Raw genomic sequence first — 262,084 nt, forward strand, 5'->3', positions numbered from 1 at the left:
GACCTGTATTTTAAGCTTCATAGATTGGAGATTTTCTAATAATTATGGATTCTTTTATGGTATCGGGGTTACCATAGACCACATACAGAAAATAAGTGCCATCTTTATGAAGAGAGATAGAGGATTTAAAATCATTGAACTGAGTAAATCAACTTATCTGTTCATTTTTATTTGTATCCTTTTCACAAAGGATATCTTGTCCAAGTTATTTTCATTCAAGAGATAGTGCTCAAAGTATGAGATCCACTTTATGGCAGAAACTACTTGAATAAATACATTTGCAAGTGCTATAAACCTAGCACAGAAGCATGTCCTCTTCACCCAAAGTGTCTGTGAACTGAGTGGCAGGGTGGGAGAAATTAGGGAACCCAATCTTCCCGTGTCCTCCTCTCAGACTCAGTAGCCAAGGTTGTTAGCTGTCACGTAAATATTGCACCCAAGGTTACTTTGTTTGTTTTTTAAATGAAAACTCATGCTGACTTCCCAAGACCCAATAGGGTTTACCTTGAAATGAAACATGGCATAATGAAGATGGTGGCAGGTACTAAGAGTGCGGAGTAAATGTTAAATCCGTAAATGCACAAGTGGATTATGTAGTTCTGAAAGGGATGGTACAGAAGAAAATCAGATCAATTCTATGTAAGGCTAGTGAGATCCGAGTGAGGTAATGTAAACCCATGGCAAACAGGTAAGGCGCTGGTAGATAGAACCTTAGTTGTACTGCGTTAAAGTACAGGAGGTACTGGAGTCTCTGTGTGTGTCTGGAAGTATTTTAGAACTAGACTCAGTGAGCCAAAAAGGGGCTGTCTAAGTTCCAACAGGGAAGGCCTTGTTCCTTTGGATGGAGGCCAAGTGGGAGCCAAAGGAAATAGCTTATCATGATCCAGATGGCCCAAATAATGTGGACCAGCCAGAAAGTCAGGATGGCAAGGGGCAGGCTCAGGAAAGGGACTGGAGATACAAGTTATGCCAAGAAGTATCTAGGAGGAAGATGCTCACTCTTCCTGCATTTCTTCATTTAACAAATATTTATCAACATGTACTGTGTAGCAGGCACTGCTGTAGACACTGGGAATAAAGTAGCCAACAAAACAGATGAAAATCCCTGTCTTTGTGAAACTTACATTCCATCAAGTGAAGTAGACAATAACCAAATAAATAAGTAAATTGTATGGTACATTAGATCACAAAACTTGCTATAGAGAAAAATAAAGCAAGAAAAGAGGGATGGGAAATGCTGGGGTGCTGCGGTTTTAAATGCAATGACCACTATATTTAAGGGAAGAGGTGACATTTGAGCAAGCTCCTGAAAAGATTTCAGTGAGTTACATTCTTATGCTAAGGAAACTGAGCAAGTGAACTTGTACTCAGTGGTATACTTCAACTGTGTTTAGCATGTGTCTTGCTGTTTTAAAATTTCATTGCAGCAGCAAATAAATATGTGTGTGGAATGGAAAAGGAGAAGAGGGTGCCATGTTTGAACATGGGGTGTTTGGGAAAGGATAGACCTAAAAGGGATGGCGGGGAGATTCTCTCCTCCTTGATTGCTAGGAGAAAGCTATGCCAAGTGAAATCGAGGGTCACAGGCATGTGACAGCCTTTGCCATCATGTGACTTGACTCTATAGAAGCTGCTTTTGACATCATCAGTTGACAGTAGAATAATAGGTTTTATTTTGACAGCAGAAGATTACATAGTCAGGCTTTAATAAACACTCTTTAAGGCTTTATGTCTGGAAAGCTTAAATCTAATTCTTTGTGTCGTAGCACTAATGTTTTATGTTTATCTGTCTCCTGCAGCTTTGTAGGCAGCCAATCCCAGAGAGGCAGACAGGATGGCTAGTTCAGCCCGGGAGCACCTACTTTTCGTGCGGCGTCGAAATCCCCAGATGCGGTACACGCTGAGCCCAGAGAACCTCCAGAGCCTCGCCGCCCAGAGCTCCATGCCAGAGAACATGACCCTGCAGCGGGCCAACAGCGACACTGACCTGGTGACTTCTGAGAGCCGCTCCAGCTTAACTGCCAGCATGTACGAGTACACGCTGGGGCAAGCCCAGAATCTCATTATCTTCTGGGACATTAAAGAGGAGGTGGACCCCAGTGATTGGATTGGACTTTATCATATAGGTGAGTCAAATGGAATGGACTTGCATGTGACTCAGAGCATACAAGTTTCTAGTCTGACATTTTTACCATTCTATATTTTCTCCTGGAAAAAATTCAGACGCATATATACACACAGCAGATTCTGGGAATTTTTTTTCTTCTTTGGGAGGAGGGGATTCAACAGTACCTTTGCTTATATTATGAAGTTTGTGGTTACGTCTCTACCTAATTAAATGTCAGAACCTTCAGAACCTGTAGGTGTTACAGTATTTTCTATTAGGTCGATGCAGAAGTAATTGTACCAACAAAACTTCACATTTCTCTTGGTCAGCAGTCCCATTTTAGAAAGAGATATCTATTAACATTTACTAACATTTTTAAACTGATGAAAGAGACGTCTAGATTTAGATGACATATTTTAAAAGCTCTGTATTTTCTAAAATTTGAGTTTTGTTAAGAACTACTTGTAGCCTAAGATGTCTTTTTATTTTTAAATTTCATGACTCTGTCCTAGATCAGTTAGGGGAAGGAAGTGTCATGTTTTCCTGACAAATGACTTATAAATAATTGCTATTTGTTTTAGTAAAAGCAGTCCAGCTCTGTTTAGCTAATTTACGCTTATTGTTCTTAGTGAACTTATATTTGCAGAGTGAGCGATGAATGAGACATCCAAAAAGTACAAAGTCTGCCACATTGGAAAGCAAAAATCTAACCTACCAACTAAACAGAAAGAAAATTGAAATCCAACCCAATAATAAAATCTAACATTCTCCAAAGTTGGAGAACTTTTTCCTTGAATGAAGAAAATTGTCTCCAAAATTTAGCATCAGATATTAGGAAGCCATTGTTGCTTTCAATGTAAGTTGTAAGCCAAGCATCCCCCACCACCCTGCTGCCCCCCCCTTTTTTTTTTTTAAATGGATAAATCAGAGGAAAAAGAAGACCCATCTGTTTATGGCAGTGCTTCTTAGCCAGGGAAGATTTTGCCCCCTAGAGGACATTCGGCAAGATTTGGAGACATTTTTGGTTGTCACAAGTGGGTAGGGGGATATGAGGCCAGGATGCTGTGAAACATCCAGCAAGGTACAGGACAGCCTCCTCCACAAAGAGTGATGTAGCCCCAGATGCCAATAGTACCACTGTTGAGAGGCCTTGTTTGAGGCAAAACAACACTCTTGCTGAAATTTTGTTAGAATGTTAAACCCACTGAAATTTATTTTTCTGTGGGATAAAGAATTTTATATTGACTGAAATAAAAACATTTGGTTTGTATTCACTTATATAACTCTTAATGGTTAATCATGCTGGAAAACAAAAAATCCAAAATGTGCAAAACTTTAATGAATTATTATCTCTCTTTTTTTTTTTCTTATGGTAACCAAAAAAGGGGAAAAGTCTGCACAGCATTTTCCCTAAGTGTGTTGAGGAAGATATACAATTTAAAAATTACATTTGTATTATTATGTTCACAAAAAATCTTACAGTTTTGATGGGACTTTAGAAGTAACCCTTTTGATTTGAATGTAATTTTACTCTTGCACTTCATATAACTTCTCTTTAGACTTTCTCATTTTTTCCCATTTTAGATTTTATTTTGTAATCTTAATAGAAGACTTAATATAAGACTACAAATACGAATACCAAAATGTGTTTTTAAAAATCCTTTTATAATATTTATTTGGGAAATAATCAATTTTACTTTCTCATATAAGGTGATTTATTTTGTGTATGAATAACTTAATCTTTAAAATGCTAGAATCACTTAAAAAATTGATTCCCATACATACACTTGCTATATTTCCCTGTTTAAATGTAATCAGGAAGGAACTAAGGAATTCCATCCACAGTGAATCTTATCTCCAAGTGACCAAAACCACAACATCTTGATGTTGTTATATTTTACTTTCTAGAGGAAAAAGTATAGGTCAGAGTCCTAAGTCTGGAATTAATCCAAGACTATCGCTAGGAAAGCAGAATTAGGAAATAAATCCCTTTGGAAAAGTGGTAACTCTTTATCAGCTTATTTCAAGAAGCTTCTGTGTCTTTCTCATGTAAGTTATCATTGTGTCTTTGTTCCCCTGTATGTTACATGTCTTTTTTCCCCTCCTTTGGCTGCTTTCAAGATTTTTCTCTTTATCTTGGTTTCCAGCAGTTTGTCTATGCTATACCTAGATGTGATTTTCTTTTTATTTATTTCAGTTGATATTCTCTGAGCTTCTTAAGTTAATGTTTTTGATGAAATTTGGACAAATGTTGGCCATTATTTCTTCAAATTTTTTTTCTATTTTTATTTTTTTCTTCTTTTTCTGAGATGCCAGTTATGCATATGTTAAAATCATTTCATGTTGTTTTGCAAGGCCCCGAGGCGCTGGTTCATTTTCCTTCGACATCTTTTCTCTTTGATATTCAAATTTGATAATTTCTATTTCTCTATCTTCGAGTTCACCAACTTTGCCCTTTTTTTGTCTTCATTCTGTTGTCAATCCCACCCAATGGATTTTTAAACTTTGAGTTATTTGACTTTTCATTTCTAGAATATGCATTTCTCTTTTTCTACTTTCCATTTCTTATATGAGATTTCTTGTGTGTTAACTCATTCAGATCATATTTTTGTTCAGTTCTTCAAACTGAATTGAATATGGCTACTTTAAAGTTTCTGTCTTCTAATTTCAACATCTAGGCCATCTCAGGATGAGTTCCTATTGACTAGTTTTTTTCATTGACCATGGTTCTTATGTTTTGGTTTCTTTGCATAGCTAGTACTTTTTGATTTTACACTGGATATTGAGAATTCTATGTGGTAGAAATTCTGAGTTCTGTGGAATACCTGTTTTTTTTTTTTTTTTTTCTAATAGGCAGATTTATTTCTTTGAACTTGTGTAGGTTTGATTTTTTACACTTTGTTAGACTGGATCTGCGGAAAGGCCGGTGTATTTTTCTACTATTTCTAACTTGGTGGAATTCATCCTCGGAGTTTGGTCTCCCCTATGGATTTTGTTAGGTCTTGCTTTTGGGCTGTGGTGAAATAAGTGTATGGTAGGTCTTATTCTAGTACACTGTGCTTATTCCTAAGCAGCAGCATTTCTGATGTCTTAGCTGGATGCCTGAAGTGCTAGCCAGGTCTTTCACTCTGGCTGAGCTGTAGCTCCAATGTTCACCAGCACTGCTTAACCTCTGGTCACTCTGTTGTCCTCTCAGCCCTGTAAGCTGCTCTCTATAAAGCCTTGGTCTTTTTTTTTCTGAGTATGTGCAGCCCAGACCTTGGCCAAAGATTTGTAGGGGATCCCCTTTGTGGACTTGTGGACTTCTGGCCCTCATCCTTCTAGAGCTCTTTTGTTTCCAGGACCCTGGCCTGGAGATTCTAGTACTGCAGTTGACCCAGACTCTGATCTCTGTATCCAAGCTCAGCAGAACTACTATGGACTCTAGCTTCTTACTATGGACTCTACACTCAGGAAATTGTCCACCATCTGAGATCTGGGTGATCATAGTGTCACCTTGTAAGTTTCTCTTTTCTCTGAGATTATAGTCTAATACCATCTGTTTTCCAATGTCTGAAAACCACTTCTACTTCTAATTTTATAGTTACGTACATTGGGAAGGCTAGTCTGGTGCTAATTACTTCATTCAGGTCTGAAGCTGAAGTTCCTGTATAATTTGATTTAGGATGGGAGATAAGAGGTCTCAGTTTTCCCCTCTAGCCTTTTCCAAAGAATGATGAATAAAATTGATTGCTTACATCTATGTTGTCACTTCTTACTGTATTTTCTAATAGATTTCTATCCCAGCAGGAAAGAGGGGTGAGGACCTGGCATCCCAGACCCCACAAGGGTCCATTTTCTGCCCCCTTCTCTCTGTAATCAGAACCCTGATTGGGTCAGTGGGGTGAGCACTAAGTCCTTAATCTCAGGGTAGGTAGGCCCTCCCCAGGCTCAGGAAAGGTCTAAACTTGTATGCTAATCCAACCATTGAGTAGTCTAGAAGTAGACATGTAACTCGGTTCTTGCCCATGAGATCTAATGGGAAAACTTTGGGGGAACTTTGCTTTCCAGTGAAAAACGAGAGTTTCATGAAGAGTCTTTTAAACTTCCTCTTCTATTGTCCTTGGAACTCTGGTGAAAAGATACGATGTCTTGAGCTGTTGCATCCATGTAGCAATCATGAGGCATCAATCAAGAGAATAAAAAGCTATGGATGGCAGAGCAGAAAATAGATCTTGGACTGGCACTCTGAAGTTCATGTTATATGTGGAAAAAAAATGTTCTTCTCTTTATTTAAGTCAGCAGCAGGCTTTCTTGTATCTGCAGTTGTTGCTAATAGAGCCACTGACACAGCTAGAAATATAAGAAAGGGAAAAGGGTAACAACTGCTTTTAAAGGCAAGATAAAGAGTGAGTGGGCTGCTTTGGTAGTTACTACTTCGTGGAGAGTGTTAAGGACTATTTTAATATCTGTGAAAGCCACCAGGTTGTTTTTAAAAGAAGTAACAAAAATTTTGATATAAAAATTCTGAACACAGTAATTCCAAGCCATGTGGAAATTTTCAGTGCTTTAATAGGACCAATAATGTGATGGGAATAATCTTTCAAATGAGTACTTAGTAACATGAAAATGTGCAAAACAATTTTTTGGATGCTATTAAATGAAAGTAGGTAAAATGAAACATTTGGAGAGGAAGTGAAAGAAAAGAGGCAACACCATGCTAAATGGGAAAAGATTTTTGAGGTTCAGGTTAAGTCATAAATTTAATACTGTGTGGATACACAAGAATATGCATAGTAAATTCTCTCCTGGGCTCTGTGAAATAGATGTACTGAGAATCCAGATTTCATAACAATAGCATATATGTCAGATAGCTTAAGATTTCTATACCTTTTGGTAGGAAGCAGCCTCTCCCCTTCAGTTGTGTCCTGAGAAGCTTGACTGTTTCCTAGCAACTTCTAGTTTTAGTTATGGAACAGAGAGATGGTCTCTATAGAAATAAGTCCCAAAGGAGAAGGAATTTAGTGGAACATCAAGCTGATGAGGTGTGGTTTGTTGGCACACTCTGCATTTTGATTGTGTTTCTCTTGGCTTACATTTTCTTCCCCTCTAGAAGTGTGAGTTTTGTTTTTGTTTGGCTCATTGTGCAGAATGTTTTGAACTGTACAGTGCACTCCAGATGACTTGTAGCACTTCTTATCTGGAGGGAAAAACATATGCATGTGAATCAGAAAAATAAATCTTTCTTTAGGCATTTTTAGGCAGTAAATAGGCCCTATTGGAAATACAAAGAAAAAAGTTGAAAATATCGAAGCATTATTTGAGGAGCCTTTGGTGTGAACACAGTTCTCAAAACATATGCTAATTATATTTCCTCCTTCCAGAAAGCCTCATATACATCCTGAGATTTCTAGAGATGATTTCAATGGAGCTATAGCCCCAAACCTCCAAATTACAACAATTCCTGCCTTGCAGATGGTTGCGGAAATCACTAGGCTTATAATTTATTGTTGGTCTCCAAAATTAGAATTGATTCCTTACAAATTTAACAGCGCTCCTTATTGCCTCCTCCTAAGTGCACCAAATAAAAAGAACCAAATGCTTGTCTTATACAAAGACACTTAGGTCATGCAACACAAACAGCTTTCCATGAAGAATCAAATGGAAACAGTTTAAAGAGGACGTAGATCATAGTAAATTTGTTTCAGGCTCACTGTCTAATTCCCCTTCACCTTTGGACCTATGCTTATTTTTTTGGCTGTTCAAAAGAAAAGCAAATACTCCAAAAGGCTTCGTTTGCCATTTCTCATTTGTAGGCAATTTCAGGTACTTAACAGAACTAGGAAAGTGCACATTAAGACAATTATTTATTTATTTATTTTGCATAATGAAAATATAAAAGTGTATACTATGCTATATACCAGTAGTTATTCTAAGTACTGGTCTGCAAACTGTTACTGATCTATGAACAGATAAGATGCTCCTTTCTAGAATGTAAATCAATATCTGATTCCTTCAATGAGAAAATGTTGCTATGAAAAAAAAAATAATCTAAACTAAAGTTTCTTAATGTAAGCATTTCAGATTCTGGCTCAAGCTTCTTATATTGTCATGGACCGGTAACAAATAATTTACCAGCATTTCTTTGGACCACAATTTAACTAGACCTCTCAGTGTCTATGGATTGATTATGTCTTCAAAAATGAATGGCAGAACAACTGTATTTTGACTGTCAGTCTTAAAAAAGTATCCTGGTAATATATTTTGACATTTTTCATATTTCTTCACATTTGGAGAATAAAATAAAGTAAGATTGCAATAGTGAACCAAGGCATTATGATCATGTATCTTAGAGCTTTAAGATCCCAAAGTTTAAGCTTATGTTTTGTAAATAAATAACTAAGGTCTAGAATGGTGATACCCTGCAACTTGGGGGAAGAATCAAAGCTGGAACTTCAGTGTCCTATGTCTCAAGTCTTCATTTTTCTTTCCTGTGTTTAGAGTTGTAGTCTGGTATTTCCCAGTTGTTAATTACTTGCTCACCACCTTCTTGATTTTTTGGCAGTTTTAGATGATTGGCTACAGTGTTAATATTTTTCTTAAAACCTTCTAATTGACAAAGGACCAGAATAGACACTTCTCAAAAGAAGACAAGCAAATGAACGACAGGTATATGAAAAAAAAATCAACTTCACTAATCACCATTGAAATGCAAGTCAAAACCACAATGAGATGTCACCCCACACCTATTAGAATGGCTGTTACCAAAAAGACAAAAGATAACAAGTGTTGATGACATTTGGAGAGAAGGGAACCCTTACACACTGTTGGTGGGAATGTAAATTAGTACGGCCATTATGGAAAACAGTACAGGAATAACTCAGAGATAGTGTGGTTTTGGTTCCAGATTCCTATAATAAAGTTAATAGCAAATTAAAGCAAGTCACCCAAAGTTTTTTGGTTTCTCAGTACATGTAAAGGTTGTGTGTACACTATACTGTAATCTAAATATTAAGTGTACAATAGCACTAGGTCTTAAAAAAAACTGATGTATATTGCTTAATTTAAAAGTACTTTATCATTAAAAAATGCTAGTGATCATCTGAGCTTCAGTAAATTGTCATGTTTTTGCTGGTGCAGGGTCTTGCCTTCATGTTGATGGCTGCTGACTGATCAGGGTGGTGGTTGCTGAAGGTTGGGATAACTGCACAATGTCTTTAAATAAGACAGAGATGAAGTTTGCTACATTGACAGACTCTTCCTTTCACAAAAGATTTCTCTGTAGCATGAATGCTATTTGATAGCATTTTACCCACGGTAGAACTTTTTTTCAAAATTGTAATCAAACTTTTCAAACCCTGGTGCTACTTTCTCAACTCAGTTTATGGAATATTCTAATTTTTGTTGTTGTTGTCATTTCAACAGTGTTCACAGCTTCTATATCAGGAGTAGATTTTATCTCAGGTAACCACTTTCTTTACTCACCCATAAGAAGGAACTCCTTGTCTATTCAAGTTTTATCATAAGATTGGAGCAACTCAGTTACATCTTCAGGCACCACTTCTAATTCTAATTCTCTTGCTATTTCTACCACATTTACAGTGACTTCCGTCACTGAAGTCTTGAACCCTTCAAAGTCATCCATGAGGGTTGGAATCAACTTCTTCCAGACTCCTGTTAATGGTGATGTTTTAGTCTACCCCATGAATTGTGAATGGCTTCTAGAATGGTGAATCCCTTCCAGAAGGCTTTTAATTTACTTTGTCCAGATTCATCAGAGAAATTACTATCTATGGCAGCTATAGCCTTAAGAAATGTATTGCTTAAATCATAAGACTTGAAATTCAAAATTACTCCTTGGCCCATGGGCTACAGAAAGAGTGTTGTGTTAGCAGGCATGAAAAAAAAATTAATTTCCTTGTAAATCTTTATCAGACCTCTTAGGTGACTGTTTTTTTTTCCCCCCCCAAGCAGTAGGTCTCAATAGTGGCCGTAAAATATTCAGTAAAATATTCAGTAAAAATATTCAGTAAATCTAAATGACAGAAGTGCTGTCATTTAGGCTTTGTTGTTCCATTTCTAGAGTGCCAACAGAGTGGATTCAGTATAATTTTTAAGGGCTCTAGGATTTCTGGAATGGTAAATGAGCATTGGCTTCAACTTAAAGTCACCAACTGTATGAGCCCCTAACAAGAGAGTCAGTCTGTTCTTTAAGCTTTACAGCCAGACATTGACATCTCCTCTAGCTATGAAAGTCCTAGATGGCACCTTCTTCCAATAGAAGGCTGTTTTGCCCACATTGAAAATCTGTTGTTTAGTGTAGCCACCTTAATCAATTATCTTATCTAGATCTTCTGGATAACTTACTGCAACTTCTACATCAACACTTACTGTTTTACTTTGTACTTTTATGCTATAGAGATGGCTTATTTCCTTAAACCTTACGAATCAACCTTTCCTAGCTTCCAACTTTTCTTCTGCAGCTTCCTTACCTCTCTCAGCCTTCACAGAATTGAATAGGGTTAGGGTCTTGCTCTGGATTAGGCTTGGTTTAAGGGAATATTTTGACTACTTTGATCTTCTCTCCAGACCCCTATAATTTTCTCCATATCAATAATAAGGCTATTTCACTTTCTTATCATTCGTATGCACTCTGGAATAGCACTTTAAATGTCCTTCAAGAACATTTCCTTTGCTTTTACAACTTGGCTAACTGTTTGAAGCAAGAGGCCTAGCTTTTGGCCTGACTCAACTTTTGAGATACCTTCCTCACTGAGTTTAATCACTTTTAACTTTTGATTTAAAGTGAGAGATGTGTGACTCTTCCTTTCATTTAAACACTTAGAGGCCATTGTAGGGTTATTAATTGGCCTAATTTCAATATTGTTGTGTCTCAGGAGATAGGACGGCTGAAGAGAGGGAGAAAGAGGATTGCTGGGTCAGTGGAACAGTCAGAACGTACACAATATTCATTTTGATTAAGTTTACAGTCTTACATGGGCGCAGTTCATGGTGCCTCAGAACAATTACAATATTATCATCAAAGATCACTGATCAGTGATCATCACAACAGGCATAATAATAATGAAAAAGCTTGAAATATTGCAAGAAATACCAAAATGTGACACAGAGATGTGAAGTGAGCATATGCTGTTGGAAAAAAAATGGCACCAACTTGCTCAGTGTGGGGTTGCCACACACTTTCTATTTGTAACAAAAACACATTGTGAAGTGCAATAAAGCAAAGCATCATAAAAAGAGTTTTCTATGTAGGCTCCTCAAAAAATTAAAAATATAAATACTATATGACCCAGCAATCCCACTTATGGGTATACATATCCAAAGGAAATGAAATCAGCATACAGAAGAGATATCTGGATTCCCATGTTTATTGCAGCAGTATTTACAATAGCCAAGATATGCCGTCAACCTAAGTGTCCATCAGTGGATGAATGGATAAGAAAAATGTGAGATACACGCACACGCGCGCGCACACACACACACACACACACACAATGGAATACTATGCATTCATTAAAAAAGAAGGAAGCCCTTTCATTTGTGACAACATAGATGAACCTAGAGGTATTCTGTGAAGTGAAGTAACTCGTTTGATTAAAACAAAACAAACTGTCTACCCTGACAATGTTCTAAGCAATAGTGTTAGAGAAGGTTTGCATTGTTAGGTATATTTCTTTCTGACATGCATTAACTGTTAAGGAATAACTTTTGCCAATGAACTACCCAGGACCGTCACAGCAGCACACTTTGAGAAGCTCTGACGTTATCAGTTGTTGAGATCTCAGGTGCTACAGTTAGACACATTAGTAAATTCAATGAATGACTAGCTGAATGACCATGGGCAGATTATTTAACTTTTTAAACCTCAATTTCTCCATCTTTAAAAAAATGACTTAAGAAACCACCGACATGAGAATTAAGTGAGGTATTGCATATAAAATGCTCGGCAAGGTGCTTGGGCAGATTGTAAGGTTATGATTATTATAAACTATCATTAATATTTTGGTAATTATTAATAATAATAAAATCATTTTACTGGTAGCCTGAAGCTACAGCACAAACTTAACCACTGAATGAATTCCCAAGAAGGGATTTCCAGTTTAAAGTGACACAATGGGCCACTTCTACTTAAGGAAAACAAAATTCATTTATTTGAAGCAGAGCTCTAGAAATTATGTAAGCACTTAAAATGTGAATGCTAAATAATACAGTATTTTAATTTGAGTATTATGTAGGTTCCAAATCAACAAGCTTTACAAGGCGATGGGAAATCTGCAATTTAATTTGAAATTCAATCAAATGGAACAAAGAATTAATGTATTAGGTATTTCATCTTCAGAATAGCTATCAGATACAGTTAAGAGTGGCTGATCCTAAGTTCTTTTGATTTTTTATCATGATTTCTGCCAAAGAAAAGTTGTTTTAGGTCATATCTTTAAAATGTTTAAATGCTCTTAGAAAATAAGAGATTTGAACATGAAATTGTATTTTTTGGAAGAACTTAACTCTAAATTCTTGTCACCTAGTCAGATTATGCTGCAATAATTTACTAACCCTGCATCTTCAGGCCTTAACAGAACAAAGGATTATTTATTGCTAATGCTGCATGTCTAGTGTGGGTTGGCAAGGGGCTTGATTCATATTGTCACGTAGGGACTCAGGCTCATCACCTTCTTTATTTTTTCGTTTTTGGATTATTAAAGGCTCAACCATTTTATCATTATGCCATCTGGACACATGACCGCTTTGGGCAAGTGTCAGGGGAAGAGAGCGCTGGAAACTCTTACGCCAGCTCTTAAATGCGTAGGCACCAAAACCACACATACCACTTCAGCTCACAGCTCATTGTTCAGCATTTTTAGCAAAATTCTGCCTAACTGCAAGGGGAGTGGGAAATGCATAGAAGTCTGGCTGTTCAGTGAGCAATCAGTGTCTCTGCCATAGTAGAATGTCTTGCTAACAGTGTATCTAGTCTTCTTGCATGGTCACTGCAAGAATAGATATTAGGGGTTAGAAAGTATCATACTTTGGAATACACTTTGCAAGGTGTTCAAATACTGAATGAGCAGGCATACCCAGGGCCGTACCAAGGACAATGCATGACCATTGTGGATGAAAAATAGCTTAGTGGAATCTTAATTCATAGGATCACCTTGGTATCTCAGACTATCACGGATCTTCCTTTTAAAATGCGTGTGGAAGTTTTGCTCCACAGAGGAGTCCACATGTTCAAAATGGTTATGAAAGACTCCCCTGGATATTTGGTAGGTTTTCAAAAATTGCGTAGGTTGGTGTAACCAAAGAAGCTTTAGTGTATTTTATGCCTTAACATATTGATTGCAAGCAATACTTGATACAGGCATTCTTCTCTCCATAGATTGAGATGATTCTAGAAACATTACCTTTGTTGTATTTTTATTGCCCCCCATGCTTATTTGTGTCACTTTTCATTAAAGGAGACTCATATAGCCGAATTCAGTAAATGTTAAATAATTGTAAATATTTTGTGGTTGAGTTAAGATAGCTTTTGCATGAGGTTTAGAAATTCTTTGTTCTGGTTGCAACTGTTACTAACTCACGAAATAATTGCTTACTACACATACTAATTTTATCGTGTTTGTTATAATTAGCTTTTTATACTTTCTTAAGGACTAAATAGTGGGCACACCTATAAAGTTACTTATAATGCCATTATTGTATCTTGCTGTATTTCTTAAAGTCTATTTTGTCTGTTATCAGTTGTTATATCAACTTCCTTTTGGTTGGTTTTTGCTTAGTGTATCTTTTCCCATCAATTTACTTTCAGCCATTCTTTGGTGTGCTCTAGATTTAACTGCTGTAAATCATGTAAAGCTTTATGATTTTTGATCTAATCTAAGTGAGCATCTTTTAAAATTGGTACATGTAGAGTTTTTTACAACTGCTTTTACTTTTGATATGTTTGGACTTATTTCAACATCTTATTTATTTTCTGTATATCATGCTTTTTCTTAGTTCCCCCCCCCCCCCATTTTTATGCCCTCAATGGAAATGATGAGTTGTCTTTACTCCCACATCTCACGTTCTTCTTGAGCGTATTTGTTGGAATTTAAACATTCTAGTCTATTCTCTTAAAGGTGTATCCTTTCAATTTTTGACATGTGTAATTGAGTTAGCATATAATTAATCGGGATCTTTAAGTGCCTCAAACTGTACAAGAATTTTAGGATCTTTTCATCCCAATCACTTTCTTTCCCATCTTTTCTTTTATTGTTGACAACATTTAATTCCATCCTATTTTAAACCCCTTCTTCCACATTAGTCATTACTATTATTGTGTTTTTTTCATAGACACTTTCTATGTAACAAACCTCCATAACATAATGGCTGAAAACAGTAATCATTTGGATAAATAAACAATTTGAAGATGAAAAAAAAACCTGACTTATCTGAATCAGCAGCACCGGAGTCCACTGGGCTTCACTTTCTTATGGAACACAGACACATACAAAAAAAAGTTGCATTATAAAATAAATGGAAGCACATAGGTGAAGTTTACAATTTAACTTCAAATCCTTGTTGGTTTACCAAACCAAAGAATATCTTTTTTTTTTTCTTGATTAATGTAGGTTATGAGGAAAGATGTCAGATATATTCAAAATCTTCTCTTCATTTTCTCCAGTGGGTCTTCCCCTTAACAGGCTCTCATGTGTTCTCTATTTCATTTTGCACCAGCTATTTTTATCATTATTTGTAAAGTCAAGGCCTTAAACCAACCTTATGCTTGCAATCTTTGAGTTACAGTGGAGCTGTGATAACTATCAAAGTCATTATAATATTTCCGTCAATTGTTTCCCGCAATCTGGCTGACATTATTGTTGAATTGTTGAATAAATACAGACCTGCTTCACAATAGTGTGCAGTTCATACGGACTTCAGAGAAACTGCATTGAGCGACTCAGATTTTCAACCTGTTTTAAGTTTTAAAAACCAGAGTAACTCAGATTTAGTGGTGATGTTAAGGGATTTTTCCACATTTTCATAGTTTGAGTTTTTGTCCTTATTTTATTTCAATTACGAATTGCAAAACTCCAAATGTATGTTTATTGAGAAAGCATGATATTTCTCTTCCTTCATCAAAATGTGTAAAACAACAGTCAAATAGCATAAATGATCACATTTTCTCAGCTACTGTAATTCATAAAATCATTATGAGAACCACGATAATGCCTTATCTACGAACAAGCTGGAACTGGATAGAGTCTCCATTAACCTCAACATTGGGTAATAATACAGTGGCCCCGAGGATGGTTTTGGAGTGGGGGCACGGGACAGTAGTATTTGGCACTTGGAAGAGTTGCTGAACCATTCTGAGCCTCAGTTTCTTAATGTGCCAACCTCATAAGATTGCACCAAAGGTGAAACAAGATAACATTTATAATTGTGATACGTGAGTAGCCAGGTAGCCACCCCACTACCCACATCCCCAGCAAACATTTGTTGAGAACCTACTGTGTGGCTGCCACTAGGCATTAGGATAAAACATGAATCAGCTCACACTAGGGTGAGATATAAGTAGGAAGGAAATAATTGTAATGTACTATGTTTAGAACAATATTACAAAGACCACAAGAGCACAGAGAAGGGGCAGTTTAATGCCTCAGATGGATTCAGAGATGGGAAGGGTATAGAAAGGGCTTTACCAAGAAGATGATATTTGGACTTAGTATGAAATTGAGATGTTTTTTGGTGTTCACACACAAGAAAGGTCATTCCAGGAGGTGGAAATTGTATGTGCATATGCCAGTCTTTTGTCCTGAAGGGCTTGCAGGTGTACTTGAAGAGAACACCTCCTGTTCCCTTCCCTTTTTCTGTCTAAATTCTGTGTATCTTTTAAGCGAGGAATCAGAAAATTCTGTCACCCACTCTGTGGGTAATCTACCTAACTATTCTGGGTAATCAGTCTGTTTTCCTACTCCCTTAGGTATTTTATAATATCACTGTCTCAGTGGTGATTACACTGTGTTATTTATAATTTGTCTTTCTCCATGCTTCTTCCTTCCATTGCACTCTTATAAGACTCCTTAACTGCATCTTGTTCATGTTGTAGGCTGAGCACCTTACCCAGCTCTCTGTGCTGCATCATCTGTGCAGATTCATTAATTCGTTCGAGAGTCAAATTATGGTATGAGTAAATACTTTTTTACTGAGGATGATTCCATATTATGTAGATTTCAACTAATGATTTTATTGAACAGAATATTTTTGGTATTCATTCATCCATTTGTTTAACAATGTTAGAACTTTACTATGTACCAGGCTTCTGAAAGAAAAATTTAAATATCCTCTATATCCAGGATCACAGTTAATGAGTCATCGTTGCAGGTTTTTCCTAATTTTTTACAGTGTACCAGCCTTTTGTTTCCCATTTCCTTACCTATAGGATCTATCTTCAATATTGAAAGCATTTTATGTTTAAATAGAAATAACTTTTTCCTGAATTCAGTGTGTCTACTGCTTTGTACTCTCATTTTTTGGTCCTTTCTTATTCTCTTGTTTCTGAAAAATGTGCATCTGCTGCTCTAAGCAGTCATAGATGTTTTCCTGAAAGTTATAACTTCTTTGGCATGAAGAATATCTATTATATTTTTGACACTCTGAAATATGTACCAGTATATATGTGATATAGTTATTATACCTCTAGTACAAGCAAGTGCTGTTTTGAGATTATTGATGGATCAAGAAGTGATTATCCGGCTGGGCGCGGTGGTTCACACGTGTAATCCCAGCACTTTGGGAGGCCGAGGCGGACGGATCACGAGGTCAGGAGATCGAGACCATCCTGGCTAACATGGTGAAACCCCATCTCTACTAAAAATACAAAAAATTAGCCAGGTGTGGTGGCAGACGCCTGTAGTTCCAGCTACTCAGGAGGCTGAGGCAGGAGAATGGTGTGAACCCAGGAGGCGGAGCTTGCAGTGAGCCGAGACTGCGCCATTGCCCTCCAACCTGGGGGACAGAGTGAGACTCTGATTCAAAAAAAAAAAAAAAAGAAGTGATCATCCTTTCCCTCTACGAAATTAAGTACTGCTTTTTTGGGGACTATATTTATAGCACTAAGCTATACTATTAGACTCAAATATGTTAATGAATGACTAACCTAAAAAATGTGAAATTTCCAACTGGGAATTTACATTAAATTAACTAACAGGATTCTAAATATTTAGTATGTATCTTTTTAAGGCATCCAAATAAATGGTAGGTTTTTTTTTTTTTTTTAAGTGTAAGTCTGTGGCATATTTTTGACATTGTAAAGCATTCACCATGAAAAGGAAAGCTTTAAGAATTCAGCGAACATCTAGAGGTTAAATTCTTGGTTTTGGGCCCCGTGACAGCCACTTTTTCTCTTTTCACTTTAACTGCCAAAAATCTGTCATTTCTGAGACATTTCAAGGAGATAAACAAGGAGAACTATGCTATGCACATGACCTGATGTAACTGCTGATTTGAGCAAGGTTACTGGTCAGCATACGTAAGGTAACTTGGAGTTTTCTGGTCCATCATGTGATTCATTTGCCTGAATGGAGTGCTATGAAACTAATAAAATTCTTGAGCCCAGAAGTTTGAGTCCAGCTTGGACAGCATAGCAAGAGCCTGTCTCTAAAAATTTTTTTTTACTTAAAAATAATTAGGATTATTACTTGTAAAATTCTTTCTAACTGCACCAACACTGCTAGGACAAGCAGCAACGTTGTCATCTTAGTGACATTATGTGAAGCTGTCTTTGGAACCTCCCGAATTCTACATTTTAAATAAGTTTCACTCAAATGTAAGGAAACAGTATTACTTATTTAAGGAAATTGAATGCTGGCAGTGAAGTATGATATTTTTCGTCATTTGGAATCATTAAAATATTACTTATCTGTTGAAGTGTATTTTAAAATGTAGAGCCATAAAGGTTTTTAATTTAGAAAGAAAATTCATGATCATTTACTCTACTGGTCTCGTTTTACAAATTAGAAGCTGAAGGCTTAGATGGATTAAGTAATGTGTACGTGGTTGTTCAGTAAAACAGCAGGGAAAAATACAGTGCTTACTAGGAATTTCCTTCATCGTGGAGGAGCTTCTTAAAAAGGAATTAGGTGCTAAAGCCACTTCCTGAAGGTGATTTTTTAGTAGAGCCAAAATTACCCATGAAAACTCCTTAGGAAAGCAATATGACTTAACACCAAATTCAATGGCAGATTTTTCTTCCCATTTTAGAACAGACTGCTGTCTCAGACTGAGTGCCAGAGAAGAAGTTAGCTTGTGTTTACGGGCTATTTTTATAAGAAAACAAACAAACAAATAATAACAACAAAGCCCTTGTCATCAAAAACTAAAATTCTCTGCAGCCTGGCGGGATACTTGGAAGAACTGCATATTTCACATTCCCTCTTGGGTCACGTGCAGGATTTGGAATTGTTCTCATGCTGCTTCAATTGTCCCCTTTGTCAGTCTCCCCTCTTGCACCCAGCAGGCTTGTGTGGTTACACTGAAATATGTTAAATGGGCATTTACTGGGCCTCCCACTGAACATGAATCTGATCCTCCAAGATTCAGTAGAATGTGATGATTCAGTTTCTTAGACGGAGGCTCATAAAGGTTTAATTTATAATTTTTTGCTAGTTTTTAATAGCACCATTTAAAATATCTCACCAATACTGTTTTTGTAAAGCTGCCACAGTTTTTCGGGTGACCTTTATGATCAACTACATAGAAATACTTTTTCTTCTGTTATCTCTTATGTTTCCTTTTTAGTGCAGCACACCTTCCTTGGGATTTTAAATCCACAGGACTGAGTGCTTGCTTATATAAGCCGTAGGCATAGGACAGAGTGAGATGATCTAACATGATTGCATATAGTACAAACATTTCTTTGCCTTAAAATTTAAAACTTACTCATCTTTCTCTAAACTGTAACTGAGGTAATTTATTGTTTTCTAAAGGTCAATGTGACCAATGCAAGTATCTATAAGCTAAAATATTTCAACATAATTTCTTTAATATCTCTATTAAGAAAAGCTATCTCTATTAAGAAAAAGATATGAGGAAATAAAATTCAAATAGAAAATTCTTATTTTTATGAGAAATTACAACTAGAACCCCTTTATCCATACTATGTACTAAAACCATGCACTTGGAAATCAACAGTAACTCTTAAAAGTTAGATTACTAGACCTTTTGTTATTCTTCAGCCCCCAACACCCTTTGATACTGTTTTTTTGCCTCTTCTTTTCGAGACTTTTTTCTTCATTGGCTGTGACACTGTCCTGGATCTCCCAGTTTTCTGACCAATCCTTTCATTTTTACAGAAACTTGTTTCTTTCCTTACTCTCTAAATATTCTTCAGACTTTATTGTGGATTTCCTTCTTTTTAAGAGGCCAGTTTAAGCAGAAAGCTTCATCTCCAACCAAAGGTGCCTGGAGCTGTCTCTTATTGGCCCCCGAGAGCCCATTCTGCACGTCGTGCCCCGAAAGCACAGCTCTGCATTCAGTGCGTGCACGTTGGTAGCAGAAAGTCAGCTGTGATGACAGCATTTACACCACAGGAAGCAGCAAACACTACACATCAGGTCTTTCCCTCCCTCAGAGAGCCAGTGTCCCGGCATACCCCTGTTGAATCCCACCTCTTGTCTAAAGCTCCCAGGATCATTTCTCTCCGAATATGCTACTCACTTCTCAAATTCAGTTTGTTCAAAACGAACAGACTGACAAGTGAAACCAGTTCTTGATTTCCCTGTTTTTGTTGGTAGAAATGCCATTTTTTTCAGTCTCACAGGCTTGGAAACCTTGTACAAGATTTTGACTCCCTACTGCACTTTTAACATGCACATCCAGTCTCCTATCGAGGAATTTAAGTACCCCTGCTTCCCTTCAGTGTATGTGTATGTTTTTGACAAATGTAACAGGTTCCCCAGAACATAGACAATGGCCCCAGAGAAATCCCCTATGAAATCAACAACTCCTGTCTCACCTGGCAACCGGGTAAGGGTCATGAGAATGACTCTGGACCACCTCCTTCCCATGTTCTGCTTGGACAGTCAAGCATCTCACTTTGGATTTTGGGTGTAGTTGTCACCTTTCGCTTCAGGGCCTCAGCAGGGGTACTTCCTTCTACCTCAGGTCAAATAAATGATTGAGGCATGAAGGGAACTGCTCTAAGAGCTTCATGAGTGCTGTCCGTAGTGGACTGGTGTCCAACCCACACCTGATGACTCTCAAGGTGAGAGGCTGTAGCTGGAACTCAGAGTGCGAGGGGCTGTGTTGACCATAACCTGTACTGTTTGAGTTGTTGGGGCGAGAACACATGATTCTTGTGGACCAGATGTGGGGTATGTGCCCACAACAGAGCTGATGTTGGGGCATTGTTACTCCTGCTGGAAAGGAGTCCCCAGGGGCTGATGTTACCCAGGGGCCACAGAGACCAGATGGAAGACCCTGGCAGAAAGAGGCAGTGTGTGCTCCTGAAGCCCAGTGTCTAGGGCTAGTGACCACCTCAGGGGAATTTGCAAGTGCGAGTCTCCAGAAGTGGGGCCTCTCTCTAGGACTCAGGAACGCCCCTTTGAGAGAAAGAGAAACACTCCACACTCACAGAATGTTGGCACCAGATCATGGCGATACCAGCTCAATCAGCCCTTCCCTGCCTCCTAAGCACAATTTAGTGCTTTGAAGTTAGAAGGGGAGAAGGTCCTAACATACTGAGATTTGTTTGGCTTGATTTTTCAAGTTGGAAATGGAGATGTTACAGGAATGGAGGACAGGTAGGGTTTCAGTCTCAGATTCAAAGGTGAAATTGAGCTGACTCTGGCTGAGTAAAGTGGGATACAAAACAGTGCTGTTGGGGGAAATGTTGCCTTTCTCTGGTCTGTTGCTTCTAAGTCAAGCTAACTGACAGCTGTGCTCAAGTCCCCTGGAGAGAACCACTTTTGAAGAAGTATTCATGTGGTGTGAGGCTCTGAACTATTTATGGAAAAGCAAAGCATTTCACTCAAAAGCAGCGAAGAAGAGAAAATCAGGGGACTGTCTTCTCAGTGCTTTTTGATGACTGTGTTGGTGGGGTGCAGCTGAGTGCACAGGTGAGCTGCAGAGTAGTGATCACCAGTAACACACAACGAAGGCAGAACCTGCCTCAGTCCTTGAGGCTTGAAGCACGGGGTGAGGGAAATGAGGTCATCTGTCACTAAGAACAGCTTCCGCGTTCCTATAGAGACCAGCACCAGCCAACAGGCTAAGACAAGTGCGGGCTGTGTGGGCGAGCAGTGTAACTGTAGGAAACCTCAGAGAATACAGGGAGAGCTCCAAATTAGAGAGTGGAAAAGAGAGCAGAAAGAAGGGTTCAAGTTTTTCATCTGCTATCCATTTTATCCATGATAATATTTTATAGTACTTTTATATTGAGAGAACTCTTCTAATAACATTATCTCATAATTTTTTTTGAGACAGAGTCTGCTGGGCATGGTGGCTTACACCTGTAATCCCAGTACCTTGGGAGGCCAAGGCGGGTGGATCAGCTGAGGTCAGGAGTTTGAGACCAGCCTGGACAACATGTTGAAACCCTGTCTGTACTAGAAATACAAAAATTAGCCAGGCATGGTGGCGCGTGCCTGAGATCCCAGCTACTTGGGAGGCTGAGGCAGGAGAATTGCTTGAACCTGGGAGGCAGAGGTTGCAGTGAACCAAGATTGCACCACTGCACTCCAGCCTGAGCAATGGAGACTCCATCTCAACAAAAAAACAACAACAACAAAAAACAAAGACAGGGTCTTCCTCTGTCACCCAGGCTGGAGTGCAGTGGCACAATCATAGCTTACTGTTACCTCGTACTCCTGTGCTCAAGCGATCCTCCCACCCCAGCTTCCTGAGTGGCTGGGACTGCAGGCAGTGCACCACCATACCTGGCTAACTTTTTAATGTTTTTGTAGAGACAGGGTCTCTCTATGTTGCCCAGGCTAGTCTTGGACTCCTGGCCTCAAGTGATCCTCCAGGCTGGGCCTCCCAAAGTGCTTGGAGTACAGGAGTGAGCTATTATGCCCAGCTCTATTTCATATTATTTCGTATTTCATATAATTATTAGGGCAGCTCTCCACCTGATTAACTGTGCCACCTGATGGTGGGAACCAGAGGAGGAAGTTAATAGGTTAAGTTGCTTACCCATGACAGATGATGGTGACAGAATTTGGACCAAAGTTGTCTAATAATTTCCTAATTGGGAGGGCTCCTTCCAGCCTTTAGGGCTATGTTGAACTGGGGCAAAAGGATTTCAGATGATTCATGGGCAGTATTTTAAAATTTAATCGTAATGTATTTAGTTTTAAATTTGCCTTCTGTTTTGGCAGAGATACTGGTTTTCCATTAATGGTCTGAGGTAAACTCACATAAAAACAGCAAAGATGAAAAAGCATCAAGTAAATAGTAGCATCGAGATGTGGCAGTCATTGTAAAGGGGACCGTGAACATGAAATTTCGAAACCACTGCTCTAAAGGTTTCCTGGCCAAAACAAAGAGCTTATCATTTGATTACATTTCCTAAAGGGTGTTCTGAATGTGTCCTGTGACTAAGTCCTGATCTCAAAATGCGATGATAAACTTTTTGTGAATAAGGACTGTGCCTTCTGTAATCCAGGTGCTGTGTCCTGGCACCCCCCAAATTCGTATGTTGAAGCCCTAACCCCAGTACCTCAGAATGTGGTGTTATTTGGAGACAGCATCTTTACAGAAGTAAGCAAGTTAAATGATGTCATTAGGGTGGGCCTTAATTCAGTATGATGGTGGCCCTATGGAAAGGGGAAGCAGCATGTGACATGAAGACAGTCACCTGCACGCCAAGGAAAGAGGCTTCGAACAGATTTTCCCACACTGCTGGCAAAAGAAAACAACCCAGTCAATACCTTGATTTTGGACTTCTAGCCTCCAGAACTTTAAGACAATAACTTTCTGTTGTTAAAGCTACCCAGTTTGTGGTACTTTATCATGGCAGCCCTAGCACACTAATACAATAGGTTTGTGCATAAATTCTGGGGACATAAATAATGAACCTTAAACTGAATAGCAGGATCTTCCCATGTAATTTTTTTTTTTTTTTAAGACAGAGTCTTGCTCTGTCACCCAGGCTGCAGTGCACTGGTGCAATTTCGGCTCAAGTAGCTGGGACTACAGGCGTGTGCCACTACACCAGCTAGTTTTTGTAGAGATGGGGTTTCACCATGTTGACCAGGCTGGTCTGAAACTCTTGACCTCAAGTGATCTGCCCCCCTCGGCCTCCCAAAGTGCTAGGATCACAGGCGTGAGCCACCGCATCCAGGCTTCCCATGTAATTTTGATCCAAGTCACTCCAAGTTTTTAATTAAAAATGCCTCCTCTTAAGCTTTAAGGCCTTGTTGGCCAGCTTTTTCTCTCTTTGCATTTCCACAATGCTTCCCACTGCCCCAGTACTGCTATCTCCTAAGCTTGGGCACTTCCTAATGTGTCTTCTTTTACAAAATTACAGTGCCCTAGATGTCTGGACTTTGCCACTTGATTCATGTGGAAAGCCATCCTCCTTTGCACAAAGGCCTTTGTATTGAAACAGGATTGCTTTTTTAAACCTTAAATGCTTTGTGAGTTTTTTGTTTGTTTGTTCATTTAACTTCTGTGACCAGAAAATAATTGTTACCTTTAGAAGTGATAGCACCCACTGAAAAGGAAGAGCACTGCACCCTGGAACCTGGCCTTTAATTAAAAGATGCTGCTAGGCCAGGCATGGTGGCTCATGCCTATAATCCCAACACTTTGAGAAATGGAGGTGAGAGGATTGCTTTAGGCCAGGAGTTCAAAACCAGCCTGTATATCATAGGGAGACCTTGTCTGTACAAAACTAAAAATAAAAAAAAATTAGCCATATGTGGTAGTGTGTACCTGTAGTCCCAGCTGCTCAGGAGACTGAGGCAGGAGGATCACTTAAGCCTGAGAGGTCAAGGCTGTAATGAGCTGTGGTCACACCACTGCACTCCAGCCTCAGCAACAGAGTGAGACCGCACCTCAAAAAAAAAAAAAAAGCTCCTGTCTCTAGCTGAGCCACTGCCTGGAATGGCATTATGATCTCAGAATCTGCATGTATCTTGGCGTGGGCTGTTGTTATCACTGCTGTCCTTACACTATGTTGTTACATTTGTGAGTGTGCTGGCCTTCTACTGTGCCCTGTGGACTTCTTGACTTTACAGACTGGCCATGTTTGAATCATATTTGTATCAAGTTCAATACAAGTCCAATGAAAATGTGTTGAATAATGAACATTTTAGAAGGAGAACTGAAGTTCAGTGTCCTGTTGGCTATATTTCTGTTTGACGTACAATTGAATTTTGTGACATGGTTCACTGGAAATATTCCTTTATTTTTTAGATTTAAATCTTGTTGGTTTGGGAAAAGCTATTAGTCCTGGACTGAATTTCCAAGACTTCGTGGATCCTATATTCCTAGGGAGCTTTAAGAATTGTTTTCGGTGGTTTAAGTACTGATCTGATCGGACATAACAGACTGACCTAAAAAACTCCCCGCTTTTTGTTTTAGTTTCTTAAAGATTTATTTTTATGAATTAGATACATATGATCATTTTCTAGAATTCATTCTAAGTTTAAACTGCTTTTTCTGTTTTTAAGTTCAGCTCCCTGACTGAATTTTTAGAAATCTGGCTCCAACACACTTACAAATAGATCCTGCTAGATATTGTTCTTGTCATCACTTTTAGGATTATGTCAAAATGTACGATTGCTATTTACTTGATCCGAAAATATGTTACATGCATTTTTCTTTCGAAGCGCATGACCATGGAACAATGATCATATTTACAAATCTTTGCATCCCTAAGTGAGAATGCTTGGCAGAGCAGAAGCAACGTTTCCATTTTTTTCGTGATCAAACCTTGCACAATAACACTGCTGTCCTACATGATAGGATAAATCTGTGCTGGCTTGTCATGAGCACTTATTTTGAGGCGTCCTCTGTTGCTCTGGGAGAAACATTTAACTAAATGTTATTATACCAATCTCAGGTCAGTGAACCCCAAACTCTACCAGACTAGGGAATTGACTTTAGCAAATCTTTTTTATGATTCTTGTGCCAGGTTTTGTAGGTAATACACAGTCTCTCCCTTCAAGGGACTTACTGTGTAAGGGATTCAGGATGGGGGCTCAGGATCAAGACTGGAACTTTGGTGTTAGGATAATGTGCTTTTTAAAAATCTTCTGGTAGCATGGCACTTTTCATTTCTGCCCTCATACCTAGAGGGCTTCTTATGGAACCTCACAACTGCAACAGGATAGAAGTAGCAAGCACTTAACACATATGGCCAGAAATGCTCGGAGAACCTCTAGCCTAAGTCTAAGTGTAACCCTTGAGTCAGCTGGAGGCTTTCTGAAACTTCTTTTCATGCAACTCAAATATTAAGAATCCTGGGAACTTTAGAACTACGACCAAGTTTGAGTGTGGTGCGTTGGCCAAATGCATCAGACTGAAACAGCACTAAACTGTGGTCTAGCAGAAGATGGGAAGATTGATACACGTCTTGGTGCTGCCCAGTTTTTGTTTCCTGGAGCATTTCCTGTAAGATCTCGGGAGTCAGGGTAGGTATGACCCAGACAGAGAATCATAAAATCCCAAGTTTTAGATCCTAAAGAGATATTTGAGTTCATTTGTTTAACTTCTCTTAACATTTTAGTCAGCAACACAGAGATTTAGAAACTTGCTCCAGTTTTCATGGTCAGTTAATGGGAATATTAGAGCTAGAACCCAGGTTTCTTAATTTATGAATCTTCTCTTTGTTCTCTGTTGGTTTTGCATTATCTGTTTTTCCCAGAGCCTTTCTAGCCAAGTGCCATGGTCAGTAGTGTGTTGACAAACTGGACTTCTCTTTCAAACAAAAACAAAAAACCCTGGTTTGTAGTGTTTGTAGATTTCCACGGTATAAATAATTCCACCGTGGCTAATTTCAGGCTACCAACATCTAACAACCAGCTTGCAAGTTTCTTGAAAAAGTTCGCAATAGACTCCAGCCCACCATTGATTGTATTCTCCTGTATGCTTGTTCTTTTTGGCATTGTTGATAGCATATCAGTGACCAACCTTTTGTGAGATAGGTGGGCTCCTTATAGCGATGGGAGATAAAATAATGGAATTAAGAGAAGGACTTGTTTCATTGATTAGCTTACTTCAAACGAGTCCAGCATTCCCCAGATCCTAATCTCTCCATAAGACTCAGTAGTCTTCTTGACTTAACATGTGATAAAAAATACTGGAAGCCAAAGGGAGATGTTTCCTTTGGTTCTAAAGCATTTTGAAACTGTTGTGTTGTGGGACTTAGGGTTTGCTGTTCATAAAGATTCTGCTTCTACTTTGTATCTTGAAAGAAAGTTCAGTGGAGGGGTGTAGAATTTCCCATTTATCTAGTCCTTTGTTCAGTCAATTAATTATGTTTGACTATTACCACTGTACCCTAAGCTAATTATGGCAATCCTCTAGCTATTTGGAGTTCAGAGACTGAGGGGGATAAGATACTGGATACAGTGTCATAAAAATCATGACTACTTAGAAAATAACAGATTTTAGAGCTGGGAACGACCCTACAGATGATCATCACCCCTATGCTCTAGATAAGGAAGCTGAGAGACTGACAGAAATCTGCATAGAATCACGCAGTAGTTTGGAGTCTTCACTGGGTTCATAATTTGTGATTCTTGATACCTCATTCAGTGTTTTTCCATTATACCATTATAACTCACTTTTCTCCCACATTCAGAGCATGAAAAAAATATATGGCATATGTCTCTAGTCTGTGACTTCAGATTGAATAAACCTTAAATCTTCAACACAGCCTTTTGATCATATCAGGAAGGGGGAAGTGAATTGGAGTACTGATTTAGAGGACTGCCTACTGCTCTTCTAACCTCCTGCATCTTGTGGCACATACGTTGTCAGTGAAAGACTCAGAAGGTGCTGGATGGTGTGAAACTTAGGGCTTTTCAGAAGAATCATTAAGGGTTTTATATATTCAGAGTAAAGTCTTTAGTATTGAGATGGAATAACCAATCTGTTTTGCATGGAGAGGAAGACTTGACTCTGATATGAGTATTCAGTTAAATTCAACAAGCATTTTAACACCTACAAGGTACCACGCAGTGTGCAAAGCACTAGGAATACACAGATGAATAAAATATCAACTTTGTTTTATAGGAACATATAGCCTGTGGGAAAAGAGACATATGAACAAATAACTTCAGTATAGTCTTCTAAGTGCAGCACACACACAGTTCACTACATTGTTTTCATTTGTTAATTTAGGCTTAGTGGGAGGAGCACTGAGCAAGGAGCCATTTAGGTTTTAGTCCCAGCACTGCCACTGCCTGACGGTGTGACCTGGTGTAGATCATTTAGCACATTCCTCTCTCTGTTGGGGAAAGGAATGATCCTGAAGACCTTCTAAAAGGTAATCTGGAAAATTTACAAATATCTGTGAAAGTGTTTTGAGCCAGGCGTGCTGGCTCGTGCCTGTAATCCCAGCACTTTAGGAGGCTGAGGCGGACAGATCATGTAAGTCCAGGAGTTTGAGACCAGCCTAGGCAACATGGCGAAACCCTGTCTTTCACCCTTCCATGGTGGAAGTATTTATACCATGGAATAAAGAAAATTAGCTGAATGTAGTGACATGCACTTCTGGTCCCAGCTACTTGGGAGGCTGAGGTGGGAGGACTACCTGAGTCCAGGAGATGGAGGTTGCAGTGAGCCAGGATCGCACCACTGCACTCCAGCCTGGGTGACAGAGTGAGACCCTGTCTTAAAAAAAAAAAAAAAAAAAAAAAAGAGAAAGTAAGTTTTGAAAGTATTATCTGCCACATAAACCTAAGTATATTATTTTTATTTTGCAAATAGGTAACTTTTTTATACCAGAAAGCTCATATTCTTTGACTAAGCTCTACTTAGAAAGCACTTATTATCAAATATTTATTGAGCATCCACTTGGCTCTAGACATACTTCTAGATCCCGGGATATGGCAGTAAATACAACAGAGCATCTCCCTACTTGTGGAGCTTACATTCCAAAGGGAAAAGATGGAATACAAATACACAAGAAAAATATCAGATAGTATTTCAAGTAAGTACAATGCAGATAATAAAACAGGGTAATGCAACAGGAATGATTGGACAGACTTTAGATTAGGGGTCAGGAAAGACCTTTCTGCAAGGTGATGTTTAGGCCGAGTGACTAGAAGAAACAAGCATTGCCAACATCAGAGATAGGAGCATTCTAGGCAGAGAGAATGGTTCCTAAGGCCCTAAGCAGGAACAAGTTTGGCAGGTGTCAGGAACAGAGAGAGGGCCAGGGTGACTAGAGCACGGTGGGGCAGGTAGAAATAGGACACAGTGGGTTCAGAGAAGAAGGTTGGGGTCAGATCACAGATAACTTTGTCAACCAGCATAAGGTGTTTGGTTTTTATTCCAAGTGCAGTGGAGACCAGGATTTTAAGCAAAAGATTAATAAGGTTTGACTTTTAGAAGATGACTCTGGCTTTTGGGGGAGAATGGATTATAGGTCAGTCTTGCAGCAGTGCAGATGAGAGGGAATATGGGTTTATACTGGGCTAATAACAGAAAAATTGATAGAAGTAGAATATGTGTAGGGTATCACTGAAGATGATATAAAGAGAAACTCCTCATGGCTTAGAGTGGTGTGGGAAACAGAAGTGTCAGGTGTGGTTCCTTGATTATTGGCCAGAGTAGGACAGTTTACTGAAGGAAAAGTAATTGCAGGGAATGAGGAGGAAAAGGAGAGTCAGGAATTGTTTTGACCCTGGGAAATTTGACATTCCTATCAGTCATCTGGTGAATATGTCAAGAAGGAAGAAGCTGGGTCTGCAAATCTCTAGCGTGGGAATAATTGGTACATGGAGCTGGAGGAGGTTACCCTGAAGGATAGTGTACACAGAGAAAGGAAGGGGTTCTAGCATGGAGACTGAGCCCAGAGAGAGGCACAGAAGGTTGAAAAAGAATAGTCAGTGAGGAAAACTACAAGAATGAGGTGTCCTGGAAGCTACTAGAAGAAAGTAGGGGATAATAAAGTAGGAGAAAGGTCAAGCAATGTAAGAACAGAGAAGTGACCACTGGGCTTGGCAATGTGTCAAGGGAAGCTGTGGACTGGTGTCTTGACAGGATTGGTGGGGGCAGAAGTTGAAATGAAATGGGTTGAGAAAAAGATGTGAGGTGAGGAAGTGGGTATTGCAGCTGTAGAGAATTTCTTTAAGAAGTTTGCTGTGAAGGGGGAACAAAGCAATGGGGAATGCCTCCTGGAGAGTTCAGAATAAAGTAAAGATATCTGGTATGTTTGCACATTAATGGATATGATCTAGTAGACATGGTCCAGATGACGTTGATGATTCGCGGGGGGATAATTGTTGGAGATAAATCCTTGGGAAGGTGTGAGCAGATGGGATTTAGAGCATAAGATGGGGGCTTGGACTTCAACAGGAGCAGAGACACTTCATCCAAAAGAGCAAAAGGGAACATAGAGAAGAAGTATGGCAGATGAGTGGTAGATCTGGCATTGAAAAGGCGAATCTGTTTGCTTCTGTTCTTTATGCATTTGAAAGTGGTGGGGAGCTAGAGGAGAGAGGTAGACATGTGATATCATCACCTGGAGAAGTGAGGAAACATGTATGTAGAGCAGCGTGGCAAAGTTGCCTGGCAGTATTGAGTCCCCTGCCAGATTTGTGGTCCTCAGTCTAAAGTAAGACTCATGAGCATGCTTGTGTTTGGTTTTGTTTTATTCTTCTACTAGCTGGACTGCAGGTATGGTTTAAGTAGTGGCTAGTTTAATCACTGTTGGGCTTTGCCAGGGAAGTACAGTGGAAGGGGAGATAGAAGATGGAGTTAGAAATATTATCAACAGGATGATTATAAGAATAGATCAGGGAATCTGGCAGAATAAGGAGGAAATTGATAACTGGGGTAATTAATGGAGAAAAAGTGGATTGGAGAGCTTGAGATAGAAGGGTTTCTGTAGTGGGAGCACTGGAACTGGTGACCTGGAAGATCTGGAAATGTTTGAATGAAAAAATGTACCAAAAGACAGGAAACAATTTCCAAGATGATAAAATAAAAATTTCAGGAGTGAAAATCTCTTTGGGGTTAATGTGAGTATTTTGAGGTTTTCACTGCAATTAAAAAGTGACACTAATTCTGAAGTTATAGATCTTTGACTAGGGGAGGCAGTAGAAGACCCTCTGAACCTTCCTGGCTGGTCAGGACAAGCTTACTGGGTTTTGGGAAATGAGAAATTCATTTTCTTCTCCTAGAAGGTCTAGGAAGAGACTTTGAAGAATCTCTTTAGTACATAATCCTAGCAGACATGACAGAGAGAAGCATGACTAATGCTTAGGCAAGTAAGTAAATATTCATGGGGCAAATCATAGGGAGAATTATGCTTTTAAACTATTAAAGTTCACATAATGGGACTTACACCCAGTCTCCAACTCCAGTGCCATGTTTCTCCTCAATGATTACAAAAATCAAGAGTATCCTATGTGGATACTACAAGTTGCTAAGCTCTTTATTGTATGGACTCAAACAAAAGACTTTTTTCTGGCACTCAATTGCATTTAGTAAAAATCCAGTATAACATGGTTAGCCAACCATAGCCATTGCATGGTTCCGTTGTATACTACTAGAGTGTTTTTCTCAGGTGAATGTGAGGCCTAAAACACTCAAAGTGACATAATTTCACAAGAAAGTCTGGGTTCTATAGAGAAGGTTGGCAGTGTGATGCTGAAATAGGATAACATGCCTGATATACAACCTGAAGGAATACTTGAAGAAGTGTCTGGCTTTCTGCTACATATCTTAAGCAGGAAGACAGGCATGTTCTTTCTTGTTATTCTTATTTCCTTCAAAAGATCTAAGGACCTGTTACATATGGTCATTCTTCTTCGCTGTGTACTTCCTTAGGCTGACCAGTCTTATAGCCATGGTTATCTTCCCTGCAGAGAATGAATATTCCAGAATGTTTGGTTCATTTCCTTGAGAGCTTTTAGGCTTTAGAATTTTTTCACAGACTAGAGATAGCTGTAAAACTTTAGAAAAGTGACTCAGTCTTCTAAAATAAATAATTTAAGCCACTGAGGACTTTGTAATCAAGTCACATTTTGCATAAATGAGCTGCATAGTATAAATGTCTTTTTAAAAGGACCTTAAAAATTATGGGCATCTTGAAGATCTGGAGGTTTGTGTTTATTGTATCTCTCATATGAGGATATGCATTTTTAATGACAGATTCTACCTTTCCCTGGAAGTCTTTTTAATAGTCTCTGTGGATACCCTATGTGGAAAGCAGAAACACTTAAGCATCTGTTGCTTTATTACTGTGATCATGTTCCTGAACATGTATCTGTTAAATACTGTCTTGCACATTACATCAGCTGTCAAATGCAGTATCAAAATGCAGCATTTAGTTGAGTGACATTTTAGTAGCCTGTGGCTATTTAGTACTTATTTGCTCTTTCTATGCCTATGTGTCTGTCCTACCCAGCACAGTTAAAATTGGTCATCAGTGGAAAGAATGACAGAAGAATAAGAATCCCAAGGTGGACGGGTGTGGTGGCTCATGCCTATAATCCCAGCACTTGGGAGGCCAAGGCAGACAGATCACCTGAGTTCAGGAGTTCCATACCAGCCTGGCCAACATGGTAAAACTCCATCTCTACTAAAAATAGAAAAATTAGCCAAGCATAGTGGTGCGCACCTGTCATCCCAGCTACTTGGGAGGCTGAGGCACAAGAATCACTTGAGCCCAGGAGGCAGAGGTTGCAGTGAGCTGAGATTGTGCCACTGCACTCCAGCCTGGTGACACAGTGAGACTGTCTCAAAAAAAAAAAAAAAAAATCCTAAGGCAAGGAATCTGTTTGTTAATATATTATTATTGATTATTATTACTTTATTTGATTTACAATATTTACATTTCCAAGTATGTATTTGGCCTCCCAAATTAAATTTTTAGCTATAGAAATTTTGTTTGTTCTTTTACAGTTTGTTTTTTGAGTTTCAGGAATATTGTCAAAGGTATACCATGACAATGTGTATTCGATACCATGAAAAATATATCATTGAATATGCTGTATCACTCACACTGACAAAAAGCTGTTAAATGAATGACAGAGAAACATTATAGAACATAGTATCTGTCAGGGGGACTGAATCAGTGAAGGAAAAGTAGCCAAAGTAACCCATGGTGTGGAGGTGCACCATGCGCAATATTGATGACTCAGAGTCTCTCACTCGTATCCCCATGTTAGACAACAATTTCAAAGTTTCTTTGACTAAGAATAAAAAGTAAATCTCTTGCAAGCCATCCCCTCAAAAATGAAACTCAAGGTCTGTTAAAGGGCCTGGAACTATATAGTTGCACAATTATCGAATTTCTGAGCTACAGCTTGTCATTTCTTTTTTCCTTTAGTAACTTATTATGGCAAATTTCTCTTCTTATGATGCCTAGTTACTGCTGGTACCCTCTTCATTTGAGAACATAGTAGGTCCTTGATTCAATGTCTTAACTTATCTGAGGGATTTTGTTTTCCATTGGAAATCATATTGATGAAGAAAATATTCCCGTTAGTAAAAAACTTTTACTAAAAAACTTTTCTCTAAGATTACAAATGAAAGCTCTTTAAATGTTCATTTTAAAACATCCTGAGTATTCACATCTGTGTGATATACATGATAAATATATACCCTGACTGTGTATTCACACCTGTGAATATAAAACATCTGTGAAAGGTATATGTCACCTGAACCTAATATTTTGAAAATTTGATAAGAGGAACAACTGATCCATATTTTTCGATGGAATTTTTAAAGAAAAATTCTATTTAAAAATTGCACAAGAGTATTGTATTTTTTGTAAAATTTCAAATAATACTAATTGTTTCCCTTTCTTCACCAAAGGCAAGAAGTGTTAATGATGGATTATATATAATACACACAGACATATATGCACAAGTGTACTTTTAAACAAAAGTGTATTATGTTATATGCATTCTTCTGTAAATAGTTGCTGCTACTTTGCAATATGCCTTAGACATCAATCCATCTCAATATTCATTGCTTATAACTTCTTGATAGTACTCCTTAATATGCTTGTACTATAATTTATTTAACCATTACCCTATTAATGGTCCTTTGGGTTGGTCTTAATATTTGATATTACAAATAGTGCTACAGTAAACATTCTTACAATGACATTTTTGAGCATTTGTGTCAGTATTTCAAAAATTAATTTCTAGGCATGAAACTGCTGAGGCAAAGAATGTGCACATTTAATCTGAGACACACTGATAAATATCCCTACAGAAATGTGGTTTCAGTTTCTGAAAGTCTGTTATTAATCATGAAACGAAATAAATTAGAAGTTTCTTAAATGATAGGAATTACAAGTCTGCTGAATGATTAGGGCATATATCACAGATGAAGTTTTATAACTCTTTGGTTTTGTATAAATTTAAATTTTATATTTTAAGTAGATACAAGTTGAATACAAGACATGGAAATTATTTTAACTCTTTTTTTTCTTTGCATTTTGTGGGAATGGAGGTTAGTGGCTCAGAGAGAGGAGAGGGCAAAAGAGTCACTATTTGGTCTTGGAAATGGAGAAATGTGGGTGAGTGAAAGCATCTTTGTAAGAATATGCTGTCTGGAACGAGATGGTATTTAGTAAGGTTTTCATGATTTTTAAGTAAACCAGCTGTGACTGGGATTCAGTCCAAGAAGGTCTTTGTGCTGGGACAATACAGATCTTTAGGCTGTGGAATAGGAGTAGAACAACAAAATTTCCTGTGCATATTTGGTTTATAAAAATAACCTCTTTGAAAGCACATTTTAAGTTTCAAGTATCCCGTACTTCTGAACTATTTCTAGGCTATCCTGTTTCAGTCAAAGGGCTTGATTTTAATACAATACCTAAGCTTATCTTTTCACTCAAGAGCAAAAATTCTATATCTTTTCCAGAGTTATGCAGGCATTAGTCATATACTCTACTCTCCTTCCCCCCAAGACGAAAATCCTTCCTCTGTCTGTCCCATTTCCTCACTGATGTATGTAACAGGAGTGATGCAATTTCTCTGCAATGTTTGCAGTTATAATTAGGCTATCTCTTTTGGAAAGGCCTCAAGAATCCCACAGTGAAGGCTGCAAAGGCACCACATTCTTTTTTATTCACTGTGTGATTAGAAAAATTATTGAAAATTTGAGATTTGATTCTTAGATCTATGAAGAAGCTCCTGTGAAACTGGCCTGAGAAAGGGAGCCAGTTAATTTCTTATAAGACAAATTCTCCATGCTTTCAGATTCTAGCATATTTTATTATTTTAGCAGGCACCCAGTTATTAATTACTGTAGTAATTCAATTAAATCTGATCAGATTGTTGAGTGCTCCTTAGGACCTTCTCCAGGAGTCTACTTAACTCCTTGAGGACCCTTTCTCATGCTAATACTGGGCTTGGCCATAGCTGGTGCACTATTCTCTCACCTAGGAAATGTCAGTAGACACAGCAGTGAAAGGCTGTTGGACTGTTTGTTCAAAGATATGTTAATACTTGCTTAAAATTTGAAGTATTATCTTGAAAACTAGTTAGACCTGCAGGTCCTATCTGTCAGTCCTTCTTAGGAAACTGTGTGGTTAGAAAGAACAATAGCATTGTTGTTCAAATAGGCTTGCGTTCGAATCCCACTTTTGTTTTTGTTACTTACCACAGTGGCTTCAACTTGGGCAGGTTATGTCAGATGGGCATCGTAACTCCTGTGGGACTAGAGAAAGAAGTGAGCAAATGTTTGTAACATGCGTAACACCATACTTAACTTGGAGGAAGAGCTGGATCAACAATCGTCGTTCTCGTCATTAGCACTTCCTTCTCAGTTTTGGGGAATCCTTAAAATAGTGCTTCCCAGAGTGTTCCACAAAGGTATTCCTGCTGCAGAACATCCTAAGGTCTCTGGTCACTGGAAGTTTAGCCGAATAGTCTGCTGCCAGGGCGAAATGACTTGAAGTCTTGTTTTACTTTAAACTCTTTGCAATATACACATGTTTTCATGCAGAAATGATATTAAAATTACCAATTAAATTACTTAATGTAACTTGATGCTTCCCCTTCTTCAAATTGTTGGGAAAAAATTAGCCTCCAAAAATATGCTCCACATTTCTAATGGGGCTGAGTCTGGGGCAGCACGCTAGTTGTGTTTTCAGAGTGTACGTGCTCGACCTGAGAACCATACCCAAGAGAAACTCTGGAACTATTGGAACTTGTATGCAGTTGGCCTTTTGAGATTAAGAATAGATTTTGGGGGCCAATATGTCATCACGAATTGAAATAAGATCATATAATAACATTGGATTGTAAATATATGTTGTTTTAGAAGCCATACTTCCATCTCTATTTTTTTTTCTTTTTAAAGATACAGGGTCTCCCTCTCTGGCCTAGGCTGGAGCTCAGTGGTGAAATCACAGCTCACTGCAGCCTCTAACTCCTGGGCTGAAGCCGTCCTCCCACGTCACCCTTCCAGATGCAAGTAGCTGGGACCACAGGCATGTACCACCATGCTTGGTTCAGTATTTTTAAAAATTTTATTTCTCCTCAGTTATTGAGCTTCTGTATCTGCAGAATAACCTGAGTCTTTTGCTCTCACTAGGGGAACCAGATAGGGGAATACAAGGTATCAGAAGATTCATAGCTATATGCGGTGGCATATGATTAGGTGAGAAATGGGGATGTGGATCATAAATAACATGTTTAATAGAGAAAGATGCCACCTTGGACTGAAAGCCAGAGGTGGTTTCTTCAAGGTGCATAGAGAACTTGATGAGTTTCAAGAATGGGTGGGATTTGATTGGTTAGAAAACAAGGCATCTTGGGATATTTCTTCTTTTCCATCCTCATAGCTATTACTAAATCTTACTGCTCATGTTTTCTACCAGCTCCTGAAACACTAATTTATTTGAACCTATGGCAATATCTCTTGTTTTTGAAAAGACCTGTAGTAACAGTATAACATTTGTGTTAAATGTGTTTATTTAAAACTGTCACATTTTACTATATGTCTGTGTTTCTCTGCATGCATAATCAAAACATTATTTTTTCCCACTGACTTGGCCATATTGTTTTGTCTTCAAAACTCTTAACCATTAACCTTTCTCATCAAATTATGAGTCTTTCCCATTTGGCTAAGATTATTTCCAGGCCAACGTATCCTCCCTACTCACATGGATGCATTTTGACTTCCCAGGCCATTTCCTCTAACTCCCCCACCCACCTACACACCCATCCAGCCACCTTTCCCCCACGCTCACTTTTTTTTTCCCGTCTGTTGTGTCCTTCCTTCCCCTTTGCTTGTCTGAAACCACCTACCTCTTCTTATAAAAGACTCCACTTCCCGGTGAGGTATCTCAGAAGGGCATGCTTTCTGCAGGGCTGTTAGGACTTTGTGGAAATATCTTGGCTCAATGTGGCTTTATTGAGCCCTTCCATGACCATCTTTGGGAGCAGGTAAGGAGGATGGGGTATACGAAGCAATGGTATTGGGACTGCTGTTGAGTCCATGAACATCTTTGGGAGCAGGTGAGGAGGTTGGGGTATATGAAGCAATGGTATTGGGACTGCTGTTGAGTCCATGAACATCTTTGGGAGCAGATGAGGAGGATGGGGTATACAAAGCAATGGTATTGGGACTGCTGTTGAGTTTTAAAAGACTACATTGGAAGCATTTGGAAAACAATGTCTTGGCATGTGTGGAAGGAAATGATATCTAAACAGTTGGTGGCAATCCCAACCTAAAGAATTTAACATCTTCCAGGGAAAACAGATTGCTGCAATTTACTTTCTTAATTTAAGTGGGAAAACATGCCTTGGCCATTTTGAACTAATGATGCTGTCTGGTATTTGGTGGGGGATTAAAGGGGGCTCTGTCACTATTATCTGGAGGTTGTATAGAGAGCCAGCACAGCTGTTAAGCATAAAGATAACACATTTTTAAAAAATAATAAAAAGAAAAAACAGAAACCAAACTCACTTTTATCCTTGCCCTCTACTGCCTTCACCCCAAAAAGAATTTAAGATTTGACAAAGCCAGATCCCTAGAGGATGGCCAGAAGAGGTTTGTATAAGTAGATGTAGATCATTGAGATGATATAAAATGGGGTAGGTTCACACTGGCCCTAGGAAGTGAATGTCAGTAAGCCCTTTCAGATGTGAATGTAAAGCTTTTCAGAAGAAGATACATTTCTTTCATACCTGCATCATATTAGGTGCTACCTTATGTTACCTTAGTTGGGACACCAAGCACGGACACAGAGCAGTGTCTTTCCTCTGTCACACCAATCTGTCTAAACGGCTCTGATTCTTCCATATGTAGAAGAATTCCCAAAGACAGTTTTTTATTTTTGTTTTGTTTTGTTTTGTTTTGTTTTGTTTTGTTGAGACAGAGTCTCGCTCTGTCCCCCAGGCTGGAGTGCAGTGGCACGATCTCAGCTCACTGCAAGCTCTGCCTCCCAGGTTCATGCCATTCTCCTGCCTCAGCCTCCCGAGTAGCTGGGACTACAGGTGCCCGCCACCACGCCTGGCTATTTTTTTTTTTTTGTATTTTTAGTATAGATGGGGTTTCACCATGTTAGCCAGGATGGTCTCGATCTCCTGACCTCATGATCTGTCCGCCTCAGCCTCCCAAAGTGCTGGGATTACAGGCGTGAGCCACTGCGCCCAGCCAGTGTTTTTTTTTTTTTTTTTTTTTTTTTTAAGTTGGAATATATGCAAACCTAAGTCTGTAACATTTTTACAAGAAAACAGTTTGCTGGAACTGGAGGGAGACATTGCCACATCCCATCCAGGCCGCTTTACTAATTTTTGTTTCCTTCTTGATCTCTGTAAACATTTCAGAACCTCTAAGGAAGTGCTTCTAGGCAAGGCTGTAGGTTAGTTTGGGGCATATTTCTCCAAAAGGGGAAACAATAGAGATATATTTATAGCTTGTGTTGAACATTTATACATTATTCTTTAGAAGATCGAAATGGTCTTACATGTTGCAACCAGAAATGTGTAATAATACCTGTTTTTATCTGTTTATTTTTCTTTCCTTTACCAGGTGTTCAGGGAATCTGTAAAAATGGCACTTGTGGACTTTTCTCTATGTGATGATTTACTGTCTTTTTGGTTCTGCATATATTTGCATTCATCATTTTGTAAAGAGAGTCTGGGAATTGACTATATGTGTTCATCTAAAAACTATTTCTAGAGCTTGAATAGTAAAGTTCTCAGTTACTTTTGTGGTGTTGCTTGTTTGTATACTTTTTATTGCATTTAGACAGGCAAACTTATTCTCATTCATTCTCTCGTCTCCCCAGCCCCTGGCAACCATCATTCCACTTTCTGTCTCTATGAATTTCATTACTCTAGGTCCCTCATATATGTGGAATCATACAATATTTGTCCTTCGTGACTGGCTTTTATCACTTAGCGTAATATCTTCAGAGTTCATCCATGTTGTAGTACGTGTCAGAATTTCCGTCGTTTTTAAGGTTAGACCATGTTCCATTGTGTGTATATATTACATGTTGTTTATTCAATGGACACTCAGTTTGCTTCTACCCTTTGGCTATTGTGAGTAGTGCTCCTATGAACATGGGCATACAGATACCTGTTTGAGTCCCTTTTTAATCCCTTTAGGTGTATACCCAGATGTAGAATTGCTGGATCATATGGTAATTCTATGTTTTATTATTTGAAGAATTACCATACAATTTTCCATAGCAGCCGCACCATTTCACATTTCTACCAGCAATGCACAAGGATTCCAGTTTCTCCATGTCCTCACTAACATTTATGATTTTCTTTAAAAAAAAAAAAAAAAAAATAGTCATCCTAATGGGTGCACAGTAGTGTCATTGTGATTTTGACTTGCATTTTCCTAATGATGATGTGCATCATTAGTGATTTTGAGCGTCTTTTTAATGTGCTTAGTGGTCATTTGTATGTCTTCTTTGGAGAAATGTCTGTTAAGTTCTTTGCCCATTTCTAAACCAAGTCGTTGGTTTTTTGTTGTCGTTGTTGAGTTGTAGGAGTTATTTGTTTATTCTGGATATCAATCTCTTATCACATACATGATTTGAAAATATTTTCTCCTGTTCTGTATATTGTTTTTCCATTCTGTTGATGGTGTTTTTTGATGTGCAAAAGTTTTAAATTTTGATGAAGTCCAATTTATCTATTTTTTTCTCTTGTTAACTGTGTTTTTGGTGTCATATCCAAGAAATCATTGCCAAATCCAATGTCATAAAGCTTTTGCCCTATGTTTTCCTCTAAGAGTTTTAAGTTTTAGCTCTATGTTTAAGTCCTTGACCCATTTTTGAATTAATTTTTGTGTACTGTATAATGTAGAAGTCTGCTATGGTCTGAATGTTTGTTTCTTCCCAAAATTTGTGTATTTATATCCCCAAGGTGATGAGAGTAGGAGTTGGGGCCTTTGAGAGGTCATGAGGTCACGAGGGCAGACCTCTCATGAATGGGATTAGTGCTCTTATGAAAAAGACCTCAAAGAACTATCTGGCCCCTTCTATCAAGTGGGCACACATAAAAGGCACTATTTGTGAGGAAGCAGGCCCTCACCAGACACTGAATCTGTTGGTGTCTTGATCTTACACTTCCCAGCCTTCAGAGGGAAATGAGAAATAAAGGTTTATTGTTTATAAGCGACCCAGTTTATGATATTTTGTGATAGCAACACAAAGGGACTAAGACATGGTCCAACTTCATTCTTTCACATCTGGATAATGAGTTTTCCCAGCACTATTTGTTCAAAAGATTGTCCTTTTCCCATTGAATGGCAGACATTTGTAGAAGTAATATTTTCAAAGCCATTTTTCTCTCTCAGAGAGGTATTGTGATATATTGAACTTTAGAATCATACAAATCTTACTTCACTACTAATTAACTGATCTGGGATACATTAATTGACCTTTCTGAGATAGGATGTTGGATGGATCATTCATCTTTCTGGCTCTCGTGTCTGCCTTTAGGTGGTCTGAACTCTGTAAAGGGGGTGATGTTTATTGACTCGCTAAAATTACACCAGCTCCAATTTCAGGCAAAAAGATGGAAGGAATATTTTATTCTAAAACATGAGATTTTTAGTTTCTCGTTATCTAATTGATCTATCTTATACCTTAGGTTATAAGAAAAATAGAATATAAATTCTGGCCTATCTTTACATTTACCATCTGTACTCTTATTCAGGGATCATTTTCTTTCTCTTTTTTTTTTTTAAATTATACTTTAAGTTCTAGGGTACATGTGCACAACGTACAGGTTTGTTACATATGTATACATGTGCCATGTTAGTGTGCTGCACCCATTAACTCGTCATTTACGTTAGGTATATCTCCTAATGCTATCCCTCCCCCTCCTCCCACTCCCCGACAGGCCCTGGTGTGTGATGTTCCCCATCCTGTTTCCAAGTGTTCTCATTGCTCAGTTCCCACCTATGAATGAGAACATGTGGTGTTTGGTTTTCTGTCCTTGCGACAGTTTGCTCAGAATGATGGTTTCTAGCTTCATCCATGTCCCTACAAAGGACACGAACTCATCCTTTTTTATGACTGCATAGTATAGTATTCCATGGTGTGTATGTGCCACATTTTCTTAATCCAGTCTATCATCGATGAACATTTGGGTTGGTTCCAAGTCTTTGCTCTTGTGAATAGTGCTGCAATAAATATACGTGTGCATGTGTCTTTATAGCAGCATGATTTATAATCCTTTGGGTATATACCCAGTAATGGGATTACTGAGTCAAATGGTATTTCTAGATCCTTGAGGAATCACCACACTGTCATCCACAATGGTTGAAGTAGTTTACAGTTCTATCGACAGTGTAAAAGTGTTCCTATTTCTCCACATCCTCTCCAGCACCTGCTGTTTCCAGACTTTTTAATTATCACCATTCTAACTGGTGTGAGATGGTATCTCATTGTGGTTTTGATTTGCATTTCTCTGATGGCCAGTGATGATGAGCATTTTTTCATGTGTCTGTTGGCTGCACATATATCTTTTTTTGAGAAGTGTCTGTTCATATCCTTTGCCCACTTTTTGATGGGGTTGTTTGATTTTTTCTTGTAAATTTGTTTAAGTTCTTTGTAGATTCTGGATATTAGCCCTTTGTCAGATGGGTAGATTGTAAAAATTTTCTCCCATTCTGTAGGTTGCCTGTTCACTCTGATGGTAATTTCTTTTGCTGTGCAGAAGCTCTTTAGTTTAATTAGATCCCATTGGTCAATTTTGGCTTTTGTTGCCATTGCTTTTGGTGTTTTAGTCATGAGTTCCTTGCCTATGCCTATGTCCTGAATGGTTTTGTCTAGATTTTCTTCTAGGGTTTTTATGGCTTTAGGTCTAACATTTAAGTCTTTAATCCATCTTAAATTAATTTTTGTATAAGGCGTAAGGAAGGGATCCAGTTTCAGCTTTCTACATATGGCTAGCCAGTTTTCCCAGCACCATTTATTAAATAGGAAATCCTTTCCCCATTTCTTGTTTTTGTCAGGTTTGTAAAAAATCAGATAGTTGTAATGTGTGGTATTATTTCTGAGGTCTCTGTTCTGTTCCATTGGTCTGTATCTCTGTTTTGGTACCAGTACCATGCTGTTTTGGTTAATGTAGCCTTGTAGTATAGTTTGAAGTCAGGTAGTGTGATGCCTCCAGCTTTGTTCTTTTGGCTTAGGATTGTCTTGGCCATGTGGGCTCTTTTTTGGTTCCATATGAACTTTAAAGTAGTTTTTTCCAATACGAAAACGTTTTGTATGTAAATAGTGGTGTTTTCACATCTCCCTTTTCTCCATTTATTACTAACTGTTGTTTCCGTGTTGATTTGTATTGCTTTTGCATTTCTTTAATGTTTTCCAGAAATATTTCTGAAACATGGTGGCATCTGGCATTTTTGTATTTTATATTTTGTTAAGAGGAATGATTCATGCTTTTCTGTTACCTACTCCTACTTATAAGATTTATAATTATTTTGATGTTAGAAGATGGAACGCCTTGTGTTGCATTGCTGACAAAACAAACAAATCTTTAAATTAATTTAAAAAAAATTTTTAAATATACCACACTTCCTTACACTTCTCTATGTAGCATTTTAATTAAGGAACATAAAGCTTAAAAGCAAAGAACTAGAAGGAGCCTTATAGGTTACACAGCCCTGGCACTGAAGGTAGGTTTTATCTTACATTCGTATCCAAGTTGTATAGTGGAAGCTGCATAGAGTGCTATGTTAGGAAGACTGAGGCTTCATTCTGGAAAGAGTTGTATAATCAATTAGCAATGTTTGGCATGGGCAAGAGATGAAGCAAAATATTACTCAATTTTTTTTCTATTCATTACCAATCTTAATGTAATTTGTTTTACAGATAAAGAGATGGAATCTAAAAAGGAAAAAAGTTTGCATAGATTTACATAGCATATGTGTAGTGCTTTGAATAATCTCCCCATAAGTCATGTCTACCTGAACCTCCGAATATGACCTTGCTTGGAAGTAGGGTCTTTGTAGATATAATTAGTGAAGATAAGGTCATACTGGATGACAGTGGGTCAATGAATCCAATGAATGTTGTCCTTAAAGAAGAGGACAGGATAAGAGAAAGACACAGAGAAGACCATGTGAAGACAGAGGCAGTGACTGGAGCCATTCAGCTACAGACCAAGGAGTATGAAAGATTGCCAACAACCATCAGAAGTCAGGAAAGGGCAAGACAGGATTCTTCCCTAGAGCCTTTGGAGGGAGGATGGCTTGCTAATGCCTTGATTTTAGACTTCTAGATTCTAGAAGTATGAGAGAGTAACTTTCTGTTGTTTTAAGTCACTCAGTTTGTGGTACTTTGTCATAGAAGCCCTAAGAAACTAATACAATATCTGGGACTAAAACCCATACCTCCTTAAGCTAATTCCAAAGAGTTAAGCACAGCATGAGAGAAAAAAATATAGAACTAAACTTTGAAAAGTAGAAAAACTATGGGGTTACATGTGATAAGCTTTTGGGTTCCAAATGTAAGATCCTGTCATCTAAAACATACATTCATGAGAGTTAAACAGTATAATGACAGCAATATCAATTCAGTACAAAAAACAGTGCAAGGAAGTTCTTGGTTGATTGCTATGTCAGTCAGGATCCCTGCCAGATACAGATGGCCATCTCAACTTAGATCATTTGTGTGACCTTTAATACAGGGGCTGTTTATAAAAGCATAGAGATCGTAGGGGTGATACATTACAACCCGGCCAGTAACAATGGGGCAGGGTACTGTTACTACTCTTAGGCCTGAAGATGTAAGAAGAGGAAACAGTTATTAGAACCTGGGTTACAGAGACAGCTGGGTGGAGGGGTCACCTGGAGGAGATACATAACCTGCAGAGAGACTATATATTTAGGACTAGGAGTTTAAATATTCCAGTCTTACTCTTCTCCTTTCCTCCTATCTCTTGCTGGTGCTCCTTGTTGACTAAACCCACTTGCAAATTTGAGGTCAGTGGAGCTCAGTGATTCAGTGCCTGTGGGTCAGTTTCCCAGGGCAGAGAGCAGAGTGTATGGGGAAGAGGGTGAGGCACATGGAAGATAACCAGCCAATGCCAATGAGTATAAGACAGCAGATTACTAAAGAAATCGAGCTATCGCAATGTAGAATTTCCTAGACAATATGCAAAGTTCAAAGCGGAAAGTCCTCTTGTAGTCTAAGTACTTAGCCCATTCACATAAAAACAACGTTCCTGCCTGTTGTGAAGTCTTAATCTACTTATCTCCAAGCATCTTATTGCTTATGGTGACAGGTTTTGCACAGAATGTATTTGTGTCTAGATCCATGAATGCCTTGGCCTCAAAAGGCATCAAATATGAAACTGCTGTGTTAATAAAAAACAATAAGGTTATAGATGGCACTTTTTCCCCTACGAGGCTAAACGTACAGTCACAGTACTTTCTCTATCACATTTATGAATTAGTGCAAGTGTGATTTGTGTTTTACAGGTGAGCAAAGACAGGCACAGAGAAGGCTAGTAAGCTACCTAGGGTCACCTAGTGTGTTTAGTTTTCCATGCAGCGACTTTTGCTGCTCAGTTTCAGAGGTGACCAAGTGTCTGCTGCAAAGTCATGATAAGTGATCATTTGGGGGAGTACAAGGAGTGCTGGCAAGAACGTAAAACCAGTTCCTTCTGATAATTAAACTATCAGATTGACATATTGATCATTCCAACAACTTGAAAGGTTCTCCGATCTTTAAACCAGTAAAGCAGCTGGTGGAGAATGTGGATTCCAAAGACCTGTGGCCTGGATGCAAATTTTAAATTGGCCTTTCTTTTTCTGTAGTTTTGGGCAAGCTACATAACTTGTTTGAGCCTCAGGTAGTCATGAATAAAATGGGTATCATAATAGGGTCCACCTCATGGAGTTGTTGGGAAAACTATGAGATAATAAATATAATATAGTATCTGAACATAATATCAGTATTTCATGCCATATCTAACATTGAGAAAGTACTAAATAAATGTTAACTATTATTATTTCAAGCCTAAGCTTTCAAAATATCTGAAGAGGTCCTGAACCATCAGAAGAGGCTTTGGCTGGTTGTGGAAGCTTAGCACGAGCAGTAGTGTCCATCCTGTGACTGTTTAGGGAGAGGATACACTCATCCAAGGATGAGGTCTGTGGTCCCCAAGGCCAGACCTGCACGAATCAGACTCTGTTAGCTAGAAACTTTTAAACATCTGAATTTACTCCCCCTCTTCTGATTTCTTACTACCAAGAAAACTTGTGATGATAAATTGGCTTTCTCTATAGTTTTCCTGGAAAGCCAGAAGATGCCAAGAATAAGACCCCTTTCAAAGTTACCTTTCTTAGTCAACTTAGTCTGCCTTTCTGGTACTGACCAACTCTGAGACCCTGACAAGGTCAAGCCTGTTGCAGAGGCCGGAGACAGATCCAGAATAGTGGGGGACTCATCAAGTCACAGCGTCTCTGGTTACACTCCCCAGGCTGTTTGTAGGTGTACTGTTATAAAGAGTTCCTGGGTCAAATCAGTTTAGGATGCCATAGAAGCCAGAGGGCTTCCAGAGCTTTCATATTTGCTAATGCATGTTGTGAACTGTTAAAAGGGGAGTATGGTATCCACCACATCCTAGTCTTATTTGACCAGGAGCACCTTTTTCCTAGTAACTCTTCAAAACACGAGGGTTTCTCAAAATGCACTTTAGAAAATGCTGCACTAAGGAAATAACTCTCTGTAGGTCTTCTTGGTAACACATCCATTTGCCCATTTGCTTGTCACAGACAGTTTTGCAATATGACAGTTAATTTTATGTGCTAAATATTCTTTAATTAATGGTGTGAAGTGGCTGTGATGTATGAAGAGAGGAACTAGATATGGGTGAAAAATTTGTCCTGAATGGTCCGTAAAGTGACTCCACAACAGATCGCACTTCAGTCACAATTTATGGTTTACCAATATATTTATGCTTCACATTCTGGGAACAATATGACTTTTCTGTTGCCTATAAAGGCTATCCTGTAGAGACTTATATTTCTGTTCAGTTTTTCACTCGAGTGCCCCTCATAGTGGCAGTAACCATGATTCCAAATGCTAGTCTTCCCTGTCAGCAAAAGTTAACTTATTTAACAACAAAGCAACTTTGTGGACCGGTGACTCTGGTGTCTGAGAAGTATATACATCTAATAATCCTAACATTTTCACTTTTGAAAACGATGATGATATTTTGCTTTTGATATCTAGACAAATTTGCCCCGTGTTTTTCTAGGTTTCCATTCTTAGAGATTGAAAATTATACATATGACTAGATGCTATCCATACAGTACGGAAAAAGAAAAAAGATATATGTTGAAGTCCCATAAGTAAATATAGAGTAGCATAGCATAGCAGTTACATACATATACTCTGAAATCAGATATTTGGACTGAATTCTGGCCCTACTACTGACTAGTTGTGTCCCCATGGGTATATTACATAACTTCTGTGTTTCAGTTTTAGCCACAGGTAACGTGGGAATGATAATAGCATCTCACTTATAAGGTTATTGTTAGGATTAAATAAATTTACATTTGTAAAGCACTATAAACCATGTGTGACAGTTAGTAAGGACTATATAAGTATTACATTGATATACCTAAAGAGAGCCATGACAAAACAAAAATCTCTAGAAATGACGTTTTGTGCAATTATAATAACAAAATTGTATTTTTTTTTTGAGACAGGGTCTCACTGTATCATCCATATTGGAGTGCAGTAGTCCAATCATAGCTCACTGCAACCTCGACCTCCTAGGCTTACATGATCCTCTTGCCTCAGCCTCCCAGGCAGCTAAGACTACAGGTGCATGCCACCACTCCTGGATAATTAAAAAAATTTTTTTCTTTAGTAGAGATGATGTCTTATTATGTGGCCCAGTCTGGTCTTGAACTCCTGGGCTCAAGCAATCCTCCCACGTTGGTCTCCCAAAGTGCTGGGATTATAGGTGTGAGACAGTTTCTGGCCACAAAATTGTATTTTAAGGAGTGTTTACTAATAACTCAGTGCTTGTAAGCCTTATTTAATTTAGTTGAGGTGAATTAGGGCCTTTGAATTTGATAAAACTTATTTACTGCTGTTACTCTTCAGTGAAATACGGAGGTTGCTAAATGATATTCCCAAAGTCACAGCACGGAAGACAAATGCTCTAATTTGGCATGTAATTTTCTTACCTGTATCACTCACCACATAGACCCCAGTGGTCTCTTTTCTTTTTTTTTTTCTTTTTTTTTTTTTTGAGGCGGAGTCTCGCTCTGTCGCCCGGACTGGAGTGCAGTGGCCAGATCTCAGCTTACTGCAAGCTCCGCCTCCCGGGTTTACGCCATTCACCTGCCTCAGCCTCCCGAGTAGCTGGGACTACAGGCGCCCGCCACCTCGCCCAGCTAGTTTTTGTATTTTTAGTAGAGACGGGGTTTCACTGTGTTAGCCAGGATGGTCTCGATCTCCTGACCTCGTGATTCGCCCGTCTCGGCCTCCCAAAGTGCTGGGATTACAGGCTTGAGCCACCGCGCCCGGCCCAGTGGTCTCTTTTCTACAACTGACTTCATGTTGAAATAGAGCCACAAGATTCTGATCCCTGGAGATATATATGTATATGCATATTTTCAGGATTATGTTTTTTATAAGACGTTTTAAGTTTTGTGTTTTTGCTTAAAATAATCCACCTGTCTTAGTCCATTCAGGCTCCCATAACAGAAGATCTTAGACTAGGTAATTTATAAGCAACAGAAATTTGCTTCTCAGTTCTGGAGGCTGGGAAGTGCAAGATCAAGGTGCCAGCAGATTCACTATCCAGTGAGGGCCTATTCCTCTTAGATGGTGCCACCTTTGTGTCCTTATACGGTGGAAGAGCAGAAAGGCAAAATGGAATGAACAAGCTCCCTCTTTTTTAAGGACGCTAATCACATTCGTGAGGGCTTATCCTCATGACCTAATCACTGCTTAAAGGCCCTCCTCTTAATAATATTGCATTGGGGATTTGAAGTCAACATACGGATTTTGGGGGAGACACATCCAGACCATAGCACCCCAAAGTATTTAAGCATATTCTAATTAATAGAGATCATCAGTTTATAGCCTTTGTGCTTATAATATTGCTGTCATCAAGTAATACTGCTTTAACTGTCTGAGTTTATGAGAGAAGAGGTAAGTTTAATAAGTAAATTATGTGTTTGTGCCAACAAAGGGCCAAAACAAAATATTTTTCTAATAGAGAAAAATGAGAAAAATTGAGTCATCACCTAGCACCATGCATTATTCTCATGATAGACTCAAAACAATCTTTGCTATTAGGAGTTAGTATTATAGCCTTGTTATAAGCATAGTGATTTAGTTCTAGCAAACTGATATCATCATTCACAGTGAGCGAGTGTTGTTAATCAGAACTTGATTTTTTTCATATTTAATGCATAATTTTTTGTTTTATGAATTTGTTTAGCACTACTGGCAGTTAACTGTATTTTTTTTGTACATTTAATGATACTGCGATAACAGTATCTACACTAGGGATTGTGCCAGAAATTTTTTCCCCTTCATATAAGAAATCCATTCATTAGTCACATTGAAAAATCATTGCCTAGGAAGGAGAGACAGTCTTGTCCCTGAGGCCTTCATTTTGCTTAAAAAGAGACCCAGAGCAAAGAAGACTGAGGAGACTTTTCTCACCTTTGCCTAATTTGCAGTGCTGGGATGCCCAGCTTGTCAACAGAGACAAGTCAAAACTGTGCATAGTGGCTGCAGTGAAAAGCTAATTCAAACAGGTGGTCTGCTTCTTTGCATTGCTGTTAATGTCTGCATTCCTTTTATCTCCCTGCTGCTTCTCAAGCATGTTAGCAAGCTCCCTCACTGGGGCCTTTGCACTGATTGTTCTTTATGCCTGGAACGTAAGGCCAAATCCAAGACCTCCCTTAATTCTTTGCTCAAACGTCCTCTTCTGAATGAGGCCTACTGTGCTTCCCTACTCTCGAGTCACTTCTTTCCCTCTCTGCTCTCTTTCTTTCCCCCAACACTTATTACCATCCTATACACTATAGAATTTACCTAAATATGTTCCCTGTTTACTGTCCATCTCCCCTTTCCATCTCCTGCTAGAATGTAAGCTCCATGAGGGCAGGTGGTTTTTTTCTTTGTTGAATTAACTCGTGTATCCTAAGGTCCTGGCACAAAGTAGGCACTCAGTAAATAGTTATTGAATAAATTAGTCTTTCTACCATCTCATTAGTCCGATTATTCATGAAGTTATAGCCTAAGTTTCTCCTTTCTAAACAGTTTCAGGGTTGAGTGTAGTGGTGGCACATTTATGTATATTAATAGGAAGAAGTTCTAGATACACAACTCTACACTGTTGTGACATTTTTGACATTAAATGAGGCATTTTACATTCAATGAAACATACCTAATAGGTTTTGATAAATAGGCTTCCAATCAAGTTAGTTTCATTTGGACCAATTTGATCTAAGTAATTAGGAAAAAAAAATAAAACCCATGTACTACAGTAGTTATTTTAATCTAGACAAGTTATATTTGCATTTATATTGCACTTGACAGTTTGAAGAGCAGCTTATATAAAAATATCCTTGGATTTTCTTTTCAACCACCATGACTGGTCTGAATAAGTATTTTCAGTCCCCATGCACTCCATTTCCAGAGAAGTTAAAGGACTAGCTTCAGATCACAAAAGTGGTTCTCTGAGACCTGCCACCCAGGTCTTTTAGCGTCCTACTTAGGTGAGTAGAGTGCTCTTTTTAATAAGAGGCTTTGGTATCAGGGTATAAGACTGTTAATTGAGAGGGATGGCCAATGATACATGATTTTAGGAAGAAGTTCTGCAAGATGGAAAATTACTTTCTAATGAGATCATATTTAAAAAAATTGCTTTAATATCTCCATGTTCAGGAGTTTATTGAATACTTTTCATTAAGTAACTAGAGCTTTTATATTCTGATTAAGTAAATGAGCTGGTGTTTGTAAGATGGGGAAGGCTTTTACTGTCTTAATCAAATGAGATTATGATTAATTGCATATGAGATACAGAAAAGAAACCATCAGATCAGGCACAGTGGCTCATGCTTGTAATCCCAGCACTTTGGGAAGCTAGGGTGGGAGGATTGCTTGAGCCCAGGAGTTCAAGACCAACCTGGGCAACATAACAAGGCGCTGTCTCTACAAATAAAAAGTAGCTGGACATGGTAACTGGTGCCTACCGTCTCAGATATTTGCAAAGCTGAGGCAGGAGAATGGCTTGAGCCCAGGAGTTGGAGTCTGCACTGAGCTGTGATTGTGCCACTGCACTCCAGCCTGGTGAAAGAACAAGACCCTGACTAAAAACAAAATGAAAGAAAGAGAAGAAAGAAAATAAAAAACATCTAACAGGTGGCTCAGGAGATTTATTGTTAGTTTCATGAAGTTACTGAGAATTGCACAGAAGAATAGATTAAATAAAAGTATTTAGGAGAATTGATTAACATTTTATAAAGCATGTAAAAGAAGTTAATCAATTGTCAGCCTAGTGTTTCTGTTTTTTGTAACCTTATTTCAGGATGTCATAATGAAGGAATGTAAAAAATACTAGGGAGGGGCATTATAAGTGTTTTCATCATTTCATTGTGTAAAGACGTATGAATAACTCTTCAGACTTCTGTTGTTTTATTTGCCACCTTATGATTAAAACATTTTTTTTTTTTTTGGAGACAGGGTCTTTCTCTGTTGCCCAGGCTGGAGTATAGTAGTGCTGTCTCGGCTCACTGCAACCTCTGCCTCCTGGGCTCAAGTGATCCTCCCACTTCAGCCTCATGAGTAGCTAGGACTACTCATGATGCCACCATGCTTGGCTAATTTTAAAACTTTTTGTAGAAATGAGGTCTTTCTATATTACTCAGGCTGGTCTCAAACTCCTGGGCTCAAGTGATCCTCTGGGCTCAAGTGATCCTCCTGCCTCAGCCTCCCAAAGTGTTGGAATTACAGGTATCAGCCACCATGCTCAGCCTAAAAGAATTTTTTTATATAGCCTGTGAGAGCTAGGATCAAGCCTTAATCATTTTGTTTTTTTTGTCCCCGGGTTCCAGTAAATTAAAGCCCACGGAAAGGGCTTAATAAATGTTTATTGCCAAGTGAATGAGTCAGGTTAATGAACAGTGCCGAATGAGATTGTTAAACAATCCGACCTTCAATTAGGAAGGTCAAGATTTAGTTTCTTTTTGGTTTTACACAGATGGAAGAGTTAAGAAATACAATAGCATCTGAATGAGTGAGCAGGCACTAAGCTAGCTGCTCAGCTCATCTAACCCTTAGTAACCTGTTGAGGTTGTACAATTCCCATTGCCATTTTACAGATGAGTAATATGGGACACAGAGGTGTTAAATTATTTGCCTAAAGTCACACAAGTGATAGAAACAGGATTTTAACTCAGGGAATATATTTAACCACTATACTAAACTGTTTAACCCTTTGCCATGAAATAAATGAGAATACGATTTCCATGTTCACGTCTTAGGGATTTGAAATGAATGATGTGTGAAGGGCCACTATTGAATGATTTAGTTTTCTTAGTTGAAATGTTCACCTTCCATTTTATTCCTCAGCCCACCTCAGCCTAGCTTTCAACTCCAACCTTTGACTGTCACTGCCCCACTGAAGCCATTGGATACCTTGTCATTGCCAGCTGGGTGAAGTGGGGGCTTTATCCTCTTAAATCTTGGCAGTATTTGATGCTGTTGATATCACTGCTCCCTTCTTAGAAAGGTCTATTCTTTAGTCTTTCCTAAGACCCTTCTTTTCTAGTTACCTGCCTGAAGTTATTTCTGCTTTGTCCTTTGCTATCTCTTCTTCCACCTAAGTTGGTATTCCACAGACTTTTCTCCTAGGCTCTTTTCTTCTAATTTTGCTCTTGGCATCCTACAATCTCATCTATTTCCATGGATTCAGTCAATACCTATACACTTCCGTCTCTAATCTTCATTCTTTTTCTGAGTGCCATTATTGTATTTCTAGCTGTTGACTTGGCATCTCCACCTGGATGGGCCTCAGACTCCTCAAATTCATTGTAGCCCCAACAGAACTTGACCACATCCTTCATCCCCCTTCATATGCCTCTTTAATGGTGCTGGCAGCAGTTATGCAAATCAGACATTTAAGACTGTTCTTGCATTTTTCTTCGTAACTTCCATCCAGGTGTCCTGGCTGACCTCTTTAGCTTGTCTATATGTAGCTCCACTGCTTCAACTTTTATTCCTGTCTTTGTTATCTTTCTCCTACCTTCAACCATTCTTCTGACTGGTGTTTCTGCCACCAATTTCCTCTTGCTGCAATTCATCCCCCATACTGCCACCAGAGCCACCTGTCTTATGAGAAATACAGTTTTATCCCTGATCATGAAAGTCAAGCTTAGTGAAAAACATGTAAAATACAGAAAATAGAATGAATAAAATGAAAGCTACTTGTGGTCCTGCTACCATTTGTAATATCATTTTTACTAATACTGAAGCTGGTTACATTTCTAAAGATCAGGGTTATCATGCCAGCTACCCTGGTTTAGAACATTCATGTAAAGCAAGTGCCATTTCCATTGGAGTCAGTTGCTGTAGATGCTTTTTAAAGCCAGGATATTTATAAATAATGAAGACAAAATAGGGCACGTGTTGCTACAAGACAGAGAATACAATCCACTGTCATATTGTACAAACTCTCATTCTATCCTTTTTCATGTTTTATACCTATTCAGAAATTCTTTCCAGGGTTTACTTAGGACTTCATTAACTAGGGATTTGCAAAATTTGAATACATCTCTAGTTTCTAATTTTTTAAAAAACTGTAAGATATTTTTATTACATTTTTTTTTTTTTTTGCCCTATGTGAATAACCAGAGGCCTTTTTTGGATTAAGTAATGTAGTCATTTGGCTCAAAAAACTTTTTAAATGCAAAAAAGTAGTTTGAGAAGTTTCCTTTCAACCTCTCATGCATTTGCAAATTTTTCCCTTTTTTTTCCTCACAGGTAACAATGCTCATTATTTTCAGGTTTGTTCTTTCAAAGTTTTTATACATATATGGATAGAGATATATTCCACACATGTATATATATACACACACACATACTATGTATATATACACATATATACATGTATATCAATAAGCAAATACAACTATAGAAATTTTCACCTCTTCTAGTATAAAAAATAGCAAAATATTTGCACTATTCTACACTTTGACTCTTTCACTTATATATTGTTCAGATTTTTCCAGGTCAGAACATAGAAAGAGTCCCATTCTTATTTATGTGCACACTTTTATTGTTAAGATGTAACATAGTTTATTAACTGGTATACTTGATGGGTTAAGTAGTAGACATTTAAATTGTCTCCAGTTTTCACTATTACAAACAAATAGTGTTGTAATGAATAATCATACATACATGTATATATTTAAATCACATCAGTGTCTTGTCTTGTTTAATATTATGTTTAATTTTATTTCAGTTTAAACTAGTTAAAGACTATGTCAGCTGTGTCCTGCAGTAGACAGTACACCTCTGGCAGTTTAGGAAAGCTGTCTTCTTTATATCACACTAAACTTCCAGTCATGGTCCACAGAGAACCTTATCACGGGGATGTTGCCTTACCAATGACCCTTATAACCTCAGCTGGGTCTGATTTCTGGGAAACTCTTGCCCTCCTGGTAGGAGGCAAATGTCTGCTTCCTGACTTCCCAGAACTTTTCCTCTACTTTTATTTATTATGATATAAGGAACATTTTCTGGCTATTAATAGACTGTAACCTGCTTCTTTATAATCCTGACGCTATGAGAAACTAGTGACCTGCTTGAAAATTTCACTGTTAGTTGATTTTTGGTAGAATTTTATATAGACATTGATTTTACTTTATTTTTCTATACTGATTTACAACTTATTAACAGCTAAGGCACCAAAGCATTATGAAATGAAGATAAAACCTTCATAGAAGCTGCTGTCATAGTCCACATGGTTATTAGGACATGCTGATTTTAATACTTTTTCTAGTAGGAGGGATGACTTTGTGCTGAACTGATCCTTAGACTCAGTGACGTGATAATCATGTGGGGTGATCAGTGAGATTCATGGTCACAGAACAGCGTCTTAAGGGACTTTTGACTTTCTAAAGAGCATCATGCTTTAAGCAACTGTGCTTATTGTAAATGGCAGCTGAGAAGCCCAGTAGGGTTTTCCTACAGGGCTTAGGTCAGGGGTTTTCTTACCCCGATCTAATCTTCAAGGGATGATTGTGAGGAGAGGCACTATGGGAATGGTAGAGTAAGAACCCCCCTACCACCACATGCTGCTCCCCCAAAAAGCAATGAAAATGCTGGAGAAAATTGCAAAAGTCAACTTTTTTCGAACTCTGGAAATCAGCCAAAAGCTTTCAAGTACATGAGGAGCATTTATTCAAGAAACAGGTTGAACTCAGCATAGTAGGCTTTGGCTGTGTAACATTTTATTACAACTTGCCTTTTATCATTCCTGTCTCCCCAACTCTGCAATAACTGAAAGCCACAAGCTCTGCAACCATGGTAGTCATGAAAACAAACACACCGTACAAACCACTAATGGCAGCAAAATGGGTTTGGAGCTTCCCCAACAACCTCATCCCTATTAGAGAATTGTCACTAGCTGACGTGTCTGGCAGCTCTCTGGAAAAGCCCCATTTGCAAGACTTTCGTTAACCTGGCTCATAGCTTCCTTAATGCAAACAGCCCTATCACCAGAACACTTTTCAAAAACAACCGATGGCAGTTGTTTAACACTGCACTTACCTGAGGTGGCGATACCACTTGGGACACATAGGGGACTAAGAGAAAAAAAAACAAAAACAAAAACAAAAAACAGAAAAGGACAATATAGAGAAAGAGATGTGCATAGGAGGCTTTGAAAAGCTCAAATATATTCCTGGGAATTGGGAAAGCCAGATGCATACAAAGGGCTGTGTGCATACCCAGGAGAGACCTTATTTTCTTCTGTGCCTGACCTTCAGGCTCTGTGCAAGCAGGAAGTAAAAGCTAAGGCAGAGCTATAAACTGCTAGAGTACTGAAGGAGTGATCCATCAGACACACACAGTCCATCATCAAAGGCTGGGAGACTTACTGATTGAGTGCATTTAAGCAAATCTTTGTGCATTTGTTATCCAACCACTGACTGAACTGAGCAGGGACTTAAATAGCCACACAGGACAGCTGCTTCACCCCTATGAACTTCTTAAATAAGCAAAATGTCATTATTATATTTACTATTACACGCAGTAATTAATATTAAAATTTCACTTTCTCAAAAATCAATTGATTTAAGCAAAATCCGGTTAACAATTTATTTATTATGTCACCTTTAATATAGAGCAGTACCTCCTCCCTTCATCCTTTTTTTGCTGGAGAATAGCATACATGCAGAGAAGTAAAATCTTCGTACATTTATGGCTCTTGCATCTTCTGAGTAACACTCTTTCTTAAAGGTAAACATCGTCCTGACTTCAAACACCATAGGTTAATTATGCCTCTTTTATTGTTTTTATCGAGGAATTGCACATATTTAGGAAAGTCCTTAAGATGCCATAATCTTAAGTGTACTGTGTGATGAATGTATAGACCCGTATAACTGCCACCCAGATGAGGATATAGAGTATTCTTAGCACCTCAAAAGTCCTCCTCATACTCTGTTCCAATCACAGCCTCCCTAAGGCTTGACTTCTAAAACTGTAGGTTAGTTTTGCCTATTTTTGAACTATAAATAAAGAAGATAATTATTTAGAGCACATTAGTTTTATCTGACTCTTTTCACTATCATTTTTTCCTTTCATTTTTCACAGTGCCAGTGACAACTGTTTCTGTTGTCCTTGAGAATGTCCCACATTCTGAATTTGTTTTTTTGCTCACTGATAGTGTCTTTTAACTTGTTCCACTGACTCCCTTATTTCTTATAAATTGAAGTTTAACCAAAAGGGTCTTGAATATCATCAAGTTCATGTTTTTCCCCAAGGATGCTTCTTTGGTGGTGCTGTGTACTTCATGTTGCATTCCATCAAAAGTTATACAAGACTTTGGCTGCCCCATTCTTCGTGATGCTAAGATTGATTAATGGGTTCAAGTTGTGGCAGCATGATCTCTTCATTAGGATGTTTTTCATTGATTTTTTTTGTCTAATGTTTTCAAATATGTTATTTTCTTATGCATTGAAAAATTATGAATTTTGTAGTTCTCTTATTCCTTCTGTACTTATTTCCTGGAATTCTTACATAAAAAGTACTTCTCCTCATTAGCTATGGCCCTTTAGTACCTTTGAAAAACTATTCATTCTAGAAAAGCAAAATGAGGCTTAATTCTTTAATTTTCATTGACAGTTTTCAGAATATGTGGGCATTGGTGCCCTAGTTGTCAATTGTGACTAATGAGGTTTACTTTTAGTTAGGGGCTACATATATTTTACTATTTTTTAAACTCATGTTTAAACATTTTTTTCATGTGTTCTAATGAATTGTTGGGTTTTGAAAATATTCTATTTGGGCCAATGAGGAAATCTACAGAAGAGAGTGTTTTCAGAGTAGTTTTATATTTTATCCCTGGTATCTCCACTCTGAACACTTATTCTCTGTGTAGGTAACCATTTGTGGTGGCTTCTTCTTTATCATTTCCATGTTTCTTTTCATGAATAAAAGCACATTGTATGAAATTGTGTGTCTGTATGGGAGTGGTGGTGCAGTATGTATGCTATTTCAGCCCTAGGCAATGGGAGTTAAAGTGACGTAGCCAAGATGACAAAAAGATGACATGGTAGGGCCTGGATTTAAACTTAGGAATCTCACTTTTGAGCTTGGGTTTTTAACTACTCTGCTCTACTTATGGCAGTCCCATTGATTCACAACCCAAGGAAAGGCCAAAGAGAAGACAGTTGTGATTTTGCTACTCTTAGAGTAATATGTGCAAAACTAATCTGAACACAGATTTAACAGTGGAACTTGGTTTTAAAATAATTGCAGAAATGCTTTGTGAGACTGCATCTGAGTAAACTTGTGCCAAGAAAATATATACTTGTTGATTTTCTTTTCTTTTTTCTCTTTTGTATTTTGCTTGTTTGTTTGTTTCACATTTTCTAATTTGGCTTAGCAGTATTGACTTAATCTGCTGGTAAGAAACAGTGAGAAAAACTTATTTTAAGCACTTTCAGATGTTGCAATTGTTATTGCGTGAGGAATTTGTAAAATGGAAACTTTGCTTCATTCATGCGTTAATTATGCTGAGGATATTTCAGGAAAATCTGCATGATATGGTTTGGCTATGTTCCCACCCAAATTTCATCTTGAATTGTAGCTCCCACAGTTCCCACGTATCATGGGAGGGACCCAGTGGGAGGTAATTGAATCATGGAGGTGGGTCTTTCCCATGCTGTTCTCATGATAGTGAATAAGTCTCATGAGATCTGATGGTTTTATAAAGGGGAGTTCCCCTGCACAAGCCCTCTGTTGCCTGCCACCATGCAAGATGTCCCTTGCTCTTCCACCATGATTGTGAGGCCTCCCTAGCCATGTGGAACTGTGAGTCAGTTAAATCTCTTTCCTTTACTAATTACCCAGTCTCCGGTATGTCTTTATGAGCAGCATGAGAACAGATTAATGCACTGCATCAGGACACTTTTTAGTACCTTATATCAAGAATACAATTATTGCAAATAGATAACTTTAAAACTGACAAAAAAATTAAAATGACCATAATATAATTTGCCTCTTAGATTGTGTTTGAGACTCTCTGTTCGAGATTCTCAGAATTTACTCCTTGTTTTAACACTGAAAGTTTAAGCTACTTTTCCCTGGCACTAGCTAGTGGATAGCTTTGGCCAACCTGGTTTCCCTTTGATTTAGGAATTAATGTTATTAAAACTCCCCTGGCATGTTTATGAAATTTGAGTATGATCAAACAGTAATTTTTATAGAGTTTGTAACTCTATATTTTTAACCCAAGGAATGAAAAACCATTTTAATTAATTCATTCATTTACTTTTATGTATTAATTTTTTTTTTTTTTGAGATGGAGTTTTGCTGTTGTTGCCTAGGCTGGAGTGCAATGGCATGATCTTGGCTCACTGCAACCTCCGCCTCCCGGGTTTGAGAGATTCTCCTGTCTCAGCCTCTTGAGTAGCTAGGATTACAGGTGCATGCCACCACATCTGGCTAGTTTTTGTATTTTTAGTAGAGATGGGGTTTCATATTGGTCAGGCTGGTCTCGAACTCCTAACCTCAGGTTGATCCTCCTGCCTCAGCCTCTCAAAGTGCTGGGATCACAGGCATGAGCCACTGCGCCTGGCCTTTTTTTTGTTTTGTTTTATTTGGTTTGTTTTGTTTTTTTAATGACAGAGTCTTGCTCTGTTGCCCAGGCTGGAGTGTGGTGGTGTGACGTGATGCTGGCTCACTGCAGTGGCTGCCTCCCAGGTTTAAGCAATTGATACCTGCCTCAGCCTCCTGAGTAGCTGGGATTACAGGTACACACCACTGCACCCAGCTAATTTTTGTATTTTTAGTAGAGATGGGATTTCATCATGTTGGCCAGGCTGGTCTCAAACTCCTGACCTTGTGATTCATCCGCCTCGGCCTCCCAAAGTGCTGGGATTACAGGCGTGAGCCAGTGTGCCCATCTGAAAATCTATTTTAATTTATGTTTTGTTGTTGGATTCTTGTTTTTTACTTCTCAGTATGAGATTATTTTTGATGTGGCTTTTTGTCTGTTACATTCTTAGTATCTCTTCAATTGTTGTTTAAATAGTTGCTCTTAAATACACAAATTTGGAGGCCAATAAGTTATGAAGTACGTCACCCTTCTGGTGTTTGGGGCAAAGTTTGAAGGAAATAAAAGCTAAGATTCAGAATGTGTTATTCTTTTAATCAAAAACACGTATTGTGCCCTTCCCACCATTAGGTACTTGTTAGGAATGTGGAGATTAATGAAATATGATTCTGATCCTGAAGGAACTTAGACTAATAGAGGGAATTGCACCTGACAGTGTATCCAAATGGACCAGATTTTCCTAACTGGCATGAGAAGGCACAAGTGAAAGTACTTTGAATAGTAGACATATAAGCTTTAAGAACATGTTCATCAGCCTTGGAAAAATGTGTGGCATTGGTGACATAGAACAAGTGTCATTTATAATATCTGCATAACTGTAATAAAGTAATAAGTAGAGGCTAGTTCACTTTATTCTGGACAATCTCCATTAGAAGAATTGAAATAGATGATGTTTCTCTGTAGACATTTTCCCGCCTCTCATGTTTGATTCATTTTTCCTAGCCATTGCATGACACCAGTATCCACATCTTTTTCCACTGTTGTGTTCCCACTAATAATCAATTTTGATTCTCAAGTATACCCTGTGCCAGTCTTTTACCCGTCCTGATGTTTTGAGAAAGGTTACCACTTCCTTTTCTTTCAAAACCTGTTGGTAACAAGCTGTGAAATTTAAAAAATACTTCACAAACTGGCAAAAACTATTATATCAATGAAAAAGTAAAAGTAGAATCTATTAAAGTTTATAGAGAAACTGGAAATATCTGTGATCATGACTGCTCCCAATGATTGATTGCAGTGTGATTTCTGTGTGTGTCTGTCTGTGTGTCTGTGTCTGTTTCCAGTCAGAGTTAGAGAGGCCCTAAGATAGACTGGGACTCTGAATTCTTTTAATATTTGTGTTTGATTTAAATTGATGTCATAGTTCCATTTGGGACAGTTCTCTTTAAGTTGGTAACTGCTAAATACTTTAAGTTTAGAATACAACAGCTCAACAGATTGAAACTCGTTTTCTTTTTCTTTTCTTTTCTTTTCTTTTTTTTTTTTTTGAGGCTGAGTCTTACTCTGTTGCACAGGCTAGAGTACAAGGGCACGATCTTAGCTCACTGCAACCTCTGCCTCCCGGGTTCCAGCAATTCTGCCTCAGCCTCCCGAGTAGCTGGGATTACAGGCGCCCACCACCACGACTGGCTAATTTTTGTATTTTTTAGTAGAGACGGAGTTTCACCATGTTGGCCAAGCTGGTCTCGAACTCTTGACCTCGTGATCTGCCCACCTCGACCTCCCAAAGTGCTGGCATTACAGGTGTGAGCCACCACGCCCAGCCAAAACTAGTTTTCATGTGCCGTATTTGCTTCTTTTTTCTTTTTTCTTTTTCTTTTTTTCACTCTTCCCTTACTGAATGTATCCCACATCTATGCTTTATCCCCTAGAGGTGACCTCATGGTGGATGATACTTGTATTTTTTAGAATCTTTAGACATGAGTTGTTGATAATACTTTGTGGATAGCTACAAGGTCAGTTTTTGGGGAAACTGCTTGGTAAATGAAAACTTCTTTTTGAATGAGTATTTCATAAATCCACAGTACAAATAAGTTTTTCAAATGTCAAAATAGTTGATAATTAAAGATAGATTTGCAAGGGTAATGCAAAGGATGTAGAAAGATAGGAGAGAGATGCCAACCTTCATTTTTTTCCTGTATTACTGTTTCTGTATTTGTCTGTGACACTAAGCCACATTGAAACCTTTCTTTTCTGATTAGTAAAGTAATGCAAGTTCATTGTAGGCCACTTGGAAATTATGGACGAGCTTAAAGAACTTAGGTTTTCCTGCCAAGCTATAACTACTATGAACATTTTGGCATATTTCTTTTACAACTTTAAATATAGATTGTATATATATTTATTTTATAATCCAGTTAAATTCATATTGAACATATAATTTTGCAGTATGTTTTTCCACTTATTATCTCATGAATGTTTTCCATGTTATTAAAAATTATTTGAGAATGTCATGGGATGGCTACATAATACCCTATAATATGACTGTACCATAATTTACCTTTTCATTAATTTCTGGACAGTTATTTAGCTTCTGATTATTATGAATCATGACATATTATTCACCATTGAATTTACATAATCTTTGGTGGCACATATTTCTTGGGCATGCACCTTTTTTGCTTATCAAGCCATGGCAGATAATTTTTTTTCACGTATAATCATTACTTTTTTGTTTGTTTCCCCTTGTACACTTATCCTTTACTGAAGGAAGTTGTTAAATTTTAAAAACAATAGCTTTTTTTAAGTTTGAGATGTTTATATATAAACTCTGAAATAGGTTAGAAGGTAAAATTACAAATCCTGATGACAGCAGTTTATGATGGAAATGCTTACGGGCCTTTAAATATAGCTTGGTAGGGAAGGGCGGGAGTGAATCAAGTTGTTACAGTTTGTTCCAGGAAGGGCATTTTGGATGAACGCCATCTACTTTTACAAAGATGTCCTGTGATTTTAGTTATATTTGCTCCACTTAACCTTTCCCAAAGTGATTGCTGAAACAAATGTATGTAGTACACTAAAAGAAATTAACATAATTATAATTCCTTTGGTTAATTGAAAACAGGCGATTCTTTTTCTCCAAAGATGTTGCTTGAATTACAATCAAAGTACTGAATTTGAGCATGGTTTGGGCATGTCAGATAACCTAGATCAAGGAGACACCAGAGGTCAGTTCATCTAGCCAGATGCCTTCCTGGTGGACTATCCTTTATCTATTTAGTGTACTTGTCAGAGTGAGAAAATTCCAAGAACTTCGCTAGATTTTATTTCAGTGATTTAGAGTCTTCCTTGTTAAAAATAACAACACTCATATCTGAGCTTTTACTGCAGCAAGCATGGACTCTGCACTAGGCCCTATGCTGCTGACTTTATGTAGTTTCACAATCCTCTCAAAATTGTACTGGCTGTGCCTCGTTATCCCAATTGTACAGATGTGAAAACTAAAGTTTAGGAAGTTAAATCACTTGGCCAACCTCACACAACTAAAAAGGTGTCCATTTTTGGCCACAGAACCAAAGCTGTCCTGGACAGCCTACAAGCTGTCAGAGAGTTCTTAGCCATATAGTTAACTGATTACATGAGAAAATAGCTTAAATTGGGTTTCTAAAAAAATGTTAAGCAAATATAATGAACAAATTTAGTGTGCATCAGAAATTTAGTAAGCATCAGAAAGCAAATTTGGACACTTAATGGTTGACTTCCTAACTCTTCTAAAAGGGGGACACAATTATGTAGGGAGGAAAAAATCCTCGTTTTTATTCTTCCTGGCTAGAGATCTTGGCAGCTGGGAAAGTGGTTGCTATTATTGTGACTTTACCCATTGTATGCACAGATTCATACTTCCAGGTTCTCCATCCTACACCTTTTATAAACACCATGTTTAACTTGGAAAGGGAAAATGTTATTCTTGGCAACACTTGTATACCAAAAGTAGAAACTGTAGGGGACCACCAAAGGATATATCAACCAGGAAGCAGAAACCGTAAAGAATATATCTAACATTTAACTTTAATACTGTTTACAATGCAGGTCTTCAACAACGGAGAAAATTAGGATTCAAAGTTTACTAGGAGGCAGGGAAACCACAAAATGAGATCCATGTCCCATGTATTTATGACTAGAATAATTTACTGATACTTTGTGCTTCTTATTACTGTTATCATTGCCACATATCAAGAAAATCATTAGATAGTTGATAGAGAGCTGGCATTAAGATGAGCAAAGCAGTTAAAAGGACCTGCTTTTTGAGAATAGCCTGAGACCATAGTTTCATGTTAGCAAAAATACATAGATAGGGTACAGATATTAATACAATCATAGCATTCGTCACTGAATCCTCAAATGTTAAGACTCGAGGGTCTCTTTGAAAATTAAAAGAAAAATAAAAGTGAAAAAGTACTGCTTTACACTGTTGAAAGTAAACTTTTAAGAAATGTTACTAAAATGTTATTCTAAAAGGGGATACAAGCTAAAAAGAGGTTGGTAGATTCACAGAAAACAGAGATCATTCATTGCTGACAGATTCACAGTAAGTAATTATGAGAAACTGAGGATATTCACTTTTGTGTTAAAATCCTGGGTTAGGAGAGGCTCATTGGACTAACCAAGAAGGCCAGTTATTCTCTGTAGAGTTCACCAGTGCTTCACTGACTACCTGTGGACCCATCATAGACATTGATCTTTTAGGTAAAATAGAGTAAAAATAAGCTAGTAGAAAAAGAAATGGAATAAAATATACGATCTACAAAATATGAGCCCCAAGTTTTATCATTAGATTGAATAGACATAAAATTACTCTGACAAATTTCTGTAAAAGTTTCTAAGAGCTTCCAGTCAGTTTCTAGACCTATCTCAGATTATTAACAACCAATTCGTAGACCAGCACTTGCCTGTGGTCCATATTTTGTGGAGCACTGTTCTTAGCTTAAATAGAACCTAAAACTTTGTTCCCATGTTAGTGCCCCTTTCTGTCTTCATTATTCCTGTCCTTGCTTGTCCTTTTACTATGGTCTTTTATTCTTTATTTAAAAGTAGATTGAACATAATAATTGTGAGCTGTTAAGGTAAGAGACACAGTACAGGTACAGATGTATGTCTGTTTTTGAGTTTAATAAAATGAATATGCAAAATCAAAAATGACATGTACCTATATGTGTACATTAATACATGGTCTATTGGATTTTAAGACTCTACACCATTGTTTCTTGGAAATGTGATTCAAAGAGTACTTGTGTCAGAATTAGCTGAGGTAACTGTTTAAAAATGCAGACTTTAGGGGGCAGAGCAAGATGGTGGAATAGAAGCCTCCACTGATTGTCCTCACCACAGTAACACCAAATTGGATGACTCTCCACACACGAAAAAACACCTTCATAAGAAGCAAAAATTGGGTGAGCAATCACAGTATCTGGTTTTAATTTCATATCACTGAAAGAGGCACTGAAGAGGGTAGGAGAGAGAGTTTTTCATTGCCGACACCACATCCTCCCATCCTCTAGCAGCAGCGAGTGGCACAGAGAGAGAATCTATGTGCTTGGCGGGGGGAGAATGCAGCATTGTGGGACTTTGCATTGAAATGCAGTGCTGCATTGTCACAGCAGAAAGCAGCACTAGGCAGAACCTAGCTGGCACCCACAGAGGGAGCATTTAGACCAGCCCTAGCCAGAGGGGAATCACTCATTCTAGCAGTCAGAACCTGAATCCCAGCAAGTCTCACCACCATGGGTTAAATCGCTCTGGGGTCATAAATAAACATTAAAGGCAGTCTAGGCCACAAGGACTGCAGTTACTGGGCAAGTCCTGGTGCTGTGCTGGGCGTGGAGCCAGTAGACTTTGGGGGCATGTGACCTAGTGAGATACCAGCTGGGGTAGCCAGGGGAGTGCTTGTGCCATCCCTCTCCCACCCCCAGGAAGCACAGCTCATGGTTCCAAAAGAGACCCCTGCATTCCACTTGAGGAGAAGAGAGGAAAGAAGAAAGAGGACTTTGTCTTGCAAGTTGGATACCAGCTCAGCCATAGTAGGATAGAACACCAGACAGAGTCTTGAGGCCTCCCTTCCAGGCCCTAGCTCCTGGATGACATTTTAGACACACCCTGGGCCAGAAAGGAACTCACTTCCTTGAAGGGAAGGACTCAGACCTGTCAGGATTCATCACCTGCTGACTAAAGAGCCCTTGGGCCCTAAATAATCAGCAGCAGTACCCAGGTAGTACTCACCATGGGCCTTGGTGAGACTCAAAGTCATGCTGGCTTCAGGTATGACCCAGCAGATTCCCAGCTGTGGCAGCTAAGAGGAGGGACTCCTTCTGCTTGAGAAAAGGAGAGGGAAGAGTAAGGGGACTTTGTCTTACTGCTTAGGTACAAGCTTGACCACAATGGGTGAGGACAGTACTCACTGGTGTCCTCAGTTCTAGGTCTTGGCTTTTAGATGGCATTTCTGGACCTACCCTGGGCTAGAGGGGAGCCCACTGCTCTAAAGGAAGAGTTCCAGGCCTGGCATCATTCACTGCAAGCTGACTGAAGAGCTTTGTAAGCCTTGACTGAATATCAGCAGTAGCCAGGCAGTGCTTACCATGGACCTAGGGCAGTAGTGGCCATAGGGAGAAATGCCTCTGTTTGTGGAAAGATGAGGGCAGAGTGAAAGGACTTTGTCTTGTGGCTTGGGTGCCAGCTCAGCTGCAGTGGAATGGAACATCAAGTAGATTCCTAAGGTTTCCTACTCTAGGCCCTGGTTTCTAGATGGCATCTTTAGGCCTGCCCAGGACTGGGGGGATTTTGCCACCCTGAAGGAAAATACACAAGCTTGGCTGGCTTTGTTTTGTGCTTATTGTAGAGCCCTAGGCCCTTGAGTGAACAGAGGTGGTAGCCAGGCAGTGGTTAACATGTGCCTTGGATGAGACCCAGTGCTGTGCTGGCTTCAGGTCTGACCCAGTGCAGTCCCAGTGGTAGTGATAACAGGAGTCTGTGTGTCATTCCTCTCTTAAGTTCAGAGAGCTCATCAGAGACACACACACACACACAGAGAGAGAGAGAGAGAGGGAGAGAGAGAGAGAGAGAGAGAGACTCCATTTGTTTAGGAGGAGTAAGGGAAGAGAACAAGAGTTTCTACCAGGTAATCCACGGAATTCTTCTAGATCTTATCCAAGACTACCAAGGTGGTACCTATAGGAGTCTGCAAGAGTCACACTGTTACTAGGCTTGGTATGCCCTGTAATGAAGATGTGGCTGCAGTGACCAAAAACTTAAGATCACAACACCCAAGTCACTTAAATATCTGGAATACCTTCAAAGAAAGACAGGTACAAACAAGCCCAGACTCAAAGACTACAATAAATACCTAACTCTTCAATGCCCAGACCCTGAAGAACATTCACAAGCATCAAGACCACCCAGGAAAATATGACCTCACAAAAAGAACTAAATAAGACACCAGTGACCAATCCTGGAGAGGCAGAGATTTGTGATCAGTCAGACAGAGAATTCAAAGTGACTGTTTTGAGGAAACTAAAAGAAATTCAAGTAAACAAAGAGAAGGAATTTTGAATCCTATCAGGTAAGTTAAACAAAGAGCTTGAAATAACTAAAAAGAGTCAAGCAGAAACTCTGGAGTTGGAAATGCAACTGACATACTGAAGAATGCCTCGGAAACTCTTAGCAGCAGAATTGATCAAGCAGAAGAAAGAATTAGCTTGAAGACAGGCTATTTGAAAATACACAGTCAGAGGAGACAAAAAAGAGTAAAAAAGAATGAAGCAGGCCTACAAGATCTAGAAAACAGCCTCAAAAGGGCAAATCTAAGTTACTGGCCTTATTCAGGAGGTAGAGAGAGATAGTGGTAGAAAGTTTATTCAAAAGGATAATAACAGAAAACCTCCCAAAACTAGAGAAAGATATCAGTATTCAAATACAAGAAGGTTATAGAACACCAAGTAGATTTAACTAAAACAAGACTACCTCAAGACATTTAATAGTGGAACTTTCAAAGGTCAAGGATAAAGAAAGGATGCTAAAAGCAGCAGGAGAAAAGAACATACAATGAACTTCCAATATATCTAGCAGCAGAGAAATACACATCAAAACTACAATGAGATATCGTCTCACCCCAGTTAAAATGGCTTTTAAAATGCTGGCGAAGATATGAAGAAATGGGAACCCTTGTACACCTTGGCAGGAATGTACACTAGTGCAACCACCATGGAAAACAGTTTGGAGGTTCCTAAAAAGTGAACATTGAACTAACATATGATCCAGCAATTACACTGCTAGGTATATATGCAAAAAAAAGGAAATAAGTATGTCAAAGAGATATCTGCACTGTTTGCTGCAGCACTGTTTACAATAGCCAAGATTTGGAAGCAACCTATGTTTATATCAACAGATGAATGGAAAAAGAAAATGTGATGTATATATATATGTATCATGTACACACACACATATATTCACACACACACACACACACACACACACACAATGGAGTACTATTCGGCCATGAAAAAGAATGAGATCCTGTCATTTGTGACAACATGGATGAAACTGGAGGTCATTATGTTAACTGAAATAAACCAGAGGCAGAAAGACACACTTCACATGTTGTCACTTATTTGCGGGAGCTAAAAATGAAAACAATTGAACTCATGAAGACAGAGAATAGAATGACGGTTCCCAGAGGCTGGGAAGGGTAGTGGGTTGCGGGGGAAGTGCAGATAGTTTATGTGTACAAAAATATGGTTAGATAGAATGAATAAGATCTAGCATTTGATAGCACAGCAGGGTGACAACAGTCAACAATAATTTATTGTACATTTAAAAGTAACTAAGAGTATAACTGAATTATTTTTAACACAAAGAAAGGATAAATGCTTGAGGTGATGAATACCCCATTTACCCTGATGTGATTATTATGCATTGTATGCATGTATCAAAATATCTCATGTACCATGTAAATATATGCACCTACCATGTACCCACAAAAATTAAAAATTAAAAAATGCAGACTCCTAAGACCCATCCTATACCTACTGAATCACAATTTCTGTGGTTTGCTCTATGGAGTCTGAATTTTAAACATGAGTCCCAGATGATTCTAAGACACAGTAAAATTTAAGAACTCTTTCAGCATGTGGGAATCTGTGTGATATGTTTAATTCTGAATCATACACTATGATGGTAAAGTATAAATGCCAATTTTGTTCACTAATGTGAATCTGTTAGAGTCTCTGAATGTGTTATTTCAGGAGAGCATCTCCAGGGTATATTATTGTGTTCACTGCTATATGCAAAGCATTATTGGAAAAGGGTAATGTTCCCATTTTACAGACAGAAACAACATAAATATACAGGTAAAGTAATTTTACATCCTTCTCTACTAAGTAGTTTCATCTTAATTGAAGATTTTTGCATGCTTAAAACTTATTCTTAAATTCTCCCTGGTTTATAATAATATAATTTAATTTGGAATGAAAAATAACATAGCTGAAGAACCCATTAACTGTGCATTTAAAGAGTTATAAATTGAATTAGAGAAGAGGGGTTGCATTTAAACCCCTTAATATTTCACTTGGAAACATACGTGTTTCCATTAATATGGAGTTAATGCAATGTTAACACGAAGTTCACCATTAAGGAAAAATATGATACTCATAGATATTAATATGAAATTCTCCCATGAGGAAAAATATTACATCCTAAGAGCTTCAAGACATATGCCAGTCAAATAAAGCAGATACTACTATAGCTGGGTCTTTAATTCTGTGGTAGAAGTAGGTGAAGGGAAAAGAACTACATTTATTCTAATTGGTGTATAGCTTTCAGAGTTTTTGGCACATTACATCTGCTTGTGGGTATTGATCTGTTAAACATAGATAACTGAGGGTCATTTATTTTTGTGTATGGAAGTAATGGATCACAATGCTGATATTTTGGCTTAAATGAACATTCCTAGAGGGATTTCCTTGTCCGCCTAAGATGAGGAAATCAGTCCTTTGGGTATTTTCTTCTCTTCCAAAACATATTGATAATTTGCCAGATAAAACTGAACAACCCTGAGAAAACAAGTCCTTAATTACTTTTACTAAACTCATCGTACCACATAGATTTCTCCTGAAATTGTGCAGGGTTCTGGGAAATCTCCCTCTGCACCTTTCAGCCTTGCTGTGGTGTTCTTTTGGTCAAGTTATTGGAATTCTCTGAGCTCCGTTTCCTCATCTAGGGGCTGAGGACACTTCTCAGAATTACTGTGAGAATTCTTTCAGTGGATGATTCTTAATTACTGAGCGTAATTCTTGACATTCAGTGAATGGTAGGTAGTTATTGTTGGGGGGAAGCTGTAGAAGAGTGGCAAAAGTATGGGTAAGCTTTGATGTCATACAGACCCAAGATTTGAAATCCAGCTAGTTTCTAGCTATGTGATCTTCTGTGAACAAGTCATTCAGTCTATCCCCTAGTTTTCTTAATTTATGACATAGGGATTGTTACTCTGGTTACTCTGAGGATTAAGTGAGTGTGTGTACACATTTATAGGGCCTAGCATGTATTCAGTTATTATAACATAACAAATAATAGTCATGATCGTTTTTAGTGAATTTAATGGCCTACTTTCTAAGCCAGATTTGAAAATACATGTATTTTGTACACATATATCAACTTGGGTTTAGATTTGAGATCCTACCCTTGATATTTTAGCAGCTACCTCACTTCTGTACATATTTTCAAAAAGCTCTCTGATTTATACACAGAATGATGTGTATTCCCATTGAAAGATTTTGGGAATCTGAAAATAGAGTGACAACGGGACAAGCATTCCTCTGGCTGCTTTAGGAACACAGGGTTGGAAGAAGAAGTCTCCAATAAAAATTAAGGAGCTAGGCAGACACGTGCTGTGAGGCTGCAGTAATGTATATGAGTGATGTCAGCCTCAGAGGCACGCAAAATGCAAAACACAAAGGAAATTCATAATGGGATTTTCAGGAAAAAGGTTGTTCCTTCCTGATGTGCTAACCTTGATTCTAGTTTGTGTTTTTGTACCAGCATAAAGATAGGTGGAGGAGGCACTGCTGAATTTTTCCATTGCCAATTTGTGTTGTAATCTAAGGACTATGTCTTTGCTCTTCCCTGCTTTACTCTCAATAAATATTCTGCAAGCTTTGGAAAATGAGCTACTTTAGTTAAATGATGTCTTTAATTGTGTATAATTAATCCATTCAGCATCCATAAATCACATTTCTACCCATGGACATCCTTGCTAGATCAGTAGCTTTGAATGTTGGAAACTGTAATAATCAGTTGGGCTTGCAGTAGGAGATCTGATGGAAATGGGAAAGATGATTGGGGGATAATTTCCATTCCTTCATTCTTAAGCTCCCCTTTCTCTCCTTTACATCAATTCTTGAAATTTCTAGATGCTATTCTCCTTCACCAGCCTCATCCCTTCAGAGCGTGGTTCATATGCCAATGCCTTGAGTGAGCTTTCTCTTTTTCTCCTGACCACATCGTGTTGACGGCCCATCCATACTCTGAGGATGATTTCTTTTTCCTTTGTAAGTGTGTGTCATAATTGTAATTAAAGAATTCATTTTATATTTATTTAATGTTTTACTCTCTAAAATATAAGCTCTGTGAAGGCAAGGGCTATGTTTATTTTGTTCATAGCTACCTTCCAGTGCCTAGCACCATATGATATCATAGTAAGTAAAAACATAAGAGTGTTTTGTTGATAAAAAGTTGTTACTAATGTGCTTCCCCTTTTTATTTGTTGCTGTTGGTTTTGCTCGACTTTCACCACAACGGGGTGTGGTTTGGAGAAAGGAAAGCATATGTGAATTTATGATACTCTGGATATACCTTCTCAATATAATCATTTACTATGATTTTAAAGTAGTACTGGCTAAATTACTTGTGCTTAAAAAATTACCATCCCAATGAAAGAATACATGTGTGATGGCTTGAAATCGAAGCTCCAACATTCATCAACCACTGTTGCCCTGCCTTTTAGTTTCTTTCTTGGTTAGCCGGGAAATCTAATTCCATTTATGATAGTGTCTTATGCTGGGGGGAAGTAGGTTTTCTCCATATAGAAAAATAGATTGTCACATGTAGGCATTGGTAATACAAGGGTGATCCAGAACCTAGAGTGCAGGTAAAGTGTTGTATGTACCAAATGTTATGGTATTTGGAAGGCAAAGAATCATGGCTTGCAGGACCAGAGTGGTAGGAGCAGCAGGTGGGATTCAGAGACCAGGGAGTGAGTGATAGTAACGGCTGCACCATAAGCAGTGTGGGTGAGTCTCTCTTCTACCCAACGGAGAGTCTGTTGGGCCATAACTAGAAAGTAGTCAAGAGCTCAAGATTACATACTCTATCCCTGCCTGGGGATAAAAACAGAGAGGCTTACGTTGTTAAGAAGTCTATTTGTTGTACATAGGCTATAGCCAACTTTGATGCCAAAAAGAGGAAATATATTTATTCTTTCTGGATTTCTTATTCTTTCTTTTTCTCCTTTATTTTTCTTTTTTAGAGACAGGATCTCACTCTATTGCTCAGACTGATTTGCACTGGCAGGATCGTAGCTCACTGTAGCCTCGAACTCCTGGGCTCAAGCGCTTCTCCCACCTCAGCCTCCTGAGTAGCTGGGACTACAGGTGCATTCCACCATGCTGAGCTAGGTTAAAAAAAAGTTTTTGTAGAGATGGTGTCTCACCATGATCTTGAACTCCTGGCCTCATGCGACCCTCCTACTTTGGCCTCCCAAAGTGCTTGGATTGTGGGCGTGAGCCATGGTTCCTGGCCTAGATTTATTTTTCTTATCTCCCAATGGTGACTGAGCCCACTGTGGATCCATTGGCCACCTAAGTTAGTGAGGTTGCTGGTGTTTTCAAGAGTGTTATTTGAGGAAGGCAGAGTATCTTAAAAGAGCTCGGGTTTAAGTGTCTTTCAGATGAGACTTCAAATCCTGGCTGTTATCACTTGTTCTCGGTGAGCCTCAGTTTTATCATCTGTAACATGGGCCTAATGACACTACTGACCTTATTCTTATAGCACAGTGGCACTCATTTGATACTATTTTAAAAGTATCTCCTATGTGTCCCTGGCACATAGTTGCCATTCTGAACATACTTGCTATTATTGTTGTTTGCTAGGATGCTGGAAAGTCATAGTGATTTGTTCTAAAACTGGGCTGGGTTTACATGTCCAGAAGAGGCCTGGACAGGGTGATGGTGATCCTGGAGTGCCTGGCTTGCTATGTTCACTCATCCAATTCCAGAATCAGCCCAAAGCTCTGTGGCCCTTCGAAGTTTCAGGGCAAACTGTGTCTGGGTTAAGGGAATAATAGAGAGGTAATTGCAGCCATCAAATGTAGTGTACAGCTTAAATCTAGTTTGCATCTTTTCACAGCAAATGTACTTGACATGTAAGACCATTTTGTCTAGTTTTCCTGGAGGTTTGCTGGAGAGAGATGGTCTTATAGCCTTTGATTACATTAAACCAGCACTTTGTAATTGCAACTGCTGACCCAGGTGGGCTAACAGCTTCAGAAAGCCCCTTTCTCCATTAAAGAATGATGGATCTGAACTGGGGATTTCCCTACCCCAACTCTTTCCAGTATAAGACAAGAGCATTAGCTAGATTGATGATTGTATCTATTTTCACATTAAAAGTCAGATTTGAAAATAACTTCTGAATTGATAACTGCATGTTTGGATTTTCGTTAAAGCTATAATACATTTGAAAAATCTTTAGTCCATTTTCACAGTTTGAAATCACAAGTCCACAAATTTCACTCTGGATTAGTTAAAATACTGTAAGCCCATTTCAGTAACCTAAGTGAATGCTATGTCTGATTTATGGTAATGGTAAGTTGGAGTTCTCAGGTAGTGACCACTGTATTCTGAGTAAATCAAATAGCAAGCTCCCCTTTCTGTGATTGCAGTCAGCTTGTCTGACATCAGCCCAGTCTGTGTGTGTGTGTGTGTGTGTGTATACACATAACTCATTCTTTGGAATTCTCCCATGGAAAAGCAAAGGAAGGAAGCTGAGGGGAGGATGGGGCGATTGCATCCTGTACCCTTTACAGGGGTGTGGCCACGACTGCCTCGGCCGAAGGGACGTGATACATTTTTTTTCACTTAGGGTGCCTGGACAGTGATAAGTCTTGATGAAAGGCAGGAGTGACTTTTATTGTCATTCGTACTGGACAGGAGCCTCTTGCTAGAGACCTGCCGGAATCCTATCTAGTATTTCATTTCTAGAACTTTGGGGGAAGAGGAAGAGAAGCAGGAGCATCCGTGAAGTGGACCTGCAGAGCTTTCAAAGCCACCTTAGAACTCCAGACCTGCCTTGACCTCAGTTCAGCTCTGGCTGCTTCTATGAATGAAACTGCCACATGGGTTGGCCAGGTGTATGATTTTAAGGAGAATGCCATATTTCTTCTTGCTGCTCCCTAAGTCTCATTTGAATGATGGATTTTAAAACCTTTGGGATTATATGAGGTAAGATACTGGAAAGTGCTGTGGAAGGAATTCCACTGTCACCTGATTTCCTTGTCCAGCTGTTTGGGATTTACAGTTTTCTCTGCCTTACACTTTGAAAAGCTCTTAAATGTGGTCCCCTCCCAGCTGGATGAGGGACAGTTATTAACAAACTATGCGGCACATTTATCACTTGATAACTGGATATAAGAGATCAGTGCTGAGATTAAAGCATGCAAAACTTTTACATATAAATAGACAGTCACCTCATTGTGAATTTTTAGGGTCCTGCTTGTTTTAAATGGATTGTGATGTTACTGTAATGTTAAGTACAGGTTCTACCTACAAGAAAATGCTTTGGAAAATTGCCTTAGGTTGAGTCTAACTAGATTTCATGGCAGGTTATCTGTCCCTGGAATAATCATGGTTTTTGACAAATTTTAAAGTTCTTCTCTCAGGGAGTGTGACGTGAAAACAGATTTACTTTTAAGGTAAATTTCATATGGGCAAGTATTCATAGACATCCATATTCTAGAGACTGTTGATTGAATGACAGTCTTAGAACAAAACTTTAACTTGAGAATAAAACCATGGTTTTTATATATTGTGGCAACTGTGGCAAACTGACCCAGTTTTCTATAGACCTCTAAAATTTGCAAGCAGAAAATTTACTTTAATTATTTAAAAACTGAAACAACTCCAGGGCAAAATTTTAGTTTTATCCTAATCCCTTACAAGTTGGTTTTATACAGTGAAATTTTTTACTTTTTGGCTATTAAATGCCAATCAGTGATTCTCAAGAGGGGTGGTGATGTTAATTTTTATTGCCATGTAGGGTGCAACTGGTATTTAGTGCCTGAGAGCCAAGGATGCTAATGTTTCTGCAATGTATTGAATAGACTCTCACAAAGAATTACTCACTAGAATGCCTGTAGTGCCCTCACTGAGCACAGTTTAGTGAAAAGTATGTTGATGATTTAGTAAAGACTTACATAAGCAGTCATCTCTGGAAAGGTAACTGATCTGATAAAGCAGTTTTGGGGAGGGACCCACAGGGAGCAGTCACTTCGTAACATTGTTCTTTAGGATCAGGAGCAATGAATGTTTCAGAAATACTGCTCCCACCTGCTTCTTTTTGTTTTGTTTTTTTTTTTTTTACTTCTGTTTTAGGTTCAGGGGTACATATGCAGGTTTGTTATGTAGGTAAACTTGTTCACAGGGGTTTGTTGCACAGATTATTTTGTCACTCAGGTACTAAGCCTACTACCCAATAATTTTATTTGTGTCCATGAGTTCTCATCTTTTAGCTCCCACTTATAAGTGAGAACGTGCAGTATTTGGTTTTCTGTTCCTGTGTTAGTTTGCTAAGAATAATGGCCTCCAGCTCCATCCATGCTCCTGCAAAATACATGATCTCTTTCTTTTTTATGGCTGCATAGTATCCCATGGTGTATATATACTACATTTTCTTTATCCCATTTGTCATTGATGGGCATTTAGGTTGATTCCATGTCTTTGCTATTGTGGATAGTGCTGCAGTGAACATACGCAGGCATGTGCCATTATGATAGAATGATTTGTATTGTTTTGAGCATATACCCAGTAATGGAATTGCTGGGTTGAATGGCAGTTCTGTTTTTTAGCTCTTTGGGGGATTGCCACACTGCTTTTTGTGTGTGTGTGTGTGTGTGTGTGTGTGTGTTTTTTTTTTTTTTTTCAGAGACAGGGTCTCTGTTGCCCAGGCTGGAGTGCAGTGGCATGATCATAGCTCACTGTAGTCTGGAATTCCTGGGCTTAAGCAATCCTCCTGCCTCAGCATCCTGAGTAGCTAGAACTGCTGGTGTGTGACACCATGCCCAGCTAATTGTAAAAAATTGTTTGTAGAGACAGGGTTTGCTGTGTTGCCCAGGCTAGTCTCTAACTCATAGCATCAAGCAATCCTCCTATCTTGGCCTCCCAATGTGCTGGTATTACAGGCATGAGCCACTGCCCCCAGCCATTCCCACATGCTTCTAACTAATATTTTAAGGATGAGATTAGATGAGCTCCAACAAGTATTTGGTTTAGTTCAATAAGAGTAACTTCCTTCTTTAAATAAAGTTAACTGTTAGAGTTCCTCATCCATATTATATGAACTCATTAAAATCAAAGGAATAATTTACTCCTAACCAAAGGATGCTTTTGTACTGAATATTATATTTCATAATGATTATATATTTCTTTGAATTTTCAGCCTTAGGTGCAATGTAAAAGTAACATCCTACAGGTTCTAGAGTTTCCTAAACTTCACCTACTATTAAAAGAGATTATCTTTGAGTGCAAGCTTAATGTATGCATTTTGTTTGTTTGTTTGTTTAAGATGGAATCTCGCTCTGTTGCCAGGCTGGAGTGCAGTGGCACCATCTTGGCTCACTGCAACCTCTGCCTCCCAGGTTCAAGTGATTCTCCTGCCTCAGCCTCCTGAGTAGCTAGGACTACAGGCACCTGCCACCACTCCCAGCTAATTTTTGTATTTTTAGTAGAGACGAGGTTTCACCATGTTGGCCAGGGTGGTCTTGAGCTCCTGACCTCATGATCCGCCTGCCTTGGCCTCGCAAAGTGCTGGGATTACAGGCATGAGCCACTGTGCCTGGACTGCATGGTATGTTTTAAATAATTAGAGGAAAGAAAGGAGGGTCTGTAATCAAACTGCTATTATCATTCCTGGTAACTCTTTACACACATGGTGACAAGGTAGAGATTCTCAAGTTGAACACTGTATTCAAGATCCTGGTTTCATTATGTAGGGAGATGAGGGCATCTCCATCTGGTTCCTTATCAAGCCAGGCCTGAAGCTCATTGACAGAATTTTAAGCTTTGAGTGACCGTCCATTCAAGAACTAGGCAGCATTGAGATACTACGTGTGAGATACTGTGCTATGCTCTTAGTGGCATAGTTTACAATCACCGTACAGTAAGGACTTCACCCGTGCTGCTTGTTCTTTCAGCATCTGTGGATTAAGAAAGCAGAGTTTCAAGAAACGTAAATGAGCATGCTTTTGTTTTAATTTATGCATATTTATGAGAAATTAGAATAAAATAAATTTTAAAAGTAAAAGCTAAGGAAATGAAGTTGGTGAATTGTGCTTTTGAGTACTCAAATGAAAACATAACTCCCTTTAAAAGAAGGAATAAATAGGGTTTCTTTTTTTTTTTTTTGAGACAGAGTCTTGCTCTGTCGCCCATGCTGGAGTGCAGTGGCGCAATCTCAGCTCACTGCAACCTCCGCCTCCTGGGTTCAAGGGAGATTCAAACAATTTTCCCACCTCAGCCTCCCAAGTAGCTGGGATTATAGGCACCTGCCACCATGCCCAGCTAATTTTTTGTATTTTTAGTAGATACAGGGTTTCACCATGTATCTACATGGTCAGGCTGGTCTTGAACTCCTGACCTCAAGTGATCCACCTGCCTCAGCCTCCCAAAGTTCTGGGATTACAGGTGTGAGCCACCATGCCTGGCCCGAAATAGGTTTTTAAAACTCGTATGTTTAGCTCCTGATATATGCCAGGTTCACATACTATACTCGTGTACTCCTCACAGCTTTCTGACCTGAAGTATGATTACTGTCATTTTATAGATTAAAAAAAAAACAGAGGCTATGCAGTTTTCAAGACTTGCCCAAGGTCATAAATCCAGCGAATGGGAGAAATGGAATTTAAACCCAAATCAGCTGTTACCTAGCAGTGGCAGCCTGGCAACATCAGTATCAAGTAATGTGTTATTCTCATTGCACCTGTAATGTGTGATATATACATAGAAGAGGAAAACATACTTTTGTTGGTGTATTAGTCCATTCCACACTGCTATAAAGAACTTCCCTGAGACTGGATAATTTATAAAGGAAAGAGGTTTAATTGACTCACAGTCCACATGGCTGGGGAGGCCTCAGGAAACTTACAATCAGGGCGGAAGGTGAAGGCGAAGCAAGCACCTTCTTCACAAGGTGGCAGGAGAGAGAAGCTAGCAAAAGCAGGGAAAACTGCCTTACAAAACTGTCAGATCTCATGAGAACTCACTAGCTATCACAAGAACAGCATGGAGGAAACCACTCCCATGATCCAATGACCTCCCTCCCTCGACATGTGGGGATTACAAGTCCTTCCCTTGACACATGGGGATTACAATTTGAGGTAGGATTTGGGTGGGGACACAGAGCCAAACTTTGTTGGTAAATAAAGCTTTATGTAGACTGAACACCAGTGGTATAGTAAACATATTGCATTAAGGGTTTCACTGAGCTACGAAGTGATGGAGAATCAGAGCTTTATATTTGACTGATTAAAGTTGAGTGTGGGGAAAATTGGACTTTCAGGAGTTGTTTGAATAAAGAGAGGGAGGAGAAGAGCATGGTGGAGGTAGACAGTGAAATTACAGGATGGTGTTTGACTTGGAGAGAGCTTAGAGGTGGATGAGTGCCCTCCTGCCCCCACGACTCAGCATTGTTGAACTGAAGAATGTGAGATTGGGTCACAGCCTTTTGCACTAAGGTGGATATTTGTATCAGCTGTAGCTCTATCTGCACAGGTAGGATGGAGATGGAGGAGAGTCATGTCCAGGTTATGGCTCCCATGCTTGGTGGTTGGCCTGGGCATGAAGCATTGTGCATCATCCTCTCTTGCCCTTCTACAGTCTGTTCTGCACACAGCAGCCAGAATTATCATTATCATTATTTAATGCAGATCATGTCACTTCCCTGCTTTAAATCCTTCAGTGACTTTCCATTATCCTCAGAGTATGGTTTAGACAGACAGTAAGGTGTGGTGTTGAGGAGCATGGTCACCGGAGCAGGACTGAGTTCACTCTGTACATACAGTAATTCCCCCTTATCCATGGGGGATACGTTTCAAGACCCCCAGTGGATACCTGAACCTGCGGATAGTGCTGAACCATACCATACACTCTTTTTCCCTATACATATATCCCTATGATAAAGTTTACTTTATCAATTAGGCACAGTAAGAGATAAACAATAACTAATAACAAAATAGAACAATTATAACAATGTATTATAGCAAAAGTTATGTGAATGTGGTCTCTCTCAAAATAGCTTATGATTGTGATCTCTTTCTCTCAGAATATCTTACTGTACTGTACTCACCCTTCTTCTTCTTCTTGTGATGATGGGAGATGACAAAATGCCTGCGTGATGAGATGCCATGACAGCTGATCTGATAATTGAGATGGCTACTGAGTGACTGACAAGCAGGGAGCATCTACAGCATGGACCTGCTGGACAGAGAGATGATTTACATCCGGGCAGGATGGAAGGGACAATGCAAAATTTCATCACACTACTCAGAATGTGCACAGTCTAAAACTTATGAGTTGTTTGTTTCTGGAATTTTCCATTTAATATTTTTAGACTAGGGTTAACCTTGGGTAACGGAAATTGCAGAAAGTGAAACTATGGGTAAGAGGGGACTGCCGTACCAGCTTTATCATCCTAGACAAATTTCTTAACCTCTCCCTGTTTTACTTTCCTCATTGTTAAAAATTTTATAGATAATAGTTCCTACCCTAAAGGGTTGTTAGAGGTTTTTTTTTCTTTTTGTATTTTTTAGTAGAGACGGGGTTTCGCCATGCTAGCCAGGATGGTCTCGATCTCCTGACCTCGTGATCCACCCGTCTCAGCCTCCCAAAGTGCTGGGATTACAGGCTTGAGCCACTGCACCCGGCCTGGAGGTTTAAATGAGTGAATAAAAGTAAAAGCTGGAACAGCACTGGCACACAGTAAGCTCTAGAGAGTGTTATTGTTATTATTACAGTCTAGAAGCTGGCCCCTCCCTGTCTGTTTCTCTCATCTCTTCTTCTCCCAGTCTCTGCCTCATTCATGCTGCTCTGGCTGCATCACTTGGATGTTCCTTGGAACATGGTAGGCTTGCTTCTGTTTCAGGGCTTTTACATTTTTGGGTTATGCTTTTTCCCAAAATCTCCCTGTGGTTCAGTCCCCTGCTTCATTCAGGTTCCTGCTCAAATGCTTCCCTGACCAACCTATGTAAAATTGTACTCTCCTACCAACCTCTCTCCACCCCATACCCAAGCTCTCTTTCTTTAAGCCAGTTACCACCACTTGATATTACATTTTTGTTTATGTATCTGCTTACTGACTACTTTCCCCACCAGACCAAAATCTCCACCAGGACAGGGACTTTGACTCTTTTATTCCTACCCAAATCCCTGTCACTTAGAATATTGCCTAGCAGATAGTGGATGCTCAGTATATATTTGTCGAATAAATTTTTATAAATATCATTTTCTCTATCCCTTCTATAATTGCTGTTTTCATTCTGTCTTTGAGGCTTAAACTGTTCTTTTCAACTCTCTTTGGCCTGTTACACTTGTCCAAATTATCCAAATGGAAAAAGAGCATTTACTCTGCTCTTTGTTATGAAAGTTCTTTGACAGCAGGAAGTCTTGTTCTGATACTGTGAGTCTTGTTACAGGGAATAGGATTGAGGCATTTTATCATCATGTCATAGAACATTCTTGAAGGGCCTAATGTTGGATCTTGCGCTAAGGTGTTTACTGAGCTACCAAATGCTGGCCATACTTCACCATTTAAAAGGGCTTGGGTTTACATATTCATTATAAAGCATAATTGCCAAAGGAAAGTAGTCATGCAAGTATGATGGGGAAAATCATGTACTGACAGCAGTTGTGTACTTGAAAGAGACTTCGGAAATCTTTAAGTCTCAAGTTTTACAAAGAACACCTCATTCGTGCTAACAATTTTATCATGAAATTGGATGCAGCTATTGCAAATGCCTTATTCTATTTTCACATGAGATTTATCATAAATTTTACAATAGCCACCATAAATTATAAGTTTTTTGTTTGATGTAGGTAAGCCTTTAGTAATTTTCCATTTGAAGCATTATCAAAGAATTTGAATTATCGCAAATCCTATGTAGTAAACCATTCAGTTGAGGGGAAAAATCTTAATTTAGAAATGCCCTGAAAGCCCTTGTCAAGAAGGAACTTTAAGATATTTCAAAGGCCTTACTCAAAACTGGTTATGTGATCTTAGGTAAGCTTCTTAATCTTTTTTGTGTTTTGGTGTGACTAACTCTAGGATATAAACAAAGTTGAATGTCACATCAGCAGTGTGGATGAATTAAGTGTGAATGTTAATTGGAAATTATTATTATAAAGATCCAGAGTTTAAGCTGGTCTTGTGGAATTTGCTTGATAATGTTTACCAAGAATTTGCAATGTTGTCCTTGTTTTTCCCTATACTGAATAAGATGGAGATCTCTTTAAAAAGGCTTTGTGTGTTCCATGGTATTTTATTTCTCTTTTGTATATTTTAAGAATATAGTACTAATATTAAATTAATATAATATAATCAAAAGAAGATACCAAGATACTGATGCAGGATTTTTCTCGGCCCCTGCAGGAGTCACCCTGTCTAGTCGGCCCACCGGGCCGTTTAGCTTGCAGTCCAGTGTGGATCCTGGGGCTGCTGCGACTGTGTGCTCAGCCCCTAGTGGAAGCGGGTATGTGAGCGAGCGAGTGTGTGGTCTGGCTGGCCATTTCAAGCACTGGTGCAGTGGCAGGCTCCGTGCAGAGCTTGTGGCTGGACCAGTCATATCACCCTAAGGGGAATGCAGTGGGGCCTAGGCAGAGGTGGCCACAACCCTGAAGCCTCAGAAGGGGTGTTACAATGTGGTAATTAGCTCTTTTAGTCCCACTGTCTGCAGCCTGACTGATGGTAGTGTGTTAACAGCCCAGTTAGCTCCTTGCGCCACTCTGGCCCATGGCTCCGGGGCCGGGGGTTGGCCCTGGTGTTGCTTCTTGTTGCAGAGGGCCACAGTATTAACAGCCTTCTGAGTACCTGCATTCAGTGGGTCCTGAATTCTTGCCCCACGTCCCAGAAGAATGACATCACACTGACAATCGAAGGGTGATGAGGTCGGAGAATTATATTGAGCAATGAAACAGCTCTCAATGGAGAAGGGACAGAAAGGTGGTCTTTCACCCTAAGTCAGGTCATCTATCACCCTAAGTCAGGTTGTCTCTCCCAGTATGGCTGAGTCTGGGGTTTTTAATAGGCATAGGATGGGGGAGGGGCAGATCATAGGCAGTATTGGAAAAGGCAACATTTGATTGGTTTAAAAGCATTATTCAGAAAAAACCATGAGGAAAGGGTGAGCAAACACGAACAGAGGTTCTCACTCTGGATCACATCCTTCATCCAGAACCAGCAGCCTGGTCTTTCAGCCTTCAGGCTGTTTTTGGCTTGAAGGTGGCATTTCACCAGGGACTCGCCCCTATCTACCTAGGCATTTATCTGCCTCTTGTCGCTATCAATATCTTTCATTCAACCAAATGTGAGCACCTACTATGTGTCAGGTTTTATTCTAGGCACTTGGGATGCATCAGTAAACAGAATAGACAAAATTCCTTGACCTCTTGGTGTTTACATTCAAGAGAGGAAGACAGACAATGTATTAAAATGTGTAACTAGATTCTTATAGAGTATTTGAGAAGGTGATAAGGATTATGGAAAGGAAATTGAGCAGAGTAAGATAGTCCAGTAATGCTGGAGGAAGACTTGCATTTCAAAATGAAGCAGTCAGAGTAGGCCGCATTGAGAAGGTGACATATGAGCTACAAAATTGAAGGGAGAAATTAAGCCATAAGGGTATCTGGGGGAAAGTTCCAGGTGAATATGATGGCCAGAGCAAAGTACCTGGGGCCGAATCCTGAGCACACTTTTGGGGACATCAGGGAGGTCAGTGTGGCTGGAAGGGAGTAAGGAGGGAGGCAGGGAAAGCGGGAAAGGGTGAGGTCAGAGCTGTACTTGGAGGGAGTGGTTGGCCATGTCCTGTGGGCACTGGAAGCCATCATCAACACTTTGGATTTCACTCTGAGAAAAATAGGGAGCCACTGAACAGAAGAGAGACATGTTTCTATATGCCAGTGCAACCTGTGTTTGAAATTGATTCTTTTGTAAGCCATTTCTGAACTGCTCCTTGTTATCTGATATACTGGGCCATGACTGTAACTCTTGGGAGGGATTTACTGAAATGGGTCCAAGTGTTTCTTCTCACTGGGCTGTCAGTAATTTTTTTTCCTTTTCAAATGAGTGTTTAATCAAATAGTTTAGGACCAGTTGTTTTTATCTAGGAAGTTGCTTAGCAGAGCCTCCTCCCTTTGACTAGTACATCTAGAGGTGTGAGTGTGCAGGTGACCCCTCAGGGGTGTGGTTCAGACTTGACTATATGTCACCCAGTTTGGATCTAGTGAAATATTTCACATTCTCCAGTTGGGCCCCACTCCCTGCTTGTGATACACTGCTATAGAGGATACAACAATAAAACATCTCTCTCAAACTTGGTAGTGCATGATGTGAGTTCAACAATATGCCCTGTACCTCTCCACCCTGCCAGCATTCCCTTCCAGGGTGGTGATGAGGTCCATGTCAGAGATAGTGTCTTGCACACCTTTCAGTGCACAGATATTCCCAAGGCCAGACCTTGCAGTGTTGTCATTGGCTCTTCTCAGCACGTGTTGTTTTTTTCTGCCCTGTAATGTCCTGGTGCCCATTTCTGCAATCTCGGGCACATTGTTCTCAGCAAGTCATTCTGGTGCCATTCAAGTGGCTTCAAAGCCATAGTCACCAGTAGGTGCCCTCTTAGCAGGTGGCCTGGTGGTGCCACGATTGTAATCTCTGAACATGTCAGACACGCTCTTTTCTGCATGCAGAGATTTAATGTAAAGAATTGGGCATCTAGGGAGATTGTGTTAAAAACTAATGCTAAGTTTGCAAATTCATAAGGAAGTTTGCCAGTGAATTATCCTAGTACTTAATAAAATTGGTGCTTGATTTGCTACATTCAGTGGTGAAGACCCACCCCTTTCCACAGTATAGCTCAGCTGTCAAAGTCGCCATCAGTTTTCTTCTCAGTGTTGCTCTGGGATTCCAGTAACTGGCCTGGTACGTGCTGGTAAATTTGTACCATTTTAACAGTCAAGCAGTCCCTCTGAAGGGGTGTTCTTTGCCCAGGTCTAGAATGATTATTTTGATTCAACTCCTAGCTTAGTATTGCTCTCCAATCCCAAATTCCAGATAGGCATCTAATTCCTGAGTGTACCCAGAATAAGATCAGGCATCTTTATGGTTCCAATCTCAGGACACAGTTGTTTTCAATTTATACACAAAAGGTAATTGAAAATCAATTTAGAATTTATGCCATTTTTAAAGAAAATATAGAGAGGAGATGGAATTACTTTAAAGGAAAATAAAATTTGAAAGTATTATTTTTCTTCTCTCTGGCACAGTCGGTCACATGGCATCTTCCTCAAAAAATTTCTCCTCTATTTTCAACTCCCCTGGGTTGATTGGTAGGAGGGTAAGTGCTTTGGATACTTTTTTTTTGTTTCTATTTTATTTCTAGTACCGTATGGAGGTTTTGGAGATATTTAATATAGACTTAAAAATGTTTCCAAATCTAGAATATGTTTAGATATGTCTGATATGTCTGGTCATGTTTCCTATATATTCTCTTGTTATCTTAAAAGGATAATTTTCTGGAAATCCAAGAATCATGTACAGGAAAAAAAATAATCTTTTAAAAATAATTTTCACACCCATCTCTGTGTGTGGAATATTATGGGGAAGAAAGAACTTGAAAAATAATTAAAGTTTTTATGTTTACATTATTTTAGCTTTGTGTGTCATTTTTTAAAAAAAGGAATTAGTTTTTTAAAAGATTACTCTTTATAATTACATTGTAGGTTAATATAATTATCAACTTTTCCAGGGAAGAAAAGGATAGTCTTGTGGGGCCCAAGCAAAAATGGTAACATTAACCTCTGAATTCAGCTTTAAATATGGCCACTCCTTTGTTGTTTCTGATGACCATTCATAGAACCAAAAATGAGAACTGTGGAAGGTAAAGAAATATATATGTCTAGGGAAAGGATGAGGAAACAATGTCTGGCTTAGATCTGTAGACTTCTCAAAGGAGATCTCCGTAAACCCTTTCCAAAGACACTTTAAACCCAGCAGCTCAGAACCGTATGAATCACACACAGATACCAGGATGACTAATCATTCCTCCTCTTTTTTCCTCTTTTAACAAAACATGGTTACCTTTACCATAGTAATTTTTGCATTGCAGTATATCTATGTGCCGGTCTCCCACCACTATCCTGTCAGCTCCTTATGGCAGGAAGTAGATGCTTATGATCTTCATAGTAGTCAGTCAATAAATACCTGTTAAATGAGTGACTGAATGAACAAGGTAACAAATGAGAGGGACAACAGTCAAAGACATATGCATGGTCCACAGCATTGCTGTGATTGCTCAATTTCCCTGGAACTAACCATGGAACAGAATTTTTCAAAATGTGGTCTTTATGTGGTACTTGCATCTGAATCATCTGGTTGGGGTGCTTGCTAAAATTCAGATTCCTGAGCTCAGACTCAAACCTACTAAATTCAAAATCTCTGGAAGAGCAGCACAAGAATTAGCATTTTGTTTGTTTATTTTTTTGAGATGAAGTCTTGCCCTCTTGCCCAGGCCGGAGTGCAGTGGCACGGTCTCGGCTTACTGTAACCTCCGCCTCCCAGGTTCAAGCAATTCTCCCGCCTCAGCCTCCCTTATAGCTGGAATTACAGGCATGCGCGTCCACGCCCAGCTAATTTTTGTATTTTTAGTAGAGTCGGTGTTTCACCACATTGGCCAGGCTGGTCTCAAACTCCTGACCTCAAGTGATCTGCCTGCCTCGGCCTCCCAAAGTGCTGGGATTATAAGCATGAGCCACCATGCAGGAATTAGCATTTTAAAGAAGCACCACCCACCCCCTCATTCATTGTGAGCAATGAAGTTGGGCATTCTTTGCCCTGGGGGATCAGGTAGCTAAAAGAGAAGGTAACCCGTGAGGCTGTGACAGTGAATGTGCAGGAGATGTTGGTAAGTCTGCTTATATACAGATTCTGTTTAAGACCCCTAAGTGTTCTTCCTAAAAATAATGTTACCTTTATGTTTTAATAATGTTACTAATGTTTTAATGAAGGAAAAGGGGCCCATTTCTCACCTCATTAACAAGCTCTGAGAAATTTCTCTGAGTCATTATACAGTTAGTAGAAGAGGGTTGTGTGTTGTAATCTTTTATTTCTACTCTTTGATCTCCTCGGTCCAAACACTTTGTTTCTCCCTTGAAGAAGCAGAATTAACGTAAGTAATTCCAGTGTTAGTAAAAGAATTAATTGGAATAGCCCTAAGTTGTAATTTAAAATAATAATAATAAATGAAATCACTTTGGATAAGTATCATGTTCAGGCATGGTGGCTCACATCTGTAATCCCAGTGCTTTGGGAGGCCAAGGTGGGAAGACCACTTGAGACTGTGTGCACGCGTGCACACACACACACGCACACACACTTCACTTTTCTATTTAGAGAAAATGTGTAGCCAACTAGACTTGTAAGAGAATGAAGAAGTTGTGAGACATGAAGGGATAAGCTTAATATAAACCCTACCAAACAAAATTAGATTTAGAAGGTATTTGGGTATATATGTATTAACATCTCCAATGTTTCTTTCTTTGTAATTATATTTCCACTAGGAAGTGACCTAAGAATCTAGAATATGTACTCCTGTAATATAGACTGTATTGTAACAGAAAAACAGACACTTTAATCCTCGTAGGAGAGGAAATAGGAATGAGGATGGGAAAGAAGGCAAGGAAGATAATGGTCAAAGAGCAAAGACAAAAGCACGAGAGTATGCCTCATGGAAGCTGGCAGGTTTCTAGGCTGAGTGGAAGGTCCCTCTAGAGGAAAAGGTTAAATACTAAGGTGAGAGAAAGTGACTGGTGGAGAGGAGGGGGCCACAGGCACCACTGTAAGGGGGAGTAGAAAAAAAGGCAAGAAGTAGGCACAGATACAGAGGAGATAGTAGTAGGAAGGTGGAGAAATCAAGGGAGATAAGGCCTAATGTCCTCTATAGATGCCACAGAATGCACGAGTTTAGGGACACAGAGTTCATATAGAGTTCCAATGAGGGTGGAAATTAGGTAGGGGATGTGAGGACAGAGACAGATTTGGAATAGTTTTTTTTTTTTTTTTTTTTTTGAGACGGAGTCTCGCTCTGTCGCCGGGCTGGAGTGCAGTGGCCGGATCTCAGCTCATTGCAAGCTCCACCTCCTGGGTTCACGCCATTCTCCTGCCTCAGCCTCCCATGTAGCTGGGACTACAGGCGCCCGCCACCTCGCCCGGCTAGTTTTTTGTATTTTTTAGTAGAGACGGTGTTTCACCATGTTAGCCAGGATAGTCTCGATCTCCTGACCTCGTGATCCGCCCGTCTCGGCCTCCCAAAGTGCTGGGATTACAGGCTTGAGCCACCGCACCCGGCCTGGAATAGTTAAGAGAAACGAGAAAGGTAAGTGGCCAAGTGTATCTTGGTTTTAAAGACCAGTGGCATTCGATGATTTGTCGGAACCTTTACTCGGTTAAAGGAAGAAATAAATTTATAATTACTTCTGTATTACACATGTGAGGGATTCAGAATTGTTTCTTTGATATACTTATTTATATTCAGTTATTGTTCTTTTTTTTGAGACAGGCTCTTGCTGTGTCATCTAGGCTAAAGTGCAGTGGTGCAATCATGGCTCACTGTAGCCTCAAACTCCTGGGCTCAAGGGACACCCCCATCTCAGCCTCCTGAGTAACTAGGACTACAGGTGCATCCACCATGCCCAGCTAATTAAAAAAAAATTTTTTTTATGTTAGAGACAGGGTCTTGCTATATTGCCCAGGCTGGTCTCAAACTCCTGGCCTCAAGCAGTCCTCCTATCTTGTCCTACTGAACTGTTGGGATGACAGACATGACCCACTGCACCTGGGCCAGCTATTGTTCTTACTTTGGGATGGGGGTGTTTTGCAAAAAACCAAATCACCTCATACAGGTACTAATGAGGATAAAAAAAAATAGTTCATTGAATATAGGAAAAAAATATGTTGGCGTATACAAAAAATCCATGAACAATAGATCTGAGCAGAGAAAATGCTACCACTCTAAAAAGATTCTCAGGCTAGGCCAAAATTGACTGCAACCTAAACAAAGGTGTGAACAAAAAATTTAAAGGATTAATTAAAATAGATCTTCTTGGAACAAAGAAAAGGAATGAGTCATTCTAGGCATTTCTTAGTATGATGAGCCAAGGCTGGCCATGGCTCTGCTAGCCACGGTAGGAGCAGTAGCGGTTGTAGAGATTGTAGTAGGCATTTCACAGTAATGTGAACTCTGTGTCCCTAAACTTGTTTATTTCTCAGGATTCATATTTGCAATTAAGGGTTGCTGCCACTCAATGGCAGAAGTGTTTGTATCTGTCAAGGATAATGAATTATCAGGAATATGATCTCATCAAAGAAAAATTTCCATTTAGAATAATCAGAATAGTACTTGACAAGCACCATGGTTGGCAGGGAATAATACAGCAGCTTTTCTTCCTTATGAAGGCCAAAGGGTGGTCACTGGCCGTGGCATTTGGACTTGTTTTCTGCAATCAAAACAGCCCCATCCAGCTTCTGCTCAGGGTCAGCTCATTCTGCTTCTGACCCATTTTTTTGTCATATATGGAACATTTGTGTTCTGTGTGAACTTGAATACTCATGGTACAATTTAGCCACTTGGCTTCAAAGGGCTAACTTTTATTTCTTTAAATATCACAGATTTCACCAGGCCGAGCGTGGTGCCTCATGCCTGTAATCCCAGCAGTTTCGGAGGTTGAGGCAGGCAGATCACCTGAGGTCAGGAGTCCGAGACCAGCCTGGCCAACATGGCGAAACCCCATCTCTATTTTCTATTTTGTATTTTGAAAAATACAAATATTAGCCAGGCATGGTGGCTCACACCTGTAATCCCAGCACTTTTGGAGGCCGAGGCAGGTGGATCACAAGGTCAGGAATTCGAGACCAGCCTGGCCAACATGGTGAAATCTTGTCTCTACTGAAAACACAAAAAATAAAAAAATTAGCTGGAGATGATGGCAGGCACCTGTAATCCCAGCTACTCTGGAGGCTGAGGCGGGAGAATTGTTTGAACCCGGAGGTAGAAGTTGCAGTGAACTGAGATAGCGCCACTGCTCTCCAGCCTGGATGACAGAATGAGAGTCCATCTCAAAAAAAAAAAAAAAAAAAAAAAAAAAAAGTCACCAAACAGAAATTGAATTTTTTGTTTGTTTGGTTTTTGTTTTTGGAGACAGAGTCTTGCTCTGTCACCCAGGCTAGAGTGCAGTGGCGTGATCTCTGCCCCGAGGAGCCATGTGATATCTTTCAAATCCAGTGATTTTTAAGTGATTGCCTGAGTACCATCTAAATATCAGCATCTTGGTTACATTTCTGTGATGAAATGGAATTGTTTGCTCACATTGTTTGTCTAGAAGAGGATATGATGCCATGAATGGGTTATGTCTTTCCATTCTTACAAAGAACAGTGGCTGCTGCTTGGCCTTTCACAATAAAGAACCTTTGACTTATAAAGTGCTCAATTCAAATGCATGAAAGGACCATCCCTCCTGAAGTTCTTTGGCTTTTCAATATGATGAAACTAATGGGGCAACCACAGAAAAGACAGAAATCCCTCTGACCCCTTGATTTGACCCATTTTCTGTTTCTTTCAGGCTTAAAAGAAGACAGGTTTTTCTCCTCAGGACTATTCCTTTGGGCTTGGGACTTTCTCCATCTTTCCTTTTTTAGTGTAGCTCTTACTTCACCCTGTCTGCTTTATTCCAACTCTCAGTTAAAGTAAAGTGCAACCTTGATCCTTCGTCCTTGGAAAGGGATTTGGGGAAATGAATGAGGTACATCTGGCATTAAGAGCCGGGATCACTATATACTTTTTAACGTGCCTATAAAACTCCATTGGTCTCCTTTTCATGTTTTCTAGTTTCATTTCCTATTCTAGCCCACTAAGACAGAGCTTCAAACTAGTGTAATGTGAGCAAATTACAGAACATGAATCCCCAGTCTTCAGGGTGCTGGGGGCAGAGCCTGAGGAAGCCAGAGCATCCCTGCCTGTCATATTAAATTGTAAGCATGGCTTCTGTTGAATCTAGTGTGCCATACAAATATTACCATTTTCTTTGTGCCATGAGGTCAGAAAGCTTGGAAAATGTTGCTTTCAGGCCTGTTTGGGGGATCACTGTTCTTTCTATTCTTCTTCCACACGAAAGCCTGTAGAGACTCTTTTTTTTTTCTTATCTTGTCTCAAGGTCTATGCCTTTGGTCTTTTGCAAAGGACTGTCCTGGCAGATGTGATGAAATTGGTTTGTGTTCCCTGAACACTGTTCCTGGCAAAGCTGTACTGTATCTTGACTCACTTTCATAGCTTAACATTCCTTTTGTTCATCCCATCTTGAATTCCGTTATATTCTCCTAGATCTGCTCTTCCTTTCCTTTTTATAAAAGGGTTTTACAAATGGGAGCACACCCAACCCCTTTGTTATAAATCAGCTCATAGCTAAAGTTGTAGCAGTTGTACCCTTTGTTCTTTGCAGTTTTGTCTTTTGGCAACATTGACCACCTTGGCCAAGCCCAGAGATGCCATCTTCTTTCCACCCAGCCCCCTTTCTCCCACATAAATGCAAGCATAGAAACTCGAGTAATACTCTGCTGGGAGGTAGTCATTAAGAATAAAATGCATTATATTTTCTCATTTATCTTTTTTCCATTTATTTTAGAATGTATGTTAATCTTCCTGCTAAGGAGAGACAGGTTATAATTAAGCTGAAAAATGTTTCTTTGGTTTTTCCAGATGAGAATTCTCCAGCCAACTTCTGGGATTCTAAAAACAGGGGTGTGACTGGAACACAAAAAGGGCAAATTGTATGGAGAATTGAGCCTGGGCCCTATTTCATGGAACGTAAGTAGCTGAGTGTGAAATATAAACTTATTATTGAACATTGCATAAGTATGCAGAGTTCTACGGAGTCTTTTTGAATGTTATTTTGAAATTCTTTGGTTTGAATTTACATATTTATGCCATGATGGAAAATATATTGTTTTAGAAAATGCTCAGTAAAGAATGTTCACATATTTTGAAAAAACTGTGTATGTTTCAATATACAGTTAGCCATCCATACCCGTGGATTTCACGTCTACAGATTCAACCAACTGTGGATCAAAAATATTCAGAAAAAAAAGTCACGGTATCTATACTGAACAAGTACAGACGTTTTTTCTTATCATTCCCTAAGCATTATAGGGTAACAATTATTTGCGTAACTTTTATATTGTATATTGTATTAGGTGTTTTAAGTTATCTAGAGATAATTTAAAGTATTTGAGAGGATGTACACAGGTTATATGCATATACTCTGACACTTTATATAAGGAACTTGAGCATCTGTGGATTTTGGTATCCCATGGGGGTCTGGGGATGAATCCCCCATGGATATCAAGGGACAACTATGTAATATGTGCATGTGTGTGTATGTATATACACACACACACAAACATACATATTTACATATATATGCAAATAAATATTACAGGTACATACATATATGTGTATATATACGTAAATATATATAGTATATTTTATATTTTACATGTACATTATGAATGTATGGTATATAAATTATATATAATTAGTACTTTACACATTTTGTATACCCTTTATATCTATAATTAATATTTATTCATATTAATTTCAGAAAGAATAATTCAAGATTAAATTAATAACATGACTTGCCTTTGAAATACCTCATTATAATTTTTGCCAGCAGCAGAGTAACTTCGTGTTTGGACCCCAGTCTTTTCAAAGTGTTGATGAGATAGACTGGGGCTCACTGCCATTGAGGTCACCTTACTAGAAAATCAGACATTGACTGCAGATAACTCAACTATTACCTAATTAATTCAGTGTTATAGTCATTTGTAAATTCAAATGCTGATATATAGCGCCTGGTTCACAAAAATATCTTGTCCCTTTTTATGTTGGGTGATGGTGTTATTTATGGTTGTCACCAATTTTACTGAAAAAAATAGTAAATACTCAATACATTTTTGTGGAATATATAGAAGAATGAAGGAATAAATGATTTACTAGTTGGTCCAGGTTAACTTCTACATTTATAGAATTTATTTTTCTTTCTTTCTGTTTTTTTTTTTTTTTTTTTTTTTTTTGAGACAGAGTTTCACTCTTGTTGCCCAGGCTGGAGTGCAACGGCGTGATCTTGGCTCATTGCAACCTCCGCCTCCCGGGTTCAAGCAATTCTCCTCCCTCAGCCTCCAGAGTAGCTGGGATTACAGGCATGCACCACCATGCCCAGCTAATTTTGTATTTTTAGTAGAGACAGGGTTTCTCCATGTTGGTAAGGCTGGTCTTGAACTCCCGACCTCAGGTGATCCGCCCGTCTCAGCCTCCCAAAGTGCTGGGATTACACGCGTGAGCCACTGTGCCTAGCCATTTTTCTTTAATGTAGAAAAAAATGGTCTTTAAACTTTTTCTGAGTTGTTGAGCTCTGAGTGAGCCTTAAGATTAGTATATGCAAAAGATTTAATATAAAAGAGAATGTGTAGGTACTAGTACTTAAAGATAGCTCTTACTAAACGTGAACATTAAAGATTTGATTAAATGGAAACCTGCCGCAAGCATATCTTTATTGAAGCATATCAAACTTCTCTAATACACAGTTATCTTAAAAGATTAATGTCTATTACTTTGGATTGCCATTAAAGGCGTGAAATAATTTCTTTCACCATCCTTACTAGTAAATCAGCACTCTAGAACTTTCTCTAATCCTGCTTCTTTCCCGTAAGGAACGTCTTCTTTTCATATTCCAATTTTCTGACTGGATTCTCTCTTAAACCTTAAAAGAAATGTCGTTTTTAAGGGAAAATGCTCACAAAAAGCTGAGAGGAAGGAAGGTCGGAAAGGGGAAGTAGGTACATTTAGCAGAATCCTAGCTAATAGCACAGCATATAGGAAATAGTTTGGAAGAAAACTTGCCAACATGTGAAAGAGGATGGTTTCTGGCAGGTGGAATTACGGATGATTTGTTTTTCTGACCTATGTCTACGTAACTTTCCAACATGGCCCCAGCTGGCACGACTATCTAAGTAATGAAGAAATAAGTGATAAAAGAATGTGGGAAAATGGAATGGGAAATAGCTGGTTTTACTTTCAATGTGATTCCTCCTTTGAAAGGATCCTGGTGTTTAAAAGGCTGATCTAGCTGAGAAATATTGCCAACTGAACTTCAGGGGAAAAGGTAAAATCACTTCCTTTGGAGTGATTTTAGCAAAATCACTCCAAAATGCTGAAGGCTGCTGGTAATTATTGCCTGTTGCAGTGTGCAGATTGATATTACAAGGCTCATGTGAACCCCTGGGAAGAAGTCAGTACCACATGCTGCTATAATTTGGAATATTATGTGAGAAAAAGCCCATTTACAGAGTATCCTCTTTGCTGTGATTGATTTTCTTTCTCCCTCCCAAAGTATTAGAGATTCATCATGTGCTGGCTGATTAGGTGATAGTTAAATAGCTCTGTCTTGACTGATTTCTCTACATCTCACCCTAGTATTTAATAGAAATGGGCTTGACATTGAAGCTAGGAGTTGGGAATGAAGAAAAGAAGTTTTGGTTTTTTTTTCTTTCTTTCCTCCGTATTTTAGCATTTCCACCTTAATTCTTCTCACATAAAATTAGGAGTATTGTGGAGCATAATTGTAAAACTGGAAATATTCAGTAATGCATTTTTTAAAGACTGAGAAATGTAGTGTAAGTTAAAGTTCAGGACAATGAATAGGAATTTTAGAAAGATTCTCCTTTGAATAAGTCTTTCTTCATTAATCAGAATGAAGCACTCTCCCAAAACACTCATCCCTACCCTTGCAATATAAAAGAAGTAATTATATTTATAGTGCCTAGAAATAGTCTGTGCCTTTGGGATGTCAATTTTTTTTTTGAGACGAAGTCTTACTGTGTCTCCCAGGCTGGAGTGCTGTGGCACAATCTTGGCTCACTGCAACCTCCACCTCCTGGGTTCCAGCGATTCTCCTGCCTCAGCCTCCCAGGTAGCTGGGATTACAGGCATGCATCACCATGCCTGGCTAATTTTTGTATTTTTAGTATAGATGGGGTTTCACCATGTTGGCCAGGCTGGTTTCAAACTCCTGACTTCCAGTGATCCACCCACCTCGGCCTCCCAAAGTGCTGAGATTACAGACGTGAGCCACTGTGCCTGGCTGGATGTCATTTTTAAAACCCATTGTCTGACTAGAGCATTCTTAAAGGGACTCACAAAGAAATGTTGGTTGAATCTCTGGAGCTGATGGCATGAAACTTTTTTTAAAAATTGAGAAGAGATTAGACAGCTTCTAAAATATTTTTCACCTCCAATCCTGAAAGTGCAAAGTATTTAAAAATGTTTGTTTTCATCTGCAGAAAGGAAATTTGTTTATCTTTAACTCACCAGAAGTCCAAACAAAGGTTTAAAAATCTCTGAAAATTGATCTATTAAAGTTCCAGGGAAAACCTGGATTTGAGCACTATGTAGGCTATTTGTGAATTTAAGATGGCTTTAGTTTGTCTGGATAAATCCCCAGAGGAGGCAGGTAGTCCAAACTTATTTCATTATAGGGCTTACTTGAATGGATTTGAAGTTCAAAACCAAGTGTAAATGTGGGTAGACGACCCTCAGGGCATTCAAGAGGAGGGTCAGCTTCATCTGCACTTACTTGTCATAAGACAGTCAAATATTCAAGAGAGCTCAGGCTCACAGAACCTGAATGGGTCATCTGTGCAGTATGCATTTGTGAGTTTTAAAATTTAAGAGGTTTCAAAAGTTGTATTGGCATGCCAGAATGTCTGTTTCATTCTATACAGTCTTCTATGGGTTATGGTCATTCATTTATTCATATTTGCTTTGTGTTCTTCCTTCCTTCCTTCTATCGATCCATCCATCTATCTCCCCTTCTATCCTGAAGTATTCATTGAGTACTACCTTTGTGCTAGGTCTTATTCTAGGTACTCACTAAATCTTGTATCAGTGAGACAGCTTAGAGTACTAAACTTCATCCTACATTGCTATGTACTGAATTGTTATGTGATCATTGAGGAATATGACAAAACACTGATATTTGTATAAATTACATAGCGATTTCACATACTTACCCATCCCAACCCTGGAAAATGTATACAGGATTAGGAAACAGTATGCAAGTGACAACTGTGAGTGAGTGTTTTCTCTGAGTCGCACCCAGTTTGGTACCTTGCCAAAATAGATGTGTCAGGGGTGCCTTTTTATTTGGTGGAGATGGGGTGACCTCGGTCTCTTGTTTTTACTATCAGAACCCTTTCTGTAACTTGCACCATTCCTAAGTCCCCTCCCACCAACATCAGAAAGGTCTTTTTGCCCCTTGGATGGAGATTTAATGCTTTTCATCCCCCTATCCTCATACTTTATATTTTAGGCCCAGTTAGTTCTCTAGTCCTGTTAGGTTTCTGCCACATCTGCATGGATATTGTGTTGTCCCTTTTGTTTTTCTCAGTTTTAGCAGAGGAAAGCCTGGCCATTTCGGGCTCCATTGGCCCTTGTTAAAGAGAAGACAACTTGCAATGACATATAACTGACAAGTGAGCATGTCACTGGTATGTGGGTAAATTTCCTCAAAAGCATGAGAAGTAAAGCTGTGAATAAGAATCATAATATTAATAGTTTAATGAAAACACGTAGGGCAACGGTGAAAGTCATGTTCTAGAATAAGTTATGATTAGCTTGATTTTTTAGGTTATTCTACCATTTAAGTAAAATAGAAATGATTAAAGGAAGAAGGACATTTATATTCCATCCATCTTTATGCTTCAAAATATTCAACTTCTAGAAACTTGGGGAAAATCCAGACTCTCTAAATAGGAACAGGCTGTTAACTACTGCCTAAGTGAATCGTGTAGCTATTTAAGATAATGGATGAGATCCTAGTCTGAGGCAAAACCATTTCTTGCAGGGAGTGGCTTGTGGAACCTTTTTTCAGAGAGCGCTTGAAATATAATCTTACATAAATACCTAGGGTTAATACAGCTGAGTTGAGATTGCTTTTCTAAAATCTACTTTTGAATAGGTAATATGCAAAACAGTATAATGTTTAAAAAGTATAAAAATTGAAATTAAATGTCTCCCCAGCTTCATGTCCAGTTGCCAGTTTTCCCACCCTGAAGGCAACCACTACAACCAGTGTCAAGTTATCTATCTGGAAATATTTTATTCATATACAAACCAGAAATGTATTCTTGTTTTAAACAGGTGGTAGAATGATTGATTTAAAATGCCGTGTCAGAATTACACAGTTACAGAGACCCCTTTAGTTGAGAACAGGTTTAAGTTCCTAAACACTGTTCAAAGCCCCTCTGCCTCCCCAACTTGCCCTGGAATATGCCCAAAGTGACATCTCACAAATGATCACCCTCCAACCCATGGTAGAGGGGAGCAGGCATGCTGCTACCCTGAGGGACATCTTCATTTATATTTATGAAAATTAGTAAGTCAAAAACTTGAAAATAGAGGACCTTTTCTGTTTTAAGAACATTCAAATACAGAGTACTAAACTGTATTTTGGTAACACTATAAGTAAACATATCCTGAAGATTATCAAAAGGGGCCCTTATTTTGTCATGATCTATGACTGGCTTCAGCTGTTCGGAAGGGACCTCAGAGAGGAGATGCCACTCATCCTCTGCTGTCTTCCTCCTGAAGCTGGACCTGGCTCAACCGACAGCAGGTCCTTACAGGTTCATACAGGATGCCTTTCCCTTTTCCTGGCTCACTGCCCTCCGACGCAACATGCTTTTGATTAGTGGATTCAAAATACTCTTCTTTTTATAGCCCAAAGGAGTGGAGATATATATATATGTGTGTGTGTGTGTGTGTGTGTGTGTGTGTGTGTGTGTGGATATATATTACATATATTATATATTTGGACATATAAGTATATGCAAATATTAGAATATTTTTCTATACAAATATGTGTATATACAAATATATATATTTTTTCATAATTTGAGGCCAGCAGGGGGAGATGTTGTCTGCCACATCAGGCTGTGGGGAAAGCAGTTAGGATAGATGGACTCCTTCATTGCTCTTTGGTCCATGTCCTCCATCTCTCCTGCTTATAAACAGGGCTGGGCTCTGTTGATCACTGGGGTCCTCCCTAATAAGATGCTCCATCATCATGCCTGTGCTTAGTTCCACCTGCCTTTGTATATATTTCTCAGAAATAGCTTTTTACAAAAAAAAAAAAAAAAAAAAAATGCTCCTCTTGCAGTTACAGGTTACACATTGTAGCTGCAACAGAAGCCCATGACCCTGGGCACCAACTTCCCTTTTCCATCCTTCTGAGTATTCTTCCGTTACCTCTTCTAATAACCAAAATATTCAAATACATTAATCAAAATGCTGCTCTCCCCCTTTGTCAGAGGGGATGTTGCTTAGTTACACCATTTTTAAAAATCTTGTGTGACGTTCTGAAACATTAAATAACATTTGAAGATGAAAACTCCCACTCAGAGTGAAACATTCCGATATTTTGAGGGGCAGGAATCTTCACTGATGTCCTGCTGAAGGATCCAGCTAGTTTCCATCCCCACACAAACCACTCCTCATTCTGTCCAAGACTGTTTTCCTCTCTAGTGACCAGCCTGTGTGTGTGATTTTGTAATGGGTGATCTGTGGAAATCCCTTCAGCTGTTTGCTTCTGCGACACACAGCTCTGTAGCATTTGGGGGGACTGGATCTGCCCACAAAATCTGCTTTTGTGCAATTTAAGATACATTGATCTTAGTTTCAGGGATTCTACTTTGTCATCTGGGTTGGAGATTTTTGTTATAGCAAAGAATAAAATAACACCCAAAATGGGTCAGCTAGTAAAGTTGGCATGATTATCATCATTCTCCAAAAAAAAAAAAAAAAAAGCAGTCACATTTTTTTTTATCTCATTGTCTGTTACCTAGTTGACTATTAAATCCTTAGGAAAAGCAGATGGCATCCTAACTTGAGATAGAGTTAGGGGAAGATGTCTTATAAAAATGTACTTCTCTCTGTGGAAAAAATGGCCTGTTCACTTGCTAACTGTTGATTTGATCTTTGAAGTGCTGCCTGTAGACAGAGCCACCGACGTTGCTTCCCCAGCATGAAGAGTGCAATACCAATGAGCTCATGTCCAAAGAATTCAATCCCCATGCACGTTACCACACTTTATTCTGCTCTGACAGTCCTCGTGCACACTACTTCGCTTTGTTCTTGCAGACTACATGCTACTGGTCTTGGAAAAAAGCAAGTGGGAGAGTAAAGTTTGCTCATATCTGTCCAGCTATTACTATTTCAGAAATAACCAATAATCTGTGTTAGTGTCCAGGAAAGTCATTTGCAGAAGAGTACTCAGGGAGGCAAAGTAATGGTAAAGGTAGAATTCCTGCGTAGGTGATCTCCCCGTTCCTTAAACCCAGCATGCTTCATCTGTGCCTCCCTGCTTTTCCCATTCTTTACTCTAACTCTCTCTAGCCCCATTTTGCTCATCCATTAGACCTGTTTTTTTCGTGACACCGTTCTGACTCCACCATGTCTTCTCTAATCTCCACGGTGTCTATGCTCTTCGACCTGGTGCTCTTCCTTTTTACTGTGTGTCTTCTGTATTTTGCCATGCCTGTGATTGGCATGTGAGCAGCTACCCTACAGAACACCCACGAGACCAGAAACCATTCCTTGATTCCCTTGCACTGTCTGGCACATGGCTGCCTGGCCATGTGCTGTGGCAGGTATGTAGTAAAAATCTTCTGGCTGATGATGCTTATTAAATTATGAATTATTGAATAGTGATTAACATAAATAATAGAAGGACTCAATATTTTTACTCCATGACAACTTTTTTTTTTTTTTTTTGAGATTTAGTATTTGGTCATTGGTAGGAAGAGTGTAATGATATAAATTCATGTAAGAGGATTTTTCTTCAGTTATTATATATTTCTCTTAAAATAAGGAAACCAAAGACTGCAGGAGGCCATTTGGTGCAGTTGGGAAAGTCAGTGGAAGATGAACTTCCTTAGGGAAATACGTTGAGCAACCCCACTTTAATAGTCCTGGTGACTCATCTGAGAGAGGAACTCGCTCTCGTAGCCTAGGAATCTCCCACCAGGGCCTGCCCATCAGCATCTTTGCATATTTAGAACACACCTTGGGAAAAATGCATCTCGCAGTGACACTTCAGTGACTCAGGCGCTTTGTATACAGAGAAATTCCAGTGACTGTAGGTCTATCTTTAACACAGTTTGGTTTCCTGCTCTTTGGAATTGCAGTTACTTTCCAAAAACTATAATTGGCATTTGTATTACTTTCTATCAAAGTGGAAGTATCAGAACAAAATTTATGAAATGTGTGGATTGCTACAAGCTGTGAGATATAGAATCAGTTGTTCGTAGGTTTGATCTCTGCCTACTGGGTATATTTAAATGACTTGGAAAATTAAAATAATATAAATTTCCAGACCCTGTCACTAGAGAATCTACTACAGTATACTTCCATGCTTTGTTAGACTGCTTTTCCTCTATTTCCATTGGGAGCTACAGTCAATGTAGATAGAGGTTATGAGTGAAGGCTTTGGAATCAGACAGCTTGGGTTTGAGTCCTGACTCTGTCATTTCTTATCTGTGTGACCTACAGCAAACCTCAACATCTCATCTGTAATATGGGGACAGGAATTTCTGCCTCCCAAGGTTCTGTGAGGGTTCACTCACAACATGAACGTGAGACATAACACTGTGGTACATTGTGGAGCACCTCAATAAATGCCAGCTAGTCCCATTCTTATCGCTACACTGTTTGTATTTTGACATGACGATTCTGTGCATTATTTTTCTGATATGTTTGAGAGGTTACAAAGTTTCGGAGAAGCATATAATATCAAACAGAAATTGATGTAATCTGTTGCCTCTGAGTGGAAAAAAAGAGGTCATTCAGTCATGAGTAGGATTCCCTGAGAGGTGGGATGGTGGATTTCCACAGCTGATTCCTAAATGACTTGTTTCACTGTTTAAATTACTGTTTTCTCCAATTGCTTTGCAGCGGAGATTAAAATCTGTTTTAAATATTACCACGGCATTAGTGGGGCCCTGCGAGCCACGACCCCCTGCATCACCGTGAAGAACCCGGCTGTAATGGTGAGTGCCCCTCCGCTGCCAGCTGCCTCGTGAGATCCATGCTGGGACTTGATTTCTATTTTTGCATGTGCGGCCCTGACAGGGTTATGAGGAACAATGAAAAGGAAACGCATAACAGTGTGGGCACTGTTATAGGAAAGGAAATAGCTTACAAGGTTGACATACCCGAATCCCTAATTCAAATCAGTGGAAACGTAGGATTTGATTTGTAACAGCCGTTTGTAGAGTCAACTCTCCAGGAAACCCATTCATGAAGCAAAGTAGCAAGTGCCCCATTTTGGAAGGTTTAAACTTAGTCTGGGTGACCAGTTGGTAGGAAAGAGTAGCATTGCATCTTATGTGAATTTTAACCATTTAAACTGTGGGTGATTTACCTGCCAGTCAACTCAAGGAGCTGTTGCTGCAGACAGTATAAGTGGGGAGTCACAAATGCACTGTTTCCTTAAGGTCTTAGTGCTGGTTCCTTCTTAGTGCTGAGTTTGGGTCTAGTGCCTAGAGGTACTGCTCATATTTTGGGAAAAATGTGGTCACTCAATGGAAGTCAACTTCTTTAACTTCAGAAGTTGACTTCAGAAGTCAGGCCTTCAGTTGAAGAAACAGATATCTAATTTACTTTTGTAGGAAACTTGTGGTGTTGGACTTTTGAAAGAAAACCTGCCCATTTCCAACATGGCAATTTTGTGATTTTTTAAAATTTTATTTTAGAATCTAACAGTCTCACAATACACAGCTCCACTGTATATGGGTGGTTGGACTCAGGTGGTTTGGGGAGATTCTTAGAGTCCAAGATATGTAAATTACTTCAGTTGTAATTAGTCATTACTAAAAATGAGGTCATGAAAGCATAGAAAAAATTACTGACTCCCATGACATAGAATCTTTACAACACTGTATGTGTGGGTGGGTGTGTATATACACAGTTATAGATGCTTGCATTTTTGGAAATAGGCAAGTAGTCAGGTTGAAATTCAGAAAGCAGTCTTTGCAAATAGCACTTTGAAATTGTTCAGACTCACCCTATGCTGTCTCTGATAGTGCTTGTACCTCTGTATCAGGCATTCTTTCCCTCTATCTATTCATTTAAGCAAATATTCGTTAAATGTCTGCTAAGTACTAAGCATTGTGCCACCACTACAGATGAAATATGAGGAAAAACGCCATCATTGATCTCATAGGTCTGGTGCAGAAGAGAGACATCAATCAAATATTATATTTGTTTGAGTGATAGTTGTATGAGAGGGAGCAAAATGGGGCAAGAGAGCATGTTCTATGTAGTAGGATTTGTCCTGATCGGGAAATTCCTGGAAGGCTTACCTTAAGAAGGTGTGTCTGAGAGACAAGCTGAAGAAGTTTTATAGGTGAAGAGGGAGGGAAGAGCATTGCAGGCAGAGGGAATAGTGTGTGCAAAATCCTCAATATCTAAGTACTCTGCTCACATTAGAATTATATTTGAGTTTTCATTGTAGTAAACATAGTATAGAACATAAAAGAAAAGCCTACATTTACTATATAAGACTTTGAAGGTCACAAAGAGAATAGCAATTGTTGATTACAAAGTCTGCCATGTCACATAGTAAGCACTGGAACAGAGCTCAGTTACTATTCTAGAAAGAAAAGTTACAAAACTAGAAGAGTGGGGCTGTTTTTATTTTTTTTTATTTTCTTTTATTTTTATTTATTTATTTATTTATTTATTTGAGACGGAGTCTCACTCTGTCGCCCAGGCTGGAGTGCAGTGGCCGGATCTCAGCTCACTGCAAGCTCCACCTCCCGGGTTTATGCCATTCTCCTGCCTCAGCCTCCCTAGTAGCTGGGACTATAGGCGCCCGCCACCTCACCCGGCTAGTTTTTTTGTATTTTTTAGTAGAGACGGGGTTTCACCGTGTTAGCCAGGATGGTCTCGATCTCCTGACCTCGTGATCCGCCCGTCTCGGCCTCCCAAAGTGCTGGGATTACAGGCTTGAGCCACCGCGCCCGGCCGAGTGGGGCTGTTTTTAATAAAATCTTTCAAAAATTCATTGTGTCTGAAATTAGACAACAGCTTCCAAACATGATTAAACGTTTTCTGGATTTAGATTTTTATACTTGAGCAATTTCAGTATTCAGATATCATCGAAGGCAGTGGGAGTTTACGGTTTGTTGAACACTGATCTTATTCCATTGAGTTTTGCATTGAGATTGCTCTGTCAAAGCCTGTGGATAGTTTGGAGATAATTAATTTGCTTCAAATGGGTTTCAGAGCATCTTAAAAGCGTCACAGATACAGCACTGGCAATCAGTATAGTGTATTTTAGTTCAGAGATTGACTAATGCAATGAGTGGTTAATCGATTTCTGACCAAGCTTGGGACAGTTTGGTCTATGTCCAAAATTGAAAGGCTGTGCCTCATGGGCACCTCATTTTGGGGGTCAGGAGAATGACCATAATAGCATGATGGTCACCTAGGTATATGACATATATTTAGTTATGTGACTAATTAACATCCTTGATACATACACATCCCACTTAGTACAATTATACCATGGCCAGATACAAAGAGTAGACCTGGAAGAAGTAATTGAGAAACTCCACAGGGAATGAAATGAGCTGTTATCCTAATCATGTGGTTTCTTTTCTCACATATCCTTTTGCAATGAATTGAAGATAAAAAAAATTGTGACTTCTCTGTCATTTGTATCTTGTTGTCATTGTCATTCATCAGCATACACAGTGATACGTGTCTCAGATACTTGGAACAGGAAATCTTTCAGCTTCAGGGACAAATTAAGGCTGCCATTACTCACTACCATGTATTGTTTCAACACTTGGTTGACATTCTTGTTTCTGGGTTTTCCTGGAATGAATCTGTGGAATGAGTTTATTTTAAAGCCAGTCTCTAAACATTGAGTGCAGATGTGTTTATTATCCCTAATGTCCCTGTATCTAATGGTAATGCCTGGTTTTTCCTGGCTTTATTGTAATGAATGATAAAAATTGAATTATTTGGGTATGATTTCAGATGAGCATTTTGCCAGAGTTGTTGTGCAGTATACTTTTTCTGTGAATTCTTTGAGAATTGTTTCAGGAAGCATTTTACCAGAGGGTGAATTACATTTGAAAAATGAGAATTAGAGGACATTTTCTTTTGTTTCTCATAATTTCTTATAATTTTCAAGTAGATTTTAAATGAAGACAGTCTGTAAATTGTTTCAGCCTCATTAAACTCATTTAGCACAAGTATCCATAGCCAACAGAGATGTGTTTTGAGGGGTGGCACATCTTACTGGGGCGTATGGCCCATTTGTGGAGAGGCCACAGTTTCTGGGATATATTCCTATGCCCAGGCACAGAAGGAGTGGCAGGTTACCGAGGGTGTGTCTCAGTCATAGTCCAGCATAGTGTGTGGTGAAAGCAGGATGAGATGGCCACAGCAGTTTGTTGTCTGGCCAGTGTACTGCTGCCTCTGCCCTAGTTAATCTGGGAATGCTGAGTCAGTGGAGTACAATACAATATAATAAACCACCTGTGTTTGCTGAGAGCCAACTCTATGATCGAGGAGTTGGATTTGTAGATGGAAGGAAATACAGATACCTGGATGGACCCCGGTGTGTTGCAGAGGACATGTGAAGCAATCAGGATGCAGTTAAGTGGCATGAAAAATAGTTTGACTAAAGTACAGGAGTTACAGCGGAGGCAGTAGAAATTTATACTTCAAAATTTGAATGGAATTTCTCAACTTTGCTTGGATTAGTGATGACTTTTATCTCCTGGGGGTATGTGATTTTTATAGGAGTGTGGGGAGTGCAGCAAATATAAAGTGGAGGAAAAGTTTAAAAAAAAAATCAGACCTGGACAGTAGTTAAGTAGTAAAAGCAAATTCTAGTCAGGAACTGTTGCATTAGGGGAAAAGAGAACTCACTATAGAATTGGCTCAATTCCAGATATAACAAGGGAAAGTGGGGGTTAGAAGCCAAGAAGCAGGGTTGGAGTGGAGGGATTGGCAGATGGAAATTTACCGATAGCTTAGGAGGATTTTTGTTAAACTGACCTAACAGAATTCTTGCTGAAGGCGGGCCAGAATGATCAGTTATTGCATGGAGGATGGTGGGAGATGAGGAGTTTGATCCGATATCAAGGGTGGTCACATATTGAGGGTGGGGATTCACTCTAAACTGATTTACCAGGGATTTTGCTAAAACTAAACTCTATAAGGATGGAGATAAAAGCCCAAGGCCTGCCTAGTTGAGCAGAGGACTCCAAAGAACCTGAGTAAAGTTTACTCAAGGAAAGAATCTTTGTCAGGAGAATTTAATCTAAACTTCAGAATTAAAACATGGTTCTATTTCCCACATTTGGGTATATTCTGCCTTCAATTCTGTCTCTTACAGTATTGTTGACTTCTTTTGCAGAGTATTATGAAGGTTTTTCTTCCTAATGTACCACAAATTGTGCATTAATTGCACATAAATTGAGAGAAAGGTCTAAATTTGCTGGGTGGTTTATAAATTACTGGCTTCTTGTGAGGTGTAATTTACTCAAAAGCTTTCAGGAAAAGGTTATCAGTATAATAGCACTGCAAATTCTTCTTATTGCTAATTGTAATAGCATGTGCCATGTACCTGCAGCATAATAGAACACAAGCCTACAAGGGAGATAGGACTCCATGTGGATTTTCAGAAATACTTGACGAGAGAGGATAATTCTATATACACAGGTAGGTCTGATATAAACCAATTGTTTCATTTATTCTAGATTTTCGTAACAAATCTGAAGGAGCTTGATATTTGGTTTTTAACTAAAGAGAACATTTAGTATAGTAATAGTAATATATTTACTACAAATCAACTATATTCTTATCAAAGGGAAAAAAGGACATAAATTAGTTTGATTCATAGTTATTGAGAATTTTTAAGCTTATATCTTTTTTATTTGGGGTAAAGATTACATTTTAATCTTTCCTCCCAGAATCAGCATTTGTGTCTCTGTTCAACATTTGTGTCATTTGGAAATGAAAGGACACATGATACAATACCTGTTTGATGCAAAAATCGTTGCATCTGGGTACATACATGGTTTCCTAGACAGATCCAGTGGCATCATACGCCTCTGAAACTTCAGACGCATGTTTTTTCCTTTCAGATGGGGGCAGAAGGCATGGAGGGAGGTGCTTCAGGAAACCTGCATTCTCGAAAACTCGTTAGCTTTACATTGTCAGGTAAGAATGTCTTTAAACATGACATTCACTTTGAAAATGTACAGTTTCGAAGGTGTGAATAGTCACTTATTTCTACAGACTTGCGTATATGATATGATGATATGTGAACTAGTTTTGGGGTGTCATACTTCTGAAAATTCAAGTATATCTCTTACCATGATAAATTAATTATTAATATAAATTCAGAAATTATTTCTTCTACCAAGTTTTCTGGCGATAGACAGTCTGTATAATTACGTATAGTTACTTTAAAAAAAACTGCAACGTAACATGTGCTAACCACACTGAGGAGCTTTGATTATTGAAAATCATTTATTCTTACTTCAGCTAGAAAAAGGAAAGGTTTGAAGACTGGAGAAAAAAACCCCAATATACTTCTTTATCTGTGGAGGAATACACATAAAAATTGGAAAGTGGATAAGCCAATTATTTTTGGCTTGTCAAATTGCTTGTATGTTTACCATACAAGTAAAGCACTGCTTTTCAAGTTATGAGACAGGACTCATTTCCAGTTTGTAAGTTTGATTTAGTTAAAATCAGTAATTTAAAAAAAAGAATAATGTCAGAGTTTACCACTGAAGGGAATTTTTTTGGGTAAAGCATCAATTTATACAAACTGAAATTTTTCATATACAATAATATACATCCCTATATTTGTGTGTACTAGGTTGCAATGTAAAATGTGTTTCATACATAGGACACTGTTGAAAAAGTTTGAAAGGCACTGATTTTAGAAAAGAAATTGGTAGTCATAAAGTCAAGAATACTCTTAAGAAAATCCGTATTTGAAATAGACTTTTAAAACAGATAACCATGCTACAATACACAGAAAATAAAGTCTAATGGATCTCCTTCACTGAAATATGTTTTGTTTTCATTTTTTTGTGTTGTAGTACACTACAATACATAGAAAATAAAGTCTAATGGATCTCCTTCACTGGAACGTCTTTTTTCATTTTTCTGTAGTTGTACTTCCAAAATTTAAATTAGATCCACTTTTCTTGACTGCAAAAAACAAACAAGCAAACAAACAAAAACATGTTGTGAGAGTGAGCGTTAAAAGACCTGATCCTGAAACAGACGCTTCCACAATGCATAATTACCACATATGACTAAAGTGTACACATCAGTTCACTGTTGGCCCATGGCCTTCTGAGTATCTGTGTTTGGTTTTGCATGTTTCTCCTTTCCCCATATGAGCTTGCTTTTTTGCTTTGCTTCTCTGGTGAATCTCAGCAGCTGTAAACTAGTGACTTATGGTTCTAGTTTGACCAATAAATATGTTCTGTTAGGAACCATCAGGGTTTAAAAAATATCTAGGTTTGTAGAAGGGCACTAAAAATAACCATGCCTGTGGTACTATCTCCCTACCCCTCTTATCTGCCTGTTTCCTAAAAACATCTTGGCTGTACACCTGTGCTTTAAACCTTCACGGTACTGAGGGTCTGAAGCTACTGAAATCCCTGATGATAGGCAAGAAACAATTTGTCGACCCAAATAGCTCAGAAAATTTAGAGTATGACCACACCATGGGTTTCTTGTTTTTGTTTTTTTAATTGACTGGTAAAAATTGTTTTTTTAATGGTAAAAATTGTTTTTTTAATGGTGTACTGCATGATGTTTTGATATAAACCATGGGTTTCTTAGTTTAAAATTATTACCCTATGCTTTTAGGTGATCCGTATCGCATGACACACGCTTATTGGTTTTGACTCCAGATGGGATGTTATTAACTGACTATGTGAGAATGACCATCTGTGAGTTAAAAATCTTAGGACATTTTCCTAAAAAGTAGGAAGCAAGCTTTGAGGCACAGCCAAATGCTTCTTCCTTACACATTTCTTCCAACATCGCACCTCTATTCACATGGAGGCTAGCTACCTAACATCTGTTTTATTTCTTACCGTATAGCCAGACATTTGCAGACAGTATACAGAAATGACAAGGAGCTGAAACCAATTCTATAATGTTAATTCTAAAAAATTAATCTCGTTATAGCATACTGACAGTGGATGATAATATTTATCTGAGAGCATTTAAGCAGTATAGAATGGCTGCCTGCAAATATTCCACTGTTGATTATATGTGGATAGGTAGGGGCACAAATACTTGAATTTTAGAGCTAAAATTAAAAATGTATTTTCATTAATATTTTAAACGTGCTCCAAATAAAGCTTTACTTAGGATATTTAACACGTCAAACCTTTGTGACTTTGAGTCCTTCTTTGGCCTATTACATGGTGTGGATATTTGTGAGCAATAGCATATGTAAAAGACAGAAAAGAAAAGATCTGAAATGAGATGGATAAAGGGAACCAAATAATCAGATTACAAATGATTGGTAGTTTATTGTATTTATTAAGGAAGATTTGTACAGTGTTCCATTGTGGAAAAATTTTGTATCAGGCTTATCTGACAGTGATATTATTTATTACAGTGACTTAATCATCTGGTGGAATGCTTTTTGTTCAAAGGAATATTTTTTGTGAGTTATTTAACTCTGTCAGACTTTGTGGCATTCATTTCTGTCTATGTTACTCTTCATCTACTACAAAGAAATCCCTTTTTTGGGCATAGATTTAATACATAAAGAGTTTCATTCTTCTGTCTGGATTCAAGGGGAACATAATCAAGAAAGGCAAGAAAATAAATGTGGCAATTGCCTTTTCTTCTCAAAGCTGTTCCCTGCTGAAGAAAACCAAGTGAAAGTAGCATCATTAAATTGACAGTAAGATGCAAATTCTGCATTTAATAATGAGTAGTTTATGAAGTGTCAGGAATGGGGATTGCAAGGCTAATGAGATAATGGCAGCCTCTCTGAAGTGCCTATCTAGTTCTTTACCCGTCTTTTCCTTCTCCTACTGGTTTTCAGATCAAAGATCTTACTATATATTTCATGCAGCGTTCTCAATGCACAGTGACTCACGCCTGTAATCCCAGCACTTTGGGAGGCTGAGGCGGGCAGGTCATGAGGTCAGGAGATCAAGACCATCCTGGCCAACATGGTGAAACCCCGTCTCTACTAAAAATACAAAAAATTCGCTGGGTGTGGTGGTGCGTGCCTGTAATCCCAGCTACTTGGGAGGCTGAGGTATGAGAATCGCCTGAACCTGGGAGGCAGAGGTTGCAGTGAGCCAAGATCATGCCACTGCACTCCAGCCTGGTGACAGAACAAGATTCTATCTCAAAAAAATAAAATAAAATAAAGATGCTCTTGGTTTAATTTTTAAATATTTGCAGATGTATCAAACTTTCCCCCTCTACTGCCAGGTATGTGTCATTAGACATTTCTGGAGTGTTTTCAGCACATGTGCCTGGGCCATAAATTCTTGTGGGCCACTGGTGAGCCACCTCCTGGGAGCACTCATTCAAGAATATGGTTCTATGGGCAATTTCAGGCCAATTCTGTTTTTCTAAGAAAGACCTTGTGTTTCAGGAATGGGCTTGTGTGGGATGACCCTGGTGACCTCCTATAATTTAGGGTCACTATCCAGGGTCTGTTTGCCAGCTGATCTGGGTAATCCAAAGGTCTATGGAGGTTCAGGGGCCATATGCAAAATTTCTCTCTGAACCACAGTGTTCAGAACTTCCCTAGGTTAATCTTCCGGCATTTTCTAAGATGACTTTGCTCCCAGGCCTATCTTATTCAAACCAATATTCTCAGAAATGTTGAAGACTCAGTGGAGCCAGCTTTATTTCCTGACATGTTTGTGTCTCTTAGCCTGACCATGGAAAAACATACAGTCTTCTCACTAAATGGACTTTGGCTAGGACTTTTAGCAGCATATAGTATGAAACAGCAATTTGTGAATCTAACGTGAGTTATAGGACATTCTCCAAATGTTTAAGTTACTTTACTGGCTATTTAAAATAGCAGGTAGCACTTACATTTCAGAAAACATTTCCCCTAACATTCATCACATTTATGGAATATATATGACATTTTAAATGTGGTACAAATGGATATATGCTCTGATGTTTCATCTCCCATTAAACTTAGTTCTATGTATATGTAGAAGATTCGTTTTTCTCTCATGAAGGAACATGTTTTTCAGTGAACTGCTTACTAAGTATTTCTCTCAAGACGTTGTCTTGGGAGGCCGAGGTGGGTGGATCACGGGGTCAGGAGATAGAGACCATCCTGGCAAACACTGTGAAACCCCATCTCTACTAAAAATACAAAAAAATTAGCCAGGTGTGGTGGCGGGCACCTATAGTCCCAGCTACTCTGGAGGCTGAGGCAGGAGAATGGCATGAACCCAGCGGGCGGAGCTTGCAGTGAGCAGAGATCGCGTCACTGCACTCCAGCGTGGGCAACAGAGCAAGACTCCGTCTCAAAAAAAAAAAAAAAAAAAAAAAAAGACACTGTCTGAGATTCTGGTTGTCGAATTACATTGCCCTAGGAAAAAGGTGGTGAAGGTGCACATGTTGGAATCAAAAGGGAGCTGAAAAACTGAAAAGTCAGTTTAGGAATGTGAGGTGGTGCTAAAAGTTTGGCTTCACTTATGCGGCCTGTTAGGTGACCCCTCTGCTGAAATGACTGCCATAAGCCATTTGTCTTTACCTATCTAAGCAATAATAGTGTGAATATTGCTATTGTGTTACTGAGTCGTTTCTGTTTAGAGCCTCCTGTGTGTTTATTTAAGAACAAATTGTCTTTGAGCTGCTTGTTTTAATCAGGACATATGGATCCTTCCTTCTTCTATCCCTTGTTCTCTCCCTTCCTCCTTGCTTTCCTCCCTCCCTCCTGCTTTCTTTTTGTCCTTCCCTCCTTCTTCCTCTTTCTTTAAAGATCTTAGGGCAGTTGGGCTAAAGAAAGGGATGTTCTTCAATCCTGACCCTTATCTTAAGATGTCAATTCAGCCAGGAAAGAAGAGCAGTTTCCCCACCTGTGCCCACCATGGGCAGGAGAGACGGTCTACTATCATCAGTAACACTACCAATCCAATTTGGCACCGAGAGGTAAGATGATCCCTAGGGGTCTCCTACTTGTCAGTGAGGAAGTCAGCCCAGCCTGTCTCTTTCCTCGGGACTTTTGCATCCTCAGGTTGTTTATGAAGTGTCTAGGGGTTCTGTCGGGAATGGGATACAATGAGAATGAGCTATTCCCACCTCTCCAGAACCAGGTCTAAGGTAAGACAAATGAAGCTGTCACTTCAGGGGAACAATTTAAGGAGCCTCCGAAAAACTCAGTTGTTAAAATAAAGATCCTAATGCAGTTTGTTTAAACTCACAATTAATGCAAAAAGTTCATGATGAATAAAATATGAAAATTTGAAGTAAGGACCGGATCAGTAACATTGCCTTGTAGAGTCCTAGTGGGACCTGAGGCAAAAGGAAAAATCAGCAATACTGATCGTGTTTTTATTTAAAATTTTGATATTTTGTTGTAGCATACATTTAGCACAAATTAAAGGAATTTCTCTCTCTACGGGCTTTGGCAAATGTTTTATGAATTTCTAGATTTTCGTTAATTAGATGAGCCATTCAAGGAGTCATCATCCTGCATGAAGCCAGATTGTGTTGATGGTATTTTAGACTTCCTCACAGCTACAGTATGCTACCAGTCATCTTAGTGCACCATATCAGTGAAATCAAGCAAAGGGTTTTCTCATTTGAACTATGGAAAGTCAGAGAATGAACAAACAGACACTTCTTATCTAGTGAGCAAAGCTTGAGCTCTTTCTCCATTTCTCAGAGATCTGAAGTATGTTTTACATAACTAGTGTGAGAATGTTTCTGGGCTGGCACAGGAGTTACACAGTTAATTAGATCATACCCTCAATATTTAATGACAACAATATGTTCTAACAATGTTGTAGAAATATTTAATTGGAGAGAGGTATTCAGGGGATCTAAAACCAATTGGAGAAAAGATACAGTTATTTGCCAACACAGCAAGGTATTTCTCCTGGGCAGTTCCTATGGTTTTGGATATTGAATATTGCTTGTATTCTTATGCTTGGTTTAAGAAACTACTAATGATCTATCATGGTAAAAAACTATTAAGGGCATACCACTTAGTCTAATGCATTTCAAAGCCTAGAAGAAGTAAAAATATATCTCAATATGATTCCAGAAGGCACATAATAGATATGATAATGAAACAAGCAGTAACTATTTTCCTAACATTTTATATTTGCAAAGTTTTTGACCATGTCACCAGTGCAAGCCTGAAAGGGAGGCACAAAGGATGAGATTATTATGTCTTCATTTTGGTGATTAACAAATTGAAGCTTAAAGTGTTTATGGGACTAGGTATTCAGAGACAGAAGTGGGGCTTAAACTCGGCTTTTTTATTCTAAGCAAGTACTTTTTTCCATTAAGCAGACTGCCAAATTGCATGGTCCTTTGGAAAACCTTAATTGTTATGACTAGATAAACCTAGAGGCACCTAAGTGAAAAGTTAGCTAACACTATTCACATCACTGTAGTTGATGGATACTCTCAGGGAAGCAGTGAAATAATTTAGGTTAGATTCCTGGCACCATCATTTACTTATACTGAGATTCTCATCTTTAAAAAGAAAATTATATCATTGTAAAGATAAAGTGAAGATAATATATGTAAAAGTCTCTGTAAGTGAGTAAAGCTCTTCATATTTATTTTATATCTTGTTAATGTCCAATCCAAATTTCCCCAGTGGCATTCTTAAAATGAAAACAACAAAACCTGTCTTAACTTCACACTTTTATTTTTCTGTCCCAGAAGAAAGAAATAACCCTGTGTGCCTTTTAAACTTAAGGAAAAATTCCATTTAAACATTGTTTTAACATTTATCAGGGAAACCACAGTATTCTGCAGATGTTCCTATTTTAACCACTAAGTGGAGGAGTATTTTAAACTATGTTTTGCAACTTCAGAATTTCATGAGATTAGGAATTCAAATTGTCAATCAAATATACTAGTTAATTCTAAACCATTCTATAACAAGATATTAAATATCAAAGAATTGAGATACAATAAATGTAGAGAGTACAAAAATTGCATTGTGCATAACTTAATATTTGATAACATCTCCTAAGACTGTGAAACTAGGAAGGGCTGCATGATTGACTGAGAGGGCTTCTTTTGTCATACAGATCCTTGACTGCTGCTTTTTAGTCATGGTGAATGCTAATGCTTCTGTGTGAATAAAGGATTGACAGTAGCTGCAGCGATTTCTAGCTATGTGGAACTCTATGTTGTTGGAATTTAAGAGATACCATTTCCTATACAAATAAAATGATACAGTATCATATTTGTCTTTCTTTTAAACCAGCATGTTATCTGTTTGTGTTTTCAGAAATATTCCTTTTTTGCACTTCTTACTGATGTCTTAGAAATTGAAATTAAAGACAAATTTGCCAAGAGCCGTCCCATCATCAAGCGTTTTCTGGGGAAACTAACCATTCCAGTCCAGAGGCTGCTGGAGCGACAAGCTATTGGGTAATCAGCCCTTACCTTTGGGGATCTTGTTGAGATTAGTTCGTATAGGAAAAAATGAAATGAAACTTGGTACTCCTAGGACTTTTCAGACTGGTAAGAAGTAGTAACACAATTCTTTTAAAAATAAAATTGTCCTTACACTTACTAAAATATACTTGACAAAAAGTAGTTTATTTTAATTATGTACATTTTTTGCATCTTTATCTTTTTCAAGAGGTACCCACCATTAACATTTCAGTGTCAAATCTCATAGTGTTTGATTGTTTCTCAGTATATTGGAATTTTTTATAAAACCTTCTCCCTAGGGCAGAATTCTAAGGTCAGGTTGATGCCTATCTTATCCCAATTAATTCCATCCAGAGAACTTGTTACTCTTGAAAAACAGAAACAATCTTGTTTGGAGCCATTTAAAACAAGACCTAGACTTGAGGAAGTGTTATAATAAAACTCCTAGACATATACATTCATTCAAGCAGTTAAAATTTATTCATTGACATACTCTTAAAATTTAGTTAATGTGTAATTAATGTCTTTTCTTTTTGTGAGCTTCTTGTAAGTTGTGAGTAAAGTAGTAAGTCATACTGAGGAGATAGAGAAGACCAAAAACAAGTTATGCAAATTAATAATGCATCAGTGACTAGAGGCTCTAAACTGTACAGTGGAGCAAATAGTAGGTAGAAGAAACATTGTATCTTCCTTCTGAAATAGCCAGTAGAGGGCAGAGGTGGAGTGATTTGGCACTATCCTTCTGATGATTTTCCTTAATTAAGAATAGGTTGGCGGGCACGGCGGCTCATGCCTGTAATCCCAGCACTTTGGTCAGCCGAGGTGGGCAGATCACCTGAGGTCAGGAGGTCAAGACCAGCCTGGCCAAAATGGCGAAACCCCGTCTCTACAAAAATACAAAAAAAATAGCTGGGTATGGTGGCAGGCGCCTATAATCCCAGCTACTCGGGAGGCTGAAGCTAGGAGAATTGCTTGAACCCGGAGGTGGAGGTTGCAGTGAGCCAACATCACACCACTACACTCCAGCCTGGGCAACCTCGGCAACAGAGCAAGACTTCAAAAAAAAAAAAAGAATAAGTCATTTAATTCAGAATAAGATTGTTGCTTGTGTGCAAGAAAATGAAATGACTGCATTTGACTTTGATAAAGAGTCAGACTTGAAACAGATGGACAACTCCATCCTTGAGGAGGCAGGCAGCCTCGAGCCCGGGGCCCAGGAGAGGCAAAAACTGAACCTGCTTCCAGATCTGGGATATGACCCCACCATAGTGGCACATCTGACTTTGCCAACCATCCCATCAGCACTGCTTACAAGGCACCCTGAGAATCAGTGATAGGCCAGGTTCCCCAGTAGGGAGGGCCAGCAGCTCCAGCCTTCTTACTCTACAGGCGAGGAAGGAGAGCTTAGTGGCCCTCTCCCCGTCACACAGCCAGGGCTGCTATCTTGGGTATGAAGGGCCCTTTCCTTCTTGTGTTCTTGTGCTTCTTTCCCCTAACTCCCAGCTCCTGTTCTTCAGGGTATCACACAGTGCCCTACGTGCCGTGTTGGGTGATAATCCTTAGCTGCGAGTGTCCTTTTAGAACCAGCTTCCTGTTGTGCTAAATGCTGAGGAAACAGGCCCTCTCCCCTTTTACACCCGAGTCGAAAAACCCGTAAAACTTGAGGCCTTTCACCACTCCTTTGTGACCTTCAAAATGTCCTTTTCCTGGTCACCCCTTAAAAGTGAGAGAGTGAATCAGTGTCTGTAAAAATATTCACATAGTGTGTGATATCTTATGCTCTTAATAATAATTTTTCTTAGGGCAACATTTCCTTTTATCCCTGGGTTTATAAGTGTTCCATTTGTGTGAATGAATCATATTACATTGGACTATAATGTGCTTGGAGACTTTAATGTTCTTGTGAGTCTGAAAGTTTTAAGACAGATAGGAGGGATTTGGGGGGTGGCCTGTGGAAAGAAGGCGAAGGCTGACTCCAGTGTAGTCAGGATGAAAGAAGCATTTCTCTTCTTACAGTGATCAGATGCTCAGCTACAACCTTGGCAGAAGGCTTCCAGCTGACCACGTGAGTGGGTACCTCCAGTTTAAAGTGGAGGTTACATCTTCTGTTCATGAAGGTGAGATATCAATATATCTGTATGAATACGTTGCTATAGGAAAAACTTGTTAAACCTAACTCAATTGTCAGTTTGCTTCTGAGCAGAATTGAATTCATGTTCTGTTTTGAAAGTAAAATAGCTGTCAAACAATTACCTGCTGAAATTTTCTAAGCAAGTAGGAAAGCCTGTTTGCCCAAAAATGTCTCTTAGATTGATGCCTACATTTTGAAACTGGGCTGTAGAGTTTTCAGCCATACTAACATATTTAGCTCCTGTGCCAAAATGACTAGCAGTCTCCTCGTTTAGTAGTGAGTGGTGAATCTTAGCAAGTCAGTAGAAAGCCCTCAGTGGAATGACTGATTTCTTTGAACTGAATGGTGACAAAGCAAGTAGGTCATAAAACGTTCATTTGTTATTTCTAGTTAATTTTTAGAAATGCTGTTTTCTCATTCAGATGCCTCTCCAGAAGCTGTTGGCACAATACTTGGAGTCAATTCTGTGAATGGAGACTTAGGTAGCCCTTCCGATGATGAGGACATGCCAGGGAGCCATCACGACAGCCAGTTGTGCTCTAATGGGCCAGTTTCTGAGGACAGTGCTGCCGATGGGGCCCCCAAACATTCATTCAGGACTAGCTCCACGCTGGAAATAGACACCGAGGAATTAACCTCCACTTCTTCAAGGACCTCACCTCCCAGAGGACGTCAGGATTCACTCAATGATTACTTAGATGCTATCGAACACAACGGCCACTCCAGGCCAGGGACAGCGACCTGCTCTGAGAGGTCCATGGGTGCCTCTCCGAAACTGAGGAGTAGTTTTCCCACTGACACAAGACTCAATGCCATGCTTCATATTGACTCAGATGAGGAAGATCATGAGTTCCAGCAAGACCTGGGTTACCCGTCTTCCTTGGAGGAGGAGGGAGGCCTGATCATGTTTAGCAGGGCATCCAGAGCTGATGATGGAAGCCTGACATCTCAGACAAAGCTGGAGGATAACCCTGTTGAGAATGAGGAAGCCTCCACACACGAAGCCGCTTCCTTGGAGGATAAGCCAGAAAATCTTCCAGAGCTTGCAGAAAGCTCCTTACCTGCAGGCCCAGCCCCAGAGGAAGGTGAAGGCGGCCCAGAGTCTCAACCCAGTGCTGACCAGGCCAGTGCTGAATTGTGTGGCTCTCAAGAGGTAGATCAGCCCACAAGTGGGGCAGACACGGGGACTTCTGATGCATCAGGAGGAAGCCGAAGAGCCGTCAGTGAGACCGAGTCTCTCGAACAGGGCTCCGAGCCTTCCCAGGTGTCCTCTGAAACAGAACCCAGTGATCCTGCCAGGACAGAGAGTGTGAGCGAAGCCAGCACCAGGCCCGAGGGAGAGAGTGACCTGGAATGCGCTGACAGCTCCTGCAATGAGAGTGTGACCACGCAGCTGTCCTCTGTGGAGACGCGGTTCTCCTCTCTTGAGAGTGCACGGTTTCCTGAAACCCCAGGCTTTTCTTCTCAGGAGGAGGAAGACGGAGCCTGTGCAGCAGAGCCCACCAGCAGCGGCCCTGCCGAAGGGTCGCAGGATTCCGTGTGCACTGCTGGGTCTTTACCTGTGGTACAGGTGCCCAGTGGGGAGGAGGAAGGGCCAGGGGCAGAATCGGCCACTGTACCTGACCAGGAGGAGCTGGGGGAGGTCTGGCAGCGGAGGGGAAGCCTGGAGGGAGCTGCAGCTGCTGCCGAGAGCCCTCCCCAAGAAGAGGGCAGTGCTGGGGAGGCCCAAGGCACCTGTGAAGGGGCAACTGCCCAGGAGGAGGGCGCTACTGGAGGTAGGATATGGACACCACTGTGGCTTTTGGCTCGAGCGTAGCTGTGCAAATAGAAGTTCTGTAGTTTTCCCCTCAATCTAAACAAGGCCGCAGGTTGCATATTACCTGAATTCCTCACCTTGAGGTTCAGCAGGGGAAGAGAGGCACGATTGAAAACAGGGCCAGGAAGAGAAGGAAACAGGTAACAAATGTGTGGGCAGCTGAAACCCTTCCTCTAGATTAGGCCTCCTGTTTCAGAGTGGGGAGACCGAGGGACTTAATCACATAGCTAGGAAGAAGGCAGCATGATTTGCGTCCAGATGGGCTTGAGTTCAAATTCAATGCTCTTTTAAGAAATGGCTCTTCTGCTGCTGAAGGGCCTGTTAAACAGCAGTCTTCACACTTAAATAATGGGTCTCTTTTGGAACCTGGGTCTGTAGATACACAACCACACAGGCTGGCAGCTTCAGCCTTAGTGTAATCTGCAAAGGTTGTGAGAAATACCTAGTCACTCCTTTCTAAAATTTCACAGTGGAAGATTAATATATGCTATGCATCAAAGGTAATATTTTTGTCTTCTACAATTTAATAATGTCTACTAAGTTAGGTGATGCATTCTGACTTGGAGAATAAGCTGTTTTTGTATCCAAGGATACAAATTTACACCTGAAATTTTTATTACTCTCAGTGAATGCAGCTCTCTAGAATGATTCCTTTAAAATGCCCTATAAGGATGCATTAAAAATCAAAGAGCAATTTCATATGTCTGACTGACATAACTCAAAAATAGGAATGATTTTCTTATTCTGTAATTTATTTTTCTACCTACATGATCCCTTGTTTTCTTCCTCCTCTTTTTTTTTTTTTTATTTTGTTTCCTTCATTATATCGTAGCCACCGTGTGACCCTGAAGCATTAGTGCATGGCCAGGACAGAGGCCATTGTGGGTGAGGGAAGAGGAAACGGAAGCCGCAGGAAGGGAGGGATACATGCAGAGGACAGTTCTTCAGGAAGCCCGCTTCTAAGCATTCACCTCCTATTCTCTTCTTTTGTTTCTAGGTCCTCATATGGGAAATGAGACTAAACAGAGAAAAGAAACTAGCCTTGGAATTTATGTTAGGTTTTTATATAGAGTCTGTTTTGATACTGAAAGAGAAAACAATATCTGGTAACTTTCTACCTTTAATCCTAGGTTCTCAAGCCAACGGCCACCAGCCACTGCGATCACTACCTTCAGTGCGCCAGGATGTTAGCCGGTACCAGAGGGTGGACGAGGCTCTCCCACCAAGTGAGGACCTGTTATTTAAAAGGGCCCACCTTAATCAAAGGGTGAAAGGTGACAGGCAGACCCATTCCCATGAGTCTTAAAAGATGGATATGTGATCTTCAAGCAGAAGGAATCTGGGGGCTGCCACTTGGCATAGCAGGTGTAGTCTGGGACGTGCTAAGCCAATGACTCTTCTCTGGCACCATTCTGCTGAAAGAAAGGGCAGCTGTAAACCCTGTGCTGCCCATGGGGTAAACACTATAATAATGGAGGTAGATCTAGATATTTTGGAAAATTAGGTGCATAACAGAATTTTTTAAAATTACACCTAACCACAGCATGAATGTTCTATCAGCTAATAGACAAATTGGTACTCTCTCTTAGAAAAACCTCACTCTATATAATATACTGCCTTTCTGTTCACTTACAGCATTTAAAATCATTAAGCACAAGGTTTTGATTTTTTTCCTTAGGGATATGCAGGGAAGTATTGTTAATTTCAGAAATTAGTTTACTACTTATTTGGGACATGACAGTTACCTGGGGATTTGAAAGACATTTCATTTATTTCACTTTCAGAAAACACTTAGCACTTAAAGGAGAGATGGTAGAGGATTAGGGGTGCTGGGATATAGTTACATAACCTGTGTTAAAGGTATGAGTGATACCCTCAGCCAATCATAATCCAGATGAAATGTAAACTCGTATGTAAATTTCAACAGTTCTTTAAAGAGATGTAGCTCTATGAGAGCAATGCATTTTGATGAATATTGATAAAGCCTGGTAAACATTACTTTGAAAAAAAAAAACACTGGAAGGTACACCCTTTTGCCTTACCCCTTTTCTTCTTGCTCACCCCCTCCACTTACCCATCTTATATGTGATCACGACAAGAGGCTGATGCCTTGGTTCCTCTGTGTTTTAAAAATGGTGGGACATAAAGAAGAGAGGGGACGAATTTAACGGGTTACAATTCTGAGTGGTTAGTCTGGCAAGTACCGACAAAAGGGCTGAATGGTACTGTGGAGAATTTATCAAAATATCGGCTTAATCCTTTTGAAATTCTTTTGGGCACAGATCTTTCCCTTGTTTGTTTATTTGGATAACTGAGGGCTGTGACTCATAGGAAACATATTTTAAGCAGTTTAAAATAAAATGGACTGTGAGATTAATTAACCTTATGTCATCTTAAGCAGGTAGAGGGGCCCAGGGACCCGAGAGGGCCACAGAAAACTTCCTTATTGATAAAACATTTGGTAAACCCTTAGAGAGAAGATGAGTCAAAAAAGTAAAGTGTTCCTGGAAGATATTTAGGTATAATTGGAGCAAAACAAATTTGGAACACTGGGAGAGAGTTCTGAGAGAGCTTTATTTTTATGTATATACAGATTAATAGTCATTTAGAGTTTCAGAGTGTTGGACAGGAGCATTGCAGAAGTGCATTGATAAATCACGTCTTCCTAGCCACATCCAATTGCTGTAATTTTTGTTGTATATAAGTTTGGTCTCCTGATTGTATTTAATAAAGACAGATACTTTCCTGCTGAAATTATGACCACTGTTGTGATATCTCAATGTATTGTTTAAATACTGGTGTTTGCATTACACCTGTAGATACATCTTGGGAAATTTTTTTTTTGCAATTGGCAGCTTCTTTTAATGAGTTGATGTATTTGCAAAAGTAAAGGCAACTTAATGACTCATCGTATTTAATCAGTGACTGACAAACAGGAGGAAAATTCTTAAGAAGTGTTCCCTCTTATTCAGAGGTTTTCAGTGGTGGCAGGGGGTGCCACCCACTAGGCGATGTTTAGAGTTGAGGCGGAGTGGGTGGCCTTTCAGTGTAACAGTGGTTGAAGGGTGCTACTGGCATTTAGTGGGTGGAGGCCAGTGTATCAAACATCCTGCAATGGTGAGACAGTCTGATACAACTAAGAAGTGTCCCACCCAAAATTCGACAGTGTGCCCTCTAAGAAACACTTCTCTGTGCTAATTTATTTAATGCTTGGTAAATAACATTTTTGTTTTGTAAAATATAAACAGAATTTTTATATTTTAAAAACTCAGAAGTAAAGATGCCACCCTCTAAAAATATTAGTTATACACACACACACACTCATACACTCATACACTCGTGCTATAGGACCGAGCAACTTGCACATTTGGGGATGTGTTTTCTCATGGCTAGGTTGTGGATTGTGGTCTGAGCATACCTGACTGCTGTTCAGCTCTGTCAACCATTCCCATGTGTGTCTCGTCCTTGTGACAGTGGTAATCGCTTGGCTGCCCTTGCTACTTGTCTGTCCTCACTACTTGTCTGTCCTCACCTCAGCTGGGTCCCTGCCCTCCTTTTCTAACTGGACAACTCTGCTACCACCTCTGGCCATGCATCTGACTTACAGCTGCGGCATCTACACTTTGTGGTGTCTTGTGGCTTCTGAGGCTCAGCTAGGGGTGTCGGCTGGATCGTGCAGATTGGCCCATCTCTTAAATGACCTGGCTGAATTTTAAGGCTAACAGTTGTGATTTTTAACACTGTCAGTTATTATAACTTCATTTTTACGGTGATTTACACTTTACAAAGCACGCTCTTGCATGCTTTCCTTTATTTTTTGTTCTTTCAATAATTTTGCGAGGTAGGTGAAGCAGGTCTTGTCTGTAATTTATAGGTTGTTGCATAGAAGTCAGCTAATCTGATTCTTTTATTTTATAGTTGCAGAAACTGAAGCCCAGATAAATAAAGTTATTTGTTTAAGATTTCATGCAAGTAAAAGTTGAGACAGAGTCTCAGATATTCCCTCTCCTCTAACAGGTATTCTGATCTGAGATTGGAAGGGAAGGGCCTATTGTGTGGGTAGATGAATGTAAATCCTGAAGGTCTGGTTTGAGGCAGAGGGTGGCTTACATGGTGGTATGTTATTTATTGGGCACCACCAATGCCTCACATCAAAGGGTCTGGGGGTTTCTCTGAAACTTCAATATATTGCAGTGCTTTGAGGTCAGACCCACCAGAAGATTCAAAAAGTGCTCAGCTTTCTCTTCCTCTGGGATAGAGTTATGCAAAGAGGCGCTTCAAGGAGGCCTCTCACCTAGTAGGGAAGTGGCTGCAGTGGTTTGAGCCAACACGTTGTGGTTCAGATAGATGTGTTGTATTCAGCATCTGTATTAGACCCAGCAGCACCTTTCCTCTCTGTGCAGGTCACTTTCTTTCTACCCTAGGGACAAGCTACTGAAGCAGTGTAGTTTGAGCTTTGGTGGCTGCCATTCTTGATTCTTTTTTTTTTGCTCTGTCACCCAGGCTAGAGCACAGTGGCATGATCATGGTGCACTACGGCCCCTCAAACTCATGGGCTCAATGAAGCTCCTGCCTGGGCCTCCTGAGTAGCTGGGACTGGAGGCGAGCATGATCATGCCTGACTGGTTTTTTTATGTTTTTATTTTTTATAGAGAGAGGGGTCTCACTATGTTGCCAGGGCTGGCCTTGAACTCCTGGCCTCAAGCAATCCTCCCACCTTGGCCTCCCAAAGCGCTGGGATTATAGGCGTGAGCCACTGTGCCTGGGCTTGATTCTTTTTTTTCTTTTTCTTTATCATTATTATTGTTGTTATTTTAGCTCCTTTTCATCGTATTTTCAGGGATTTACTTGTTTGCTTTCTTCTTTTTCCATTCTTATTTCTCCCATCTCAAGAAGGGAAACAGATTTTGGACTTAGTACTAAGACTGATCAGCAGTGACGGTGATCTACCAATTGGTTCTCAAAATCGTACTCTTGCCTTAGGCCACACAGAGTGCACTGTGGCCTTGTGGCTTGTGTAACTCCAGCTCTGGTTGAGAGATATTCTAATGATTCGTAAAAAATAAGAAAGTTCCAGGCCTTGGAGGCAGCATGACACTGTTGAGAGCCTCCCAGGGAAGTAGCTTGGACTCCGTTATGCACAGAATGCCTTAAGAATTTGCTGTATCTTCTCATTCTGATGTTACTGATGGTCCTGGCAGCTAGAGGTAGTTCCGGGCTGAAGCCCTCTAGAATATTATTGGCATGACAAATGTTGGTCTTTTTAGCATTAAGATGAGTGAAAAAAGAATCACCAGCCCAGCCCCTCTGAAAAACTATTTTCTTTTTCTCTTATTGATTCCAATGTAATTGTGACTTAACCCATTGCTGCGTTGGAGACAATATGGAATTGTTGTATAAACGTTTTTCCCCCAAAATGGTAGATTTTGTAGGAATAGGACTAGAATCAGGATGAACAGTCTGGGTTAGTGGACTCTGATAGGATCCAAGATGTTGCATGTTGTTAGGACTAGTCTATTCCTTACGTGAGGGGTTCAAATGGGTAGTCCTGGACAACTATAGGGAAACGTTCATCATTTTTGTGTGGTTGTACACTTTCATTATTAAAGTGTTTTTTTAAATGAAGGCTTAAGACCATGCAGTGAATCTGAAAAGTGTAATTAATCTAAACTTAGAGTTTCTACTATGTTTAGGGTTAGGGGCTCTTATTCTCTAAGCTTACAACTTTGTTTTGAGAAGAAAATGGATACTTTCAATCTAAAAAACTACCTTATTAAAAATTGAAGATTAAAGTGCTGAATATGCAACTACTTGACTTTTTAAAAAACTTTTTGTTCAAATAAAATAGCAGAAAAGAACACATACGGCCTGCTGAATTCTTTCTACTAAACACACATGGCAGCCCACACCATCAGCATTCTAGAAGTCCCCTTTGTACCCCGTTTCAATCACTGTCCGCCACTCTGTATGGGGAAATGGGCCTACCGTTCTGACTCCTAAAGTCATAGATAAGTTTAGCCTACTTTTATACTTTATACAAATGGAATTTTACTTCCTTGAGTGTTCAAATAAGAAAAAAAAATCTTTTAAACACTGTCATCTGTCATTTATCACAAAGCTTATAATTTTCCTTGAAAGTACCTTTAGTTCATTATAACTTAATCATCTCGTCATTTTGGTGATGATACCTGTGGTTATTGCAGTTTTTATAGTGGATTTATACATTTACTTCACAACATTCAGGTGCTTGATTTTACTAAATCCAATAATAACCAATTCAAAACCCTGCCCATAGCCCACCCCCTCCCCACCTCTAATATGTTGTAATTCATGCCGTTTAGTTGTTGACTTCCCAATATCAGCATCCACTGAGATGTATTCACAGCTCATCTGATCATGAGCTGAGTGGTGCAGTGGAGACCGAGGTCTGGTTTGAAGGGAGTGGAAAAGGCTGATGAGATGAGCCAAGGGATCATAGGAACAATCCTATCCCCTTCCCGCATATGTTGATTTTAAAAACTGAAAATTCTAACGACCTTACCTCTTCTACCTGCCTCTGTTCCCTGCAGAGGAGACCAGTGCAGTGACAGCAGCCTTGGAGTAGTTTTACCCACTTCCTAATTCTCTGACTTTCCCTTAGTGTCCAGCCACTTAAAAGGGCCTATTTATATTTAAGTCTTAGAGTGTCTAAGAGTCCACTTGCTCCTGGATTTTAGGCTGAGGTTTAGATTTTGTTTGTTTGTTTGTTGTTTGTTTGTTTGTTTTTGAGATGCACTCCAACTCTGTTACCCAGGCTAGAGTGCAGTGGCATGATCTCAGCTCACTGTAGCCTCTACCTCCTGGGTTCGAGCGATTCTCCTGTCTTAGCCTCCTGAGTAGCTGGGATTATAGGCATGCACCACCACCCCCAGCTGAATTTTGTATTTTTAGTAGAGACAGGGTTTCACCATGTTGGCCAGTCTGGTCTCAAACTCCTGCCCTCGGTGATCCACACGCCTTGACTTCCCAAAGTGCCGGGATTACAGGTGTGAGCCACCGTGCCCAGCCACTGAGGTTAAGTTTCTAGTGAGCCTCCATTTCATGGTCTCTGAGAAATCTAGCATTTGCTTCATGGGTTTGTCCAGCAAATTAGCTACCGTTTTAAGTTATTATTCATTTATGTCAGTGCTGCTCAAATTTTAGTGTGTCTAGGAATAAGCTGAGAAGGTTGTTAAAAATGTAGATAACTGAGCCGTAGCTTTGGATAGTCCGATTCTGAAGACCCGGGGCACATCATAGAAATCTGCATTTTTATTGATCCTCAAAGTGATTCTGGCACATGTTGTCAGAGTCCCACCTGCCTTGAGAAACATTTCTCTAGGTAATAGTTTTCAAACCTTATTATTGTCATGACGTTATTTGTGCAAATGAAATATTATGTGGAACACTAGTATACATAACAATAACATTGGAGCTGTCATGGCTAAAATAGGATTGGCAGATGTTTGTGGAGCCCTGTCCCTTGGGGACTCAAAGCTCCTGGCCCTTAAGGCTAGCCTAGACATAAAATGTTGCTAAGTTCTTGCTGAACCTAATATAATAAAATGAGTGTAATTTTATAGATTCATAGAATACTAGAACTGGAAGGGACCTTTGCAGTTGATTCTGTCCTCTAATTTTTCAAAACTGTGATTCATAGAGGTGAAGTGACTTTTTTTAAGGTCTTGTAATGAAAGTGTGACAAGCCACAGCCAGATATCAGGCCTTCTATTTCCCAGTTCAGCGCAGAACAGACACAGACAGACACACACCCCCCGAAAAAAACATTGCTCTCATTTTCACTGCACCCTGATTATATAACCTATTTGACAATGTAGCAAGACAAGGAAGTAAATGTTAAGTCCCCAGTCTTCTAACTGCCTATCTCATTTTAGCATTGTCTATCTGAAAGAAACTTTGATGCTATGAAATGAGTTTTCATATGCTTTCTTATACCAAAAACAAACCAGGCCCCATATAAAGACATATAAGATGTTGGAGCAGTTGTACGCAATGAAGTAACTTTGATAGATACAACAGAGAGCTAACCTTCCTGCAGGCACCTCTGCTGCCTTTGCCTGGGTAGAATGATATCGACAGTGTGGGTAGAAGTGGATATGTACTTCATGGATAAACCAATAGCATAACAGCCCTTCCTGATTTCAGAGCCAAGCATTCACTTGAAATCAGCACTATAGAATTTGTCTTTATGGGGACTTGAGTAATTACACCAGTGTGAAGATACAATATTTGATAGGGATAATTTTAATATGCATTCAGTGACCTTAGAAAGCAAATTTTTGGTCCTTGTTTTCTTGTTCTCCCCATTGCACATTGAAAGGTCTTTATTGAACTATAAATTAAGGCTATTACTGGCCTTTGTGGAAGGTGAATACAAGAATCATTCTTTTTTATGGCTTTGTGTCATTTTAAATTATTTTTTCATTTATTACATGCTATGTGCAAGACACATTTATTTGGCTGTTCTCTCTTCCACCTCGCCATTTTGCTACACATAGACCTCAAGCAAGCCACAGTCATACCTCACTTGGTAAATTCCTACTTTGTTAGTTCCAGGAAAAAATTCCATCTTTGAGAATTTTTTTTTCACTGTTTTTGTCAGAAAATGGAAAGTATGCAACAATGTGTTTTCTTTTCTGCCATAACTGCCAGAAAATTGAGAGCCAAATTTTAGTAATAATCTAATCTTGGGAGTTTGGCAGCATCTCCTCTCTCTGTTTCCTTTAGTTTGTCTAGTTGGTCTCTATTTTTTTTTTATCCTGAATTGACCTATTCTACATTTTAAAAATTGGGGCTCCTGTAAACATTCTTTGGAGAAGGATTGGTCGTTTCTTTTCATGTGCATTTGATTTGATGTCTATGTGCCTGAATTACCCTGACTCTAATGAGAAAGGAATGAGATAGGGGTAATTGGTTCCCAGAATCTTTGAGATGGAAAAGCATGCAAGGAGCAGAGCAAAACGGTGAAAAGTGTTTTGAAAAATGGTTCCTGAAGATGCTTTAATGTACTTGGTATTTGTGAGCATATCAACAAGCTGAGCATGAGGTCTTTTGAAAATGTCTTATTGATGGGACTGTAGTGCCCAAAGAATTCAGATTTGGCAGGCTGTTTCATGGAAGAGTCTGTGTTACCTTGGAGCATGAATGGCGTTGTGTTGTTTACTGTCTGTGTGGTGCTTTTGTTCAGCCCAATTCCTCTTTCTTTTGCCATTTGTCATACATTACAATGTGCTTAGATCAACAAAAGATGTCTTTCTGCTCCCTGCTGAGGCGATGGCCTTCAGCGATGGTCTGGTGCAGGCTGATCTCTACTATGCAGGTCTTTCCAACCCTCCTAAGGACTCTGTTGGTATACTTGCCCTCTTCCCTTACAGAGCAAATGCCATACGTGGTCAGGAGAAAATATGCCCTTCTCGTGGTCTCCAGGATTAACCCCACTGTGTCTGTTGATAAGCATGTGATCACATGGACAGTTTTGAGATAATTGAATGTGTCAGGAGAAAAATGCTTATTAATTTCAAAAAATAACTTACACAAAAATATAAATGCATAAAGAACTTTCCTGGCTAAAGAATAGATTTCTGCTGTTTTCATGTTTCCTGTGTAAATGACCCTTCCCACGTGTAATAAGTTTCAAAATTTTGCCTTTTGAAAAGATCAGCTCATGCTCTGTGGATTTCAGTAGGGGAATGGCCTTTTAGAGAGTCACAAAGGTGGGGTGTCTGACTCTGAAGACCAGTCTGCCTTCTGAACATTCACTTGTATATTTCTCTAGAAAGACTTAACACACTTAAAAATAAAATTAATCTGTTAAAATGTTATGTTTATTTGAAGTTGGAAGGCAAGAAATTGCCCTTGCTCTGAAAATGTAGTCTTCTTTGGAAAAGTGCAAATAGAAGTTTGTAGATAATGATACTGTTTCATCACTAGGCGAGCATAGTTATTTTAGTTATTTTTTCCTGAGAACTAAATTTACTACAATTGTGCATGAATATGCATGTGGAAGTTTCCAGCTATGAGGTTTTCATTGAAGCTAGAAAAGATATGGAGAAATCAGTTTTTTTGGTGAAAATAAACATCAATACCCATTTTGATGTGAATATCTGAAGTGAAATGAAACCAACTACATATATTTTTTAAATGCTGAGGTTCTTATGTGAAGGGTGAGCATAGTGGGCAAATTTGGAAAGATTCGCTACATTTAAAGATTATTTAAGGTACTGGTATTATACGCACAAGATAATACCAGCTTAATAATCAGTCACAACAGATTCTGGAATGGACTGGGGAGAACTATGGGATAGTGCAGTGAGATGTATGTTATTAGTCTCAGATTATAGCATGTCAGAGAAAGAAAACATATGTTGAACTTAATGAACCCCATTAATGGTCTCAGCTCCTCCTCCTAATTCCTTTCGGTGCCTCACTGCTATTTAGACTGGGAGGCACGCATTGACAGCCACGGCAGGATCTTCTACGTGGATCACGTAAACAGAACCACAACGTGGCAGCGACCAACAGCTCCCCCAGCCCCACAGGTGCTGCAGAGATCTAACTCCATACAGCAAATGGAGCAGCTGAACCGGCGGTGAGGATGAGCATTTTGCTGTGACTGTTGTATTTTGTGGTTGGGCTAATTTTTACCTGGCACAAAGTAGAAGACATGGTTGTCTCTTTGATCTTTGGGTGTCCTGTCATTAAAGTGTAGCTAGCTATTACCTCTTTTGATTCCCAGACTTCAATTGGATTTCTTTTGATTAAAAAATAATAATAATACCCACATATATACCTTGTTTGGAAACTAGAGAACAAATAAATAAATACGACCTCTTTTGTCAACCCAAGCCTTGATTTTTAGTAAAGCAGAACATATATATTTGCTATTTAAAGCTAAACATCTTTTCTAGTCTCTAGAATCTTTATTTGTGGCTTCTCATTATTATCAATCTAAGCTTTTTAGATGAGTTATTCTTTTTCAAGAATTAACTGCTATGGAACATAAAGGTTTTTTTCCCTTTAACGATATAGGAATTTACTTTTCTTTGGTTAAGGGCCACAGAATTTTTTTAGTATTATTAATTTGCCAGGAAAATGTTCCCCAAACAATGGACAGAAGAAATTTAATGCAGTGTAATTTAAACAGCAGATGGCCAAGAAGTCCAGGGAATGGGGGTTAGAGGAGGAAAGAGTTGAAGCCGAGAAGATAGTGAAAAATTCTAGACTCTTGGGGAGCAGTTGAGTCCCATCTTTTGAAGGCTGCTGGAATGTAACTCTAGGCTCATGATTTTAGATATCAGAGTATCCGCAGAACCATGACCAATGAGAGGCCTGAGGAAAATACCAATGCTATCGATGGGGCAGGGGAGGAAGCTGACTTTCACCAAGCCAGTGCAGGTAAGAGCTTTGGCCTTTGTTTTTGTAATTTCATAAAAGTCAAAAAAGAAACAAATAAGGATTCCCAACAGATGAGGCTTTTCTTTTGGAGAACTTTTTCTCTTCAGTAAGATCTGGTAATCCAACTCAAAAAACAGAATTCACCAGAAATCTCTTCTAATCCTCAACTTCTAGTTAATATTAAGAAAAGAATCACAAAACCCAAGTAGAATATAAATTACTTTAATTTCTTGATCTGTGGGATATTGGAAAAAGAATCAGATCATTTAAAACACATAAGAATGCATTAAAATTTTAATAGTGACTAGAAATATTACCTAACTGAATTTTAGTGTAATTAAGAACAGTCATGTTTTATGTATGGATTTACGGCAAAGAAAAAAGGATTGGGGGATTAAAATGATAGCACATAATGTAGGTATCCTGTGGTTCTTTTAAAATACAGACTGAAGTGAGTAGATAGTTTTCTCATCATAGAAAGATTTCCTTGACAGCCTCTGTGGTCTGCCCTGTCTAGATTTCCGACGGGAGAACATCCTGCCTCACTCTACCTCCAGATCCAGGCTCACGTTGCTGTTACAGTCTCCCCCCGTGAAGTTCCTCATCAGCCCAGAGTTCTTCACCGTGCTGCATTCTAACCCTGTAAGTAGCAAATCTGAAAGAGTGTGAAGGAAAACAACAGGCCAAAGAAAATGATCCTTGTTTTTGTAGTAATAGCAGGAATGATAATGGCCAATGTTTCCAGAGCACTTAGTGTGTTCTGAGCTCTGTGTTGAGCACTGAACACTTTAACCCGTTTAGTCCAAAGAAACCGTTTGAGTTCATTGGGCTGCTGTAACAAAGCACTGTAAGCTGGGTGACCTATAAGCAACAGAAATTTATTTCTCATGGTTCTGGAGCTGCGAAGGCCAAGATTGAGGCACTAGCAGGTATGGTGTCTGATGACAGTTCATTTCCTTGTGTGTAGATAGCCATCTTCTCCCTCCATCTTCGTATGGTCTATGGGCCGAGGGCTCTCTCTCAGCCTTCTTTTATAAGGGTATTAATTCCTAATTACCTGTTAGGTCACCTCCTGCCCCCACCTCTTAATACTATTATATTGGTGATTAGGTTTCAACATATGAACTTTGGGGGACACAAACATCAGACCCATAACAGGAGGATTTAAAGGATTATTCCATGAGTCTCTGAGGGCCGAGGGAGTGGCTTGCTGAAGATAATAATTAAAGGAAGGTCATCTTAACTGCACATGAAGTGATTTAGAATGAGGAGAACATTCACCATAGAAGTCTAGCTGGATATAATCCATTCATCATGGCATGTGTTGTTAGGAGCCTGGACTAGAATATAAGAAAATAGAGAAAAAGGATTCAGCATGAGAGGAATCGCAGGCAGGGAGTTGGCAAGATTTGGTGGATAAATAGGTAGAATAGAAACTGAAGAAGTTGACCTTGAGTATTAATAATAATAATAATACATAAATAATGAGCAATACATAATTAATAATACTGGAAAAATTCGGATGAGGGACTTGTTAAAGGAATTGAAGGAGAACATATTGAATTTAACAAGATATATCGTACACTTTCAGAAAAACAGAGTAGATCATAGAGAAAAACAAAAGTCAACATAGTCCTATCACCAGGAGTTGGTGGTCAGATAATTAGTATATATTAATACATATTTATTTATGTTAATATTTTTCTGCCTTCTTCAGCTTTGCTTTACAAGTATAAACATCTGCCTGGCTTTCCGCATCATTGTCTCCTGGTTTACAGGTTTAGCTTGGAGCAGAGAAGACTGGGGAGGAGAGTAAGCAACGAATAACATGCTAGCTATCCTCATATATTATGCGAGAGGGGTTAGATTTACTGAGCACTCAGCTTAGCAAGTTTGTTGATGACTATGTACTAGGCACTGAGATAAGACCTAGGGATACAGAGATGACAGCAACTGTGGGCCCTGGCATCCCAGACTTGAGAGTAATTATAATATCATAACCAGAATTACAAGTGCAATAATGGATGGCTATAGAAGATACACTGCTGGAGTGGACGATTAACTCTAAAGGGAAGGAACATGGAAGGAGCCATAGACAGGTTTGCATTTGAGATGAGTTTTAAAGACTGATTAGGAGCTTGCCCCAGAAACAAGATGGGCAGGAGTACTCTAGGTAGAAGGAGCATCATTTGCAAAACAATCGATTCATGAAGCTACAATGTCTGTCTTGATCATTACTGCAGAGGTTCTAAAACTGGATTATTAGTATTGTAAGCAATTCAGCGTTGCTGGTATATTGAGAACATAGGACACTAGTGAAAGTCAGATTTGAGCCTGGGAAGGGATACAGAAGCTAGGTTACACAAACCTAAACTCATGTATGGTACAATTCTAGGAGGTGACAGGCTTTCATGCAAGGCAGAATGGGCTAACATTTAAGCTGTCACTGTAACACAGAAAAAAAATCATGCTTTAATAGGAAGAGCCTCAGACTTGGAGTCAGATGGCACAAGCTCCCCTTTGTTTTTTGTTCATTTGTTCATGCCTTCATTTAATCAGTATTTATTAAATGCCTGTGATTTGCTTGGTACATTCTAGACTCTGGGAATGAGTAGTAAATAAGACAGAGTTCTAGATAACAGACTAGTGAATAAAAAAGGTAATGCAGGTACTGCAGCGTGGTGTGAGGCAACTGAAACCACACACTGGGATAGAGTTACTTGGGGATGAGGTGGAGGAGGCACTATTTTATTTTTATTTTTTTAAATCTCAAAATCTCACAAGGAGGCACTATTTTAGATCAGGTGGACAGGAAGGCCTCTCCAATGGAGCCACATTCAAGCTGTCATAAAATGCCCAGAAGCCGATTAGGTAAATGTCTGAGAACAGAACCTGCCTTGTCAAGGAAGTGCAGAAACTCAGGGGTAGGAATGAGTTTGCTGTGGCCCATAATACGGTCAGGGAAGCAAGCAGGGCTACAGAAGGTTGGGCTTGCATGATCTGGCAAGGCATTTGAGCTTTATTCTGAAAGAGCTTTCTATATGGGAATAATGTAAAGTTTTAAAATTTCCTTCTAGCTGTTATGCAAAGAATGAGTTTTCAAGGGCAAGATTGGCATCAGGGAGACTAAGTGAAAAAGTCCCGTGGTAAGGCATGGAAGTGGCTTGGGCTAATGCAGTTAGCAGTAGAGACGGTGACAAAGTGGATGAATATTGGATATATTTTGAAGACAGAGATGACATTCTTGCTAATGGATTGGAATACGGGATAGGAGAAAAAAAGACTTCAAGAAGGAGCAACTGTAGCTAGACTAATAAAGAAGAAAAGAGATAAGACTCAAATACAATCAGAAATGATAAGGGACAGATTACCACTGACCCCACAGAAATACAAACAACCGTGTCAGAGAATACTATAAACACCTCTATGCACATAAACTAGAAAATCTAGAAGAAATAGATAAGTTCCTGGACACATACACCCTCCCAAGACTGAACCAGGATGAAATTGAATCTGTGAATAGACCAATAATGAGTTCTGAAATCAAGGCAGCTATAAATGGTCTATCAACCAAAAAAAAAAGCCTGGGATTAAATGGATTCATAGCTGAATACTACTAGAGATACAAAAAAGAGCTGGTACCATTTCTACTGAAATGACTCCAAAAAATTGAAAAGGAGGGACTCCTCCCTAACTCATTCTGTGAGGCCAGCATCATCTTGATACCAAAACCTGACAGAGATATAACAGAAAAAGAAAACTTCAGGCTAATATCCTTGGTGAGCATCGATGCAAAAATTCTCAGTAAAATACTGGAATCCAACAGCACATCAAAAAAGGTATCCACCAAGATCAAATTGACTTCATCCCCAGGATGCAAGGTTAGTACATTTGCAACGTACGCAAATCAATAAATGTGATTCATCACATAAACAGAACTAAAGACAGAAACCACATGATTATTTCAATAGATGCAGAAAAGGCCTTCGATAAAATTCAACATCACTTCATGTTAAAAACTCTCAATCGACTAGGTATTGAAGGAACATAACTCAAAGTAATAAGAGCCATATATGACAAACCAACAGCCAATATCATGCTGATTGGGCAAAAGCTGAAAGCATTCCCCTTAAAAGCCAGCACAAGGCAAGGATGGCCTCTGTCACCACTCTTATTCAACATAATATTGGAAGTTCTGGCCAAGGCAATCAGGCAAGAGAAAGAAATAAAGGGTATTCAACTAAGAAGAAAGGAAATCACATTACTTTGTTTGCAGATGACATGATTCTAAGTCTAGAAAACCCCATAGTCTCAGCCCAAAAGATCCTTAAGCTGATAAGCAACTTCAGTCTCAGAATATGAAATCAATGTGCAAAATTGCTAGCATTCCTATACACCAACAGGCAATCAGAGAGCCAAATCATGAATGAACTTCCATTCACAGTTGCTACAAAAGGAATAAAATACCTAGTAATACAGCTAACAAGGGAAATGAAGGACTTCTTCGAGGAGAACTACAAACTACTGCTCAAAAAGAAGTCAGAGAAGACACAAACAAAAGTAAAAACATTCCATCCCCATGGATAGGAATAATATCGTGAAAATGGCCGTAATACCCAAAGTAATTTATAGATTTAATGCTGTTCCCATTAAACTACCATTGACATTCTTCACAGAATTAGAAAAAAAAACTATTTTAAAATTCATATGGAACCAAAAAAGAGCATGAAGAGTCAAGACAATCCTAAACAACAAGAACAAAGCTGGAGGCATCACACTTCCTGACTTACACCTCTACTAATAACTTCTAACTATACTAGTAACTTACAACTATACTAGTAACCAGAACAGCATGGTACTGGTACAAAAACAGACACATACACCAATGGAACAGAATAGAAAAGTCAGAAATAAGACTGCACACCTATAACCATTTGATCTTCAACAAACCTGACAAAAACAGGCAATGGGGAAAGGATTGATTCCTTATTTAATAAATGGTGCTGGGAGAACTGGCTAGCCATATGCAGAAAATTGAAACTGGACCCTTTCCTTACATTATATACAAAAATTAACTCAAGATGGATTAAAGACTTAAATGTAAAACTGAAAGCTATAAAAACCCTAGAAAAAAAATCTAGGCAATACTATTCAGGACATAGGCACAGGCAAAGATTTCATGACAAAAGTGCCAAAAGCAATTGCAACAAAAGCAAAAATTGACAAGTGGGATCTAATTAAACTAAAGAGCTTCTACACAGCAAAAGAAACTGTCATCAGAGTGAACAGACAACCTACAGAGTGGGAGAAAAATTTCATAGTCTGTCCGTGTGACAGAGGTCTAATATCCAGAGTCTACAAAGAACTTAAACAAATTTACAAGAAAAAAAAAACCTGATTAAAAAGTGGGCAGAGGATATGAATAGACATTTCTCAAAAGAAGACATACCTGTGGCCAAAAAACATATGAAAAAAAGCTCAACATCACTGATCATTACAGAAATGCAAATCAAAACCACAATGAGACGTCATCTCATGCCAGTCAAAATGGCCATTATGAAAAAGTAAGAACACAACAGATGCTGGTGAAGTTACAGAGATAAAGAAATGCTTCTACACTGTCGGTGGGAGTGTAAATTAGTTCAACCATTGTGAAAGACAGTGTGGCGATTCCCCAAAGATCTAGAACCAGAAATACCGTTTGACCCAGCAATCCCATTACTGGTTATATAACTAAAGGAATATAAATCGTTATATTATAAAGACACATGAACATGTATGTTCATTGCGGCACTATTCACAATATCAAAGACCTGGAATCAACCCAAATGCCTGCCAATGATAGACTGGATAAGGAAAATGTGGTACATATACACCACAGAATACTATATAGTCATAAAAAGGAATGTGATCATGTCCTTTCCAGGGACATGGATGGAGTTGGAAGCTATTATTCTCAGCAAACTAAAACAAAAACAGAAAACCAAACACCACATGTTCTCACTTATAAGTGGGAGCTGAATGATGAGAACCCATGGACACATGGCGAGGAACAACACACAGTGGTGCCTGTCAGGGGTGGGGTAGGAAGAGGGTGAGCATCAGGGATAATAGCTAATGGATGCTGGGCCTAATACCTAGGTGATAGGGTGATCTGTGCAGCAAACCACCATGGCACACGTTTATCTATGTAACAAACCTGCACAACCTGCACACATACCCCTGAACTTAAAAGTTGAAGAAAAAAAGAGCAACTGATTGCACGGCAGTGTTCATGAGTTTTCTGGAGAAAAAAAAGTGTGTGCATATTTGTGTGTATGTAGGTTGCGTTTATACACATATGTATGTATATGTATAAATATATGCATGTGAGATATATATAGAGAGATACATCTATATATGTATGTATAGATATAGATATCTATGTATGTATAGATATAGATATCTATAATTTACAAACAATAGTAAAAGAGACACTGAATGGTTTGTTGATTTTGGTGCCTACAGTGGTAATTGAAGAACAAGTATAGTTCCAACAAGAATATTTTCATTTGCATTAACAAGCAAAGACAACAGTGTAACAAGGGAGACGTGTTGGAGTTTCATATTCCTTTGTCAATAGTTTTTGCATACTAGACGTACATTTCTTCATTTTATGTGTGTTTGTGCTATTTGCAATGTAACAGCACAATTTGAAGTTTCATCTGCATTTTAATTTTCTCCATTAATTTCTTAAGTCTGGACCTTAAGTAGAAAAAAAGGCGGTAAACTTTTCCTATAAAGGGCCAGAGAGTAAATATTTTAGGCTTTTGGCCCAAAGACAACATGTAAGCAAATGGCTCTGGCTGTGTTCCAATGAAACCTTTTTTTATAAACACAGACAGGTAGCCATTGGGCCTGTAGGTTGCCCACCTGTAGTCTAGACAGCCCACAGAACAATAAATTAAGCCCTGGTATTGCATTTCCTGATTTCTGTAGTGTTAATACGCCCACTGTGGTCAATGTCAAACCACCAATGACATCATGAAGCACAGAATTCTAACTTCTCTCTTTGGGCTGCCTTCTTTCATACAAGTTCTTCATCACTGCAGTGTTTTAAGTAGAGACTGGATTAATAGTCATTGAGTTGTGATATAAGGCTGTGGAAAATTTTTTTTTTTTTTTTTTTTTGAGATGGAATCTCGCTCTGTCGCCCAGGCTGGAGTGCGGTGGCGCGATCTCAGCTCACTGCAAGCTCCGTCTCCCGGGTTCACGCCATTCTCCTGTCGCGGCTTGCGGGGTAGCTGGGACCACAGGTGTCCGTCACCATGCCCAGCTACTTTTTTGTATTTTTAGTAGAGACGGGATTTCGCCGTGTTAGCCAGGATGGTCTCGGATCTCCTGACCTCGTGATCCACCCACCTCTGCCTCCCAAAGTGCTGGGATTACAGGCGTGAGTCACTGCGCCCGGCCCAAGGCTGTGGTTTTTAAACTTGGTGAGTTTAAAAAATAAAATGCATATTCTTGGTACCCAAACCTTAGAGATTCCGGTTCAGTAGGTCTGGACCTACTAGCAGTCTGTTTTTGTTTTGTTTTGTTTTGTTTTGTTTTGTTTTGTTTTGTTTTAGGCCCCTTAAGTGATTCTAATACAATTGTTCTGTGGCCTGTAGTCTGGGAACTCCTAGGATAAAGAGATTTTGCATTAAATGCCCTTACCTTGTTTGTCACAACTATAACTCTCTTGGACTTTTGACAACTAACATGTTTTAACAGTATGAAAATACTAAGCAGCTTACAGGCTGTTTTTTTTTTTGTTGTTTTTTTTGTTTTTGTTTTCATGTTTTTGTCATGTTTCCTTTTTCTTTAGTTGAGCATGATTTTAGAATTTATTTTACTGGATAGCCTATCTTGTTTCGAAGTATTCTTTCTAAAGCATTTTAATTTTTTTCTTCCTCTTACTGAACTGCATTCGTATTAGCTAAAAAGATGATCCATGCTGTGCATTTGTACATTTCTATAAGACTTAAATTCTGCAGATGTAAGAAGTATTATTTTCCTGACTTATATATGGCAGATATTGAAGTAGCTGGATTTGTCTTGCTAGAGGTCTCAAGGTATGAATTAATGGAGATAACTCAGACAATTTTTTCTAAAGGGCATTACTTGCTGGAATGTTTTCTTTTTTCCTAGATTAACAGAAACTTATAAAATAAACTTCTATTTGATTTCCGTATTTTAAGATTTATTGTCTAGGATTCTTTGCTTGAATTGTTTCTGATCTACACCTCTTTCAGTGAATTCCCTGTTCGTATTATTGAAAATGTTCAATATGCAAAAGGAATGAATTTAATAATTTTCCTAACCTTTTTTTTTTATGACTTGAAGGTATTAGTTTATGTTGAAAGAAAGTCATGAAAAACAGATTACGTGTAGTTGTAATACCTAGTAATCCTCATTGGAAAGAAAAGTGTTAAATAAATATATGGTGGTCGTAACACTAAAGTAAAACTTGAGAAAGAAAATTTGGTGGGTTTTTTCTTTCTTTTTTTGCATTGTGATTGCTTTAGGAATTATTCTACTGCCCTCTAATGGTTGTGATCAGATTTCTTTCAAAATTGTTCTGACAAACAATTTCTCTTGTTAATTCAAGATTTAGTTATTAATGCCATGTCTTTTATAGCTCATGTGCCTGTATTTGTCTAATTAATGTTATACATGAATATATTTCATTATATATTCAACTGAATAATTTTCCAACATACATGCCAAATAGTTACTACTGTGGCTTTTAATGAGCTCTAAAAATACATTAATTCTATCATTTTAGTTTCTTAGTACTTAATGAAGAAAAATACTGTTCCAAAATCCACAAATATGTTGTTAAAACTCAGGAATTCCTGCTTTTGCAAAATAGAGCAATTGATGATTTGTAGTTAGTTTTGTTAGTGTTACAATTCTCTTCCATTTTACTCTAGCTAGATGAAAACAATGTGAATCCTATAAAATTAAAAATATTATGAAGGCAAACTGTATAGAACAGGACTGTTTTCATATCTCTGCATACCTATTATGCAGACTTTTCTTAATTTTGTGTATATTAAATTTTTTGTGAATAATGTATACAAGTGCTCAAATCTGCTCCCTTGTGAATATGAGAGACGTTTGCTGTAGATTCTGTGATGTGCTTTTCCAGACCTGAATTCAGAACGCCTATTCTTGATGAAGGCTTTCTGAAATATGAAAGAAAGACTTTATTTATCAGTAATGTACTTAACTATGTTATCGAAGAGAACAGAATTAGGTGAAATTAGGACTGGGCCAGGTAATCTAGGACATTTGGTCATCATAACACTGAGGAAAACCTGCAAAAAAAGGAGAGGGGATTGATTATTATTTGCATTGTAGTTGATAAGAACTGAGTGTTTGCATATAATTTTCTTATTCTGCTGCCAAATGGCAATGACATTTACTTGTACAACCTCAAACAAACATGTAACCAAACAAAAACACATTTAAGTTCTAAGGAGTGTTATTTAACAAAATTCCACTCAAGAAATTCAGTTGATCATTCACTCAACCATCAAGTGTTTATTTCTTGCTAGGAAGATGAGAAACAACCAGGAGGGAATTTGGAACAGGGATTTTTGGAATTGAGAAGGAATAACTAAAAAGAATATTTAAATTATGTCAAAGGAAAACAAAATGTTGTTTCCTTTAGAGATCATTTAAAGGGGCTTTGTCTACTGTTAACAATGACCAATTCTTCTTAACTGCTCGAGTCCATGTGCAGCAGCTTCCCAGGTGAATTCTGTTCATTATCATGAGACTATGTTATGAAATAGGTATCATGGGTTCTTCTCTAATCTACTTTTGTTTCAGGTAAAATATCAGATTCATTTACTGCATCTTTTTGTATAAGATAAGCAAGCAAACAAACAAACATGGAAAAGGATCCTCACCTAGTTAGAACTACTAAACCCCAGGAGAATAAAGATGCCTCTTTTCTCTTAACCCACAGCTTTGTCAATGTCAGCTTCCACGAAGACTAAACTCTTGTCAACCTAATTCTATCTGTTTAGTGGTTTTGGCTCTTTGGACTGCTCCCATTCTTACCTCTTCTCATTCTGTCAGTGTGTTTCAGTATTTTCACCACTGTCGTGGCCTTTGTTTTTCCAACTCTTTCTGCCTCCAGTGAAATCTCTTCCTTCCACCTCCCCCTATAATTCTCCCTCTTCATCCTTTTGAATGATCAGGCCTTGCTCATCTCTGTATCCTCAGGGTTTAGCATAGGGCTTAGCACATGGCTTAGCACGTAACTAATGAAGCTTAGCTGGCGCAAGATCTTTAAAGACTAAAAGTGGTGAACAATTTTGCCACTCTCTTTATCTGTTATAACACAGGTATGATAGATATAATCCCCTATATATTTTTATTTACTTATAACCTGTATTCGTAAAGTGATTTTGACCTTTTCAAATTACTTTACCATCCTTTGTCCAACTGGATTTGAATCTCACGTGCCTATGGAGAAAGCAAGGGAGTTATTATTATCCCATATTACAGTTAAGCAAATTGAGACAGAGATTAAGTAGTTTTCTTTGTCTCTATATGTGACAGAGCTGAGACTAGAATCAGCACTGTAGTTCTATATGGAGTATAAATATCCTTCCCAAACTGTGGATCTATATATATATACACACACACATAAAACTATATATACATACCTATACACATGCGGTTTTTGCATAAACATATATATGCACTTATTCAAACATAGTTTTTTGTTTGTTTGTTTGTTTGTTTTTATAGAAACATAGTAGTCTAGAAGTATGTTCCTGTTTGGCTTAAGTGTTTTGTGTAGACCTTAACAGTCATGTACTTACTATTCAGACTTGAAAAGACTGTGGATCTAAAGGTTGTTTACTAGTTACTGAGAGAAATCTTTCTTGCTTTGAATTACTTTGGTAGATGCTCTTTGCAAAGATCAGATGTGTTTGGCACCATATTACATGTTTCATTGAGTGGAGAGGAGGAAGCTGAAAGGGCATAATTAATTATAAGACCAGCATTAAGATTTCTGTGCTTAAAGAGCTATTCAGCCCCAGGGAATTACTTCAAACCTGAGGTTGGGATGGGTTTCTTAACTTAATTGCCACTACTTCTTGCCCTAATGAAGTTCTTTTCTAACAAAGTGAGGAGCATTTCTGGTGCTCTAGATAAGAAATCAGAATGTGGCCTATTTACTTATTTTAGTGAGAAGAGGGAGCAGTGAAGGTGACAAAAAGGTGTACCTATTTAGAACAACAGTTAATGTAATGATTTATCCGACAGGATTATCCCCCAAATAATTTGTCCCTGAAGAGATTTAATATTTGTTTTACTCTTAGGTAGTTAGACCTGAAAGCTCACTGTGATCCCTACACAAACTAGTGTGGTCTCAGGACTCTAACTTGCAATGACTTATGTGAAATATATCAGCAACACTGAGCCAAATGTAGAAAACAGTTGCCTTGCTGATTGTATTTAAAACTCAAAGCAGTCAGCCAATAGAGGCAAAACTATTACTTAGCTGAAGTTAGGTTTTTTTCTGACATTGCCCAACTTCTGTTATTTCCTTCTCTGCTTTCATGGTATCACTTTCCTGTTCTCTCATGCTCTCTAATTGCCCAGAGCCCCTGCATAGGCCTGCCTGCATTGACAGTACTCTCTGCTCTGAACCACGCAACTGCTCACAGCCATCAAAACCTCCTCTCATTTAGACTGTCGGTTGAAATATGACTCCAAAGTACTTTATACTCAAGTGTACTGAGGAACTAAGATTCAAGGATGGTTCGTTGTGGTCTTCTTTCTTTTTCCCTTCCTCCTCCCTTCCTTTCGTCTTTCCTTTAATTTGTTTTGATAGGGAACAAGTATTTAATGATGGTGAATCAATCAGAATAGTTTAAATTGTACTTCAGTAATAACGACCAACAAATCTCCATGGCTTAAGCTAACAAAGGATTACTTCTCATTCCAAGTCAGGTTATCAGGGTCCCTGTGGTCACTCAGGGACCCAGGGAGCCAGACTGGGGAGCATCCCTGTTCAAACATTGCCAGTTGCTGTGTCAAAGGGAAGAAAGCTCTAGAGGGACTCACATCAGCAATAAATGCTTTGACCTGGACATGACACATCTTGAGGGATCCTAGAAAGACTGGAGTACTGTTGACTGTCTTCATACTCATTCCTCTTTTGATCCCTAATAATGACCACAGTACTGGGCACAGCAAAGACAATAAATGTTTATTAAAATGAAATCATTTCCAGAGACTTTAGAGTTCTTGCGGTTTGCCTTGGGCTGTCTTAGGCTAAAATAGATAACAGAACCCATAAAGTTTAGACTAAAATAGATAACAGAACCCATACAATGTAGACTAAAATAGATAACAGAACACATAAAGCTGGAAGATCTCCAGACTCAGTCTAATGTCCCTGAGACACTAAAGATAAAAGGAATCCAAAGCCCTTTGAATCAATCTGAGAAGAATACAGTTCCAGGATAGATCATTCACGGCCTGGTCACTTTCATGAATATCATATTCCCTCTGATGATTCAAGGAAACAGCTGCCATACAATTATTCCTCTTCTGCTGTTTTGTGCATGGTATTACGCAATAAATATTTATTGACTGACTCATATGTGGACAATCATGACTTATAATGAGTTTGTGGAATCTTCTTTAATGATAGAAATGAAGACTGTAAGGTTTTGGACAAAACAATCGCTTTTCTGTGTGGTGGTATAGTGGAGTTTTTTAAAACTTGCATTTCATTTATATACATCCAACCAAATATACACAAGGAAAAAGAGAGAAAAAGAAAAAAGAATGAGATGTACAGCCTAGGCAGCTCAGCCTGCTATTCCATTCACCAAGCTTATATGCCTCTATAAAGGGTGAGATTCTAAAACCTGTCTGTTGTGATCTCAGTTGAGTGTGATGGTCAGTGAGAGCAGCTCATTCCATTGCATGTCCTTCTAGTATAGAAATATATGGCAAGCATTTTTGCATGCAACTTGGCCCTAAAGTATATACTACTTGTGTCATCTGGCACTCACTCAAAGTGCCAGTAACCTAGTCCAATACTGGGGGAGAAACTGGCTATGTCAGGGCTCTCTGTAATGTAAGGTGGCATATTCATCTCCAGTGTGGGGTAATTTTGACTGTGTGTTTCTTTCCTAAAACCAGCTTCAGGATTTAATGGCCCATGTGTAGTGAGACTTCACAACATGCTTGTTCTTTAGTAAATTAGTTCAACCATTGTGGAAAACAGTGTGGCAATTCCTTGAAGATTTAGAACCAGAAATATCATTTGACCCAGCAATCCCATTACTGGGTATTTACCCAAAGGAATATAAATCACTCTATTACAAAGATACCTGCACATATATGTTCATTGCAGCATCATTCACAATAGCAAAGACATGGAATCAACCCAAATATCCATCAATGATAGACTAAATAAAGAAAATGTAGTATATCTACACCATGCACCATGGAATGCTATGCAGCCACGAAAAGGAATGAGGTAATGTCCTTTGCAGGAACGTGGATGGAACTGGAAACCATTATCCTCAGCAAACTAATGCAGGAACAGAAAACCAAACACCACATGTTCTCACTTTTAAGTGGGAGCTGAACAATGAGAACACATGGACACAGGGAGGGGAACATCACACACTGGGACCTGTTGGGGAATGGGGTTGGGGGAGGGAGAGAATTAGGAAAAAATAGCTAATGCATGCTGGGCTTAATACCTGGGTGATGGGTTGATAGGTACAGCAAACCACCATAGCACACATTTACCTATTTAACAAACCTGCGCATCTTGCCCATGTACCCCAGAACTTCAAATACAAATAAAAATTTAAAAGAAGAGACCTAGACACCAGCTGTGGAGACTGCCTTACCTTCTGTGGTCTTTATGTTTTCTTTTGTTCAAGATATTTTGCTCTGTCTGGTGTTTCCATACATGGGTCTAGAATTCTGTCGAAGCCTATATATGCATTTCATTACTTATTGGAAGATTAGCCATACCCATGTGTAGTATTTCTGGTGCTTCTGCATGTCACAAGTGGGTTAACATGGGTTCTCCATTCTTTTCTTTAGAGTGCCTACCGCATGTTTACAAACAACACGTGTTTGAAGCACATGATCACCAAAGTCCGGCGGGACACCCACCACTTTGAACGCTACCAGCATAACCGGGACCTTGTGGGATTCCTCAACATGTTCGCGAACAAACAGCTAGAGCTGCCGCGGGGATGGGAAATGAAACATGATCACCAGGGCAAGGTAACACAAGGGAGATGCCTCAGGGAGTGCGGAATGCCTGTGGGCTGCTTGTGGCTTCGGCACTTGGCTCTACCCTTCAAGTGAGGGCCAAGGCTCTTTGTGAGGTGAAACATTCCACCTTCTGTTCAAGTGAAACCTGGACAGCAGGTTGTTTGTGACCACAAACAGTGACTGTGCCATTCTGAAGTCATGGAGGAAGCGGAGGGAGGGCTGTGAGGCTGGCAAAGCGTTCGCTTCTCCCTGGAATTCTCCTGCCTGTCATCTCTCTCCATGGTCTGCTGATTAGAGAAAAGGGTTCTCAGGCAGTGCTTCCTTCTGCCTAGTGACTCAGCTTGTGTTGTAGATATTTGAATAAAAAGTTGTGGTATTGTTTGGAGAAGGTGGCTAGGAGGTCACTAACCAAGCAACTGCATGAGGTGTGTCTTTGTGACACTGTCTGGGCTTGGGCCTCAGTCTTACTGGTTCAGAACCGTGATTTTGTTAGCACATTAACCAAAACTCACTGATTGATTAATTTATGACAAGAAATATGTAACTGTGCAACACAGGCCAGAATAGCTACATCTGTACTTCCTCTGTAGATGGATGAACCGGGAAGCCTGGTTACAATCAGGAAGTCATTCTATGAGTGAGAAATCAGAATGAGAAAGTTAGTGCTTGTTATAAGGTGACCCTCAGCTAAGATTTAATTTTTATTTATGTAACGCTTATGTAGTACGTACTATGAACCATGAACTGTTTAAGCTCTTTATAGATAGAAGGCCCTCACCACAACTTTGATAAAGCAGTACTATCATTATTGCCATTTACAGATAAGCAGCTCCATGTCCAGAATGGTTCAGTGACTTGCCTGACATCATAGAGACAGGCAGTAGCTGAGCCACACTGTAGGCCAGCCAGGCTGGTTCCAGGAACCATGCTCTTAACCATGACATTATGCTCTCCAAGTATTGAGTAACCAACTTCAGTTTCTCTGTCTATAAAAAGTCTGGGAATATGTGACTTGAAGGGTAGGGAAAATTAAAATGGCATGATATTTAATGTATTTAACAACCCTTGGAGTGTTTGTTCAACAAATATTTATTGAGTACCTAAGCAAAACAGATAAGCCAACTACTTTGTGGAACTGCCATTCTCATGAATGCAGCATTCATGTCTCAGAGACAGGCAATAAACAAACAAACATACTATTCTTTGTATGCCAAGAGCTGATTAACGCTGTGATTAAAAATAAAGCAACAAATGAGGTCTAGTGAAAGACAGGAATGGAGAATGTTATTTCATAGAGGGTGGTTGGGGAAGGTGTCACAGATAAGGCCATCGGTGAGCAGATACCTGAAAGAAGTAAGGAGTAAAGTATATCAATATTCAAGGCAAATGGAGCACGTAAAATACTCAGTAAATGCCATCCTCCCTCCAAAGGTCCCTCTAGCAGAGGGAACTTTACCACAGTAGCCTCTTACTTATCCTGAACTCAGCTTCCAGCAATATTACCTGAGAACCTATGAGCAGCCAAAGTGGTTGTCACAAAATGCATGTATTTTAATGCGTGGGAGGAGCCCTCAAACTCTCATTCTGCAAATGTTTTTAATAAACCTCTAATTCCCAGCCAAGAGAAGATTAGAAGTGGCAAGCACAAAGTTTAGGAGAGATGAAAGAGAATTGGGCTTGTGATTATGTCCCTGGACCACAGGTAAAATGACACTGAATTAGAGTCAAATGGGCATGACAGAGAAGCCTTTCCAGAGCACTATGCTGGAAGCAGGGACACCAGGGGAAGATACGGCTTTGCTGGTACTGCATTTGGTTCAACAGCCTGAGAGCCCAATGTCTGTGACTGTTCCGTTGGATGGAAGGGCATAGATGGTCCAAGTAAGGACTTTGAAAAATACTGGTAGGATTATACCTGGGTATTAAAGAGTAGTAGCACAACAAGAATTCATCTGTTTTCAGCTCTGACAAGATTTTACCTGAAATCATGAATGAGGGAGCTGTGTTCATTAGAGAATCAGAGGTCCAGGGAAAACCCAAGTTAAGATAATGGATAATGCTGCATCTGTTTCTGCTCTGTGTTAAGATTTAACTTGTTAAGGCAGGAGTTGGTCCCTTCTTGCCAGTCATAACTTGCCAGACACACTTTAGGAGAGAGGTTCTTTTACGAACCCCTGGACCTTGAAAGAAGTTTCAATTACATTTAGGATACTATTGAAGAAGAGTTGTAATGTATTCTTAAGAACGAGTTCTGTCTCATAGCTTTTATAAAAGTTTTGATGGTTAAACAGGAGTAAACATTATCTCAGCAATGTTCATGACATGACTATCCCAAACATCCTATTCTCTGGGGATGTTTTTACTAATCTGGGTGTTACAACTTGAAGTTGGCATTGTACAGAACCCTGAGTGTAGGCTAGTAGAGAGCTGACCTCACAGTCTGCTGCTGGCTTTTACATTAGAATGCTGTTTGGGGTGAAAGACTTGAAGGACCCCTGCCTTGTGGACAAGACAGATTAGTAGACAGACCCAAAAGCTTATCACTTTAGCCTGATCTCTCTCTGTCATGCATTAAGGCTTTAATAAGATTTTTAGCTAAGCTGGATACCTTAACTAAAGCAGGTTTATCTCTGTGTGATTCTCCCATGTAAGTTTCTTTCCAAGTGACCAGCTTCCAGTAGATTAAAGTAACGTAAAGGAACATTCAGGAAGGCTGGCGCTTGGTCTATTTGGTGACTCTGCTTTGGGCAGCATGTTAGGAGTCCTGTCTCCTGTCTTATGAATAGGCAGCTAATAGGTTTTCTTTCAACCCCAGAATTTTAGCCCCTTTTAATTGAATTTAATAATATTTATTTTAAGAGACAGGATCTTGCTGTGTTGCCCAGGCTGGAGTACAGTGGCTATTCACAGACATGATCCCACTACTGATCAGCATGGGAGTTTCAACCTGTGCCATTTCCAACCTGGGCTGGTTCCTCCCACCTTAGGCAACCTGGTGATCTCCAATTCCTAGGAGGTCACCATATTGATGGGGAACTTAGTGTGGACACCTGATTGGCATAGCACACTGTAGTCCAGAACTCCTGGGCTCAAGTACTCCTCCCACGTCAGCCTCCCAAGTAGCTGGAACTATAGGCACGTGCCACCCTGCCTGGCTAACCCCTTTTAAAAATGAGTTGCTGTGCTTCTAGAACATTTGAACAGAGAAAACATTTTTCGTGTAAGGCAACATCAAAAGCTATTAACTATTATGAAGTTATTTCCCACAGTGATAACTGATTTTGAGAGTTGACATGGAACAGGATGTCCATATCCTCATCTACATGAAAGGAAATGATGCTTAACAGGAATGTTCTCAGGCTGAAATTTGCCTCCATCTTCTCTTCTCTAGTGTAACATCTTCCTTTCGTGTTTTCACTTATTTAGTCATTCAGCAACACTTCTGAGGTGTGCACCATTGTGCTAACAATGATAAAAATTTACCATTTAATGTAGCATTCTGGAGTGTGTAGCATTGCCCCTGGGCCAGACACTAGTTCATTTAGTGCTCACAGCAGCCTGGAGACAGATGCTATTTTTATCGACATTATATAGAAGAGGAAACTGAGGCACAGCGTGATTAAGTAAATTGACCAAGGTCCCACAATTAGTAAGTGGTGGAATTGGATTTGAACCCAGGCAGTCCAGCTCCAGAGTCTGTGCCCTTCTCCTGCCTCTCACCAGTAAGGAGGGTGAAGGGATATCTTCAGCAATTACAATGAAGATAGTAAGGGTTTGGCAGGATGCCGTGGGAGCCTCCTGATAATTTATAAGGTAGGTATTATTATCATTCATAATTTACTGAAATTTAGAGGTAGAAGCAGGGATCTATATAGAACAGTAACTAAAAAGTTTCATCAGTTTGGCATTTTGTGAAAATGATACAGATTTGTTAATTGACGAATCCTTACTCTTATAGGAAATACATGATTATGTAAAAGGGATATACTGTAGGATTCATGTCAGCGTCCTATTCCTTCTCTTAAGGAACTGCTGGTCTCCCTTAACCATGGCGGTCTGGCATTTTCATAGCAGGGTTTCTTTTTGGTGTTACAGTTCTTTGCTGTCCACGTCATTCTTGATCACTGCAGGGTCGTCTGGCCTGGGCTGTTTGCTCCTGCCTTACACCTGTATAATGACGTGGAATGTTCTCTGTTTCTCTACGATGAGTGCTCTGATACTGTGGTGTCTCAGTGGATTTGTTCTCTTGCTGTACTAGTGGACATCTACTCTGGTGGTTGTATTCCCATCAGCCATGATCATGAAAGTAAGGTTTTAGAAACATTCTTGAAAGCCAAATAACTTAGAACTGGAACTGAAATCAGATCCACACTTTGGCACAAAATCATGTACTTCCTGTGTAAAACCACTAACCATTCCTTTCCTAAACATTGCTCTTTTACCCTAAATGCCTCTTCTTTTAATTATAAAAGAATGTGCGCCTTAGCACTGGTTTGTGCTATGCAAGGGTCCACTGTCGAATGACTTATTTCTGGCATGAGATACCTGGAAAGTTTTCATAGTAACAGCAGTATTTGAGGTGAGCTTTAAATGAGGGGTTGAAGTTTGGTTAAAAGAGATTTTGGAGGAGAGAAAAAATAGGAATGGGGTGGGGAAAACACCCAAAGTAAAGGCACAGAGACAGGAAAGCACCAGGTGGGTATTTCTGGTTCCTGTGAAGAAATAATGAGTGAATTTCAGGAGAAACATAGCAATTGAATGAAATCAGTAGATACTATACTGCAGAGAGTTAAACTGAGAGAATGCTACAAAATGACTTGGATAATGAGTAAACAAAACTGTGAAAGTTGTTATTTCTCAAGTTTACATAATGGGCTTATTTGATTTAATTTTTGGGAAAAAAAAGTCTTTTTCTTCTTCTTCTTTTTTTTTTTTTTTGAGATGGAGTCTTGCTCTGTCACCCAGGCTGGAGTGCAGTGGCGCGGGCTCACTGCAAGCTCCACCTCCCAGGTTCACACCATTCTCCTGCCTCAGCCTCCCAACTAGCTGGGACTACAGGCGCCCGCCACCACGCCTGGCTAATTTTTTGTATTTTTTGTAGAGACGGGGTTTCACTGTGTTAGTCAGGATGATCTCGATCTCCTGACCTTGTGATCCACCCGCTTTGGCCTCCTAAAGTGCTGGGATTACAGGCGTGAGCCACCGCCCCCGGCCAAAACGTCTCTGTTTTTTAAAAAATTCCCTTTAAGATGTTAAATATGGGCTATTTCCCCCTGCCTCTTTGCTTTAGACTCTCAAACAATATTAACTCAGGGTTTTTCCCCCACATTATTCTCTTTGGGCCTAAATCGAGATGCAAAGAAACTTTGAACTTTATAAGTGACATATCATACATGTCATGAGATTTTAAAAAATAAAAATGTATAATGGGAACCATCTTCTTAATTAAAGTGAAATATCTTTCCCATAGTTTCTTGTGTTTTTCCCTACAGAAATCATGTGTTACAATATCTCCCAGCTAAATTGGCTTCCATTTCTATGTCCAAGCTTTGTAACTCTAGAGGTTTTGACTTTGGGTGTCAGATTGGGAGTTTAAGTATCAGAATGGTCCAAATACTCAACTTTGAGAACCACAGCAAATAGCAGCTATGGTCATGAGGACAGATTTTAGAACAGAACAAATATTTGTATGGTAGAAATTACCACAGGCTGAGCCGATTGGAGAATTCTCATTTTACCAGACCCTAGTAGCCTATGTGGCTACAGTTGTTTCAGTAATGACCTAGACCTTGGTTTCAATCTTGCATGAAACCGATGGCAAGTATTTACTGGGTCAAGTCCTATTTAGCTCATTGAGTAAAGTGCAACTTAATATTTTGAGGCCGCAACTTACTATAATTTCAAAAGTCTATTATTAGCAAGATAAGTGCTACATTTTGAAAAATACGTTGTCTACTTGACCACCACATTTGTTACTTTTGTGACACATTTTTAATTGCTTGGAAATAACCAATACCTCTTGTGGTGGGCACCTGGTTTAATTACCTTAAGTTATGCAGCAATCTAGCTGTTGATGGAATTAAACTATAAATTGATAGATAGCACTTGGTTTTTAAGGACCTCTTGTCTATTTTAAAAGGTAAAAATATGTTAGAAAAAATTAATGCATAAGTATACATAGAAGGCAAATGGCAAAAATAAACTGTCTAGGGGTTATGTACCTTTTTGAATGAGAGAATAGAACAGAGATCAGTTTTATGAATAAATTTCTGAGTAACATGGTAGACTCATGGAATCTTGAAGGAATTACCTAAGTACAGAGATGGCCTTTGCCTTTTCTTTTTTAACAGTTGTCTTTATGACCTGCGTGGATTGTATACATATATATTATATATATGTATGTATGTGTGTGTGTGTGTGTGTATATATATATATGATTTCAACATTTCATGGTAATGCCCTTCTACTCCACCTGAAATGTGATAATTTGGATAACTGTATTCCCAGTCTTCCACAGCTGTAAGCTGGGAAATGTTGAACAATCTACTCTCTGGGACAGGTGGAGAGGAGGGCTGATTTGTAGCACTTGCCAATTTTCATGGTGTAAATTATTCCAACATGGTCAATTACATGCTGTCAGCATCACATCAACCTACTCACAGAATTTCTTAAAATTACGGTTAGCTTTCACGAACTGGTACAAGCTATCTCTAACATACCACTGGCTCCCTTTTTACGTTAGGTTGAATACCTAAATACTGTCACTCCCAACACATAAAATACCACTCCCTTAGCTAACATTTTACATCAAAGTGTTGTACTTATATTATATTTGTCCACATCTACTAATCTTCTGTTTTCAGGACTCTGGCCCAAGTACCACAAATCCCTGTTTCCTCTCCTAGCACCTTTAGAGCTACAGTCATAGCAGTTAAATGTAATACTTTTCTATAACCGTTTTTGTGACTTATACAGATGTCATGAAATAATTGGGACTACTGATTCCTTCAAAAGAACCAAGTTAGCATGACGATTTTTTACTGAGGATAAACTGTATCATTCAGCCCTTTTCATCTCCACTATTTGTGACAGACTTTGTCTAAGGTATAATGTAGAGAAAATAATAGCTTGTTTATTCCTTATAACTGGAAGAATCTTGGAGGAAGGAGCCAGGAGCTGAGAAGAGAGTTATAAGTTGGAAGGAAGAGAATGGGTAAGTAAATACAATCTTTAGAAAATGAAAGTAAATTACAATGAGCCTTTATTTGAGCACTTCTAAGACTTTGTAGGCTAAGAAACCAGAATTTAGAACAGATGCAATACATAGTGCTTCTGGCTTATCAATTACTGTCCTTTCACTATTTCCATAACTGTTTACAGAAAGAAAAGTGGAAGATCAGATGTTCTGTCTTTCTGTAGCATAGTTATAAGCACTTTTTGTTTTGTTTTGTTTATATAGCCTTTTAATATGTATTCCTTAGTGGCAAAATAGTAACTGGAAACAATTTCAAACTTCTTTAACTTAGATTTGTTGAGCCTGAGATTGGTATTTCTTCATAAATAGTGATGGCTTTTTCTTTTCTTAAAATAATAGGAGTTTGTTGTTTTTTTTTTTAAAAGAAAGAAAGAAAGAAAGAAAGAATTGTGTAAAGAAAAAATTGTATTTTGTTTGGCTTCACTAAAATACCACTTGGCTCCAACTAGCCCATATTTCTTGACTCTGACTATGCCCCGAAGCAGTGAAAGGGTAGACATTTTTAAAAATGAGATTCAAGTTTGTGTATTTGCATTCCTTTCAGTTTTTGAGTTGTTAGTTGGCCCAGCACTGTAAAGCTTGAGTGAATTTCCTTAATGAAACTTAGCATTAGGGAATCAATGTTGTTCACATTTGCTTTACTAGTGACCAATGTGAAAAGGATCTATTTTTCCATACAATTTCTTTTCTCATGTCTGCATTCTCAGCATACTCTCCTCTAGACAGTATTTATTAATACATGGTAGATACTTTCATAAATAATTGAAGGCTATTCAAAAATTGTGACATAAAGTGATCCAAATTTACTAGGTCAGCTTCATTGCTGGCTTGAACTAGGTAGCACTTCCTGTGGGAAAGTGATCCATTTTCCTGACATAATTGATATGTGTGTCACAAATAGAAATGCCATGCTTGGACTTTGCGTGCTCTCCTCTTCGTTTTAAAGTAGAATCTATTTTTCACAATTCAACTGTGACCTGAGTAATCTCCTTTAAGTGAATAAAGCAAAGCTCTAAGGAAATCTCGTCCAAGGTCACACAGTGGGTCTAGAGCGGAGCCAAAACTCACACCAAGGGATTGCTCCTTAGAAGTGCTATATTCAGTCAGTGCCCTGGCTGTGTGGCTTTGATGGAGGTCTTAATCAAGACTTTTCCCGCAAGTACTTGGCAGACATAAAAAGCATGTGTAAACAATATACACATTCCACTTGACTCTGAAATAGAGCCCCTTGTGGGATACAAATAGGACCTATTTTCCACCCATGGCCATCTTTCCAACAGATTAGCAATAGAATTGGGCGTAGTATGTAGAGCATGCTGTCTAGGATCAGTAGCAGTCTTTCCACTTGAAATTTTGCAGTGTTGAAACTGGTGAGGCCAAGCATTGTGAGCAGCTGTTACTGTCAGCCTCATTCAATACATACCGAAATGTTTTCCTAAAATAAAGTATGATATAAGGTGTGAGGGGAGTGGGAAGAACATAAAGAGGAAAAGATGGTAGGCAGAAAGCAAAATGGAAAAAAGGAGATGATGTATGAAAAGAAGAGAGGTGGGGGGGAAGGTATTGCTCATTGGGCTTTGGGGTCAGACAGAAATATGGGTTCAAATCCCAGCTTGATAAATTCCCAACTGTACATTTTACTTAAATTGGGAATTGTATTCTAACTGTATTAAAGGTGAATGATAGATATATCACTATTCACCAAATAGGGAAAATCCCTACATATAATGGTGTTTTCTGATTTTTCTTTTAGAGAGACTGTCTTTCCTCTGCAGTGTGGAAACTTCACTGTTTCCAGTAGGATTTGATTTAACTGTATTGTGGTGCAAAACCCATACACATTTTAATGTACAAGATTGTATTCTTGCTGGGCATGGTGGCTCACGCCTGTAATCCCAACACTTTGAGAGGCCGAGGCAAGTGGATCACCTGAGGTCAGGAGTTCAACACCAGCCTGGGCAACATGGTGAAACCCTGTCTCTACTAAAAATACAAAAAGTTAGGTGTGGTAGTGTGGTGGTGCGTGCCTGTAATTCCAGCTACTTGGGAGGCTGAGGCAGGAGAGTCACTTGAACCTGGGAGGCAGAAGTTGCAGAGAGCCAAGATTGTGCCACCGTACTCCAGCCTAGGCAACAGAGCAAGACTCCATCTCAAAAAAAAAAAAAAAAAAAAAAAAAGTGTATTCTCTCACATAAAGATGTTCAGAGGTAGGCAGTCTGGGGTTGACCAGGGAGTTCATCATGTTGTGAGAGCCCCAGCTCCTTCCAACTATTTTTTTTTTTTTTTTTTTTGAGATGGAGTCTTGCTCTGTCACCCAGGCTGGAGTGCAGTGGCACGATCTCTGCTGACTGCAACCTCTGCCTTCTGGGTTCACACCATTCTCCTGCCTCAGCCTCCCGAGTAGCTGGGACTACAAGTGCCCGTCACCATGCCTGGCTAATTTTTTGTATATTTCTAGTAGAGACGAGATTTCACTGTGTTAGCCAGGATGGTCTCGATCTCCTGACCTCGTTATCCGCCCACCTTGGCCTACCAAAGTGCTGGGATTAGAGGTGTGAGCCACCGTGCCTGACCGCTCCTTCCAACTTTTTGCTCAGCCATCCTTCATCTTGTAAACCAAAAATAAAATTCTAAGCCCCTCGGCCATCTGAATGCACCCCTCCTCTCAGCCAAGGGCATTCCAAAGTTAACCTAAAAAAGCTAGTTCAGGCCATGATGGAAAGTGGCGGGGGGGGGGCGGTGTTGGATATGCCTCACAGCTGACCAGTGTTAACACCAACAGAGACCTTAAGACTGATAGAACAGACCCTTTGAGTCTGATAAGAAATATTTACAGCCTTTTCTCTCTGAAGCCTGCTACCTGGAGGCTTCATCTGCATGATAAAACCTTGGTCTCCACAACCTTCATCATAACCCAGACATTCCTTTCTATTGATTCCATCCAGATCTTTAGATAATAACCAACTGCCAAACAGAAAATCTTTGAATCTCCCTATGACCTAGAATCGCCCCCACCCCTACTTCCAGTTGTCTTGCCTTTCCAGACTGAACTAACATATATCTTGCATGTGTTTTTGGTGCCTTAGCCCTCTCTAAAATGTGTAACACCAAGTCTACCTTGGGTAGACATTCTCAGGATCTCTTGAGGGCTGTATCACAAGCTATTGGCCACTCATGCTTGGCTCAGAATAAATCTCTTCAAGTATTTTACAGAGTTTGACTCTCTTCCTCAACAATCCCCATGGTTCAGTATGGCTACTGGAGCTCCACTATTAAATTTGTGTTTCAGAGAGTAGGACAGGCAAAGAACAGAACGAAGGATCATCTGTCTTTCATCAGGAGATTTCCCAGAAGTACCATGTTTTACATCTTACTGGTCAGAACTTAGTCTTGGCCACACATACTTACAAGGAGCCTGGTAACAAACATAGTTTTCACTGGTCCTCCTTTTTTTGAGCCTTGTATATGGGCTTTAGCAAGAAACATTGTGATCCTTAGGAAATGGTTTCAGAAAAGAAAACTATTATTTGTGATAATAATACTTGAGGTGTCACAGGCAGCGTGCTAAAAAAATCATATGAACCATCTCAGTTAACCTTCCTTTAATGTAGTTATGATCTCCATTTAACAGGAAAAGAAACCGAGGTTTAAAAATTTTAACTAGTTTGCCCAAAGTGGCATTACTAGCACGTAGCAAACTAGAGCTCAGAACCAGGCTTGTCTTTTTCCAAATTCCAAGCATTTAATCATTATGTTGCCTCCCACTTCTCAATTTTTAACCTGGTGCTTTATCCATATTTACAATGGGATTTTTAAAATCTTCTGTTTGTGGTTTTAGGGTCTTTAGCTTCCCTCAATTTTTTTTTCCCAAATCTTCAGTATTTTTATAAAAGAATGTGCTTTTTTTTTTTTTTTTTTTTTTTAGATGGGGTCTCACTCTGTCACCTACCCAGGCTGGAGTGCAGTGGTGCAATCTTGACTCACTGCAGTCACCACCTCCCATTCTCAAATGATCCTCTCACTTCAGCCTCCCAAGTAGCTGGGACTACAGGTGTCCACCATCGCGTGCCTGGATAATTTTTGAGTATTTTGTAGAGACCGGGTTTTGCCGTGTTGCCCAGGCTGGCCTCGAACTTCTGAGCTCAAGCAATCCACCCACCTCAGCCTTCCAAAGTGCTGGGATTACAGGTGTGAGCCATCGTGCCTGGCCCAAGAACATGCTTTTTAACAGTTGGTTAGTTAATTGTTAGTTGTCTCCTTGTATTTTGGTTGGAAATTCAAGTTTTTGGCAATTTGTTTTTATCTGAGCACCCTCTTTCTCCCAGGCACAGCCCTAAAAGCTATTAGGGATAACAGAGTGAGTAAGATAGAGTCACTACTCTCAAGGCTTTTGCAGTATAGTTCTTTCAAGAATGGATTTTAGACAAGCCTCTTAAAATCACATTAGGCTATGACACTACATGCAAATCACAGTTGACCTACATGTAGACACCCATTTGTCTTTATAGTTACAAGTGCATCATTGTGCCGTTAATGACCACCCATCCCTTCAAAACATTCCTGAGAAATTAGGTAAATAGGCCATTCTAATTTATGCTCTTTGTATTTTTCCCTTAAACAAGATGGTTAATAGGATTGTGTTAGTAATAAAAGCTTGTTATTCTCCATTTACATAAAGAGGATATGGGTTTGGTTCTAATATGTATTATTTAAAAATAGGTATTAGCCACATCCATTGGTACAAAATAATTTAATTGCTATTTTATGACATTTTGAATAGTGGCAGAAATAGTGGACAATTGTATTAGAAGCACGAACCAAATGGGACCAATGTGACGTTTGGGGTCAGAACCTGTCAATGCAAGTCCACATAGGTTTTATCACTGGAGTACTTTTTCCAAGACCTGAGAAGAAGGATGTTTCATCCAAGGTTAGTGAAGAGGAAACATTACCCAGGATGTAAGGCTGATAATAAAATCTCACACCAAGCCTTTATTTTTTGTACCCAGAAATTGGATAGTAAGAGAAAGGACTGGGAAAGATTCCTGTTCTGTCCATTTTTCTGCTTTGTTTTCTGGTACATCCATTGCTTAAAGTTATTTCTTTATAAAGATGTAAAAATGTTTTCTATATGGGACCTGCCCCATTTCTTGATGATGTACATACAGTTCCATATGAAACATTCTGTTCCGTAATGGGAAAGTAGGTTTCTAAATAGGCATAAATATACTATCTGCCTCTGGCATTTGCCTAGATAGCTTCATCTCTAGGTGTTAAGGTACTTTGTTAACTGAGCTCCATCGATTTGAAAGGTCAGTTCTTTTTTGCCTGTTATTTGGCATACATCATGTGCCTTGACACTTGGTTTATAGGTATTGAGTCTCCTGGCTCTCCTAATAGCCCCTTTCATCTTTGATGACCTAATTAACTATCTGATCATGGAAAACTTACAATTCCTAATTGTACTTAAGATAATGGGTTTCATTATTACCTTGAGTAAATTTTACTTTGAAAACTTACAACTTTGGGCCCCTAAGGATAGTGATAGATAGCACTTGTATAGTTTTAGAATTAAACAAACAGACCAAAAAATGCTTTGCTACATTGCATTTCATGTTACTGCAATGCTGAGGTAAATGGTTTATGCTCATTCATGATTTCATGTTACCAGAGATTCTACAGTGATCATGCCAGACATGGCTTCCACTCTCCTAACACATTGTGGGGGAGAAATGTTTGTTAGGAATGAAAGAGACATGTTTTTGTAAGAAATATATAGCTCAGAGAACTTAACTGGCTTACCCAAAGTTCTAGACAGTATGTGATGAGTTTGAATGGGTATGTAATGGGTGACTAAACTGGAAAGGCATGTAGGCAGACTGTTAAAGAGTCATGAAAAACTGACCAAAGAGTGGGGATGTCTTTTCTGTGGACAATGGATAGTCACGAGAAGCTTTGGATTGGGTGGTGATGTAATTGAAGTGTTTAGAAAGAATATTCCTGTAGTAATGGGCCAGTTAAATGACTACAGTGATAGAGATGTGGAGCAGCTGAGAAACCACCAGTACTTACACACATAAAACAAAGTCCCAAAATAATGGGGTGGTGTTCGGGCTGGGAGGGGACAAATAGAGGATACTACAGTGAGAAAATGAGAAGGATTTGGTGGCTTACTGTATAGGAGAAGGAAAAAAGAAGAGAAGTCAATGATGTTTAAAAGTTTCAAGGTGATAAGAACTTTATAATAACCACCTATAACAGTAAAAGCTCAAAGACCGTCAGTTAAGAGAAGCCCAAATGTCCATTCTTCTGGCTTCCTTCTCAGATCATATCTTTGATGACTATCTTGTAGAGTATTTCCTAAAACCAGGCATAATGTTCCTTCCTGCTCTCTTCGTTCTGGATCTCATCTAAGCTTGGCTTTCTCTAATGTGATCTGTCCTGTGGGGGTAAGGAGAAATTTCCCCAAAGATTGAAAATTATGAGAAAATAGAGCTAAGATCCTGACTCAGAAGTGAGTCTTTTCCTGACCGTCTGATGTTATAGGTCAGCTAAGACATGTGAGCGGCATGTATTTGACTCAGTGTATTGTATCCCAGGCGTTCTTTGTGGACCACAACTCCCGTACCACCACTTTCATTGATCCCCGGCTCCCACTTCAGAGCAGTAGACCCACAAGTGCGCTGGTTCATCGGCAACACCTGACAAGGCAACGCAGCCACAGTGCGGGTGAGGTGAGTCAAGCATGTTGGGGACTGACCTGTTGGTTGATAGAAGCTTCTAGAATGTGATGGTTTGAGGAATTGGATTTTTTTTTTTTTAAGTATTTTTTTGTTTTGTTTTTTTGAGTTTGATTTAGAGGCTGAAAAGCTTTCAAATGTTGACAGGGCTTCTCTGGAAATACAGCCTAAATCACAAATTTAAAAAGGTAGGATATGTGAGGAAAAACTGAAGAAATTTAAGATTTTTTGACTCAGACGAAGGTGAGAGGGAGTTGATAATGTACTAAAATGTTCAAGACAGGGAGCTGATAAGCCTATTTGCACACCCATTTTCAGCCTCACAGGAAGAAATGAATGTAACTTGGTTAAATATAGAATTTCTTAAGTGAAGTGTTCTATATTACATTAAAATATTCATCCAGGGCTATGGGATTATGGAATCCTCACTAGTATTCTTTAAAATTAGGATATTTTTGAGAGAGTTGTTTTATATACTTTATGTGCCTAGAGAAAATGGGCTGAACTAAGAATTGCTAAAAACTGCTCTACTTAACCCATTTGCAGGCACCAATGGTAACCACATGAGGGCCCTCTAATATCCTAACCAAAAAAAAAACACACAAAAAAATCTTGTTTCACTTCTTCCTTTTGCAGCTTAAATATATAAAAGAAATGTCTTAAGTCAAGTTTTCTTCTCCTTCCTATGGGCTTATGATTTGATTATATACCATCACTTGATTTACATTGTCTCTGAAAATTCCCTTTAGCGTTAGGATCCTTTACCGGCCTTTACATGCCTTTTCTGTGTCTATGTGCATGTCATATTTTCAATATTATATTGTATATAAAATATCTTTGTAGCTGTATATTTTGCATAAGAAAACATATGAATACAGTAAATAACTGGATCTGATTCATCAAAATTCTACTCTTGGAATTTCCCCTCATGATTTACATACTTGCTCCAATGCATCATGTGTTCACTGGTTGTAAGTGCAGATATAGAAGGGTACACATGAGAGCTCATATAAAAATGATATACAAATATATTGCAGGATGAGGTATGTGCAAAAATATTTATGTTTTATGAGTAGCTAATAAATCTTTAACTTGCTGTCATGTAACCCATTAGTGGTGAACTGAATGACGCTAACAGCATTCATCTTAAAAGCAGAACAGACCTCTCACCTTTGGACCTTGTGTGCAATGTGTAGCACAATTAGGGCTCTGTCTGATATTTTATTACATAGCCCATGCCCTTTAACCACTCACCTTATCATGACTTCACAGTATGAAGCTGGCTGTTTGGTCTAGTTAGGACTATTTTTCTGGGAAAACATGCATGAGATTAATAGCTATACTTTCATTTTTTTTCAACCCCTCTACCTTAGAACATGAATTATTTTCATGGTCTAGTAGTAGTAGCCTTTATGAGAGAGGGTCCCTAAGGGATACGTTAAGGCTTTTCCTCCTGTGACTGGAAACTGAGCAGTGGCCCAGAGATAACTCCATACAGACTGAGCGTCCAGCCCTCCACGTTGTTAAACCTTCCAGGGGAGTGTCCTTTCTGACACAACTATTGGAAGCATGCACATCCTGCAGTGCTGCCCATCAGAGGGATTGCCCACTGTCTGCTGGTCTGGTTACAAGGACTGAGGTCTCAGAGAGAAGACCTTTGGCTTTTCTGGGAAATGATGAGACATGGCAACATACTGTAAGTAGAGAAAGTGTATATTGGAGTGTTGAAATGATCAGATACCTGACTAACAATCTGTACTTAGTGATCAGATTTCCCCAGAGAGTAGCTGTATTCATTCCTTAAAGCCAGTAACTCAAGAGAAGCAGAATGAGAAAACTTCTAATTACATGCATGAGTCATTTCAGCCACCATCTTGTATTCCTTCAGCAAATATTCCAGTCAGTAGAAAGATTGATGTCTTTTCCATCTAACAAGCTAACACCAAACACCTACTACAATGAAGAAACATAATGGTTGCTGTCATGAGGGATGCAAATAAATAACACATTTCCTGCATCCTTTTTTTTTGTTTTGTTTTGTTTTTTTTTTTGAGACTGAGTCTTGCTCTGTTACCAGGCAGGAGTGCAGTGGCGCAATCTCGGTTCACTGCAACCACTGCCTCCCGGGTTCAAGAAATTCTCCTGCCTCAACCTTCCGAGTAGCTAGGACTAAAGGTGCCTGCCACCACACCCGGCTAATTTTTGTATTTTTAGTAGAGATGGGGTTTCACCATGTTGGCCAGGATGGTCTCGATCTGTTGACCGTGTGATCCAGCCGCCTTGGCCACCCAAAGTGCTGGGATTATAGGCATGAGCCACCATGCCTGGCCCACACATTTCCCGCATTCTTAATAGGCAAGGAAAACATGAAACCATACTGCAAATGAATAAAAATATGAATGAAAAATTCTTTGTAAATTTTCTTTTTTAATAGTTGGGAAAGAAAAATATACCTTTAGATAATCATGTTTTTTTTCTTTTTATTTATATCTTCTAACTTTATTGTGGTATAATTGACAAATAATATAAACTGTTCACAATGGCAGCTGCTTGTTCTGCTTGTTCTGTGGGAGCTCAGAGAAGGTTGTATTTAACTTGGGCTTGAAGGAGAGGGAAGACCTTGTCGAGGAGGGACTATTTGAACTACTCTTTGAAGAATGAGTGAGAGCATTCTTAAAGGACAAGCAAGCGGTGGAGGGTGGGGAGGATATTTCCAGCATTAGGGTCTTTAGAAAAATCTTCAGCAAATACCCAAGTGATGCAATATGATAAAAGGGCTGCAAATGGTTGTGGGTAGAATAAAAGTCTGTTTTCAAAATCCCAGTTTATAAATCCAGTGCAGTATGTTATTTTTTCTTATTATCTCTTATACTGCTGTTCTACTATTGTCTTAAAAGACTTCTGTAATATGGGGAAAAATGCTAAAGCAGAAGCGAAAACAACATTAGAGTTTTCTGGTAAGACTGTTAATGGGTATTTTTGGTTATCTGCTTGTGTGTATGAGTTTCTAAATCTATATTAGGTGCAATAAATAATTCAGGTTAGGACAACCCTATTTAGCTCCTCCGCACCTGTTCCTATTAGCACCCTGGTGTGGGAGGCTCAAACCAGAAAGATCTGTTGTACCAGGTGTTCTAATAGGCATGGAAAATTGCTCCTGAGGAGATAGTATACTAACTTGGAACCCCACATGAAGATTGCTGCTCTTCAACCCCTCCTCTGCTGAGCCAGGGAATTCCCTGGCCTGCCTTAGCCAAAAGAAGAAATATCTTGGCACTGCCCCAAAACATTTTATACCACTCAGTCTTCCCTTTGATTGTGTTGTTGCAGACTGTGCTGTGTCAACGCAGAAGTTAGTCCTGATGAACAAGTCTGCTGTTTAGCTCCTGCAGCCTCAGTAATTATAAGCAGATTGAACTATTTCTGTGCCACTTGGTAAAGAGTCACTGCCCCAGCCCCTCTCAAGAATGTGGATACCTCAACTCCTTCCCCCGCCCCCCATTTAGCCACTGAAACAAGGCTTTCAATAACTAAGAACCCTGCTTCAGCTCCACAGCTGGTGTCTGTTCTGATCAAGTGGTACTTCACCATGCTCATTGTTAATATTTTGAACAACTTGGTTTGGGATGCTGATACAGAGCATTCTGGCTCTTCGTGCAGAATATAAAAGATGCCTCTGTTTGCAGGTAGGAGAAGATTCTCGACATGCAGGACCACCAGTTCTTCCCAGGCCATCCAGTACGTTCAATACAGTCAGTAGGCCACAGTACCAGGACATGGTTCCAGTGGGTATGTCATCCCTTTCCAGAAATTATCTGTCCTTTTGTGCTATTATCTGTACCATATACACTGTGCTGATACTTCTCCTGTTGTTAGCCTGCTACTTTTTGCCCTGTATTGAGAAATTGCTGCATTATCCTTAAGAAATGTACAACAAAATCCTATGTACTTGAGTCTCAAACGGCTTCTGTCTTATAATATCCTAAAGGATGAGATTGTTTTTTAATAGCGCCCTACCTTTCCTGAGTAGAGGTATTATATTAGATTATTGAAGTTAAGGAAAAATAATGTATTAAGGTAATATGTTATGCAATCATTATAATTAAGAATTTGGACAAGCATATACTTAGTATATATTTAAGGCCGAGACAGAATTTAAATGGCGTGTGAATCTGTAGCAGCCTCACAAAATAAACAATCAAAGAGAGCACATTCTTAAGGGCTTTTGTCACAAATAGAAGGCAGCAAGAACCTCTAAAATAGTAAAATAAAAATAAATGAATATAGGAAAAAGTCCTAAAAAACAACTTGAGTTGTTATTAAAAAGATGAGGTTGAAGTAGATCAGTGGTTGCCAAACCTGAAGTGCCTAAGGCAGGTGGAATGGACAGACTGGTGGGAGGCCATATGGGCTCCGTGCTCCGTCGTAAATAAGACTAGGTTGGCTGGGTGCAGTGGCTCACGCCTGTAATCCCAGCACTTTGGGAGGCCAAGGCGGGAAGATCTCAAGGTCGACAGATCGAGACCATCCTAGCTAACACAGTGAAACCCCGTCTCTAGTAAAGATTAAAAAAAAATTAGCCAGGCCTGGTGGCATGCACCTGTAGTCCCAGCTACTCAGGAGGCTGAGATAGGAGAATCACTTGAACCCGGGAGGCGGAGGTTGCAGTGAGCCGAGATCGCATCACTGTACTCCAGCCTAGGAACAAAGCAAGACTCAGTCTCAAAAAAAAAAAAAAAAAAAAAAAAAATTTAGACCAGCTCTCCATTTATCTTTGTTTTAAAACGCTTTTGTTTCTTTTTTATTATTATTATACTTTAAGTTCTAGGGTACATGTGCACAACATGCAGGTTTGTTACATATGTATACATGTGCCATGTTGGTGTGCTGCACCCATTAACTTATCATTTACATTAGGTATATCTCCTAATGCTATCCCTTCCCTCTCCCCCTACCCCACGACAGGCCCCGGTGTGTGATGTTCCCCGCCCTGTATCCAAGTGTTCTCATTGTTCAATTCCCACCTATGAATGAGAACACGCGGTGTTTGGTTTTTTGTCCTTGCAATAGTTTGCTGAGAATGATGGTTTCCAGCTTTATCCATATCCCTACAAAGGACATGAACTCGTCCTTTTTTATGGCTGCATAGTATACCATGGTGTATATGTGCCACATTTTCTTAATCCAGTCTATCATTGATGGACATTTGGGTTGGTTCCAAGTCTTTGCTATTGTGAATAGTGCACATATGTGTGCATGTGTCTTTATAGCAGCATGATTTATAATCCTTTAGGTATATACCCAGTAATGGGATGGCTGGGTCAAATGGTATTTCTAGTTCTAGATCCTTGAGGAATCGCCACACTGTCTTCCACAATGGTTGAACTAGTTTACAGTCCCACCAACAGCGTAAAAGTGTTCTTATTTCTCCACATCCTCTCCAGCACCTGTTGTTTCTTGACTTTGTAATGGTCGCCATTCTAACTGGTGTGAGATGGTATTTCATTGTGGTTTTGATTTGCATTTCTTCTACCTCCCTGGCTGGCTGCTAATTAATCAGAAGATGGTTTTTCATTTCTGACTTGTCATTTCTGTGAGGCTGATTTTTGTAAGCTTAAAATGATCAAGAGCTAGAATCTCGTTGGTGACCTCATCTTGCCATTTGATAATAAATATGGCTTATCAAATGAGTTTACTAAGAATGTTTAACTCACAGCTAACAGATCTAAGTCCAATAATCATATAAAAGGTTAGATAGAAATTGGAATGTAAGCACCTATAGTGGTGAGCACAGTCTAGTTCTAAACTATAACTTTGAGTGTAAGTAATATTAGCCAGAAAAACAGATTTCATTTTTTTTTAAATTTTTCAGTAGAAACAAGTTCTCACTATGTTGCCCAGGCTGGTCTTAATCTCCTGAGCTCAAGTGATCCTCCCAACTCAGACTCTCAAAGTGCTGGAGTTACAGGCATAAGCTACCATGCCTGGCTGAAAAACAGATGATTTTGAAAAGTTTGGATGTATAGTCCGGGCGCAGTGGCTTACGCCTGTAATCCTAGCACTTTGGGAGGCCGAGGCAGGTGGATCAACTGAGGTCAGGAGTTCGAGATTAGCCTGGCCAACATGGCAAAACCCCATCCCCTCTAAAAATACAAAAAGAAAATTAGCTGGGCGTGGTGGCAGGCACCTATAATCCCAGCTACTTGGGAGGCTGAAGCAGGAGAATTGCTTGAACCCGTGAGGGCAGAAGTTGCAGTGAGCTGAGATGATGCCACTTCACTGCAGCCTGGGTGAAAGAGCGCAACTGCACCTGACACACACACACACGTTTGGATTTATATATATATAACTAATAATAGATTCTTTTTTAAATTGTTGTCTTTTCTGATTTTTTTTCAGCTTACAATGACAAGATTGTTGCATTTCTACGTCAACCCAATATCTTTGAAATTCTACAGGAGCGTCAACCTGATCTTACCAGGAATCACTCACTCAGGTAACAATAATATTAGTATTTGGTTCATGTTGCATAAGCACAAACCATTAAATCTTAGTTGTACTGATATTTGTCTTGGAAATTTATTCTTTCTTTCTGACATCCTTTGCTAAAACATCTTGTATGCAAATATTTTGTCATCATCACCAGGTATTGCAGTGCTGACTTCTCTCTATTAAGTATAAAAGTTGAATAAAATTAGCCGGGCTCGGTGACTCACACCTGTAATCTCAGCACTTTGGGAGGCCGAGGTGGGCAGATCACGAGGTCAAGAGATCAAGACCATCCTGCCCAACATAGTGAAACCCCCTCTCTACTCAAAATACAAAAATTAGCTGAGCATGGTGGTGCGTGCCTGTAGACCCAGCTACTCGAGAGGCTGAGGCAGGAGAATCACTTGAACCTGGGAGGTGGAGGTTGCAGTGAGCCGAGATCGTGCCACTGCACTGCATCCTGGTGACAGAGTGAGACTCCATCTCAAAAAAAAAAAAAAGGTTGAATAAAATCAACTAAACATCCAGAACCCTATTTTAAAAAAGAAATATGAAAAAAAAACACAAAAATATTAAGCCAAAAGTTTATCCTCGATGTGCAGATTATAATGAAATTAATGACATAACCATTTTGAATGTAACTTGAGTAAGTGAAAGTAGCATACAGTTTATTGAATTGAGATGTGTAGAGTTCCAGATTTGGTATTCACATTTTTCCATAATAAAAACAGATTAGAACCTAAGTAGGGAATGTGATACTCTCTAAAACTGAGCCTCCCCTTGCATGAACCCTCTCTTCTAAACAACTTTTCAAAGCATCATGCCTCAAGCCCAGTTTTACTTTCCTGAATACATGCTGTTCCCCCTTCCCTGGCAAGCTTTTCTCTCCTTCTAAGTTTGGGAAGCAAGATTTTTCCACTAAAACCCAGCAGAAGCTTTCCCTCCTTGAAATCTTTCAACTCCACTGTGGACTCTCACTTTCATGACCTAGATTAGTATTTCTCTATCTAAGTGTGCTAGGCATCAGTGGGGATAGGAAAAGAAGAGTTTCTGCTGACAATCTTTCTTACCCCCAACTCCAGTTGTCACCTTTACTGGTAGAAGTATATTTGCCTGGTGGTACCATCCTGGCCCACAGCAGTGATTCTCAAATACTGATCCACTAAGTTGTGCCAAACTGTTTTCATCAGTATGACCTGGGAAGCTTATATAATACAAAATGCCAGGTCCTGCCTCCTCCAATTCCTCTCCCTTCTGTGAATTTATACCCCCTGTTCTCCCATGCCCTACCCAGAAATTTAATTCAAGAGGTCTGGGGTAGAGCCTAGTAATTATTTTTTCAAAACCTCTCTGTATAATTCTGATGGCACAGTTGGCTGCAATAACCTTTGGTCTTGACACTATTTTGATGATTAGTCATGAAATGTGTCACATTGTCCTTTGTACTGTTTTGACTTTATGACTTTTGTGTTTTGATTTGACTTTTCAAGTCCTTATGTGTTAGTTTCCAGTTAGATTTTAAGAGCCTTGCAAATAGGGGTCTTATCCAACTCATCATTATTTTTCCTCCTTACTGTTCAAATATCTAGAATAGCATTTTGCACATAGTGAATGTAAAAATATATATGTATATAGTTGTTTGAAAATAAATTACCAAATATTCTTACGATATTCTCAGTCTCACGTCTTTTTTTTTTTTTTTCTTTTGAGACGGAGTCCCACTCTTATCGCCCAGGCTGGAGTGCAGTGGTGCGATCTCGGCTCACTGCAACCTCCGCCTCCCGGGTTCAAGCGATTCTCCTGTCTCAGCCTCCCGAGTAGCTGGGATGACAGGTGCCCGCCGCAACACCCGGCTAATTTTTGTATTTTTAATAGAGAGGATTTCACCATGTTGGTCAGGCTGGTATTAAATGCCTGGCCTCAGGCGATGCGCCTGCCTGGGCCTCCGGAAGTGTTGGGATTACAGGCATGAGTCACTGTGCCTGACCTTGGTCTCATGTCTTTAAAGTTGTCACTACCTTCTACAGTTTGTAAAGGTTAAAGCTACACAACATTTCAAGTATTATACTATAAACATTGAGTATATAAAAATCCCAGTTTCACGTGGTTTCACATGGTTAATAACATTTGACTCACCTCTTAGTGCTTTCCCCAACATAAGCATGCTGTTCTTAACCACAGAAAAATTATAATAATTATACAAGTGAAGATTTTGTATGTTTGTTTATTATGGCATCCACTCAGTAATCCATGTTCCCCTAGAGAATCTTGTGTAAGAAGTTTTAGTTTTAAAAAATTGCAGAAACGAGCTCCTCAGTGGTCTAATTAGAAATGTTAGCAACCCTAGGCCTCAAAGCAAAACAAACAAACAAACAAAATTCTTCCTCTTTTGCCAATCACAAAATAAAGAGAACTCTATTTCCTCTCTCTTCTACCACTTCCAACCAACGCCACTCGTTAATATCTGTTCCTCTAAGTGTACCCCATCCCCCACAAAAAAGAGGAAACTCAAGAAGTTTTTCACTTTTTCTTTGCACTTCACATTAGTATGTAATATGAATTAACATATCTTTAAATCTCCACTATCAGAGAGATTAAGTGATCTAATCTACCGGGACAGGGCATTTGTCATTATTCTGTAATGACTTGACAGAATCTTAACAGATCCTAACAGAGGGAAAAGCTGCAGGCCCAAATTGGTAGCTTCAAGTTTTGTTTTGTTTTCTTTCTGCTTTTTAGAGTCTGAAAAGTCTCTAATCTCCTAAAGATTGTTGAAGATTTTTTTTTTTAGCGGCATCTAAGGTCCTCAGTTAAGCATAATCTTTCTTCTAACATAGTATTCACATGGTAATCTATTTTTATGCATTTATTTGATAGGCTATTAAATATATTTCTGTCTTTACAGAATGTGACCATGGAAAGCAGATGCCGTCATGATAAGTAAAAGGAAGGGGGAACTTAAATCAATGAGATAATGCCACTCCTCCTATCCAGAGTGTGTGTCACACTGCACTTTCATTTTCTGTCAAGTTTTTGGGAGTTAAATATTTTGCTTATCATAACATTGTAAAGGGGAAGTTTGTATATCTAAGAGAACATTCTGTTTTATATAGTTGAGGAGCATTCCCACAAACACAGGGGTGGGAAATCAGCTGAGTTTCTTTAATCTCCTATTTCAGTGATATTTTTGATAACAGATTTATGCATGGAATGGAACCACTGAGCAATCTATGTGTCAAAGTTCACTGTGGACCTTATATTCATACCTGGAGCAAGGATTCCCAGTACCAACATAGCTTTGTATATGTTCTTTCTCATCTGTGGCACACCACTTACGATAAATATTCCTTCTTATTCTTCCCACAATATCATGGTAAAAGTGGTAGCCCTTAAGAGATTGAAATAGGTATACCTCTTTACTTTGTGTTTTCCTGGTTTGCTTGTGATTCCTCCTAAACCAGAGGATAGCAGGCAATTCATTTAGTTTGCATCTATGTGTAGTTTTCTCTTCCCTGAGACTTCACTGGTGTGTCTTCCTGTCTATGTGACTATGGTTTTCCATGCATTGTGATATGGCTTTTACTTTCAACTGCTGTGTTTAAATCACTGCTCCCTATAAATTCATTTATCACGTAAATGTGAATGGTACTAAGTTGCTGTCCTTTTGTTTTGTTTTTTTTTTTAAACAAACCTCAGGAGATGTTTATTTCTCCTGTCAGAAAAATGAGCTTCCAAAAGTTAGTCCCACATCTGTAAAATGGGTAGTGTCCCCATTGGATTATTATATGCTACTACTGGTTCTCACTGAAAGAAGATGTTTGTATGCTATGACATTAAAATAAAAGCTGAAAAAAATGTTCTAACATTTTATATGAATACAGATATATTCATTAGAAAACAACCTTTAACAATATGTCATAGGTGAATGTAATGCATATGTCATAGGTGAATGTAATGCATATTTAAAAGTTCAATAAAATTTTTAGTATTGTTGTTTGTACAGCACTGTGTAATGAGAAAGGCTATGAACCTGAGTTAAGAGTTGAGAATTTCCCCTCTAATATGATTATTAGGTCCAATCAGTAAATCTGTTCCCTGCTAGTCCAGCTCTCCCCAGGCACCAGTGATTATTTTTGGCAGCAGGCTGTTTCCTCCTTGAGTGCTTCCTATATAACTCCCCTTGCCATGAGGACATGATCTGTGATAATTTTTTCATTCTGGGTACATTAGATCATTCCATATTTTATGTTATTAGGAAATCAGTAACTTGGGAGTCAATAAATTCTGAACCACAAAAGGCAAATGGATATGTGTTTCAGGATTCACCAGACTAGAGGCAAATGCAGACTTGAACCTTCTGTTTCCTTTCATTATCCTATTTGAAGAGCCCTGGGGTTTTGTTAAGAGTTTAACTTTACTCTTAATTTTTTTTATTTTAAAAATAATTGCCCATTTGAAATTTATTAAACAATACAGAATTTTAGGTAATAAAAAGTTAAAGTTTCAAAAGTTGTCTTTCATAAGATAAACCCTAGTGTTCAAAATTGCTAACCTATTTCTTTTCCAGCTTTGTGGCAAATGAATTTTTCTACATGTAATATTAGACTGGAAATGTTAGTCTTGGTTAACATCTGAATTACTTGGGTAAAAATAGCATGAATTTACTTCTGTTGATCCGTATGCATTTTCCTGTTAAAATCTGCCTAGCTCTCTCCCTTAGTCTTCTCCTGACTTGTTTACTTACCACTCAGATGTCTGGACCAACATAGCAAACTTCTGATCTTTGCTGTAGCAAACTTAAATAATAGCAAATCTATTATTTAATAATAATAATAGATTAATATTATAATCTATTATTTTCCTACAGACAATTTACATAGGGATAATTATTGAATTTTTAAAGATACCTTTTTTTTTTCTTTTGAGACAGGGGATCTCACTCTGTTGCCCAGGCTACAGTGTAGTGTCGCCATCACAGTTGACTGCAGCATCAACCTCCTGGGCTCAAGCCGTCCTCCTGCCTTAGCCTCCCAAGCAGCTGGGACTACAGGAGCACACCACCTTGCCCTGCTAATTGTTTTATGTTTATTTTATTTTTTGTTATAGAGATGGAGCCTTGCTATGTTGTGCAGGTTCATTTTGAATACCTGGGCTTAAGAGATCCTCCTGCTTCAGCCTCCCAAAGTGCTGGGATAACACTGGTAATTTGTTGCCATTCAATACCATGAGACATTGCTCCTGGACACCTGATTAAAATAATTTATTGACACCACATAGTAATGGTCATTGAGAAGTCCTAATAGTAGACTCTGTCTCACTGGGAGAGCAGCAGTAATGGCTCTTAGAAGGTAGTTGAGAATAGCTCTTAAGATTTTGTTCAGGTTTGGAGTCAGAAAGACCTAAGTTTGAATTCTGGCTCTGCAATTAACCCACCAGCTGACTTTGAATGAGACATTAAACAATCCTCCAAGTTGTCGTCCTCATCTGTAAAATGGGGATCGGAAATTCTAACTTCCAGCGTCTTTTTGAAGATTAAATGAAATAATATATGTATAAAGCATTTGGTACTGTGTAAGCATAGTAAGCATATAGTAAATTTAAATCAATATTATATTAGTAGTCTGCCCTTCACTTCTTTCTTCTATCAGAAGGACTCAGTTTAAAGTAATTTGCCCCTAAACTTACTCTAATTCTAAAAACCACTATTTCTGAAATTGATCATACATATAAATGAAACCATGTGATTCTGTGGATATAATTTAAATGCAACTAGGATCTAGGATCTCTCTTCCTTTTGAGGGTGGGGAATGGACGAAGTCTCGCTCTTATCGCCCAGGCTGGAGTGCAGTGGGCACAATCTCGGCTCACTGCAACATCTGCCTCCCAGGTTCAAGCAATTTTGTACCTCAGCCTCCTGAGTAGCCGGAACTACAGCAATGCACTACCACGCCCGGCTAATTTTTTTATTTTCAGTAGAGATGGGGTTTCACCATGTTGGCCAGGCTGGTCTTGAACTCCTGGCCTCAAGTGATCTGCCTACCTGGGCCTCCCAAAGTGTTGGAATTATGGGTGTGAGCCACTGTGCCTGGCCATCTTTAATTCAACTATTAATTTGTTTATAGGAGGGCTTTTTAGTGGTGCTCTCACACTGTTTCCTATAGCGAGCTTTACTCTCAAATCTTTTACATTTATGCAATAAAACCAGCCTTGACTGCTCCATGCCTGGACTGAGGACCGAGCCTTCTGGCTCGAGGTTTAGCCAGAAATTACTGAGGGCTAAAATATCATGGCAATATCATTAAGATAACGTTTTAGAAGCCATCCAAAGGTATATTAAAGTATCTTTCCAAGCAGCTAATTATATTGTAGGCCTAATAAGAGATTAGAGACTTTGTTCTTCAGGGCAGTAAGGAACACAGATTCTTAGAACCTGTCACCTATTCTATGACTTCTGCAAAAGAAATAAGTGCTAGTCATGTTTTATTTGAATGGATGTGCTAATTTATAGATCTACATATGCTTTTGAATTATATATCATGTATATATCTAATTTTCACATTTTTGATGCATGGAATCTCTTAACTATTAATGTCAACTTTAAGACAACTGGACAGTCAATTGCCTAAAATTTAAAAGGCCCAAAACAGGAGCTCCAATAGCCAAAATTAGTTTAGGTTCTTTTCACAGTATCACACTCAGATATTTGTTAAATTATTTTCTGATAAACATTGTTCTCTGATGTAACTTTGAAAGATTCCCCAAATTACACATACATTCGTCCACTGGATGTTTCTCCAAAGCATTGTGGTTTTTTGCTAATAAGTGGTTCAATCATGTTTTTCAAGATGATTTTCTGACATGAGGAATAATCATGTTTTAGGTATATCTGTTTTACTGTTGATTTTTCCTACATTCTGTTATATTTATGAAGAAAACAATTCAGTAAAATGTCATTTTCCTTTAATCATTAAACTTGGACTCTCTGTGGACCAAAGCAAAATATCAGTGCTGAAACCAGTCTCAGTGCCTTCCCCAACCCAAAAGAATAATAAATCCGCTTTCTAAATCGTGGAGAACAATGAATTATTTATGATAGCACAAAGTAGTTTTTAATAAAATCTGCTTTTTACTTATATTTAAATAAATTGCCCAGTTACTGAATCAGAAGCATTTCTTACAAAGCAAACAAAATAAGCATCCCTTCTATGTTAATAATATGTTAATAATATGTTGGCAAGTTGATTTAGAACAACTTGCCAACAATACAAACAGAAAAAGGAGTGGGTCAACAGAAATCTAGTCTGGCTTTATTTTCAATAGATCATACTGTCTGTTGAAAAAGGAATAAATAATTATGGAGCCTATCTAATAATATACTCAATAGTTTAAAATTATTGAGTGCTTCCTATATAATAGGCTCCAGGCTAAGTATTTCATTTACATTCTATAATTATGTTTATTTTAACATGAGGAAACAGTTAAATAACTCTCTAAGTTCTTAGCATGCAGAAAACTTATATCTATTTATGACAAACTTTGTCCCTACACATGTGGCTAATTAATCTCACATCTCTGGGTCCATAAGAATCATATGACCATAATGGACTTAAATTCCCATAACCTTTCAACTGCTTGACTGTATCTGTCAAGTCAGACAGTGCCCTGTGACTGTAATAATGAGTGTGAATGATCAGTGCTGGTCTTCCTTTCTTGACATTATACCATTAGGGAAGTCAAAGCATTCTCTAGAACTGCCTCAGGGCAGTTTTTAAAAACCTGTATTTGTGAATGTGCCACTGAATTATATCTAGAGGAACCAGGATGTGCAGAGTCGGAATCCAGAGTTTTGTGGTTTTGAGCATTGGTCTTCTGGTTGTCTCCAAACACGTGCCCTTCTTTGACTTCACCAAAATGTTGGGTGGTTTCATGAGAATGTTTTCTGTGGGAATTCAGTCTTGAGACTTTGTTCATTGTCCTCAAATGATCTAGTAGAGTTGATCTTCTGGGGTGATTCCGTGCAGAGGAGGAAGTGGTTACACATATTGTGAGAGTCTGAGAGACAGCAATAGCTGGAGACTTTTTCCTGAGCTTGTCACTGTATGGTTTAGGTTCTCATTTTACGTTGTGAGTTTTCATGTTAAGAGATTGCCTTTTTACCTACCTTTACGTTTCTCTCCAGTAGATTCTGTTTTAGTAAATAATAGGACATCAGCTTTCCAATTCTTTTTCTATTTCTCTGCCACAGCAAAAAAAAAAAAAAAAAAAATAGATTGTTTATTCCAAACACCAGGTGGATTCTTAGGGGAAATTGTTAGGAGCCACATACGTTATTTTGGCCTAAATTAATCATGTCCCTGGTTTGTATTTTACTAAGCACTTATCAGGTAGACAGAGAAGTGTTTGGTACTTGGGGAACACAAAGATAAAGGAGGAACAGCTGGGCACCATAGCTCACGCCTGTAATCCCAGCCACTTTGGGAGGCCGAGGTGGGCAGATCACTTGAGGTCAGGAGTTCACCTCGCCAACATATGAAACCTCGTTTCCCCTAAAAATACAAAAATTAGCCAGATGGGGTGGCGCATTCCTGTAATCCTAACTACACTGGAGGCTGAGGCAGGAGAATCACTTGAATTCAGGAGGCAGGGGTTGCAGTGAGTCGAGATTGAGTCTCTTCACTCCAGCCTGGGTGACACAGTGAGACTCCATCTCAAAAGAAAGATAAAGGAGAAAGGGCTTTTGCCCTCAAGAAACTTGTGTTTCAAAAGGAATTTAAGTTGTACCTCACTAGCCAAATCAGAAGGTGCACCCATAAAAGTGCTAGAATGTACTCTAAGGGGCACAGAGAGATAAATGTACCCATGTAGAGAGGACCAAATGACAATATGTTGTATTAATATAACCTTAATCTTCATTATATACCACTAAGGTTGAATTGAATTTATTTGTTAAGGAAGAAGCCAGGCTAATGTAGTAAGTAGCTCACTCATATAATCCCAGCAGTTTGGGAGGCTGAGGCAGGAGGATCACTTGAGGCCAGGAGTTCAAGACCAGCCCAGACAACATAGCAAGACCCTGTCTCTACAAAAATGTTTAAAAATTAGCCAGGTGTGGTGGTACATACCTGTAGTCCCACCTACTCAGGAGACTGAGGCAAGAGGATCACTTGAGCCCAGGAGTTTGAAGCTGTAGTGAGCCATGATTGTACCACTGCACTCTAGGCTAGGCAACAGAGAGGACTGCCACAGATTCCTTCTAACTGTATACATTAATAAACTTCAATAAATATGTTAAAGTAATCTTCAAATATTCCTCTAGTCATGATCAGTTGTCTTTAACAGCATTTCTCAAACTTGTTATGTTATTCCAAACGCTGTGTGGACTCATGAAAATTTGTAGGAGTCACATCTGTTATTTTCCACTCTAAAAGGAAAAAGAAAGCTCGCGGACCTATAATGTTGACATTAATCGCTTTTATTTTAAACTTAAATGTGTACAAATATAAAATATGTATAATAAAAGCTTACAGCTTTTATAAACTACAAAACCAAAAGACATACAAATTAAGTTAAAAACTAGAAAAAAATCAATAACATTTGAATTAATGCTATTAATGTAAGGATATTTTGTTTTTCAGAAGCCAGATCACCGATGTTGAGACCATTATCGGTGGAAAGACATATTTGTGCTTTTCTGTGCTTGTGTTTGACTTGATTCTTTTGATTTTGCATCTCTGGCCTAGCATGTGCCGCCTTGGAATTATCACAGTCATTGTTTTTCCTTCTTAACAAAAAGCTTATTTTTATCTACTGATTCATTGGTTTGATAAGCCAATTCATTTAATAATGTAACCCAAAATACAATACTGAAGGATAAAACATATCATTGAATGTGCCCTGGGATGAGTGGATTCTACCACCACTTTTCTATTTGCAAACTATTGCAGAGCTTTTGTTCTTAGAATAAGCCAGGGTATCTTTTATGCATTATTTAGCATTAATGCATAATTTTCTTTTTAAATCCATCTCTTTTGTTTTCTCTTTAGCCTATGGTAATTTACATATACATTACTTAACCTCCCTTGATCGTTTTCATGATGCAAGTTAATACTGTAGAAGAAAAGGTTTTTCTAATTGGTAAGCGAAGTGTGCGTAAGTGGCAGATGGGGACTGGTGTTATTATCATATTGAACATCAAGGCCCTGCCAGCCTAAGGGCAGCCAGGTGTGTTCACCGTCCCTTTAAAAGCTCATCTCTGATCACTTTGCACCAAGTGCCCTATAAATACAAACATGGGACCCAAAGTCATATGGCAAGATTCAGTCATAAATGTCATCCATCTAATCTAAAATATTATTATATTGTTTCATGTGCTTTGATCATCAAAGTGAAGACACAACATTTAAAAATTCTTGCAGAGCTTGACCTTATGTATGCAAATTTCTGGTAGACCAAGGATGCCAGTTTGAGAATCACTGGTCTATAGCATATTGGGCAAATACCTGGTAACCAAGAAGCAGTTCCTTTGTTTTTCTCAGAAAAGATTGGTGACATTTCCGGGATGTCTGCTAACTTCTGTCTCTTCCTCAGCCTTGATCTGCTCTCTTTACAGGCAGTAAACTAATGCCTTCTTTGTTTCTACGTGAAAGGACTTTATAAAGAACTGTTTAGACCAGGAGCAGGTGTAAAGCCTAACCATGGTTCAATTAAGTGAACAGAAGAATTTAAATATTTTGACATCAAGTGAGAATTGCCTTTTGACTTTCTTCCACTGCACTGTAAGCTCCTTGAAAAGGGACTTTCTCTTACTCCCTATTGGATTCCCAGTGTGTGGTACCATGACTGGCACACAGTAGGCACACAGAAAATGTTCACTGAAAGAATGACTCAATATCAACATAAGAAAGTACTTAGTGGTGTGATGTACATCAGACGACATGTTCCAGTGTCTGGTTCCTGGAAGAATATGACCCGTAGCTTGTCATTGTGATAAATTAGCTGGCCTGGTAGAAAACTGGTCTCAGCCTACCTCTCATATATTCTCACCTGAAAAATCAGACCTGTTGCCTCACAGCCTGCTAGTTTACATCTGGAAAGTGATGAAAAGTTTCCCAGTTGGCATGCTTCCTCTGGTGCCTTTGTCTTTTCTTTTTCTCACCCTATCATCCTTGTGACTCAAGAAGCGATGATGTTTTTCTCATTCACAGGAAACTTACCAGCCGCGGTCCAGGGCCTGATATCTACCATCACTCAACTCCTTCTGTGTAGTTCCAGTTAAGGAAGCAGGGGAGAGTGCTCAGCCTGTTTGTTTTTTGTCTTGTTCTATTTGCCTGGATTCACTGTGTTGATAGACAAAAGAGATAAGCCACATATTTGTGGGAGATAGCTTTTGATTCTTCAAGATCAAAGCATAGTGTTACTGACCCTTATAAGAGTAGTTCTTTGGTTAAGTTATTATTCATTTTTCTTCAAGGTAACTTTTCTCTGATTTAGCTTTTATTAGCCAACATTTACATCTCTTATCAGAAAAACCATTCACAAAATGGGCCTGGGTTTCCATCATGCGTTTCAGATGTATATGATTCCAACACTTGAGGGAAAATGTTCCGCCTGGTTCAAGCCTTCACTGAAATAACCTTAAGCAGAGAGAGGCTGGCCTTCTGAGCAACTCCTTTACGTACATGCCTGCCACTAATGTCTAATAGTCTTAAAAAAAATAAAAGTAGTTAGCTGCTGGCAATAAAGTACAGAAATAAAAATTTGGCAAATACTAAAGATTAGCTGCTTCATCTATCATATAAAATGGATCTAGCCAGAAGAAACCAAGGACTGAACTCTGTCTGTCATACCTCGTAAGCTGTATGGCTAAGGGCAAATCCACTGACTTTTCTGTGCGTTAGGGAATTTTTCATGTGAACATGAAACCTTGCCTTCCACCTCAGGGCCTTCAAGTCAGCAAGCAATCTTAAGAAAAAATCTTTGAAATTTGGAAATACAAAAGTCAGTGGAACTTAGCCAGGCATGGTGGCTCATGCCTGTGATCCCAGCATTTGAGAGGTCAAGGCAGGCAGATCACATGAGGCCAGGAGTTTGAGGCCAGCATAGCGAACATGGAAAATCCCCATCTTCACCAAAAATATAAAAATTAGCTGGGCATGGTGACTCATGCCTATAATCCCAGCTACTCAAATGTCTGAGGCAGGAGAATCGTTTGAACCCAGGAGGCAGAGGTTGCAGTGAGCCAAGATCACATCACTGCACTCCAGCCTGGGCGACTGAGTAAGGCCCTGTCTCAAAACAAACAAACAAAAAAATCGGTGGAACTTTGTGAAAATATCAAATGGAAAAACAAGTTACTTTGTAGATAAGAACTAAATCTAAATAAATACTTGTATCAGTGATTGGTATTTTACTTTGTGGTACAGGAATCAGAATATATTGTCCATAGCACTCAGAATAAAATTGCATATTTGCATTATCCTCTATATTCCAATGAAATAGAATGATTTTAGTACTATAGTTTGTGTTTTTATTTTTTTCTTCACCTTATAAAAGTTAATATGGTGTGCTTTAAAATAGCACGATGTAAATAAGGGAAGAAAGCAACTAGGAAAAAAATTATTACAATTGTATTCATTTAACAGATTGAAAATAGTGACATGATGATGACTCATCAAACAAAAAAAAACTGGTGTTATCACATTTATCTGTAAGAAAATAATGGTAGAAATAACTCACCTTGTGTTTGACATATATAGGTATATATACGTTTGCACAGGTATGCACACAATCTATTTCACCAACTGTTATAGCAAAGTATTTCAGTGTTTTCTTTATTTAAAAAAGGCATATGCTTTTACACTGAATATATAATGCATAGATACTATCTGCTTCCAATTAGGAATGAGCTCATCACATGTAACTTAACAGTATGGCCTCAGGAAAATAGATGACTCTCCCAACACAATCCTTTTTTGGAACAGCAGGGGATCAGCCTAAGACTATTGCTAAGATTCAGGTCCATAGTCAGCTTTAACTCAAAGCAGACACTGATTTTATTGGTTGAATGGTATACTATTTATAGTAGTAGTTGGGCAGGAAAATGAGGAAGCCAGTGAAAGAGAATCTTTCTCCCCACAACATTAGAACTGGGAGGTGTTGATGCTTACAAGATCCCCCCGTTGAAGGCAAAGACCATGTCTCTCTTGGATGTATATTCCTAGGGTATCACACAGTAGCTGCCACATAATAGGTACCAAAAAACGTCATGACTATTATAAAAAATGCTCTTTACTACTGAGTTATAGCCTAAAGGTCTACCATATACATTTTGTGCTATTTCTTTTCTTGAATAGGGAGAAGATACAATTTATCCGAACTGAAGGGACTCCAGGATTGGTGCGCCTTTCAAGCGATGCAGACCTTGTTATGTTGCTGAGGTACGTACGTTAACACTCACTCTTGAAGCAGACGGTCTCCTGTCATCAGATATCATGGAATATTGTGGAAAATAATATGCCAGTATTCTTAAATTATTCTTATTCTTTAGACTTGTGGAGATACGTTGAAGATTTAGGGCACTGATTGAGTGATCATTCACTTCAGGTTGCATTTGTTACACTGAGATCTGTTTAATTTTCTTTTTACCCTGCTTGCAAGGGAGATGGTATTGGAAAAGGGAAAGGTTGTAATGAATAGAATCTGCCACTCACAGAATGGAACAGAAGGGTATCTGAATAAGCCATCCACCATTTACCCCTCAGTGTTTACCCCTTCTGTTTATATATTCTTTCAAATGTTTTTCTCAAAATATGTTTTGTCCCCTTTTGCTGACTCAAGACATTATTTATTTAGCTTGTGGTTTTGAGAGTGTACGTTTGGGAAATCAGATCAGAAAGTTGACATTTGGTCCATACTACTCACTGCCAACTTGATAGCCCTTCATAAAACTGACCAATTATTTTTTGTTTTTTGTTTTTTCACCCCCCGGTGGTTCAGCTTTGGTTTTAAATTTTAGAGTAGTTTAGAAAGGAAATTGGCAAGTTTTCAAAAGACTTTCTCATTTTTTTGTATTATCCCTCAAATGTAGGCAAGCCAAAGTAAAATAATGCTTTGCTCTACCCAGTGGTTGGGACGCTCATCTCTGTAACCTCCACAGAATTAAAGGGAACGTCATACTGAGCCTTGCAGGCAAGGTTCTGTTTATCCCTGAGTGCTAATAACCTCATTCAAGTATTCATGATGATCTTGACCCTGACCATTTCTAACTCTCCATTCCATAGTTGCCCTATTTGTTGCCATATTTCTGACTGCCCACGTGATTGTTGTCAGAAAGTTATTTTTCTTTTCTTCTTTTTTGAGGCGGAGTCTCGCTCTGTCACCCAGGTTGGAGTGCAGTGGCCCAATCTCAGCTCACTGCAAGCTCCACCTCCCGGATTCACACCATTCTCCTGCCTCAGCCTCCTAAGTAGCTGGGACTACAGGTGCCCGCCACCACGCCCGGCTAATTTTTTGTATTTTTAGTAGAGATAAGATTTCACCGTGTTAGCCAGGATGGTCTCCATCTCCTGACCTCGTCATCCGCCTGCCTCAGCCTCCCAAAGTGCTGGGATTACAGGCATGAGCCACGTTATTTTTCTTCATGTGTAGTCAAAGCATAATTCAAAGGGATGTACTCACTTTCTATAATACTTCACTTCTGTTGACTCTGAATAGGACCTATGGTGGGAGTAGCTTCTCAACCTAGTGGGTGGCCTCTCTCCTGTGGTATTGAGCCAGTTCTGAAAGCTGCATGTAGTATGCTAGGTGGTCAATTAAGACTACTGGTCAATTAATATTAGAGTGTGATGTTTCTATCATGGTTTGGTTGGTGATAAAATAGTTTAACTTTCTGTTAACAGAATTCTGGCCAGGATATGCTCTTTTTCTTCATTATAGAAAATTAAGGTTTTTTTCTTTTAAACTAAGAATTCTGCTTTTGGAATTAGTAAAAAAAGAAGTCATAATTATCACTCACCTATCTATAGTTAAATAACATTTAGATGGTATAGTCTTAAATTTATTATACTATAGCTTAGAATATTTGTATTTTGATAACACAACAGTTTGCATGAGTTTCTATGTGTTATGTAGTAGAATTCAAATGTATTTGAATTCAAATAATTCAGAACTCATTCATACATAAAGAGCAAGGCTGCATTTTCCCTTCTTTGGGAAAATAAGCAGGTTCTCTAAAACTAATGGGCCTTCGAGAAGTGTGAGAAATTTTCTTACATATAATAATTCTATAATTATTGCATACAAATGATGTCATTAAATTCTAGACTTTTCATGTGGGTGATCACATGTGTTTATTATTTTAATAATAGTAAACAATACAATGTATTATATGGACATGCTTAATAAATAATGTAATTAGTGATTATTGAAAAATTTGGGGATTTATTCATGTCCTCAATTCTTTATTATTATTATTATTATTATTTTGAAATGGAGTCTCACTCTGTTGCCCAGGCTGCAGTGCAGTGGTGAGATCTCATCTCACTGCAACCTCCACCTCCCGAGTTCAAGCAATTCTCCTGCCTCAGCCTCTCGAGTAGCTAGGACTACAGGTGCCTGCCAGCACGCCTGGCTAATTTTTTGTATTTTAATAGAGATGGGGTTTCACCGTATTGCCTGGGCTGGTCACGAACTCCTGAGCTCACGAACTCCTGAGCTCAGACAATCCGCCCGCCTCAACCTCCCAAAGTGCTAGGATTACGGGTGTGAGCCACAGCACCCAGCCTTTTATTTTTTATTTTACTTTGAAATTGGAATGATTTGAATTGGTGACTACAAACTTCAGTCAGCATACTTGTCACTTACATAATGAAAGCCTTTGTGTCTATTTTAATGTTTTGTCTAATTTCTTAAAAAGGAAAATCACTCCTGGTACAAATTGACTTGATTATCAGTAAGCTGCAACGTAGAGATAGTATTGCTCTAGGACATTATTCATGTCCTAGAATAAAAAGTTATTGGAAAATAGCTTTACATGCATATATATATATATATTTTTTTTTTTTTTTTTTTTTTTTTTAGCTGAGCATGGTGGTTCACACCTGTAGTCCCAGCTACTTGAGAGGCTGAGGCAGGAGAATCACTTGAACCCAGGAAGCGGAGGTTGCAGTGAGCCAACATCGCGCCACTGCACTCCAGCCTTGCAACAGAGCTAGACTCTGTCTCAGAAAAAAAAGAAAGAAAGAAAACCAGATTGTGGATACATAAAGAAGGCCTTTAAAGGAAGAGAACCCAATAGAAAAATGGTTAAAGGATATGAAAAGGCATAGAAATGGAAGTGTGAATAGCCAATAAACCCATGGAAAGATGCTAGTAATTATAAGTGTAGTTTCAAATCATGAGATACCATTTCACGCTATTAGATTTGTAAAAGTCCAAAAGTCTGAAATACCTAATGATACATAAGAACTCTCGTATTGTCTGGGCTTAGTGGCATTGCAGTTTCTACAGACTTGTTGGAGTACAAATTGACACTGTCTTGTACAGCTGAATAGAGCTCAGGTCTCTGGTTACTCTCTTTTAGGAGAATATCATAAACAGACATTTCAATATGGAGAAGAAAGAAGACAATTAAATGGTCTAAGATCTAAATCCTCACATTTGAAAAATAGTAGCCAGGGTAAACAAGGGAGCTAATTATTTTGTGATTGTAGTTATTTAGGATGTGTTTTGTTTTATTTTGCTTTTAATTATCCAGTTAAATCCTAAGCCCTTGGAAGGCTGAGACCCTATTGTTTATTTATTGGAATGAGGATATATAACATACTTTGTGTATTTATGATGAGTTCTCAATAAACATTTTCTATTTTGTGTTGGAATCCTGTTTCCAAATCTGAAAACCCAAGTATGATTTTCAAACAAACATGTACACTCAAACTTATATATTGAAATAGTAAAATAAAATCACGTTGTCCAAAGTTGGTAGGAACACAGTCAAATAGCCACAGGGTTCACAAAAAGTACCACAGCCAGCCATTTTGTCCCAAGAATTACCTGCAAGAGAAAGGGGGTAGGTGCTCTCTTTGGGATGTAAACCCGATCTTGGATGGAATATTCTACCCCATTGGGATTTAGGCTTTTCAGCACTACTTTGGCTGAACATTTTGCTTCTTGTCTTTCCCCAGCTTATTTGAAGAAGAGATAATGTCATATGTGCCTCCACATGCCTTACTCTACCCCAGCTACTGTCAGTCCCCACGTGGCTCTCCCGTGTCATCTCCTCAGAACTCACCAGGTGAGTCCACCTGCTGCTCGCAGTGAATTCTCTGAGGAGTGAACCTTCAAGCCAGATGTTCTCTCCTCCCTAAAGACAGGACAGGAAGGGAACACTTCAGGTACATCTTTGGTGTTAGCATAGATACATTGTGCATTTCCTGTCTCTTAAGAGTGGATTATTTCCATGAGGATTCATTTTGACAAAGAGATAATGAATAGGAGGATTAGTGGTATGACATACTCAGATATAGAATTTACTTTTCATGATGTTATGTCATACAATATCAGGACACAAAATATTAGGTTGCTTTTTGACTTTAGAAAGTTCTAGTGAAGAGAAATTTTTTGATATACAATCAAGATAAAGTCTCCACTCTCAAGAAATAGTATGGAATTGAAATTATTCAGTTTAATAGACTTGGACATTCTTTCCTACAGTATTCATTAATTGCATTAGATAGAACAGAGATGGATTGGCAAATAGAACATGTTGATAGGTAAACTGAAATGTGTACATTCAATCTCTTTTTGAAAGAGATAGGCATGAATGAGTGAGTGAGTGGGTGGATGAATGGGTGGATGAGCAAATGGTAGAAAATGCAGCTTGGCAAATAAGCTTTGAAAATGAAGGCAGTCATGATGTTGACAGAATATCAGCTGTATATAGGTCCTTATTATAGGCAATGCATTGTTCACACTTTAACAGCTATCAGAATTGAAAACGATTTCAGTAGAAATGCAAACTCCATATGTGTCACTAAGCTGCTCTATGTTCTTTGGTATATACAACATGTGTTTTCACATACTGCAATGATAATGAAGCTGCAGCCTGATTGGGTACTGCAAACAGGAAAAGATCTATTTATTTGTTCATTTAACACAGATTTATGGAGCATCCAACTATGATCCAAGCACTGAATTAGACTCTAGGACTACAGAGATGAATAATACAGTTTCTTCCTTTGAAGAATTCGTGGTGTGGCAGTGAGTCAACAAATGACTCTGTGAAGCTCTGTAGTTAGTCCTGTAATGACGAAATGTATGAGAACACAGCTGTGGGAGCAATTATTCTTTCAGGGCTGGGGATGGGGTATTTGGGGAAGTATGAAGTGGATCCTTGAAGGATGATGAATAGGAGTTTACCAGGTGGACCAAAGAAAGAAGGGTATTCTAGTAAAGAGGGTAATGTGTTGGGCCATTCTTGTGTAAGTATAAAGAAAACCTGAGGCTGGGTAATTTATAAAGAAAAGAGGTTTCATTGGCTTATGGTTTTGCAAACTGTGCAAGCATGGTGCCAGCATTTGCTTGACTTTTGTTGAGGGCCTCAGGAAACTTCCACTCATGTCAGAAGGTGATGGAAAGCCAGCATGTCACATGGTGAGAGTGGGAGCCAGAGAAAGCAGCGGGGAGGTATCGCACACCTTTAGACAATCAGATCTCCTATGAGGTCACTCATCACCAAGGGAGTGGTGCTAAGCCATTCATGAGAGATCCGCCCTTATGATCCAAACACCCCCTACAAGGCCCTACCTCTGACACTGGGGATTATGTTTAAACATGAGATTTAGAGGGAACAAACATCGAAAAAAACCATATCAGGTAGCATAAGCTAAGCCATAGAAGCATGCAAGTAGTGTAGGAAATAGATACACGTGTAGTTAATAGATACAAGGGAAGGGAAGTTCTCAAAGCTCAGTTTGGAAAGGTAGGCTAGGGCTGGTTGGTCATTGAAGCATCATCATTATTATTATTATTATTATTATTATTATTATTATTATTATTGTTTTGAATCAGTCTCACTTCTTCGCCCAGGCTGGAGTGCAGTGGCGTGATCTTGGCTCACTGCAACCTCCGCCTCCCAGGTTCAAGCAATTCTCCTGCCTCAGCCTCCCCAGTAGCTGGGATTACAAACACGTGCCACCATGCCCAGCAAATTTTTGTATTTTTAATAGAGACTGGGTTTCACCATGTTGGCCAGGCCGATCTCAAAACTCCTGACTTCAAGTGATCTGCCCGCCTCGGCCTCCCAAAGTGTGTGAGCCACCATAACCAGCCAGCCTTATTCTATAGTCCATGTGAAGACACTGAAAATGTATAAGCAGAGGAATACCAATAATATCCTGTTTTTCAAAGATCAGTCAGTCTGGTGGCAATTGGGAGGATAAATTAGAAAATGAGAGACCGGAGACAGATTCTCAGAGAGGCTGTTTCATTAGCCAGAGTAACATGATGAAAGACTGGACTAGGCAGTGGAGATGGAGACCAGGGAACGAATTGAAGGGATATGTAGGATGCAGAGACATCAGGACTTTGAGTAGAGGTAGGGAAGAGTCAAGGAAGATTCAAAGGCCCTCACAACCTAGGCTACCAGGCAGATGGTAGCACCCTCTGCCAAGAAGGGGAAATGGTTAGACTCAAATGGGAAGATTGAATAAGTTTGGTGTTGGGCAAGTTTTATTGAGAAATCTTTGGGCCATTAATGGCAGATTCCCAAAGACAGCTGAAAATGGCAGCCATGGTGCACAGGGGAGGTTGAAAACAAGGAGTTCAGTGTACTGGTGGCGTCTGAAACCTAAAGTATAGATTAGAGCAATTGGGGAGAAAGTCATTGAAAAGGAGAGGAAATAGTGGGTGATGACATGAGAAACCTCAATATTTAAGGGATGAACTGAGACAGAGGAGCAAGTGAAAGAAAGAGAGCCAACAGATTTTGAATAGAGTTAGGAAAGTCTTTTCAGGGGAGCCGGGTTTCACAGAGGAGTGGTCAGTAGAGCCATATGCTCAAAGGGCTCAGGAAGTCCCAGCTACTCATGGGGGCTGAGGTGGGAGGGTTGCTTGGGCTCAGAAGGTCGAGGCTGCAGTGAGCCATGATCACACCACTGCATTCCAGCCTGGGCAACAGAGTGAGACCCTGTCTCAAAACGGGGGTGGGGCATCTGAAAAGGATGAGATCTGAAAAGAGGCCTCATTTAGATTTGAAAATCTTGATGTTATAAATGGTCTTTGCCAAAGAGATTCTGTGAAGTAATAGGTTATAAACCAGATCTTGGTTGGTGACAGAATGATACAGGATCTGAAGCAGAAGTCAAATGCTCTTTTCACGAAATCTGGAGGTGAAAAGAAAGCAAAATAGAACAGTAGTTAGGAGAAGAGAGAGGGAAGGGATTTTAGGTTGGGAAGTTGAGCATACGTGTGCAGAGGACACAGGAAGTGAGTGGAAGGAAAGTGGTTTGTGGAATAAGGCAGGCTCATGAACAGCATGACACTGAAGGCAGAAACACAGGCCAACTTTGGAACAAAATAGGGATACCTGTTTTGATGGCACAGGTTGAAAGAAAGTGTATGACACTACAGGTAGGTTTAAAGTTTAGGGGAAAACTTCATGAAATTCCCAACTGGCCTCATTCTTTTAGCAGCTATCTGACTTTGGGCAGGGTACCTCCTTCCCTGAGCCTGGATTTCTTTTTCTGTAAAATATGGATAATAATAATTACCTCACCTCTCATGATTATTTTTGGACAACACTTTGGTTGGTGCTTGGAACATAACAAGTAGCCAATAAAGGTTAATGTGTCGCTTTTTCTTTCTTTTTTTCTGGAAATTTGATTCTGAGAAGTATAGTTTGTTCACATTTGAACCATTAATAACTGGAACAAACAGACGCTGATTTGCAGAGCTGTCTGCTTAGATATTTAATCATTCAGAGTGGCCTTTGTCTTAGTAAGAGCCTATGCTGGGGTTTAAAGTGGACCATCCTTTTACCTATGTTTTATGGTTAAAGAGGTGAAGCCATGTGGATTGTTGCTTGTGCCAGTCAAGGCTGTCCTTTTCCAGGCCTTTTGTGTGGCCTGTCCTCCCTGAAGAAAAGGTAGATCGCCAGATGCTCCCCCTTCCGTGCCCTTTAAAGGCATGCACTGAAGACTGTACACGTTCTTCAAGACTGTATGAGCGTTCTAAATGTGGCTAAGTTTACTTCCTCATTTAGCATCGCAAATGCACATGAGTAATCCTTGGTGACAAATCCATTCTAGAAACTTACATTTAGAGTTAAACATTTTCCAAAGACATGTGTAACCCAAATATATCTAAATTGCTAGCAGTGTTTGTGGTGGTTTTAATTTTCAGGAAGAATCATCTCCATATTTTTGGCCTACTCTATTTCAGTGGGCTTTGTTTGATCTTGAAACTGGGTTGTATGGCCTGATATCAATGGAAGTCACTATAACAAATTCCACATGATACCAGGGCAGGCCTACCTAACCTCATTTCCCCTCTGGAGGAATCTTCTGTTTCTTTGAATAGCTTCTCCTTCTACCAGTATTCCTGAAGGTTTTGTGAAAGCAACATTTCAAACAGATTTTTTGAAGTGGTCTGATCCTCCTATAATTTCACCCCTTTTAGTGGTGTGAGAATAATATCGTGAAAATTATGACAGTAATAAATTTTAATGATCTTCATTGAGAATTCCTAGGAACCTGGTAAACTTTCCACACTTTTCCTCATTCCAAGCACATTGACATGTATTTTCAAGTGCAGAAGAGAGAGGGGCTTTGGAAACTTTGACTCACTGCTTTTTGCAGCTGTTAGAGTGCTCACCAAAATTTGTCAAAATTTTGGAATGTGAAGGTTTGTTTTTCTAGGACCATTATAATGCCAATCCCAACCTCAGTGATGCCAGAAGGAAAAGATCTTTCCAAACACCATGTGGCTTATTATGCCAAATATGGGACCCAGAAGTTTATATAAGCTGCACATTTCTAGGAAATTAAATGCAATAACACTTAATTTATCTGATATTATTGGAGATGCGCTCTCTTATGTGGATTTTCCAGGTAACCAAAGCTATGATTTTAACTGTATGAGAAGTTGTTTAACCCACTATTTACTGAAACTCTTTCATAAATGTATTATATTTCTCTTTACTTTCCTATACACAGCACATTGAGGATATTTCATGGTTTGGGGGAATCATTGTGCCCATGAATCATGATGCAGAGCTCTTGTTACTTGACTAGAGCTGGACTCCCTGGAAACTAGCACCAGCAGAAAGTCACCCTCAACAGAAGTAAAACACTCAGAGAGCACAGAAGAGCCTTGGGGGTCTTTACTAAAGGTTGTCTTGAGGGGATGGGTTGTGAGAGGGAATTATTTCTCCCAACACATTGTGTACCCTTAATAATCTTCGTTTTCTCTCTCCCACCACAAAGTCTTAGCATTTTACCAGCTGTTTATGTCATCTTCTCCTCTTTTCACAATTCCTCTTCTCTGCTCACTCTCCTTTTTCCCTTCCTCCCTCCCTATTCCTCTCTCTCTCTCTCCCTCTATCTCTCTCTCTCTCTCTGTCTCTCTCATCTGTCCTCTCCCTTTCCCCACCTTTCCTACAGTCCCTGAAATAGCTTTAGACCTGTTTTTAGAAAAGGTGTTTGATCCCTTCCCTTGACTCAGCCCTACAAAGATGATCTAGGAACCAAATTGCACAAATGAAGGATGCTCCCTGGGTGGTTAGGGATGGGGAAGTTGTGATCCCAGAGACCAAAAGAAAGCCCCAGACACTGTTTCTATCATAATGTAAAGACTTAACTTTTTGTTGTTGTTAGTCTCCCTTGTCCTCACCCATAGAGCTGTCAGAGGGTGCCTGCTATTGGCAGACCCTTTACATTTCCTTTTAATAAATCACTTCCCTGCCAAGATCTCTGTCAAGGTTTGAGAAGTCAGAGCATTAAGTTATTTTCAATAAATTGTATGTACATGAGCATCAGCAAGCTCCAAGAAATGACCTGAGGGCCTTTTACTACTCAGAGAATAAAGCAAAAATGCCAGGTCTTCAGTGCTTGTGCTTTGTGCCAGGGATTTGGACGTGTTTTTTCTTAAGTTCCATTGTTGAGCTATGTTCCAGAAAATGGAGCCTTCCAGAAATTATTGTAGTGCTTGACGTTTTGTTTTCATTCACTCACAGGGCATTTGTTTTAAATGTCATAGGGATTTTTTGAAAGTGAACCAGGAAAGAGGTAAGCTTCTGAGCTGTCCCAGGACAGAGGCATGGAGCCATGCTGGATCAGGCTAAGATCCAGCCCCTGTCCAATGTGAAGAACCAGTGCTAGTCATCAGAACAATGCAGGTTCTGGGTCACACACCCAGAATCAAAAAAGACTGAGACTGCCCGGGAGTTGGATGCCAAGCTATTTCTAGTGTCTTCTGAAATATTTTGTCAGATAGAATTCTTCAGTTTGTATATGATTATGCAATTTTGTAACAGTATATGAAAATAGGGTAATACAATATAGAAGCTTTTTTAGACCTGCCTGCAATGACAAAGCAAAAACTCCCTAGTATCTGTTACTGAAATTTTTTCCTGCACAGTATTAGCAAAATGCTGACTCTCCATGAAGTCAGCCCTTCATTTGATCACTTTCTAGATATAACATGGATCTTTTGTATCTGATTTTCTTTAGAACTGTAAAGACTATGAAATTCCTGTCTTATAAAGTATTATAACCTAGAACTTCACTTACAGTTGTAGTTCCCATACAATTTTATTACCTCAATCTTCCAAGAACATTTTGTATTTCCAAAGTGGAAGTAACATCACTCCTGCTCTGGAATTTCTTGGCAATTATACCTCACTTGTATTAAGAATTTGACAAAGGCCAACAGCATAATTTACTGTAATTTTACTTATTTATTTATTTTGAGATGGAGTCTCACTCTGTTGCCAGGCTGAAGTGCAGTTGTGCAATGTCGGCTCGCTGCAACCTCTGCCTCCTGGATTCAAGTGATTCTCCTGCCTCAGCCTCCCAAGTAGCTGCGACTACAAGCACACCCAGCTAATTTTTGTATTTTTAGTAGAGACGGAGTTTCACCATGTTGGCCAGGATGGTCTCTATCTCCTCACCTCATGATCTGCCCACCTCGGCCTCCCAAAGTGCTGGGATTACAGGCGTGAGCCACTGCGCCTGGCCAATTTACTGTAATTTTAAAAATGAAGTAATGTGTAAATGACTTTTTTCCTAATGGAACTATGAGCAAAAGAATTTTTGCATTTAACAATTGCTGTCTCAGAGTTTTTATAATTAAATCCCTTTACCTAGAGTATAAACAGAATCAGAGCTAATTTTTATTGCGTCTGTATTGATATTGATGGAATGCATTATGGCATTTCCCACATCCTTTCAAGCATCTCAAATTATACAGGAGTAGTTACTTTCTGTGCTGTGTTTCAAAGTAATCAGCTCTTTAAAAAACATGTTTCTTGGCCAGGCGCAGTGGTTCACGCCTATAATCCCAGCACTTTGGGAGGCCAAGACGGGTGGATCACGAGGTCAGGAGATCGAGATCATCGTAGCTAACACGGTGAAACCCCGTCTCTACTAAAAAAATACAAAAAAATTAGCCGGGCGTGGTGGCGGGCACCCGTAGTCCCAGCTACTCTGGAGGCTGAGGCAGGAGAATGGCGTGAACCCGGGAGGTGGAGCTTGCAGTGAGCCGAAATCGCACCACTGCACTCCAGCCTGGGCGACAGAGTGAGACTCCGTCTAAAAACAAAACAAAACAAAACAAAACGTTTCTTTTGTGTCTTAAAATATTTTAATTCAGTTCTTTGTCCTTCATTTTTCTCTTTCTTGTCAATGATTTTGCTCTTGAAAGTGGATTCATTACAGCTGCGTTCTGCACTGTCTGGGTTTTCTAGTCTGCAGTTTCTCAGACTGGAGCACTGACACCTTGACTGTGCCACCCCTGAGTGGACTTGAACTGCACTGTCCTATCCCTCATCCATCTAGGACAGCAGACTTGTGTTCATGCAGATAATGTTCCTTTGTATTGCAAATGATGCCTTTCGGTACCCAGGAAACATTTGCCCTGTGTTAGTCCCTGGATGCTGCCCATGTGTTTCATTGGTGATGTTTGACCTTCCAATGAGGGAATAGTGGTTCTCAGCCATAGCTACACGTTGGAATCATCTGGACAGCTGTGTTTAACACTCATGCCTGGGTCCCACCCCACATTCTGGGTCTTTACACATTTTGATGTCATGCGTCTTGGGTGTGGCCTGGACATTGGAATTTTTAAAAGCTTCCTAAGGGATTCTAATGTGCAGTCAAGATTGAGAACCCCTGCCTGGAAGTCTCCTCTGCCTCCCAGATCTTTAAAGTCAAGCTTATTTGCTTGCTTTCTGACATAACTCAGCTCTTTGCCTAACTATACAAACAGATCTCCAGACAGACTGTTGGTCAATAGCCAGTTTTGTACAGATTCATTACTAAAATCTCAACTCATTTCCCCATCTTTAGTATTCACCTCTATGCAGATAACAACAGCTGATACCTATGTGAGATCTCTTATGCAACAGTCACTGCATAAAGTGCCATAAACACACTAACTCAGCTCATCCACATGTGTGGCCCTGAGCTCTCACCCCAATTCCAGCCCAGCATTTTTCAGTCTCTAGGGCATTTGGTCAGCTGTCATATCCAAGTCAATATGTATAAAGTTTCACGTGCCCTTGTTCACCTGCATCACTTCCCACACTCTTCATGGCATCAGGTAGATAGACCTGGCTCAAATCCCAAATCTACTGTCACTGGAATATGACTTGGACAGGAAACTGCACCTTCATTTTCCTTAGTTGCAAAGTGGTGTATGATGGTCCTAGTAATACCCGCTTCGTAGACTTGTGAGGATTTCTCAAGATCCCCTGTGTAATGTGTATCATCTGTAATGTATAGCAGGCGCTTAACAAGTAATACCTGTTGTTATTGTGTAAATATACTTTATATTATCATCATGCTTCCCATTCTTCTTCCTTGCTTATCTACTCTTTTCCCAGTGCATATTTCACATGGTAGATAATTTCATTGAGTCACCCACTCCAGTCTAGTCCTTTATCCCCTTAGGCTTCAATTACTGCAACAACTCTTAACTGGGGCTCTTTCCTCTTACCCACCGTTAATTTACTCAACACACTCTGAAAAATAATTTCTTAAATAAAACACCACTTGTATGTTATTCTCCTGCTCAAGAACCTGTAAAGGCACTGTTCAGTTCATCATGCCCAAACTCCTCTGCTAGGTTTTAAAAATTCTTATCGTAATTTGGCTCCAACCCTTCTGATCAATTTCATTTCCCATTTACTCCCAGCACTCCTCCTCCACTCTAGGCTAGCTTGGTTCTCTCGGCGTTTTCTGAACACACATACAGTGCTCATGCCAGCTCTTGCTGCTCTATTCCAGTATAGAATATAAATTCTTCTTTTGCAAGGTGTGGTCCCAATTAAGCTTCCTCCCTAAGGCCTTTTCCACTTTGATCTCTACTTATACTCATTTCTTTTTTCTAACATTACTATTACTTTTGTATAACACTAATCTTAACAAATGCTTGTGGGGGTTGGGGGACAGGCAGCCGTGTCATTGAGTGACTGCCGCAGAGTGGTGACAGCATGCTTCGTCTAACAGAGTAGCTGCAGCTGCCCGCTGGATCCCCAAGGACATGCAAGCCAGTCATTACAAGATTTCCCAAATAATTTTCAAGATAATAATCTGGAATTTTTTAATTTGAAATTTAATTTGTAAATGTTGGCAATTAATTTAAAATCTTCAAAAAAGATTATGGGGCAAACAACGGGTATCTATAGGACTAGGTATAGCCCCAGGGGTATAGCTTTGCTCCCTCTGCTTTCTAGTCTATATACCACCTAGTTCAGGACTTAATTATTCTCTTGTTTGACATTTTATTTCTGTTTCCCCACTCCACTCCAGCAACCTCACCTTATTCATTTTGGACATCCATTGGTGAACCTAACACAGTATTCACTATGAATAACAACCATTTAGTTTACTCATTTGTTAAAGAAATTTTTAATGAACTTACATGGTATGTAATGAACAAGACTTCCCAGCTTTTGTTTTCTGGTTTCTTTCATCGGTTGGGAAATATTTAGTGGAAATATCCAGTGTTTTTGTCATGGCTGTGTGTCTGATTTCCATATTCATCATCAGTTTTCTATCCCATCCTGCTGCTTAGTCACCCAGTGACACAAAACCAGATTTTTCTATGGAAAGAGGAACAATTGGCTGGGTGTGGTGGCTCATGCCTGTAATCCCAGCACTTTGGGAGGCCGAGGTGGATCACCTGAGGTCGGGAGTTCGAGACCAGCCTGACCACCACGGTGAAACCACGTCCCTACTAAAAATACAAAATTAGCTGGGCGTGGTGGCGCAAGACTGTAGTCCCAGCTACTCAGGAGGCTGAGGCAGGAGAATGGCTTGAACCCAGGATACAGAGGTTGGGTTAGCCAAGATCATGTCATTGCACTCCAGCCTGGGCAACAAGAGCAAAACTCCGTGTCAAAAAAAAAAAAAAGAAAAGAAAGAAAGAGAAACAATGTTACTTTTACATTTTATTGGTGATAATTGCCATTGAATAACGTATAAAATATCCTTATATAATCTAGATATTCTCAGTACTTGGCACATGTTAAGAATGCAATAAATGGCCGGGCGTGGTGGCTCAAGCCTGTAATCCCAGCACTTTGGGAGGCCGAGACGGGCGGATCACGAGGTCAGGAGATCGAGACCATCCTGGCTAACACGGTGAAACCCCGTCTCTACTAAAAACTACAAAAAACTAGCCGGGCGAGGTGGCGGCGCCTGTAGTCCCAGCTACCCGGGAGGCTGAGGCAGGAGAATGGCATGAACCCGGGAGGCGGAGCTTGCAGTGAGCTGAGATCCAGCCACAGCACTCCAGCCTGGGTGACAGAGCGAGACTCTGTCTCAAAAAAAAAAAAAAAAAAAAAAGAATGCAATAAATGGTCTGGTGCAGTGGCTCACACCAGTAATCCCAGCACTTTGGGAGGCCGAGGCAGGTGGATGACCTAAGGTCGGGAGTTCGAGACCAGCCTGACCAACATGGAGAAACCCTGTCCCTACTAAAAATACAAAATTAGTCAGGCGTAGTGGTGCATGCCTGCAATCCCAGCTACTCGGTAGGTTGAGGCTGGAGAATCACTTGAACCTGGGAGGTAGAAGTTGTGGTGAGCTGAGATTGTGCCATTGCACTCCAGCCTGGGCAACAAGAGCAAAACTCCATGTCAAAAAAAAGAAGAATCCAATAAATATTAATATTATTTATTCTTTGTGCAACCCAGAGACAGTTGCCTTTTGCAAGTATGTGTTATATTAAGACTTTACCCTGCAATATGAAATTTATGTAATTATGTGTCTAAAATCATTCTTGGTGATAGTGCATATCTAAAAGAAGTTTTGTAGGCCAATCACAGTGGCTCATGCCTATAATCCCAGCAGTTTGGGAGGCCGAGGTGGGCAGATCACCTGAGGTCAGGAGTTCCAGACCAGCCTGGCCAACATGGCGAAACCCTGTCTCTACTAAAAATACAAACATTAGCCAGGCGTGGTGGCAGGCACCTGTAATCCCAGCTATTTGGGAGGCTGAAACAGGAGAATCGCTTGAATTCGGGAGGCAGAGGGTGCAGTGAACCAAGATCACGCCACTGCAATCCAGCCTGCTGGGTGACAGAGTGAGACTCCATCTCAAAAAAAAAAAAAAAAAAAAAAAAAAAAAAAAAAAAAAGAAGTTTTGTGAGGAGTTTTGGTTAGGAATTTAGAGTGAATGATTAAAACCTCACTCTTAATGCCACTTACTTATATACCACATACTTTACATTGCAACTTCCTGTCTAATTGACATTATATCATTTCAGCAGCAAGCAAAGACATTTCATCCTAACAGTTACTACTAGACATGAGTAACTCTGTTTGACTCATATTAGTTTGGACTGAAAAGGGGAACCATACTTGAGAAACACATGGGTACCATTGTAACTATTCAAACAGGATTTTAATTCTCAACCAAAATGCCACAAAGAAGACGTCACTTAAGACCCTGGTTGAGGTTTGTTATATCCTTCAAGTTGCAGAAGTTAATCCTTCAAATGCAGAAGTTAAGACAGTTGCCTCATTGGACTTGTTGATTGTGATAGCTTTTGTCCATGGTGATGTGATGAACATAAGGATGATGCACAAATTCATATTGTCCTCTCTCTGTGGTTTGCTGTAGGTACCCAGCGTGCCAATGCCCGGGCTCCAGCCCCTTACAAGCGGGATTTCGAAGCCAAACTGAGGAACTTTTACAGGAAGTTAGAGACTAAAGGATATGGACAAGGCCCAGGGAAGTTAAAGTAAGTCAAAGAGACACAAACCACATAATGTATAGATGGTGAAAGGAGAGGGCGCAGTTGGGCCTCTAGGAAATTGATTGTGATTTGGGATGACTAGCCTTCATTTTAGTTGGCATAATTATTTCGGCATTTGTAAATTATAGGATCATCTAAAACATAGGCCTGGAATGAAACATGATTAAGCTTAACATTTTAAAACAAGCAGTGAAGACACTGCCTTTTCATGTAAAAATAAAAGCAAAATAAAAGGCTGATGTATTTTTTTTTCTGAAAAGTACCTCTTTGTTGGTACATAGTATATTCATTAGCTATAAAGCCATCTCAATGTCCTTCACTACAAGCTTCTGTCTCCTGAACTGACCTGAGTGCAGGAATAGTGCTCAGCTCTGCTCAGTTCTGTGAAACAAACTTCACAGCAGAACATGTCATGAATGTCGTTTCTGCCTTTCTTCATCTGCCTCCTCCCTTCAAATGGGGAAACCGAAACATCATCATGTTGTTTGGCCTACAATTGTTTCCATTCCCTGCTTACCCTTCTTTCTCTCCCTGCCTTCAACCCTGTCCCACGTCCCCACTGGAGATCACTCCGCCACTGAGAGAGGACAGAGGAGGGAGGGTCTCCACTGGAGCTCCCCTGTGACCGTTGGTGCCTGAGAGAGGGTCCAGAGACCAGACCAACAGCAGCCCCACGGCTCACTGCCCCACCCACAGGAAGGCTTCCTTGGTTAAATTTCACTTCCATTGCCGTAAGAAATCATCAGCCTGCCCAAACACCATACTTCTCTGAGCTTTACTTTTCTCACACTTAATTTACAAAGGTCTAGAATGATCCAGCTGTCACGCATTCAGCCTCCCTATCATCTCTCTGCCTGTTACCGTTCACGTGAAGAGCAAATTGGTATCTATGGAAGGATGACTTTAATTGTCATCATCACAAGTAGATTAACCTGCCACACACATCGTTCATTTGTATCTCTCCCTTAGGGACTGTCAGGATTCACTTAATTTAACAATTAACTATTGGAAACTCCACTGCTTTGGAGGACATTGAGAATTTTTTTTTCCTCTTTGTTCTCACAGTCATCTCGCTGGACACTTAATAATTGAATTCCTTGTCTAAGTGCATTGAGGCTTAAAACATTGCCTCATAGAGTTGTTCTTGCTTTACTTAACAAAACGTGTGTGTGTGTGTGTGTGTGTGTGGTGGTGTTTTATGATCATTTTTGTTCTGGGATAAACTGATTTGACCATTTAGATAGGATTCTTCAGTTGTTCTCACAGATCATAGGTAGGGTGCTCTATTTACCAATGATTCTCTCATATAACTTTTGCTAATGCTGTTAAGAGTTAAAGACAAATGTGTACTTTATTGCAGACAGCAATGACATTAAGTAACATTCTTCTTACCTAGTTAATTGTGGCAAATGGAAATGTTCTAGAAAGATAAGTAAATTATCTTTAATAGTATAGTAATAATCTGTATTTTCCAAATTGTCTCGTTATGGACAGGTTAATTATCCGAAGAGATCACTTACTAGAAGATGCTTTTAATCAGATTATGGGCTACTCCAGAAAAGACCTGCAGAGAAATAAGCTATATGTCACCTTCGTCGGGGAGGAAGGGTGAGTAGAACAGAGAAGTGGCCTGTGGAACATAGGCTGTGGCCACAAGGCGGATGTTTCTCCACGTTGCTGTGGTTGCCTGAAACAGGAAATCCTTCTGGCAGGAAGTGCTGTTCTCATACACTTAAACCTTTGGGTTTTTTTTTTTTTAAAGGTCTCCTCTGGCTTTTAAATCACTTGACGTAGAAATTCTTTAGTAAAAACATGTAGCTTTAGATCATTTTTGAGAACAGAAGCCTAGTTTAGTTTCTTCTCTCCAGACCTCTCTTTCTCTTAAAGGGAAAAAGTAAGGCTTTGCAAGGAAAAAAAAAACAAAACAAAACAAATAATTGCATTTATGCAATTGCTTTGTGATCTGTGATCTTATTTTCTGCCCTGCAGGGCTAAGTAGAACGTGCTTCCTCTATTAAATAAGTTCAGTTTCAGAAACATGAATTAGAATCTTGCTGTTCTACCCGGAAGCCTCCACAGAAGTAACTCTTGGGCCTTGGCTCTTATTTCTCTGCCTCCAATTTTTCTCTTCCCTTGGGAGGGCGGCACACCACCAACATTACTACCTAACATAAACAAACATGTCCCGCCTTCCATGACTCTTCCATGAGTGTGCTCATCTAGATAAGGGTTAGGAAATGAAGCTGGGAAGACTCCTACACAGTGTCAGCATTGCACCCAAATGGACATAACTGTTATTATGCATCACCTTAAAAGAGGCCAGCTGTCATCCCTCCCAGACCCCTTCTTCTTCCTCATTTCAGGTCTGGGTTCAAGTCTCAACACCTTCTTCATAACTCAGCAGCCACTAGAGGGAATTTTTTTAATACCATACAATTGTCTGGTTGTGTTTTCTGTGTTTCTTGTTGATTTGGATCATTTTAAGGCTATCCTTCTCAGTCATGCCTTGGAATAAAAGTATATTCGATTATGGAATCATATTAGTGATATTAAACAAATTCAGCCATTCAGTACACGGTAGATGAAACAGTGACTCCAAACTATAAAATAATTTGCCTGTACTGATGGAACTAGGGAATAGCAAAATCAGGATTCAAATGCAGGCCCTTTGTCTTTCATCTAGTACTGTTGGACTAGCTCTGGGACCTAAGCAATACTCCTGCACTCCAGCCCATCTGAATTTTTTTCCTGTCTCTGGACATTTTGCCCATTCCAGCTAATGACTGATAACTTCTGCTCTTGTCACATGCACTGCTGTGTAGTCTCCCAGCTATGCCTACATTAAGGTAAAGTAGTATGTGCAAACACACTATGACATGACAAAATTTGTACAGAAGTTTGCCTGAGACCTGAGCCCTTCATTGCTGATGTGCATAAGTGGACTTCTCACTTGTGTTAGTTGGCTTAAAGATGAAGGTGCACAGTTGAAAATGAATGCAAATGTTGTTAGCCTAATCACCGGTATGCATGGGATTCCAAGTATTTCCTTACATAATAAGTCTGGTTTGGATGAGAATACTTTTCCTCCCCCAGAACTCCAGCTGCCTCCCTTCATTGTTGGACCAGAGTTTGTTGAGATCTCAAAGATATAGGGAAGAGGCTTTGGAAGCACTGATATTTAAGTTTGAATAGAACAGACATTTATCATGATTGGTTATCCTAAAGCAGTCTCTGCACGGCTTGTACTAATGACATCAGTTCCTAGGAGGAGGTCCAGGGTGAGTGGGGCTTGATGCCTCTGTATTTGACTACATTACATTGATGTCCAAATGCTTCCTGCCTCCATCACCTGTCTCCTTCCTGCGACATCAGAGGGAAAACAAGGGAGAGGATGTTAAGCTGTGAGCTCAGTTAACAGGGACAATCTCTTAATCTGTTCACTCTGCATATGGTTTATTGAAGCTGGATTTCTGGACTCATGACTTTGTCAGGTCAGTATCATAAATTATTAGGTATGTACTTTAATTTGCTATTGAGGCACTGAGGATACATATGCTGTTTTTGAGAGATGAAAATAGTAATTGTGCTGGAAAAATAGAAAGCTAAAAAAAAAAGAAAGAAAGAAACCTTGTGCTACATAAAAGTAAGGAGCTCTTTTAGCCTTTGCCACCTTCTCAAACACATTAATCCTATCACATGAAAATGAATGACCCTAACTTTTTTTCTGGATTATAGTAAATACCCAAAGGGAAAAGCTACCCAATTTTTCCATTGAACTATAAAAATGGAGCTGGAGGTTTTCTGTTTTTTTGTTTTGTTTTGTTTTGTTTTTTGAGACAGACTCTAACTCTGTTGTCCAGGCTGGAATGCAGTGGTGCGATCTTGGCTTACTGCAGCCTCCGCCTCCTGGGTTCAAGTGATTCTCCTGCCTCAGCCTCCTGAGTAGCTGGAACTACAGGCACGTGCCACCACACCCAGCTAATTTGTTTTGTATGGAGGTTTTCTGTTACTTTCCCTTTACCAATTTTAATCCCCTCAAAATGTATCATTTTGTAAATTCTTCATGTCCAGGTCTAGTAATGAGCATTTAAAAACACACATATCTGGCACCCAGACCTTGGTGTCTAATACCATTCTTTGATAAAAAGAATCAAGGTTTTTAGAGAAATGGCTGATTCTAACACTAAGCAGGAAATATACAAGATGGAGCCCGAAGCATCTTTTGGTGTCTGCCAGAGATTAAAGAAATCCTCAAAAATCCCAGTCATGGGGGTATGTTGAAAAAACCCAGGAGCCAACTGAAAGAGTTCCCAGTGGACAAAGCTGAAATAATTTGAGCAACAAAATAAATACAAGGCTATTGGATTATAAACCAAAGTATAAAATAAATATCCATACTGATATAAATACATGGTTGAATATGTAAATAAATGGGGAAGAATAGAAAAGTAGAAAAATCTTGGGGGCGGAGCAAGATGGCCAAATAGGAAGAGCTCCAGTCTCCAACTCCCAGCGTGAGCGACACAGAAGACCGGTGATTTCTGCATTTTCAACTGAGGTACTGCAGTCATCTCACTAGGGAGTGCCGGACAATCGGTGCTGGTCAGCTGCTGCAGCCTGACCAGCGAGAGCTGAAGCAGGGCGAGGCATCGCCTCACCTGGGAAGCGCAGGGGGGAAGGGAATCCCTTTTCCTAGCCAGGGGAACTGAGACACACAACACCTGGAAAATCGGGTAACTCCCACCCCAATACCACGCTTTAAGCAAACGGGCACACCAGAAGAATATATCCCTCACCTGGCCGGGAGGGTCCCACGCCCACGGAGCCTCCCTCATTGCTAACACAGCAGTCTGCGGCGATCTAACCGCAAGTCAGCAGCGAGGCTGGGGGAGGGGCGCCCGCCATTGCTGAGGCTTAAGTAGGTAAACAAAGCCGCTGGGAAGCTCGAACTGGGTGGAGCTCACAGCAGCTCAAGGAAACCTGCCTGTCTCTATAGACTCCACCTCTGGGGGCAGGGCTCAGCTAAAAAAACAACAGGGGAAGCAGCAGAAGCCTGAGCAGATGCAAACGACTCTGTCTGACAGCTTTGAAGAGAGCAGTGGATCTCCCAACACGGAGGTTGAAATCTGAGAACGGACAGACTGCCTGCTCAAGTGGGTCACTGACCCCGGAGTAGCCTAACTGGGAGACATCCCCCACTAGGGGCAGTCTGACAACCCACACCTCACAGGGTGGAGTACACCCCTGAGAGGAAGCTTCCAAAGTAAGAATCAGACAGGTACACTCGCTGTTCAGCAATATTCTATCTTCTGCAACCTCTGCTGCTGATACCCAGGCAAACGGGGTCTGGAGTGGACCTCAAGCAATCTCCAACAGACCTATAGCTGAGGGTCCTGACTGTTAGAAGGAAAACTATCAAACAGGAAGGACACCTATACCAAAACCCCATCAGTACGTCACCATCATCAAAGACCGGAGACAGATAAAACCACAAAGATGGGGAAAAAGAAGGGCAGAAAAGCTGGAAATTCAAAAAATAAGAGCGCATCTCCCCCTGCAAAGGAGCGCAGCCCATCGCCAGCAACGGATCGAAGCTGGTCAGATAATGACTTTGACGAGATGAGAGAAGAAGGCTTCAGTCCATCAAACTTCTCAGAGCTAAAGGAGGAATTATGTACCCAGCACAAAGAAACTAAAAATCTTGAAAAAAGAGTGGAAGAATTGACAGCTAGACTAATTAATGCAGAGAAGGTCATAAACGAAATGACAGAGATGAAAACCATGACACGAGAAATACGTGACAAATGCACAAGCTTCAGTAACCGACTCAATCAACTGGAAGAAAGAGTATCAGCGATTGAGGATCAAATGAATGAAATGAAGCGAGAAGAGAAACCAAAAGAAAAAAGAAGAAAAAGAAATGAACAAAGCCTGCAAGAAGTATGGGATAATGTAAAAAGACCAAATCTACGTCTGATTGGGGTGCCTGAAAGTGAGGGGGAAAATGGAACCAAGTTGGAAAACGCTCTTCAGGATATCATCCAGGAGAACTTCCCCAACCTAGTAGGACAGGCCAACATTCAAATTCAGGAAATACAGAGAACGCCACAAAGATACTCCTCGAGAAGAGCAACTCCAAGACACATAATTGCCAGATTCACCAAAGTTGAAATGAAGGAAAAAATCTTAAGGGCAGCCAGAGAGAAAGGTCGGGTTACCCACAAAGGGAAGCCCATCAGACTAACAGCAGATCTCTCGGCAGAAACTCTACAAGCCAGAAGAGAGTGGGGGCCAATATTCAACGTTCTTAAAGAAAAGAATTTTCAACCCAGAATTTCATATCCAGCCAAACTAAGTTTCATAAGTGAAGGAGAAATAAAATCCTTTACAGATAAGCAAATGCTTAGAGATTTTGTCACCACCAGGCCTGCCTTACAAGAGACCCTGAAGGAAGCCCTAAACATGGAAAGGAACAACCGGTACCAGCCATCGCAAAAACATGCCAAAATGTAAAGACCATCGAGGCTAGGAAAAACTGCATCAACTAACGAGCAAAATAACCAGTTAATATCATAATGGTAGGATCAAGTTCACACATAACAATATTAACCTTAAATGTAAATGGACTAAATGCTCCAATTAAAAGACACAGACTGGCAAACTGGATAAAGAGTCAAGACCCATCAGTCTGCTGTATTCAGGAGACCCATCTCACATGCAGAGACATACATAGGCTCAAAATAAAGGGATGGAGGAAGATCTACCAAGCAAATGGAGAACAAAAAAAAAGCAGGGGTTGCAATCCTAGTCTCTGATAAAACAGACTTTAAACCATCAAAGATCAAAAGAGACAAAGAAGGCCATTACATAATGGTAAAGGGATCAATTCAACAGGAAGAGCTAACTCTCCTAAATATATATGCACCCAATACAGGAGCACCCAGATTCATAAAGCAAGTCCTTAGAGACTTACAAAGAGACTTAGACTCCCATGCAATAATAATGGGAGACTTCAACACTCCACTGTCAACATTAGACAGATCAACGAGACAGAAAGTTAACAAGGATATTCAGGAATTGAACTCATCTCTGCACCAAGCGGACCTAATGGACATCTATAGAACTCTCCACCCCAAATCAACAGAATATACATTCTTCTCAGCACCACATCGCACTTATTCCAAAATTGACCACATAATTGGAAGTAAAGCACTCCTCAGCAAATGTAAAAGAACAGAAATTATAACAAACTGTCTCTCAGACCACAGTGCAATCAAACTAGAACTCAGGACTAAGAAATTCAATCAAAACCACTCAACTACATGGAAACTGAATAACCTGCTCCTGAATGACTACTGGGTACATAATGAAATGAAGGCAGAAATAAAGATGTTCTTTGAAACCAATGAGAACAAAGATACAACATACCAGAATCTCTGGGACACATTTAAAGCAGTGTGTAGAGGGAAATTTATAGCACTAAATGCCCACAAGAGAAAGCAGGAAAGATCTAAAATTGACACTCTAACATCACAATTAAAAGAACTAGAGAGGCAAGAGCAAACACATTCAAAAGCTAGTAGAAGGCAAGAAATAACTAAGATCAGAGCAGAACTGAAGGAGATAGAGACACAAAAAACCCTCCAAAAAATCAATGAATCCAGGAGTTGGTTTTTTGAAAAGATCAACAAAATTGACAGACCGCTAGCAAGACTAATAAAGAAGAAAAGAGAGAGGAATCAAATAGACGCAATAAAAAATGATAAAGGGGATATCACCACCGACCCCACAGAAATACAAACTACCATCAGAGAATACTATAAACACCTCTACGCAAATCAACTAGAAAATCTAGAAGAAATGGATAATTTCCTGGACACTTACACTCTCCCAAGACTAAACCAGGAAGAAGTTGAATCCCTGAATAGACCAATAGCAGGCTCTGAAATTGAGGCAACAATTAATAGCCTACCCACCAAAAAAAGTCCAGGACCAGATGGATTCACAGCTGAATTCTACCAGAGGTACAAGGAGGAGCTGGTACCATTCCTTCTGAAACTATTCCAATCAATAGAAAAAGAGGGAATCCTCCCTAACTCATTTTATGAGGCCAACATCATCCTGATACCAAAGCCTGGCAGAGACACAACAAAAAAAAGAGAATTTTAGACCGATATCCCTGATGAACATCGATGCAAAAATCCTCAATAAAATACTGGCAAACCGGATTCAGCAGCACATCCAAAAGCTTATCCACCATGATCAAGTGGGCTTCATCCCTGGGATGCAAGGCTGGTTCAACATTCGCAAATCAATAAACATAATCCAGCATATAAACAGAACCAAAGTCAAGAACCACATGATTATCTCAATAGATGCAGAAAAGGCTTTTGACAAAATTCAACAGCCCTTCATGCTAAAAACGCTCAATAAATTCGGTATTGATGGAACGTACCTCAAAATAATAAGAGCTATTTATGACAAACCCACAGCTAATATCATACTGAATGGGCAAAAACTGGAAAAATTCCCTTTGAAAACTGGTACAAGACAGGGATGCCCTCTCTCACCACTCCTATTCAACATAGTGTTGGAAGTTCTGGCTAGGGCAATCAGGCAAGAGAAAGAAATCAAAGGTATTCAGTTAGGCAAAGAAGAAGTCAAATTGTCCCTGTTTGCAGATGACATGATTGTATATTTAGAAAACCCCATCGTCTCAGCCCAAAAGCTCCTTAAGCTGATAAGCAACTTCAGCAAAGTCTCAGGATACAAAATTAATGTGCAAAAATCACAAGCATTCTTCTACACCAGTAACAGACAAGCAGAGAGCCAAATCAGGAATGAACTTCCATTCACAATTGCTTCAAAGAGAATAAAATACCTAGGAATCCAACTTACAAGGGATGTAAAGGACCTCTTCAAGGAGAACTACAAACCACTGCTCAGTGAAATCAAAGGGGACACAAACAAATGGAAGAACATACCATGCTCATGGATAGGAAGAATCAATATCGTGAAAATGGGCATACTGCCCAAGGTTATTTATAGATTCAATGCCATCCCCATCAAGCTACCAATGAGTTTCTTCACAGAATTGGAAAAAACTGCTTTAAAGTTCATATGGAACCAAAAAAGAGCCCGCATTGCCAAGACAATCCTAAGTCAAAAGAACAAAGCTGGAGGCGTCATGCTACCTGACTTCAAACTATACTACAAGGCTACAGTAACCAAAACAGCATGGTACTGGTACCAAAACAGAGCTATAGACCAATGGAACAGAACAGAGTCCTCAGAAATAATACCACACATCTACAGCCATCTGATCTTTGACAAACCTGAGAGAAACAGGAAATGGGGAAAGGATTCCCTATTTAATAAATGGTGCTGGGAAAATTGGCTAGCCATAAGTAGAAAGCTGAAACTGGATCCTTTCCTTACTCCTTATACGAAGATTAATTCAAGATGGATTAGAGACTTAAATGTTAGACCTAATACCATAAAAACCCTAGAAGAAAACCTAGGTAGTACCATTCAGGACATAGGCATGGGCAAGAACTTCATGTCTAAAACACCAAAAGCAACGGCAGCAATAGCCAAAATTGACAAATGGGATCTAATTAAACTAAAGAGCTTCTGCACAGCAAAAGAAACTACCATCAGAGTGAACAGGCAACCTACAGAATGGGAGAAAATTTTTGCAATCTACTCATCTGACAAAGGGCTAATATCCAGAATCTACAAAGAATTCAAACAAATATACAAGAAAAAAACAAACAACCCCATCAAAAAGTGGGGAAAGGATATGAACAGACGTTTCTCAAAAGAAGACATTCATACAGCCAACAGACACATGAAAAAATGCTCATCATCACTGGCCATCAGAGAAATGCAAATCAAAACCACAATGAGATACCATCTCACACCAGTTAGAATGGCAATCATTAAAAAAATCAGGAAACAACAGTTGTTGGAGAGGATGTGGAGAAATAGGAACACTTTTACACTGTTGGTGGGATTGTAAACTAGTTCAACCATTATGGAAAACAGTATGGCAATTCCTCAAGGATCTAGAACTAGATGTACCATATGACCCAGCCATCCCACTACTGGGTATATACCCAAAGGATTATAAATTATTCTACTACAAAGACACATGCACACGTATGTTTATTGCAGCACTATTCACAATAGCAAAGACTTGGAATCAACCCAAATGTCCATCTGTGACAGACTGGATTAAGAAAATGTGGCACATATACACCATGGAATACTATGCAGCCATAAAAAAGGATGAGTTTGCGTCCTTTGTAGGGACATGGATGCAGCTGGAAACCATCATTCTGAGCAAACTATCACAAGAAGAGAAAACCAAACACTGCATGTTCTCACTCATAGGTGGGAACTGAACAATGAGAGCACTTGGACTCAGGAAGGGGAACATCACACACTGAGGCCTATCATGGGGAGGGGGGAGGGGGGAGGGATTGCATTGGGGAGTTATACATGATATAAATGATGAATTGATGGGTGCTGATGAGTTGATTTGTGCAGCACACCAACATGACACAAATATGCATGTGTAACAAACCTGCACGTTATGCACATGTACCCTAGAACTTAAAGTATAATAAAAAAAAAAAAAAAGAAAAAGAAAAATCTCTTGTGCAAAATATGAAACCAGCCCAAATGCCCATCAGTCAATGAGTGGATAAAGCCAATGTGGTATACATATACACCATGAAATACTACTCAACCATAAAAAGGAAAAAAATGATGACATTCATAGCAACCTGGATGGAATTGGAGACTATTATTCTAAGTGAAGTAACTCAGGAATGGAAAACCAAATATCTTACATTCTCACTCATATGTGGGAGCTAAGCTATCAGGATGCAAAAGCATGAGAATGATACATTGAACTTTTGGGACTTGAGGGAAAAGGTTGGGGGTGGCAAGGGATAGAAGACTACACACTGGATACAGTATAAACTGCTCAGGTGATGGATGCACCGAAATCTCAGAAATCACCACTAAATAACTTATTCATATAACCAAACACCACCTGTTCCCCAAAAATCTATTGAAATAAAAAAAAAACAATTAAAAAAAAAGAATCACTGCTCTCAAGGTAGGTATCAATTCGTTTAAGGCAAATAGTAGAAAATATACCCTTCAAAACTACTGTAGGTCTGGGGTAGGCACATGATGTCATTTGGCCCAATTAGACTAAAAGAAACTCTTGTTATGTTGTAGTTGGTGAAAGGTTTCACTAAAAAAGAAAAAATCTATTTTGCAGAATATTTCCATACAATCAGCAGAACTCTCTACTCCTTAGGTATGGAATGTGCATAGTGACTTTCTTCCAAATAGTATAGTATGGAAAGAGGGGGAACAAAGTAACTTCACCATAGAGAAACCTGACAAACATTATGGCAGTCAGGTGATCAAGGGCCACATCAATAGCCACGAGTCATGTTGATAATATGTACCCTCGATATAATGCAATGAGGATGGCACTTTACCTCTGTGTTTTTCCTCCCAAACACGTAATGCTACTCCAACCGTGAGAAAAATGCTAGACAAAATCCCAACCGAGAGACATTGTACAAGATACCTTACCAGTACTCTTTAATACTCCCAAGGTCATCAAAGACCAGAGGAGCCTGAGAAACTGTCACAGCCAAGAGGGAGACATGACAATTAAATGTAATGTGGTTTCCTGTATGGGATCATGGAACAGATAACAGACGTTAGGTAAAAACTAAGGAAATGTAGATAAAGTATGGATTTTAACTAATAATAGTATATCAATTTGGTTTATTAATTATAACAAATGTACTATACTAATGTAAGATGTTAATTTGTATGTGAGGTATACAAGAACTCTCTGTTTTATCTTTGCAATCTTTCTGTAAATCAAAACCTATTCTAAAACAAAACATTTATTAAAAGAAAACATATAGTCAGGATTCAGGGAAATTTAGGAAATGTTTCTCTGAACAACTTATTTCCTCGTTATCTGATAAATGACAGCCCCCGAGGAAATTTTGGTAGGTATATACCTCTGTCTGCACTTGAGGTCATTAGAGTAATAAGTGTATATATGGGGTTAATTCTGTGGGAAGTCCAAATTAGTAATGGCATTGGTATATATAAAGTATGATTTTGTGTTGCTCATGTCAACTATGTTGTCTATGAGGGAATAATACTTTGCAATTCATATTAATATCATTTCAGTGATTATATTTTACCTGTTACCATCCAGGTCTTTATTTACAGTAGATTAGCTAAAGCATAAAGAAAAGGAAGTTTATTTTAAAGAATAATGCATCAACCAGGCCTGGTGGCTCACACTTGTAATCCCAGCACTTTGAGAGGCTGAGGCGGGTGGATCATGAGGTCAGGAGATCGAGACCATCCTGGCTAACACAGTGAAACCCCGTCTGTATTAAAAATACAAAAAAAATTTAGCCAGGTGTGGTGGTGGACACCTATGGTCCCAGCTACTCAGGAGGCTGAGGCAGGAGAATCGCTTGAACCCAGGAGACAGAGCTTGCAGTGAACTGAGATTGTGCCACTGCACTCCAGCCTGGGCAACAGAGCGAGACTCCATCTCAAAAAAAAAAAAAAAAAAAAAAAAATCCTAGAGTCTATAAATACAAATACATTAGTTGGTTAGTTCATCATCAACTAAGATCACATTTTGTATTATGCTTTGGCTTTTTACAAAAAGTAGGTAGTTTCTAAGCACTGTCTTGTAACTAGTGATTTAATATGGTTAGAGCTGGAGGTTTTGCTTTAGTCATGAAAATTTCCACACAACTTAATCTGGTTATCTGCCTTTGCAAAGTTGTGGGGAAGGGAGATCAGCTGTGGTGGAGTGACTGAAAACTGAGTCATCTTGACTGAATGTGGTGTGAAATTGCGTACAGGGGTTGCCTATTTCTGCTGGGCATCAGTCTACCTAGAAGTTGCTTCTTTAGAGTTGAGGTCAATGAAATACTACATATTCTTTAGTGAATTATTCTACGTATTTTCCAGCTGGATTATTATATTACACATTCTCCAGTGTATTATTTTCTTTTGAATTAAAAGTCCTAGCAACTAAAGGTTATATGATTTAAAAAGTTACCTAGATGCTAGGCATGGTGGCTCATACCTATAATCCCAGCACTTTGGGAGGCCAAGGTAGGAGGATTGCTTGAGGTGAGGAGTTCCAGACTAGATTGGGCAACATAGTGAGACCCCGTTTCTATAAAAAAAAAATAAAAAATTAGCTAGGTGTGATGGCTTGTGCCTATAGTCCTAGACACTTGGGAGGCTGAGGCGGGAGGATCACTTGAGTCCAAGAGCTCAAGGTTACAGTGAGCTACGATTGTGCCACTGTACTCCAGCCTGGGTAACACAGCAAAACCCTGTCACCCTGTCTCTTTAAAAAAAAAAAAAAAAACTGGATTAGACTGTTGTGTTCTGATAAGGCGTGGGGCCACTAACTTCTTAATACCCAAAACATTAAAGAAAAAGTGACCTGGATAAAGAGAGGAGGTTTACACTGTGATTGCCCTGCCTCTTTTTCTTCATAGCCAACCCTGTAAAAGGCACCTTTCTTAAAGAAAGAATGAGTTTATTATGTGTGAGGTGCCATCAATATGACATCAATCATGTCTTACAGAGCCACACTTTGACTAGGGAGGAGATGTGTACAAGCAGTTTTCGTTTGGAAGTTTAAGAACTTCCTGTAATATCTTCCTTTTGAGCTTTCTGTAACCCCCTGAGACAGGCAAATGAAAGCAACTAGGGAAGATGAGATCTGAAAGTTTTCTTCATAAAGAAAGAGTTTTCTTTATAAAGAGTTTTCTTTATAAAGTAACCAGCCAGTTCTTACATATGACTGATCAGATCCTCACTAGAAGCCATTTGAGGCCCTGAGCTTGGTCATTAATTTCTCAGAAATCTGTGAAGCTTCAAGGTACAGTTTATGGTCTTGCTTTTTTTTTTCTTCCAAAAAGAGACATTTGCAGGATAACCTAAATTACCCAAACCTTTCTAAAGAAGGGTGCTTCTGTATGTAGGCTTTGGTTTGGTAGCACCTGGTAAGACTTTGTTTATCATATCAAACTTCCTTACTCACCCACCAGGCTTTCTTAATTGGCTCAAGAACTAACTCCTTGCTACTATAAATATCTAAGAGTGAATCAGAAGGTGTGTAGGCCATGTGCGCCTGAACCAACTTGAAGGAAGTGATGGTGTGACTTCCCAAGGCCATCATCTTCTTTCATTTTATAGTCTGCTTTCATTAGAACACTTAGTTTTCAGTAATTCTTAGTTGAAAATAAAGAATGAGATAATAAAATTTGTTATTTTAACAAATTTTGGGTGCCACTGACAACTTGGGTGGAGTGCCATCCGAGCCATGTGATGATGTTTAAAATGCTCTATCAGCACTTAGGGCTCCAGACTACATGGCCACCCTCTGGAGACATCTGTTCTTATTCGGAAATGCCCTCAGATGCAGCTGTTGTGCGGCTACACACCCGTTGTCCAGAGTTTTTACATTTCCGTGCCAAGCCTTTAGCTGTGGAACCAACCTAACTGGCAAAACAGGAATGTAATAGACAATCCTTGTGATATGAGTCATATTAACTATTTATATGAAAGAGGTTGCTAGGACATTAAAGGAAGCAAAGGCATGATGTACCCTGCTGTGACATGTTTTACTGAATTAGCCAGGCTTATTTATAAATTGTAATCTACAACCTGCTCTCAGATAGGCAGTTCTAGGCTTTGGATTATAATCACATCAAAGTTTAAGACTATTTTGGCTTTAGAGGTGACTCCATCAGTGCTTCTAGAGTTAAAAGTCAGCAGATAAAAACTTGACCAGTTGAAGATACATTTTCTCCTAGAGGAACTATTAGCTTTGTTTTTGCTTGGGAAAACAAGACTTTGCCTTTTCAGTTTAATGCCTCAGGGAACATTCATCTCATCTTCAGCCAGATTCAGCTATTATCATAAAAAGGGAACTAATCAGTGAGGTCAGTCTTTGTTGTTTTAGCAAACTTTACCACATGAGAAGATTTTACATATTAAACTTCCTAAGCATAATTTACTTGTTGATTTCTGACAATGTTTTCAAATTGAGCAATCTTTTAGGGATTGGTATAACCTGTTCATGTCATTGAATCAATGTACCACTCAAAGGCAAATGTGCAAATCTGCTAGATACCAGTTGATTTTCTTCAGAAAGCATCAAAGAGCTCCACTCATTGATTCAACAATATATATTGAGCCCCCACTGTGTATCAGGCTAGGTACGGATATAAAAATGAGTAAAACATGGTCCCTGCCCCCAGTGTAGTTATAGACTAGTACGTATGTATAGGGGAGGCAGGCACATATACAGATAATTGTAATGCACTTTGTAAGTGCAGTATTATTAAAATACTCAGAGTTAAAGCTTAAAGAAACCGTGATACTTCTAACTGAATGCCACAGTTTAATTTTAAGCAGGCAAATCCTATTTTACTTTTACCAGTTGTCTGTAAGAAAACTGACTCCTGAAGTATTTGCCTCATGTTTCAGCTGTCTCTGACCTTATCCATTGTATGCTTTATTGTGTCTGAAAGCCTCACAGAGAATGACCATAGCTGAGTGGTGCTCACTCTGTGCCTTACACTTAGTAGTCTACCCACTCCTTGAGGTTGCGTACACCCTAGGATATTGTAAGCTAGATTTTTTTTTTTTTTTTTTTTTTTTTTTTTTTTTTTTGAGATGGAGTCTCTCGCAGTGTCGCCCAGGCTGGAGTGCGGTGGCACAATCTCAGCTCACTGCAAGCTCCACCTCCCGGGTTCACACCATTCTCCTGCCTCATCCTCCCAAGTAGCTGGGACTACAGGCGTCTGCCACCACACCCGGCTAATTTTTTGTATTTTTAGTAGAGATGGGGTTTCACCATGTTGACCAGGATGGTCTCAATCTCCTGACCTCGTGATCCACCTGCCTCAGCCTCCCAAAGTGTTGGGATTACAGGCGTGAGCCATGACACCCGGCCGTACTAAGGCTTTTAAAAGATGCAGCTACATGCAGACAGGATGGGGGAGTCCTGGGTTAAAGCAGCATACATGAAAGGTTTGGAGCTTTAGCTGATGACTAGCACCTTGTAAGTCAACAAAGTAAAGTGGTTGCCCCAAAGGCAGGATAAGTTAAACCAGCATCGCTGGAGAAAAGTGTCAAGGACTTTCTAAGCTCTGTGCTGAGAAGACCTCACCTGGAGTGTTACCATCAAGTCTTTACTGACACCAGGGTAGAGAGGGAATTCCCACCCTGCCCTGAGAGAAGGTTGAAGGAAGTGGCCATGCTGAGGAGTGGGAAAGGGAGAGGAGGAGGCCGAGACCAGGAGACGGAAACTGCTAAACCTAGAGCTCTGATGGAAGATGACTTTCAAAGCATTTTACATCTTTAGGATCTAGATTAGCACCCCATATGTAATCAGCACACAGACTTTTGTTGAAAGAAAGTCTCTGAGTATGTAAAGAACGTTCAAGTGGAAGAAGTATTCTACTTGTTCCTGGCGGTGTCACAGGCCAGAAGTAGGTCAACGGGAGGAAGCCACAAAGGCCGCCTTCGTCACAGCATAAGGAGGGACAGGTAGTCTGTGCACCCTGCACTGAGGAGGCAGCCAGGGTACTTACTGCTTTGGGAGTCCTCAGAGTAACCTGAGGATGGTCCCACCAATCCTGGGAGCCACCTATTAGCATGTTATATTCAACCGCCCCAGAGGGCAGGTCCATTGTGTCACCTACAGCCTCTCTGGCCCTGGGAGTCTGCTGTTTGCATTTTTCTTTACACAAAAGTTCCTTTCAGCACAGTATGGGTGTGAGGATTTTAATACCACTGGTGATGTGTGAAATGATTTTAGCTACTACAAAGACTGATGTTTTTTATTTTAATATTCATGTATTCATTTTAAGGTATATTGGGAAACAATAGAGTTAGCACATCAAAACTTTATACAGATTGTGTAAGACAAAGTTCTATTAAAAAAGCAAATAGATCTAAAGTTGATTTAATGAAAAATATTAAATTAATAATAGTACATATATATTCAGATATAACAAAAATTGGGAAAGTAGTATGAATAGTTGAAGGCTGTTCTGTGTAAACCATTTTTATTTATATTCTGCCTATAGTATCCTTTTTGTTGCTGTTGTTCTTTCTCCATCACCGGGGCTGGAGTGCGGTGATGTCATCATAGCTCATGCAGCCTCAAACTCTTGGGCTTAAGAGATGCTCCTGCCTCAACCTCCCAAGTAGCTAGGACTACCGGCACATGCCATCACACCTGGCTAATTTTTTCTTATTTTTTGTAGAGACAGGAGTCTCACCGTGTCACTATGTTGCCCAGGCTTATCTCAAACTCCTTGACTCAATGAATCTTCCTGCTTTGGCTTCCCAAAATGCTGTGATTACAGGCATGAGCCAACATGCCCGGCCTAGGATCCATTTTTTTCTCCATCACACAGTCCTATCACTGAACAAGACTCAGATTTTTTTTCATTAAAAAAATGCAATGATACCCACAGAAAAAAATTCAAAAAGAAGAAAAAATAAGATAGAGAAAAGAGGAAGAAGGAGAAGAAAAGTCTTTCACAATCCCTCCTCCACCCCAGCTTCTCAGTTGCCTTCATTCCCTTTTCAGCATTCCTTCCCTATCTTTGAGCCCACGTGTATACTTTTTATCCATAGGGTCGATGTACTTTATATTTTTCATTTTAAATTTAGCACATCACATTGCTTTACTGCAAATTCCTCCTTACTTTGCGTTTTTTACTCTCGTCATTTTTGGCCACTTGTCATTCCTCAGACCTCACACAATCTTTTCTTATACTTCAATTTGACCCTGACATCTTTGTGAGTAAAGCAGAATTTATACTGTAGCTCGGGTGTTAGAGTCTCCGCCTCTTTCTCCAAACGCCTTCCTTAGGAAGCTTTAGGCACCCTCATTTTTCTTGTCTGTAGTTTTCCTTGGTGTTTTACCATTTCAAGTTTCCATTTGCACCCTATCACTCCATTTTTTGCTACTGATCTCCCTAAGGGGACTTGTATCTGTAATGTCTTATCTCGAATTCACGGAAGTATCTTTCTTCTCCCATTTAAAAATGTTTCAGACATCCATGAGGACTCCGTGTCCTGTGAGCATATGTATCTGATTCCCCCTGGTTTTACCCTGTTTAAATGAAGCTTTCTCATTGTGCTTCCTTTTTGTATAAGCTTGCTCCTGAAATTTGAAAGGTTTACCTCTTTATACATATTTACATAATCAAAATATTAGCAGATTGCCTATTGTATGTATTAGAATATTGCCTATTGTATGCCTGTTGATGATGTGTGGCCTGGTTTTAGGTGTGCTCCACATAAATGTCCATTTTACTAATCTGGATCAAGACACAATGAGATCAGAAACTATGATCATTCAGTTTGTTTTGGACAGCTCTGGCATGTGGACAATTAGATTTGTAATGAGCATCCTATGGAAACTTGAGCTCTGGAGAAAAAGTGCCCAATATCTAGAAAAAAAGTAACAGATTGTTCTTTTTGTGGATTTTTGTTACAGGCTGGATTACAGTGGGCCTTCCAGAGAGTTTTTCTTCCTGGTATCCAGAGAACTCTTTAACCCATATTATGGCTTATTTGAATATTCAGCCAATGACACATACACAGTACAAATAAGTCCTATGTCTGCTTTTGTAGACAATCACCATGAATGGTAAGTATTTTTTCCCCAACACTTTTCTTCAGGCGATTTTCTATGATATTTGTTTTTCTATAGAACCCACATTTAAACATTAAAACATTATTTCCCTTGGGCAAAATCATATTTTCAGTTAAATACCTCATTTGACTCTTGTTTTTATTGTCAAATTTAAATATATAGGCGGTCTCCAAGCTAGGACTAGATCTGTTGATAGCTGGGAATTGATCTGTTCCATGAGATCGATTTAAATGAGTTGGGTAGAATTCAAAAGGTTATTTCCCATTGCAAGAGAAAGATGATGAGTTCCTGGTGAGATCCCTGTATTCCTCGCTGTACCTGTGGGTGCCTGTGAGCTCTAAGCTGAGGTGGGGGTGAGGAGGGGAAGGCCTGATCCAAAGATCAGACAGCTTCTAGAGCAGCCCTCGGGGAAGTGGCTGCCATGGGAGGAGAAGATGGGGCAGCTGAAACTCTGGTTGGGGCTCTGACTCTCAACTGTGGCGATGATGGTGCTCTAGAGGGCAGTGGGGCTGGTGGGGTGACCTGGCGGCATTGACGGTAGAAGGGCAGGAGTGGGGAATCACAAGCAGTGGCCACTTACTGTATTAGCCATTTGAAGTTTGTAACCAGGTGTTGCCTCCCTCTTTCCTAATTTCTCACACAAAATCAAGGAAACTGATTTAGGATTCCCATCTGAAGATTGTTTATGCTGAAAATCCCAAATTGCACTCTTTCCAAATGTCCTTACATCTTTTTTAAATCTCTGCGTTTATAGACTTTAAATATTTGTATAACCCCTGTTTGTTTGTTCCTGTTCATTTTCCCTGATAGCAACAAAGGAAAGAATATGAGCAGAATTCATGGAAAAAGCGTATTTGAATCATGAGATTAATATTGGTGGGTAGAGGGCATTATCTTTTAGGACTTACTCTTCAAATTAACATCTGTTTAGCTGCAATTTGGAGTCCTCCTTCTAACTGTGACTATTACAGTTGTGCTAAATAAATGGAAATAAAGAGGAACCATACTGCTGGACATTGTTCTTAAAATGGCTGCCTAATACTAAAATTACAAACTTACAGTACGAACTCAGTATGGATTTACACTTTTGGAAGGCATCAGACTTTCAAAGAGCTAGAAACTTGAACCCTTTTGAAAGAGAAAGTAAGTTTGCATCTCAGGCAGCAAATCCAGTCATAACAAATATGTTTAATAAAGTTTCCAAAGTGATTCAGAATAGAATTGAGCCTTGACATTTTAGAGAACAGAATGTCCCAGAAGAAACCCCCCCAAATGTCCATGTGCATAATTCTTGAATGGTGAAAATATCAGGAATGGGGCTTGATAGAGAATAGAGATAGGAACTTTCTTGATCTGAGACTGGGCCTTTCCTCAGAAGAGAATTGCTACTGAGTTTGTGTTAGAGAAATCCTGCTAATATTCATGCATACACACTAGAAGGGGATAGCATTTTCCCCACTTCCAGAGGTCTCATCTGTCAACATCTCTGAGAATTGGTTTGGGGAAATGTCACTGAAATGCTCACAAGGGATTCATGAATGTGGGGTGCTACATTGCTGACATGGAGTGAAGGTGGAGCAGGGTCTCTAAATATGAGGGAAACTGATTCTTCAGCAAGTAGGTACGAATTACTGGCTGTATTAGTCCATTCTTGCATTGCTATAAAGAAATACCTGAGACTGGTAATTTATAAAGAAAAGAGGTTTAATTGACTCATGATTCTGCAGGCTGTACAGGAAGCATAGTACCCAAATCGCTGGGCTTTGGGGATGGTCTCAGGGAGCTTTTTTAATCATGGTGGAAGGCAAAGGGGAAGCAGGCACATCGTATGACAAAAGCAGGAGAGAGAGAGAGAGGGAAAGTTGGGGGGAGGTGCCACACACTTTTATACGACCAGATTTCATGAGAACTCACTATCACGAAGATAGCACCAAGCCATAAGGGATCAGCCTCCATGATCCAAACACCTCCCACCAGGTCCCACCCCCAGCAATGGGGATTGCAATTTAACATGACATTTGGGCAGGGACAAGTATACAAACTATATCACTGGCCTGATGAAGACACAGCCCATGGTGCATACAAACTCTCACGACCTAGTAGGCAATTAATACTGGAAAAATTTAGATGGTTAGAGCTGGAAGGCATTCTAGAAAGCATATGGAACCACCTAGAAACTGCTCCATGACGTGTAAGCCATCTCATGCATTTCCTTCACAGGTTCCGATTCAGTGGTAGGATCCTTGGTCTTGCACTAATACACCAATATTTGTTGGATGCCTTCTTCACACGGCCCTTTTATAAGGCTCTTCTCAGAATGTAAGAATATTTTTATCACTTGTGTAATTAGCATGTAAAATACAGTATTTACTTTATTGAAAAAATTCTTCTGTCAAAGTCATTGTTTATCTGTTCACAATCTCAAATCTGTTGTTATTAAACCTAATAGTGGTTTAGATTTCTGAAACTAATACAATTTCAAATACGATTACTGTGTTTTTCCTGCCTCTGACCTATTCAGCCCCCAGAGTTTTAGTTTTGCTCTATCCCCCAAAATCTATTCTCATTTGTTGCAGCACATGTTTCTTTAAAACAATTGTACTTCAAACGCAGCCCTGGAATTCCTGTGGTGTTAATGCAGATTATTAATAGAATAGTTGTGGGTTAGTCTTAGTGACCACAGCCCCCTCTCCTTTATGAGATACATTTTGTATTTGGCTTGATGTAAATTTTCAAATGCTTATTCCTCATTCAAATCTTCGTTTTCCTTTGTTTTGGTTTTATTTTTTATTTGTTTGTCAGGGATGGACAGTGCCATATGTTTCTTAAACTTTCTCTATGACCTTAGTAATTTATTATGGAAAATGAAAATTCAGCATTCACAGAACTTGTTCTTCATTGTTAATGAAAGATTGCGATTATTGTAAAATATAGGGCTAATTGTTTCTGTCCTATAATCAGCAGCCATTTACAAGGCTGAACAGAAGGCAACTGTCTGTGGGATAGTAGCTCAAATCTGCAATGAGAGCTCACTGAATTCTCACTTGGCTCTGTCTAGCCCATTCCCTAACTGAGGCCACATACCTGCTTACTGTAAAATGGAAGCCTAGACCTCAAATGAAAGCAAACAAAATGCTTCTTGTGGGCCCCTGGGAGGGTCAGTAGAAAGACTTTTCCATTCCTGTCTTTCAGTGTCTTCACAGCTGTAGCACTGGGAAACAGGTGCCATTTTCTGTCTCTTTGGTTCTTTGTGGCCACTTTGCATCTTCCCATTTCATTGCCTTATCTCTTATCTTCTCATTTAAGCTTCCTGAAAGACTAGTCTCTACTGACTCTCTACACTTACCTCAAATTCACACCCTCAACACACTTCAGCCTGGTTTCCTTCCCACCTGAAAACCTGTGGAGGCATTTAAAGAATACTGGTTAGTCTGTATCTTATTGGATCATGCTGCTGCTTCTGACACTGTGTACCACCTACCACCACCACCATTTATTCCTGGGTCCTTTCTCCAGAGCTGGCATCTATGACACTGTACTGTGCGGGCTCTTTTTTTTTTTTTTTTTTTTAACTTTTCTGTCTTCTTCATGAGCCCCTCTTCTGATTTGCCCTTAACCCTTGGTATACCTGAAGCTTCTGTCATTGGGCCCCTGCTTTTCTCACTCAGTATGCTCTCATGGGGGAATTTCTTTGCCTGTCTTACCTCCTCTGATTCTCAAATCTGTACTCTCAGTCTTGATCTCCCTTAAGGTGTAGCCTCACATGCTCAACAGTCCACCAGACTCCACTCGGATGTCTTACAAGGACTTCAGAATCAACATGGTTAAGACTAAGCTCATCAAGTTTCCCTACCTAAAAGTATACCTTCTCCCACAGGCCCTGTTACAGTTAATAGTGCCACTATTCTCAGGCCACTCTGGTCAGAAATTGGGAGTCACCCTTAAACAGTGATGACAAATACACAGTACATGTTCTACTCTTCACCATCTCTGCTCTACCCCATCATTCCCAGGGTAGAGTTCACAAATCACCTGTGGTACTTTTTCCCACTGAACTCGTTGTGGTCTTAGAAATCTTTTTAACGGATAGTGCTCAAGCTTGGCAATTAATTATAGTTACTTTTGACATGAGTTCATTTGTCACCCCCATTTTAGATATCCTTCTTTATACTCCCCCAATAAAACTATTCCATGATTGCTACATGTTTGCCTCCTAAATGATTTTCAAATTGATTTTCTTCTCTCCAACCTTAATAGCCCAGCCCTAGTTAGAGCCCTTATCTTATTTTGGCCATATTATTGTAGAGGTCTATTCATTGGTCTCTACCCTCTAATGATAACCGCCCCTCATCCCACCCCATTTTAAATAATCCCTCACACTGGGACTTCCAGAGGAGCTGGAAGTTTATGGGTTTATAATTCACATTTCACTTCTGATCATGTCATGCCCTGTCTTAAAATCTTTTGGTAGTTGTGAATCACTAGTCTCCTTAGGATGACATTAAGGCCTGCTGCCTTGCTGGCCTCGTTCTCTAGAAATTCTGTCTTGAGGTTAACTCTCTCAAACTGCTGATATGCTTGGAGTTCTCTGTACACTTCCATGCCTTTGTATTTTGTTCATGTTGTTCTCTCTCCTTTCTCTTTCCCCTTCTCCTCCTTTAGTTATTCCTTTTTACCTCTCTTGCTTTTAAACATCCTGAAAGATTTAATGTAGGCATCATCTTCTGCAAAAAGCTTTTCCTGAATCTCTCAGTCAAAGAAAATGGCCCTCATGTGTGCTCTGACAGCTAAATCCCTGTCCCTACCTTCTTTTGTTAAATGGAAATGTGACATACATTTAAAAAGTACATGAATTTTAAATGTTACCAATCTTATGTTATCACTTATCACTTTGTATTAACTTATCTATTTGTGTACCTGGCTTCCCAGTTAGCCCATCAGCTCCTGAGGGTAGTGACTATTCATCAAGTAGCTATTCAGATATCTGGTACATACTTGATGCCTAATGAATGTTCAGATTGAACTGAAAAAAAGTGGCCCTTGAAATTGGGCTTAGGGGAGTGAAATTTCAAAACAGCTATGGCAAATTGATGACTACCACTGTACAACAGGGCCATGGAACAGTAACTATACCTCATGTAGACTCTTTCTCTGCAATTAAAAAATGTGGGGGAGAAATACAGATTGAAGACAGGTTCTGTGGCTTACTGTTTTCAGAATAAGAACCATGAAGAAAAAGGGAATGTATGTGAACATGAATCATGTCTTTAATAAAAAAACAAAATAATAAAGTAAAATAAATATTAAATAAAATAAAAATCATGTCTTTCAACAAAAAACAAAGTTAAAATATACTATAGAAATATATAAATTATTTCAAATTAAGATAACAGTATTTTAAGGTAGCATAATATAGCCAGAAAGAATACTAGATCCAAGTTGTCAACCGAGTGCCAGTTCCTGATCTGGCATTGATGATGGATGACTGTGCAGATGGCATTCATTCTTTGCACCTCCAGTTCTGTGTCTATAAAGAAAGACGCAGGCTGAATGATTCCTGTGGCATATTATATATTTAGGACTTTCTAATTTTATAACAAATTTCTGAATTATTTCACTGGTTTAATTACTGGACTTGGACTAAGAACATTCCAGAAATCACTGCCCATGTAGTGGCTCTTGTTCTTCTCTTTAATTCTTAGTTTCTTTCCTTATTAATGTGGGTTTTTGCTAATAGCCATGCCTACATATTTGTTTCTGTTTGTCATCTTAGTCTATGTGACCTGAGTGATCTAGAATACCTTGATGAAGAGTTCCATCAGAGCCTGCAGTGGATGAAAGACAATGATATCCATGACATCCTAGACCTCACGTTCACTGTGAACGAAGAAGTATTTGGGCAGGTGTGTGTATCTGCACACCTGGTGCCTAAGTGTGGTAACTGAAGGCTATTGACGAGTGAAGAATTAACTCCATGGCTAAGATCAGATGCTTATTTATTTGTGGTTTATTGGGTGATTTAAACTCCAGATCACACACAGTTATAATAATCGCAGGTTACAAAGGTTAGAATTAATGTCAGCTGCAGATTAAGATGCTGTAAATTACAGATGGTGATAACCTTTTATGTTGTAAGCAATCTTCTTTTTATTTCCAACTAAAATATCCCCTAAAATATGAGAATTTACCTTATATAGAATGCAGTTTTTTTGAAGTCCACGCTATGGAATGTTTTAATTCCATTTATAGAATGGTGGCTGGGCACGGTGGCTCATGTCTATAATCCCAGCACTTTGGGAGGCCAAGACGGGAGGATCAGTTGAGCCTAGAAGTTCAGGACCAGCCTAGGCAACATGGTGAAACCCTGTCTCTACAAAAAATACAAAAATTAGCCAGGTGTGGTGGCACACACCTGTAGTCCCAGCTACTCAGGAGGCCAAGGTGGGAAGGTCACCTGAGCTGGGGAGGTTGAGGCTGCAGTGAGCCTGGATCATGCCACTGCACTCTAGCCTGGGGGACAAGAGTGAGACCCTATCTCAAAAAAGAAAAGAAAAGAAAAAAAGAACCAAAATTGATTTTTTTGAAGCTAAGGGAACATACACAATGTTTTGGGGAAGACTTAAAAACAGAATATATTGATTTTTTTTTCAATAATTGGTGGAAGAGTAGGGAAAACATTTCTTCCAGAAATTATATACTAGTTTATAAGTAATATTCTTATTTAGGCATTAATCTTTAGCTGCTTTTCTGATTTCTATGTGTTTTGAAAAAGTTCTCAATTTAACATTCACTTGAGTGTAATTCTGCTTCTTTAAAGTAATTCTTTACTCTAGATATAGTCAATTCTGAGAAATTTGTGAAAATGGGTTTTGTCAAACATTCAAATAGTAGCAGGCTGGTATCTGAAGCCAATTCGTCTGCATTTTAAAACTTAACCTGTAGTACCAGCAATATATATATATATAAATCACCAAAGCTTTCAAGCACCAGCTCAATGCCTAGTTTTTCCTGAGTGCATGTGCTCCATGAGTGCCTGGGGCCTCACTGCCAGCTTGTGGGATGTGCCTAGGGCAGGGCTGGGGACAGGTAGCTGGCTGATTTCAGCTCACTGCTAGTAATGTTCTTATAACATTAAGAGTATTGCTTTATAGTCATTCTTTTTATTTTTTAATCTCAGATAACTGAACGAGAATTAAAGCCTGGGGGTGCCAATATCCCAGTTACAGAGAAGAACAAGAAGGAGTACATCGAGAGGATGGTGAAGTGGAGGATTGAGAGGGGTGTTGTACAACAAACAGAGAGTTTAGTGCGTGGCTTCTATGAGGTAAAGACAATTAGCAATAGGAGGAGTTTGCAGTCTGATATCAATGATGCCACAATCCATCTTATCGTACTTTACATGTGTAGACTATTTCTGCTGTATTTACTGTTGCTCTCTCCATGTGAAAGGTTCAATATTTTTTCCCTTATGTTTCAAGAGCACCAAAAGAAGCTTAACTCACTGTTACGAGAGATCACTGAAATAAATGTTATGGACTGAACTCAAGTAGCATTTGTTGATTTAATGACCACTAGTAACATTTAAGCCAGGCATCTTATGCTTAGATACGGGTAATCAAATCTCATGCTTGCTATGTGAAATAATTATATCTGAGGTCAGAATAAGTTGGCATGTATTGTGTGTGGCTTTTTCTGTAGAAATACTAGGTATTTTCCTAAAGGTGGATGGGACCTAGATTAATCAGCAGTCAATTATAAAACAAAAATTCTGTCGAGGCAAATCTCATCAACCTTATACTAAAGAATGCCTTATATTTGTAGGGAGCTTTACAGGTTTTCAAGTGCCAACACAAGGTACACACATATTATTCCTGAAAATCCATGTGTCCCCTTTTCTAAGACTTAATTATAGCTGATATTTTCTCCAGGTTCCTAAGCCATGCCTTGTACTCTTTTTATTCCACAGGTGGTGGATGCCAGGCTGGTATCTGTTTTTGATGCAAGAGAACTGGAACTGGTCATCGCAGGCACAGCTGAAATAGACCTAAGTGATTGGAGAAACAACACAGAATATAGAGGAGGTGAAATTTGATTTCTAGATGGCTAGATTTTAAATTTCAGATTAAAGGAAGGCATTGGTTCAGCTTGCCAACTGAATATAGGACAGGCAACAGCACTTGGACTCTAATCATAGGTCTGATTGCAGGCTCCCTTGAGACCTTGGGCAAGGTACATTCTCTTCTTTTCCTAGTTACCTCATCTGTCAGATGGGAGAAGGACTGTTTACACAGCATCAAAGGATGTCATAACTCTTAATTGTTGGTGAAGAAATGTGACCATAAGAACACTAATTAATTACTTTATGGTGTTGCCAGTGAAGCACCAGGATGCTAACATCCAGCTGGTCAAACTCCACCTATTCCATTTTGTTTCTAAAACTTAAAGAAGCACACCCTTTGAGGTTCCCAATCAGCACAGTTCTTCCACCATTCACTACGCTCCTTATCAGTTATCATTCATAGTCAGAATACTTGAATGGAATAAGACACAGTTCCCAAAATATGACATTATTGGAGAAGTTCTAAATTCAAGCATGAATTTCAAGTGAAAAGAAGACTGTAGTAAGATTAGTTAAAAACTGCACTATCTGACACTTCACAAAATGGGAAGCTTTAAAAGTGACCTTTCTGCAGATTAGTACAAATTATCAATTCGTAACTGGGACCAAACCCATTGAAATTTGAGTGTTAAACTAATACTTTGCAAGGGACCTGATGGTAACCCAGAGTTAAGGTTTTATTAAATGATTTTAAGCAAAGAATACATGTTCTGAAATTTATCACCATGTTAGAAAGCCTTCAGAAATTCCTGACAAATACCAGTTATTTTCTGGTTTGGGTTTTCTTTTTTAACTCTCAGTGTAAGAGATTAGAAGTAGTTCTGAACTTGGAGAATGAAGACTACAAACTTCACATCACTGAATTAATCACTTAGCAGAGTAAATTGAGAGCTGAACAGTTCTCTAGTTATCTCTAAGTTGAAGCAGAGATTTTTTTTTAAAAAGTAGTTTTAAAAGTTTGGAGTAAAAAAATGCCTTAACATTTGCTAAATTGCTTTTGGTTATGCCTGTGCTTGCCTTTTCCAGCTCATCCCTGCACCACAGGCTGGCCTTGCTTACACATTTAATCTGAAAGGCTGTATTTAATTGCAGTTTCCATTGCTGCTATTTCTGAAGTCCAATTGCTGAAATAAGTCTTTTCTAATTGGCCCCATGTATAACCCATATATCTCTTTGGTTATTATAGCTTTGTTAACCCATCGATTTTTACTGAGAGCACAATTTCTCTGACATGCTACGTAAGTTATATTTTACCATAAATATTATTAGCTCATTCCTTCCTTCCAGGAGATGATTCTTTTTTTTTTTTTTTTTTTTTTTTTTTTTTTTTTTTTTTTAAGACAGAGGGCGTGAGCCACCATACCTGGCTAATTTTTGTATTTTTGGTAGAGATGGGGTTTCACCATGTTAGCCAGGCTGGTCTCGAATTCCTGGCCTCAAGCGATGACCTGGCTCAGCCTGCCAAAGTGCTGGGATTACATGCTTAAGCCACCGCGCCTGGACCCAGGAGATTCTAATAGCAATGCATTAATAGAATCAACCATTTTTGTTTTTCCATGGTATACAATCTTATTCACTAAATCTGATTAATCAAGGACATATTTATATGGTTATTGTAAATCTTATCAAATGAAATCTTTGGGAGGGGGCAGAAAAATTCTGAGAACCTCAGCTGCCATGTTTGCTCACCCAGCTACTTGGCACTGAGTAAAGAAGCAGCTCTGTGGCTGCCACCTGCCATATGTTCACACACCAGCTGCTAGGAGAGAATATGATGAGACACATTCACTCTTCCTCCTCCAAAAGGTTTGGCACAAATAGCAAAATGGAAGCAGAAAAGGGCTAATTCGTAAGGTCAAAAAACTTTAAAGCTACAAAGAGCCAGTGCATTTCTTTTGTAGATGATAAACTATTTGCTGAGTACCAAATTGCTAGTCTTCACCAAACTCTGGGCATGGCCCATGTGTCCCCATGTCCAATCCAGTTTTGATCACCCTTCCCTTAGATCCTTTTTTTCTCCAAAGGGGACTAAACATCACTGAAATGGTAAACAGTAAGGTGAGATTCCTCCCAAATCCTACAACTACTGAAATGGGAGGAAAATTTTGGATTAAAATAATTTCTACCCACCTTCTGTTCTGGACTACTAACTCAGTACCCATTAACTACGTCTATTCATTGGTTTGAATCACTAAATCCTTGTTAGCCTTTTCTCTGAATTTAATTTTTTTTTCACTGAAAGGTTTTTGGAATCCACCACCACTGCCCATGAGGTGATTCCTTTGACATTTTCTTAAATTCTACTGAAGTATGGAATAAAAGTAAAATTAAGTTGGTGATTATTTAGGATTTATTTAGGAAACTAAAGGTCACTTTTCCCTTTTTATTAGTAAATCAATGTGAAACTAGTTTGATTTTAAAATATGAATATTATATATAGCTTTTAAGAGAGCTTGCAATTATGTACTTGTTTGTATAAATTATTTGATTAATGTGTCTCCCCTCTGCCAGAAGCCCTGGAAGGGTCTGTTTTCTTTGCCATTATGCCCCCAACCTTAGTACAGTGCTTGGCATAGAGGTATTTGAAAATTATTTCTTATGTGAATGATCGAAAGAGTTAAGTATTTCCAGTAACAACTGTTGTATTTTACAGAAATGATATGGTTAAAATAACTCATTTGTTGTTCTTCTCTTTACTAGTTTCACTTAGTGACCACTAAATGAAAACAGAGACCTCTTGGTTTCACTTAGTGTTGTTTGGTTTAACTTTTGACACTCATATGATCATATATACAGTGTTATTCCTTAGTCTTAAAGTTAGAGACAACTTTTGTTTTTGTTTTCATTTTGTTTTTTGAGAGGGAGTCTTGCTCTGTCACCCAGGCTGGAGTGCAGTGGTGCAATCTCGCCTCACTGCAAGCTCCGCCTCCTGGGTTCACGCCATTCTCCTGCCTCAACCTCCCGAGTAGCTGGGACTATAGGTGTCCGCCACCACGCCTGGCTAATTTTTTGTATTTTCATCGTGTTAGCCAAGATGGGGATGGTCTCGATCTCCTGACCTCGTGATCCACCTTCCTTGGCCTCCCAAAGTGCTGGGATTACAGGCGTGAGCCACCACACCAGGCCAATTATAGATAACTTTGAAAGAATCCAAGAGGATGATTTATGTCTGGGGACTCTTCGTGTCACATATCTTGGTGGCTTAATATAGAAGAGTCAAGGTAACATGGGCTTTTGTGATTGGTTTGATAGGATACCATGACAATCATATTGTAATTCGGTGGTTCTGGGCTGCAGTGGAAAGATTCAACAATGAACAACGACTAAGGTTGTTACAGGTGAGATGCCATTATTTAATCTTTTGAATATATCGATATGATTATTGTTGGAAGTGTGTGTTTTTAATAACTGCTAAGTATTCTCCATAAATACATACCATGGCTATCTGGAAATATGGGATACGCCATTTCCAGACTCCTGATAGCATGGTTATGTGACTCCATGGCTATTCAGAACGTCCCTAGCCAAGTTAAAGCATTTCATGAGAGTTTGGGGAAGTGTCAAGTCCAGTCCAAGAATCCCAGTAACAACATCTGCATTCAGGACAGTTTGGTCCCTTCAGCAAGAAACACCCAGGGTACCCAACGTGCAGGCCAGCATCCCTAGCAGCAGAAAGAAATGATCTTCAATTCTTTAAAAAGGGATACAGTTAGTTGATTAACAGTCCTTTCTTCTCTTTCATCTAACTTTCCACAAATTTGAGAAAACAGTGACATTTAAGAACATTGGGTAAACTAACTTGTTTTGTGTGTGTGTGTCTGTGTGTGTGTGTGTGTGTGTGTGTGTGTGTGTGTGTGGTGTTTATGGTCATCCAGGACAATTACTGGTTGGTTGCAGCTAAAGAAATACCAGACACAAGGAGGCCTCTGGATGCTCAGGCAGAGCTTTACAAGTACTCTTAGCTCCTTCAGATCTTAGCTCCTTTGGATTAAGGGTCTGGGCCTCAAAATTGCAGGCCCAGACATTCTCTTTTTGAAATTCACCCAACATTGATCAGGAACTGATGCTGAGTAGACTCAGGTTAATTGATATGCCCGCTTTATTCATCTATAGTGGGAAATATGCCTGGTTTGAGCTTCTGAGCTGGTCAGCTGCATCAGGTGCTTTATTTTCTACAAACCCTCCACATCTCCTTTCCCTTTATCATGCACAATATTCTCTTTCTTAGTATTCTCTTCTGGCTCTGTGTCAGAATTGTGTTGTGATTATTCCACACCTGTGAAGTTTTGTCTTCAGAACTTCCCTGCTTGCTCTTCCTCAGGAGCTCTGCCAGTGAATGATGTGATGCCTTTCCTGGCTGTTGATCTCTGGCTTCACCTTCTCCTTCTGTTTTCTTGGGTTGACAGTTTGTTACAGGCACATCCAGCATTCCCTACGAAGGATTTGCTTCTCTCCGAGGGAGTAATGGCCCAAGAAGATTCTGTGTGGAGAAATGGGGGAAAATCACTGCTCTTCCCAGGTAAAATATAAAATAACATTTCTTTACTGTCACAATGTTTGGTGGAGACATTCATTTATGTATATATTGATTAATTACTGCTATTATGTTAAAAATTTGGGAGAGTGGAAAAGCTCCTAGAATGAATTTCTCCCTGATAGCCTTTCTAAATGAAAGGAAAAAAGATCTCTCTGGTCACACTTAAAATATATACATCCATATCTTAAAATACAAAACACAACAAAAGCAAAGCATTTGTTAACATCAGTAAAGCGACGTTGCTTATCATGCTTGTGGCTTATGATTGTGGCTCTAATCTAGGTGTTTCCAGAAGCTTGAGTTTTAACTTTACAACTATTTAGAATCCCTTCAGTAAAAATTACCATTGTGGTTTCTAAAGAATATTAAATAATGTGGATGTGCTCTAGATCTCTTTAGCCTGTCTCATACATGTCTTAATGCTCATACATGTCTTAATTCCATGCTCTCTGCATTGTATTCTCATTCATAGTAAGATCACATATCTCCTTAGAATAGAAAAAAATGCTTTGCTGCTGCTGCTAATAAAAGCAAAAGACTGATCCTTTTGCAGTTTGTAAGTGTGATAATTGGGTGTTCATGCACATATGTGAGATGTGACACCCTCAAACCTTATTACAACATCTGCACATTACCCATCTGACATGGAAAAGAAAAAGAAAGGACTAGTAAGATAGTATTTGTGAAGACAAAAAGTGTTTGAGATTGAGTGGAGATAACTGGAGCTGGAGCAACAGAAAAGGAGCAGAAGAACAAAAGAGGAATGGAAGAAAATTTGTTTTAGAATTCCTTTATCTAATTAGTAGTAATACTGTAGCATATTTTAGGTAAAAAGGAGCTGAAATTGCCTCTAACTTTACTAATAATACAACTATAGTCTAGAGAGATTAAATGATGTTGGGTACCCCAAGATGTTATCCTAAGTTTAAGTATAGATGACTTTGAGAAACCTGTTTTATTAGTGATATTAAGAGATATTATTTATATTACATAAGCTGATGTTAGGTACCCCAAGATGTCATCTGTTTCTTTAAGTACAAGCAACTGAGCAATCTGTTATCAAAGCTTTCTTCTTAGCAATTGAAAGATGCCAGTTCTTAAGAACTACATTGTCAGCATCAACAGATGAGAAAAGGGGGTGCTGAAAATACAAATGGAGAGAGTGATAAATAATGACAACTCAAGGGCTTGCCTGAGCCTCCTCAGCTGCCCCACACGCATCACAGTCTGAACAGGCTCTGCATCCAGACACCTAAGTATTACCTGGCATATTTGATTTCCAAATGTGGGAATTCATTATTTGATTTCATTATTTGAAGAACTAGCTCATTTTATTTATGCTTGGATAATGAGTTGTCTCCCCTTCAACACATAAATCAACAGATTTAGACTACCTGAATAAGACTTTTTACTCTTCTGTGAGAAACCCTTTAAGAATTTGCATTGAAGAAGGAAAGGGCAGATCAATGGTCACCTTTTTGTTGAAATCTATTTCTGTAAAGCCACTAAAGTATATGGAATAAAGTGTCACAATAAGCAGATATGTCAACTGTTCTTATTTAATCACTGTAATTTTCACCAAACCTGATGGGCAGAGACAGGCAATCTGATATAGACCTGGAGCTTTAGCTTCAGAGAGACCTAGGCTGAGTCCCACCTCTGTTACTTACCTGCAGCAGGGTCTTGGTGACGTTGCATAATCTTTCTGAGCCTGTTTCCTCATGTACCTGGTGGATTTGAAATTCTGAGGATTATCTGAAATCATTCATGAAAAATACTTAATACTGTCTCTGGCCATGAGTAAGCATCCAGTCAGTGATAGCTGCCATTGTGATTTCTGTCACCATCATCTGTAATACATATCAGGCAGGATGTTTGCATATTGGAAAGAGGGCAGGGGTAGGAGTTAGCAGACCTAGGTTCTAGTGCCACCTCTGCCACCAGCTAACTCTGAGACCTTAGAGATCACTTCATCTTTGAGCCTTGATTTTCTCATCTGTAACAGGTCGGGAGGAGGTGGTATATTAGGTTGGGTTGAGCAAGAAGTAACACCAAAGGATTGCTGAAGAATCTTGAGGGTCAGGCTGGATTTGCATTTCTACTTCCCCCTGGAGCCCCAGGAAGTTCATGTGCTAACTCATTGTAAATGGTGGTGTTCTTCATTATTGTTGCATACACGCAGTTGGGTAACAGGCACTGACCTTTCTTCCTGTCTTCACTATGACCTAAGTTTGCTTCTACATTCCTAGTTTTACCCAGATTATAAAACAGCACAAATAAAGCTGGTCCTAGGCACGTTGAGCAAGCAGCCTCTTTTCATACCCTCTCTGTAACAATCCCCATCTTTTGGGGTCTGATGAGAAGAAAGAGTTACTTGGCTTTTCTGCTTCAGAGTTGCAGTCACCTTATGTAACCCAGCTAACAGGCATGAGCACAGATCTAAGCCCTGTGACACACTAGTTACATCATCCTAAGCAAGACCCTAGATCCATCCCTCTAAGGTAGGAGTAACAATGTTCAGAGTATTTTGACAATTGTAAGATAATGTATATGAAAGTCTTAGGAATACTGTGTTTACTTTGTTCTTTTTCAACTTTTTATCCTGACTCTTTTGTAAGCCACTGTACTACTTTAACTATTAACATTGGCTCCACAAAGGAAAAAAAGTACATTTGGAGGGAAAAAATTAAAAGAACTTAATTGCATGACAGTATAGTTACATGAGAAGCAACTTCTTCACTGACAACATTGTCATCACCCTTAATGAAATGTGGGGCATTACTTAGGTGTAAAAAAAGATCTGTAAAATTGGTTCTGGCCTAAAGAGATTCCTTTATATTATCAAGTCCTTTTCTCCTACCATCAGAACAGAAACACTGAAGCCACTTTTCTGCTATTTTTGATAGGTGTAAGTTGCTGAAGAGCTGGTCTGTCTCAAGCTGGTCAGCTCCAATGTATTTCTTTTTCCTATGAGTGAAATGATGTTTAACATTTAAAATGTGACATTGTACTAAAAAATAACAGATGCTGGTAAGGTTGCAGAGAAAAGAGAATGCTTATACACTGTTGGTGGGAGTATAAATTAGTTCAACCATTGTGGAAGACAGTGTGGCAATTCCTCAAAGACCTAAAAACAGAAATACCATTCAACCCAGCAATCTCATTACTGGGTATATGCCCAAGGGAATGTAAATCATTCTATTATAAGACACATGCATGTGTATCTTCATTGTAGCTGTATTCACAATTGCAAAGACACAGAATCAACCAAAATGCCCATCAATGGTAGACTGGATAAAGAAAATATGGTACATATACACCATGGGATACTATGCAGCCATAAAAAAGAATGAGATCATGTTCTTTGCAGCAACATGGATGGAGCTAGAGGTCATTATTCTTAGCAGACTAACGTAGGAACAGAAAACCAAATACTACATCTTCTCACAAGCGGGAGCTAAATAATGAGAACACAAGGACACATAGAGGGAAATAACACTCACTGGGGCCTAATGGAGGGTGGAGGGTCAGAGGAGAGAGAAGATCAGGAAAAATAACTAATGAGTACTAGGCTTAATACCTGGGTGACCAAATAATCTGTAAAACAAACCCCCAGTGACATAGTTTACCTATATAACAAACCTGCATGAGTACTCCTGAACTCAAAATTAAAAAAAAAAAATTTACATTGTACACATGGGAGAAAAACGGCTAGATGTCCTTCTTACTTAAAAAATGAATCCTGGCTGGGCACGGTGGCTCACAGCACTTTGGGAGGCACCAAGGTGGATGGATTGCCTGAGGTCAGGAGTCTGAGACCAGCCTGGCTAACATGGTGAAACCCGTCTCTACTCAAACTACAAAAATTACCCAGGCGTGGTGGCATACGCCTGTAGTCCCAGCTACTCAGGAGGCAGGAAAGTCGCTTGAACTCAGAAGGCAGAGGTTGCAGTGAGCCGAGATGGCAACACTGCACTCCAGCCTGGGCTACAGAGCAAGACTCCATCTCAAAAAGAAAAATAAAGAATCCTCTAAGAAGTCTGGCATGGGCTTGTGTTGGGCATGGGAGTTTCTGCCCTGGAGGGTTGGAGGGGCTGTAAAGGATGAGGGCAGTCCTGGCAACCGGAGCAACGAGGGAGAGAATCTTAGTCTTTCTAGACAAGAATGATGGAGGGCCTTTCAGTTTTCAATCAGGCATATGTAAGTCTCATTCTTTTCTCAGATTTCCTAGCCTCACTTTGTGGTAGCAGTGGATAGTGCTGCTCACAGTATGAGTCAAGGAGTATATAAAAGTATATGTGGTTGTCTCTGCAGCCAGTGCAAGTTGAATCCATGGCTCTTTCTTTCTCTTGTGGTTATAAAGTGACTAGAGACTCAGATGATAAATAAGGATGTAGACAGAAGGGTGTCTCCATGGAGACCTACAGCCTGAGCACATGACTGCACTTCCTCTGCTTCGCGGTTGGTGGTTAGCTCTGTATTTTGCATTTCTGTGGAAGACTTCATACCCCTGGTGCTCTGATGGACTTTATGAAAAGAGTAAATTCACTTTATGGCAATTGCTCTCAAACAGTCCAAAAAATGGGCTGCTAAGATGCCAGCCTGCAAACTGCAGAGCAGTCCTCTCTGCCAGCATGGTGTGTGTTTCTGTGTTCATCCCCAAGGTTCTTGCCAAGTTGGGTGATGGGACAGAGGACCTGCAGAGCTGCAGTCGTCATGGGGGTGTGTTGGTTTTTGCCAAAGGGAAAAGCATTTTTGAAAATGGCTGTGTCTGGAGATTATTATGAATGAAATGCTAACTGAAATTAAGAAATAAATTGTAAGTTAATTATGAAACAGATGTTTCATGGAGACAGTTAATCTAATGGAATAGAACTTGAAAAGATAAAATTATTTTTTAAAGACATGACAATTTTTTTGTTTTTAAAATTCTGCTTTTTGGTGGAGCACAGTGGCTCACACCTGAAATCCCAGCACTTTGGGAGGCTAAGGCAGGCAGATCACTTGAGGTCAGCAGTTTGAGACCACCCTGGCCAACATGGTGAAACCCCTGTCCCTACTAAAAAAAGAAAAATACAAAAATTAGCCAGGCGTGGTGGTGTGCACCTGTAAGCTCAGCTACTCAGGAGGCTAAGGCAGAAGAATCACTTGAACCCAGGAGGTGGAAGTTGCAGTGAGCCAAGATCATGCCACTGCACTCCAGCCTGGGTGACAGAGTGAGACTCCATCTCAAGAAAAAAAAAATCTGATTTTTAATTCTAATTTATAGAAAAAAAATTTACAAAAAATTGCTAAGAAATATATGGATATATTAAATATATATTAAAATACCTACATATGTATCAATCCAATGTCCACTACTAGCTGAGCGTGTTGGTGCATGCTTGTAGTCCCAGGTACTTGCGAGGCTAAGGCTTGAGCATGGGAGTTTGAGTCAAACCTGGGCAACATAGAGAGATCTCATTTCTGAAGAAAAAAAGTCAACTACTAAGATAAGCTATGTTAACACGTTAAAGTATGTGATTTCACTCGTTTCTTCAGATACACACAGGCACACACACACATTTTAAAACAACATTCTGTTTATCACATAGAACATCTTTCCATGTCATTAAATATTGCTCTGTAATATCGTCAATAATTCAGTTTTCCCTCCTCCTTTGTAGGGAGCATTGTCTACTGTCAAAGTGAATTATCAGCCAGTATACAGGAAAGTAACCAAGTCCTGAAATACAATGTCACTTTCCTCAATTAAAAGAAAAGCCATCAGAACAAGAGATGAGCACTAGAAGGACCCTTTGGGGCCATCTCTTTTCTATATGTGCCTTGAGGTGTCCCTCCTTGGTCTTCCTAATTCCCTACTGCCTGCTGATCAGCTGAGGTGGCTTTTGGTGTGGGAGAGAATTGACAGGAGATTCTCATACAGTGGTCTGCTCTGTAGTTTAACCTCGGGTCCAAGACCCTATTCAACTCCTTTCTCCTCTGCCCTCTCACTCAGTTCTATATAACTATATTCAAAATTTTCACCTTATTCTGCCATTGAATCTGCATGTACTAACAAAAACATACCAGAGTTAACCCATCACATCACCATATTAAAGGTTCTTAAATGTCATATACCTTTTGGATTGGTCTTTACTTTGGGAGGTGGGTAAATTTCTCATAAAAACAGATTGTATTAAAAAAAAAAAGGGGGGGGGATTCTTCTGTAATTAATGTAAAAGTCACGCCATTGAAAGAATTTGTGACTTTAATGGAATGAGATAATCATTCCCCTTGCAGTCCATCAGCATTGTTGCTGCTGACAACGGAGGACAGGATAGTCCAAGTCAAATCTACTAAAGGTCCTTGAGAGCTGTTTCACAAGTCAGATTTTAAAGTGTCTATTTGTGAGTGACAGACATTACAACAGTTAAAGAATGCTTACCCCTTTTTCCTTGGCCTCAAGAGCAAAAACCAGTTTGGGCTCATTTCTTTCCACCAGCCTAGTCCACAACACCATCCCCCCTCACCTGGACTGCTGCAGCAGACTGCCGGCTAAATGCCCTTCTCCTACATCCCGCCATTCATTCATTCTGCACTCAACAACCGCTGGGATCTGCAAACATCTCAGGGTCACCTCCCTCCCTTGCCTACACCCTCCGGTAGTTTAGAATAAAATCCAGACTCCTTCCCAAGGACTTCCTGTGGGGACCTGTCTGCCTCCTCCTGCAACCTCAACATGTACCCTCTCCCCAACCCATGGCACACACCAGCCTCCTCCTGGGTATTCCTCAAATATGCCAAACTCAGTTATGCTTCAAGGCTCAGGTACTTGCTGCCTATAACACTTTTCTGCTGGTCCTTCATGTTCCTGGCTCTTTCTTGTCCCCAGAACTGGGATTAGAGGCGATCTCCTGAGAAAGGCCCACCAGGCTTCTGTCCCTAGTGCACCTGTCACTCACCCCTTACTTCCTTCACTAGAGTTAACCCAATTCAGTCATCATGTTCAGTTACTGGTTTACTTGTTGATTATCTGTCTCCTCCTCTGGAATATAATCCTGTGAGAACAGGTACCTTATCTGAATTAATCATGACTTTGCTCCTAGCACTGAGCCCAGTGCTTAGCATATGTTCTCCATAAATATTGTTTTTAGTGAATTTGTAAACTTGAGAGATAACTTTGGACCACTCCAGATAAGAAATTCCAAAATCAGAATCCAGACTTTCATATCTCTGTATCCATATCTGAAAAGTTGGGATAGACATTAACATTTATATTACAAAGTTATTTTGAAGATTAAATGAGATAACATGTGCAAAGTGCTTAGAATAAGGCCTAAAACATCATTCAATAACGTTATCCATTATTACTATTCTTCCTAATATGTAGCCTTCAGGGCTGGCCGGATACTTTACAGTCTTTAGGTGTGTGAGAAATGCGCCATATCCACCAGCGTATTTATATTTTGTTTGGACTTAGAGGAGTTTCCATTCCTGGAACTGTCCTTAGTGGACTTTATTCTGTTGGGTTTAAATTCTTATATTTGAAATGTATGTGCCCTCTTTATCTTTCCCCAGAAGCATTCACAAGTGAAGAAGGTACCTGCTCAGAATGCATAGTTTGAAGAGTTTCTTCTGCTAGTTACCTCAGATACAGGAATTCCCCCTATAGGAACATTCCACTTTGTATTTACAGATCCAAGTGCACCTTAACCAAAGTGACCTAATGAGACTTTGGAATAAGACATTAATTAGTGAGCAGATTAATTCCCCTCACCTGCCTGTAGATACTCATCATGCCTTTACTAAGTGCCGAACCTTGTAGGAGATATACATTCACCTTAAGACACAGGGAGAGAAGCAATGGATATTTACATGTACCAACATCATTGGTCCCCAAATGGCATATGACTAATGAGTAGTTGGAGTAGCAAGCACCATAGAATTTCTTTCCTTGAATTCACCTTTACCGAACACCTGGTGAAGGTCAGGGCGTTGTGCTGTGCTGCCTAAGTTACACACATATTTGTGCCCTGGTCTTAACAGGAATTTCTGCTCTAAACCTCATGACCTAAGAAGGTATTCATGAGGATATTAGATAAATTATGAATATTTTTAAAATCCTAACAAATTATACCATTAGTTGTGTTAATAAAGCTACCCAGGCTAACAAAACTATAACTGGATTCTTTTAACATAATTCTATCACTGTTTGATTGGTAACTTTGGATTTCTCATGCTGATTTCAAGCCCTTGAATTCATCATCTGTCCCTCTACCCATATCTTATATTCTCTGCCTTATTTAAAGATACCTCTGCCAACCCACTTTTCTTCCTTTCATCAATGAAATAACTAGAAAAGGTCTTTGCAAGAACACACCTGGCTTCCTGATGTGACCGTGCCTCCCCATCTGGCCTCAGGTCCAGCCTTGGCTCCTGCCCCTTAGGCGCTTGCCCCTCTCAGGTTTCCCGATGATGCAATGTCATGCTTCCGGGCCATCTGCTGGGAACATCCTTCTCCTTGTTGTTGATCCAGAAAAAACCTGCACGCCTACAAATCTTTCAATCCTTGGCACAAATAGCGTCCTCTATGAACCTTCCTTGGCTCTGCTGAGCAGACTTGTAACTCATTGTATTACTAACTGTTTGTAGGCAGGGCCACTAATAACCCATCCTTGGGACTAATGAAACAAAGGTGTCTCCTAGTCTTCTGGAGAAATGCAGCCCACAGCTAGTGCTCACAGTTTGGCAAGCAGAGCCAAAGGAAGGCTGAATTTCAGTTCCTGCTTGCCCCAGAGCACAGGCTACACACATTTTAGAGGGTCTGTTTGCCTGTATATCCTTGAGGACAGAAATCAGACTTTTCATCCTCATCTCTCAGGGGACAGCTGAATGCCTGGCATGGAGTATGTGCTTAGTAAGTATCCAGTGAGTGAAGGAATAAATGAAATATAATGCAAATTGGAAAAAAGTACATTCACATACACAGAGAGAAATACATTAATCAACGAACCAATCTGTGGAAATGGAAATGTAACTGGTACTTTTGGCTCACTGGATTTGTCTAATTGACATGTCTATCTGTAGGAAAAAAGAGAGGGTAAGCATGTGACCTCCTGGTTAACATTTTTGAAGAATCCAGAAAGCACCAAGAGATCTATTAAGTCAGACCAGATGTCTGGAGAATTTTTAAATCTTCTTAATATTGATGCCAGCATGATTTCCCAAAGATGGGTTCAGAACTGCTCTCCTTGAGTGGTTCTGGCTGCATAGATTAAAATGAGGTAAACCCATTATAGCTTTAGTGTGGCTGACTTTGAAAGATTTGAAAAATGTTCTTTTATTGAGACTGAATAGCTGGATGCACTTTTGCAGCCAACATCAACACAGTCCAGGGCCCTCCTGTTATTTTCTGCTAGAGTTTTCTTAGGACATGGAATGGGGTGGGGGTGGGGGTGTGAAAAACCTCCGAGGATTATGTGTTGCTTGCCTTTTTTTGTGTTTTTCCTGGTCTTGGCTCATAGAGCAAGTTGATGGTAAACATTGGGCAATTTATTTAACCACACTATTCCTTAATTTCCTTGTTAGCAATGCTGTCTTGTTTATAAGGAGTTTTGAAATTTTTGCAAGCACACAAAACACTGGTGCAAATAGCCAATGTAGATATCATATTGCTAATCCACTTGATGTTTCTCCAATTGTGGAGACCACCTGCATCAAACTCACTTGGCATGTTTATTAAAATGCATATTCCCCCAGGCCCAACCCAAACCTTCTGAATTAAAATCACAAGGGGTGCAACCAATAATCTCCATTGTAAAACAAGCTCGTGAAGTGATTTTGATACACTGTAAAGTATCCTTTTGAGTATTTGCCTTCTTCTGTTAAGCCTGAGATTGAACTAGAGGGTATGGTCACCTAAAAACCCCCTGGTATTTTTCAGGGTTTTCTGGATTGACCCAATCTCAGCCATTGTCCCCAGAGCTACTGCATATTGTGATTGAATTATTCATTTAAAAAATATCTGAAGCTTTATTTTGCCAATCCTTGTCCTCAAAATGTAGACAATCTGGTAGGATGTTGAGGAATAACAGTTCATAGTCAGAGGTAGGATAAAATTAATACTCAGGCTTCCAAAAGTAAAAGAATAAAGCCAGTGAGCATTAATCTCCCTGCTTTCAGTTTAATGTTGGACTTTCCCTAGGAGACCCAGAACTGAGGTCCTGTTCTTGATTTGGCCACTGACTCAGCTCTGACCTTGGGAAAACCATTTAATCTTTCCACACAGTTTCCCTCCACAATATATGCTTTCTCCATCATCACAAAATATTTTCCAGAGGAACTGTTTAGTTTATTAGAAGGAAAGTTGTGTTATGGTAACCATATATTATGCAACCAGATGTAATTTATGAAGCAGCAATAGTTTTAGATTATGGATTGGTAATGGTGATTATGTCTTATGACTGAAGAGGAACAAAAAAGGTTGTCTAGTTCTTCCCTTTGTGTTGAGAACTGGAAAGAGCATTCAGACTTGTGGATTTACTGGATAAGCTTCAAGAGTACCTGCAAAGATACTACAGAAATGGCAAAGAGACATTCGAAGTCCCTGTTTGTCTACTCAGAAACCTGGGAGAATGAAAGAACTGCTGCCAACTCCTAGCTTTGTTTCACTACCTGCCCTGGACAGATGATATACCGTATCACACTTAACATCACATTTGCCACCTTTTCTTGAACTGTTTCACCGCCTTGAGACCTGTTAATGGTTCTACTGATGCAAAACAAATTACCACAAATTTAGCAGTGTAAAACAACACACATTTATGATATCACTGTTTTCATGGAGCAGGCATCCAGGCACAGCTGAGCTGGATCTTCTGCTCGTGGTCTCACAGGCTGAAATCAAGCTGTCAGTGGGGCTGCATTCTCATCTGAAGGACCAACTAGGGAAGAATCTGCTTCCAAGTTCCCTTGGGTCTTTGGCAGCATTCATTCTGTGCAGCTGTAGAATTCGTGGTAGCTTCCTTCTTCAAATTCAACAACAGTGAGAGTCTCTCTTGATTTCCATAAGAAATCCTAAGGCTTTAAAAGATGAATGGACTTTGCACCCATTACAATAGCTATTATAAAACAAACAAACAAATGAGAAAAAAACAAGAAATAAGTGTTGGTGAGGATGTAGAGAAATTGGAAGCCTTGTGCACTGTTGATGGAAATGTAAAATGTTGCAGCCACTATGAAAAATGCAGTATGATGTTGCACTTCTGTGTATATCCCCAAAAAAATTGAAAAGAAGGACTTCAACAGATAATTATACACTGATGTTCATAGGAGCATTATTTACAATAGCCAGATGGTAGGAAAAAAACTCCTGTTCATCAATGGATGAATGGATAAAGAAAATGTGATATATACATACAATGGAACATTATTCAGCCTTAAAAAGGAAGGAAATTCTGACCCATGCTACAACATGAACCTTAAAAATATTATGCTAAGTGAAATAACCCAGTCACAAAAGACAAATATTTTAAGATTTCACTTATATGAAGTACATAGGGCAGTGAAATTCATAGAGACACAAAGTAGAATGGTGGTTTCCAGGGGCTAGGGGGAGAGGAAATGGGAGTTACTATTTAATGGATACAGATTTCAGTTTTGCAAAATGCAGAAGTTCTGGAGATTGATAGTGATCATGGTTGCAAAATAATGTAGGTGTACTAATGCCATGGTACTGTGCACTTAAATATAGTTAAAATGGTGAATGTTCTGTATATTTTATCACAGTAAAAATATTGAAAAGTTAATCAGGCAAGAGAGATGAACGCGTAGATCACAAAACAGGAAATGTAAAAAGCAAGACGCATGGGGAAAAGATGCTCAACCTTATCGGTAACCAAAGAAATGAAATTTTCAAAATAGTATTGTGGTATCATCTGTTAGTCTAATGGGATAATAAGTGTTATTTGTCTAACACACAAAGTTTGGCATATACTTATATTCAAAAACATATTCTACTTTTCTGCTTCCTCCTCCCCTACTCCTGGAACAGAGCTAAATCTTTATGTAATATTTTTATTCCAATGTTTCACAGATGATAGATTATAAACCACTCCTAGGACTCTATTTTAGTATACAAATTGAGTTTTTAAATAAGGAAAACCTTTTCTTGAGGCTCCGTTTGGGTTCCAGGCTAAGGATATCAATTGCAATTCTGAAATGCTTATTGTATCAAAAACGGGTTTGCCTGCAAAGATTCGTTAGATGATTTCCACCAGTATATCCCAGAGTTTATAGTACTAGGAGTGGGTGAGTCGGTACTGTCTCTATACCCTGAAACTGATACAGTTTGTGTATCCCTAGTCAAAAAATTTTAAATCTAAAATGCTCCAAAATCCAAACTTTTTGAGTGCCGACATGATGCCACAAGTAGAAGATTTCACACTTGATCTCAAGTGACAGGGTGCAGTCAAAAACGCAGTCAAAACTTTGTTTCATGAACCAAATTATGTAAATATTGTATAAAATTACCTTCAGTCTGTGTATACAAGTTGTATATGAAACATAAATGAATTTCGTGTTTAGACTTGGGTCGCATTCCCCCAAAATATCTCATTATATATATGCAAATATTCCAAATTCCAAAGAAATTTGAAATCCAAAGCACTTCTGGTGACAAGTATTTTGGATGAAATACTCTATCTATATTCTTACAATCTAACAGATCCCCTTCACATTCCTGTTTTTAATAAGCCATGTGGCCATACACCTGCTTTATTATCCTTTTATTATCTCATCGTTCTCATGGATCATTACTCTTTGTGGCAATTCACTGAAGGCAATTAGAGTCAAATCTTGTTGATAGTAATGAAATGTAGCTAACAATACATCTATTATTAATTGGTCAAACACTGCGAGCCAGTCATTCTGTTAAGCATGTTTCTGTTATTTCACTTAATCCTCACATCCTTCTGAGACAAGTTATATAACCACCCTTTTAAAGGTGAGAAATAGGGGCTCAGAGTTTTCATAATTCACTCCAAATCACACACTTGTTGGTAGAGCTAGAATCCAAACCCAAGTTACGTCCAACTGCAAATCTCTGGTCTTCCCACTACATTACACTGCATCCAGGAATATTAATTGTATTTATTTCATAAGGAAAAGGGATTTATTAAAGTATAAGTATAAACATGCGACTTTGTAGAAATAGCCTGTTAATAATTATAGTTCCTAAAATTTCTTATTCATTCAGGAGTATTTTTTTAAGTCAAAGTTATGTAGGTCCCCCAAACAAGCTGTTGTACATTCAGAATAGAATGTTTCCTATTTCATGTCAAAAGTGCAGATTTGCTTCCTGATAAGATGTACTATTTGGAGACTGTCTATTTTTTATTGTGATTCAGGTGCAAATAACAGGAAAACATATTTTTTTCCTATCTTGGCAAAAGAAGTATTTCTAAAAAAGAACACTTAATATAATGATTTAAATTGCTTATTTTGTTATTGTGTATTGGGAGAAAGCAAATTTTAATACAGAATTCAAAGAAGTAACAATGGCCTACTGACTTAGAAAAGTCCAGCCAGGGAATTTCCCAAGACTCTAAGCCATGAGGTGGACCCTCAGAGACACTGGCTGCTCTTCCCTCTCCAAGAAAGTGAAAAAATGCCTAACTTCAGAGTATTGAAGAGACACCCAGGCATATGCCAACTCAAAATGAACTACTTTGCAAGGCCTTATGTCCATGTATTAGAAAAACAATCTAGCATCAAAAGAGAAATTAAAACCAAACTTGTCTTTGTAATCCTTAGACCACTCAATAAATGGTCATTTATATGTAATATAGCTATTAAATGTTGGTGAAATGTAAATAAAGTATTTTTTAAAATATCCTCTTTTCCTTAGAGAAATTCAGTTCTGAATTTTTAAGGTCAAAATGTTTTCAAAGATTTTTCAAAATGAGTGTGAAAATTGGCAACAAATAAATTTGAATGTGAAAGACAATCATACACACACAGACACACACACACAGACACACACAGACACACCCCACACATTTTCATTTCACTCGGCCTGTTCTAAACTATGTGCTGTTTCTTGTGTTTTCAGAGCGCACACATGTTTTAACCGTCTGGATCTGCCCCCCTACCCATCATTTTCCATGCTTTATGAGAAACTGTTGACAGCAGTTGAAGAAACCAGTACTTTTGGACTTGAGTGACCTGGAAGCAGAATGCCCATCTCTGTGGACAGGCAGTTTCAGAAGCTGCCTTCTAGAAGAATGACTGAACATTGGAAGTTTCAAGAGGATGCTTCCTTTAGGATAATGCTACGTGCTGTTATTTTCCAGGAACAAGTGTTCTGTCACATTTGGGGACTGGAGATGAGTCCTCTTGGAAGGATTTGGGTGAGCTTGATGCCCAGGGAACAACCCAACCGTCTTTCAATCAACAGTTCTTGACTGCCAAACTTTTTCCATTTGTTATGTTCCAAGACAAAGATGAACCCATACATGATCAGCTCCACGGTAATTTTTAGGGACTCAGGAGAATCTTGAAACTTACCCTTGAACGTGGTTCAAGCCAAACTGGCAGCACTTGGCCCAATCTTCAAATTAGTGCAAGTTAAATAATATAATAAAAGTAAATATATTTCCTGAAAGTACATTCATTTAAGCCCTAAGTTATAACAGAATATTCATTTCTCACTTATGAGTGCCTGCATGGTGTGCACCATAGGTTTCCGCTTTCATGGGACATGAGTGAAAATGAAACCAAGTTAATATGAGGTACCTTTACAGATCTGCAATAAGGTGGTCTGTGACAATGTATATGCAAGTGGTATGTGTGTAATTATGGCTAAAGACAAACCATTATTCAGTGAATTACTAATGACAGATTTTATGCTTTATAATGCATGAAAACAATTTTAAAATAACTAGCAATTAATCACAGCATATCAGGAAAAAGTACACAGTGAGTTCTGTTTATTTTTTGTAGGTTCATTATGTTTATGTTCTTTAAGATGTATATAAGAACCTACCTATCATACTGTATGTATCACTCGTTCCATTTTCATGTTCCATGCATACTCGGGCATCATGCTAATATGTATCCTTTTAAGCACTCTCAAGGAAACAAAAGGGCCTTTTATTTTTATAAAGGTAAAAAAAATCCCCCAAATATTTTGCACTGAATGTACCAAAGGTGAAGGGACATCACAATATGACTAACAGCAAGTCCATCACTTGAGAAGTATAATAGAAAATAGCTTCTAAATCAAACTTCCTTCACAGCGCCGTGTCTACCACTACAAGGACTGTGCATCTAAGTAATAATTTTTTAAGATTCACTATATGTGATAGTATGATATGCATTTATTTAAAATGCATTAGACTCTCTTCCATCCATCAAATACTTTACAGGATGGCATTTAATACAGATATTTCGTATTTCCCCCACTGCTTTTTATTTGTACAGCATCGTTAAACACTAAGCTCAGTTAAGGAGCCATCAGCAACACTGAAGAGATCAGTAATAAGAATTCCATTTTCCCTCATCAGTGAAGACATCACAAATTGAAACTCAGAACTATATTTCTAAGCCTGCATTTTCACTGATGCATAATTTTCTTATTAATATTAAGAAACAATTTTTCTATGGCATCTCCAAAACTGCATGACATCACTAGTCTTACTTCTGCTTAATTTTATGAGAAGGTATTCTTCATTTTAATTGCTTTTGGGATTACTCCACGTCTTTGTTTATTTCTTGACTAATCAGATTTTCAACAGAGTGAAGTTAAATTGGGGGTCATAAAAGCATTGGATTAACATATGGTTTGCCAGCCTATGGGTTTACAGGCATTGCCCAAACATTTCTTTGAGATCTATATTTATAAGCAGCCATGGAATTCCTATTATGGGATGTTGGCAATCTTACATTTTATAGAGGTCATATGCATAGTTTTCATAGGTGTTTTGTAAGAACTGATTGCTCTCCTGTGAGTTAAGCTATGTTTACTATTGGGACCCTCAAGAGGAATAGCACTTACGTTACACTCCTCCACCAGAGGCACGCACTGCAGTGTGAAGAAATGTGCTGAAAAGGGGTTATAGAAACCTGGAAATAAGAAAGGAAGAGCTCTCTGTATACTATAATTGGAAGAGAAAAAAAGAAAAAATTTTAACTGGAAATGTTAGTTTGTACTTATTGATCATGAATACAAGTATATATTTAATTTTGCAAACTGTTTTCACTTGTTTGTATTCTTTTCATGATAAGGAAAAGTAGTATAACACACTTTTTTTTAAAGTCACATCTTTGATGGTATATAAGATGTTTCAGGGCTGGCATTCTCTAAGCAGCAGATAAAGGTTGCATTTCTTTCAAAAATACATTCAAAGACCATGTTAGCATTCAGTTTGGTTTGAGACATTTAGTTATGATATTTCATATTATTAGGTAAAAGAGATTTGAAATAAAATGTATCTCCTTAATTATTTCTAACAAATATATTTCTTTATGAAGACATCCAACTTTTTCCCAAATAACAGTACACTTTAATGTATGTAGACATTCTTAATTAGTATAATCATCTAGTTGATACTGTTCTCAGATTGGGAATTATCAAAGATGTACTTAGCATATCAGAACACCATGCTAACTTATCTATTATTCTTTCTTAGTAAAACAAAACAGCCAGTAATAACTATATAAAATATTAAATAACATTTCCACAGAATAAATGAGACTTTCATATACTCTACAATTAGAAATATCCATAAATATTTTCTTCGGGACTGTGAGCCCAGATCACTAGGCTTTCTGGTCTTGTTTTAAGTGATGCTCTTTATACTATAGAAGACACTCTTAATACATCATATATGTATGCGGAACATCTCTTAGATGAGAGAACAAGCACATCACTGGCATTCCCTCTGTGCCATTTTGATGTTTGCTTGACGATGGAGCTACAAGAGTCTAAATCTGCCCTTGAAAAGCTCAGTTCACAGTGTAGTAGAGTAGACCCCAAGGTTCAAAAAAGTGTTTTTAATAAAATTTGGTAAGTTCTGCAATCAAGGAATGAAGAGAGAAGATAACAGCTTTTTCCACCTGGGAGATTCAATAATAGCTTCATATATAGATGATAGTGTGGCTAAAAAAAAAATATAAATGCTGTTTCTATTGGGAAGTAATGGCAAGTAATAGTGTGTCAATACTGATCAAGTGTTGAAGCCAGGATGCACTTACACAACGAGAGTGTAAAGTGTGTAGGGAGCTGATCTGTGAAGGAGCAACTCAAGGATTTTCAAATTATCAACGAAATGCCAAAATTAAGTCAGGTAGTTTCCCTGTTTCCCTTCATCTATTCTACAATGTACCGTTGGTTTTCAGTGTGAAAAATCCCAATCCCTGAGCCCAAACCACTTCTGGGGTCAAAACATTTTTCTTGGGCACAAAATGAATGGATCTTGGTCAAAGAAGTATGATCCCAATTTTCTAGCATATATTGTGTTTATAATTTAGCAGAAATTCTGCAATAAATAAAGGAAAATCTGTTTTACCTGTGCAACAATCAGAAATGGCAAAAATGCATTCAAGTGTTTGAAAGTAATGGTAGAATATGCTCGCATAGTGCTTTATAGTTTCAAAGTACTTTCAGGTACATCGTCCGTTTAGCTCCTCACGCACTTTGTAGGGTACAAGCATCATGTTCCATCTGGGTTGAGGCTGATTTTCATGGGTGGCTTGTGGCATCAGTTTCATTACTTCATAGTCACAATTCTGTGTTTCATCTTGAGAAATGTGGAGACTAATGTTTGTACCAGTATATTCCACATTCAGTGAGGTTTCCAAGATGCTTCCTCCAAACTCTCACTTTCTTAAACAGACACATTTAAAATGTGACACCTTCTGTAAAGTCCATGAAGAAATTAGTATATTCATGGAAAAAATTTCCCCATAGACTTGTTTGCATTTCATGACTTGACATGAGAAATTTAAAAAACAGAAGGCAAAATGTGATTGCTTTTGATGGATTTCTACAGAATAGTCGTTTACTTTTCTCAAGTATTATTTGGAAACAAGATAATGGAAAACACTAATCAGAAGCCTTATTTTATTTTTTAATTTTTAATAGGGACGGATCTAGTAAGCCCTGATAGCTGAATTCCAGTGATATCCAAGAAGGAGCCACTGCAGCTTCTCTTTTCCTCCCATCCTCCTCACATTCATCCTAGCGACTTTTTTCCTGACTTTCTACACAAATTTTATTTATGATTTGACCACTTCTAACAAGGCAAATATCTTATAATGAAGATGGGAGTCTGTTCAATTTAACCTTATTTAGGAAACTCCGTATTTATGTGAAATGATGCAATGCCATTATTAAGAGATATCTGTAACCCTGCATAATAAAGACATGCATAAGAAGAATGTGGTCTAATCTCCAAACTGAGTCTGAGTTTCAGGGTCTTTTGCTTTTCTGTTTGTTTGTTTGTTTGAGACGGTCTGGCTCTGTCACCCAGGCTGGAGTGCGGTGGCACAACGTGAGCTCACTGTAACCTCCACCTCCCAGGCTCAAGCGATCCTCCCACCTCAGCCTCCTGAGTAACTGGGACTGCAGGCGCACACCACCACACCCGGCTACTTTTTGTATATTTGTAGAGACAAGGTCTCAGTATGTTGCCTAGGCTGGTCTCAAACTCCTGAGCTCAAGTGATCCGCCAGCCTTGGTCTCCCAAAGTGCTAGGAGTAATTACAGGTGTGAGCCACCATGCTGGCAGTTGTTTTCGTTTGTTTTTGTTTGTTTATTTGTGATAAGGTCTGGCTGTCACACATGCTGGAGTGCACTGGCATGATCTTGGCTCACTACAACCTCTGCTTCCCAGACTCAAGCCAGCCTCCCACCTCAGCCTCCAAGTAGCTGGGCCTACAGGCATGCACCACCATGCCCGGCTAATATTTTTGTATTTTTTGTAGACACAGGGTTTTGCCACATTGCCCAGGCTGGTGTTGAACTCCTGAGCTCAAGCAGTCCTCCCACCTTGGCCTCCCAAAGTGCTGGGATTACAGACATGAGCCACTGGGCCTTGCTGTTTTATCTGCTTTCTGATTTAGTAGGTGAGGGACAGCACTCTGGACCTTAGCCATTTTACTTCCATCTTACCGTAGTGAGTTTAATGAGGATGTCACTTTTAGACTCTAATTTTCCAAAACTTAGTTTCTTTCCGTTCATTTGTGTTTTCTAAATTAATTTGTTTGTCTAGTATGGATGCAAAGGAATGCCAAAGACATTAAAGCTTTCTGAATTGTGGCTTAAGGCCAGCTACTGCCCACTGAAAGTGTGATAAAAATAAAAAGGAAAGAGGAGTCCAGCAGTTGTGCCGCCCCCCAAGAATGTAATGCTAGTTACTGATCAACTGTCAAGATTCAGAGTGGTAACTCCATTCCAAGGAGCTGGCAGGAAGGAGGGGCGTGTGTGTGCTGTCCATATCATAGCCATCCGGGCCAGAAGGAGCAAAAGGATGGTTAGGACAGGAGTGCATCGGAGGGAAAGTTAAAACAACGATGGATGGATCATCTCAGGGCATGCTGGTGGGGGTAGGAACATACTTCAATCTGGTTTCTGGCTGAGAAGAAGAAAGCTATGCTCCCCGATGAAGGCACAGTTTGATCTACTTGATGGGAAATACTCTCATTTTATAACTTCAGTAATTTAACATTTTCTGTATTGCAAAATGGAGTTTAGTCCCAAAGTATTAAAGCTAACCACAGCTTAATCAGGAGATTCAACAATTTAGCATGAAATTATGTTGTGGATTTTTTTCATTTAAGAATTATTGTTACTATTATTGAACACCATGTATGAAATAAAAGAAAGCGTGCTTTTACTTCATTATACTTATTTGTTTTTTTAGCAGACATCCCTTGACATTAGAGTAGCATTTGAGACATTTTCATGATTTTTAAAGATAAATGCTCTCTGTTAATCTGGAAAGCGAAATCCTAAGAGTGAGATTGCAAATGGAGACTGAATCAGTGTTTCCAAGTCAGGAAGTTAAGACCGAAAATACATTTGCTTAGATTTTATCTGCAAAGTCACTTATTTGGCTTTCGTAATTGAACAGCTCAGCAGAATAAGACGGCCCTGGTTGTATGGTTTCTGGGGAACACAGGAAAATTAAACTTATGTATGTGATTTTTATGTCTAGTGCCCTTGGGCAGGTGATATCTTTCTGTCCAACTTTTATATATTACAATCTGAGGAGTGTGGATAGCCGTGTTGTGTGATTCAAACTGAATCAGCTATTACTGATGCAGGTAGGGAACCATCAGTCAACTTCTGGTTACTTTCACCTTCGTAAAAAAGAATGGATGATGTTCAAGAATTACCTTGGAAGGATTAACCAGGAATTAACACAGAATGGGATGTTGTTTTAGGACCCTAATGCTCTAAAAGATATAATTACAACCTATTTTTCTTTATATGATAGCATAAGTAAAATGTGGGGCTGTTAATATGTTGGAAAGTGCTTAAAATTACATGTATTTATAATAGGGATGCAGGCATTCCAAAATAAATGAATAAAAATACATGCATCTCTCTCAGCTCTTACTGAAAGTATTAATCTAATTTTATAATAATGATTACTTTTTAATATTAAGGCTCTGTAAAAAAATTATTTCTAAGATTTCAGTAGAACACAAGTGGTGTATTTTTTTAAGCTTTTAATTTCTCTTCACCAACCTCAGTCATTACGTTCACCACACAGTGTGTCACAGTTAATAGTGGTATTTCAGTTTTTGCATTGATTTAAGCTTCATATTTATTTAATGTGACTGTTAATAGAGAATAATAATGGGAGATGCTTGCTGTTAGCATTAGGGTTATACAGCTCTCCACCTTATATGTAATTTTTTTTTTCAAAGTAAATCATGCAGATTGTTGACATCCTAGAAATGGTTTCTGGGTGGTACTATATGGGGCCTAGGACTCTAAACTGGGACTGGTTGTTTATTTTCTGGGAAGTCTGTATTCTTATTCTCAGCTGAACCCCTGACTCTTGTTGTATTTTTTATGATTCCGAAATGCTTTGAGGGAAAGATATTTTAATGTGTACAATTTGTTTTATTTTCATACTGATCTCTATTTTTGTTTAAAACCATGTTGCATCATGAAATCACTTAATCCAAAATAAATCTTCTTTAAGAAAAATAGATTATGACTTTTCTGTAATAATTTTGGGGAGGGAAAACTCAGAAGGGAGGAGAATAGAAGTAGAGATAAAGATTTCATGGCATTAGTTTGCAGCTCTATAAATATGGGAGGTTCTGTTTTCACAGTATTTACAATATTTTGTTTACTTTTATTTATATTTTTATTATTTATTAATAACATTTGTTTATTTTGTTTGGAATCTATTTTATTTATCCCTACAAGAATATTTTTTTTTTTTTTTTTTTTTTTTTTTTATTGAGACAGAGTCTCGCTCTGTCGCCCAGGCTGGAGTGCAGTGGCCAGATCTCAGCTCACTGCAAGCTCTGCCTCCCGGGTTCATGCCATTCTCCTGCCTCAGCCTCCCGAGTAGCTGGGACTACAGGCGCCGCCACCTCGCCCGGCTAGTTTTTTGTATTTTTAGTAGAGACGGGGTTTCACCGTGTTAGCCAGGATGGTCTCGATCTCCTGACCTCGTGATCCGCCCGTCTCGGCCTCCCAAAGTGCTGGGATTACAGGCTTGAGCCACCGCGCCCGGCCCCTACAAGAATATTTTACTATTTGATGGGCTATTGATGTTAAAGGAATGAATTATAACACAAATCATAATTCCTTGACTCACATGGGTTGAGACTATTTGTTAAGCCATCTTAATTGAATGTTTAATTTATAAACACATATGCACACCACGGCTGCCACCACCACTACCAAGCACATCAATTTAGGGGTTGCATGTGCGAATGCCTACAGGGACCAGATAGGTATTTAACGAGTGAAATTGGCTAGGTGGAAGCAACACAGAGTGGTAGGGCTTACCTAAAGGGACATTCTAATATTTTGCTCCAGCAAATCCTAGCCACATGAAATTCCAGTCTAGTGTTAAAAGATCTGATATATCAAGGGAAACCCAGAAACTCAAATTTTTGTGTGCTATTTCCAGATCTTTTTAGAACTGGGTGGATCAAACCAAATATATGTACAGATTGATTTGCCCTGCAGTTCACCAGTTTGGAACCCTTGTTTTAATGGATAACATTATCTTTTATATTTAGTTGACTAGTGATGTAAATTGACCAGATACGTAAAATGTTACTAAACCATGGCAGTTAATAAAAAGAGATGGGGAAGGGAGAAAGGTGCATATATATATATATATATATGGCCATATATATGTGTATATATACACACACAAACTATGAGGGCAGTCAATCACTAAGGGATGCCCTTAAAAATGTATTTACCAACTCATGTTAATTTTTATGAATTAACTTGTGAAAACCAACTTGTGTTAATTCATATGATTTAAGAGGAGCCCTGTCAAGATTTCATGGAATACATGTGTCATTAAGCTTCTTATTACATATTCTACACTAGAAATGAACTTCATATGTCACATGAGAGCATTTAAAGCAGAAGATTCATCTGCTATCACCGACTGAAGTCTGACATTGTTATTCAAGGGGGAAGAGCAAGATACTGATTCACAGCACTGATTTCCTGGTTTTTGTGCCATGACATCTCTTTATATCCTTTGACCTCGATGTGTTTTTAGAATGATAAATATATCTGCCTTCATGATTTCCTTTAATCCTGAACCCCATTTAATTAGTGAGAGTTTAGTAATAAATAATAATGGATAATTCCCACTATCCACCATCCCAGGAAGTCTTTCATACTGTTCTTTATTTCATACTTAAACCAGTTAAAGACATTCTGGTTTAAGTATGAAGTTAAGTTTAAGTACGAAGTTGAAGTATCTTCATACTTTTCTCCTCCTTTTCTTGCTCAAAAATGTTTACCCATTAATTACTTTTTTTCCCTTCTAAATAAGATACCTCATTTGTCAACCAAAGTAAACTTTGGAATCATAAGAATAAAGAAATGAGAATATCTGATAAAGATATAATACACATGATACACATGAGTTTCACACACTTTATTTGTCCTATTATTTTCAAATCCTTTTATGGATAGATGCTTCCAAAAGATGTTTAATCACTGGTTTTTCATTTAGACAGGAAAAACTAGGGGCCAGGAGCAGTGGCTCACTCCTGTAATCCCAGCTCTTTGGGAGGCTGAGGCAGGTGGATCGCCTGAGTTCGAGACTAGCCTGGCCAACATAGTGAAACCCCATCTCTACTAAAAATAGAAAAATTGGCTGGGTGTGGTGGCCAGCGCCTGTAATCCCAGCTACTGGGGAGGCTGAGGCAGGAGAATCACTTGAACCCAGGAAGCAGAGGTTGCAGTGAGCCGAGATGGTGCCACTGCACTCCAACCTGGGCAATAAAGAGTAAAACTCCATCTCAAAAAAAAAAACAAAAAAAAAACAAAACAAAACAAAACAAAAAAAAAAGCTAGAACTTTTCCAAAGTGTAAATTATTGGAACAATATATATTTTCTGAAAATTTATAATGTGATTAAATACCACCCTTGCTACACAGAATACCACCACTTGGCTAGTATAAGGATTCATATCTAGGTTGATTTTCATTTGGCATGGAAAATGGACCCAAGTCCAAATTCTTGAACCTCGTCAACACATCCCTCTCCCTGCTCCTGCCCCCAAATTAAATTCCTGATTTCATAGCCAAGTAAAGACCTACTTTTTACTACTATGAGGCTTTTGTCCCAACATCCAAATTAATCTCTTTAGAATTGAATTAAACCATGTGAAGTACATCTTTTAAGTATAAGTAGACTAAGGTCTAAGAGGACTGAATGCTTTACAATGAATGTTTGTGTCCCCTCAAAATCTGTATGTTAAAACCTAATTTCTAATGTGATAGTGTTTAGAGATGAGGACTTTGAGAGATGACTATGTCCTGAAGGTGGAACTCTCATGAATGGGATTAGTACCCTTATAAAAGAAACCCCATAGATGCCTTCTGCCATGTGAAAACACAGTGAAAAGACAGCAATCTAAGAACTAGGAAGCCAGTCCTTACCAGACTCCAAATCTGCCAGAGCCTTGATCTTGAACTGCAGAACTGTAAGAGATAAATTTATGTTGTTTATAAACTACCCAGTCTCTGGTATTCTGCTACAGCAGTTCACATAGACCAAGGCCCAAAAGAGGCCAAGAGGTTGCTTGTTTTTTCCTAAACCCACATTCACAGCTTGACTTTCTACATCTTATTTCAAGGGAAGGGCAAATTCCAGAAAGAGAAAGCCAGCATATAAAGAGAAGTAGGATAATATATTTTCTAATACTTAAAGCAGCTCTGGTCCAGATTGCCCACTTCAGTTCTTCTTGGGGCAAAGGAACCCTGAATGAAAAGAGTCCAGGTCCTTCTGATGGGTCCAGAAAAATGGGGGTGGGGGGCCCAGATGAGATGGTCAGACTTGCTAAGGATGGGCAGCTTCCCTACACTCCAGCCTCATGGCCTAGAAATTCAAGAGAAATCTGAAGTGATCAAATCCCCAAGAACACAACTCTGAATTCTTGAGCCTGTCCTAACTAGAACAGTGCTTCTCCTCTGGGAGGAAGTGAGGGAGAATGAAGAGGAGCCATACATTTCCCTTAGAGGCCAATTCTAGTCTTGAATGGTTGGCTTTCCAGAACAAAACAAGCCATTTTTAACTGTTAGCTAAAGATTATTAACCAATTAGTGCTAATTTACTGTTACTCCATATCAGCATTTCTTAAACTTTGATCAAATCACCAATAATAATAAAGGACCCTTCAAATATGAACATGTAGCTAGCTCCACCAATATAAAATTATTCGTGTTTCATTTATTTTTAAGTAAATTAAAATTTTTCATATGTCAAACTTGGTTTCAATCTGAAAATAGAATTTTACCCCTTTAGCTTTCATAACAACTTGTTATTATTAAGTAATCCTAAGTATTAAAGACATCGGATGATACACTAAGATACTACTTTGATTTTGCCTCTTCCTTGACTTGCTGCTTTGTACCCTGAGGTGTGTGTACTACTGGTTTGAAAAGCAATGTATATATCATGAGTCTCTTCTCACACTATAGTACTGATAATTTGGAGCGAAAATGTTTGGGTTTGTTTTGCTCTCATCTGCAATTAGCCTGTCCGTTATGTCACTCATAATAATGTTTAAGGAGGAATGAAGATAACAGGCTGCCTGAAACTTAAAACCAAGCAGGAATACCAATAATGTGTTGGCTGGAGTGTATGTACCTATCTTTTTCATCCTGCCGCAGAGTTTAGGTGCGGTAATGGTTGTACAAGTGCACGTTAGCAAATGTTTTCTAACTGACTTTGAACCTGTTAGCTAAGCCTTTTTTACTTAAGACATAAAATCATATATCAAAATTAGCCCTACTCCTTGGAGAAATGACTGCTTCTAGGAAATACACAAGATAAGCCTAGAGCATCTTGTAGTGCTAGAAACTGAAGTGATTTTTAAAAATAAAACCAAAAACCACCATGAAAGTCCATCAAAGGGGGGTGAGGAGCTAACTAAAAGAGTTCCAGTGGCCAAAGCTGGAACAGTTTGGACAACAAAATAAAGTAGTATCTGATTATAACACAAAGTATAAAATAACTAAATTCATACTGATAAACAATTGATTGAATAATTAATAAATGAAGAGACAAATCTGGGCAGAAGAATTCCAAGTAATTTATGTAGATACTCCACTCTTAAGTGGGGGCTACCCATACTGATGTCTTTCCAAAGAGTACAGCAAACTAAGGAGGAAAGGGGAGAAAAGTTACTTTACAGTGAAGAAACCTGAGAAACACTACCTCAGCCAAGATGCTTAAGTTCAACATCAACAATTATAAATTACGTGAATAGTGTGTGCCTTTGATATGATGTGATAAAAATGACACTTTATCTCTGTGGTCTTTCTTCCCAAAATACATAATCCCAATCTAACCACGAGAAAATCATCAGACAATCTCTAATAGAGGGACAGTCTACAAAGTATCTCACCAGTGCTCTTCAAAGCTGTCAAAGTCATCAAAACCAAGAAAAGTCTGAAAAATGATCACAGCCAAGAGGAGTCTAATGAGATATGATGACTAAGTGGAATGTGGTGTCCTGGATAGGATCCTAGAACAGAAAGATAACACTGGGTAAATACAAAAGAAATTTGAATAATATATGGACTTTAGTTAATAAAAATGTATTGATTTCTTAATTATAACTATTGTACCATACTAATGCAAGATGTTGGCAAGGGAAACTGGTATGAGGTATATAGAAACTCTCTCTCCTATTTTCTCAATTTTTCTATCAATCTAAAACAATTTTTAAAAATTAAAGTATTTAAAATTTAATAGCTAATTTTAAAATTAGCCCTAAAAGCAGAATATGTAACACAGCCCCCCAAATCAATTCATTAATGGTTCTTTACTCATAGGGTAACCAGAGGCCAATCTTTAACTGCAACCAAATAGCAACTATTAACAATGAGCACAAACAACTGCATAAACACCAAGAAATGAGAAAAATATGAGGAAGCATTGCTGGTTCAGTGGTAGAATTCTTGCCTCCCACGCAATGGGAAAAATATTTGCTTGATAGGTAAGCAATGTTTTCATCCTAAGCAATATAATTGTGTTATAGATAGTAAATCTGCTATTTTGTATTAAAAGTTAATGGAGTTTTTTTAAATAAAGAAGGAGGAGGAGGAGGAGGAGGAGGAAAGAAGAAAGAAGAAAGAAGAAAGAAAGAAGAAAGAAGAAAGAAGGAAGAAGGAAGAAAAGAAAGAAGGAAGAAAAGAGACGGGCGCAGTGGCTCACGCCTGTAATCCCAGCACTTTGGGAGGCCGAGGCCGGCGGATCACAAGGTCAGGAGATCGAGACCATCCTGGCTAACACGGTGAAACCCCGTCTCTACTAAAAATACAAAAAATTAGCCGGGCGAGGTGGCGGGCACCTGTAGTCCCAGCAACTTGGGAGGCTGAGGCAGGAGAATGGCGTGAACCCGGGAGGCGGAGCTGGCAGTGAGCCAAGATTGCGCCACGGCACTCCAGCCTGGGCGACAGAGCAAGACTCCGCCTCAAAAAATAAATAAATAAATAAATAATAAAAAGAAAAAAAGAAAAGAAAGAAGCAAGAAGGAGGAAGAAGAAGAAGAAAAGAAAAGAGAATTATTGGTTACAGAGAAATATTTCAGTGACAGAATCCACCTAATAAAGTGAATAAAGTGCCAGAGACTTGGAAACCAGCTACTATGGTGCCATGCCTAGAAATGTTCTGGATTAGCTAACTCATTACACAGATGGGTGTGCAGAAATCTAAAGAAGCAGTTTCACACTAAGTAGTCAACTAAATTCATCATTCAAGCCACACATGACACTGTTTGTCAAGTAATCGATAATACATCTATTTCTCTTTTTACTTCTTAGAGTAATACCTTCACTTATCTTCTATTGCCAAGAACTAAATTATTCCACATAAAAGACTTTTACAGCTTATTATAACTCTCTAAGTGTGAAAAACCTAAACATTTTAACTCTTCTTACAGGCATCTTTTAAAAGATATACAAATTTCTATGATCTTAAATAGGACACACCAGAGAAAATGTATTTGTTGATGACTTAGGGTCACCCTTATAGACAACAAACAATATTATGCTGTAAATTGTTGGGTAGATATTCAACTGTTTTATCCCTCAATTAAATGGTCCAGACTATGCTTTACCGTTAATACCTTTCTAATTCTCCTTTCTGGTTCACTAAAATTTCATTTTGGCTTCATTTTGACTCAAATAGCCCCTCCCCATTCTCTACTTTGCTGCCTTAAATTAGTGATATGCTGAGAAATCAGATACACAAACTCACCTAACCTTTGACTACATGAATAGAGAGGATGTTGCTGACAAGAACCTGAGGGCTATTCTTGGATACAGGATGAAAGTGCACATGTATTAGAGAACAGTGTGAAACAGTAACTTTCTCACCTGCTTGCCATGTAGCAGCAGAATTCAGCCCCACACACACTTCAAAAGAAAAATATTGATTGGTGGGAACAGGGGAACGGCCTAGTGTTACAAACTATACGTATAGTTAAAAGCAACATTTACCAATAACAAGCAGCAATTATCATCCACCCATCATTATTGCATAACAAGGAATAAATTTTATCACATTTATCTAAAGAGAAGGAGAATCTCAGAATAGCTGTCCTTTAAGTAAATTAACCTTTATTAATAATCAGGTTGGTCCAGAGTTGGAGAAAATTTTTGCAATCTATCCATCTGACAAGGGTCTAATATCCAGAATCTACAAGGAACTTAAACAAATTTACAAGAAAAAAAAACCCCATTAAAATGTAGGCAAAGGACATGAGCAGACACTTCTCAAAAGAAGACATTCATGCAGCCAACGAACATGAAAAAAAGCTCAACATCACTGATCATTAGAGAAATGCAAATCAAAACTACAGTGAGATACCATCTCATGCCAGTCAGAATGGCAATTATTAAAAAGTCAAGAAACAAGAGAAGCTGGCAAAGTTGTGGAGAAATAGTAACGCTTTTACACTGTTGGTGGGAATGTAAATTAGTTCAACCATTGTGGAAGATGGTGTGGTGATTCCTCAAAGATCTAGAGCCAGAAATACCATTTGACCCAGCAATCCCATTACTGGGTATATACCCAAAGGAGTGTAAATCATTCTGTTACAAAGATAAATGCATGCATATGTTCATTGCAGCACTATTCACAATAGCAAAAACATGGAATCAACCCAAATGTTCATCAATGATAGACTGGATAAGAAAAATGTGGTTCATATACACCATGGAATACTATGCAGCCATAAAAAAGAATGAGATCATGTCCTTTACAGGGACATGGATGGACCTGGAAGCCATTATCCTCAGCAAACTAATGCAGGGACAAAAAACTTAACACCACATGTTCTTACTTATAAGTGGGAGCTGAACAATGAGAACACATGGACATAGGGAGGGGAATAACACACATTGGGGCCTGTCAGGAGGTAGGGTCGGGAAAGGGTGAGCATTAGGAAAAACAGCTGATGCATGTTGGGCTTAATACCTGGGTGATGGATTGATAGGTGTAGCAAACCACCATGCCATATGTCTACCTATGTAACAAACCTGCACATCTTGCACATGTACCCTGGAATTTAAAATAAAAATAAATATTTTAAAAATTAGGTTGGATTCTGTTATTTACAACCCAACAGTCCTAACTATTACATTCTATAAAGCGAAAAGCACTGTGTGTAGCACATACAAAGTGCTCAAAATACAATAACTATAGTGACAGTTGTCTGACCCTCTACATGAAGCAGGCACTTCCTTACTAAGTTCAAACTAGTTCTGCTCTAATAGTCCAGTTCAAAAGGTGGACTGACTTTGACGAGGCTTTATTCACCCCTCTGTTGGCGGTCTCTGTGGTTCTGACCATAGAGGTGAAAGTCTTGCCCTTGGCTCTGACCCATTTCTCTATTTGCCTTAATCGCATTTGTGAGCCAGTTGTTAGTCTGTTTCTATTCTTTGGGGAGACTCCCCTTCACCTAGTAGGTGGCCAGAAATGTAAGCCTCATTTTATTGAGACCAGGGAGTAGTATCAAGTCAGATTCATGTAAGACCCAGAAGCAAACTCTTGGTCTTTCCTTTTCTGAGGGCTTTTAACTCATTCTAAGGTGCCATTTATAGTTTATAAAAGCATGGCTTACCTTCACCAGAGCAACTCAAATGAAAAGAACTGATGATAGTAACACCTGTCAAGGATATGGAGCAATGAGAATTCTCTGCATGACTGGTAGGAGTGTAAATTGATGTAATCACTTTGATAAACTGTTTAGCAGCATCAACTACAGCCAAATATATGCACACCATAACTAGCAAGTCCAGTTTCCGAGTGTGTACCCAACAGAAATGAGTGCTTATGTCCACCAAAACAAATGTTCAAGAACTTTCATAGCACTTTATTAATAAAACTGAAAACAATGCAAATGTCTGTCAATAGTAGAACAGATTGTGATTATAGTAATTCACGGTAATATAACTCGGCGATGAAAAAGATCGATTGCTGCTGCAAGCAACAACATAGATGAATCCACAAACAAAAGAGTCCTAACACAGCCGGGCACAGTGGCTCACGCCTGTAATCCCAGCACTTTGGGAGGCTGAGGCAAGCGGATCATGAGGTTAGGAGTTCAAGACCAGCCTGGCCAACATAGTGAAACCCCGTCTCTACTAAAAATACAAAAAATTATATAAAATTAAATTTTAAAAAAGCTGGGCATGGTGGCGGGCTTCTGTAGTCCCAGCTACTTAGGAGCCTGAAGCAGGTGAATCGCTTGAACCCAGGAGGCGGAGCTTGCAGTGAGCTGAGATAGCACCACTGCACTTCAGCCTGGGTGACACAGTGAGACTCTGTCCAAAAAAAAAAAAAAAAAAAAAGAGTCCTAACACAAAGAGGGCATACTGTTAAGGTTCCATCATGTGAACTTTAAAAACAGGCAACAGGAGCCAGTGATGATAGAAGTCAAAACTGTGCTTACCATGGGGATACTGGAATTGGGGAGGACTTCTCCGTAGTTAGAAATGTACTATTTCTTGATCTGGGTGGTGGTACAAGGGTGTATACTTATTTGTTATCAACTGCACACTTAAAATATAAGCACTTCTTGTATGTAAGTTGTGGGTCAATAAAAAAAGAAAAACATCTTTTAAAGTAAATTTGCTTCTTTTTGACACAGGATCTCACTCTGTCACCCATGCTGGAGTACAGTGGTATGATCATGGCTCACTGTAGCCTTGACCTCCTGGGCTCAAGTGATCCTCTCAACTCTGCCTCCTGAGTAGCTGGGACTACAGGTACACCTCCATGCCCAGTTAATTTTTGTATTTTTTGTAGAGATGGGGTTTTCGCCATGTTACCTACACTGGTCTTGAACTCCTGAGCTCAAGCGATCCTCTCACCTTGGCCTCCCCAAGTTCTGAGATTACAGGCATGAGTCATTGTGCCTGGCCAAAATTTGCTTTACTAAAAAAAAAAAAAAAAGTGTGGTCTTCAAAGTGACAGATTAACTTCATATCCTGGTTCTGCACTTCATATCCTGGTTCTGCCACTTTGTTGGGTGACCTTGGGCAACCTCACCAGTGTAAGTCTCACTTTTTTCATTTGTAAAATGGGGGTGATTTCTTTCTCCTGCTGTGCTTTTTATGTTAAATAAGTCCATGTGTAGCTATTAGGTTGGTGCAAGAGTAATTGCGGGTTTTGCCATTACTTCTTTTTTTTTTTTTTTTTTTTTTGAGATGGAATCTCACTCTATCACCCAGGCTGGAGTGCAGTGGCGCGATCTCGGCTCACTGCAACCTCTGCCACCTGAGTTTCAAGTGATTCTCCTGCCTCAGCCTCCCAAGTAGCTGGGATTACAGGCACCTGCCACTGCACCTGGCTAACTTTTGTATTTTTAGTAAAGACAGGGTTTCACCATCTTGGCCAGGCAGGTCTTAAACTTCTGACCTTGTGATCCACCTGCTTCAGCCTCCCAAAGTGCTGGGATTACAGGCGTGAGCCACCACTGAGCCACCACGTCCAGCCACCATTACTTTTAATAGTTCATTGTTTTGTACTTGTTAAGAGCTCAGTAGACGTTACTTTCCTTCCTCCTCCTGTCCCAGTGGACTGGCTTTATAGTTCCTGTCTATTGTCTTTGGGAGGCCACCAAATCTAAAGGTTATTTGTATGGAAAGGGTGATTGAGCTACCCTAGCTCAATACATAATCCAGCCTTCCCTAGGTCAGACAACCAAACCACCTATTTCCGCAGGTCCATTTGTCCATCCATCCCATGAACACTTACTGAGTGGCTACTTTGTGCCAGGTACCATAAGTGCTGGGAAACACTGCTGAATAAAGCAGCCATGTTTCTTGCCTTTGGGGAGTTTACAATGTTATGGGGAAGACAGGCAATAAACAAATAAGTCCATAATTACCAATTGTTATAAAAAGTGCTATAAAGAACAGGGAGCAGCAAGGGACGGAGAAAGCCTCTCAGAGGATGTAACATTTAAGATGAGAACTGAAGTTGGAAAAGCAGCCAGTCATTGGAAGATCAGAGGGAAAGCTCCTGCAGTATCCTATCATTGCAATCCTATAAACATCCAAAATAATTACAGAGTATACTTGAAAGACAGAATGGCTGCCAAGGAGAATCTTCTCACATGTGAACGTTGTAACATCTATTATGTTTCTCAGAAGAGTTTTGGCCTAGTTCCTGTTCCTTAGAAGTTAGACAACCAGATAAGTAGGTTCCCACTATAATAATATAAACTAATTTGAATAATGAGTTACAGAGATGGGACATAATGGAAAATAAAAATGAGAACAGGTAAGCTGTACTTAGATTGTAGTGCAGTATCCTGAAAAGAAATGGGATTTGTAGTCTGAGTTCCAATTTTGTCTTCACTCACTCCCTATATGGCCTTGAGTAAGTCACTCAAACTCTGTAAGCCTGAGTTTCCTCATCTGAGAAGTGAGACTAACGATTCAAGGTTGTGTTCCAAGAATTAAATAAAATGATGAACACATTACATCTTACGTATAAATGTATTGCCCCGCTTTACTTAGAACATTCCTCTGTGTCATTTCACTGTAAAAACAATTATTTGTACTCTTAGTTCTTCGTTCTTACTACAGAAATGTCAACTTTTAAAAACAGCAAGTGCATTTCTTTCTCTTAAATATCTTCCTCTAACCTTAGCTCTTGGTTTGCAATTCTTAGTTCTGTGCTAAATCTTATGACTTTAGGTGATAAATCATTCTTAATTTTCCTAAATCCCCACGTGAAACCTCCTCCGGCAATTTGGGCCACAGCAGGGAGTGAGTGCGGCCCAGCCAGGTGGGGAGATGTGAACACTGTTTTGGGGCTTCTGGTGCTGCACACACCTGCAGGTAAGACAGTCGTGGGGCTCGGTCTGGCTTGCCATCTGGACTTTGGGTCCTCCAGACAAACTATGTTTCCCTTTCTTCTGCATTGTTCGCAGCTGGTCTGTCACAGGGCTCCTATAATGCTTCAGACAAGGGGTGGGGTGAGTGAAAAGAGAAAGTACGTCTCAGGTAAGTGTGCTCTCTGGAGAGTCTTCTCTGTTAGGAGTCGCCCAGAAGGGCTCACAGTCTTCAGCCCTAGACTGAGCCCTGACCTCTGATGGACAAGTCACTCTCATGACCTCTGTTCTCATCTGTAAAATGGGATAACACTGGCTTTGCTAACAGTAATCCCCAGACTGTTGAGGCTCAGATAAGTCATTGCATGTGAAAGCTCTATATTGACTAAAATGCTGTATAGACATCAAGTGTTATTAATATTAATATATCCTGTGCCACATTCAGCATGTGTGATTGACCCAGAAGCTTTCAGACCTGCTCAGGACTGAGCTACTAGCAGGGGATTTTTCTAGGTCAATGAGTAACAGAAAGTGTCTCAAAGGTATTGCCTATTTTTACTGTGAACGGACAGCCTCCTCAGAGACAGGCTTAATGAGAAGAAGAACGCGAGGACTGGTGATTGAGATAATTATATACAAAACTAGCCTATTCTGATAATTTGTATGATTTGAGCAAATTATAAATGTGCTGTTAGCGTAGGTTAAACGAAACAAAGTTCACTGAATTAATGGGAACTGATCAAATCTTTATTTCTGCAATTTCCTGTTCTTAGCAGGAAGAGAAAACAAAAAAGGCCTGGGTGAGAGACAGGAAGAAACAAAGACAAGTGATTTTATGCCGATGGAACTTCTCTCAAGTAGACCAAGATAATCATCTGTCAAGTGCTCAAAAATCTCAAATTTAAAAAGGTGTGTCCATAGTTTAAGCTTGCAAGAAATAGGTTAACATTGGTCATTCCATGTGCCAGTTTTTAAAATTCTCAAGGTGGGGTGTACCAACTTATGCTTGTCTATGGATTTCTACTATACACAAGCCTTTCTCCTGAGAAGTTAACTGTGGAAATTGGAGATGAGAGGAAATAGCAATGGGTTGATCTCCTTATATGTTTTCCCTAAATTATTTCAAGACGCTGCTTCAAAGAATCCTTCATCTGTGGTAGTTTCAATTGTAGAAGAAGATGCTTTTTCTAGTCAAAATTAATTGAAGTCCCTAATAATTTGAGTTAGCATGAAATGGAAAGATCTGAAGGGCCCAAATGACCTGCACACTTTTCACCTTTGATGTCTAGCAATAAGGTAGTAACTAGACTAGAATAGAAATGTGTTAAAATTTGCTTGCGAAATTGTAGAAGGCAGAACCATTCCAGGCACTAGCAGCTCAAACAGAAAAGTGTTATATTTTATATGTCGTATTAAATAATAATGAACGTAACCTAATAGGAACCAGTTCCAAAATCCTTTCTGGATAATTTGGTACATTTGAAATCTAGTATGCTTTTCATGCCTCTCTTAAGCACTCTATAAAACAAGATTCTCTCAAATGCTTTAGAACATTTCTGTTTTGATTGGCTCAGAGAGGCTGGAGGTACTTGAAATGATTTATAATGAACTAAGCACATGGCATGGCGTCACCAGGCATTCTCTTCAGAGTCTCTTGACCATTTTATAGAAATTGCATAGCTGGGAAGTAATACAATGAAAATCTTACACTCTGCTTGTTGAAAGTTGGGTCACAATTCCAAAGTCTAAGTAAAAGTTTATAGCCAGAGTAGAATGCCAACATTTTTTTCATCTTTCAAAAAGCTAGATGTTTTAATTTATTTGTGTTGTTGTTTGTTTTCTTTTTTCTTTTTTTCTTTTTTTTAAAACAGAGTTGCCCAGGCTGGAGTGCAACGGCACAACTATAGCTCACTGCAACTTTGAACCCCAGAGCTCAAGCAGTCCCCCTTCTTCAGCCTCCTGAGTAGCTAGGACTACAGGCGCATGCCACCATGCCTACCTTATTTATTTATTTATTTATTTATTTATTTATTTATTTATTTTGTAGAGACAGAGTTTCGCGATGTTGCCCAGGCTAGTCTCAAACTCCTGGCCTCAAGTGATCCTCCTGCCTCAGCCTCTCAACATGCTGGGATTAGAGGCATGAGCCACCGTGCCTGGCTGTTGTTTGTTTTCTATGGCAGATAAAACAAAGGGTACATTTATTTTGCTTTCTTTTCATTTTGGTTAGCCATGGTTTATTTGTAGAATTTCAGAAAGGCTGATTAATGTAAAAGTGGTCAAAATATATAACCATAGAAGCTAACTAAGAATCAGTTTTTCATAGGACCAGTCAGAGTTCTTAATTGCAAGCAACTAAACATCTCTGGATATCTGAAGCTGAAAAAGAATGTATTTAAATATACTGAGTAGTTCATAGAAAGGAGATCCAGGCTGGAGAACCAAAGTCAGGACAAGATAACTAGGAAAAACATCCAAAGTCATGTCTGTGGATCGTTTAGGGGAAGATGATGACACTATTGCCCAAATTTAGGATTCTACACTGCAGCTTGTGCCGTGGACACTGGAGATGCCACTAGACCTGCTGTTTCCAGGGCCTGCTCGCTCTGCTACACCTCCTTCCGTCTCAGCGTTCTTCATGGCCCAGACTTACTAGCGCCAGATTCAAAGGTTCAAGTGCGTATGTGTGATTGGTTGATAGAACCTAAGGTAATTGTTCCTCCCAAGCTGCAAGGAATATATTTGTCACTTTCACTGTCATGGACTCAAAAGGTGAGGAATTCTCTAAGTTCAGGGTGGCCATAGAGTAACAAATGTCCCAGTCTTAAAAGAGCAAACTGGTCACTATGATGAGAATAACAGTTCTCAAGCTGTTTGGTTCTCAAACTTTCTACACTCAAATATTACTCAGGACCTCAAAGAGTTTTGGTTGATGCAGGTTATATCTATGTAGGTAAGTAATGGTAAATACAGTAAATATGATAATCTAGTAAGTATGGTCCATAGGACACGGTTAATACGGTCAATACTTACCATATTAGAAATTAAAGGAGAGGCCAAACACAGTGGCTCATGCCTGTAATCCCAGCACTTTGGGAGGCCGAGACAGGCAGATCAAGTAAGCTTAGGAGTTCAAGACCAGTCTGGGCAACATGCTACATGAAAGATTCACTTTGTGATTAAAATCAGATGATATACATGATATCAAAACACAATTTTCTGGATCTTTTTCTGGATTCCTATTGCATATACTTTTATCTGACTTGGAAATCTTGATTGGAGATTGATATTGGATTAAACCTGCATCAAATTACTAACACAACGGTGTTCTGAACAGTTTGCAAAAATAATAGCAGGGCTATATTTTGATTATTTGATTAGTTCTACATTCTCTAAATTTGAATATTTGAAGCAATAGCAGACTCATTCATTTTTCTAAACAAAGCCTTTCATTTTAGAACAGTTTTAGATTCATACCCAACCAATTTCCCTTTTTATTATAGGATCTTACATTAGCAAGGGTGCATTTGTCACAACTGATAAACCAATATTAATACGTTATTATTAAATAAAGATTTCCTTAGTTTTTGCCTAACATCATTTTTCTCTTCCAGGTTCCCACCCAGGATACCACTACACTCAGTCATAGCATCTCCTCAGGTCCCTCTTGGCTGTAACTATTTCTCAGACTTCCCTTGTTTTGGATGGCCTTGACAGTTTTGACGAGTATAGGTCAGGCATTTTACAGAATGTTCCTCAACTGGGATTTGCCGAATGATTTTCTCATGGTTGCACTGGGGTTATGGGTTTTTAGGAGGAAGACTACACAGGCAAAGTATCATTCTTATCACGTTATATTAAGGGTACACAACATCATGACTTATGACTTATGACTACTGACCTTAACCTTGATCATCTGGTTTGAGGTGGGTTTCATCAGGTTTCTCCACCCTAAAGTTCCTTTCTCCCCATCTCTTCCTATATTTCAGTCTTTGGAAGAAAGTCACTATCGGCAGCCCACACTTAAGGAGTGGGGAGTTATGCTCCACCGACTTGAGGGTGGAGTATCTGCATAAATTATTCATATTTCTTTTGTATGAAAGATTTGTCTATTCTTTCAACCATTTATTTATATCAGTATGAATTCATAGATATGTATTTTATACTTTGGGTTATAGTCTACTACTGCTTTATTTCTTGTGTTGCTCAAATTGTCCTAGCTTTGGCCATTGTGAGCTCCTGTAGTTGGCTTTTGGGTCCCTTCCCTTTGAATGCCCCCATAATTGCATGGTGGTGTTTGCTTGCACTTCCTTCTTTCTGGTCTACAAGATACTTCAGGCCCATCTGTATATTTCCATCCTCAGTCATAGAAGCAGCCATTTCTCCGAAGAGCTTTGATTCCTTTTCTTGGAGAATGATATTAGAGTGCTAAGTATGCTGTTGTTTCTGAGGTGTCATTACTTTTTAGGCACCCTCAGCTGACAGAGCAAAGAGCTATACATGTGTATATAAACCTATGTATATATACATAACCTACAAATGTTTCTATATGTAAATATCTGTATCTATATTAAGCTAAACAGGAGTTTCAACCAGATGCCTCTAACTCTGATCCATTACATAGGGATCATTTTAGCCCTCTCTCTTTGCATGTTTTATATACTTGTAAAGTTATTTTAACAATAAAGCAATTTCGGAATGGTGGATATGAGAAGAAACAAAAGGCTGAAAAGAACAAGGACGCCAGGAACTAGATGAATAAAACACCCAAGAAGGTGTGCTCTTTTGTTAGTAGCTAGTTATTAAATATCCACAGTAAAAGTCTGTGTAGGCTGAGTGCGGTGGCTTACGCCTGTAATCCTGACACTTTGGGATGCTGGAGGAAGGTGGATTGCCTGAGCTCAGGAATTCGAGGCCAGCCTGGGCAAATGGCAAAACCCTGTCTCCACACACACACAAAAAATTAGCTGGGTGTGGAGCACATGCCTGTAGTCCCAGCTACTCAGGAGGCTGAGGCATGAGAATCACTTGAGCCTGGGGGGCAGAGGTTGCAGTGAGCTGAGATCATGCCACTGCACTCTAGCCTGGGTGACAGAGTGAGACTCTGTCTCCAAAAAAAAAACAAAAAGCCTGTGTAGTAGAGGATGGACTTGAATCCTGGCTCTACTCATTACTGCTTGGATGACTGCAAGCAAGTATATAACTTCCATGTCCCTTAGTTTTCTTATCTTTTTTTTTTTTTTTTTTTTTGAGATGGAATCTCACTCTGTCGCGCAGGCTGGAGTGTAGTGGCACAATCTCAGCTCACTGCAAGCTCTGCCTCCCGGGTTCACGCCATTCTCCTGCCTCAGCCTCCCAAGTAGCTGGGACTACAGGTGCCCGCCATCACCTCCGGCTAATTTTTTTTTTTTTTTTTTTTTTTGTATTTTTAGTAGGGACGGAGTTTCACCGTATTAGCCAGGATGGTCTCGATCTCCTGACCTTGTGATCCACCCACCTCAGCCTCCAAAAGTGCTGGGATCACAGGCGTGAGCCACCAGGCCAGGCCAGTTTTCTTATCTTTAAAGGAGGAAAGTATAGCACTGTAACTCATAGGAGGATGTGAGGATTAGATGAGTTAACATAAGCAACACATTTAGAACAGTGCCAGTCTCATTATTTATGAACTGTTGTTGCCATGTACACTATGAGGCAAGTATATTATCTCCATTTTACAGATGAAAAACAGAGGCATAGAGATTTTCTAACCTGCTCAAGATCTCACAGCTGGTAAATTACAGAACCATTCTCTCATAATCTGTGACCTTTTAAAGGTTCTGAACAGCTCTGAACTTACTGCTTCTTCGGTAAAAAGTGAAGCCATGAAATGCTGCTCTATAAATCTAAAGGAAAGGCCAACTACTAAAAAGACTCAAGAATCTTTGAATATTCTCAATGTCAGAAATGCTGTGATAATCAGGAATAGTACCATTTCCCACATTACTAATGCTTTTATGCCACAAAATGGCTCAACTTTCAGAGTAGATTGGCCTTCTCAATGTTCATGCTATCTATCACCTTACACCAGTTGACACAGAGACCACTCCTAACAAGGGAGTTGCTGGGGATTAAAAGTTGGTTCTGCCTTATCTATATCTGCTACTGCCTGCTGTAAGAAGACTCACTCAGTAAAGGGTTTCTGGAAGGGTACCTGCCATGTACCCTGGAGAATGTGATAGCAGGTTGTCATTCATGGTATATGCAGTTGTTAGAGGAAGTTTCTTAGCAAAGTGAAAAAGGAAGAGATTTATTAGGGAGAGCTCGCAGGCATTATCTACTCAAATCAAATAGATGGCACCCTATATTTATACCCTATATTTATTTCTTTGCACCACTTGATATCTATTTCCTTTAAACACTAGTGACTAATTTCTTTATCTCACACGGGTCCTTGGACGCCGCCATTTGTTGACCTTAGAGCTTTATTCTGAACTTGGGTGTCACCACCAGATAGATACTGAAAGGAAAAGCAGTCACCTCCCTCTCCCCTTTCCTTTCTCATGACTTTTTTCCCCCAATGAT

The 262,084-nt window shown here is 39.2% G+C and overlaps 1 protein-coding gene and 1 non-coding gene across 4 annotated transcripts; both read left to right on the forward strand.

The window, feature by feature from the left end:
* The first annotated feature begins 1,954 nt into the window (after positions 1 to 1,954).
* Positions 1,955 to 240,880, forward strand: HECW2 (HECT, C2 and WW domain containing E3 ubiquitin protein ligase 2). Of its 3 annotated transcripts, none has more exons than XM_030915952.1 (28): positions 1,955 to 2,126; positions 89,363 to 89,470; positions 98,669 to 98,763; positions 103,882 to 103,957; positions 108,750 to 108,919; positions 111,243 to 111,385; positions 113,408 to 113,508; positions 113,945 to 115,297; positions 116,469 to 116,564; positions 125,815 to 125,965; positions 126,668 to 126,771; positions 127,289 to 127,413; positions 140,896 to 141,081; positions 154,927 to 155,061; positions 158,754 to 158,856; positions 161,467 to 161,563; positions 174,909 to 174,992; positions 178,737 to 178,846; positions 190,897 to 191,017; positions 192,527 to 192,640; positions 209,646 to 209,798; positions 212,025 to 212,123; positions 215,578 to 215,707; positions 216,982 to 217,128; positions 217,771 to 217,885; positions 221,176 to 221,261; positions 222,330 to 222,442; positions 236,553 to 240,880. In XM_030915952.1, the coding sequence occupies exons 1-28, from the start codon at positions 1,955 to 1,957 to the stop codon at positions 236,662 to 236,664; spliced, it is 4,599 nt and encodes a 1,532-aa protein (XP_030771812.1). In that variant the 3' UTR covers positions 236,665 to 240,880. The 3 variants fall into 3 exon arrangements, with proteins under 3 accessions (XP_030771812.1, XP_010379910.2, XP_030771813.1); XM_010381608.2 differs by lacking the exon at positions 1,955 to 2,126 and adding an exon at positions 72,247 to 72,578; XM_030915953.1 differs by lacking the exons at positions 1,955 to 2,126; positions 89,363 to 89,470; positions 98,669 to 98,763; ... (1 more) ...; positions 108,750 to 108,919; positions 113,408 to 113,508 and having other exon boundaries at positions 111,251 to 111,385.
* On the forward strand, positions 223,002 to 223,105 carry LOC115893391. The gene has a single exon (XR_004053402.1). It is a non-coding gene; the product is annotated as a small nucleolar RNA U13 (small nucleolar RNA).
* Positions 240,881 to 262,084: the final 21,204 nt, after the last annotated feature.

Source organism: Rhinopithecus roxellana, chromosome 14 (assembly GCF_007565055.1).
Source record: "Rhinopithecus roxellana isolate Shanxi Qingling chromosome 14, ASM756505v1, whole genome shotgun sequence".
NCBI lineage: Eukaryota > Metazoa > Chordata > Mammalia > Primates > Cercopithecidae > Rhinopithecus > Rhinopithecus roxellana.

Coding starts and splice junctions, on each gene's coding strand:
- HECW2 (XM_030915952.1), top strand. CDS start 1,955: ATGACCCTGCAGCGGGCCAACAGCGACACTGACCTGGTGACTTCTGAG. Junction 125,966..126,667: donor ATGGAGCAGCTGAACCGGCG/GTGAGGATGAGC, acceptor TCATGATTTTAG/ATATCAGAGTATCCGCAGAA. Junction 217,886..221,175: donor CAACACAGAATATAGAGGAG/GTGAAATTTGAT, acceptor TTGGTTTGATAG/GATACCATGACAATCATATT.